This window comes from Rhodnius prolixus, unplaced genomic scaffold, assembly GCF_049639745.1.
Source record: "Rhodnius prolixus isolate KJV_2025 unplaced genomic scaffold, Rpr scaffold_30, whole genome shotgun sequence".
NCBI classification, from domain to species: domain Eukaryota; kingdom Metazoa; phylum Arthropoda; class Insecta; order Hemiptera; family Reduviidae; genus Rhodnius; species Rhodnius prolixus.
The window spans coordinates 6,027-242,169 of NW_027411638.1; the positions used below are offsets into that span (position 1 = coordinate 6,027).

The 236,143-nt window shown below is 32.3% G+C and overlaps 8 protein-coding genes across 16 annotated transcripts; 4 read left to right on the forward strand and 4 right to left on the reverse strand.

Annotated features, from left to right (window-relative positions):
* Positions 1–5,050: 5,050 nt before the first annotated feature.
* LOC141462322 (A disintegrin and metalloproteinase with thrombospondin motifs adt-2-like) lies at positions 5,051–21,998 on the forward strand. 2 transcript variants are annotated; one of them, XM_074144078.1, is made up of 17 exons: positions 5,059–5,159; positions 5,448–5,719; positions 6,247–6,540; positions 6,798–7,059; positions 8,008–8,113; positions 11,497–11,631; positions 11,973–12,079; positions 13,050–13,192; positions 13,458–13,630; positions 14,318–14,384; positions 14,641–14,755; positions 14,893–15,029; positions 15,910–16,146; positions 16,248–16,359; positions 20,650–20,804; positions 21,610–21,730; positions 21,807–21,998. In XM_074144078.1, exons 2-17 carry the CDS (start codon positions 5,615–5,617, stop codon positions 21,944–21,946), a joined length of 2,409 nt encoding a protein of 802 aa, XP_074000179.1. In that variant the 5' UTR covers positions 5,059–5,159; positions 5,448–5,614; the 3' UTR covers positions 21,947–21,998. The 2 variants fall into 2 exon arrangements, with proteins under 2 accessions (XP_074000180.1, XP_074000179.1); XM_074144079.1 differs by lacking the exons at positions 21,610–21,730; positions 21,807–21,998 and having other exon boundaries at positions 5,051–5,159; positions 16,248–16,364; positions 20,650–20,780.
* A 340-nt stretch (positions 21,999–22,338) lies between these two features.
* LOC141462321 (uncharacterized) lies at positions 22,339–45,803 on the reverse strand. 2 transcript variants are annotated; one of them, XM_074144075.1, is made up of 19 exons: positions 45,628–45,802; positions 40,120–41,949; positions 39,304–39,486; positions 38,796–38,852; positions 37,873–37,938; positions 36,922–37,002; positions 36,101–36,196; positions 35,356–35,445; positions 34,500–34,517; positions 33,951–33,995; positions 31,449–31,610; positions 30,526–30,687; positions 29,874–30,014; positions 29,381–29,542; positions 28,671–28,802; positions 27,903–28,064; positions 27,205–27,366; positions 23,500–24,771; positions 22,339–22,514 (listed from the first exon to the last, which is right to left on the reverse strand). In XM_074144075.1, the coding sequence occupies exons 1-19, from the start codon at positions 45,638–45,640 to the stop codon at positions 22,489–22,491; spliced, it is 4,860 nt and encodes a 1,619-aa protein (XP_074000176.1). In that variant the 5' UTR covers positions 45,641–45,802; the 3' UTR covers positions 22,339–22,488. The 2 variants fall into 2 exon arrangements, with proteins under 2 accessions (XP_074000176.1, XP_074000177.1); XM_074144076.1 differs by lacking the exon at positions 29,381–29,542 and having other exon boundaries at positions 45,628–45,803.
* A 1,619-nt stretch (positions 45,804–47,422) lies between these two features.
* On the forward strand, positions 47,423–95,805 carry LOC141462307 (uncharacterized). Its single transcript, XM_074144049.1, has 40 exons — positions 47,423–47,640; positions 47,781–47,958; positions 48,829–49,036; positions 49,895–51,542; positions 52,925–53,078; positions 53,484–53,561; positions 53,686–53,733; positions 55,406–55,639; positions 56,897–57,436; positions 58,052–58,363; positions 58,753–58,988; positions 59,086–59,353; positions 60,882–61,136; positions 62,821–62,973; positions 64,506–64,613; positions 66,863–67,084; positions 67,783–67,872; positions 68,517–68,720; positions 69,083–69,241; positions 70,365–70,445; positions 71,235–71,966; positions 74,483–75,202; positions 75,764–75,814; positions 76,293–76,645; positions 77,360–77,474; positions 77,956–78,182; positions 78,825–79,013; positions 79,670–79,827; positions 81,056–81,242; positions 83,536–83,637; positions 86,936–86,968; positions 87,402–87,524; positions 87,655–87,735; positions 88,416–88,445; positions 89,012–89,041; positions 89,933–89,968; positions 91,246–91,299; positions 91,938–91,967; positions 92,239–92,484; positions 93,384–95,805. The coding sequence occupies exons 1-40, from the start codon at positions 47,423–47,425 to the stop codon at positions 95,596–95,598; spliced, it is 11,106 nt and encodes a 3,701-aa protein (XP_074000150.1). The 3' UTR covers positions 95,599–95,805.
* Positions 95,806–100,474: 4,669 nt separating this feature from the next.
* On the forward strand, positions 100,475–116,567 carry chn (zinc finger transcriptional factor charlatan). Of its 3 annotated transcripts, XM_074144088.1 has the most exons (10): positions 100,476–100,664; positions 108,701–108,824; positions 109,113–109,334; positions 109,607–109,828; positions 110,489–110,673; positions 111,114–111,201; positions 111,706–111,942; positions 112,224–112,538; positions 113,747–113,759; positions 114,829–116,567. In XM_074144088.1, the coding sequence occupies exons 2-9, from the start codon at positions 108,772–108,774 to the stop codon at positions 113,751–113,753; spliced, it is 1,329 nt and encodes a 442-aa protein (XP_074000189.1). In that variant the 5' UTR covers positions 100,476–100,664; positions 108,701–108,771; the 3' UTR covers positions 113,754–113,759; positions 114,829–116,567. The 3 variants fall into 3 exon arrangements, with proteins under 3 accessions (XP_074000187.1, XP_074000189.1, XP_074000188.1); XM_074144086.1 differs by lacking the exon at positions 113,747–113,759 and having other exon boundaries at positions 100,475–100,663; positions 108,699–108,824; XM_074144087.1 differs by having other exon boundaries at positions 113,747–116,567.
* Positions 116,568–118,085: 1,518 nt separating this feature from the next.
* On the reverse strand, positions 118,086–185,578 carry LOC141462324 (uncharacterized). Of its 3 annotated transcripts, XM_074144083.1 has the most exons (45): positions 180,786–185,578; positions 179,901–180,097; positions 179,002–179,227; positions 178,292–178,465; positions 176,199–176,486; positions 175,500–175,778; positions 174,533–174,877; positions 173,341–173,445; positions 172,403–172,697; positions 171,987–172,083; positions 167,920–171,280; positions 166,941–167,081; positions 165,222–165,374; positions 163,794–163,862; positions 162,513–162,790; positions 161,726–161,999; positions 160,304–160,594; positions 159,351–159,380; positions 158,737–158,781; positions 157,412–157,462; positions 156,386–156,424; positions 155,206–155,253; positions 154,707–154,754; positions 153,855–153,905; positions 153,291–153,335; positions 152,550–152,612; positions 152,317–152,355; positions 151,849–151,896; positions 151,702–151,761; positions 150,057–150,155; positions 149,778–149,831; positions 148,812–148,868; positions 148,674–148,706; positions 148,369–148,404; positions 148,197–148,232; positions 145,492–145,524; positions 144,809–144,847; positions 143,438–143,467; positions 142,757–142,792; positions 141,607–141,642; positions 121,954–122,169; positions 121,588–121,835; positions 120,585–121,205; positions 119,054–119,162; positions 118,087–118,405 (listed from the first exon to the last, which is right to left on the reverse strand). In XM_074144083.1, the coding sequence occupies exons 1-45, from the start codon at positions 185,526–185,528 to the stop codon at positions 118,142–118,144; spliced, it is 13,830 nt and encodes a 4,609-aa protein (XP_074000184.1). In that variant the 5' UTR covers positions 185,529–185,578; the 3' UTR covers positions 118,087–118,141. The 3 variants fall into 3 exon arrangements, with proteins under 3 accessions (XP_074000185.1, XP_074000186.1, XP_074000184.1); XM_074144084.1 differs by lacking the exon at positions 153,291–153,335 and having other exon boundaries at positions 118,086–118,405; XM_074144085.1 differs by lacking the exon at positions 150,057–150,155 and having other exon boundaries at positions 118,086–118,405.
* A 255-nt stretch (positions 185,579–185,833) lies between these two features.
* On the reverse strand, positions 185,834–193,071 carry LOC141462284 (uncharacterized). Its single transcript, XM_074143989.1, has 4 exons — positions 190,812–193,071; positions 188,541–190,147; positions 187,041–187,258; positions 185,834–185,962 (listed from the first exon to the last, which is right to left on the reverse strand). The coding sequence occupies exons 1-4, from the start codon at positions 190,862–190,864 to the stop codon at positions 185,834–185,836; spliced, it is 2,007 nt and encodes a 668-aa protein (XP_074000090.1). The 5' UTR covers positions 190,865–193,071.
* A 152-nt stretch (positions 193,072–193,223) lies between these two features.
* Positions 193,224–202,315, reverse strand: LOC141462285 (NADH-cytochrome b5 reductase 3). The gene is made up of 7 exons (XM_074143990.1): positions 202,138–202,315; positions 201,827–201,864; positions 199,853–200,054; positions 197,992–198,110; positions 195,479–195,683; positions 194,694–194,888; positions 193,224–193,723 (listed from the first exon to the last, which is right to left on the reverse strand). The coding sequence occupies exons 1-7, from the start codon at positions 202,160–202,162 to the stop codon at positions 193,551–193,553; spliced, it is 957 nt and encodes a 318-aa protein (XP_074000091.1). The 5' UTR covers positions 202,163–202,315; the 3' UTR covers positions 193,224–193,550.
* A 2,946-nt stretch (positions 202,316–205,261) lies between these two features.
* LOC141462323 (S1 RNA-binding domain-containing protein 1) lies at positions 205,262–223,057 on the forward strand. 3 transcript variants are annotated; one of them, XM_074144081.1, is made up of 17 exons: positions 205,262–205,358; positions 207,097–207,220; positions 207,911–208,011; positions 208,813–208,997; positions 209,566–209,683; positions 210,128–210,363; positions 211,756–211,945; positions 212,600–212,738; positions 213,823–213,966; positions 214,116–214,239; positions 215,793–215,992; positions 216,741–216,930; positions 217,992–218,159; positions 218,892–218,957; positions 219,415–219,503; positions 221,235–221,405; positions 222,370–223,057. In XM_074144081.1, exons 2-17 carry the CDS (start codon positions 207,127–207,129, stop codon positions 222,561–222,563), a joined length of 2,409 nt encoding a protein of 802 aa, XP_074000182.1. In that variant the 5' UTR covers positions 205,262–205,358; positions 207,097–207,126; the 3' UTR covers positions 222,564–223,057. The 3 variants fall into 3 exon arrangements, with proteins under 3 accessions (XP_074000182.1, XP_074000183.1, XP_074000181.1); XM_074144082.1 differs by having other exon boundaries at positions 205,340–205,363; XM_074144080.1 differs by lacking the exon at positions 205,262–205,358 and adding an exon at positions 206,983–207,018.
* The last annotated feature ends 13,086 nt before the right edge of the window (positions 223,058–236,143 follow it).

The following is a 236,143-nucleotide window of genomic DNA, read 5'->3' on the forward strand; positions in this document are numbered from 1 at the left end:
TGGTAGAATGAAGGTGCCAAGTTTAGGAAAAGTGATAATATTGATAGAGAAGAGACACCAGCTAGGCGGAATAAAGATGCATTGGTCCGATTCTGGTTTAACCATTGGCAATGTTTGGTTTTAAAAATTTAATTTCTCAAATTTTGATTAAATTAAAAAAATTAATCGTCCAAAGTGATTAAAACTAAATTTGGAATTTATTTCAATCAATTAAAATTCTGATTATTTAATTTTAATTTTAATCTTAATTTTTAGTTATGATTAAAAATTTTAATTGATTAAATTAAAAGTGAATTTAATTTTAATTAACTAATTTTGGCCGATTAAATTTTTTAATTTTAATCATGATTAAAATTAAATTTCGGTTTAATTCAATCGTTTTTTAATTGATTAAATTTTTGCCCAACTCTGATACCAATGCACACAACACAGAAAATGCATAATCTTATTGAAATAGATTCATATAGTATTCTAAATGAATAATAATGTTGCATTTACTTTTCAAATATATTTAATGTAATGTCTGAAACAATTTATTGTAAGTATTTTATTGATCGCGTTAATAAAATTATGATAAGTAAAAATAGATGTGCGATTTCTTGTTTAAAAAATGAATTTGTAACAAGAACTGAGATCTTTGTGGCTATGCTCTACTCTTGCTGGACATAGTTACCAAAAATCAATCTCCAGCCCTTTTGTTGTCTTTTATATGATTATGAATTAATAACGAATAAAATAATAATAAAACATTGTTCGCGTGGAACAGTATAATTTGTGTAGATGGACGGAGTGAGATTGGGTCAACATTCCGCCGACAATGATAATACAGGAAGCCATTGCCCGCACTAGCTGATCACATTAGTTTTTTATGAAAACACGAGATATGTGTATTTTACTTACGCACACATGCGCACATGTCCTTACATATGGCCGCTTTTTCATAATTCAGTATAATAAACATTCACTTGCTTTTCACAGCAACATTTAATACTTTAGGTCAGCCTAAATTAAAAACGTGGCAATCACAGAAAGCACACAATTAATGATTAAATTACGACAATTCCCAGATACAACTTCTTTATATTTATAAAATACTTTGCCTTCATTGTACATCAGGAGAGGCCAACTTCTATTAAAAATTTGTCGCGATCTACTTATTAAAATCTTGATATTTAATGCATACAAACTTGTAATAAGTAATAATGGAGGAAAGGGTATTAAATCAACATCATAATATCTTATTAATAATATTTATTAGTTGAGAATTAACTACAGTTAAAAATACACATTAATATTTTATTCTACTGACCTCATCATTAACGAGATGCCTGTGTCTTCATGTTTCTAACTAAGGAAGCATAATTTAGTGTATATCCAGTCAAAGGAATCTTCATAGTGGAAGAATCAGTAAGCAGAGTAACGATTTGTAGTCTTTGTAACAGGTGAGCGTTGAGATCGTCTCCTGTCGGCTGCGATCGACTAATAATCACTTTGTGATCGACTTACTGGCCATAACTGCTCTAGAGCACTGTTATATAGCAAGATTTAAGAGGAAAGCGTGACATCTCGGAACCTCTACTTAAACAAAAACAAAAAAATTCATGAAAAAGCAAAGACTAACTTAACTCGTATTTTATACGTTAAAGACCATTGCCTCTTACCCAACAATTGATTTACACTTTTAAAAACTGCTATTGTCAGCCATTCCCTACATCAACTTTATTTATTTTGTAAAACGAGATGTACCCGCACTAGGAACAAAATAAATCTTGAAACTATTCATCTTATTGCACCCCCAAGGTGATGAAATCTTTCAACCAGGTCCTCTTGGGAAGTTATAGGGAGCTAGTAGTCAAGGAACACCATTCACTGTCCAAAACACGTCTAAACTAAAGACTAAAGACGTCTCCAAATTAAAAGAATTTTGTATGGATGCTAATAAAAATATAGTTTCCTCTCCAAGGAAGTCTTGGAAAGCCAGCAGTTTGGGACAATCCCTCCTATCTATAGTTCATGATCACACTCATACCGTACAGACGGCTGCATCAGAACAACCATTTCCACTCAAGTTGGCCGCGTTGAACCTTTTAGGTGGCATCGATTTGGCATTTATTAATCTAATCCCTTTTAATCTAAAATCTATTCACCCCCATTAACTGTTGATAGATTTAACCCACTTTGAAACAAAAGAATTTTTCTTGGTTAAAATTAGAAATTGCTATAAAGTATCGTCTTTGTATAATGTATTTATATAGTAAAAGTGCATCAAACTAAGTCTTGAGAGAATTAAAATATAGTTTTCTTAAAATATCGTTAAGCTAATTTTGAACTTTAATAACTATAGTAACTACTTCCTCTATAGTGATAAAGTAAATAAGAAATGATAAATGAAATAAAGAAAAATGGAGATACATAAGAATGCAATAATATTCCAGCGAGGTCAGGCGATCTTATCTGACGAGAAAGCTACTTTACAAAACCGTTCTCCCAGCATTCAATTTAAAAACTGAATGACCGTTGTTTCGTTGTTCCAATTAATACATATTACAGTTGAAAGAATTCTGAATTAATTAATAGAATATACAGACAAGATTCAAAGAAAATAAAAAAAATGGGATATTAAAATAAATAATTAAAATATTGAGCCGGTTTTCAATTAAAAAAAAAATAAAAATTATTTTCTGTAATAAAGAGATTTTCCTTAACCAAATATTTTTTTTTAAAAAAATTTTAGCTTCCAACTGGATCTATCCTGGATTCAACCAGGTTGCTGTTTGCTGAAGTGTGAATTCAGTTATTCAAGACTCCACTTAACATCATTGGATGCCTTTAAGCCGTGTATGCAATTGATGTACATAAAAGCCTATCGCTTTTATTTGTAACTTTTTACCAGGAAATTCGGGTTTTTGTGGGGTGTTTGAGAAAGGTGCAACCGCAAGGTGCCCCCTCTAAAATTCCACCATAGAATTATTTATAGATTAATTTGCCAAATAATTTTATTGACTCATAAAGGTATCACTGAGATTCAAAATTTCACTCAAATCGTCAAACAGATATGCATATTAATTGAATAGTTTTCTAATTTTTATTTTTTCAATTTTTTTTTTTTTAAATACTACAATAAAAATATGGATGGTGTAAGTTCCATGCTGTACTGAAGTAGACAAAGCGCTCCAGTGGCCAGTCATTGACTATCAATCTTACTTATTTAATTTCTCTTACAAGTAAAGTTAATAGTTTTAAATAATTAGACCTTTAATAATGGTTCAGTTACAAATTTGATTAAGGAGAGTCCTGTTAGTGCTTACAGCAGGTTTACCTACTTCTTCTTGAGTGGGGTCTTTTGTTAGCATCAGATTTACTTACAGAAAATTCTCACTTCATACCAACCTCCGCTTGCCTTAAAAAATATGTATTTCTGGTGAATAACAAATGAGATAAATAACTGGATACCATCTTAGTACAAGAATTAAAATAGAAGTTATAGTATGAAATGTATCAGTAAGTAGGATCTCAGATCTGTTACTTAGTGGACCGTGCAACAAACGAACTCCATGCTAATAGCTAATTTATTAAAATCAGTTATTAATTTAATGAATTATAATCACTCTCACTCACTGAGCTGGAAGCCGTAGAAGGTTAGAGCAGTAAATCAATGTCGAAATAGCCTCGGGTGTATGAGGCGTAATTATAATTTATTTCCACTAATTGCCTTTCAGCACTCCAAAAATCTCTGTTAGGAAATATTCATCTTACATGACTTCTGTTACAAACAACCAACAAATGTTGGTAATACGCTGTAGTTTATTACAGGCTATAAATGTTAAATTTTATAATAATATTTCTTAAACTGCACAGTAACTGGTGGGTAACTTGGCGTTAAGTTTAACAAAAGCTTGATTGATAAAATCTAGATTTAGATAGGTCTAATATGACTCAAAACATCTAGAGAGGGCATCAAATTGTGAGATTGTTTGTACTCGCAGTCTTTCCAATGTACTGCCAATCTCTAGACAGTGTTCTTTTGTTGCAGAGAACATAATCTACCATCGGACACTGGGCGATAAAGGTTTCGAGTAAGAGAAAATCTAAGGAAGTCCATTTAAAGAGAGAAAACTGCTCGTGTCACTATTAAGAAAAATCACAATAACTTAAAATCTGCACGAATACAATACTTTTTGTAGCTGGAGATGGTCAAATAAATTTTATGCAGTGCCTTAAGGCTCATCTCAACCGCTCTATAATGCAGTGAAATTCAAGTTAAGAATTAAATTTAGCGTATAGTAGAAAAATGACTAAAGCTAGCTGTGGTAGATAACAGTTAAAATTCTGACCATATGAAAGACACCCAATGCGTAACTATCTCATATCTGAGTTGATGCTTTCTTTGTTTTAGTCTAGCGTCACGCAGCAAGTTGCAAAGACTAAAAACTGAGAAATTAGGAACAAAATACTCATACATACTTACTTTCAGATTGTTACAGCCATGCATGTGTAATTAACCGCTTGTGTTCACAAATGCCTCATTCACTTGTGAAGAAGCCATTGTTCTGGTTACACTCCAGATATAATTTAACGTATCACTGCAATAAATAAATCTGTACAAACAAAAACACTTGTACATCGATTACACTGTCTACTAATGTGCTTTTAACCCTTTAAGTGTACTGGCGAATTAAATTCACATTATTTAAACAACGTAGGCTTACCCAGTCCTAGGAAATTATTTCTTTCTTTTAAATGTGACATTTTTTAAAGTGTTTTTTTAATATGGAAATATTTTTTTCTCATGCAATCTAAAATGCAGAAATTATTGAAAGATAAACATTGAAGTTAGTACATTAAGTTGACCCTAGATAGCAGCAGCTACAGCTATCATGGCAATTTTCTACCAAAACTGTCATTTTATAAAGCTAAATCATTGCCGTATCATAAGTAACTAAACTTAAAAAAAAAAATTAAATTGAAAGCACATTTGTATATACAAGTTGTGGAAAGAGTAAGTGACGTACTTGAAAAAAGTAAAGATTTTGAACTGAGTAGTCGAATTATAAACGCAAATTTTTAAGTTGCAAACTAATTACTTCTGTTTCAGGACAGTTTAAGAAAATTATTAAGTGAAGAGGAATGGAATTACCTTGCTGGAAACGACCATATTGGTAATAATAATTAATATTTTCGTCAGTAAATTTTATTTATTCGTTGTTTTCCTGATAAGACAAATATTGTAGCTACAAAGGCAAAATATTTACTCCAAATATATTAGTAAAAGTGTTCATTATTTTTTTTTATTGAATTTATAAAATTTCTAAATTGAATGTACGTTAAAAATAATACTTCTTCATTAAGTATTAACTTAATAGAAAATAATACATGTTTAATGTAAAAGAATACTTAATGTAATACTTCTTTGATTATGGAACCAGAACTTCGTTTTCATTTTCCAGATGATTTGGAGGTTATATGGCACTTGGGCAGGCCAACATCTGGTGACACACCAGAATTAGTTCTGAAAACCCATGGTCAAACTCTAACTGTCTCTTTGGAGCCAGCTACACGTTTGCTGGATCCACATTTTATCGTTGTATCCAGAGGTCCTAATCGATCTTCAGTGATGGCAGATGGTAGCAATTTCCCAACTGATTGGACATCTTCTGCATCCTGTATTTACACAGTTCGGCCACCGCTGAGAGGTGTTCTTAATTTATGCAACGGCATTGTCAGTATTTGTATTTTGAAAATATAAAAAAAAGGGGCGTGTTTATTTGGCAGTGTAGGATGCAAACCCCTCTAAATCGTGATATCTTGGCTTATTTTTACAATCATATAAACATTTGGGTCTCAATAACAGATTGTTGACTGCTGACCGCCTTCTTACACTAAATTATCGTATGTCATTTTAAAGCGGATTTCCTTCCTCACGTGTTTTCATTTAGTAGCTTTTAGGAAGTCTAACTCTCGGCATAATCCCGTCATGTCATACGGAAGAACTTTCATAAGTTCAAATTCGCCATTCAATTGCTAGAGATCCCACCAAGTTCGTTGAAGGGTGAAAGCTACTTACACCAATAGAAAATTTTGAGAAATAGAGTTACATTTGATTAATCTCTAACCAAATACTCCGCATTGGAAGATATAAAAAAGTAACGATGCTATTCTCAGTTCTTTTATAAATTTTGTAACAACGAATAGTTAATTCTTATTAAGTTTGTTCTGTCATGCAAATTAACCTTTCTCAATTTCCAGAGTGGATTCATCTCTACCGAAGGAACTGAATTTATTATGAATCCATTGCCAAGAAGATTGCGTAATTTATCTATTGATTCTAAAATACCTCATGTAATTATTAAACGATCTACTGGAAATACTGTTGACATTAATGGCAACAATCATTGGCTACAAAGGAAAGCTAGATATCCGCCGGTTCATATAGAAACAGCTATTTTTGTTGACAGCGATCTCTACAATCACATGGGTGTCAACTTTCCGAAAGATACAGAACGACAATTAGTTAATTTCGTGCTTACTATGGTTAATGCAGTGAGTATAGTCTGTTCTGTCAGTTAAGTTATAAGACTTGCCTCGCCGATTGTTTTTATAGTCAAACATGTTTACTACTTACTAATTTTTGAATGTGTCCTGAGTACTGTACGTTATTATTTAAAAATTAAATGTTCGATTTACAAAAGGCGAGGGTAGTTTTAGAAGTTCAACAACTTCAATAACTCAGAAAATTTATTCTTTATATTCTTCTAATGTTTTTTGTCGTATAAGAAAACAAAATAAAATAATGGCAGGTGCAATTGCTGTATCATGACCCTTCACTTGGCAGAGCTGTAACCTTTGTAGTAAAACGTTTAGAGATTTTGCATGTCGATCCGGCTGGACTGACTCGTTCAGCTGATATTGACAGATACCTTGGCAGTTTTTGTACGTGGCAAGGCACAGAGAATCCACCTGGGGATTCAGATCCATCACACTGGGATCATGCTCTCATGTTGACAGGACTTGATTTGTATGTTCTGTCCAAGAACGGAAAAGTCAGCAAGCAAGTGGTTGGTCAGTTTCAAAATACATTTATCTAGCATTATTCTTATTAGATAGTTATAAAATTGATCTTGAAAACAGATAATTGAAATTTGAAATGAGATAAATATCATTCGTGGGTTTTGTTTACACAAATAATATCCGTATGCGATAACTCGAGCACTATCTATCGTAGTTGGTTAAGTTCCTAAGTCTTAGTCTTAGAGTTCCTATCTCGAATAATAATAATCTACTTAGATATTAAACTTACACAAATAATGAAGATAGAGTCGTTTACAAAAAGACACAAGAGAGGGTAACAACTTTACAAGTAGTAAAGAAATAAAGTGCAACCAGGTTGCTCTACACGTAGCACTACAAAAGCAATATTAACTATTTTCTCATTTAAACTGCATTGAATTTGTATGCTTCTTTACTACGTGCATCTCGAAAAGGCTACGTACAATACCTTCGGCTGAATATTACTTCTATTCAATCTACTATTAGCCCTACTTTTTCCAATGTTTAACCTTGCGGTTTATTGATTGCCATTGCACTATTGATCAGTACTATGAACAGTTATCTACTTACAATAAAAGACATTTCTGTATCTCATTTCGTAACCATCGTGTTTTGAGAAATTTGAGAGAATGTCCTCTCTTTTATCTCCTGTTAACACGTTACAATATAATTTTGCTCAGATTTTTCAATTATACGCGTACAATTATTGATTACACAATTATACGCGTTGTACTAAATAAGCTATACACAATGCACAAATTTCTCAGTGACATTACTATGTATTCTGGTATTAAGTACAATTTCATATGAGGCAAACCTTTAGGTGTCAGGAATTGTAAATTTTATTGATAACCTATATTATGCTAAAATTACTGTGTTTATCTGAAATATTTAGTTATTTAAAACAAAATTCATAGATGAGGCGGTCAATTTGTTATTTTCATATTACGGTGTCACCAGGTCTAGCTCCAGTCGCTGGGATGTGCAATCCCACCAGCAGTTGTACAGTAAACGAAGGACGTCACTTCGAGAGTGTCTACGTAGTTGCACATGAAATCGGACACAAGTTAGTATTATTGCTTGCTTACTTTAAATCGATCCCTTTCATGAATTGCTTTAAAGAATCTATTGCTAGATATGTGGAAATATTGCATTCTCCCAATTTCAGTTTTCGCCAAAAACGTACATATTGGCCGGCCGTAAGCAAGGAAAACCTCAGTTTTAGAATTTAATTCTCTCAGCTTTAAATCCTGAAAAGCAATTTTGGTCAGCTTACGGGTAGTCTCATTGCCCCTGAGAACCTAGGGGTGCTCGTACTCAATTAATTCAGACTTAAACAACTTCTCAAAACCAAGACTATACGCTAAGTTTCTTATTTGTTCAATGAGAGGTGAATGTTGCCATAAGTGCCGAACCACAGTTAAATATATTGCCAATCTACGATTAAAACACCAAAGGCTTTCCAGAAAGTGAAGGTAACTTTAAGAGCGAAGATGCAGTAGCGGAAGTTAGTATACTTGAGGTCAGTGTTGACCCAATTCATTGGTCTTGGCTGGTTGGCCTGTTTCTAGGATTGGTGCCGTCAAGAACGGATGCACTACTGTAGTCCTTACTAATATGAGTTTATCATACCAAAAACCAACATGCTATTAATAACTGTAACTAGGCTATTATCCTGGGCTAATCATGGTAGGCAGAGTTACCAAACACTACAGTTTTACCTATCGTAATTTAGGACGTCTAGGAGAACTAATTTTTCTGTCTCTGAATTAAGGTCACACACAATCAGAGAGGCATACTCAGATCGATTCCTAAAATACTTTTCTTTTTTTTTTCTTACTTCAGAGGTTCCAAAACCAGCTTTAAAACAGTAGTTCTTGGCAAAGGTGTGGATAAAAAAATTGAATTTTGGGGGCCCTATACATTCGCGATCCAAGCACAGTGACTAATTAAGTCAGTAATATATTACAATTTAGTATTAGTTAATGATAATTTAAAATCAGTTACTATAATTAAGTAATATAATTAATGTTAGTATATTTCACTTTTGGTTTTAACAGTGATAACTAATAATAAGAGCAACCTTCCCATTCTGTTACTAAGTTGCTTTGTTTAATGAGTGAGTTAATGTTGTGAATATTGTTTATTGTTTTTACTAAATAGGTTTGCTTAATTATTAACTTATAGAATTTTCTTTGTGATTTAAGATTTACTACATCAAAATTAGGTATAATCATGAATGAATATAGGTTAAATTATTCCTTTAATCAGGCTCCGTGATGATTAAAAGAAAATATCCACTTCATACGTTTGCTCTTTCATAAAGTTTATTGTATGTTCCCAAAGTATATGAAAATATTTCTTATTCTATTAGTCAAAGAATTACATATGTATATAAAAGTGATCAGGTATGAGTCATGACTCTCTCATGTTCTGTCATAAAGTTTCTCAATTGCTTTTTACTAAAAACTATAAGATAAATTTGTCTGATTCGTATAGTTTAGTCCATTGTTATTAATCACTTAAACTCTCCATCGTTTGCACCAGTAATTCAATACAATTTGGCGCTACTAAGATACATTGTAGTATTCAGTGCAGTCCGCTTTCATGTCCTTTTCTATAGCTAAACCGAACCTATTACTTCCAAGAAACAATTACGTCGTGAAGCTATTCTAAACCACAATTATTCTCGATTATAATTTAATTTATTAAAATTATTGTTAACAAAATTTCATTAATTTTGTATGGATTTATTTATTCAGCATTAGTATCTTGGACATAGAGAAATGATTTATCATCTCATGATTTAATAATGTACTTCGATTGCCTTTAAAATAAATGGAATTCAGATTTAGAATAGTTAATTAATTTAACATTGTTACTTTTTAGAACTTTTTTTCTGATTAAAGAATGTATGTGTGCACGAAACGATGTGAAAAATATCCGTAAGTCCGGTTTTAGAGAAAATGGTAATACATGGTGGAATAAGTGACACTTTTGGTCGGCTGATTTTTCTAAATCTTTAATCCCTGAGAGTAACTCTGGATAAAATATTAATTTAACTCCTGCAGATTTACATTTACATTCTGGAGGTGGTATATACATGTACTTATTTAGAAGAGTTGTATGTATATATTACTCACTTGTTCATGTCTAGAAAACAATTTCACAACTTTGATGTCATTGCAATAGTTTCTTTAACAAATAGAAATAGCAAAAAGTTCTATGTTTGTTGTAAATACATTAAGTTTGGACTTATAAAATTGCAGTTAGAGAAAGTTGTGGAGTGTTCCGCACCAGATTATTTTATTCTTATTGATTTGAAGTATTTGATTTAGGTAGGTTAGTTGGTTTAAGCAGTGAAGTGAGGAGGATTTCGTTTTGAATCTAATTGATGGAGGGCGCAAATTCTAAACCTACTCTCAACGTGGACACCGGGACTTGGGAAGGGTGGGTAAACTCGATAGTACTATGGGCCGGAAGAGATCCTATGGAATTCTTGATTACAATTCTACTTATATTGTCACCTCTTTTTACAATATCATTGATGCTTGCTTGGCGATTAGCTTCTATACTAGATGCCAAAGCAAAGGACACTACAAGAAAGACCAAAAAAGGTGCGAATCTATCAAAAATCAGGAAAAACAAATAAGGTAAATTCATGTTGTACTATAAGTATTAAAAAATTGTACATCCTGTGATAAAACAAATCAAAAGAAAACGAAATACTGTATTTATTTGTGATATTGCAATTGCTGCCATCGGTTGCGAGTTATTTTTGAAATAATCTCGCAGCTGTATGAAAGCGATCTCTCAGTTCTTTAGCAGTACGGAAAAGATCTTTAACCTCATTTTGTGAACTCCATCTAAGTCTGACCCGGGCCTTTTTTTCCATGGTGATTGGCTATTCAGTGTACGACACTAGTCCCTTTTCATTCAAAACTAGAGCATTCTCTCCATTCCTGGCTGTTTAGGTAGAATTAGTCCGAAGTCTGGAACTTGCAGACAGTCAAACAACTCTCTCTGGCATAGTGCGCTGTTGTTTCTATGCTTTTCTAAAGGACAAGTCCTTTACATGGTGGTCCGGCTTTTGCCGTTACTAGCGAGTTGTTCACTAGTTGTAATCCTCCAATAAAGAAACCTAAGCCCAAAACCTAACATTAAACTTTATTGCCGGCTACAGGGCTTGGAATTCTTATTCCTTCTATCCCTCGGTGACAACTTTATCTCTCTAGTTAGCTTGCATTAAAGGCCTGCTTTAATGTCTGCATTTATTTATTTATGAGTTGTTACCTCACACTAGGTGTTCAGTTCCACTGAGGATTTCGGCAATAATCTGTCAGGCCAGACTGCGTTTTGTATTGTTTGTCCGTAATTAAGCCGTTTCTTTTGACAGTTTTTATTACAAATCTCAAACGAAACTTAACACATTCAACCTGTTGTTTTTAGCTTGGGCATGCGGCATGATGGGCCGCTGGCAGATAACAACTGTGATCCAGGAAGCTATCTAATGTCACCAACTTTAGGTAGCGGCAAAATAACATGGTCTTCATGCAGTAGACAATATTTAAATCAGTTTTTAAGGTATGTATGTGTTAAGTTTTCTATTGTGCCCTTTAAAATCAGTTCAGTTTTTTTTTTTTTTTTTGTATTAGCTTTTAGTGACGGTAAACTAATTATATTTAGGATTCAAATAGCGAAAAATCAGTCAAAAATATAACATCTCCATCTTTCCGCCATTGTTTCAACAAATATTTCAATGTGTTTGAATATTCTAATTTTTGTGTTGTTAATTTGTAATATCCAGATCCTCAAGGAGGCAATAAATTTGTCGAAACGTTGGCGGAAAGACGAAGTTGTCTTATTTTTAAACAGATTCCTTGCTATTTAAAAACTAAATATTTTAGAATTTTTACATTGCCCAGGACACCTCAGTCACACTGCCTAATGGACCACAACAGTTCAGGAGCTCAATTAGACCATGGAGGACTTGGTAAATTGCCAGGCGAGCGTTTTAATGCTGATGAACAATGTGAGGTTTTTTTTTTTTTTTTTCATTGCATTAAAATACTGTAAAGTTTTGAAGTAGTGACTGCAACTAGTTAATTAGTAAGTTCGCTTTTGATAAAACAGCCAGACTTTTAAAATACCAAACATTATATGGATAAATAAAAATACTAAAGCAAAGTAAATAAAAATAATCTATTTAGTTAATATTGGTGGCAATAATCATTTACAAAATAGAATAAACTTTTAATTGCAATTATTCTAAATCTAGCAATGTAGTTTAGCGTAAAAGAAAACTTTGATAAAAACTATTCTTTTAAAGTTTCTAAGGTTTAACCATTGGAGTAGAATGTCAATGGGTACAAGGCACTAGGATAGCCGAATTATTAGAGGTGAAGTCCTCCAGACCAAGATGTTTTTTTGTACTGGGTTCGATTCCCGATCTAGGCCATTGATTTTATTTAATGGTTAATTCGAAAAATTTATTGAAAAGTAGATTTGCTATATATAATTAGGCACTAGAAAAAATAGGCATTACATAATTATTTTAGTTTATTTAAAAGTAGGTACACGATAGCCTTTTTTTACACCAAGAGTTGATTACCATTTCTGGACAATTTAGCAGATTCCGCCAGCAGTATCGACTGTAGAACTTGAGATTTATCCTTTCTTAAGTGATGGTGACATCGCTACTATATTATAATGCTATAAGGGATTAAATTTGAGTATATTTTTTACTCCTTGGCATCAGCCGGTTCAGAATAGCCGAAGAAATACTAGCAGGGACCTAGAAAACGGCAATAACCCGGAAACCCTTGCCCTAAGAGGGTCAGTATTTGCAAATACTTCTTAAAAGTTGTCTCCAGATTTACCAAGCGGCACGATTTCGTACGATAAACACTTTCGCATGCTGAGTTGATACATCCCAATTTCGTAACCCCTTCGGTCTTCTCATACATAATGAAATTAATTAAGTAATAAATTCTGTTTTGTAGGTATGCTTAAATATGGTAGAGGTAGTAAACATGCTTCTACGCAGTCTGTTGGAGAAATCTGTCATGACTTACACTGTTCAAGGGAAGGATACACATGGACATCACATCCTGCGCTTGAGGGGACGTCCTGTGGTTCCGATAAGGTTAGTAAAGTCTATTTTATTTGGAGATTTCATAATACTTGTCACGAATAAACTTTTCGTCCAAATTGCAATATTGTTGTACGTCGAAGTTGCTATTTTGAATTCTAAACTAGCGTTTATAAATTGTAAAAGGATAAAGGCAAATTCAGTCACAGATATGGTCTTAACATGAAAACAGTAGGTTTTGTTCAAGCAGAAGAAAAATCCGTTTTGAAAATTTTAGAACCTAAATGCTTTATAATAAAAGTTTGACTTTCAATTACAGTGGTGCAGATCAGGCCGTTGTGTAGGAAGAAACAATGGACATTCTCAGAGTGGTGGCTGGTCTGATTGGAGTCCTTATTCTGAGTGTGCCTCAGCTTGCCTCTCCGATGACACTGGACACCTTTCAGCTAGTACAGGAGTAATGGTGGCTACCAGACTTTGCAATAGTCCCAGGTAAAATTCAAACAATTTTGCGTAAGTCAAACCAATTTCTGTTCTTGTAATTCTAATCTAAAATAATTCTAATTTAACACATTATCTTAGTAGGTATAATTTTACAAAGTGTAAAAGTGTTATTGTTTTAAAACTTAGGGGATCTTAGTACAGTTTAAAATTAAACTGGGTAAGCCTTTGACACTATTCTTTCTTCTTCCGCCCACGAAGAACAACTTAAATTTATTTTTCACTTCTGTGATACAAATACTTGATCAACGCAGTACAGCTTTGCCTTTGCAGACGATCGATCGATATTTGACACTAGTGGTGTTAACTTCTAGTTTGATTTTCTTAAACATTTGGACAGTTAGTTTAGAAAAACCTTGTCTCTCTTTTGACTGTATTCCTTGCAACTGAGAGTAAATGATTGATATCACAAAACTCTTAAAGTAAAACTGTTTTTTTCCTTTATAAGTTTTAGCACCAAAATTTTCCTTGTACATTCTAATATTTCTGTGTGAGATATTGCGATTCAAAATGTAAGGGAAGTGTAAGTTCTTAAAAACAGAAAACCGTATATCTCCCTTACTATATACTGTACAAAGTTATTTTTTTTTTTAAATGTGTGGTTAGTTATTGTCTAACTAATTTTTAAATGTATGCACTCAACGCAGAATAGCATTGATTTTTACTTTTTACTTTCAGACCAGAAAACGGCGGTGATCCATGTGTAGGCAGTGACAAGAAGTATAAAATGTGTGTGCCTTACCAGGTAATTTATTTGGCCTTTATTTGGAGTTGTATTTTCTTTATTAAGGCAGTTGCAAATGACGTCGTAATTCTTAGTTCATGGATTTATATCAATTGCATTTAAGCAGTTTTCCCGTATTTTTTTTTTTTGTTCTAACATTTATGCATACCATCTTTTCAAAGTTTTGAATTAACATCAAACGGATTTTCAATAGTAGAAAGTGTTTTGGATTTTTTTTTTATTCTGTGTTTTTAATATTTATTCATTTGTTTTATAGTGTAGTAATATTCCCAAAACTAGTATTCGTAATTTCGCAAGTGAAGTGTGTATGAGAGCAAAAGAAGTTGACGCAGATCTAACAGGAACTGGAATACAAAAGATTAGTTCAAGCCGTAAGTAAGCAAGGAAACCATACTATTGAGGAATTTGAAGACTAGAACTTTATTTTAATCTTCACCTGCAATTTTATAAATACATAACGTCCAAATATATTTCTGAAGTTGTAGCAATGTAGAGTTAATATTTGCAGCTGAAGAAGCTTGCACAGTATGGTGTCACCGGCGAAGTGGTGGCTATGTCACCAAAGGTTGGACCTTTCCAGATGGGACTTCATGTCAGACACACCACAAACCTAGACTTACATACTGTATATCTGGTCTGTGTCAGGTAATAATTTTTTATATAACTAAAATATGTAACATCTGTTATTAAAGTAAAGCACAAAACATAATAACTCCTGGAAGTGTTTATTTGTGTATAAATCTGTGTAATGTGTGTAGCAAGCGGTGTGCTCTTCATATCTCTTCACAGAGTCCTCTTCATTAATAAAAGAGCATTTGGATGCATTAAAGAAGAAAAGTAGATGCAAAAGTATGAATATATACTTACAGTTAAAGTGAAAGGGAAACAGCAAAATCTTAATTTATAATATCCAAAAATTTCTCTATTAGTCGAAAATATCGTTAAATGAAAGTTTATATGTATTATAAAACCCTTATACAACTGTCCTACCGGACGGTAGTAATGTAAGTTACAAGACTTGCCTATTGTATCTTTTTTGAGAACGGTAATATATTTAAACGGGCCACTCAATCTTTGTAAAAAAAAACCTCAAAACTTAGTTTTTCTTGAAGTACGTTATTTAATTTTTTTGTTGAAATACCTTAATCTAAACTCTGTTAAATTGCGCCAAACACAAAAGTAATAAAAAACCTTAATTTTCTGTATATTGCGTAAAGAACAAATTTTATTATTCTCTTTAAATCGGTAACATCCTAGAGTTCCGTTCTCATTTTATATTCCAACTTACAACCAAGTGAATCTAAATTACATTTAATTAGAACTTCATTTTTTATATTCTTATATTGAGTTTTTTGGAGAATTATTGTGCGAAGTGATTCTTATAAATGGAAAGCTCTAAAAAATTTTTAGTTTGCTTTACATTTTTATTCATTAATTTTTCTCCAATTTTTTCCTGTAACGGATTTAATGCCACGGCATTTATAGTATAGATAAAAATTTTTCAGTTATTTATTTTAATTTGTAGGAATTTAAATGTGGGAATAATGAAGAAGATGTCTTCTTAGTACCTGCTGGTCTTTGCAAGAATTCTGTATTTTTCTCAAGAGATAAACGCCGAGAAGTGCCAGTAGGAACCTGGACGCCTTTGTCAGATTGCTACTGGTCCTGTGTTAGCCCAGCATCCGGACTGAAACTTGTGGAGAGGAGGACGTGTCGTTACTGTAACGCAACTACAACTGTCCAATTGTGCAAAAACAATAACGTTTGTTATTTTAGCAAATAATAGTTTTCAGTAATATCGTAACAAGATACAGTCACATTTGAGTAATTAATATATTGTGTGATTTTTTTTTTTATGTATAGGTTTGTACAGCCATCAAGTCAATTTCAGAAAGGGCGACTGCATTATGTTCTCGGTACAGTGAAAGAGTTCGAAGACTTTCTGGTCTTGGAATGCAACTGTCTGCAACAATTGGTGAGGTGAAACACCATTCTATTTTTCTTGTATAAATTTTAAAAAAGAAGAGAATTTATTGCAAATTTCAATCATTACAATTTTTTTGGGGACTAGGTAATCTTCAGAGGTGTGAGAAATTTTTCAGTTTATATTATTTCATATGTGATTTAGTTTCACAACATTATAGATTACCTAGCCCTAGAGTAAAAGCATGAGAAAAGTAAGTGAGACTGATAATGGCAGTATTTAATTGGAAATTGGAAAAATATATAAACTGTGGCTCTTTGCCTCATCATGTAGACACCTCATTAATATTACAGATCATGCTCGAAATGGCCTCCACCATTAGAGATGAATAGACATGCTCTTTCCTGCCAATTGTCTCTTACTGCCAAACAAATAGATTCGGCTTTAACCGAGTTAAAGATATCTATTATTCTACGCTTTAGTTCATCTACAGATGCAATTCTGGCTTGATTCTAATACACATGTTTTGAACATTATATTTACGGTTTCATTCGTCTAGTGTAATGTAGAATCAAAAAAGTTAACGAAATATTTGCATGAAGTAAAAGGAAGTAAAATCTAGATCATTGAATGAAAGTGAAAGAGCACCATTTTATGTACTGGACAACTGTGCTTTTATTGGTGCGGGAGTGGCTTACGGTGCCATACGTCATCAGCTACAGTCCGCCCACTTTACACATCTCGTTCGCCATTGAGATTAGCCAAAGGTTTTTGGTAATTATTTCTAGGAAAAATGCTATTTAAATTTTTTTTACTAATTTTTCCCCCATAGGTATTTGATAAATTATCGAATAATCCAATAAAAATTGATATCGTAAAATATCCAAAATAAACATGTTTTGAACATTATATTTCCGGTTTCATACTTCTAATGTAATGCAGAATCAAAAAAGTTAACGAAATATTTTCCAGAAGTAAAAGAAAGTAAAATATAGATCATTGAATGAAAGTGAAAGAGCACCATTTTATGTACTGGATAACTGTGTTTTTATTAATGAGGGAGTGGCTTACGGTATCACTACGTCATCAGCTACAGTCCGCCCACTTTACACATCTCGTTCGCCAATGAGATTAGCCAAAGGATTTTGGTAATTATTTCTAGGAAAAATGCTATTTAAATTTTTTTTACTAATTTTTCCCCTATAGGTATTTGATAAATTATCGAATAATGCAATAAAAATTGATATCGTAAAATATCCAAAATAAACATGTTTTGAACATTATATTTCCGGTTTCATACTTCTAATGTAATGCAGAATCAAAAAAGTTAACGAAATATTTTCCAGAAGTAAAAGAAAGTAAAATATAGATCATTGAATGAAAGTGAAAGAGCACCATTTTATGTACTGGATAACTGTGTTTTTATTCGTGAGGGAGTGGCTTACGGTGCCATACGTCATTAGCTACAGTCCGCCCACTTTACACATCTCGTTCGCCAATGAGATTAGTTAAAGGTTTTTGGTAATTATTTCTAGGAAAAATGCTATTTAAATTTTTTTTACTAATTTTTCCCCCATAGGTATTTGATAAATTATCGAATAATCCAATAAAAATTGATATCGTAAAATATCCAAAATAAACATGTTTTGAACATTATATTTCCGGTTTCGTACTTCTAATGTAATGCAGAATCAAAAAAGTTAACGAAATATTTTCCAGAAGCAAAAGAAAGTAAAATATAGATCATTGAATGAAAGTGAAAGTGCACCATTTTATGTACTGGACAACTGTGCTTTTATTGGTGAGGGAGTGGCTTACGGTGCCATACGTCATCAGCTACAGTCCGCCCACTTTACACATCTCGTTCGCCAATGAGATTAGCCAAAGGTTTTTGGTAATTATTTCTAGGAAAAATGCTATTTAAATTTTTTTTACTAATTTTTCCCCCATAGGTATTTGACAAATTATCGAATAATGCAATAAAAATTGATATCGTAAAATATCCAAAATAAACGTGTTTTGAACATTATATTTCCGGTTTCATACTTCTAATGTAATGCAGAATCAAAAAAGTTAACGAAATATTTTCCAGAAGTAAAAGAAAGTAAAATATAGATCATTGAATGAAAGTGAAAGAGCACCATTTTATGTACTGGACAACTGTGCTTTTATTGGTGAGGGAGTGGCTTACGGTGCCATACGTCATCAGCTACAGTCCGCCCACTTTACACATCTCGTTCGCCAATGAGATTAGCCAAAGGTTTTTGGTAATTATTTCTAGGAAAAATGCTATTTAAATTTTTTTTACTAATTTTTCCCCCATAGGTATTTGATAAATTATCGAATAATGCAATAAAAATTGATATCGTAAAAATATCCAAAATAAACATGTTTTGAACATTATATTTCCGGTTTCATACTTCTAATGTAATGCAGAATCAAAAAAGTTAACGATATATTTGCCTGAAGTAAAAGGAAGTAAAATCTAGATCATTGAATGAAAGTGAAAGAGCACCATTTTATGTACTGGATAACTGTGTTTTTATTGGTGAGGGAGTGGCTTACGGTGTTACTACGTCATCAGCTACAGTCCGCCCACTTTACACATCTCGTTTGCCAATGAGATTAGCCAAAGGTTTTTGGTAATTATTTCTAGGAAAAATGCTATTTAAATTTTTTTTACTAATTTTTCCCCCATAGGTATTTGATAAATTATCGAATAATGCAATAAAAATTGATATCGTAAAATATCTAAAATAAACATGTTTTGAACATTATATTTCCGGTTTCATACTTCTAATGTAATGCAGAATCAAAAAAGTTAACGAAATATTTTCCAGAAGTAAAAGAAAGTAAAATATAGATCATTGAATGAAAGTGAAAGAGCACCATTTTATGTACTGGATAACTGTGTTTTTATTGGTGAGGGAGTGGCTTACGGTGCCATACGTCATTAGCTACAGTCCGCCCACTTTACACATCTCGTTCGCCAATGAGATTAGTTAAAGGTTTTTGGTAATTATTTCTAGGAAAAATGCTATTTAAATTTTTTTTACTAATTTTTCCCCCATAGGTATTTGATAAATTATCGAATAATCCAATAAAAATTGATATCGTAAAATATCCAAAATAAACATGTTTTGAACATTATATTTCCGGTTTCATACTTCTAATGTAATGCAGAATCAAAAAAGTTAACGAAATATTTTCCAGAAGCAAAAGAAAGTAAAATATAGATCATTGAATGAAAGTGAAAGAGCACCATTTTATGTACTGGACAACTGTGCTTTTATTGGTGAGGGAGTGGCTTACGGTGCCATACGTCATCAGCTACAGTCCGCCCACTTTACACATCTCGTTCGCCAATGAGATTAGCCAAAGTTTTTTGGTAATTATTTCTAGGAAAAATGCTATTTAAATTTTTTTTACTAATTTTTCCCCCATAGGTATTTGATAAATTATCGAATAATGCAATAAAAATTGATATCGTAAAAATATCCAAAATAAACATGTTTTGAACATTATATTTCCGGTTTCATACTTCTAGTGTAATGCAGAATCAAAAAAGTTAACGAAATATTTTCCAGAAGTAAAAGAAAGTAAAATATAGATCATTGAATGAAAGTGAAAGAGCTCCATTTTATGTACTGGATAACTGTGTTTTTATTGGTGAGGGAGTGGCTTACGGTATCACTAAGTTATCAGCTACAGTCCGCCTACTTCACACATCCCGTTCGCCAATGAGATTAACCAATTGTTTTTGGTAATTATTTCTAGGAAAAATACTATTTAAATTTTTTTTTACTAATTTTTCCCCATTGGCAGGAAAGAGCATGTCTATGCATCTCTAAAGGTGGTGGCCATTTCGAGCATGATCTGTAATATTAATGAGTTGTAAATTTTATAATAAAGTAGTACTTTTCTTCTTATTCAATCAAAAATCCGTTATAATATTATCATTTTGAAATTTCTTATAAGAATTATGTTTTCATTCATAATTTGTAAAAAATCGCTCACAGAAAAAAAAACGTTCAAGTAAAGTTTTCTTTATAATAATAGAGTATTCTATTTCTTAAATAAAAAACACACCTACCAATTTGAAAAAATGAAGTTGGTGCCTGTATCTCGCACCGAAAAAAAATTACAAATTAAATTTGGATTCCTAACAAAAAACTAAGGGAACACGTATTTTTTAGTTTTTTTTCTAGCTATCTTAGTTTCCGAGAAAAAGTCGTTATCCATATAGCTTGGGACACCCTGTATATGCTTATATGTTGTGGCAGTTTGTTGGATGCTGGTTTTTTGTTTTGTTCTGCAATTGATACTTTTATCAATTTTTAGAGGATCCGGATCGCGCCTGTCGAGTGGCCTGTCAAGATGGAGCTGTATTCAACAGATTCTATTTGGTAAATGGCGAGGAAGGTTGGTTGCCCTATGGAGCTGACTGCGCTAGAGGACAACCGTCTACAAAGCACTGTGTTTCTGGGAGATGTGTAGTACGTACTGATGAATTGTATTTTAATGTTTTTTTTTACAGAAAAAACATGTTTTGAGTGCTCAGATTTAGAAAACCTGGTTTTGGAGCTGTCTGTGTTCGTGAGTGTGCGGTGAGCTAGTGTTGAAATAATCTAGAAAACTTCGCTTCGGACACACTGATTGCGGCGAGACGCCGTTTTGTCAATTGATGGTTTTTCAAAAATGTTTAAAATATTCAAAAATAAATTATTAATTTCAAAGTAATCACAAAAGAACATGCGGAAAATAAAATCAATCTAATTCTAAAAATCATTTCCAATTCTAATAAAAATCTCCAATTACATATTTATTGTTAATATTCACAAGAATATTAATATTTACTTTTTGTTTGTTAGTGTACTATTTCTTTACTTCATTTTTTTCTTCTCTTTTTTTTTAAGTTCTAATGAGAGAATTATACTGTAATGTACGTTTGTTATTCGCCTCCATCTACTAAGGTTCGTAACTGGCCGCAAAGCCCGCCTGAAGACGGGCATCATTTAATGTTATTTAGTTTTCACTTTAATATTATTTCTTTTTTCGTGCTTCAACGGACAAAATTAGCGATAGTTTTCATGTAATAATACATTACAGCATTTTCTTACTAACAGGCCCACATCACAATTTAAGACACCTGAGAAAAGGTTTGGTTCGATAGGTGATTGAGATTTTGTGTGCTTGTATTAACAAAATAGTATATTTAATAAAAGTTACTTCACGAGCTTGACACAGCAGGAAGACGTTATTGTATTTTATTATTATTATTATTATTTTCTTGTTTTAAAGGAATTTGGATCTGATGATACCCCGGTTCATGACTTGGTTGCAAGCCTACCTAATTTTCACATCCGACAATCTCGGGACGTGCACAGATTTAGCTCTGCTACAGGAGTTGTCAATCATACAGGTTTTTGTTATTTGAAATTCAATTTACTATTATTTATTTAATTTTTTTAAAGTCCCAGTACTTGCGTTTGTTGAAGGTACCTCCTCCAGTGACCAGATTTCAGCGTCCGTTCCAATTGATTTCACTCAGCCAGTACATGTTAGTCTCCAAGAATTTCCGGATATAAATGAAATCAGAAGAAGAACAACTAAATACGATTTTATCTCTGTAAACTAAATCATGTTTATATATTGTAAATTGAAATTATACATTGTTCTTTCAAGAATGATTTGGCCTTTTATTAATTTGCTTTCAGTGCGCTATTACCGTAAATTGAAAGATTTTTCTTCATGGTTTACCTAATGTGAACCCAACTAACCACTGAAATAGGATTGTTTTGCTTGATTGACCCATAAAGTAAAAACTGCTTTAAAAACACACAAAGTTTCTCCTGTTACAATTAAGTATTAGTTCAGGAACCAGGTGAAGAGCGAATATAAGAGAGGTTTCTGTGTGGGGTTGTGATGTACAAATTAAATTATTAAAATTACTATATCCTTACATATAGAGGACATAACGCTGATGCCGACGATTTTACCATACACACATGTTACTAATTATCACTAAAACAGAAAACAATTTGAATTCAAGTGTACTTCATTTAATTTTGAATTTTCCAAAAAGTGTTAATAACTGAAATTTGTAAATTTTTCCGAAAATCTTCTGCAATTAACGGTTATAATTATTATCGTGTTCCAATTCTTTCTTTTCTTCCTTCTTCAGAAAAGCACGGCGCCAGCTTTTCCTAGAATGTTTATATAAATTCTGTTATATGTGGGTAATAATGCAAATTAATTAATTTTAAATGTTCTATGAACGCGGTGAGTGATCTATTAGAATTGATCTAATTCAATTAATCAATTCAATTCATTTAATCTAATTAATTGAAAACCAACCATACTCATGCTTACTCTCGCCACACCTTTTAAAGCTTCCCAAATTAAAGAAAACTAGCTCTTCAGGGAAGTGCTAAGGAGTGAGGGGAATCTTTAATCTGGGATAACCACTCTCAACGCGCTAAACTCTGCAACGTACTTCCCTGATATTCCATATAAGCCTTTACTTACATATTTTACAAAACATTTAATGAATGCATTCAACTAGAAATGATTCAGTTAAACTAGTACAAAACTTGTAATAAATTAGTAAAGTAAAACTTAGAAATAAATACGTATTCAAATAAAGAATGCATTCATTTTGCATTCTTTGGCCCGGTTAGGATACATGAATTTTTGGATGGGATTAAGCTAAAATACACAAAACTGAACTAAAGCGTTTTGTGGCATTGCGAAATGCGCCATAAGTATATCGGTTTAAGAATGGTGGTCGCAGAAGTGGTGGCTAGACACTCCAGGTCAATGGCAAGAGAAGTTTGCGGTTGAAGGAAATCAACCACACATGTTTCTTTTAATAAACTTATGTAAATTTGTCTTATCTGTTATTATGAATCAACTCTGTTAGCCGGACTACATCAATCCATCTTCATTCTAGACTGTTCTTTTTTAATTTTGCAATAAACTTAATAAACTATTTAATTAATGCTTGTTTTCTTTCATTCTGGCGGTTTCATACTTAATCCACTTTCAAAGATTGTTTCATCAGACTTTTTGACTAAAAAAGTCAAATATCTCACATTGTCACACCACACTATTTGATTACAGAATGAAAGAAAATATGTATGACACGACGGATGAAATCATTAAAAAGGAAAATTTGTTGTGTTAACTTACTTGTGTGCAGAGACTTTTCACTGGTAGTTCGTACAGTCGTGTTTGTATGGTAACCTGGTATTTTTACGAAATTCCGTCTCCATTTTGGATTCTCATTTAACACCCCAATTGCAAACATATGATTGACAAATCCTTTGTAGTTTTTGTGTGTTGCAAGTGCATTAGTCAGTAGATTTCTCTTGATCTTGTTCATATCATTTATTTTTCGTGTTCTTAGGTTATACTTGTCAGTTATTTTTCGTTTCATACACTTTGGAAATGTAGGTTTCATAATATCTTTTGCTTTTTTTATTGATAGGACTTTCTGTAAAGCTTGCATAGTTTTAAAATGATCACTTAATATGCCTAATTCCTTCAATGATAATTCATTTTGTGTACGCAATTTCTGTACCTTTTTTTTAATAACTTTCAAATTCATTTTCTTTTCATATTTATTTGAATTTAAATGTGAAACTAAAACTCTTATAAATTTAACTGGAAAATGGCGCATCATGCAGCTGATAAATTTATTTCTAAGCGTATTTTTATTAGGATATTTTTTACAAGGGTTATCACATTTAACCATTTTTAAATCACATTTTGGAATTATTAAAGGCTTTGAATTCGACTCTTTGATTAAATTTATAAGAACGGTATTTCTATGTCTTAATACCATTACTTTTGGGTTGCCGTATTCAACGGCCATTTTTTCCATTATCACTGACTCCGCGGGTGAAATTAACTGTTTTGTTGCATGTAACAAGGCCTTTCTCAGCATGAAGTAATAACTTTTTTCTAAACCTTTATTCAATTTACATTCTATTTCGTTGGAGCTTTCCGCATTCAATGGTGCACACAGATTAATTACGTCATCTTCGTCTAGAAAAAAGTCTATAACTTGTTTTAATTGGTCACAACCTTCAGATTCTGAATTCGAATCTACTTGAAGCAGCCTATCCCTGCTTTTCACGCTGACACAATTTGCTATATTTGAACAACTCGCATTAAATTGCATCCTGGTTTCTGATTTAATTCTTGCAAAAAAAAATATTTTTTTATTTTCTTCATTTGACAGCGATGTATGTTTCTTATTCTTAAGATCTTTAATTGACTTTTTAATCTTAATATCACTAATGCGACCTTGCTCATACCAACGAGCTAATTTTTTCAAATCTATTTTCTCCCTTTCAAGTTCACCATTTTCTTTGAGGTGAGACAAATATTCCACAAATTGAAATACATTTTTAGGTGGAGGTTTTTTAATCACCTGCTGTTGTTCTTTAAACGTGGGCGCTGAAACAATTAAAAAATCGAAGTTCATATAAGTGTAGAAGGTATCATACTCCATAAGCCAAAGCTTCTGTCCCGTACATATTGCCCAAATAATTTTGATTTTTTATATAGGTATTTTTTTTGTTTTTGGGAATGCGAAAAAACTAACAAGCCCTTCTCAATAGTTTTCAACACCTAGATCAGCCATTCACACTGATTGATTTCAAATTATGGTTCAAATGGCTAAAATCTTTCAGAGCTTATAACGAATTCTCGCCATGCGCCTTCACTAGCTCAGCCCTCGTGCTGTTTAAAGGTTTACTCTTCAATGTAAAATAGGGGCTGGAAGGTTAGAATGTCAGAATTATGGGAAGAGGATGAATGTGGATGAAAGTAAAAAATTTGGCGCAATACTTTTTTTTTTGTACTGAGAGAAATAATAAAATCTTTACGGGAAAGAAGGATAAGGGATGGGTTATTTCTGATAATAGGTAATTATCTGAAGCCCTTAGAGGGAAGTACTTTGGGAACAATCTGAAAACTATGAATATATTCAGGGTGATCCATTTAAAACGCACCAATCGCTAATAACTTTTTAGGAAAGCGGAATTTTGAAAAAACCCACGAAGTAAACTATATGTTTTTTTGAGTCTAGTTTTCAAATTTTCCTCCCCCGATACTGTATCTTCATTTTTCACCTCTGATGATGGATGTAAGTCCGGAACCGGTCAGAAATGCATTAAACATGCGTGCTATGACGGATAAAATCAAAGATAAGAAGAATAACCTAATCTAAAAATTCACAGTTTATACCACATTTACAATGGATAACCATTAACAGTGGTTCTTGGATTAGAAAAGCTATTAGAAAGCACATGGAAGGCCTCCACACAACACCACACCAAGCTTTCCTCAGTATCATTTTCCAGTATAGGCTCTTCCAAGGGTTTTCTTTCTACTTCGGTTTTCTCTTCCGGATTTGCTAGCAGGCTCAGCTTCTAGGAGACACCCGGCGAGCCGTGAAATTGTATCCCTTTGTTTAAAAGAAGTGACTATATCTAGCACAAGTAGTATCCGCCAGAATTGAAGCCTTCTTTACCCTTCTGTTTCCAACTCGTCTTTTGTGTAACCTTATGTCTAAACTAGCTTCTCCCTTAGGTCAGAACAAATTATAACTAGCCATATTTTCTGTAGCTATCAAAAGTCACTCCAATTCAACCACAGAAATGTATCAAATCAAATAACCCCCCCCCCCCAAATCACCCTCATTAAGCGTTCAGATATAAACCAATTCTATAGAATTTTCCAATTCTATGTATGACAGTTCTGCCTTTAATTATATTCAATACGTATCAAATGTGATTTTATAATAATGGAAAAGAAGTTTATGCCTTTTGTCATCTGATGCATTCCAGTTGAGCTTTGAAGCAATTTAAGGGGACTAAATTGTGACATCTAGAGCGGAATCCCGATGTTTTGCCTTAAATTATTAAGTAAGGTGAGCGAGACGTCGTTTAAGTCAACAAGGCTGTTGTTCTATTGCCTGTCAAACGAACTTGGTATAACAATAGCCAAAAGCTTGGTGGTGTACATTGAAATTCCAAGCTATAAAAAACGTAGTCATATTGCTGTGATAGAGAAAGTACCACTCACGATTGTTATTTTTTAAAGTGTTGTATAGAATTTTAAAGCCCAAAACGAACTACCTAATCATTTAATTTACAATAAATTTTTAAAAAATATACTGTTAAGCAAATTTTATTTTTAATCAATACGCCTAAACCCTGTTTTCCTTTCTGTCATTTCTATTTTAAAATCCGTAAATTTTATTTCTGAATCAGGTTTAATACACATATTCGATTTTATTACATTTATTGCTTCACTTAGTTGGCAGATCTCCAAAATACATTTGTTCAAAACAGAAGATCTTTCATTCCATTGTAACATTTTTAGTTTATGCTGTTTATAGTTAACTAATAAATATAATTCACTGTACATTAAGAATTAAGTCATATAAAACTATTAAGATTACAGTGAGTTGCTGTTAACTATACAATCATCTTTTTTCGTGCTATATTTGAAATTTTTTACTGTTTTTGATTAGATTACCCGCAAAATACAATTATGTACAACATACTTGGCATGCTAGTGCATAATGTAGTCATTATATGCATAGTACCTACTATTACGGTCAAGACAATCCAATTGTATTATAATACTAATTAATATAATTATTATACTTATATACAAATTATAGATTATATTTATCATAGAAAAAGAATTATAATTGCCCCATAAGGCAAAGCTAATTTAGTTACAGTGAACTCGTGAAGGGTGATAATTAAGATAAACAAAGCAAAGACTTGTCTCAGCTCAATACTTAAAAAGAAGGCTTGGAATTAAATACGTTAGATTAAGGCTAAACATAAGCTAAATTATATATCTGAGACGTACTTTTTGAATCCTGTAAAGAGGATTTTGTAGATGTACTTGTAGGACGCTGATATGTATCATCCTCAGTTTCCGTTGAAGCAGGTCGTGTAGTTGACTCCTCCTCAAAGTCCTCTTTTGAAGTCGCGGATTTTTCATCACTAGGAGTTTGATCAGTTGATTCATCTGAAATGAAAAGTATGTTTTATCAAGTATTTAAGTGTCGAAATGTCCATCTCTACATCTCCAACCACATACCTTCTTTGCAACAAATTGTTTGGAATGTTGGCTTTCAACCTTTGTTCTTTTAATGATTTTGAATATATTAGTTAACATAATATAAGTCTTTTTACATTCGAATCTAAATGTGCTATATTAATATATACATATTCAAAACTTGTGATAATTTTTAAGAATAACTAAATTTGGTGCAATATCCGGATGATTATAATCAGTCTCCATTGAGACGATAAGTCTATTGGCGATATACTATGGTATCCTTTTTTAAGGCTTTCCATCAATACCTGATAGCTCCACGTTTCCTCCTCCTCATTCCTAAGCATTATCTTGCATATAATTTAGTTACTGTGAACTCGTGAAGGGTGATAATTAAGATAAACAAAGCAAAGACTTGTCTCAGGCCAATATTTTATCAAAAGGGCTTAATTTAAATTCGTTAGATTTAAGCTAAACTTAAGCTAAATTACAGATCTGGGACGTACTTTCTGACTCCTTAAAAGAGGATTTTGAAGTTGTACTAATCGGACGTTGATATGTATCATCCTCAGATTCCGTCGAAACAGGTTGAGAAGGAAACTCGTCCTCAAAGTTCTCTTTTGAAGTCGCGGATTTTTCATCACTAACAGGTTGATCAGTTAATTCATCTGAAATATAAAGTATGTTTCATCAAGCATTATATTAGAGTTTTTTAGTGAATGTGAAAGAATCGAGGTGAAGATCTTTTAAGTCCATCTTTACAGCTCTTATCACATTTCTTGTTCATAGCAAATTGTTTGGAATGTTCGCTTTTAATCTTTGATCTTTTAATGATTTTGAGTATATTTGTTAATTTGAGATAAGTATTTTTACATTCGACTTTAATTCTGCTATATTCTGTATACAACGTATTAATACAATGATTTTTTTATGAGTAACTAAATTTTGTGCAGTATCCAGATGACCATAATCAGTCTCCTGAGGGACGATAAGTCTATTGGCGATACATACGTTTGGTATCCTTTTTTAAGGCTTTCCATCAATACCTGATAGCTCCACGTTTCCTCCTCCTCATTCCTATGAATTATCTTCCATATAATTTTGTTACTGTGAAGTCGTTAAGGGTGCTAATTAAGATATAAAATGCAAAGACTTGTCTCAGGCCAATATTTTATCAAAAGGGCTTAATTTAAATTCGTTAGATTTAAGCTAAACCTAAGCTAAATTACATATCTGGGACGTACTTTCTGACTCGTTTAAAGAGGATTGTGTACCTGTACGAATCGGACGTTGATATGTATCATCCTCAGTTTCCGCTAAAACAGGTTGAGAAGGAAACTCGTCCTCAAAGTCCTCTTTTGAAGTCCGGGATTTTTCATCACTACGAAGTGGCTCAGTCAATTCACCTACAATAAAAAATACGTTTTTATCAAGTATTATATTGGAGTTGTCAAAACTGTCCAATTTTTAGTGAATGAGAAAGAATCAGGAGGTGAAGATATTTTACGTGTTGGAATTTCTATCTCTACATCTTTAATCACATCCCTTGTTTGCAGTGAATGGTTTGGAATGTTGGATTTTAATGATTTTGAGTTTATTATTTTGTTTGAGCTAAGTATTTTTACATTCCACTCAAACTCTGAAGTTATCTGTATAATATAACTTATATATAAATTGTAATTAGAAACCAAATTCTACACAATTTTTGGATGGCTGTAATAAGTCACCTGAGGGACGATTTGCCTATTCGCGACATACCTATTGCGCCCTTTTTTTAAGGCTTTCGACCAATACCTGGAAAAGCTTCATGTTTCGTCCTTCTATTTCTACGCACTATCTTGCCCGACATTTAGTTACTGTGAATTCGTGAAGGGTGATAAAAAATGCAAAGTATTGTTTCAGCCGAATATTTAAAAAAAAAGGCCGGAATTAAATACGTCAGGTTTAAGCTAAACTTAAGCTGAATTACAGAGTTGCTATGTACTTTTTAAATCCATTGAAGAAGATTTTATAGTTTTATCACTAGGACGCTGATATATATCATCCTCAGTTTCCGTCGAAACTGGTTGAGAAGGAAACTCATCCTCAAAGTCATCTTTTGAAGTCGCAGATTTTTCATCACTAAGAGCTGGATCAGTTGATTCATCTGAAATGAAAAGTATGTTTTATCAAGTATTTAAGTGTCGAAAGATCCATCTTTACATCTCCAACCACATACCTTCTATGAGTATATTAGTTATTGAGTATATTAGAGCTAAGTATTATTACATTCGAATTTAAATGAACTATACACATATACATAACTTGTAATAAATTTTTTTGAGTAACTAAATTTGGTTATTGTGAACTCATGAAGGGTGATAATTAAGAGAAATCATGCAAAGACTTGTCTCAGCTCAATATTTAAAATAAAGGCTCGAAATTAAATACGTTAGATTAAGGCTAAACTTAAACTAAATTACAGATCTAGGACGTACTTTGTGACTCCTTTAAAGAGGATTTTGAACTTGTACTAATCGGACGTTGATCATCCTCAGTTTCCGATGATACAGGTTGAGAAGGATACTCCTCCTCAAAGTCCTCTTTTGAAGTCGTGGATTTTTCATCAGTTGATTCATCTGAAATGAAAAGTATGTTTTATCAAGTATTTAAGTGTCGAAATGTCCATCTCTACATCTCTAACCACATACCTTCTTTGCAACAAATAGTTTGGAATGTTGGCTTTTAACCTTTGTTCTTTTAATGATTTTGAGTTTATTATTTTATTTGAGCTAAGTATTTTTACATTCGAATCTAAATGTGCTATATTAATATATACATATACAAAACTTGTGATAATTTTTAAGAATAACTAAATTTGGTGCAATATCCGGATGACTATAATCAGTCTCCATTGAGACGATAAGTCTATTGGCGATATACTATGGTATCCTTTTTTAAGGCTTTCCATCAATACCTGATAGCTCCACGTTTCCTCCTCCTCATTCCTATGCATTATCTTGCATATAATTTAGTTACTGTGAACTCGTGAAGGGTGATAATTAAGATAAACAAAGCAAAGACTTGGCTCGGAATTAAATACGTTAGATTTTAGCTAAACTTAAGCTAAATTACAGATCTGGGACGTACTTTGTGACTCCTTTAAAGAGGATTTTGAACTTGTACCAATCGGACGTTGATATGTATCATCCTCAGTTTCCGTCGAAACAGGTTGAGAAGGAAACTCGTCCTCAAATTCCTCTTTTGAAGTCGCAGATTTTACATCACTAAGAGCTTGATCAGTTGATTCATCTGAAATATGAATTATGTTTCATCAAGTATTATATTAGTTTTTTAGTGAATGAGAAAGAATCAGGAGGTGATGATCTTTTAAGTGTCGGAATGTCTATCTTTACAGCTCTTTTCAAATTTCTTGTTTATAGCAAATGGTTTGGAATGTTCGCTTTTAATCATTGTTCTTTTAATTATTTTTTTTTAATAGTTTATTTGAGTTAAGTATTTTTACTTTATTCTCTAATAATATATAAAATTATAAACAGACAACATCTTTGTCGTAGACCGTCAGAGGAGAGTCATGATTAATAATTAAAATGGTTAAATTCAGTATCAAAAAAAGTAAAACGAATGTGGAACATAATAAATGCTATAAAATTTCAAACTAACTTGGAATGTGTAAACAGATCTGCAGTAATTTGATAAAACAGCCTAATTTTTCTATTTTTATATGCCAAATTAATGTCTCTCGTTAGGTATTCATTTTTTCTCATTTAACTTAGTGCCGGGCAAACTACTAAAAAGTGAAATGAATTTCCAATCTCCATGACCATACACAGATCACATGTAACATCAAATTTGAAATGTTTATAATTCTTTTTTTAACTTCGGACTATAACACTACCCCAGGACTTGATCACCATAACACAGAATGGATCTGTTGATAGATTTAAATACTCGCAATTTGGCCTGGTATCCATATTTAAAAAAAAAAAGCCTGAAATTAAATACGTTAGATTAAGGCTAAACTTAAGCTAAATTACAGATCTGGGACGTACTTTCTGACTCCTTTAAAGAGGATTTTGTACTTGTACTTGTAGGACGCTGATATATATCATCCTCAGTTTCCGCTGTAAGAGGTTGAGAAGGTAACTCATTCTCAAAGTCTTCTTTTGAAGTCAGAGATTGTTGAACACTACGACCTGGATCAGTTGAATCATCTGAAATGAAAAGTATGTTATATTAGAGATCTTAAAACTGTTCATTTTTTAGTGATATGGAGAATAATGGAAAGAGTCTGGAGGTGAAGTATCGGAAATGTCTATGGTATAGAAAGGTACTAAAATAACTGGAAATTATTAAATGGTTTTCTGTGATTATTACTTGATATCTACACTTTTTTAATGTATTCTCAATCTTTTCTTTTTAATCGACTATAAGTTTTAAATTAGCGCTTGCATGAATTTGTGTGATTCTGTTGAACGGATAGACGTTCTGTAAATTATTTTTTGTAGTGTCTAGTTGTTTGGTCGGTCGTTTACTAGCTGTTATCCAAATTTGATAGGAGTATGTCAGAATAGGTTTTAGAAGTGTGTTGTACGTTATCGTTAGTCTTTTTATGTTAAAAAGTGGCTATAACTGTCTCAGTTGCGTTATGATTGTTGCAGTTTGGTGTCGACGTCTAGAGTTATGTCGATCTAGCACACTCTCTGATCTTTCTCACTCTCAGAGATTTCTCGGTTGTTTATAGGGATGTTAGATCTTTATTTCGTAACCTTCTTAGAGGGTAGATTTATGTTTTTTTTTTTTTTTTGTAAATCGTTGATGATATTGTTAATGTCTAGTTGTTTTATTTTGTTTCTGACATTATCTCGTAATTAGCTAACTTCGTTATACTAGGTTTAGGTATCTCCATAGACATACATTGAAGAGTATAGGACTTATTTCTCCCTGAGGCTGGCTCGCGAGAATTGTCGTCGAGTACTGTAAATGTTATTGAATCTTACCCAGAAAGTTAGGTCTTGTAAAAAGGATCGTATGATTTGAACAGTGTAATTAAGAGTGTAAGTCTACCTAATTTTGAAAAGCAGTCAAATACATCAGCTGAATCAAGAAATATAGCTGCTGTGTACTTTCTGTTTTCTACTTTATTCACGATATCTTCAGTTACTCTTAACTTGATGTTATTGATAAATGCTTTGACCTGAACCCTAATTGGTTAGTTGGTATTCTGTGTGAGTCAGTCAAGTTTTGTAATAGTTGTTAGCAGATAAATTTATCTAAGCAAATTTATTTAAATTAATACATAAATATCCAATGCTTGAGATAAAGTGTTTGTCGAGAGGAGCACTTTTTGTTGGTTACATTACTCTAATGTTTTTAAGTTATTATTTTTCGCACCCTTTCTATGTGGAAGTATTTCAATCGTGCAGATTTTCGGTACGCCTGAAATAAATATTTTCCGGTCCTTGTACATGACGGAAGTAGTTGATACGTCTTTTTTTTTATACTAGTAGGTATTTAAGGGATATGCATGTTTTGTGCGTAGGTGATGTTTTAGAATTACAGAATGGAAGTTTTGAACGTAAGCAGGAAAAACTGAATCATACCTAGTTCATTTGTACTGGGAAATAATTGTTGTTAAATTAAATATTGATGAATATGTGATTCTAATCGTTTAACAAATGATGCGTAAATAAATAAAATCTTAAATAGAACACTTTTAATAGTAGAGAACATGCTACACGCTTGTTACATTCATGCTTCTTTTTGTGAGGTTGAGTTCTCACTCATAGTTGGTCAATGCAACAGGTTTAGATCTCAATCTGTCTGGTGTCTGAGAACGACTAGTTTATGTTGAATAGGATGGAACTGTTATGTATAATAGGGTCAGTGGACGTGTGCTTTCTGAATATTCCGAATTCTAAGTTGTTGTCTCTTATAGTTAAGTGTGATATCCAGGAAGTTAAGAGTTTTTATCGTTCTCGTATTCATTGTGAAATGTATGTTTGGGCGATGTCTGTTTAGTTAAGAAAATGATTTACATATGTCTACATCTAGTTAGAGTGTAAGTAAAATCGAATTTGGCAGGAAGAAGAAGTGGCAGGGGAATTATTGAAATCGTAAATAGTCTAATTATTCTAGATATCGTAGTATTTATTTATCATTAGCTATATTTAAAGATGTTCAAATCAAGGGAAAAAAAATCTATCCAAAAAGTACAAAAATCACCTCAACTAAGACTTACAGTTTAAAAAGTCAAGTATAAAGGTTGATTAATTGACAAAAGATACACAAATTAGTTATGTTATTGAACATTTGTTGCAGTAAAATTACTTAAATGATATTGTTATAAAATTTGAATAAAACATAAACCTTTTTTTAAATGGCTGAAATTACAAGTTGGAGTATGAATGAGATGTTGGGTATATTTTTTGGTTTATATGTTCTTATATTTTACTTTTTAAACTGTAAGATTTTGTTGAGGAGTATTTTTTTTTGTTGCCTTATTTTAAACGATTATTAAAAAACACATCATATTAAGTTTATTTATTACTTACCCGGCGCAACAACCAGTACAAATTTTTCATGAGGGTAACTTTTTCCTAAAACATTTACGATTACAGATTATATACACACTTTACCGTTTATTTGTTATAGTTATAAAATCTTAAGAAGTAAAAAAATCTATGCGTTTTCGAGGAAACTGGAAATAAAACTAGATAAGTCATATTTCTGGTCAACAAGTTTTAAGCAAAAATAGAGCAAAAACTGAATTTTATGTCAAATTTGCCCTGTCTCACAAAATGACTATTCTTTGTCGTAAACTCAATCATTTGTGAATCGTACTTGCGATTCAAGGCATCCAATTTCAAAATGTACACAAACTTTTTGGGTACGAAGTTTTGGCTGCAATGGTTAGCTTAGTGAGCTGGTCTTTATCAACCATTGTACATCTCAGCTTACTTTTTTTTTTTAATTCAAGAAAATTGAAATGATCATTTTTAAAAATTCACGAGAGTTAAGATCATATCCTTTTGGATATCCAAGATGTTCCAAGAAATTGTATATTTTGTTAGTTAAAAAAAGATAATCTCAATATTACTTACTTGTTAGTCGTTTCTGATCTGAAATAAGAACAGAAAAATTGTATTAGACTTGATTCATAAGTTATCAATTGTACCATGATGTTCCAAATCTACAATTAATGGGGTATATTTAAGATATAAGCCGGTACACAAAAATATAATATATTTGTTGATTCCAATCACGACTTGCTTTAGATTTTCTTCAACATCTTCAGTTTCATCAGTTGAGTATGGTAAATTTAAACGCTTTACTTGCAGGCCAAAATATGTCCAGGAATTTAGATAAACTGTAGTCAGCAGTTTCCGAGAGATTGAGTTCTTTTATGAATTTTTGTAAGGGACCACCTTAACGGATAAGAATGAGGTGAACCTATAAATAAACAGCCGAATTGCGGCCGGAAATAGATGTCTCGATGCGTTAAGACAAATTTTCAGTAATCATGTCTTTAGACACTAAAATATATCATGAAGACCATTTTAAGACCCATAGTCTTAGCTATGGTTCGGATACTTGGACGCTGAATAAATTAAGACATCGAACAGCTGTCTAAGTAAAGTTTTGAAAAGCATCATTGAATATTATTAGGAGATAGCACATGCAGGGTTTATAAAGAGGACAATATAGTGGCTAAAATAAAATTAGGAATGTCGGGATTTCCTCTCAGGATGGAAAATGAAAGAGAAAAGCCTACGGCTTCTTGATGGCAGACGTTTAAGGGGGAGACCTTGTCTGAGAGGTTAGAAGGAGAAGAGTGAATATGAAAAATGTGCAATAGAAAGGCAATAGATAAGATGGTCAGTAAATGACACCAAAGAAGACACGTTGGGAAATATTTAAATGAATCACTTATAACAATTTTCCTATTTCCATACTTACGAAATTTAGATATAGAAACGGCTATTTCTGAAGATGAAGCGGTTGAATCATCAACATAAAACTTCATATTTTGTCTTATTTCGGAAGTATCTGTAAAAGAAAAGTAAAAACATATAAATAGCATGAACGTTGGTTGTTTTATAACTGTTCTATTAATTTGCCAAAATACATAAACCAATAACCAATATGAAACATTATATATAAACTGAGTCACTCAATTATATTTTATTCCTTATTGTTATTAACTGACAACTTATTTTTGAAAAACCGAGCTTTGGCTATCTAGATTATTTTGTAATAGATTTTATTTAATGTGTTTTGCACCAACCTCTAGTCTGAGAAAATATTTTAGCATATATAGAAGGCACTAAAAACGTTTTGTAAAAAGATAGCTTTATGCGTTTTTAATATTTCAGAGAAAGTAACTACTACGTACACTGGGGCCTTATACTGGTAAGGCATTTAACAGATGACTTTAAGTAGTTTATTTTCTTGATTAACTTATTTTTAAGTTTCTGATTGTATTTTTAATGCTTCGAGTGAATTTCGGCAGTTCAATATCTGAATCTATTTTCTGAAAACGTTTTTCATTCTACATCTTGCAATATAATTCTGCCAAGCGTAGGCGATCATTAGTTCTAATTCTAGTTACTTTTCTGTCAACATCTCACGTTAAGCTAATAACTGTTTTGTATTGTATGACATAAGTATTACAGATGTGTATTATTCGGATTGGGTGTATCACCTGAGAGACATTCGATGCTCTGTTCAGCCGGCGTTGAAGATTTACATTCTCTGCATTGTTGAATTGCCAACGTTCCTTTGTAATTTAAAGTAACATCTGCAATGTTAAAATTAGGTTATCAAATACATATTTTCATTTTTCTCTACTAGTTATAGTAATATGTTTTTTGACCTTCTGAAGTGTAGTATTAATATTTATTTATATTAATGAGACGCGTTAGGGGTCAACGGCGCCTTGGCCTACAATTGATGTAGCGCCATCTGCGAACTGTGTTCTCTCGTTGCAGACAACATCCTCTGTGACTGGATACTGAACTATAAGAAGCTACAAGGAAGAAAAATATCGTAAGGACAAAAAAGCTGTACTCGAACCTGAGACTTAGCATAGAAGTCCAGTGCCATAAACACAGCTGACCTCTCCTGATTAAGCTCGTATTACAAATTTTGTTTAAACAACTCACAGACAGAAACAAGTTGCTGTCAGTTTAAATCAACTTTAAAAAGAAATAAAGAAAAGATAAAATTCTTAACAGGTATAAATTTCTACTAAATCTTTGAAAATTCGATGGCTATCTAGCAAAGTAGATTCTGTATGAGAATTTATGACTTCGCAACTTCTATCGCCTAGCAAACAAAGCAGGCTTCGATAGCTCTAGCGCAAACCTGTTGGTTTTATTTGTTCTCGTTTAAACTGCGATAACAAAAAAGAAGCATATAGCGTTCATGTACAACGCATATGCGGTATTATAGATACAAGAAACATATTTCCACATTAAATTCTTTTCTTGACTTGTCTTAAGGCCCTTGCCTTAAGATACTTACATTGTTTTTGACAACATTGTACTAAATGTCGCCGTATGTGCTCTGCCTTCTCATGAATAACATTGTAAGGAGTACTTGATTCTGTAATCGAAACAAAATTTTCAATAGATGGTCAGTATATTTTTATTAGGTGAAAATATCTGAGGTTGCTCGGATGGTTTCAGAAAGAATAGTAGCAGCATACTCTATTGATGCCTAGAACAATATCTTTTAGCGAATAGACTAACTTTCTTTCATGCTAACATTTATATTTAGTTGTAACTCAATGAGCGACATAAGGCAAGTTTGATTGAGAGATATGGAAAGAGAAGCTAGATAATTTGGTCAAATTAGACGTTTCTTACCCCATTATTATTAATGTCAAACTTACTATTGGCATGACTCTGGATGATTATTAATGAACCTCTCGGTCATTCGGCAAATGAAGTGCTGTTTAAGAATCTGGACAGGGGTGACAGTAAGATGTTGCTGCACTTTTCAGCAACATATCCTAGATTCTCCTTTAGATTTTTTGTTTACAGGGCATTGTGTTTTTAGTAGTAACTCTACATAAACACGCTTCCACCTTAAATTGCTTAAAATAGTGTTAGTAAGACTGAAGGGGAAAGCCCATTTAGCCATGACTAAAAATTTGGTTGTGACGAAGTTCTGGACTTAATAGCGGCGACAGTGGAAAAGATTAGACCGTTTTCTCCATGGTCAAAGGCATAAATGTTTGCTTATTTCAGACTGCCTTAGCTCTTAGCTGGCTCAAGTTTGGGGTTGGGTTTTTCTCAAAATATTTATTGTTAATTTCTTTAGTATTTTAAATGCATTCGAAGGGCCACAGTACTTTGGGTAGCTTAAGGCTCGGTGAATCTTTCTTCGCGAATAAATAATACCACCTTGTTAGTAAAGTAGAACATAAATTAATACAACGTTTTAAATTTAAAAACAATATATGATACATACCTACAATCGCAGGGCAACATATAAAGCATTCGAGTTTAGACTTCCCAGAATTTTGAAAAGGGTGTTCTGTAATCAAATAATTGTTTTACATATTTTTTAGTTTCAGTAAATATTTCAGATAATTGAAATAAATATAATTCTATGAAAAAAATAAGAATTTGCTTAATTTAATATCAGAAATGACAAAGATTACTTTAAGAATTTAAACTTGCTCAAATAAATATTAGGATGATGCGGTATAGTGTTCATTCTCCCTCAATGTAGATGATTTATTAAAATATTTTTTTCTTGCAGTGCAGCTGTCAATAACGCATCCATAACACTTACAATCTACTTCTTAGGATCTCCAATTCCTAAATACATCATTCTTGATAAAATGTTTCGAATAATAGAAAAAGATATATATCATATGAAATACAATCATTACAAAATAAAGCTAATAAGCCCGTTATGTGATAATACTGACATCATTCCCGTCCCCTCAGGTAAAATTAAGAGTGCAAGGCTACAGCCTAAACACTTTGCAGACTTTTAATAAACCAATAATTACAAGGAATTGAGAAAAGATAGCTAGAATTACCTAAAAACTAGCGTACGTCGACTCTCTACACCAATACTTATAGCAGAGAAAGAATATACATATTGAGACGTTTTTAATTAGAAAATGGAGCATTAAAAACGAAGTGAAAAAAGGTAAATATTGAATTGAAATTACAAGAAGATTTGTTTATTTTGGGTCTACCAAATATGATTTGAAAAATAGGTTTAGTGAATTAATATGTCGTAGAGTTTTTTAAAAAAATTTTCTTTGAATCTCTGAAAAATACTAAATAACTCCAAAAAGAATAATATTTAAATGCAATCGTCAAGAACTTTTAGCATTTGATTAAGTTTAACTTAGTCCTAATAAGTAACCAACTTACTTTGCAAATTGCAATTCTTCTGATAAGGCATTATTCCGCCATGAAGTATGTGTGTAGCTGGAACAAAACGTTTTTTATTAGCCTTTAAAATTCATTTTAACATTACATGATTAATGCAGGTAATGTATCAATGAAATCTGCTGATAAGACTTCATCTTTGATGGCCGCATATTGACTCAGATATGAGAATGCATAAAATACAAAGTCTATTCTCCCTAGATTTGGATTTTATAAAATTATTTCGTCCGATAATGAAAGCACAAGATTATATCTTCCGAATTCAAAACTTTTATAGTTGAACTTAGCATGAATTATTATAGTCCTCTGCAGACCAAGCACGTGCTTAGCGAGCGATTAGAACAATAAGGAATGAGTTCTACATTCGATCATAGTTCTATAGTCGAAAGTGTTGGACTTTCTTACAACCTATACATATGTATGGAGCTGATTGGTTTCTAATCAATCCAATCAAAAACAAAACAAAACGAAAAAATTGTAAAATGCTCACCAATTGCTTTATGCAGTTCCGGGCAGCTTTTTTGGCAATTCTCACAAATATATGGTAACGCTTCTTTCACATTATCAATCCACGTGTGCATTATGTTGGTATCCCCAAGAACGTCCTTTCTGGATCGCTCGTCTTTGTATAACTCTTCATCATCTTTCAGTTTTTCTAAATTTGGTGGAGCACCTTGGTAAACAAAATAAGTAAAATTAAAAAAATAATTTAACTCTAAAGAAAAAAAGAAATGTCATTTTGTAAGAATCACATACAATAGAGAAAAATGGACAACAAACGTTTTCCGTGTGGTATTACCCCGTATTGTGGAGAAGCAAAAATGTATTTCTCTCTCACATTAAAATAAACAGTAACAGGGAAAAAGCAGTATCTCAGAGGACCCAAGAAGTTTTGAACTAATATCAGGAAAACGTAATGAGGAGGATGAGTTCAGTTCACCTATAACTAATAAAAAAAAATCCAGAATTAAACCCACAAACAGCGTTTTGGATTTAAATTATCAAACCAATTTTCTACGGCTAACTAGTGGTTAACAGATGAAAGCTGATCGACCGAACAAAAGCTATAAATTATCATTAGTTCAGAACATTCCATCAATACCAACCCCATAATAAATTCGAACCTTCATTTAATGATAAAACTAGACGAACCGCAAATGAATAGTATATTAAATAAACTCATGACGATTCTCCCAGTTTTTAGAATGGGTACGGATAACTATCTAACCGTAATAGAAGAAACTAAATAGACTATCGGCACATCATATGAAACCAAGCTGAGCAGAAATAAGTTAAAAATAATTACTTTTGGCCCTATCTGCTTTATCTGATGTGACTTTTTCCTTGGGCAAGTTTTGATCACTTTTGGCCTTATGTTGCACATCTGATTGGATAAATTCGGCTGTAGATTTATCATGACTTTTGGCCCTATCTTCATCTGATGTGATAAATTCCTCTGGGAAGTTTCCATCACTTTTGGCCTTTCCTTCTTCATCTGTTGTGATAAATTCCTTTGTGGATTTATCATGACTTTTGGCCCTATCTTCTTCATCTGATGTGATAAATTCCTTCGTGGATTTATCATGACTTTTGGCCCTATCTTCTTCATCTGATGTGATAAATTCCTTTGTGGATTTATCATGACTTTTGGCCCTATCTTCTTCATCTGATGTGATAAATTCCTTTGTGGATTTATCATGACTTTTGGCCCTATCTGATGTGGCAGTTACCTCTGGGGTGTTTTCATGTCTATTAGCCCTATCTTCTTCATCTGATGTGATAATTTCCTCTGAGACGTTTTCATTACTTTTGGGCTTGCCTTTTTCATCTGTTGCAATTAATTCCTCTGGGGAATTTTCATTTCTTTTGGCCCTAACTTCAACTGATTCATCTATGGAGTTTTCATTACTTTTGGCCCTATCCTCTTCATCTGGTATGATAGATTCCTCTGGGGATTTTTTATTTCTACTGGGCTTATATTCTTCATCTGATGTGATAGATTCCTCTGGGGTGTTTTCATGTCTATTGGCCGTATCTTCTTCATCTGATGATATAAAGTCGTCTTGGAAGTTTTTATTTCTTTTGACCTTATATTCTTCATCTGATGTGATAGATTCCACTGGGGTGTTTTCATGTCTTTTCTTTACCAATGAGATAAATTCCCGTGGATAGTTTTTATTCCTTTTGACCCTATCTTCTTCTTCTGATGTGGAATCCTCTGAGGAGTTTTCATTTCTACTGGGTTTACCTTCTTCATCTGATGTGATAGATTCCACTGGGGTGTTTTCATGTCTTTTCTTTCCTAATGAGATAAATTCCTGTGGAAAGTTTTTATTCCTTTTGACTCTATCTTCATCTGATGTGGAATCCTCTAAGTAGTTTTCATTTCTACTTGGCTTATCTTCTTCATCTGATGTGTTAGATTCTACTGGGGTGTTTTCATGTCTATAGGCCCAACGTTCTTCATCTGATGTGATGGATTCCTCTTGTGTTTTTTCATTTCTACTGCGCTTATCTTCTTCATCTGATGTGCTAGATCCCACTGGGGTGTTTTCATGTCTACTGGCCGTAAATTCTTCATCTGCCGTGACAAATACCTCTGAGGAGTTTTCATTACTACTGGCCCTATCTTCTTCATCTGATGAGATAGATTCCTCAGGGGTGTATTCCTTAATTTCTAGGAGGACTGAACACCAGCAGCATGGTTGTGCCGGCCCTCCAGCTAATTGTAACGAGTCACATTGTCGACGGTCTCCTGTCTTCTTTTTTTTCACTTTTAGCCAATTAATCGCCTTCTGTACTTTATACAGCTTCTCCCAATAATCTCGGCGGCTTTTGTTACTATCTATTCTGGCCGCTTTATCTTCGGGCCTATGGGCATCAATTAATTTATTCTCTCTATCATTGGTCTTTTGTACTCGTTTGTCGCTTAAGCTGGAATCCCTACGGCCAATACTTAATCTGGGCTCTTTTTTATCATTGGTACCAATTTTTCTTTCAATTTCACTTTTAGTTCTTGGAATTTTATTTTTCTTAATACTTGGTCCATCTTCTTTATTTCTTTTAACTTTTCTTTCATTCGTTCTTAATGTGTCATCCCTCTTGATTAATATTCCTTTCTTCAAGTTGTCTTTTTCTGAAAGCATAAACAAACATTTTTTTTTAATATGTTACTACAGGAAAAGTAGAAATATACTTTGACGGAATTTATAAATGAAAAGAAATTTTTATTGCTTTTAGAGATTTCAGATCTCATAGCGATGGGTTGACCTTACTAATTTATACAATAAATACAAAGTGTATAGTAGTTTTAATACAACATTAATTAATGAGCAAATATTAATAAAATCAAGTAAAGGAAAAGTATTGGGCATCATTTAATTAACCAAAGAGAATAATCTTTTGAGCATAAGTAAAAACAAAATTAGAACAAGATGTAGAAGAATAAACCATAATCAAAGACAATCAACTGAATGGTTCATTGCAGAAACGAAATTAATCTGTTGAAAAAAAAAAAAATAACAAATAATAAAAATAGAAATTTTGGCTAAAATGGCTTCTTTTTATTTTTTGTATTTCTGATTTTTGTTTTATTTTTATTTATTTATTTTTTAAATTATTATTATGGTTACATTATGTGGTTTAAAACTGGTATGAGATAAGGTGAGCAAGGAGGTTTCATTGAAGCGCTATTTTTCTAAATTTGAGACTGTTAGTGACAAATAGAAAGATATTATTGACTTTCTCATGATATCTGGATCATCTGTAGTCAATAGATCGGTAATTTGATTACTATCAGTACTAGCAGGTTGGTGAGAGAAATACTTAGCGAAGTACTTGTTTCTGTATTCATTGAGTTTTGGACATGTTAGGAGTAATTGTAAAATGTTATGTAAATCATCATTACATATTTTAATTATTATATTACATTATAATTTTGATAAGTTAAGCGATTTGTGTACTTTCCAGAGCGACGTAGTTGGGAAATAATTCATAATTTATTTTTATGGAACTTCGCTTTTGAATAGCCATCACAACCACCTAGCAAACTATAAGTTCTATAGAGTGTGTAGATATTTCAGTCAATCTAAGTTAAATGGTGTGCTACTTGAACAAATCCTTCTATATCACTAAAACATTGAAATTTGTACCAGTTATAGAGCTAACGTTTCTCTACAATTCGGTAATGAATTCATAAAATCTAAACAATACGAAGAGAGATACAAAGATTTAAAATTTGAACGAATTTGAAAACCACCAAAATCCAACCTTCTATATCTCATTAAATATTATCATCAAAACATTTAATCATTAGTTATTAGCAATAATAATTTTGAACGGGGCTTTGAATACATAATTATACTTATCACAAAATGAACAAACACAAACCAGGAACCAGCAGTTTGTGATCAGGTGTCTACTCGAGAAGCGAAGCCTTTCTCGTTCTTTAAATAAAAATCGTTGTCATTCAGAAACGAGGGCGATTTGAAATAATTTTTTACAATCCAGCACCCAGTTAAACAAATATGATGATTTGCTAATATTGTATCTACTTATTCCGAAGATAAGGAGCAAGTTGAAAAGATTTCCATAATAACTAATATTCCAAAAGGCAATATTTATTTTAAGTTTTAATAGTTTAACAACTCTACGAAGGTAGAAGCTCACCGAGAGGAGATGTAGAAAGAGAAAAGAAATACTGAAGTCAATTGAAAGACTTGTCTCCAACCTCATTCATATCAACCTCTAATCTTTCTGATAAAGGCCGGGAATCATCTTTTTTTTTAGTCAAACATTGTCCTCCTCTAACCCAAACAAGTTTGATTTCGTCTTAGGGGTTTTTTAATCTTATTGCAATTAAAATTCTGATCATTTTCAATCAGTAACGAATATAATTATTTCATTTATTATTTTTTTTTGTGAACGACGACTGTTATCCGTTCAATGTAACGCATTAGCAACCATAATATTATTATTTTGCTTAAGGTGATTAATTTGCGCTTTAATAGCATTATTATTCAAATTAAGTTTGCATTGTCACTTTTGTTAGAAAACTTTCTCTTCTTTATTTAGAGCACTCTCCCAAAACCCATTAAATAATTAAATTTAATATTTTAACAAAAATTGTTGCATGGATATACGAGATACGAGGGTCGTTTGAAAAGTCCGTGCAAAGTCAGAGAGATAGCACTACTGGCGCGTATCGAGGTTATGTTTAGTTAGTAGCATCTCTTGGAAGAACACACACCAAGTTTCAGCCAGATCGGTCTATTTCTTTGTGTTTGGCATTCGTTTGAATCGAGGAAGTCGAGTGATTTTCAAAAAATGGACGAAAAAGAATTTCGTGTGTTGATTAAACACTACTTTATGAAAGGCAAAACGCCTCAGGAGACTAAAGAGAAGCTTGATAAACATTATGGTGACTCTGCACCTTCGATTAGAACAGTTTATAAGTGGTTTCAAAATTTTCGGAGTGGCCATATGGGCACAAGTGACGCTGAACGTTCTGGACGCCCTGTTGAGGTTACTACTCCAGAAATCATTGATAAAATCCATGATATGGTGATGGATGACAGAAGAGTGAAGGTGCGTGAGATTGCTAGTGCTGTGGGCATCTCGAATGAACGGGTACACAATATTTTTCATCAACATTTGGACAAAGCTATCCGCAAGATGGGTGCCGCGATTGCTCACGCTTGACCAAAAACGAAATCGTGTAAGGACGGTTTGCAGCTGTTCCAGAAGAATCCGCAGGACTTTAATAAGCGTCGTTTCGTCAGTGTGGATGAAACATGGATACATCACTACACTTCTGAGACCAAAGAACAATCTAAACAATGGGTTACCAAGGGGGAATCTGCGCCAAAAAAGGCGAAGACCGTTCCTTCGGCCGGAAAGATTATGGCGACTGTCTTTTGGGATTCGCAAGGAATAATCCTCATCGACTATCTGGAAAAGGGTAAAACTATTACAGGTGCATATTATTCATCGTTATTGGACCGTTTGAAAACCGAGGTGCAAGAAAAACGCCCACGATTGGCCCACAAAAAAGTCCTTTTCCATCACGACAACGCTCCAGCTCACACCACAGCAGTTGTGGTCGCAAAATTAATGGAAATAGGGTTCCAACTCGTTTCACATCCCCCCTATTCTCCAGACTTGGATCCTTCGGACTACTATTTGTTCCCCAATATGAAGAAATGGCTGGCGGGAAAAAGATTTTATTCAAACGAGGAGGTGATTGCAGAAACGAATGGCTATTTTTCAGACTTGGACAAATCCTATTATTCGGAAGGGATCAACAAACTAGAGCAGCGTTGGACGAAGTGTATAAGCCTAAAAGGAGACTATGTTGAAAAATAAAAAAGGTTTACCCCAAAAAATTAAGTAGTTTTTATTTTTGCACGGACTTTTCAAACGACCCTCGTATACTCGTATACCTGTAAATTTAACAGTATAGAATTTTATTGACTGAGTTTTGTTGATGTGGTAAAGTTTCACAAAGTCCAAGTTTGGAGAGAATAATTACTGCATGACCCTCCAATAGAAGTTAAAACTATTGATTAACTTAATACGTTTCAAATTTAAGTATATTATTCAAGGTAATTAATTAGCTAGCAAAAATTCACTTTATTTCGGTATCATAAAACCGGCCAAACCTTAATTTATTAAGAACCTACAGCGCACACTGCAGAACTCACCATTAAACTTTTATTTTATTAGAGAGCTAGAATCAATAATAGATTTAAAAAGAAATAGTAAGAAATTAGAAATCAATAAAAAACGGTCAAATGAATATAGTTTTTAAACTTACCGTGTTTTGACATCGATGCAGATCAGAATTTTCAAAAATCCAACAATAAATTTTGACAAAATAAATAATAATTCAATCGTTTCACTAATTATGTTGGAATATGTAACTATAGTAACTATGCAATACTAATTCATTTAAAAAAGAAAAGAAATAAAATAAATATAAAAGGATGACTAGATCGCTATGAGTGTAGTTATTTAAAAGCTGAGTGTGTATTATAAAAATATTTAATTTGCCAGTATACTAATAACTAATTACTATTTTGGAGTTAACAATTAAAACTAGCAAGGAATCTGCATAAAATGACTTAAACTTATATAAAAAAAAAAATATAATGTGAAACAATTGCTTGCTCTTACTGTAACTCTCATAGTCTTAGAAAATAATTTTCGACATTATATTGGCAAATATATATATATTGACAAAATATTGCCGACAAATACGGAATTTTCAAATATATTCAATAAGTTGTGTTCGTGCGTATCGCTAGTTCATGGCCTTGTAAAATAAAATTAGTGGAAGGAAATTGTGTTTTTCTTTTTAGACGGCATTTCTTGGACCTTCACACGATATCTAGTGGTTTCCATACTGAAATTTTAACCGAAGTCTCTAGAATCTGAAGAGAGCCGCTCTCTGTCCATACCCGCCTCCAGCTAGTATAACTCTACAAATAGATTACATTTCTAATTGCACATAACATAGAAACGAAAAAAGAAAAACATAATAAAATAGACAAATATAGTTATAATAAATATGCCAACTTCTCGAATAAATATTACCATTCTTCAAGTCAAAATAATTTTTGGCACTAAATTTGGCAAGCAAACCCTTCATGCATATTTAAAATGAAACCAAAACCTTCTGTTTTTGGGTGTATCATTTAGTAAATCTACAAAAATTTTAACTCCTGACAATCCATTTAATACCTGCGGATTAGTTGCAATGTCCTTAGTATTTACCAAATCAAAATATGATCGCTAGTATACGAACATACTCGTATTCTTTTTCAACTTTAGTATAATGTTATTTTCCACAGAATTTTAGACATTTGTTAAGCCGAAATTACTGTCAGGATCAGCTTTTGATTCTTAAAATTACTCCTGAAGTTGTCACACATGATTCCCTGATAATTGAATAAAGCTTGAAACGATTTGACTCATATTGCCAGCAAAATGTTTGCGTAAAATTAAGAGGAAATGTGGTGAATGCCTCGTTAAAAATTGCCTCGTTTCGTTTGTAGCCGTACAAGCCTATATAATATCGTTGGAATCAATTAGTTTTTATTATTATTTTTAATGAATTTTGAACGCTACAGTACTGTCTGTCCAGATTCCAAAAAAAAGGTACTCAAATGAAATAAATTTTTTATTATTTAATTAAATCAAAAGAACCCAATAGGAGCAGCGGCATTATCGACAAACAAAGCACGTTCCTACACAAAATGTACTTTTTTTAGAAGTGTTTTTAAAACGATTGCTAACTTAAAATTATAAAAAAATCTTTAATAATGAAATTGGGCGCTTTGACCATAGACGTCGATGCGCCGAAAAAAAATAAATAAAATGTCTCAATAGAATACTTTAATGTATTTAAAAATGTGTGTTTTTTTTTATGAGAAAAATGTCATACTTTTTTTAGGCACTCAATTTTATATTTTTTTAAAAATCTATTTATATTTAATTTATAACAGAATGTAACTAGTTGCTAGGTAATGAATTAAGTAGCGATAGTAAAAAGTTTAAGTGGTGTTGCTATTTACTGCTAGTAGAATATATTATTAAAAATTAAAACAATCATGGATGTAGACTATGAAACTTTTAAACAAATGCATAATACTGTAATGGCCAGGGCCAAGTTGGAAGAGAAGTACACTAAAAAAGAGAAACCTCCTCCGGTTTTGAGGATGAAAACCTGGAAAGAGGACAGTTTCCCGGCGCTGAATGTGAAGAAGCCAGTTATCCGCATTCCACAGTTTAAACTGAAGAATTATACGTTCCGGAAAAAATATTCCCGGTAATTGAATAGAGAATTTGTCTTAGGTTAAATCAAAAACTTTCTGCCATTTTTTGATTTTGTTTGTATTTATTCATTTATTTAAAGGTGGCCACATAATCATAGAATAGAATCTCAAAAAAGTAAAATTTATTTTCCAGGATTGTGGATAAAAGTTTTCCTTTATATTTGAAACTAATGAAACAGACTGAAAAATTCAACACCGGCTTGTTGCGTAGTGATGATCTAGAGAATAGAAATAAATTCGTCTATTGGCTGGCTGATTGGTTGAAGTCTATGAGTTTTCGCGTATCTTTTCTTGAATTCAAGAGGAAAAAGGTGAATTACTTTTATAATTGATTAGTTTCATTCATAATAGAGAATTTAATTTGAAGTACGAATGATTTTATGAAAAATTTTCCTCAAGTTTCATATACTACTTTTGTGGATGTAAATCATTGGGAAAAATTTATATGATAATACGAAGTTTTCGCTTTTCAATGAGCCTGTAAATGTGTACTTACATGTAACGTGATGGAATTTGAATTAAACATTCATTCACACACAGTTTAAATACTTTTGATTCCCATTTTTTATTTCTGTTTTCACGTGGTGAATCTGTAAAGATTTTTTGTTTAATTTTTTCTTAGCTGGTTTACTAAGGGCCGCCTGAAAAAATAGGCGATTACTTTACAATTAGGAATTAAAAGCGAAACGAAAATTTTAATTTTGAAATAAATTGGTAAATCACTGAATAATTATTGTAGTTTTCAGCGTTTTGCAACTTTAACGTAAACTTGTGTAATATTGGAGTTAAACTACTTTTTAGTAAAAATGGTACGTTTCAAAGAAATTTGAGAACGAAAGTTGTGATTAGAATAGTTCGCGTTAGTTTTCACTAAATTATTACTTTTATTCACTGTGTAAAGTTACTGGAGATTGGGATAGTCCCTAGGATCAATTGATAGTTGACAGCATAATTGACAGTGTATTTATTGGTACCCATATTTAGGTCTATCTGAACATCGCTACTTTTCTATAGTTCCTCTTCTCCAGGTTTCCTTTCGCCAAATTTGAGGATACTTTAACAAAGCTTTAATGTAATGTATTTACAGCTAAGTTTTACGCAATTAAGTCAGCCCAGAGTCAATAAGATATATACATATATAACTATATTGCGACTGCAATGTTTTTGTTTGGGGGGACTAGAAACCCTATAGCCCTGGAGGAAAACAATGGAGAAAGTATAAGAAAAAACAGTACTACTTGAAGCGTTTGAGGCACGCTGTGGACAATTTTTGGTTGGTTGCCAGATCAAATAAAAAGTATCCTTGGGAAAAACTATTAACTCAGCGTCCAGAAGTTTTGAAACAGTCTAGGCAGTGGTTAGATAGAGATTACTGGCATTTTCTAATAAGTATGTATTAAACATAATTTGGTAAGAAACCTATGATTTACTCTTTTTTTGCACTTACGGACTTCTAATTCCATAATTTAATTCAAAAACTTCGAAATTGTATCAAAAGTACAATGAATTCAATTTTATATAGGCTCAATAATAATAATTTTTATTCTGTATGTATTAGTAAAACAATTTATGAAAGGCAGAAATAGAACCAAAACATTTAAACAGTTTTTTGATAAACTCCGCCAGCAAACGTTACTGTTCCATAATTTAATACAAGTGCTTCACTTACAGAAAACTTTAAACAGTATCTTTCAAAATTATAATAATATCCTTTATTGAAAATATATAATTCTAGATAACAAAGTAAAAGAAAATAAAAATTAAAGCCAAATTTGTGATCGGCTGACCGTCAGCGATATTCACCATGATTTCTTTGAAATTTAAATATAAATTACGAATTAGTTTTGTATAATAAACATAAAATACAAATATCGTTGATTTTAACCATCGTAGTGCCATGTTTATTACATCTCTTCATCCATTATCAGAGGTAGTTTGGTGTAGACATTTCAACTTCATGTTTGCGCTTTACTCTTACTGGCTGGCTCACAGAAGCATTGCAGATCTTCTCTTTTCTTTTCCTAGGATCTTTTTACAGCTCACTGTCCGGAGAGAGTGTTGTCTCTGTAACGATACAACACAATCCGGAGACCGGCAGTGCAATGAAAAATGATCCGGGTGCCAATGATTTCAAATATTATTTTAAGTTAAAGGACTGTGACTGCTTTATGACTTTACGCGTGAAACTTGTTTTTTTTTTTTTAAGTTGGCAAACTATTTCTTTTTTCATCTTTTTGTTTTTTAAAGGAAGAATAAAGGAAGAATTCTCAAAATCTGATCCAACAACTCAAACAATAGCACAACTTGAGTATGAAGACGAAAAGATGCGTGCATTGAATAAATCACGTAAGGAAGTAACGGATGTATTTGAACAGATTCTGAAAGCGTACCCGGATCCTCATCGCAATAATACTGCAACCAAGTCAGATAAGGCTAGGAAAATACCTATAGTTGCTAATACAAGTCACTATGAGGAAATAGTAAAAGTGATGCCTTACTTAGCTGGCTATCTACCATTGGAACAAACAATGTATCTAGTTACGCCTAAGATCACCTGGTGTTTTCAAGACGGAGACAACGTTATGTACTACAAAGGCATGCGTGAACCGAGTTTCTATATAAACAGAGGCTATCTGAACCATCCAAAACACATTATCATAAAACCATTTTATGGTCAAGAAGTGCCAGAGCTTAATGAGCCAATACCGGAGAATTTATTCACGGTTACCAAAAAACCAGAATCTAAAGAGTCGCCGGAATTAATTCATAAGAAAAATATTAAGCATATACAATATAGGCATGCCAAAAGATTTATGAATAAGGTCGGGTTTCCTTACAAATATTATCGAACATTCAGCGCAAGAATAAACAAAAACCCCATAGCATCTTTCGGCTCAACTCACATATCGCTTCTACGTATTGATAATGTAAACAAAGTTATTGCCGACTTAGATAAAAGATTTTTCAAGAAGCACATATCATACAAAGAATGCCGACAATTCGTGGATAAAATTTTGATAGAAAATAAAATCAACAATCACATATTTCGTTCAGACAACTATCTAAATTGCGAAGACAAAATTAGCCAGAAATTCAGCATGTTTCCAATGAATGTTGTTAATGTAAAGAAGGCCACCATGCCAAATCCTTTATTAATGACCTTGACAAAAACAGAAAGGAAAAAGAAAAATGAGCAACTTCGCACTTTTGTAAATTTTCGCAAACCAAAGAAATTAAATTTCAAGATTTTTAACAGGCTATTTGGTACAATATTAAAGAAAAAATTTAAGCAAAAGATAAATGATGTAGAAATTGGTTCATTATTGCCTACATATGAATTGAATCTTGCGCTGCCAAATTTTAAAATTAGGGAAATATTCAGAAAAGAAACTTATATAGAACCGAAACTTTTTTTAGAACCTGCTACACCTTTAATTTTCAGAATTAATCCAAAAAGAATGAAAATGGATGCTTTAATTTATCAATTTAGAAGGATTTATTATTTATATAAGTATTTTGTGAGCGCTAAAAAAGTTGAGGAAGGTTTAGCCGCTCTTGCTGCTAAGGACGCCAAAGGCAAGATAAAGAAAAAAGTCGTTAAAAAGTTCAAGAAAAGAGAACTGACCGACGAAGAAACTGATAAAGAATCCTATGTGAAAAAGAAAGTGGATGTAAAAAAAAAGCCTGGGAAGAACAAGGCGACAGGCACATCTAAAGAAAGGAAAGAACCCGAAAAGCTACCCACGGCAAAAGAAATATTTAAAAATACTGATTTTGTTCAATATCCGGAAATTTTAAAGACTAAACTTAAAGTTTTCAAAGCAAAGCAACAAGTCCTTAACCCGTTGTACGTGCCCAATTATGATCCAAATTCACCGTTTCCAGTTCTGTTCAGGTAGAGTCAAACTGTTTTTTATTTTATTGCTATTTAATCATTTTAAGTTACTGCCATTTTAAAAATCATAATTTACCAAATTTTTTAGATTTTTAATCTATCTTTTAAAGTTCTGATTGAATTTAATTGGTAGAGGTTAAAGCCCTTCTTAGTAGTTTGTAGTAAATGATTGTAATGACGGAAAGCTGGTAGGAATTATTTATGCCACTGCCTTCTTATCGTTTTAGTGGTATATTTCTTAGTAACATACTATGTAATAAACAAAGTATTTGGGAATAATATCCATTCTGCTCTTAGATTTTTCTCTTCATAGATGCTACTTATAGCATCCTCTATGGCAGCGATGAGCAACCTATTCTTACAACGGGCCAGATACAAATTTAAAAGTGTGTCGCGGGCCGCATAGAAAAGCATAAAATATAATGCTTAATAAAAACATTGAATGATAAAGGCAGACATTACAGAAATAAAGTTGTAATTCAATTCAATTTCAAACAATATTTATGCTTTAGATTTTTAGCTAAAAATTATTATTATGTAGAAAAAGACTTTCGTAAAAGATTATGTTACTAGATATTTAATGGGAAGTTTACCATTAATTTTTTGCAACTAATTCGCCTATATTTGGTGGATATATACGATACAGCCACTTGCAAACAGCTTTCTAAACGAACATCGCTTAATCTAGATCGGCAATCGCTTTAAATGATTTTCATTGAGTACAATAATTGTTCGCCAACATTTGTATTCCCCAAAAAGTGCCATTATTTGCTGGGTATGTGCGATTAATCTTGGTAATTTTTCTGGATTGACATAATTTTAATAAGAAAATTATGAATGTCAACATTTTGAAATTTTTCTGTGTCATTTTGAGTATCTATTAATTCCATTTGTAAATCATCTGGAACCGAAGCCACCGTGGCGTGTGTTCAGTATCAGGGAGAACTAAGAGCAGTGCTGCTAATCTGTCGATTTGGTATTTCTCCCAAGTTGAACCAACCCAAAATCTCCTACCATAAACTTCGAGTTAATCATGTTAAAAAGTTACAAACTACTATAACTTTACTAATAGTTTTTTTTTTTTAATTCTTTATTTTACTACATTTTTTTGTGGATCTCAAAAAAATAATCTGCTATGAACACACATCAACGCGATAGAAGTGGGTGCGCAGTTCGTATGAGGTCTTCGATTTTATCTGTTATAGCACGCATGTTTATTTTATTCCTGACTGGTTTCGGAGTTTCATCCATTGTCAGAGGTTGTTTAGCCAGTCTGATGAAAAGATTTCGACTTCACGAAATCGTTTCCGTCCAGCACTACATTTGCTGACTCTTAGTCTAACAATAAAAAAGTTCATTGCAATTTTTTTTTTGTTTTCCAGCAATGATAAGAAAACCCTTTCCGATTCATTTTGTCAAAAATATTTAAAATATTTCAAAGATCTGTTTCCAAGGGATTTTAAAAATTTTACCATACCGCCAATTATCCTGGCCTCACTCGAGTCACCGCTTGAGCCCAACGCCTTAAAGAAACAGGTAACTAACTATGCTGTTAAGAAAATTTGGTAAATATGTATTCTTACATTTGGTATTGAATTCGAGGTTCCATCGTATCTGAAATGTAGTTTTATATACAGAATATACATACATGTTTTTAGTATGTAACACTAACGGACAGTCTAAATTTGATATTTTGACTGTAGTCCTTCAAAAATTGGGTGCAATTTAAAATGCTTTGTGAAACATCAAGTTGTGATTGCTTATTTTGGAATGCAAACTAGATAAGATAATTTGATAATTTGATTTATATATTTTGAATTATGATTTTTGGAAACTCTTCAAGGTAATATTCAACGGTAAAAGTAAATATATTGATTAATGTAAAATATCTACGTTGAGAGCTAGTGAATTTCAAGTATATTTTTGTTTTTCTTTGTTAAGGAGAAGTTGACTCGGGAAATGATCAAAGAGAATTTTATGAAAAAAGAACCCTGGGCAAAATTACGTAAAACGTTCAAGGTAATTTAAAGAATTCATCCGTCATAACATTATTTAGTATAGGCCCAAATAGTCGGCATACACCCGCATTGTATAAACTTGGACAGCTCCCTTATTTCTTACTTATCCATTCTATTGTTTTCAGGGGGCGCCAGAAGTATCAGAAGACTATCATCAACCACCTGGTAAAAAGGTAATATTTTGGTTGAATACTTATTCAATAATATGGAATAATAGCATATTTTAGTCATTTTATTATTTTAGTTGCAAATCTGCAGCCGTGTATTCTGTATTTCTTGTGCAAATAAACTTCTAAATAAATCACTCGATAACGGATACATCCTAAATAACAGCTTTCAATTTCGGAGTATTTCCGTTTTTTTTATTCTTAATGATGTGTAAATTCCCCACCAAGCTTCTTCAAGGAAAGATTTGATGTAGATATTTTGGTTTTAATTTTTACTTTTCCTCGTAAATTGAGTGAGTAGAGTTAATGTTAAATAATACTGTCAAAATTCCAGATTCAGTTATTGAGGCCATAAACAGTAAAATAATCCTAATTTGCCTACTAATTATAACTCTTAAACTAGTACTACAATGCGAAAATATGTACACTGCAAGAACAAAAAGCAACATTATACATTGAAGCGTTCGGGTACGACGTAAGACACCAGTAAAAATTTTATCTAAATCCCCTTTTTTTAAATGGTAAATAGCAGATCGCTGCCTTGGGAATCACCCAGAAAGACATCTTCATACAAAGTTCTGATCCCAACAGACTCATAACCTTTAACTGCCTAAGGCTGGAAACATAGTGGAGTGGCGAGCAAAGCGGCGATGAGCAAAGCGGCGAAAACAAACACAAGTTATCATATGGGACCGCACATAGTGGAGAGCAAAGCGAAGACAGAGCAACGCTTCCAAGAGAGATTAGAGCAACGCGTTGTGACATGTTTGATTTCTTCGCTCTCATCGCGCTCTATTTTCTAGGTTAAAATGGATATTACTGCATTTATTGGTGTAGTTTTTTTTTAAAGAAACCTCTGTGGGACCAAAGGGATCTTCTACATCACAACCGATTTGTGTTTGATAAGAAATGGGACAGGATTAATAGGGTTAACATTGAAATTCGTCTTTTTCTTGATTAAGATGCCTTCAACACTGGTTAGTATGTAATCAAATGTTGAAACAGACATTCGAAAATACGCATGAAATTTGCGAGGATGCTCCCGAAGTTGTTGGTACAAGTGATGGAATTCACCAAGTTCATGTGTAGTCGTGTTTATATCATGAACACTTCTAAGCTGCTGTAAATACCAAATTTTCAAATAGAAATAATTCTCCATCATGTCTCGTCGAAAGGAGAACGCGACTAAACTCGTCACTATGTGCATGCGACTCTTTGCTCGCTGCTCGCCGGTCTCTTTGATTTTAAGCAACTATCATCGCCGCTTTGCTCGCCGCTCCACTATGTTTCCAGCCTAAGTTTGGCCAATTTAATACTCGGAAAGCAAAAATCTGTTACAAAAAGAACTCCTATACTTCTAATGGGAAGTTAACCCTTCGGTAAGGAACCCCAAATATCCGTTATAGTTATATTAATAACAAATTTGTATAAGTTTTATTGAGAAAACTATTTCAGCTCAATTAAAGGAAACGTTTTCGTCGTTTAAAATGCTGCTAATATTGATGAAATAGAAAATTTTAGTTCAAATTCTTTAAAATTAAGACATTACTTATATTTTGCTTTTATCTCAGCTGCCTGCACTTAATAATTCATAATCTTCAGCCCGTTTTCTACTGGAAATCATTCCAGTGAATATTTAATATTCAATAATCTTTAATTATTATTATATGATACTTAGCAGACACCAGAAAAAGTGTCTAAAAATACGAAGAAAGAGAATAAAAAATCCGAAAAGACTGAAACAGCCACAACAGTAGATAGTGCAATCAAGAAAAGAGATTTTGTGGACGATGAAAGAGAACTGTTATTAACAAATACTCAGGAACATTTGAAACGTGCTGCAACACAAGTGGACGAGGAACTGCTGGATAAGCTGATGTTGCTAGAACGAGTTAAAGAAATGTTCTCTTCGGTAAGTTTGTAATGGATATGAATGAACGAATAGAACTCGAATATTTTTTTCTAAACGCCAACGAAAAGTACAAAACTAATTTACGTTTTGATCGCTGAGTCAATAATTACAAAGCCGGTTTAACTTAAAGAAATCTAACGTGCTATTACTGATTAAATGAACATTATCCAGTAAAAATATTACGCAGATTTTATTTATTTTTAATGCAAATATTTCTACTACAAGCGTACAAATGATAAGTTTTGTAGTCTGTGAGCTTAATTAAGTCAATATATTGTCGGCTATTCTTGTTCTATTACAAAGTAATTTTGACCCTCACATTTTATAGTAAACAAAATTACAATCAAAGCGGTATTTTCTTTCATTCTTAAATATTCTTGCTGGTGCTCATACCGTAACAGTAAGACTGGGAGGTACGATTCAGAAATGTTATTTGGATATGACTTATGAAACGGCAAGTTCGTTTCAAAAAAACACCTAACCTCACAATAAAGCAATAATTATTTGCCGTTAGGATTTAAAAAAATTAATGGTATTAATCTAACATAAGCGGAAAGTTATGAGAGAATAACAATTATTAAAATATATGTATAGGCGGAGTATTCATAGATACACTCTTGAAGCCTGGCGTTACCGAGCATTTCTAATTGAACAATTTAATTATGATCCCTAATCTTTAATAATAAATAATCTTACTAAACACTCTTAATAAAGAAAGCATAATTCATAAATATTTCTAAATTTGTAATACTAGAGTAATACCAAACTCCTGGCAGACGGCTAATAGTCATGCCTTATTCTGCTTTAATTCAAACTGTAAATAATGTATACAAAAAAGTGTAAAATGAATAAAGTGTTTATTATTATTATTATTATTATTATAAAGTCGACGATATTTAGGGAAACAGAGGTACATCAGTAAAGAGAACAAGACGTTTTATTTTCGTAGGACATTCTAAAAGAAGTGTTTCATGTTTAAAACATTATTGCGCTATATTTCATCCTAAAGACTTAATATTACTCTTCACGAGACAAATCATTTATCAAAAACCTCTAGTTTCTTATAAATTTGCTCAGAACAAAGATGAATAATAATAATAATAATAATAATAATAATAATGTGTTTATTTTGAAACTGTAGATACAATCATTTTGGTTATATACATACAAAAACACTTGTACATGGACCGTAGTCCGTCCGACTATATATGTATATATGAATAATTTTGAATAAAGTTTGTTTATAATTATTTTTAGAAACCAAAAATTATCTACGAGCAAAGTACTGATGACGTGTCCCATGAAACAAAAGTAAGAGAAATGATAGAAGAATTAAAGGAAAAATATAATATTTCTGACAAAGATGTCCGTTTGAAGAAAAATATTTATGAAACTAAAGGAACAGATTACGCTGCAAAATCAGCTTTATTTGAAATGGAAAAAGTTATTGGCGAACACGCAAAAAGATCCAGCTATCAAATGACCGAAGAGCTGTATCAAAAAGAAAATCATGATTTTAGACCTTATTTGAGAGATGAAAACATGTACTTGGAACTCAAACCTCAGGACATAATGATGGATATTGATGACGACGATGATGAGGATTTTGATGATATTGACGATGATGATGATAATAATGATGATGATGATGTTGGTGATGTTGATGATGATGAAAATTATGACAATGTGGTAGATGATAGTCCATCCTCCAGGGAGACTGATGCAATCATGGAAACTACAGAGACCGGAATTCCGAGACTGGGTACGAATGTTCTGTTCAAAGCCCCTGGTTCTAAGGTAGCTTTTTGGATTTATTTATTGATATTTAGATATTTTATGTGAAACATTCTGTTGTGTAAATTATTTTTTTAGGAGTTCTAGGGGAGGAATGATGTTAGACTCTTTAGGGGGGCTACTGGGACTGCCTCCGTCCCTCAAAGGATTGTCTTTTTTATTTCAAGGCGCGTCAACATCTCAGGTCATTGGCCGGCCTTCGGACAGCGTTCTACCGGATTGAGATCCCAGTTGAGGGACATTTTGGTGGAAATCAAGGCTAAAGTTGGGCTGTAAGGCCGTAGAATTAACTATTCTTCTTGGGAGTTCTGTTCTCCGTAAACAGGGAACCCTCGTTCCTAATTTATTTTGGCAATGCTCTCTCCTTGAATCTATTCAAAAGATATTGCTCAACCATCTCAGCATTTTTGTTTCCTAAACAATTTCCACTTCTACATATCCACTACTACTACTTGGCCGAACAAGGTGTAAAATTCGAAGTGCATATAACGTATCGTTTCCAAACAATTTATTTAAATAACTCAAAAACTTAGATTTTCCTTTGCAGAAATTTTTTAGCGTTTTACAACATTATACTAATATTTTCTTTATGCATATATATTTTATATATATGAATAGAAGGGCAAGCCACTAATGGGTTCCTCAAGTTCCTCAGCTTCAACAGTGGCTACACCATCCGAAGATATACAATCCGAAATGTTGGCACAATTAACAAGACCCAAAGTTCAGACAGTGTGCATATTCGGCAGTGTGGACATGTGGGAAAATACTGACTACATGAACTGGGTTAATGATCCAAATTCCATGGTTTTCACTAAGAAAAACCTTTATTGTAAAGGAATTGAAAGATGTAAAGGACCCACGATGGCCTGGTTGTTTGCGATTCGAACGCTGATTAAAAGGCGTATAAAAATGCCAATAAACCTCAAGGTAATCTTTGTTTTTGCATGTATTCTTAAATTAACTTTATAAATTATTTATAGATGAGAATTTGATTTAACAAAAAAAGTGTAAAAACTGTGCTTACGGCTTTTTCTTAACGCAGTTTCTTAAAAGCTTCCAGTGTTCTTCAAATATTATTCGACTTTAATACGAGTATTGTATAGGTTTTTATTAAAATACTGAAAATATATTATATAGCTTTTTCTTGACGGCTGGAAATGACGAGCTGAAGTGTGAATGTAATGTTGGCTAGTTGCTGATTTGTATACCTTTTATCGTTTAATCAACGATACCTTAGACAACTTATCATTTTAAATTGTAGTTTTGGCTGTGCTGTGGTTAGGTTACTAACTTTTGAATATTTTGGATATTTACAGCTTGTAATCAATGCTATTGAACTAACAGACAGCAAAGTGATGATACGGTACGTTAAGAAAACTCTGCCGAACTTTCTAGCAGACGTGGATTACGTACTTATGATTAATTCAACTTCCATAGCTAGAAGGACTCCAACAATTATGTATGGCGGCAGAGGAATGTGCCAATTTCAAATTAAAATTACAAATGGAAACAGTGGTTCAACTTTGCGTGCTGCTGGTTCAAAGAAAGAATTGTAAGTAATAACCTTTATGTGCACCCGTTTTTTGGATTATTTGGAAAATTTTCTATCCAGTTGATTTTATTTTGTATTTGTATTCGAAACGTTACAGACCTAATATTATGGCCGATCTAGTTTATATGATGAACAGTATCTCAAATTTAGATATGGTTTTTAAAAAATACGGCATCACCGAACACTCAATCTGCGAAGGCTCAAATATTGAAGGTCTGAAGTTTTATCGCGGAGGACCACATGAGTGTAAAATTCGCCGTCATGCGGGCAGAAGAGAAATTAAAAAAGCGATTAATAAATTGAAAATGAAAAATTTTAAACTACCACCATGTGAATTATGCTGGCATATTAAATCCATTAGAAAGGTCTTTCTATTATTTAAATAAATATTTTTTATTAATTGTTGCCTCCCAAAAAAAATTCTTGTCTTTTGACACAGTCAATTTCTTAATTCTTTAGATTACTTGAAAAGGTTATTCTATCAAGTTAATTTCTTTTTCTTCCTCGTCGTTTCTCAAAAAGCTTTCATCTTTTGAGCGCGGCCCGTATCTTCGTCCTAGTTCTTACTCCTCTCAACCATACTATTAGCCTGGAGGAAGCTATTGTTTAAGAGCCCATGATTCGTATCGTACGTCAGAATTAGCACCAAATTGGGGAGGAGTAAACTGCACATTTTCGTCTCGTTGGCCACTTCCTTTATTCTCAAAAATTATTTTATTTATAGCGGAAAAAAATCTTCTTCGCAACGGACTCGCTTAAATTAATTTCTTCATATACGTACAGTACTCGACGACAATTCTCGCGAGCCAGCCTCAGGGAGAAATAAGTCCTATACAATTCAATGTGTGTCTATGGAGATACCTAAACCTAGTATAACGAAGTTAGCTAATTACGAGACTATGTCAGAAACAAAATAAAACAACTAGACATTAACAATATCATCAACGATTTACAAAAAAAAGAAAAAAAAAACATAAATCTACCCTCTAAGAAGGTTACGAAATAAAGATCTAACATCCCTATAAACAACCGAGAAATCTCTGAGAGTGAGAAAGATCAGAGAGTGTGCTAGATCGACATAACTCTGGACGTCGACACCAAACTGCAACAATCATAACGCAACTAAGGCAGTTATAGCCACTTTTTAACATAAAAACACTAACGATAACGTACAACACACTTCTAAAACCTATTCTGACATACTCCTATCAAATGAGACTTTTCAAACGACCCGTGGTTAGTCGCTCTTATTCATTTTTCACTTTTAAGTATAAATAAAACTAGTGACCTTTTTTCTATATTTCATCTCCTAATGAACACGCTCATTTTCTTGGATAATGAGATTATGAAATTTCATCATATACTTGGTCTCGTAAGTATTTACAATATTATTTCTTTTCGAAAGTTCTCTGTTCCGTGAAAACTTACAGCTACTCGTCGCTAACTATATACACATTGCTTAACTATATCATCCATAAAAACGATAAAGTATAAAGAAATCCCGACATCTCCTTGTCTAGTAAATCCCTCTGGTAAATAGGACTAGGGCGGTTGAAGTTTGGAATTACTAATGGCCTAATTTTAACTTAATACAAAAAAATATTTGTAATTAAAGCTAGAGGCAACTATTTTCTTGTACTATTTAATTAGTTTATTCATACATTATTATGAAAATTTACTAATTAGAATTACTATTTATAATTACTATTTTTTCTTATTATTTCTGGTTTTTTCTTTGTTTATGTAGTTATTCTAACTACTTTTACCCCATCATCATCATCATCATCATTATTATTATTATTATGTTTTTTGAAATTTGTATATCGGATCATTGATCTGTTTTTTATTAAGAATTGCAGGAAACAATGTCGTGCTTGTTTTCTTTGTTTACAGCAAAGACGACAAGTCCTGCCAAGTGCTTGGTTCCAGCCTACACCCACTCTTCACGGTTTCAACATTATGAAGGAAGTCAGAACTAAAAGAGAAAACTTATCAATTCCATTGAAAGTCATCGGCAAATTTACTATTCATTACATGAGCAATGTAACCCCAGTAATAATCAAACATATTGTTAGAAAATATCTAAGGAAAATGTGGATTATTAGGAAGAGAGCGCAGAAATATGAAGATGATATGCGATCTTACATGGTAATATCTGGATATGGTATATGGATTACTGGGCAAAGCAGTTGTCTTTAATCATGGTAGATTTGCCTTCTTTGGGTTGGTATTGGAATTATCTGTAGTTAGCATTTACCCCCAACCGTCAAAAAGGCCCAAAAAGTTCCTATTTACTAAACTGTAGGGCTTTTAACAAAAATAAAACAGCTTAAACTCCAAATTTTAAAAAGATAGATGTGATCGCCAGAAACGATTTTACAGAATGATAAAATTTCATTCTTGTTTTAAAGGGCCCGACAACAAGCCATTTATGAATATCTACGAGGGTCGTTTGAAAAGTCCGTGCAAAAATAAAAACTACTTAATTTTTTGGGGTAAACCTTTTTTATTTTTCAACATAGTCTCCTTTTAGGCTTATACACTTCGTCCAACGCTGCTCTAGTTTGTTGATCCCTTCCGAATAATAGGATTTGTCCAAGTCTGAAAAATAGCCATTCGTTTCTGCAATCACCTCCTCGTTTGAATAAAATCTTTTTCCCGCCAGCCATTTCTTCATATTGGGGAACAAATAGTAGTCCGAGGGAGCCAAGTCTGGAGAATAGGGGAGATGTGAAACGAGTTGGAACCCTATTTCCATTAAATTTGCGACCACAACTGCTGAGGTGTGAGCTGGTGCGTTGTCGTGATGGAAAAGCACTTTTTTGTGGGCCAATCGTGGGCGTTTTTCTTGCAGCTCGGTTTTCAAACGGTCCAATAACGATGAATAATATGCACCTGTAATAGTTTTACCCTTTTCCAGATAGTCGATGAGGATTATTCCTTGCGAATCCCAAAAGACAGTCGCCATAATCTTTCCGGCCGAAGGAACGGTCTTCGCCTTTTTTGGCGCAGATTCCCCCTTGGTAACACATTGTTTAGATTGTTCTTTGGTCTCAGGAGTGTAGTGATGTATCCATGTTTCATCCACAGTGACGAAACGACGCTTAAAGTCCTGCGGATTCTTCTGGAACAGCTGCAAACCGTCCTTACACGATTTCGTTTTTGGTCAAGCGTGAGCAATCGCGGCACCCATCTTGCGGATAGCTTTGTCATGTCCAAATGTTGATGCAAAATATTATGTACCCGTTCATTCGAGATGCCCACAGCACTAGCAATCTCACGCACCTTCACTCTTCTGTCATCCATCACCATATCATGGATATTATCAATGATTTCTGGAGTAGTAACCTCAACAGGGCGTCCAGAACGTTCAGCGTCACTTGTGCCCATATGGCCACTCCGAAAATTTTGAAACCACTTATAAACTGTTCTAATCGAAGGTGCAGAGTCACCATAATGTTTATCAAGCTTCTCTTTAGTTTCCTGAGGCGTTTTGCCTTTCATAAAGTAGTGTTTAATCAACACACGAAATTCTTTTTCGTCCATTTTTTGAAAATCACTCGACTTCCTCGATTCAAACGAATGCCAAACACAAATAAATAGACCGATCTTGCTGAAACTTAGTGTGTGCTCTTCCAAGAGATGCTACTAACTAAACATAACCTCGATACGCGCCAGTAGTGCTATCTCTCTGACTTTGCACGGACTTTTCAAACGACCCTCGTATGAACCAAATATGAACCAGTTTTCGAAGACTTTTTATTACATTAAAAACAATAAATTAATAATTTAAAAAAATTGTGTTTTACTCCAGATTTCTTTAAATTTCTAGTTGAAGATGACATACTCTGCAAGACCTTGGGTTGCTCAAACCAAGAATCCGTTTATTTCAAGAATTAAGAAAGTTCTTTATTATCTCTACGGTAGAAAACCTTATTATTTCTCTTTCGATTGCTTTACATCGCCAATCCTGCCAGTAATACAGGTATGTAAGATTTTAACTAATCAAACTATTTCATCTGTCATTGTCGATTAGTTTTCTTTTAGATTTCCATACATATTCAGAGATTGAATTATTAAGCGTCTATCAATTTGCTTTATTCACATACTGTCCACAAAAGTATGCATCACAATAATTTCAATTAATGTTTGGTTATAATTCACTAGGCTGAAAATTGCTTGCCATGTTGTGAATATCTTTATAAAAATTGTACTTTGGTTTCAGTGATATTGTTTGCAAGGTCTATAAATCCTTTAGCTGGCATTCTTCCACCTAAAGGGATGGTATAAATTTTGTTTTTATTTATAAGTTTTTGTAAATAAAGAAGTTTCATGAGTTTAAAACAATGCAACTAAATAATATGTCAATTTTGAGTTGTATCTACAGCCAATAAGGTCACACCCTGCAGTGCCAACTTCACTGACGGCGCTAAATGCGTTGGAGGTTTCGTTGAAGACTTTCAAGTTTCTTAGAGATTAGAGACCTTGCGAAATAAAAATTTCTTATTTTTACCTGATACATTTATCTTTAGCATGTTTAGATTGATCTCATGTTATGACATTACATGTGGTGTAGTCACATCGAATTACAAGCTTTTTTTCTGACTTAACCTTGACTTTTATGACAGTCACTCAAGTATACAACAATGTTATGAAAAGTAAGTTCATACTAAAGTATGTTCTAAAGCTATGCGTGCTTTTTAGGGAACGTTTTAGTGGAAGATGTTCTAAAAATATCTTGTGTGTAATCATATTGCTGGTATTGGTTTCAAAACTTTCGTAGTGGTGATAATACTTAAGAAAGAAGGTTTAGTGCAGCATTGTTGGACATTGTACATAATTTATTGGATGCGGTGAAGACAAATCAGATCCAATCACTAGAACTCGTGCACTTGCTGCAGAATTGGTACTGTCTAAAGACACCGTTTTCCACATTACTAGGGATGGTAAAAAGAGTAATGTTGATATTGGATGAAGAAGCGTGAACTTATTACTCGTTAGCAAAATCTTGGAGTTCTACCTCTTATAATAAAATTTATTCCTTTTTTTTGAACCTATTCTCACCAAAAAGCAGTTTTGTGCGAGTAGCTTTTTAAAAATGATTTGGACAGGTGCATGTATCTCTCATTTGTAATCTATCATTCTCTGCTTTACCTTGAGTGACTCTGTGTCACCTAATACCTAATAAATCATAAACTACTGTGGTTCTGCAGAGATTCTAATCCCTAAGAAACTTTTGAAAATCTTTAACGTGACGCATTTAACGCCGTTAATGAAGTTGGCATTGCCTGTTATGCTCTTATTGCTTGTAAACAAAACTAAAAATATAAATATTACAGCTTGAAAGTCTCATGATAGCATTCATCTCACGCAACTTGTACTCAAGCACAGGTTCTTGTAACCGCACTGTTCATGTGGGTATTCTAAAGATGTGTAACATTCACCAAAAAATTAAAAGGCTTATCAAAGGAAAAGAACACTGAATTTAAGCCAATTAATTAATTTTTTGTTTTACAGGAGCTAACAAACAAACCATTTTGTTCTATCGCTTTTCCTAAAAACGTACGGAACAAATATATTCCAAACAAAATAGAAAATTATTCACTTAAATATTTTAGGCAAAACGTTAGTATGATTTAAATGGATATTGCTATGTTCTATAAGAATTTGCTATTTAGAAGTTCTAAGGCCTATATTTTAACACAGATCAATTCTCTTCTCTTAGATTCATAACTTATTGTACACTCGGAAAACATTACAGTTTTTTATTAAACACATTAATTCCCATCGCTAATTTTATTCAGCACTAGGCACCCAAACACTTCTACATTTTATCTCCAATCAGGCAACTTACCTCCGTATTGATTGAACATTGTTTAATTATTTTGTTCTATCAGATATTCCAATTATTTTAAACAGAAAATTTAAAATATTTGTTTATACTATAATTATCATTAAAGATATAATAATTTATTTAAATAAAATATTAAATACATCTCTTCAAAGATGTACAAATTAGAAGTAACTTTATTGATCTAGTCCAAAACATTTAGTATGATAACAAACAACTTAAAACTGATAACATCTTAGTGCTTTAATTCTAACGGCTAGAATAATAATGTGGTCAATGAACGGCTTTGCCCAACCTTTTTATGACTTTGGAGATTCTTCTGTATAATGCTGAAGTCTGCCATTGAGCTCTGGGTTAACACAAAATGTGAGGCGTAATACCAATGGCCAAAGGCAGGTGAAGGAGTTCATTAGAATGAAAGTGGGCACATTGTACTCACATGAATCTTCTGGGTGCGCCGGAGTTGCTTAATATCAAGCAATCGTAAAAGTCATCGCAACATGTCCTTTTACATTGCGAGTGCATAGGAGTGAGATTCCTCATATTACTGCTTTGATCTGTGCGGAGGCACCTCTGAAGCTACTTTGGGGGCCTGCTTGTGAGCGTTGGTCTGGTTAACGAAAGATCCTTATGGGTCGTGGTGGCTAGAAGCCGTTTGGCATTTCTTTAAATTGTCAATTAAACAACTACGAGGGTCGTTTGAAAAGTCCGTGCAAAGTCAGAGAGATAGCACTACTGGCGCGTATCGAAGTTATGTTTACTTAGTAGCATCTCTTGGAAGAACACACACCAAGTTTCCGCCAGATCGGTCTATTTCTTTGTGTTTGGCATTCGTTTGAATCGAGGAAGTCGAGTGATTTTCAAAAAATGGACGAAAAAGAATTTCGTGTGTTGATTAAACACTACTTTATGAAAGGCAAAACGCCTCAGGAGACTAAAGAGAAGCTTGATAAACATTATGGTGACTCTGCACCTTCGATTAGAACAGTTTATAAGTGGTTTCAAAATTTTCGGAGTGGCCATATGGGCACAAGTGACGCTGAACGTTCTGGACGCCCTGTTGAGGTTACTACTCCAGAAATCATTGATAAAATCCATGATATGGTGATGGATGACAGAAGAGTGAAGGTGCGTGAGATTGCTAGTGCTGTGGGCATCTCGAATGAACGGGTACATAATATTTTGCATCAACATTTGGACATGACAAAGCTATCCGCAAGATGGGTGCCGCGATTGCTCACGCTTGACCAAAAACGAAATCGTGTGAAGTGTTGCAAGGACGGTTTGCAGCTGTCACTGTGGATGAAACATGGATACATCACTACACTCCTGAGACCAAAGAACAATCTAAACAATAGGTTACCAAGGGGGAATCTGCGCCAAAAAAGGCGAAGACCGTTCCTTCGGCCGGAAAGATTATGGCGACTGTCTTTTGGGATTCGCAAGGAATAATCCTCATCGACTATCTGGAAAAGGGTAAAACTATTACAGGTGCATATTATTCATCGTTATTGGACCGTTTGAAAACCGAGCTGCAAGAAAAACGCCCACGATTGGCCCACAAAAAAGTCCCTTTCCATCACGACAACGCACCAGCTCACACCTCAGCAGTTGTGGTCGCAAAATTAATGGAAATAGGGTTCCAACTCGTTTCACATCCCCCCTATTCTCCAGACTTGGCTCCCTCGGACTACTATTTTTTCCCCAATATGAAGAAATGGCTGGCGGGAAAAAGATTTTATTCAAACGAGGAGGTGATTGCAGAAACGAATGGCTATTTTTCAGACTTGGACAAATCCTATTATTCGGAAGGGATCAACAAACTAGAGCAGCGTTGGACGAAGTGTATAAGCCTAAAAGGAGACTATGTTGAAAAATAAAAAAGGTTTACCCCAAAAAATTAAGTAGTTTTTATTTTTGCACGGACTTTTCAAACGACCCTCGTATTTATAAGGGAGCTGGATGAAATGAAATAAGAGGGTATATAAGAGTGTATTGAAATGACAGTATCTTGTTGGTTTAGGTTAATTTCGCCATTGCTGTCTTAAGATCGTTTAAGAATGTGGCGTCCAAAACATTGAATGATGAACTTGAAAGAGAATCAAAAGCGTTACGTCAGGAAGGTGAAGAACTTGTAGAAGCCGTTCGCCAAGTAAATTACGATGGCATAATGAATTTCGCTTATTTTGGTTTGTTCTCGAAGTACAAGAGGCACCACAGACAACGTCCTACTAGACTTACAAAGGTACTAATTTGGTAAATTAATCGAAATTTTAACAGTTTTATTTTATAAATGTATTATACCAATAAACCTTCTTTAGTCTCCAACATAGTTACTGGTTTTACTGCTAATAGTACCAGTGATTTTATTCGACAAAGCATGCTTTTTTTTTTTAAACTGGCCAGTTTTGGATTTTCTTCATCTCAAATGATTGATTTTCCATTATGTAGCACGTATATCTAAACTATGTTTGGGTGACTAATTTTAAATAGCGCAGTTTCCATTGGCTACTATGGAAAATATATTATTATAAGTTCTGATTGGACATAAACATTGTAATCCACTGTTAGGATTTACTATAAAGGTATCTTTGGAGCGAAGATTTTTGCTTCTTTAAGAATTCTAATTTGTTTAATTGATTTCGTACTCACAGTTAAAAATTTATTTACATTCTATGAAATAACAACTTATTATTATCTAGACACACAATTATATGTTCAAAATGTAATATTTTATTTTCAAGTGGTATTGGTTAAATTAATGTATGGTAGATGTATAATGTATAATGTATGCATATTATATATATATATATATATAAATTTAAATGCTGAGCACATACTTCTTTATATTAGTGAAGAGATTAAAAGAGATTCTACTTTTCTGCTCAACCCTTTAAATGTATCACTAAGCTTTGCGTTTGAATCTTTTGTTTCTATTTTCAGATAAAATTATTGAAAGCTGACGGTACTACTATGAAGCTTTTTTGTTATTTAAAAGAAAAGGTAAAAGAAGCACCTCGACCAATTGGAGTGGTGAGTGAAATATTTTTACTTTCTCTTAAACAGAAACTTACTTTCTCTTTTCAAAGAAAGTATTTTATTTATTTTTTTTAATTTGTTACTAAACTCTTGAGCACTTGCTGCATTGAAGACACTTAAATCTTATTTCTTCAGGTTTTGCATTCAGAATCCTGAGTCGATTTTTTGACCAAATAAGTCGGTTAAAGGGAGAAGATGTACGCTGTTTAATTCGGTCGAAACCTAAACTACCTTTGGTTACTTTTCGTCAGCTCTCTCAATCTTTCTTTGTTCTTTGTTTTTTTGTGGTTGGTTTCACCACATTGTCAGGACCTCAAGTATATTCTTATCGCTTGTTATTTGTGTAATCATAGTTTCTTGGAGCTTCAAAAATATGAAGACAAGGGTATAGAAGTATGACTATATATCGTATAATATTACATGGAAGTGCTTGATTTTATTTTATTTTTTTACTGATAAAAACCCACTTCAAATTTTAAGATCAGGCTTAAGCCTTTTTCACATAAGCTAACCATCTTTTTAATATTTATTCATTGAGGCTTAAATCAGGTCCCTTTTATAAAGCCGCTAGGGCAGGAACAATCCAATCAGAAGGGATTAGGGTTCAGCATAATCTTGGAAACTGATGATGGTTTCAGGGTATGAACACAGATGAAAGTTCAAGTATAATGAGTCTGGAGTGCGGATCAACTGATGTAGAAGTCCAATCAGATGGTGATATCCAGCGAATAATCAGTCGCGAAAAATTAACTCGAACTGAAACCAAATTGGATGACATGCCAGAATGGAAGAGGTGTAAGAAATATATTAGAAAAATGCTAAGACTTTCATTGAGATATAACGTAAGTAGAATGTTGGAAGTTTTTAAAATATTGAAAAAAAAAAATTAATGTGTAAGACTTACTTGTAAAGTCGTGACTTTCCCTAGAGACAATGCTCATAGTGACTGATTTGCTTTAAACAGTCACTTTCCCACAAATAAATTTTATGTAGGGTACATTGGAGTCTGGAACATGATGGCCAAAGTGGACGATATTCTTGAGAGGAGGGGAATCGATAATGTTATTAAGGAGGATTAGTGGAAAACAAAATTAAAAATTTGATGGCTATTATAATGTAGATAAACATGTATTTCAAATTTTCAAGTTTGCAACAAACAATTCAAAACAGCCCATTTGTCCATTTATTATTTTTCCTTTTTCAGTTTCGGAAACTCCCTGAAGCAACTGTTACTTCTCTGCGCGAAATATTTCAACGCCAATTTCCTATATACGTATTAAATAAAAAAAGGTCACATCACTATGGACTATTAGAAAAGGAAGCAGAATTGGGCCATGCAAAGTACCCACCACCTGTTTTTCATGTGAGTTTTTATAAAATTTAACCTTTTTATCTCTTTATAAACATATACTAAGATGCCACAACATTTCTGTAGGTAGTAGTTAAGAGTATAAGCTGTAAGAAGTTTTTTTATTTCGTGCCCAATTCCACACAATATACAGGGTGTCCCAAGCTATATGGATAACGACTTTTTCTCGGAAACTAAGATAGCTAGAAAAAAACTAAAAAATACGTGTTCCCTTAGTTTTTTGTTAGAAATCCAAATTTACTTTGTAAATTTTTTTCGGTGCTTCCAGAAGCGAGATACAGGCACCAACTTCATTTTTTTAAATGGGGAGGTGGGGTTTTTATTTCAGAAATAGATTCCTCTATTTTTTTAAAGAAACTTTTACTCGAAAGGTTTTTTTCTGTGAGCGATATTTTAGAAGTTATGAATGAAAACATGATTCTTATAAGAAATGTCAAAATGATAATATTATAACGGTTTTTTGATTGAATAAGAAGAAAAGTACTATTTTATCATAAATTTTACTCCTCATTAATATTACAGATCATGCTCGAAATGGCCTCCACCATTAGAGATGCATAGACATGCACTTTCCTGCCCCTTACTGCCAAAGAAATAGATTCAGCTTTAACCGACTTACAGGCATCTATTATTCTCTGCTTTAGTTCATCTACAGATGCAATTCCGGCTTGATTCTGATACACCTAGATTTAGAAATGCTTTTAGGTAAGCAGAAATAAGGAAAGAAAGAAAAACGTTATGAATAATCACCTTGTTTTTCAGGTATCCCCAAAGGAAATAGTCCATAGGTGTCAAGTCCTGTGAGAGAGGTGGCTACTGAATAGCCCCCGTGTCGATATAACATGCCCATCAAATTGCCTATCGAGATATCTCTTTACATGCCTCATGGTATTATATCGACATGGGAGACTTTTTTTTAAACATATTTTTCATCTCTTCTTGTATTTTTTCTATTTAACCAAATTTTCCGATAACTTCACTGTGTTTAAATTTCCTCCACTCATTTTAAGTCCTTATTCATCCCACTAACATTTTTTAAGTTTTGTTCCAATATAGCTTCAAATAATAGTTCTATTTAAATTAATTTAAAAATTAATGTAAGTTGTTTGTTTTTTAGCACTATATCTGTCCAGAGCAAATAAAAGCTAGCCTTGAGCAAAAAAAAATTAGAAGAGGTTCAATTGAAAAAGATGAGAAAGTATGTTTTCTACTCATTGTGTTTTCAATTTTAAATGTAAATGTGGTAGCTAATGGTTCACTCGGGACACTTGGAAGTTGACAGCATTTTGGGGTTTACCAAAAACTTCAGAGAAAGGCTATAGTGAATAAATCAATTTTCATGTCATGGATTTGCAGCAAATCTAAGGACTATTGGCGAAATACCACTGGCCCAAAGACACACGAAAATATCCAAGGGGCCCTTTGGATCGCTACCTCTTCAATAACCCATTTTTTATTATCTTGTAAAAAACTAACATGTTCAGCGTTATTTTCTGTAAATTCTACTTTATAACTCTTATATATGGAGACAACTTTATTATATAAGTGTATAAAATTTCGTAAAAATCTATCGAGCAAAAAACGAGATATTTAGGGTTAAAATTTGCTTTCGTTTTACAGAGTGAAAACTTTAAATTCAAATATCTTGCAGATTATTGCAGATTAATAGATATTACAGTTTATCTAAGTTAAATGGTGCGTTACTTGAACGAATATTTTGTAGATGAAAGTGGCTAGCATAAGGGTCTGTGACATCTAATAAATTCTAAAAAATGTTAATGAAAATTAATGCAGTAAGATGACTTAAATGATATCAATGCTGTACATATTAATGAAATGATGGGTACTTGCTGATTTGTGTACCTTTTGTCGTTTAATCAACCCTTATACTTAACATTTTAAACTGTGTTTTTGTTAAAGAGTAATAATATTAAATTAAATGATATGATAAATATTTATTATTGTAATCCAAGCAATTCTTTTGCAGGCCCCCTTCGGAATATTGCTTTCTCTTTGGCAACCAAGAATAGAAGAAAAAAGTGATATTCTGTTTTCTCAACTAAATAAGTATAAATTGAAATCAAGTAAAATGAAGTCTATTTGTTTTCCATATGAAGATACACGGAAGAGAAATAAAAAAGAGGACAAAATGGAGTCAAAGAAGTCTCCTGCGAAAACTAGGGGGAAAACTTGGAGAAAAAAATCGTTCAGACAATCAATGCAAACGAAATTATCACCTGTAGACAGAGAAACACGCCGTTCTGTAAGAACAGTAAAAAAGAGTTCTTTAGAAAAGGAAATAGTCGATGAACTGGCGAATATGGATACGCAGGATTTGATAAATAAAAGTAGCCCGATAAGTGAATCGCAGAATAAAACTATCCTTAGAAGAGATTCGGTAACCGATAAAGGACTTGCGAGCGGTGATGATTTAGTTACTGACAGAACTAGAAGACCACAGTCTAACACCAGCTTGCTGACTCGCGTTTCACACCGACTAACAATTAAAGTTCAAAAGGTCCTTAAGCATATGCGGAAATCAATGAAGCCGTTTTCAAAAAAAGAAAGGAAAGTAGTATTAGCCAAGTTACATAAACTTCTAGCCGAGAAACGTAAAACCAAGGAAGAAACATCGGGCACTTGCAAATCTGTACTGCACTCGATCAATAGATACTTTCAGGCGTTGAAGAAGCGTCAAATGTTTAAAGAAGGCGCCACTGTAAGCATGTTTTAATTATTTGCTTTAAATTGTAAAATAAATAATGGTTTTGATTTCAAAATTTACTTTTCTCTGCAATTAGTTTTCGGCATTACTCCAATTTCGATATTGTGTCACTTGCAAAGTGCTACTTTGCAACTAGATTGTTCAGATTTATTGATTTATTTTAACGGCTCATATGAATTTTCTTTAAATAAACTATTATTTAAACTATTAACAATAGACATTAGCTCTGCGTCGGAATGAACTCGCAAATATCTATCACAATTTCTTTGAGTGACGCTTGAAAATATTCTAGTTTGGTAGTAAAAATCTGAATTCAAAAACAAAAAACAAAAAATTGACATTTCTAGCCAAAGCATTGTAAGTCAATTAAGCTTAAGTCAGCCGAGTCACTTCAGAATTTGTTACAAGGCCGAAATGTGTGACTGCTGTCCAATTTTAATTCTCACCCTCATGACAATCACGTCCGTTGTACATCTCTTACCGAACTAATTATTTTGCTGCATGTATTATTGCAATATTAGTGCCCAAGAGAATGTAAATATTCTTCTAAAAATCAGATAAATTACAAAGTTGAAAACACTTTATATTCATTACTGAATATAAATAATATTACTATCAGCCGTGAGATATAGGAAATTGTATTTACATTTATAACTACAATGAGGATTCCGATTAAGCATACTTTCTTATTATATGTTTGGAAATTTAAAGTTATTTTAATTTTATTATTATTGTTATTATTAGTATTATTATTATTAGTCCATTGTAGAAGCCCATAATTCCTTAAAAATATTTTTTTTAAATTAAAAAATATCTTGTTCATACCTAATATACAGGGTGACCAAAGTTATATGCTCCACCCACTTTTTTTTTTAACGGCGGGAAATTTCGAAAAAATAAAAAACACTTATTTAATCATTTTTAGTCTAGTTTATTTTCAGTGACTGATCCATTTTTTTAAACCCCTGAATCTCGAGATACAGCAGCCAACTTTTGTTTTTCAAATGGAACGTTACATTTTTTGTTGCATATTTTTGTAGTATTTGAGCTCCTAAAAACAACAAAAAAAATTTTTTTGAAATCGGTTAGGTTTTTTAAAAGTTATGGTAATTTGAAATATGAAAAACAAACAGTTTACTGTCAAAATTACGTTATTTTTTTTTAAAGAATCTATTCAAACTGGGCACAACCAACGGATAGGCAAGCCAAAACTCTGGACTCCCACGCTTTGCTTGTAGCAGCACTTATGGTGGCGAAGTCAAGATCTTGGCAGGCTAAAGTTACTCGACGTTCAGGTTGTATTTTCTATAAACGTTTGGTATGGAGTTTTAGGAAATCAACTAATCGGCCCATACTTCTACAGAGAGAACTTAACTGGTGAAAGGTATCCTACTTATTTTTAAGAGACATTTTGCCAGTTCTGCTTGAAGATGTTCCTCTACAACGTCGGCTAGATATGTATTTTCAACAAGATGGTTGCCCGGCACATAATGCGAGAGTGGTTCGAGGATACCTGGACAGAAATTTCCATGAAAAGTGCTTAGGGGCTCATTGTCCCATCCAATGGCCACCTCGATCTCCGGACTTAACCCAAATGGACTATTTTTTTGTGGGGATACCTAAAAAAATAAAGTGTAAAGTATCCTTAATCCCGTGGCTTCAGTCGATGATCTGAAACGTCGATAACTCTAGCCTGCCTAGATCTTGACTTCGCCACCATAAGTGCTGCTACAAGCAAAGCGTGGGAGTCCAGAGTTTTGGCTTGCCTATCCGTTGATTGTGCCCAGTCTGAATAGAATCTTTAAAAAAAATAACGTAATTTTGACAGTAAACTGGAATTTGTTTTTCATAGTTTAAATTATCATAACTTTTGAAAAACCTAACCGATTTCAAAAAAAAATTTTTTGTTGTTTTTAGGAGCTCAAATACTACAAAAATATGCAACAAAAAAGATAACGTTCCATTTGAAAAACAAAAGTTGGATGCTGTATCTCGAGATACAAGGGTTTAAAAAAATGGACCAATCACTGAAAATAAACTAGACTAAAAATGATTAAATACGTGTTTTTTATTTTTTCGAAATTTCCTACCGTTTAAAAAAAAAGTGGGTGGAGCATATAACTTTGGTCACCCTGTATGTAACGAAGCAATACTTCATTTTCGAAAAAAAGAAAAATTGATCATAAGCACTGCAAATTACGTATTGTTATTTTTGGTAATCGACAAAAATATCTGCCACTACCATAAAAAGAATTTAAATTCTGAGATTTAAAATACGAGAAATTGTTCCAAGAAAACTTGTTTCATAACTTTCACATTAGTTAGGCGCTAGAGTGCAGCAATTTCTCCAAGGCACCCTCTTAAGGGCCAACCGCTTAAGGGCGTTTGCCCGTTTCAACAAAGAGTCAGCAAACATTAAATAAATCTCTGATGTAAATTTCAGTGATTTGATAGTAAATAAATCGTTTCATTCGCCGCTATTTATTTCTTTTCTTTCTTTTTCTTTGCAGAAGTCAGAAATATACAATCATTTAGCCCAATTAATGACAACTAAGACTAAAACAGAAGCACGGCTAAAATCGTTTAAAAAACTCTTGAGAAAGAAGTTACTATTAAAAAGAAGACAAAAGCTGTTCGTCTGGTTGCAGAAAGTTGATTACAAATTATATCTGAAACAGATGCCGAAAGATAAAGACCTCCAGACAAAATATAAAGCACTATACGATGAATTGTGGAAGAAGTATAAGTCCTTATCAAAGACACTTACAGTTAGAGCTTTCCTTAAAAAACGGTCTCGACCTAAGTGCAAAAAACCAGTACCTAAAAGGTCAATAACGAGTAAAAAAGAAGCTGACGGTGCAAAGAAGTCTCCGAGAAGTTCCAAAGGGTCAGTTGGTGAACCAGATATAACAGAAAAAAAGAAAACAATCAACAGAAAGAGCACACTGCATAAAAGAGATTCAGGTGGCAAGGAGGTATTTGCAGATGGAAAGAGAGATTCAGTTACCAGTACGGTATCATTGCCGAAAAGAAAGAGTACGGTGAAAAAAAAAATCGTTAAGAAACGTAATAAACGGGGTAAGCTTCGTAAATGGAAATTTTCGGACAGGCCTTCTTGTCCGATTAGGAAAGGTGGTAGATATGTAACTGTCTACGGGAATTCAGCCAAATACCTACCATTGGAGATTAGATTACCTGAAGCGCTTCTAAAAAGTCAACAAATTAAAAAGGTAATTGAGTCAGATTTTTAGTAATCTATTCTTTTTATTATTAGAATTTAGAATAGGACTAAACCCACTACACAATGTAGGTAAGAGCTTGACATATCGGGAAGCGTCGGTAGGCAAGATACAGTCTTTCAGACGGAGCTAATATAGTAATATACACCTTTGTACTACCGACGGAAAATGAATAGTTTTATGGTCATCATCTCGAATAGCCAACCAAGCCAGAGCTTAGAAGGTTCTGCTCAAGGCTAGTGTTTACTGCTAGAAATCCCGGCAAGAATTGGTAGTCAAAATAAGGTCTTTTTACGGGTAACGGAGCGCTTCATCGAAACCAGTTGCAATCCTACTTGCAGAGGATACAACAAACACCGCCTCTAGTGATGAACTTCTTCGGCCGTACCTGACCGACTACCTTCTACCACCGTCTGGTTGGATACTAGACAACATTAAACGAACTGGTTCAATTCTAAACGCCACAACATGAAGGCGCTGTATTTTTTTGAACTTTATTATGTGAAATTTCAATTGTGCTAACATATATTTCTTTTGTTTTATTTTCAAAAGGATAATCTACCAATGATCTGGAAGGAGCCAGAACTTTCTAAAATGGTGAAGGTAAGCATTTTTTAATACCCAATCATAAACTTATCTATATAGGTAATTTTTAATAAAGGCTTTTGTTCGAAACGTTTATTATGTTTGTTGCAACCCAAATTACCAAAAATAATAGCATAATACGGTATACGTATATGGTATTACATAAAATCTGGCATGAACAACATCTGGTTTTCTTGCAAAAACTCTAGTTGAATTGCCTATTTAAAAGAATGTACTGTGTTTTAGAAACTACCATATCTAAAAATTTATATAATTTAGTGTTTGTCAACATCAGAAGTATTTGGACGGTTTTACGATCCACAGTATCTTAAGCTGAAAAACTGCTTCAGCTCTTCTGAGGTAGTTTTACTAGTCGTTTTTCTTTCATAATCTCCTTTAGTTTCAGTGTGATCTCAGTTCGCAAGTGCTGGGATTGTACTTGACCCTTTTGGCCCGTTTTTGCTTAATAATCGTTTCATTAACACTTATTTCACAGGGTGAAGCATACTCACAAGACTCCCTTACATCTTTAGAGGAACTAGAGTCAGAAGAAAAAATAGAAAGTTCGTCTTCAGTGACAAGTATAGGTGAACCGAAGAAAAGTGACGCTCATGCACGCTGGTTTCACACAAAAATTTTCAACAGATACGTACCTCTCCGTAGCCGCGCTAGTACCGCTTACTACTTCTTGAATAAAGAACTAAGTACAGAAAATTTTAAAGGAACTAAAAAGTTTAGAATTTACTGTTTTCTAAAAGGGTTGCACACAACATCGAAACGGAAACGATTATACCAGATTCCAGAAACCTCACGCAGGGCGTTTTTGCCGCTTTATCCAGAGAAAGGAAGGTGAAATTGACCATTCTAATTAAAATTAAATTGATATAAACAATTTAATTTAAATCATACTTATAATGACTAAGTTAGATCTAACTTTTTGAATCAATCACACGACACAATCCTACTTAGTAATCAGAACTACAAAACGTTTTATTTATTTTTAATTTCAGATCATTTCATGGGTAATTTCTGTGCAGCACTACCAACATTACCACATTCGGTCTCTGAAGCAATTCGCTTACTGTCTCTTCTTTAGCTCATCTATCAATCTCAGTAAGAATTTCTTCTTTGTCTAAAGAAACATCAGATAGCTTTATTCTTCTTCCTTTAACACGTGGATTTTTGGTTTATGGAGTTTCCATTGATTTCTTGCTGACAATGTTGTTTATTAAAAATTATTATTTCAAAGTTGACACATTTCATCATATCATAGTATTTGATTAAATCTTATCTAATTTAGAAAATATTTTCTTTAAAAAAGTATTATTTTTTCCTTGAAAGAGAAGAAACATTAGTGACACAAAAATATTTATAACTTTTTTTTACGCCTAAAATGGTATGAGATGTGACCTTTTTTTTCCACCTCAAAATACCTCCTTTGTTATGTGCATGTTCGCGTTATTCGACTGCCAAGTTCTCACTAGTGAAATTGAATTTAATTATTATCAACAAGAGCTTTGGATATATATTTAGTAAATTTAAATGATCTGTTCTGTTTTGTAGTATAATTCATCCCAAAAAGAAAGCTTATTTGAAGAAATGGAAGGGCAAAAAACTATTGCCTAATTTCAAGAAGAAATTTGAAGTTTTTGATAGATGCGAGTTAGAGCCACCAGAGGTATACACTTATTTTGATTCATTTTTATTAATTTTCATAGTTATTAATTCACATTTAATGTCTTGTTACAAACCTTGCATCCAATTGGTTTTCAGAAACAAAAAGTCAGCGAAATATATCGATATTTCTATGTAGAATGACGGGAATTTAAAACTCTTCGTATCGCATCGTAACTCTTCTTACGATGAAAAAAATAAGAAATCACCTAAACCAAATATTAGCACTAATGTTGCTTGACTAATTTGACACTAAAAGTGACACCAATTACTACATCCTGCAACGACCTAGTCTTTTTAAACCGTGGAAGGCCTGGGATTTGGTTCTTCTACAGAAATTCAGAAAAATCCTGATATAAGCTGCAACTGAAATAGTTAGGCAATTTTAAAATACTTCCTAAACAGGTTATTGGACAGAATCTCTCCCGCGTTGGCAATTTGCCAAAGGGGGGCAAAAAATCTGACGTGTTTTTTATTTTTTTCAGAGAATAAAGTACAACATCACTAAACAACCCATTCAATTGTGTAAAAGGAAACATGAGAATTCATTTAAACCGCGTCTGAATGTACCAAAGAATTGGGCCTCACCGATTGTCTGGCATCCAGGACCATTTGAACATAAATACCATAACAGAGCGTTTTTGAAGAGAAGGAGCGATAGTTTGAAAATATTTCAGGGCAACTTCTTGCCAGTAAATCCATTGGCTTCGAAGTAAGATCATTTTAATTTATTTCAAATGATTGCTAAGCATTGCAGGCGTATCTGCCTGTATTTAATGAATATAGAGAAATTAGTCTGCTATAATCATCTATCTAAGCGATTTAAAACAAAAACAAAAAAATATCTTAAATAATAATAATAATCTTCTTTCAGTTTTTAAAAACACCGATAGTTTAGTTTGGTTTAGTGAAAGTACGATGCTCTAGTTTCTTTTAGAATTCTAGGTGTAGGATTGGTAAATTCTAGAATCTAAGAAATAAATACGTGACCAATAAAGTGTAAAAGGAAGTAGTCTGGGTATTTTAAACTAGATTTTTTATAAATATATTGTGGTTAATTATTTAGATATTCAGGAGTGGCTGTTATTTTCAATTTTGTAATATTTCAAAGTTGATATCTTTATCATTGATGAATCAATTTACTCTCATGTAGATAATAAACTTGAACCTGACTTATCACTTGATTATATTACAATATTAAATGTTCAGATTCACAATTTATATGCAAAATAACTCTCATTAAAATAAATGATACCTGTTCGGATTCATTAATTTTTGTTTAGATTAACTGTAAATATAAGTCCCAATCAGTTGATTAACCATTTTAATATCATCACATTTTTATTCATTACAGACTTGAAAAGAAATATTTTTATACTGAAGCAATCAACTACTTTGTTACACATCATCGAGAAAGACAGAAGTCGTTTGATCTTTTTCTAAGTAATATGCCATTTCCGCCGAGAAAAACTAGAATTCGCGATAAAAGATCAAACTGGGAGCACGTACCAAAAATCAGTACAGAAACGAAATTCTTAAAAGTGTAAGAATTTATTTAGGATAATTTTGTTGAGTAATTTGCCAGGTTGGGGGCAAATTACAAGTCTTTGATTAAGGCAGCTTTACTTCTTAGATTTCTTATCCCCACTGCTATTATTATTTATTATTTATTGGGATGAACTTAATACAAAAAAGGTTAACGATCAAACACAAGTTACATCAACAATAAAACCATACTAATTGTCTGTTTTTCTGATCGATCGCGATTGATAATTCTTGAATAACTCATTTCTTTCTTCTTTTACTGTTCAACCACTATTTTTGGTCTATATGAAGCCTATCTAATCCCAAACTTATCGTTCCAAGGCTCATGTAGCCTTAAAGAGTTTTCCTTGGACTTGGTATGGTAACTGTATTACGAAAATATATAACTTTCATTTAAAATTTTTCAAAATAAGAGCATTGATTTTAGGAGGCTCTTGGTAGCTGGGAGCCATGCTGGCCACAAAAATATTACGTAGGTTTTTTGTAAAAAAGTGAAAGTAAATAAACATTTAGTAATGCTACCATTTTAAGAAAATTGGCCTGCAATAAAAGTGTACTTACTGAAATAAAAAATACTTACTATAGTATAAGAATATTTACTATATCATGGAGCAAAAGAAAACGGTGTGTTTCATACCATATTTATTTTTTTAGTTGTGGTGTTTACAAGATCACTGCGAATATTCAAACTCAATGGGGACTCACCGTGAATGCTTTAGAGGTTCTGGCTTGTGGACCTGAAGCTAATGACACACGACGTAGATATGTCCCTTTCTTAGATTCATCAGATGAAAGCTCTATTTCCGGCAAAGGTAAAAGAACCAATAAACATAATTCACAGTCTTTTGTAGGCCCAATTGGTTTTTGCTGGCCACTTTTATGTCAACCGAAATAGAAGTTAGTAGAAAATTCCAGTAGATGTCTCTTAATTGGATTCCTGGTCTTTATGGAATTTAAGATAATGAGCCAGCTTAGTACCTATCGATGAACAGCGCAGTTTAAACTTAAATCTCTAATTACAATTTTTTGTTTTTTTTTTCCGCATCGACTGCTGATTTCCGTTCTATTTCCATTGCCACTTGAGCTGTGAAGCTTCCACACACAACTCTTTGCCTTTCAAGGCAGATTGGAGCCTTGGTTTACAAGAACTTTTGTCACAAATACTCCTCTTTTCTCATCGACCCAGTCTTTCGAGGTAGAGTGCGGAATATTTTTGTTGTAACTACGATTTATAAAACTAAGATAACTTATTTTATCATTATAAAAGTATTTTTGGGCTCTTGATACAATTATAATTTGTTATTTGCTTAGAAAAATTATTTTATGAACTTTTCAAAAGAGGCTATTTACTCTAAATACAGTTACTAAAATACTAGCAGTACATTAAATTTATGTTCCTGAACACCTTAAAATAGACTAAACCTGAAGAACATTAACCTTCTGTTGAATTATTTTCATAAAATTTCTTTTAACCATTTAAAATTTAAATACAAATTCAATACAAATATACTTTCCAATACAAATTCAAACTTAAATCTAAGTAAAAATGATATAATAAAGCTTAAAAATAGAATAAACAAATAAAGTATTATTCCAAAACATCCAAAATTTTCAAACTTTATTTGGCACTTTTTCTAAATATAATCGTTTTGTGACTTGTCCTGTCACATAATCCTTAATCAATCGATAGTTAAGTTAAATTTGATTTTGGTCAATAATTTTAGTTTGGTTTTTATCAATTTTAACTTAGAAAAACTGCGCTCTGATGTCTCAGCAACTAGAATTGTAATAAAAATTCTCAAGTTGATACTTTTATTTCATTTTTTTGTTTTCAATTTGAACATTTTCTTTATCAGAATTACAAGTTAGCAAATATTTTGAAACATACTGTAGCAAGAATTAGAATAAATTATCTTTAGCTGTGGTTTGACTACATGCAATGCAAAGTATACGAGTATTTACTTTTTCTGTCAAAATTCACATCAGATATTTTGTTAAGTATTTCATTAATTCTATTTGATAATAAAATGAAATTTTCAGAGGTCGTATGTGATCCAGATCGCTTCATTACTGCACCATACAATATATCTGGAAGTAAATATATAACATATATTTACCCACCGGCGAAAAACCTGAAGAAAGTATATGCACACAGACGGCATAGATATGTTCAAACAAAATTAGGGGAAGCATATGTAACACATCTTCGAGTAAATAGCCCTTTTATGTAAGTAAATAGTTGAATTATTTTAATCGGGTTATATTAGGAAAATTTGCTCTGCGCTATGATCTACTCGAGTTGAATCCCTTAATTGTGTATTAAAAAAAAAATCCCTCCAAAAGATTTTACCACTTAGGGTGAAGGGACCAGTAATTGACATACCAGAAATAAACTGGTATTATAAGGGATATGAGCCGTTTTTAGTGGTAATTCTTTCAATTTCGTTATTGAGAAGCCTTTGGGCAGCAGTTCCAGAAAATATTAATTATTGGAAGGTTCCTTGGTATCAGTGGAAGGTTATTTGTGTTAAAAGTTCAAAATCAAGGAAAAAACAAGCCGTTGCTAAGGAGGATTGATAAGAAAATAATTTTCCTTTTTTCTTATTTTTCGTCTATTTGTTCATATATTCGTGTGGTTATCAATGTTCTGTTATAATTAGTATTACTTGTAGATTTCATTTATGTAGTTTTTTTTTTTAATTATAAGAAGCATTGAGGATTAAAATGGTGCTGACAATCACTGGTCCTTGAAACGGCATTCTGCCCAGTAATTGACATGTATGTCAATTACTAGTCCTACAGCTTTTTTGTTTGAGACCAGCGATTGATTTCCTGGGAAAATGATAAGATAGGTTGATAAATTTTATTATAATTTAAATTCAATACATTGTAAAATAAAATCATTGATAAAAATCGGCAACATAAAATAAATAGTAAAACTTCCAACAAAATATGTTTAAATTAATGAATTAGCAAATGTACGCCTTATTTCAAGAGGGCATGCAGAATGATTATTCTGTACAGAACAACAATGTATGAACAACAAACTGGAATAATCGTGATCGCCGAATAGCTTCCGAGGCCTACGTGATTGATAAAAACGACGCCCACTTATCGGAGTTGGAAAATCTCTCATTCTCCCTCAGTTTTGGGTCCTAGCCACATGACAAAGAAGAAAGGGAGGAAATGGCTAAACCATAGAATTCCATCAAAGAAAACGGCCAGAGGAAAAATGAGTTGGTGACTTTGTGATGTTACACATTAATAACATAAAAAAGATTGTAAGATCTATTATATTTACCAATTGACAGACATGTTGTCCGAAGACGAATATATAGCATCCACAGGCTAAATAGGCTAAACTGTATTTAAAAAAAATGAAATCGTTATGAAAACCATTTTTAATTTCTAAACACGTGAAGGTTGGATCAAAGACGCGTAGATGCCATCGGTAGCTGCGTTATAGGCGGAATGAATGAAACAAGGATGTGACCACATAGTCTAATCGGAAGTAGAGAGGGTAATTTGGTACAGTGAGAACCAAAAATGTTCCCAAAAAAAAAGGTTTAAGTAACAAAATATTTAGCGGAAACTTGAAAGGATAAGAGAGCGGAAGAGTTGAGGGAAAGAGATAAAAGCGAGCCGACAGACATTGTGTACGATCTAACAAGAATGTTAGCTAATATCTCCTTGGTACTATTGAAAGTAAGGGCTGTTCTTCAAATTACCTGTCTTGGTTTGGACTTAATTAAAACTGTCCGGCAGGACAGTTGTGTAAGGGTTGATCGTCAAAAACTGCATAAAAAAGGGCAAAGTTGAAAAAATATTAGATTATTTAGGTTTGCCTATTTAAAAACTGATTGTAATTAATTATGAATAAGACTGATTTTTGTTATAAATCCAATTGAAAAAAGTGATTTGGGTGATTTAAGTGATTTATTTAGATTTAAAAGTGATTTTGAATGCATACCTTATGTCGTTTCATGAATATATTTGTATGTCAATTACTGGTCCCACCCCATGTCAAACACTGGTTCCACCGAAAATTCGGTATGTCAATTACTGGGTCATTGACATACTTCCAAAAAAAATCATTTTTGGTTGACATAAAGATCGAATTTACTGCTTTTAAAATATTAATAAAATAGAATACATCCTACTGGAGCGGTACAATTTTACAACCTACACCTGGAGCCAAAATAACGGAAGTTATTCTATCTTAAACTCGATTTTTTTCTTAAGCAGTCAATTACTGGTCCCTTCACCCTACTATCAATTGCATATTTTACTTTTCTCTATAGAAACTTTAAATGTGTCGCATTACATAGCAGATGCGGGGCAAACAGTAGAATTATATGTTTCTAATTCTTCATCCAAGGTTCAAAATTCAAGTATTTTCAATAACACATTTAGATTTTATAGTTCTTGTACCGCCCAGTCTGTAGTTCTTGACACCAACTTATGTTTTTCACTTGATAATCGCTGGAGAATCACATTGAAAATATTTTTTATTATTTCAGTACCGAGCCAAATTTTTTAATATCGCATGAAGTGTTTTACTTTACTAAAATTGCGCAAAAATATTCTTTTATCGATGGTGGAGATTTTGAATGGGTAGCCAGGTAAGATTGTCAATATTTTTATTCTTGTTATCACCTTAATGAATTAGATTTCTTTAAAGGTGTAACGTACATTATTGTTAAAAAGTCATTAGATTTTCCTTATTTACAATTACTTATTAAGATAATTATTTTTTTATCAATTTTTTTTAAAATAAAATAGATTGACCCAAAGTGCATAATCTAGCATTGTTTTATAATTAACTATCAAATACAGCAGCTTTCCAGTGAAATTATGTGACAATTTTTGCTTTTCCCAATGGTTTTTACTTCTTGTTTATCAAAGTAGATCGACCCAAGATGCACAATCTAGCATTGGCATTAATATTAACTATCAAATTCAGAAACAGCAGCTTTCCAGTGAAATTATGTGACAATTTTTGCTTTTCCCAATGGTTTTTACTTCTTGTTTATCAAAGTAGATCGACCCAAGATGCACAATCTAGCATTGGCATTAATATTAACTATCAAATTCAGATACAGCAGCTTTCCAGTGAAATTATGTGACAATTTTTGCTTTTCCCAATGGTTTTTACTTCTTGTTTATCAAAGTAGATCGACCCAAGATGCACACTCTAGCATTGGCATTAATATTAACTATCAAATTCAGAAACAGCAGCTTTCCAGTGAAATTATGTGACAATTTTTGCTTTTCCCAATGGTTTTTACTTCTTGTTTATCAAAGTAGATCGACCCAAGATGCACACTCTAGCATTGGCATTAATATTAACTATCAAATTCAGATACAGCAGCTTTCCAGTGAAATTATGTGACAATTTTTGCTTTTCCCAATGGTTTTTACTTCTTGTTTATCAAAGTAGATCGACCCAAGATGCACACTCTAGCATTGGCATTAATATTAACTATCAAATTCAGAAACAGCAGCTTTCCAGTGAAATTATGTGACAATTTTTGCTTTTCCCAATGGTTTTTACTTCTTGTTTATCAAAGTAGATCGACCCAAGATGCACACTCTAGCATTGGCATTAATATTAACTATCAAATTCAGAAACAGCAGCTTTCCAGTGAAATTATGTGACAATTTTTGCTTTTCCCAATGGTTTTTACTTCTTGTTTATCAAAGTAGATCGACCCAAGATGCACACTCTAGCATTGGCATTAATATTAACTATCAAATTCAGAAACAGCAGCTTTCCAGTGAAATTATGTGACAATTTTTGCTTTTCCCAATGGTTTTTACTTCTTGTTTATCAAAGTAGATCGACCCAAGATGCACACTCTAGCATTGGCATTAATATTAACTATCAAATTCAGAAACAGCAGCTTTCCAGTGAAATTATGTGACAATTTTTGCTTTTCCCAATGGTTTTTACTTCTTGTTTATCAAAGTAGATCGACCCAAGATGCACACTCTAGCATTGGCATTAATATTAACTATCAAATTCAGAAACAGCAGCTTTCCAGTGAAATTATGTGACAATTTTTGCTTTTCCCAATGGTTTTTACTTCTTGTTTATCAAAGTAGATCGACCCAAGATGCACACTCTAGCATTGGCATTAATATTAACTATCAAATTCAGAAACAGCAGCTTTCCAGTGAAATTATGTGACAATTTTTGCTTTTCCCAATGGTTTTTACTTCTTGTTTATCAAAGTAGATCGACCCAAGATGCACAATCTAGCATTGGCATTAATATTAACTATCAAATTCAGAAACAGCAGCTTTCCAGTGAAATTATGTGACAATTTTTGCTTTTCCCAATGGTTTTTACTTCTTGTTTATCAAAGTAGATCGACCCAAGATGCACACTCTAGCATTGGCATTAATATTAACTATCAAATTCAGAAACAGCAGCTTTCCAGTGAAATTATGTGACAATTTTTGCTTTTCCCAATGGTTTTTACTTCTTGTTTATCAAAGTAGATCGACCCAAGATGCACACTCTAGCATTGGCATTAATATTAACTATCAAATTCAGAAACAGCAGCTTTCCAGTGAAATTATGTGACAATTTTTGCTTTTCCCAATGGTTTTTACTTCTTGTTTATCAAAGTAGATCGACCCAAGATGCACACTCTAGCATTGGCATTAATATTAACTATCAAATTCAGAAACAGCAGCTTTCCAGTGAAATTATGTGACAATTTTTGCTTTTCCCAATGGTTTTTACTTCTTGTTTATCAAAGTAGATCGACCCAAGATGCACAATCTAGCATTGGCATTAATATTAACTATCAAATTCAGATACAGCAGCTTTCCAGTGAAATTATGTGACAATTTTTGCTTTTCCCAATGGTTTTTACTTCTTGTTTATCAAAGTAGATCGACCCAAGATGCACAATCTAGCATTGGCATTAATATTAACTATCAAATTCAGAAACAGCAGCTTTCCAGTGAAATTATGTGACAATTTTTGCTTTTCCCAATGGTTTTTACTTCTTGTTTATCAAAGTAGATCGACCCAAGATGCACACTCTAGCATTGGCATTAATATTAACTATCAAATTCAGAAACAGCAGCTTTCCAGTGAAATTATGTGACAATTTTTGCTTTTCCCAATGGTTTTTACTTCTTGTTTATCAAAGTAGATCGACCCAAGATGCACACTCTAGCATTGGCATTAATATTAACTATCAAATTCAGAAACAGCAGCTTTCCAGTGAAATTATGTGACAATTTTTGCTTTTCCCAATGGTTTTTACTTCTTGTTTATCAAAGTAGATCGACCCAAGATGCACACTCTAGCATTGGCATTAATATTAACTATCAAATTCAGAAACAGCAGCTTTCCAGTGAAATTATGTGACAATTTTTGCTTTTCCCAATGGTTTTTACTTCTTGTTTATCAAAGTAGATCGACCCAAGATGCACACTCTAGCATTGGCATTAATATTAACTATCAAATTCAGAAACAGCAGCTTTCCAGTGAAATTATGTGACAATTTTTGCTTTTCCCAATGGTTTTTACTTCTTGTTTATCAAAGTAGATCGACCCAAGATGCACAATCTAGCATTGGCATTAATATTAACTATCAAATTCAGATACAGCAGCTTTCCAGTAAAATTATTAATTATTAATTTCGAACGAAGCTGTTTAATCAAATAATAAATCTGTTTTCATTAATGTGACCTTAAACATTCGTAAATAAAATATGTACTTAGTCTTGTTTGTTCTCTTTGATTCCTACGATATTAAGTTATCATAAGCTCAAAATAACTTCTAATTAATTTATGTAAATAATCTGGGGCAATCATTTGATTTACCTTTACCTTTATAAAGTTGAAAATAATGTCTCAGTTTAGCATAATGAATTCAATACTGCATATTTTTATTTTCAGTAAGAGGAAAGTAAAACGGTTTCCCTCGTTCACGTAAGTATTACTTATCTAATTTTTGCCATAAAATACTGTTACAGACAAAAATTGGAGATGAAATTCGCCAATTTTGGAGCTGAACTAATTTTTATTTTGCAAATCAACAGTTAATAACAGCAATCAATGACAGTCTCAATCTGCAATCAATAACAATCTCAATAACATTTTAAAATCCTTGCCAAGCATCAATCGAATCATAAACTAATTTTTTTCATGCATTAATATTATAACTACTACGACTTAAAATAATTTTTTACCACTTAATTCCACACAATTCTGTCTCTTGCTGAGCTCCACCACCCACAACCTTCTTTGACTGCTATCTCATCGCTCCACCTGTCTCTTCTCTTTCATCCTCTTCTTCACTTTTATATACACTTATAAGTATACATTCTTTCTATCAGAAAATATTTTAATTTTTATTTTTAAGGCTGCGTAAACCTAAGAAGAAGCCCAGACGATCCCGTAAGAAACCTGACATATCTTTAATGAACTATGTTATCCGATCGACTCGTGTCCCCCAATATAAGCCTGTGTTCAAATTTAGAAAATCGTAAGTACCATTAATAATTATATTCAATAAGTAGATTAAAACTTGTGAGTCTTTATACAAAAATGGCAATGTTCAATTTAGTCAATAATAGATATAAACCCAATTCTTATATTTGATTATCTTTTGCTAGACTTAGAAGAGATGATTTTGTGGAAATGCCGATCTCTGCAATTCTCAGAGATGAAGAAATCGAAGAAACGTGTTTATCCGAGTAAGTTTTGGATAACAATCAATCCTAGTGTTAAGCATTTCTTATTTATTTATGTGAAAGCCAAGTGCTTCATATAATACAATTACAGATAAAATTTGGTGATTATACACACCACTTTTGAGGTGAAACTAAACCAATCTTTCAACCAACAGTGACATCCTCAATAACTATTAATTTAAAAAAATGCATCTCAAATCTTTTGCGTACTACGAAGTCTTCTTGGCCAATCTATCTCGAATTACGCAGATTTTCCTGTAGAACATTATTTTCTAATGGAGCTCTAAACATTCTTTTAGATGCTCAGTCATCGGTAACTAGCCATTCTCTCCAATATGTGTCTATGTACATATGTAATGATGTGCCCTCGATTTATAGTAGAGCTTTCTGTACGAACTTAGCATACACAAGTCTAGGTTTTGTGAAGAAGAACAGAAATAGCAGCGACGTTAGTCATATAGAGCCCGGTTCTTCTAAAAAGAAAAATAGGGCCGTAATTGGTACCACAATATTACCGTGCGGAGGTTTCACTGACTAGCCAGAATCTCATGGAATCTTTCTAACAAATAGGCACTGAATTAATTAATAATAATTTGTACCTTAGTTTTTCGTATTTTATTACTAAGATACTTTTAATTTTACTCTACTTTTAAAAAGCTTATTGCTTTTTTCTTATTTTTCAGGCTTTCGGATGACCTCATGAAAATAATCACGTAAGTTAATTTTATAAATATTATTTTATAGTCGCCTCGCTTAGTTGAACTGATCAATACATTGGAGCGTATTATTCAACGTTGATTTCATCCACGCTGGGTTTTCCTCATTTCTGACTGGCTTATGATTCTCATCTAACATCAGTGAATGATTTATCTGATTGTTTTTAAGGATCGTTAAATCGTATATAATAACGATTCTAAGCTATGGAAATTATCCAGGCCTAAGTTCATTGCCTTGAAATATCTATTTCTTAGTTAAGGACTGACAGTGCTGAACTTATTGCTGTTCTTTAAATTGGAATAAACATTAAATACATGCAAGTATGTGGCTTTTAATGGAAACATTTTTCTTTAAAAAAAATTAATAAATAAACATTTTAGAAGAGCTCTTTAAAAATTTGAAGTTTAATGAAAAATTCGCCATACAATTTGGGGTGTGAGAAAGTCGCATGAATATTCGTCCTTGAATTCAACTGTCAGCATCAATATTAAGCATGCTAAACATCACAATATTGACCATAAACAAAATATTATTTTTTGTTTCATTTTAATTTTTTTTTCAGGAGAGAAAGAAAACTAGCAGAAGAAGCTCGGTAAGCTTATTTTTCTTTATTCTAAGTTTAACTGAATACTATTAAAGGCAGCTTATATTCAAACGGATTAACAGTCTGACAAACTAATAAACTTTCTGGTTTCTTCTTCAATACTGCAAGAAGTGGCCCTATGAAATTTGGCATCGTCACTTGCATCATTCTTGACAACATCACAATATAAAACCTTGGAAGACCGTTTTATTAATCTCAATATTAATGAAAATTTAATGCAGTCAAATTACTTAAACGGTACTATTGTTATAAAATTTGAATAAAACATAAGCTTTTTCGTACGCTTCTAAATGGCTGCAATTACAAGCTGAAGTATTAATGAAATGTTGGGTACTTGCTAATTTGTGTACCTTTTGTCGTTTAATCAAACCTCAACTTAACTTTTTAAACTGTAAGTTTTTGTTGAAGAGATTTTCCATATTAGCTTCGTTTATAAAGACCTAGATATATGTATAGTAGCGTAAAATTCTTCTTTGTAACGACTTACCTCATCTCTATTCTTTTCCAAGTTAACTATGGTTGTAATATTTCCGAAAATTTATTTAATCTACGTTCATTATGGGCAAAGTAGTTTACTAGTTTTGCGCATATTATTAAATTCAACCATAATATGTTTCGCTTTTTCGTAAATCCAAATCCTTTTATTGGCCAGCTTTAACAGTTCCAGACAATCTAAACTGTCGACTGAGACGGCACTGGTCTCGAAAGAGTGCAATTAAATTTGTGACAGCCTTGTGACAAAATTCATAATTCCATTTTAGGCGCGCTAAATCCAAACAGACCATGAATCGGTTGTAATTAATTTTTATTGAAAATTATATATTTATTTTTAGTTCAAATATTAAAATTCAATTTATTAATGTTTATTTTTTTATTTAGTGAACGCAGACGGTTTAGAATGTTCCTGCGACAGCTGTAAGTATTATTTGTAGTGTTGCCTTGCAAAATAGTTTATTAATATGGTTATTTATTAGATAAGTTTAAACAGCGTTCATTGAATTGTCCTTTTTCCTTTTTAAGTGACAGATACTTCAGAAGAATAAGAAAGTAAATTATTATCTATTTAATGTAGGCCATAACTATTATTATGACTATCTTTCGACCAAGGGGCTAGATCAAGGATAGAATGTGGAACGCTTAAGTCAAAAGCTGGTAGAAATTCGTAACCATTTCTTTTTCTTGACCAAAAACAATCTAAACTAAATTTTTAACCAAATGGTTCTCTGTAGTGTACAAATTAAACTAAAAGGTTTTATTTGAATCTTTTTTTACTCAAATTTTCATATCAAGGATAAATCCAGATAAAACGTTTTACTGTGAGAACTAAATAAAACAAGACAATTAGAGCTTAGATTAATCAAACAAAGAAGTTGCTTAGATTTGTAAATAGCCTCAGATACAGATAGCAGTTGATAACCTCCTGGCTAACCTGGCTTGCGAGCCAGATGAGGCATCTTTGAAGGCACAGTACACGCTGCACAAGTTGCCTGAAGTGCATTATTTGATAAATTAAGGAATAATTTTGATCCTTTACATGAAAGATATTGATCACTTAAATATGTGGCAGGAGCTTTCCAATTTTTTTGGTAATTAAACGACTTATTTCCCGATATTAAGAAAAATACTCTCTTTACTGCCTTGGCAATATTCTGAGTAGAAAGGGGATGAAAAAATACATAAAAATGACCTATCGCGTGCTCTTCTTTCTCTTTTATAACAAGTTAAAAAATAGAAATATGATTAATAAATACCAGATTTTGAAATGGCCTAGCAGCTTTAATTTAGAAGATATCGAATTGCAGTTTCTGATTTCTTTCATAACATTTTATACTCTTTAAAACTGTGAATATGAAAATAGTGTCAACTGCAAACCCTTACTTTTGGACGCGCGACTGTCGCGTACGCGATCAGAAATCTGAAATCAAGTCACATATTCTGGAACTATAGGTGACGGGCAACAAATTTTTCCCCTGCCATTTTTTGCTCAGATCAACCGTTTAAGTATGAAATGCATTTGAGCCGTCTTAAAATGAACACCCTGTATATTATATAGTCTTTAAGGCTTAGAATATCTAGAATCTAGTCCGCCCGATATATATATATATTCTTTGCATAATATGTAGTTCATTATTGAAATTTATGGAATTCGTAACCCATAATTAAGCTATTAATCTCATTCATTTAAATTTCAGGCAGCAAATATTACGAAAAAGACTTAGACCAGTTGATACATTAGAAGTAACTTTGTAAGTTACCTATTCAAATATATGTATTTTTTAATAGCTTTTTAAAGTCTTCCGTATTTTTTTATGTAGTTACACCAATCTATTTTATTTTATTTTCTTAAAAAAAATATGTCCTTCCAATGTCCACCCTAAAATCATGGCGGATGGCGCGCAAAGAAAAATAAGTAGTTGCAACCTATATGATAGATATGTTTACTTTGGCGTCTAGATTTGGTTAGAAATGAGGCGGGACTTTTTTCCCACATTATTTGGTCCACTACTTGTTGATCTAAAAAGAGAAACCTTCTTTCTTCTTCAGTTCAGGACTTTTCCGCCGAAGTCCTGTTTTGTCGTATTATCTCCTCTGGTTTCAAGGTTTCCAAGGAATAGGAGTCAGATCTTCGCCTCTGGATCCGGGCGAATGGAATGTTGGATGGCCCAAAGAAGCTTCCCGCCCTAACCCATATTTAGGCGATCCTCTAGAAACTAACTCTAAAACGCGAAGTTATTTTCTTCGCGATCCGGACATCAGTTACGGAAATGAAAGAGGAAACATTGGTAATAAGAGAATAACTACTGCTTGCCTTGCTTAAGTTTAGTATGTCCAAGCATTTTCAAATTTAGAAACATCAAAAGTAATTATATTTTTCGTTTTCTAGTGACGACGAGCCGGTGAAAGAAGAGAAGAGGTAAATATGATTTAGAAACTGTACAAACATCTAAGTAATAATAGTAACAAACTTAGTTCTGCACTTCAAACAAAATATTCCATTTTGAAATTAAAAACGTAACTGATGCTTTGTCCGAAAAACATCTTACACTATTTACCCGACTATTTGCTCGTTAATTTTGCTTTTAGTTACCATTACGTTGATTATTTACATTAATTAATTATATATATATATAGCATTTTATTTTATTATTATTTTCACAAATTAACAAAAAATTCTTTCTGCACAGAGAACGAACGCAGCGTAAAATAACTACAGCTTCGTCTAGAAAAACAACTCCGACTGAAAAATCTTCAATTACAGAATGCAGCTCCACCCAAAACAATAGTTTTCAGAAACTGATATGCCAATTCCTGGCAGAAACCGTATATGTAGATGATAAATTAACTAACAGAAAAAAACTGAATGATGTATGTGATCTAAATTCGGATCGAAGTGAAACACTCATGGAAAAGAAAGAACAGCATTTAAAAAGGTAAATCTACAATTTAATGTACACGTCATAAGCAAATCCTATTAAAATATCTATTTCAGCCTTTATTAAGCAGATAATATCCGATCAAATCTGATCAATTGGATAGCTTTTTTGCAAAAGCCTTAAAAATTATTTTTATTTTAGAATCTCAATTTGGGCATATGGCATTTTTCACATAAATTGCTAAATGACCAAATATACTGAATAATGCTACAATAAAAGTCGCAAAAATAAAGAGAAAATATTATTTTGTAGATCGAAATAATTTTATATTTGTTAATATTAAATGGTTCCGCTTTAAGAGCATGTAACTGACCACGCCAAACTTCGAAATCTATTTTTTACCGGAATGAGATAATTTTGAAGTTCACTGTATACGAAAAAAATTTTTGCCATCGTAATGATTGTGTGTATGATCAGAAACTTCTGAAAAAGTTCTGCAGTTCAAACAAAATATTCCATTTTGAAATTAAAAACGTAACTGATGCTTTGTCCGAAAAACATCTTACACTATTTGCTCGATAATTTTGCTTTTAGTTACCATTACGTTGATTATTTACATTAATTAATTATATATATATTACATTTATTATTTTTACTTATTTATTTGAGAAAAAAGAAGAAACACTTGCAGTTGCTAAGTTACGTTACTTAGTGATAAATAAATAGTCCAATTTAGAAACTTGGCATCTGTCCAAGTTCATTCTCAAATCTGATTATATTTGCTTTTAATTCGCTAACTGACTGCGGGCCGTGAAAAAAATTCATTATTGTTCCGCGGGAACAAACGTCCTGGGTGCCAAAGACCTAAGATGTATCTTTAAAGTAATTAACAATATAAATAATGACCCTAAAAGCTAGTATTAAAGTTTTCATGACAGATAATTGTGTTTTTACAGATGTAAAAAAAGGAAATTATTAACAAGCACAGAACAAAAGCATGCAATGAAAATTCTTGAAGGTTTAGTAACCGACGAGAAACTAACGCAGAGAGCCACCTGTTTTGTAAACAATAAACATTCGGGCGATAAGAGGAGTGACCTAGATTTTGGCAAGAAAGTACTGGATTCGTCTGATCATGTAAAGCGTAATGTGAAAAAAAAAAACACTTGTAGAGTAGTTACCCCAGTAAGCAGTGGCTTAAGCATCTTATCAATGAAATTTCAATCGGTTAAGCAGGCGCCACGACGACCTGTAATTTACAGGCCGTTGCCTATAACAAGAATGGTTTTGAAAGAATATCTCGTACCAAAGGTGGGCCTAAAAAGACGAAAAGTCTGTCCGAAAAAATTACAGAAAAATGTACATGAAAAGGAAATACCAGTTGCATTACAAGATGACGTAAAACATGTAGGTGATTTAATACCAGAATCACTTACAATCTCTTCAAAAAGACTTCGTTCCAGAGACGAAAAATACAAATTAAAACGTTTTCCTCAAGAGCCACCACGAAAAGACCTTTCTGCAAAAGATCTAGCTGAAGAAGAAAAGTTAAAGTACAAAAAAAGTAATGAGAAAAAAAGAAGTACTCAAAAACAAGAAGTACCTCGCTATATTTCTTGCGCATGTTCGTTAACTGGCGCAAGTATTACTTCAACTAAAAAGAAAAAATCACGTCGAAAGAAATTGCTAGATCGTAGAAATCGTATTTATAAAAAAGATCATAAAGGAGCTACAAAATCATGGATAGATATTTTCTATAAATATGGTATCGGCAAAGAATGCTGTCTATTAGGTTTACACAATCGTTATGATGAGTTTATTAGAACTTTAAAAACAGCTACAAAGCGTCAAAGTTCCACAGTAGTTGGTGATACGTTCGATTATGGTAAATCTGTATCGACTACGCCTACAAACCTAACCAAACCAGATTTTAGGCTGAAAATGTTTGATGAATTGGAAGGTTCAGATATTGAAGATATAGACCCAAAGCTTGCTCCGTTAAGAGCCTTTCTGGAGAGGGCCGCTGCAGTCAGTAAGAAAGCGTACAAAAATTTGCCACCTTCAATTGTACCTGAAAAGCCAAAATTAGAGCCTAAGAATATTTTATCCACAGCTGAACTTGTTATTGCTGAAATAGATCCAACAGAATATTTACCACTTTCACTAAGGACACCTCTCACGGCTGACTACAGCGCTTCTTCGGTTGGTAAAGAATCCTGGAGACCAGGATACTCCGGTTGGGCCAAAAATAGAATAGTTCCTGCCTACAAAGGAACTTGGGCTGAAATAAAATTAGCCGACAATATAAGAAATCATATGGATGCTACAGACAAAGAACTATTTCCAAATAAGAAAGAAAAAAAAAATAAAGGTATTGAAAAGACTGTTTCAATGATTATTTCAGAAACAAAAGCTCAAGTTGAATTAGACAAAATCGCTAGAAAAGCAGGTGAAAAAAAGGTAAAAACCGCTTCTATCATTTCGAGAACAGTGTCACAAATTAAGATATTTGTTGAAAACGAACGACTAGCTGAACTTGCCAGACAAGCTAACATAAAAACACGTTCGATGGAAATATTGAACAATTTGCATAATTTGGCCGCTTTAAAACAAAAAGGAGATAAAAAGAAAAGCATGGTAATTTTTAAACCAGCGGACAAGCCAGAAGAGTTGAAGGAGACCAAACTTAAGTGCAAAATTACAGCATATCCAGCTCTATGTTCCAAAATCAGGCCACCAGATTCTACAAAACCGATACTTAAGTGTGATAAGTCTTTGAAAAATAAGAACAAAACCATATTTTCACACTTTTATAAGAATCTCTACTCATTAAGGAATATATCAGCTCCCTTTTTAAAATCAATGAACACGGATAAGAGTGGAGCTGAGGCAATTAGTAGAGATGACGTGTTAAATCTACATGAGGCCATAGCTGGCTATAGTTTTGATCATTATCACAAAAATGAATACAAACAATTTCAAGCATATTTAGAGAAAACGCCCAAAATAAAAGAGAAGAAAAAAGCGTACAAATCTTCAACTGAGAAAGCTTTTAGAGATGAATGCCAACGAAATAAATTATACATTGAAAAGCTAACTAGAAGAAAGAATAGAATCGATACATATTTTGAAAATGAGGCTGAGGAGAAGGAAGTGCGAAAGAAATTTTGAAAATAACTGGCCAAAACTGCGATGAAAATTTAAATAAATCACTCCCAAAAGCTTTGTATTTGTCATGAAATGTATGTATGGTAACAGAAGGCTTGGCTAAAACTCAATCAGCGTGCTAATAATCTCCCAAAAACACATGCAATAAATTATTCTCAAATAAAAAAAACAAAAAAAAACTGACTTTAAATTGAATAAAGAATGATTGAACAACTGTATTTTATTTATTTAATTTTATTTCTTGTTATTCATGTTATATTACCCATAATATGAGTTTTATACAACTCTTACCAGTAAATTGCGTTATCTGAACTTTTCGGATACAATAGAACATTCATTACCGATTAGAACATGGATGTTTAACATTTTATAGTAAAAAGTTTTAAGTCAATTTTCTTCCCCGAACAGTGAACTCTTCAAGAATAACTGAAATATGACTCTGTAGTCAACGTTAGAATTACTTTTCTTTTCTTTTTTTTGCTTCCCACTAAAACCCAAAATTAACTGTGGGTAAATCTTAATTCTTGTTTTTTTGAATTTTTATTGCTAAGAAAAATCTACTTACAATTTTTGTTTACTGTAAAATAATTATTAGTGCCTTTAAACAAATTAACGTTAAATAGCTGATTTATTATTAGTATATGGTTTTAAATCTCGCATTGCGAGATGCAAAGAGGCAGCCATTGGGTTAAAAGAAGCCATGATGTTCTGTCTAGCTTACTTTATAATTAACTTTATTGTTGGCAACGACTGCTTTGGTTATTTTGCGATTTGTTTATATTTTTTATATGTAAGGCGCATAAACATCTGAAGTCAGTGGCGCCTTATCCCTTTTTCAATGCACTGCTGACCTTCGGATGGTGTTTCCTCGTTACAGACAGAACAGATAGATGTAAGAAGCTCCTAGGAATAAAATTTGTAAGACGCTGCTGGAATGGTACCCGAAATCTCTACTGAACTCACCCAATTATTTATTTTTTGCTCACCGATTACTTAGGCCGTTGGCCCCTTTCCATATTATTATCAGTACTATTATATTTTTGCTCCTGATAATATTAAGACAGAATGAGCAGCTTGAGAGCGGTCACGAAGTAGGTTTCTATCCTGTAGAGAAGGAGGTACTTAGGGCGTGGAGTACATCCATTAGCGAATCTGTCACCAAGGGACTTGAACTCTAATGTGGCTCTTATCCTCCTTTACAAACAGTTTACCCAAAATATTTAAGGGTCTTTTCGCTTTAAGTATTCTAACCTTGAGCTGCAACTCTCCCAATTATTTCCTTAAGAGCTTAATGCTGCTGAATGCGTGAAAATTTTGTAATTGTTTTCAGATATTTTAAGAGCTTTATCTAGACAAACATAGTGTGTTAGGCGTGATTGTATCGTAGGACATCATTATTTCAGTTTTTGTGCAGAAAAATATATATTTAAAACAAAAAGAACTACTTACAGGTTTTCAAGTGAGTAAATTGAAAATCCTGTGCAATAAAAAGTATATAAATGAGCATACTAAGTATAAATTTATAAAATCACAAACACGAAAGTCGTTACTAAATGTTTTTATCACATCTAGATAAAGAGGAATACGTTAGACTCAAAAAATCAATAGAAAACAGTGAAGTCAGTTCATGAAAGAAAAATAAAAAACAGAAAATGTAAAACGGAAAGCCATTTTAGAAAAATCAAAAAAAAATTACCCACAAATTTTATTCGGTAAAGGCATTTTCACAGTGCAGGTAATTGAGTGAATTCTCTCCTCTCTTTTGCACATTTTCAATAAAAGAATAGTTCTATTTTCTCTCGCTTAACTTAATCGCACACTAGGCCCATCTAGCGGTTTCCGTGCGTAACTTGGTTACAACTTAGTATTGGCAAAACGGGCAAACTGACTTTCGGGTTGATAAATACATCATCGTGCACCGTTTTATGTTAACAAGGCAGAGAGATTATACAAAAACAAAATAAATTAATTACTTCTACATTTTTCACATTAAACCTGTTAGCTTAAATTTTTTCTGGTTTACTACCCTGTAATCTCAACCGCTCTGCCACTTAATTGAAATCAGTCATAGATTCACCAGAATCACAAACCCATAGATCTTTATAAATTAAATCTCGAAGAAAATTAATGAATATTATTCGTTCTGATACGATTATGTAACTAATTTAGCAAGGACATAGGTCAGATACAGTCACCCAATATTCTACGATGCGGTTACGACTAGGGTAGTAATGAATCACCTATTGTGTCATCATAGAATGAAAGCCCCCCCTACTTTAAGTACGAGCAGATGGGGCCTTACAAACGATTTATTCCTAACCAGCATTCAATTTTAGGGAGAGAAAAGATTCTTTCGTCAGTTTCTATTTGCACATACTGCAGGCGAAGCCCCGTAGGTGGACTGGCCACTTCTTCAGGGTTCTTGACATCCCTCTGGGTATCCCAAGTTAACTAAGTATAACCCAAAAAGAAGAAAGATTATTACCTATCTGTTTAGATCAGTTAAGACAAAAGACACACACCAACCTTTATCGTTAACAATTAAAACAAATTATTATTATTAATGAGTGTATAAGCGAGTAAGTACAAAATATTGTAAAAAGCCCTAAAGATGACCTAGTCCCCAGGTCAAATGCTTGGAAAAAAAAAAATCAAATTACTGACTGAAATTGGCAATAATCATTCTTCCTTTTGCAGTGATAAATCAACCGCCAAAAAGGCTACAGTATTGGCAAAACTTTTATTTTTTGCAATTCATTTAAATTTAGTTGATTTTTAAGAGTTGAGTATTATAAAAGATAAATTAATTATCACAATTAAAAATCGAGACAATAATGATAACGATAACAAACATGAATTGGATGATAACACAGTGTATCCACAGCAAATGCAGAACTTTAGGAAGTACATTCTTTAGCTAAGGCTTCTGCTATTGCCTTGCAGAAGGTTTTTACACATACTCGTAATGTATGCACATATAAACTACGAAATTAAATGAGATACATTAAAAAGATAAGATTTTATTGCATGAAAAAGCAATGAGAATAAGAGAAAATAATTCTTATGGAAGCATAACAGTGAAAAATAAAGAACTTAAATTATTCATCCCTAAATTGTTTGCAACGAATATTTATAACACTAATTTTTTTTTTTTTTTTGGCGCATCAACAGCTGAGGTCATTAGCGCCCGGAGCTTTTTCCAGTGCACTGCCGGCCTCCGGACAGTGTTCTCTCGTTACAGACAACACTGTCCATCACCGGACAGTGAGCTGTAAGAAGCTCCTAGGAAGAAAAAATCTAAGGGTCAGCTGCTGGATTCGAACCCGGGACCTCCGCGTGGGAGTCCAGTATGCTAACCTCATAGCTAATCCCTTCCCTATAACACTAATTAAGAAAGGAACTAAGTATAATTTTCTATGAGCTACGATAACTGAGAGCTGTAACAAAGCATACAAACAAAAAAAGATATTTCTTCATTAAAACTGTCCGGTAGGACAGTTGTATAAGGGTTGATCGTCAAAAAGTGCATGAAAAAGCTGTAACGTTGAAAAACACCCAACTTTGACCATTTTTTTTCTCTTTTTCTATAATAGATAAAATTCCCAAATTTTCTTTGTAATAAATATTTATTTGACAGGGAAGGGATTAGCTATGCGCTTAGCGTATTGGATACCTACGCGGAGTTCCAGCTGCTGGGTTCTTAGATTTTCTCTTCCTAGGAGCTTCTTACAGCTCACTGTCCGTCCGGTGATGGATAGTGATGGACAGAACACTGTCTGGAGCCGGCAGTGCACTGGGCTCCAATAACCTCAGATATTGACGCGCTTTAAATCATTAAAAAAGAAACCTAAGATTTTTTTAAAACTTTGGTGTTCATTAAATAAACTGTGTCTGAATAATTTCTAGGAGAATTCGATTAAGAGCAGCACTTAAGGAGTTCGTGGGTGGACTTCCTTCCAAGGTAATGCGCCACTTATCTATAGTTATTACGAAGAGCTAAATAAATGGTAAATTTCCACGATTCAAGAACATTTCTCGTTGCTGAATGAATTTTTCAATTTATAGATTTACTTAGGTGATATTTTCAAAAAAAAAAAGAATCTTTAAAAAGTTAAATTTTGTTCAGTGACGACACTTCAGGCCGAAAAATTATCTTCAAACTTGGCATTTCAGCAAAACATTTAACGGCTGAAAATGTATTTGCCTTCACAGTTCCAGCATCAAGAAAGCGGCGAGTATGGTTATAGTTACTATACTAGTAACTGCTGTCACAGCAGAAGAAAGTTGCAGAGTCCATACTGTGATGCTGTTACTTAAAGTAGGTTCGAGATTAGAGGTTCTACAGGTAGTTTTGGACCTGGACTGGGCGATCCTTTAGACTGACCCATCGTTGAAGTCCTAATAGCTGTTCCGGAAGATACCCCGAGCCATCTACGGCCGGTGGAACATATGGGTTGATGAGGTTGGCCCTTATGGCCAGCATGTTGCCATATTTGTCCATTCCACTGGCCCCGGAAATGGATCAAGGATTTTGGATGGTCAAGATAAGTGGTGCACTAGCTAACTGAGGAAATGCAACACTCTTTACAGTATACAGAATTGTGGGTACCAGAAAAAGCCTACGTGTGTCCTCTCGGCCTAGCTTGGTAAATCGTTCTCAATATTAATTATTCTTTATTTAATAATGAATTACCCGAATTTATAATTGTAGAGCACAAAAACTGATACAGTGTATATACGTATTTAGAGCCTTTTTTAGTTATATTATATAGAGTTAGCTGTGGCTGTGGATTACATTGATGGTCGAAGTGGTTGCCATGGAAACCAGGCCACCCCTAACCCCTTGAAAGGGGGCTTGCAAAAGGTCTCTCACTGTGTGAGTTGCTAACACCAGTCTAAAACTTCTGTTTAGTTTGTCTCGGTAAGCTGTGTGAGTTCTGAGTGACGTATTTATTTTCTATTCCAGTGTTACAGACAAAGCGGCAGCCATGTTTCCATATTTTTATATTTTATTTTATTAAAAATATTATTTTTATCTTTTATTTTATACTATACAGGCAAAAAAAAAGGTAATTTCTATACTATAACTAGTTTGAGTTGATTAATGCACGTATTTATTTATTTTTTTGTTTTCTATTTCAGCAGAGAACGTAATTATAGCGATTTTTTTTTTTTTTTTTTGACAGTAATATGACAAATTAAATTTCACTCACTTATTTTATATTAGCAATTTTTTTTTTTTTTAATTGTTTTCCAAAAAAATAATTATTTAAACCGTGTTTCCACTTGAAATTATTTTGCTGTTATAAATTCTTTTTTTTTTTTGTAAAAAAGAAAAAGCTACGAATTTTGCTTTTTGGGGTTACCAAAAAAAATTTAAGATACTTATCTTTTATCAAAATTAACACTTCTCCAAATCTTTTGCATTTTTCCTTTTTTAATATTTATTTTAGAATATATTCTGATATTTTTAAGAGTAAGATGTTCTTATCAAAAGAAATAATGATCATAAACCTCCTAGTAAAAATGAGTATAAGATTGGAAATAGTATAGTACTAATTTTAATATCGATTCAGGTATATGTACATTTGCATTACTGTAGTTATGGTCACCCCTCATTTCATGACACAAATTACTATTAATTGGGTGTTTTTTTTTAATTATTATTATTTTATATTATTATTGCTTACGCTTATTACTAGTCAAAAGAAAATTATCGCATTATTGTCAGATTTATTAGTTTTCACACCGAAATGCATGTTATTTATTATTATTTATTTGATTTAATTTTTTGTTTTGTTTTGAGAGAGGATATTCTGGAAATTAAAAAAATATTCTTGAATGTTTAGAGATTTAGTATCTAAGTATTAGAACAATTTTCCAACCTGACGTGTCACACTTAACTCCAATCGATTTTACAGATTATGCGTTTTTTGCTTATTAACTGTTCGTTCCAAGGCTTTTAATTAATTTTTTGTTTTTACGTTAGCTAAAAATGTAGGTATCAGTATAAAAAATTTTCAACCTCACTTATTACACTTTACTGCAATCGCTTTTCCGATTCATACATTTTTAGAACTATTATTTTCATTAAAAAATTTTGGGGTTTTTGTTTTTGTTTTTGAGTGAGAGTTCATTTTATTTTTATACGGGAGAATTTCTGGGTAGAAGGTTGAAATTAGGCTTCCTTTAGAGTGCTGTTTCGAGGTTCTATTATCTGTATAATATTATTGAGAATTAAATATACATTCATTATTCAAAATTAGGGGGAAAAACAATTTGTTTGAAATAAAGTGCGACATTACTCAACAGTTTTATGTGTATTTTTATATGAAAGGGATATTTCAAAAACGATTCTAAAGACTGCCTTTAAACTTTTGCGTGCTCACAATTTACGTGTCTATTACTTTTATTTGAAACTTTTTACAGTAAATATCGATTCCCCTACAATAGGCTTGTAGAAGTTGCCAAATAATGCTGCTTCGTTCAAAAGAAGCGGGTTTCGGTAATTGATTTGAGGCATAGTAATTGTAGCATATTATTTTTTTAAAAAAATGAAAATACAGGCACATTTAAAGATCTGTTATGAACACACCACCAACTCTGAATTTTGTGAAAAATATTTTTTTACTAACAATATTCTAATTTTTTTTACACCTTACCACAAACAGAACTACACTTTAGTTTTGAGGTAAACCTATCTCGCTACCCTTTCTTCTAGTACAATTTTTATTTTGAATAATTACAATAAAATTTTAGATTTACATTTGTAAAGTATAGACGAGGTTAAAAGTAAAGCTGGAAGTATATCTCCAATACCTATTCAGTTAAAAAATTATTTAGGGATTTACATCTATAAGTTACCGTGTCAGGTAACATGGGATAACGCGAACCAAATATGCATAACGTTTGAGATAAGATAGTAGCGATAATTGACCAGATAAGATTTTTATTTTTTTATAAATTTTGAGTTTTGGTCAGTTTATAAATAGAAAAAGAAAAAAATAAAATAAACCTTTACTTTAACGTTTCGAACTACACATTTAGTTGCATCTTTAGGGATTTCTTTCGTGTTTTGTGTTAATTTCACTAGTAGTAAGATAGTTGTCGATCTTGGCCAGACCAAGATAACATATTTTCGAGGAATCTTGTGTTTTGATCAACTGACAAAATAATAACATTTGAGCTATCTGTAATTTTCCTTCTTTTGAGTTCGAGAGCTCACATCCATGTATCTACTATGGACTTTCTGATTAAAAAAAAACACCTACTTCGTGCCCAAAAGCCTTAAAAACGGTGATTCTCGGTGCGAGAACTATATCCAAAACAAGATATGATTGCGATCTTTTTACTGCTATCAAGGAGTAAGACGAAGTAGAAAGGAACGAAGTACTATAATGATAACACCTCTTTTAACAATAGAAACCAAAAAAATGTATATCAAAAGAAAATTTAATGCCCTTCGAGTTTTTTATAATTAAATTTGATTCAAAAATTAAATCCATCTTTATAAATTTCTTGAAAACGGTTGAGAAAAAACGGTAGTACCACCTTCTGAAATATAGTAGCCAGTTCAATTTGGTATACACTGCATAATTATTCCAAACATTAAAAGCATCGCTGGAATTTCAAGCTTAAAAGAGGTTTACTGTTAAGTGCAACCTCACAGAATTGATTAATAATTTGGTTTTTCATCTCTCAGAACAAAAGTTTTAATGAATTTTATTAGAATACCGCTCTATACTGTTTTTTGCTTAAATATAAAACTTCTAATTCTATTTTGGGCAATTTTTCCAAAAATCTTATATTTTAAAGGAGTACTTAGAATTTAAAAGGTCCTGTTACTTTACCTTTATAAGTTAGCAGGTAGCGGGTACATAACAGCAGGTATAAGACCTGAAACCTGCAATACAATGTTCTATCCCAGGACTTTTATTGCTGTAAATGGCCCTGCTTAACCTTTTAGTATTTAGTGCGAAATACAGAACTTTTAAACGAGAAATTCTCTTCAGTCTATTTGTTCTCTTCAAATAAATATAAGGACAATAACTTTAGATTCTCACTGTGTTACAGAAATCGTTAAGCAGTGAAAGAAACCCTACCATAATGAAATTAACATCATAGACTTTTCAAATTTCCAAACACATTAAAAATAATCATGTTTTCTAGAAAATTGTAACAAAATTAATATTTATAGAATATCGTAGTGAAGTGTTCTCTTCAAATCTTCAGTACTCCGCAAAATCGCATTTTTGGTTAACCGTATTTCCGCAAACTGGGAATAATGCTTGCATTTACTATTTTTAATCTACATTAGCCTATGGAACAGTTAGTTTGCAGGAAGGAGCACTTTTAAGTTGGGCAATTTCCTGAGAGGTTCTCACAAAAATTTCATTAAATCCATAATACTTAAGGTATACTTAAATCCAAGAATTTTAAAGACAATAGTTTTAATTCGAATTGCAGAAAAAATAAAAATAAAGAACCTTTAAATGAAACTGTAGTGAATGTTTCGATTCAAAACTTAACATCTTAAATTCAATAAAATTGTATTCAAACTTCTATATATCCTGCAATTTATTATTTTTTTGGTTAAAGGAAGTATTGAAGTCTTTTCCAATATTCTAATTTCTATTTTCATCAATGTGTGCTACAGAAAACTGACTTTCAAAAACGCATAATCGCGAAAATCTCCGCTATTCGCTATTGAAACTGTTGTTTTTAAACTTTTCTGAAATTTGGGCCTGTACATTAAAAAGGCGTAGGAAGTTTTTGTAATCCAGTTTGAATACTACATAAAAATGTAATACTTTGATTACAAAAAGTTACTAAAGTAAAACAACCTGATGGAATGCAGACTACAATGAAATGATCTGTAGATCCTTTTACAGCTACAAGAGAAATATCTCTCTTATTTGGGAGGAAATAAATGGAAGAAAATATCCACTGAAATTGTGAAAATTCTCTTACAAAGTTTAAGAGAAGGGATTGAAAGTGGTAGCTTTGAACTTAAGTCTCAAAAAAGTGCTTTTTTAAATATTCTGTTTGAAATTCTACTTGAAAATTATCGCTTTTTTTTTTTAATTTGTAGACTAAAATGGATTTCTGTTACTTTTGACAGCCACTGATCAGTGAAACATCACGGAACTTGGAAGGCATTCTTTTTTAATTAAGGGTTTTCTAATTATCCTGAGATGCCGATTTAGCCCGCCTTAAGATGCTCTCCTCTGCAATATTGTTTTCTCACCCACTAGATGCTTATCCAATGGGTTAAGTAGTTTGTACATCCTACATTTAATGCTTTATTAATAAGATGCAAAAGCCTATAAACTAGATAACCAAATTTATAGTACAATTGGTGTAATCCTTGAATGAAGCTTTGTATTTATTGAAGGAGCCGGCATGTTCAGGGCGACCCTCTGAGCCTTGAGGGGGTAAACATGAGGTGTTTATCGTGTGGCTGCCCCTGACCGCCAAACAACCCACGTGGACACCCACTTCCTGCCTTAACTCTCCGTCGCAAACTCACGAACCTGTCCTTGACCCAGTACTGGTGACCTAGTACTATCCCCTACACACTCTTAGTCCAAAACATCTCGCATACTTCTGCGAGGCTAGTAAAGAAAACGGTTCTCTTCGAAATGCTTCGCAATGCAAATTATGGTACTGTTTTAAATTCTAAGCTATTCTGTATATTCGTTTGTTTTCTAAACATCTTCGCATTTTCATTAAAATTACATTAATCTTTGAAAATGCTTCAAATGAAAAACACGTCATTTTGAAAGGCGAAATTTAAAAAAAAAAAAATATTGAAGACATGATTAAGAGAATAGCTAAATACCAGATCTTATCTTTCTTTTGGGATGAGATTTGAGATGATCTCAAGTATTTTGAGGCCTACTGAAGTTTTTCAGCTTCTTACTAGGAGATCATAAGAGACCTTTACAGAAAACATCGAAACTTAATTTGTTTAATCCCATTTCGGATAAACTAACCTTGCTAACTACTATTTACTTAAATTTAAATTCTAAACTTTTTCTATTTCATTGACAATTTTAATATTACTTTCAACATTCCATGCCCTAAAGTATTAACACTGTTTTTGGATCATACGAAGATTATTGCATTACCATCTAAAACCATATCACATGCGATTACTATTAATAGAATTTTTCGATCAAAACGGCTCAAAAATGTTTAAATTTTTGAAAAAAGTGATTATTAGTTTGTGCTTGCCTTAAGCGCATAAAATTTATTTTTATAATTTATTAAACTTACATCTTGAAAATAATATGGAAACGGAAATAGATTTATATTTAATTATTGGCAGGCTATATTGTATTATTTTTTGCCCCTGTTTATTATAAGTTAGGTTTATATTTTTTTTTTAACGTACAAGCAATAGCAGGTATAATTAAACTGTTTCTAGAAGCTAATTTATATTAAATCAATTAAGTGAATATATTGCTTGAATTCGTCTGACAGTCAGTTACAGTAGGCTAAATCTGTTTATCGCAGCGGGCGTTCCTCAATATTCTAACCTGGATCTTATGCTGTTCATCTCATACATAAAACCATTCCCTAAATCTACTCCTAGCAATCTTGTTGTGGAGAACGATGACGTGGCTTTGTACGCGACGTCATGGAGAAACGACTCTATCATTGACAGACTTAATTTAGCGAACTGACTAAATTTTATACTAAATGGAAAATCAAAATAAGGTATGAGATAATTAACGCTATATTCTTCCCTAACAGTGACCCTTCTTCAACAAACAAATTAGACCACAACAATATTCTAATTCAATGGTCTAACCAAGCCATATATCTCGGTTTAATTTTGAAACCACAAATTGACCTTCTCTACTCACGTTCAAGACAAAGTCCAGTAAACTGACTACAAGACAGCTTTTTCCCTTTACTCTCACGAGACTCAAAGTTGACTTTGTAGAACGAACAGGAGTTCAAAGTGGTCATCAGGGCCAATGTTACTCTACGCCAGCTACACCTAACAACATCAAGAAACTCCAGACTACACAGAAAAGAAAATTTATCAGACTTGTGACCTATCATCCTTGACGTTCTATAGCATTGACTTACCGCATGAGATCAAAGCTTGCATAATCCCTGAACACTCCTTTATCCAAAAAAACATCTGCTGAAACACTCCTTTTCACTCTACATTGTCATCCTACCCCTGCAGACTTTGTCATTCCCTATCCTATCATTCCCTACAGAAACAAAAGAATTAAACATGTCTTCACTTCCTGTAGGTTTTCCCTATCCTTTTTCCCAGCAAATGATATCCATTTCCCATCCATCGTTCAGCATTGCCTAAACAGTGTAATGAAGATTTTAATGCAAATAAATTGGTAATTTTGCTTGTGTGTAAGTAATGTGTACATATTTTGTGATAAAGTTTGAAACACAATTTTCGTTTTGAGTCAAGATTGATAAGAACACAGACCAACTATTTAAAAAAAAAAAAGAATTGTCTTCGTAAATATTGTTGGGTATTTCTAGTGAAAACTAAAAAGCTATAATCTGCCTGATTGCAATACTTCCTTTTTATGAAGAGTAAGAGAAAGAAAAAAGAAAAACCTGTCTACCATTCGTAGTGTGTAGATGTTAGATATAAGGGTACATTTTTTGATGCTTCAATAAGAAAGAATCGAAAAACAATAAAAGATCTCACTCGATTTTCTCTTAATTAATTCTCGAAGTTACTTTCAAACTTCTCTTTGAACTTTGAAGTTTTAAGCTCCAAACTTTGTTCCTTTCAGTATTGTATAGGTTCACTGTAATTAAACTCCAAAACTGTAATTACAAGAAGAGTGATTCACTAGTTTCCTCAGCATTCTTTTAAGAAGACTTTTTTTTTCTGTAAAATGTTTGAAATAAAAGTTTTTATATAATTTAGAGTGTCAGAACTTGACGTTTCCAACAAAATCTTGATGAAAGTTAACCGAATTTCTTGAAATTCATAATTTTGGCGATAAATTTGATTCTTGTTAATGACAAAACTGATGATCAATGTACAAATATTATTTTCAAAGTACCTGTGCTATTTATGACATGGCAAAATTGTGCTTCCAACAAAGCGTGGACTCACCAATAGTCCAAGCAATAATGGTAGCTGAAGTTTCAGACAAAAGCCAGGGGAAAAAAAAATTCACTTTAACTTACTGAAACAAGACCAGTTGTCAAATCAGTTGGATGAACGCAGATTGAATAAACACATGTATCGCAAAGGCGTTCAATCAATGTAACGCTATGTAGCTTTGGCATAAGTAGGTATAGAATACTTGCCTCCACATGTGTTGTGTATTTCCTGCCACTGTGAAGAGCCTGTGTGAATGAGATCCGTATTTTCACTCTACAATTTTCAATAACAGACTAGTGTTGCAAAATAAAGTAAGCCATACGACACAATGTGTCGATTATAGTCAAAACCAACATCATAGAACATATAAAACGAATCAGAAAAGTGTTTGCATCAAACTATGAAGTACTTTCATGAAGTTAATAAAATCAGAGTTTAATGTTAAGTAAACTAAATCCTTCAGGTGCAGTTGCATTATGTTGTTGGTATCTTCTGAACAATTATTGTGTTTCATAAAAGGTTTTACACTAAATGCAATTTTGAAACCACTTGTATTCAACTATTTTCCTGCGTTTGCTCCTTTCGTTCGTTCGATTGAACCTTACAAATTATGCCACTGCAGCTTTTGAGTATACACTGAAATTGCTATTCAGCGATTTTATAAACATTTTTATTCTGATTAACTGTTCTGATTTATAGAATTTTAATGCAAATTGTTGAGGGATTATGTCTTTGAAAAAGAATACTCACAAATTTCAATTAAAATAATCAAAATTTTATTAGACTACGATTTAAGGTTGCTTTGCGTACGTGGAGAATATTCAAATTGTAATGTGTTTTTATGCAAGTTCTTTCGAGTGAATTAGTTGGGTGTTCTGTTTTGATGTGAAAATTTACCATCAAGTGTAAACATTGTTGCATCACTAGCGGAAAGTTATATGGATCCTTTGAAATATGATTTTGTTTGTTTTTATTTATATTTTAAAACTGGTCTTATTCCAGCCGGAAAAATTGCTACCACGAGAACTACCGTTGCAGTGCATGTCCTTACTGGTCACAGTGACTCCAGCGACATGAGTGCCGACGTCATTGACTCCTATGAGGATATGTTCAAGGAAATCACGAGGTAATATGTTACTTAATTTAGCTTTAAATAGAGCTCAACCTACTCAAAATGTATTCTCAAACGATGATAGCCATTTTTGTGATTACAACAAGATGTAACAATTTTTGACCCAGTCGATAGAAATCAAATGAAAACCTCTTTTAAAAAAAAAAATAATAATAATAGATTTAATTATAAAGTGGTTTGAAGCATCTACTCAGAACCAAAATCAAATATTTACTTTTTTATTTAATACAGCCGTAATGTTGATATTTCTTTCGAAACTCTAGGTTTTGTTATATATTTAAGGAAGCTGTATGGAGGTTCCAATGAATCGCAGCAAACAGCCACTCAAGTTCTGGTCCAGCATCAACAGCAAGGCGGAATGGCTGAATTCGAAGCCGATGGTAGTATCGTAAGAGAGGCCTCTGAAGGTACGAGCTTAGCAGACACGTGGATAGCTAGCGATGAGGCTTTATCATGGACCCAATCCAACATAGCTTCATTCAACCCTGCCCAAAATCTATTTAGGCAAGTCTACAACAAGAAAAAAACATACACTAGTGCTGCCTTAATTACTTAATTAGTTAAAAGCATGAGATAGAATTCATTCAGTTTGAAATTAAACTAAACTTTTAGAGAAGTTTAAAATAACACCGTTTTTCAGAATACATCTACATCCAAATTAAAATGCAAAATTATTTTTTGTAATTGAAAAAAAGAGTCACTTTTAATTTGTCAAGTATTTACAAATTTTTGTTTATTTCATCTCATTTTAGAATTTATAATTCTTACCATTTCAGGTGCAATGAATGCGAATGCGTCGGTTTCCTATCACGCATTGCTGAACACTGGCTGGGCACTCATGCCAATCTGAGGGTATTTCAGTGTCCACGTTGTCCTTACGCCAGCGCATGGGCTAGATGCGTCAGGATGCATCTTGCGAGACAGCATGAACTCACTACTACGGATACTGTCTCCAATGCTTGGTGTAAAGAAAGTCCAGCACTCGATGAAGTCACTAGGTAAGTGAAATCTTAAATAGTTTTAATTATTTTTAAACTTAATTTTTTTTTCACCCAGTTAAATACTGTGTATGTGGTATCGCGCCGTTTATACAAGACAGCCTAATAATAAAGTAATATAAAGGGATAAGAAAAAAGAGGGGCATCAAGCGGACCATTAGAATCAAATCGTGACAGCTCCTGATTAGCAAGGTTAACTATTGAGCCACGGCACTTTTACGCGTCTAGGAGCTCTCAAACAAGCTCCAAGATGCCCGAGAAACTGCTTTGAAAAGTTGGAAGAATCTCCATCTTGCTTCACCCTTAGGTTTACCAGAATACCTGTTGTAGTTCTCTTTTTCACTCAAGCAGAACCTGCAATACCGCTATCAGTAAGCTTGTTAGGGTCACTTGTAAAGCAAATAACTTTTGTAGGGAGTCCTTGGATGATCCTAGAAGATAATATTGCATTATTTAGGGAAGTTACAATCTTATAATCATCGCGATAGTCAGCGATTATGATTTTATTGGCAATCGACTTTTTTGTTCACTATTTATTGCTTCCTTGCTGTTGCTTTCCTCATCTAGCTAAAACTGCTTTTTCTCTCTGCAAGCTCTGTGCAAATACTTCTTAATAGTTCTATCTTTTCTATAAATTTAAAATAATGAGAATGTTGAAAGGTACCTTGAGAGATTGAAGGCTAAGGTTGAAGCAGAACCACCAGCGCAGTCAGTGCAGGTTCAGCAAGATCAACAACCCAGCATCCAAACTACAACCACCACTGTCTCCACCAACACTACTACTAAGACGCAGAAAGCAACGCAGGCGGCCCTTTCCGCTACTCAAGAAACTACCACCAACACAGGTAAATGTTTTTTGGGGAAGCGTCTAATCTTAATAAAAAGGATTATTTAGTAATACCATAATTAACTAGACAAATAATTGTTTTTTTCTTCATTCTCGTGACAATATTTTTCATTATTATTAATCACCCAAAACGAATCGTATGATCCATGGATGTTCATGAAGTTGATGTAGACCTGTTGCAACAATATGATGATGTTTATGTTTATATATACTCGTATGTATAAAAAAGATATCTTTTTGTGTTAGTTTCACGCGCTGAGCTCCTGCATTTATAAAAACTTGTATTTTTAAAAAAGCAAATAATACTTCTTCTATTGATAGTGGTTATTGTTTTAGAATTCGCTGAATAAAAATGGAACCAATTTTACTTACTGGTGGATAGTTATTTTTACAGAATTGTGAATTTAATGTTGATTTTTTTTATTTATGTTTATTTAGCGGTTGGCACAAAGCGGTACAATTGCAATTACTGTGGATACGCAACTGACAGGAGAGATCTCTTCACGAGACATGAGAATATACACAGGTATTTACTTTAGTTGGTTAATAGCATTTTGTAATGTTTTTATTTTTAGAAATACTGTAGTCCACAGAGTGCATACAAAGTCAAATCCACTGCAATTACCTAAACAATTTTACTTGGGCTCATCTAGTTCACAATAGAATGTCTGTGACAACCGACTCAGGCAGTTTACAATCAAAAAGATAGAAAACTCCTCTGTAGGCCCCTTAGTTATGAAGGGGTTGTTTGATAGTCGCCTTAATGGGGGGGCTTAGAAACCTTTTTGTCGAAATATGCTACTCATACCAATCAACAAGAACTCATAAAAAGTCTGCAAAGGATTCTTAGAGTGGAATAAAGGCAGATGTGCGAAAAAGTCAGAAATGGTTAGCTTAGTTTCTCATGTAGACTTAGATGATAATTGGATAGCAGTGGATTTGGCTATTCTATTCTACATAATATAACTCATTTCCATCCATTCAAATAGATTTAAAGAGCTTAACCTATTTTATTGTTATAATTCTAAAGGGACGACAAACCATTCCACTGCTACGTATGTCTCAAACAGTTCAACCGAGCTGATCATGTGAAAAAGCACTTTGTAAGGATGCATCGAGAAACTGAATACGATATTTCTCGCATTAAAAAGGAGAGAGATTCGCGGTATCTGACAGTGCCGGCACCTCCTGCCCAACCTCAACAAACCACAGTAAACCAGTTAACACAAACAACTGTACAAACGAACACAACTAAAACGCAGATTAGGTAAGCGCGTGTAAACTTCAATATTTTGTTTATAATAAGAAATACTTGTATTATTGTGAGTAGATTATTTTTTATTATTCTTTGATCCTCACAACTGTTTCATTCTTTTTTGAGTCTACCTTTAGTCTATAAAATTGTATTTTTATAATATGAAGATGGACTCAAAAAAGTTCCAAACGCCTCAAATTTTAGGAGCAAGTTTTGTTGGTTGGATGAAATTAATAAAGATCTTTATGAAGGACTTGAATACAAAAACTTATAATACTTCCATTGTATATTAGTGTCCCAGGATGTGAAGGGCGTACCACTACGGGTACGAAAAGTACATCAAATGGTAGCAAAGCGCGAAGAACTGGCGAAAGGCGTTATTCGTGCTGTTACTGCTCATGGACTGGTTTAGACAATTGGTGTTTAAAACGCCATCTCAATACACATCTTAAACCTTATGTATGCTCCTTGTGTGACTACAAAGCAGCCCGAGCGGAACGTCTGGCCACACATGTCTTCAAAGTGCACAATAAAAGAACTTGCGCCAAGTGCTCATTCCTGGCGGACGATCAAGCACAGCTTAATTCTCACACACTACAACAGCATCAGTAAGCATTTTGTTTATCTATGAGATTATAATATGCAGTATCCAAGATTAGGACGTTTACGTTCGCGGTTTGTGCTGAAATAGGACAAATAAACTTCTTGTTACAAAAATATTGTACATAAAAACCGTGTAATTTAAAAGTAAATATATATAAAACTGATTAAACCTTATTCTCAAAAATGTAAACCTTCATTATCTATACTTCACCAACCATTCTTTTGGCAAATTTGGTAAACCAACCACTGATTTTTTGTTATGAAATGAAAAATACCTTCGCATCTCAATCGCTTTGCTCCAGAACTTTCAGATTGCCTTACTTATTGAGCCATAAACCGGCAAAAAGGCCGTTAATTCTAATCATCTTTGATACCAGATCCCAAAACATTAAGGGCGCATAGGTCTATAAAAGGTGCAGTGCGTTGTACCCCAACGCGGACAATAGGACGGCAGCTTTCGATTTTAAAGAATTAAGAAACTCGTTTCCAACTATTCAATTAAAGTTCAATTTAAACAGATCTTTAAGACGTAGTCACGTTGATTTTTCTGCTCAGACATTTCATGAGCATATATAAAATTCATGACAACTCTAACAAATTAGCTCGAGTAGTTCCCTAAATAGCGAGATCTGGTAAGCTGTTGTGATTTAAAAACGTTAAGTAAAGGTTTAGCACAAAGTGAACCTAAAAATAAATTATATGAGTAAAACCAACAATTAGACCTTTTGAAGGATTTATTGTTTAATGCACGAATAAACTTTTTTATGGATTCAAGTAATTATGCTTAAAAAAATGGTTTGTCCAACAATACGGTCTACGACATTTAAATCTAGAACCGTTCCACATCTATCGTAATAAGAGAAGTTTTTTATTCTAGGCAACATTTAAAACAGTAAAATTTTCTGTTATTCATAGTTTTAATAAAACGAACATTTAGGTTATAAAATGTAAAGAGTAAAGCGGCTGAAAATAATAGATTATTTTAGATACTATACTATAGCCGATTCTGTAAAAAGAAAACTTCATTACAAAATTGAGATCGATATTATGTGGAAAGCCACATGGAGGTTTTAAAGAAAATACTACCAAAACAACTGTTTGCCCAAAACTATAAATTTTAAGTCTCTATATTTGAACTATTAAGTAAATAATTGTATAATTGTGGTTTCAAAAAGAATATTAACACTTTTATTTCTTACTTGCTGCTGATCAGGAGGTAAAATAAGGTAAAAAAAAAAATCATCACTTGCTAACTTCTTAAAAATTAATTATTAAAATAGTTAGATGAAACAAATATGAGCATTTGTCTCCTTAAAAATTAAATATAGTTTATTTACTGACAGGTTAAGCTCATTCATCAAAATACGTGCCTTCATTTTTTTGAGCTTTTACATAATCATAACAGTTAGTAATTTGAGTAATTTAAGGCGTTTCCGATATCAAGAGCTAGCTGTCTTTGGAGGACCTGAGTGTGGGAGACATTAGGTAGTTAGCGATGATACCTGGGAATTTCTAAAGGGTCTGGATAGTCATCTGATCGAGAAGGATGTACCTTTCTAGTGGACGATTGGAGTAAAGGGTACTAGCAATAGGAGGTGTTTATCCCTATCTTCCGAGGCTTTAATGAGCCTGAGTAAATTTATCAGGTATGGAGGAAGAAATATTCTCCCTAAGGGCTCTGGAATGTGTACCAGATTCCGGTTTTGAGCTGGAAGAGGAAGACATGAAAATTTGACATGAAAGGTGCGTCATTGCGTCTTGTTTTTAAATGAGAATGTTATGGTGTGAGTATGGTATGGTATGGTATGATCTGGTTGGCCAGATCTAATCTACTGTTTTCGTTAGCGAATAATAATTTTTTTTTAAAAAAAAAGGAAAAAAAAAAACACTCCTTTTTAGAAAATAGGTTTCACTTCGATCAGTGTTCAGATTAGTGGAGCGTAAATTGATGGCAAAAGCTTTGGTACATACTGTAAACCATGCCGACTACTCGAAGGTATGGTTTATGGTTCATTGAGACCAACTTAATACACAAGAATCTTGTTTTCTTATGATGCAAAAATCCGCTTCTGTAGCTGTGGCAGAAGCTATAACAGCTCTTCAGACTAATCTTAGTAGATAATAGCATAAATTGAAAGTAATGGGGTACCAAAAGAAGAACTTACACTGCGTTCCCGTTTAACATTAAAAAAAAAAAAAATTGAAATATACAAAAATCAAAAAGAAAACGCTTATACTTTTGTTTCTCCTAATTAATTATTTAATTTCATAAGTTTTATTTCATTTTTTTTCCAGAAAATCAAAACCACGGAAATATTGGTTCTATTCTAAGATTACCTGAAGCAAGAAATAAACAAACGTGTGAAGAAGTATATAAAAACAAAAGATATGTTTTAAAAAAAAAACCATTTGTTTAATAATAAAAACCAACAAATCAAGTCTAGCACAAACCTAGAAGAAAAGCGTTCAAGAGGGAATCTTCTGTTAAAATGATCTGAACGGAGAAGATAAATATTAAATATTTAGTATATTACTACACTGCGTTTAATGAAATAAAAATATATAATATATATAAATTTTAAAACAGATGATGCGCCATCGGTTTGGACCATTACACTGTCCCAAAAGAATTTTCAATTACCCATGAAAAAACAAAAATGGAAGATAAATAATTCAATTTTGCCTTGTGATACTGTTATGTAATAATGGTCTAAAGAATAGCTTCACGATGAAGATTTTTTTCCCAAGAAAGAGTTTAGATTTATTATCAAATTATAATAATCATATATCTTAACGAAAATGAAAAAAATAATAAACAAAATGAATAAAATAATAATGAAAAAGATATTTATCTTTTTTGGGAATATGAAAATGTTATTTTATTTTTTATCTCTGTATAGTCCATTTAAGAGCTTTCTACTACTTCCAATCGCTGTTTTTTTGTTATCCTCGTTCCAGGATGTACTTTAATATTTTTAGCAAAAAATAACTTCTTTTTTTAAAGCAGATTTTTTCTTCGCCCTGTCGCAGAAAGGAATTTTAATTGAAGTCAGATCATTCCAAAATTGCTGGATTGGAAAAAAGGAACCCTTAATCGTGCCCTAAAAATAAAGTCCCATCTTTTCTTTCTTTAAAGCTATCTATGTAGTACCACCTAGTGGAATCAAGCCTATGTCCTTCAAGCTATTTATTATACGAGAAAGATTAACTCGTAGATAAATTAACCCTTCTTTACCTATTAATTGATGCAACAAATATTATATAATCGTGGGCAACACATAATATGTTCGAGTTATTGGTGTTCATAGCTTCGGAAAGAGTTGGTATAGGGTAGCTACAACCCATTGCTGAGCCCTTTCAATCTATTACCGCCAGACCACTGTTGAAAGAAAAATTCTTGAGTCCTCGGCAAGAGCTATGTTTGCCTCTGGAACATATCCATCACCTCAGCATATATAAATATTCCTTCACATCACAGTAACTTTTAAACGATTTTTGCTGTTTCAATGTTGAAAGTTAATGTTTAGAGGCCAGCTGATCAATTCTTGAAAAAAATATCCTGTCACAGGCAAATCCTTGTCTTAACAGCCTGGAAGAGTACCAGCTCACAATTTTCTGCTATAAAAATTGTAAGTATCTGATTATTGGACAAGGAGACTAAAGAATAGTGCATTAAGTTAGAAATTAACTTTTGATTATTTGCCTTTTTAGTTCTTTATGAGCTACGGTGGGTTGTCAAATAAAAGTTTCAAAGAATTCAAACTGGTTGATATTCAAAGAAGTTAACGAAGGCATTATTTTGGACTGATCTGATAATTTTAAAAAAATGAGCATTGTCAAAACAAATTACATATTAATTTTTTACTTGTTAGAATGAATAATCAGAAAGTTACTGGTTAGCTTATTCTTATTTTTATTTTGGTTTGTAAATTTATCTCGTAAGAAACAGCCAAGCTTACTTCGATAATAAGGAAATTTATTAGAAAATTGTTATATTGAAGTAGTCCCAAATAAAAAGTAATTTTTATTAAATATTTGTTGTATACTTTAATAATTGAAGATTATTTGATTTCATTAATTTATTTTACACCTTTTGTTTTACGTGGACATCCTTATTTTGTCCCAATTTGTTCAGTTCTACATTCTCTTATTGCTTTAGGCAGTAGAGTAACATGATTGTCCTATTTAGAGAGGATTTGCGGAGAATCCTCAAGTTCATTGGCTCTATGGGGCTCCTTCCCCCCTCCGTATTTCATATTCAAATTTTATTTTGCAATTCAGACAATTGTGCATACATATGAATCAGACAAGCATACTATGAGAAAATAAACAAACAAAAAATTCGACTACATTGACTCATGATTGTGCACCCAATGATAAAATCCCAAAACAAAACAACAGTGAACAAAGTTGACAACATTGCTTTCAACGTGATCGTAGCATGTTTATATTTGATTACTATTATTGCTTTATAAGGTTGTATTTAGCTGGAAATTTATTATAAATGCATTGATTCAAATAATATGTCTTACAAAAAAAAATAAAAATACAATCCGTATTTACTGAAGAATATTACATTAAACAAACAAAAAACAAAACGAAAAATAATGTGGAAACACACAAGTAGAATGTAAATTGAAAATCAAAATAAGTTGATGATAAAAATCAAAACCATTTTGCCCCAGACAGAAAATACTGAAAGTAAGAAACCCTTTCAGATTTATGCATATTTGTGTCAATGTTTAATATAAGTAAAAAATACTTAGATTTGTTAATAGAAGTTCTGTTAACACTCTGAGTGTACAGAGGCTTGTGGTGGTTGTTGTTCTGACTAAGGACGTGCATTTGTAAGAAGGAGATCCCAAGTTAGATACCCGGGTGTAGCTACTTTTTATTTGTTAAAAAATTCCGCCTGAAAAAATTGGCGATTACTTTACTTTTTTTTACTTTTCTACAGACGATTTAAATAATTTTGATTTGCACTAAAATTTCCTCAGAAATAAATATTCACTTGACACCACCAATTATATCTTTGAATGTTATTTGTTTACGTTCCAATTCCACCAATTTGTAAAAACTAAATGATGGTTATGTTTGGTTCCAATAAGATTTTTAACTGCCATTTTAGTGATAGTAGTTCTGACTTAGTAATTTGGAGTTTTCATTGGTAAGGTGAACTCTTATAAAACCAAAATGATGCAGATACCAATGTTTGCAAGTAATTTAAAGGGATATGTCGTATACTAAGTGCTTGGAACAGTTTCCTTCGTATTTCAATGAATTTATTTATCAATTAATAACGCACCTAAACCTATCATCCGTGAGTTTGTAATTAACCAACACGCAATGAACATGCAGTTATTGCCTTTGAGGATGAGAATCTTAATAACAAAGTTGATATTTCTGTATGCATGCATCCGAAGAATCAATATGATTCCAATTTTATGTAAAATAGATGGGCAAGATTCAGATCTGGATTAACACCGCGGAATTTAACACCTCTTAAATAATTAACTATAAAATAAAAAAAGGAACAAGAAATGGTAACTTTTAAAAAACATATATATTGTAATTTTTTAGTTATTAGTTTAATTTACACAAATGTAAATTATTTCATTATCCAATCCGATTGATTGTCAGACTCCAGAATCTGCTTATCCTCCTTCTCGGGAAACTTGCAAACACATTTTATTCCAAATTCTTCGTCTTGCACATTGTCAGGCCTAAAATAATATTCCTCAAAACCTTTGCGCGGTTTTCTTTTATCAATCTTACAAAAGTTTTCAGTTGAGTCTGAATAGAATAAAGTTTCATCTTCGAATTCATTTAGATGTTCTGAGTCTGTATGAATAATATCTGCACCAATTGTTGTCTGTGGAAATAAATCAAAATTTAAAATATAATATTTTACACCATTGGAATTTTTTAACCAATCTATTGCGAACTGTCACGATCTACGTTAGACAATACTGAAAATTTGTTTTAGTTTTATCCAAGTATCTGGATGGGCTACTATAAATTAAATTTTCAGATTTATTGTAGAATAAATATGATTAGTAACATAAACTGACAACTTGCAGCGCAATATCTTATTTGTAAATATTTTTAAGTTACATCTATCACCTTTACAACATATTCACTTATGTAAAGACCATGTGCTAAGAAATCTTTTTCACGAGTTTCTATGGCCTTAGCACATTAATTTATGGACAAAAATATATTTCCAAAATTTTGGTGCCATTCAGGATTTGCCACTTACTTACATTCGTTTTTCATAGCACACTTTACAATCATATACTGTAGTTACACTTTATAGTCGGTTTATGCATTGTATGAAAAATTACGGACTCCAAGGAACCGAACAGTTCTTACAGACTGCAATGAATCTTAACTTTATAACCTTTTTCTAATTGCAAATCTAATCTACTTATTGAATTTTTATGTAAATTTAAGTCCATGGTTTAAGTCTATTTTCTCTGTATTTCCGTACCTATAATAAAAATAAGCATTTTACAAATACCTTTTTACGAAAGATTGGTGCTTTTGCTGGCAAAGAGAGCAGAGAGGAGAGCTCAGAGCTGGTCGAAGAATTAATCACTCGCACGCTGGAATAATCGCAAGCTTTCTTCCTGCAAAAAATTGTTCAAAAATTTTATTCATACAATTCAATTTGAAAAAAAAATACCTCATACTTTAATTATAATTGACAATTTTTCTTCTAAGTGAAGATGGGTTCCCTCGCAGGATAAAAGTGAAGGAACTTCCTCCGTTGAAACTTTGAAATTTAACCTGAACTCCAAAAATTTCATAAATAAAATAAATAACTCATAAAGTTTATGAATACGCAAATTTGCTGATCCCATAATATGTTTTAAGTGCTGCGGTTACATCATTGTTCATGGCTCCGTCCAATGAAAGAATGCTACTGGACGATAGAAAATGGGCTGCATTCGAGACAATAATCTAGTTTTCTAAGTACAAGACTATAATTGTTTTGAAACACAATACAGCCGTGAAAATATTTTGTCCATCAGTTAGCGGAATTAGAAGGCATTTACTTTATTTTAGGCAAGAATCTTTTATATAATTCATGTGATTTCTGTTTCGTTCTTAATATGTTGGTGAGAGAATTTGCTGCTTTATTTTGCTATATTATCGTTTTACAAAAAAAAACTATGGTCTTATTTGATCATATATTTTTGCTGAATCTTTCCTTATGAAGGAGCTTGAAATGATTACAAATGGTTCTGTTTCCATTCTCAGAAATTTAAAATTGTAGATATAAATTTAAATTGCGGATGTTCAATATTATTATTTATTTATTGCTTTTAGATACATTAATCCATAGCAAGTAGTGGTTTTTACAAATGAAAGTAGGCAAATTTAAGCAAAATAAAGTGAAAATAATATAATGAATAGTAAATGCACTAAAAAAAGAGACAAAGACAAAATAAAATACTAATTCAATTCACAAGAAATGCCTGCTTATTACATAAAATAAATTTGCTTAAAGAAGAGAAGGATGAGAAATGAAATTCAAACGATATTGGGCTGAACTTTACCTATAAATATGATTGTTATAATTATTATTATTGCAAATATAGAAATGAATGCTATTCATGGAAGTCAACAAATATCAGTTACATTCTAAAGGCCAGACATTTTTGTAACAAATAAATAGATGTGTCGTTTCATTAGAATGTTCAATATATATTTGTACACGGGAAACTTCGAGGCTGTTTATTTTAATTTTAGTTTGATAAAGTTTCAACAACGGCCTCAAACATTTACATGAAGAGATTGAAACATTTAAGTATGTGTGTATGCATTAAAACTGGTTAAGATACGTATTTAAAAACTATGGTTTTACTAAACAGGCTTTAAACTAAAAAAAAAGAAGGTTAAACATAATTTTTTGTAACAGGCCTTGGGGTAAAAATTCTGAATAACGTACTCAAGAGAATATAAATATACATACTCTAAAAACTCAAATTAGAAAAGTGGTATGAACACAAGCAGATTAGAGGAATTAAAAAACATCGAACACTTACGGACCGATTTCTTGTTGCACTTCCTCGTTACCTTCATCCTCGCCCACTGACACTGATCTCATGGAGGGAATGGATCTGAGATAACGTAGTTTACATTCTGAGTAATCCAACGAAATGTAATCGAACTCTTCCACTTGAGTCTTCACCTCCTCAAACTGATCATACAACATGGACAATGCTTGTGTCAATTCCTCAAAAGTAATCTTGCGATTAGATACCAGAGTAGCAGTCTCTTCATTATCTTCTGAAGAAACACTTCCTCCTGTGTCAGGAGACAGCAACAATAATTCTTCCAAATCACTGTCTATGTGGCTAGATATCAGACTGTCGGAACTTGCAGTTTTACTGAGTTTTTCTTGGCTCCCGTGCCAAGAACCTTGTTTTAGGTCATATATTGGAGATCCCATTAGTAAATTATGAATACTGTATGTACTCATTTCAGCCAACTTGGAGAATTCATCATCATCTTCATAGTCACGTGACTTATCATCATTAATTAGGCGAGCTTTAAATTCTGAAAATATTTTTGAAAAATACATCCAATTTTTAATATCTGTTGTAAATGCATCGTCCATGAAATGACTATGATAGATAGCTTTGTAACCCGGGTAATATCTGTATCTGAAAAACAAAAAAAAAAGACGTCAGCACATTAGAACTAATGTCTCCCTCGCCTTTTTGCCATGAAGTGTTATGAATCAAGCTGAACGTAGTTTAAAAGCGGTTCCTTCAGCCATGAGAAGACAAATGTAAGAATAAAGTATGTAAAAGTGCAAATACCGGTGGTTTGGGAACATTGCAGAATTTCCTAGAATTGAATCTAGAAAGCAAAAGTGGGAAAAGGAGCGACTCCATAATGACCTTCTAAGATTCCATCATTCAGAGCAGGTGGAAAAGCCAGTGTTGGAAAGAAAATGCTAGGTTTTCTTTGGGAAAACAGGTACATAAAGCGCTGTCTCAGTTTTCCGTGTTTAAAGTTATGGAAAGTGATAGTAAAACTTACACTATATCATCCTTTTCTAATCCAGCATTCACTGTTTTTTTTGTACGTGTTATAAAGCCATTGTGACCACTTAATGTACGTTTAATATTATGCAATGGCCACTTCATCAGAACCACGCAATCTTTAAAATCTTCCATCCAATTTTTTAAGTCTTTTAAGAAATTGTAGTCTTCAAACGAAAGATCTTCTTCATCTTCTTCTTCTTCGACTTCTTCTTCTTCTATTTCAGACAGTTCGTCACTTGATGTCTACGGAAATGGAAAAGTTGATTGTTTTAAGAGGTTAACAAAACAGAGCCCCTCCTAAGTGTGACTGTACTAAATAAAAATCTTAATTCAGATAATTAAGTAATTAAAGCTTACTTACTCTACAGTCATCTGGTTTTTGCCAATTGCTGGTCATGTTGTTATCTTCTTCTAACATGCAGAATTCCGCTGGATCAAACCAAGCACCACTTTCTTCATTATACACTTTCTTGTAAGAATCCAAAATCGTACCGTTGTCGAGAGCTTCTTCAAATTCACCACATTTCCATTCTATGTATTCGGTTGGTCTATAATACATTTTTAAGTATTCTATCGCCTATAAAAATGCAAAACAATCTCTGTGATTAAACCTCATCTGACTTTTACTTTTTCTAATTGTTACAATTATAAATGTGATACATTCTTTTAATGTTAGTTCCTACCACAAAATTGAGATAGTAATATTGTTTTTCAGGCAGTGTAAAAGAAATCATTTGAAATTTTATTTCTGGTTAATCGATTTCCCTTAATTTGGAATTCCCGCAATGTTGCTGTTTTATGTTTTATGGTAAGCGAAGCTGTATTTTTTGTGGCAGGGGGTAACAGAGGAGCTGAATCTACTCTAATGGTGAATGTAGCAGAAGTTCAATTTCTGTGAATACTTTTCTTTAGCCTGCCCAAAGGAGGCTGGACAGCGATTTCTTCCAGGAACGTAATAGTAGGGAAATGGCGGTTCTGGCGCACCAAAACTGTGCACCTTTTTTGTGCAAGATGGCCGACATCCCCACTCCGCCAACACCTACCCCACCAATCTTTATTGAATAACCATCGAATTCGACAAGGGTTTAAGCCACGCCCCCCTCCTTATTGACAAATCATCGAATTCGACGAGGGCTTTAGGCCACGCCCCCTACCACTTCTTATTGATCAATCATCGACACACCTAAATTGTGCAAGATGGCCGCTCTCCCAAGCAATCCGAATTCGACGACATCAACTTTACCCACCACCACCACTTCTTAATCGACCAATCAACAAATTCGACGTCACCACCCCCGCCCAAAACTTCTTAATCAACAATCAGGAACTAGAACGAGGGCATTAGGCCACGCATTTTTCCCCAACGTTCACAATCAATTAATCAGCGAATTCGACGACACTACCTTTACCCCCCTTCATAAACGACCAATCAGCGAATTCAACCTTCACCACCCCTTTTGCTGTAGGAGTTATAAGAACCCCATTTCACAGCAAAACCATGACCCAAAAAAAAAAGACTCTCAATATCTTCTCAACTTATGGATTTGTACTCTAGGAAACATTAGCATACTACTCAGTAAAACAGAGTGTGCAAGAGCAGAAAGTTTCACACGAATAATCTCCTGTTTACTGTGGGAATTATAAGGGCCCAATTTCACAGTGAAACCATGACCCAAAAAAATTTCAACTCTCAATATCTTCTCAACTAATGGATCTGTACTCAAGAAAACTATAGCATACTACTCAGTAAAACAGAGTGTGTAAGTGCACCAAATTTCATACGAATAATCTGTTGTTTACTGTGGGAATTGTAAGGGCCCCATTTCACAGCAAAACCATGACCCCAAAAAATTTCAACTCTCAATATCTTCTCAACTAATGGATCTGTACTCAAGAAAGCTATAGCATACTACTCAGTAAAACGGAGTGTGTAAGAGCAGAAGGTTTCATACGAATAATCTGTTGTTTACTGTGGGAATTATAAGGGCACCATTTCACAGCAAAACCATGACCCAAAAAAATTTCAACTCGCAATATCTTCTCAACTAATGGATCTGTACCCAAGAAAATTATAGCATACTACTCAGTAAAACAGAGTGTGTAAGAGCAGAAAGTTTCACACGAAGAATCTGTTGTTTACTGCAGGAGTTATAAAGGCCCAATTTCACAGCAAAACCATGACCCAAAAAAATTTCAACTCTCAATATCTTCTCAAATAATGGATCTGTACTCAAGAAAACTATAGCATACTACTCAGTAAAACAGAGTGTGTAAGAGCACCAAATTTCATACGAATAATCTGTTGTTTACTGTGGGAATTATAAGGGCCCCATTTCACAGCAAAACCATGACCCAAAAAAATTTCAACTCTCAATATCTTCTCAAGTAATGGATCTGTACTCAAGAAAACTATAGCATACTACTCAGTAAAAAGGAGTGTGTAAGAGCAGAAAGTTTCATACGAATAATCTGTTGTTTACTGTGGGAATTATAAGGGCCCAATTTCACAGCAAAACCATGACCCAAAAAAATTTCAACTGTCAATATCTTCTCAAATAATGGATCTGTACTCAAGAAAACTATAGCATACTACTCAGTAAAACAGAGTGTGTAAGAGCACCAAATTTCATACGAATAATCTGTTGTTTACTGTGGGAATTATAAGGGCCCAATTACACAGCAAAACCATGACCCAAAAAAATTTCAACTCTCAATATCTTCTCAACTAATGGATCTGTACTCAAGAAAACTATAGCATACTACTCAGTAAAACAGAGTGTGTAAGAGCAGAAAGTTTCATACGAATAATCTGTTGTTTACTGTGGGAATTATAAAGGCCCAATTTCACAGCAAAACCATGACCCAAAAAAATTTCAACTCTCAATATCTTCTCAACTAATGGATCTGTACTCAAGAAAACTATAGCATACTACTCAGTAAAACGGAGTGTGTAAGAGCAGAAATTTTCATACGAATAATCTGTTGTTTACTGTGGGAATTATAAGGGCCCCATTTCACAGCAAAACCATGACCCAAAAAAATTTCAACTCTCAAAATATTCTCAACTAATGGATCTGTACTCAAGAAAACTATAGCATACTACTCAGTAATACAGAGTGTGTAAGAGCAGAAGGTTTCATACGAATAATCTGTTGTTTACTGTGGGAATTATAAGGGCACCATTTCACAGCAAAACCATGACCCAAAAAAATTTCAACTCGCAATATCTTCTCAACTAATAGATCTGTACCCAAGAAAATTGTAGCATACTACTCAGTAAAACAGAGTGTGTAAGAGCAGAAAGTTTCACACGAAGAATCTGTTGTTTACTGTGGGAGTTATAAAGGCCCAATTTCACAGCAAAACCATGACCCAAAAAAATTTCAACTCTCAATATCTTCTCAAATAATGGATCTGTACTCAAGAAAACTATAGCATACTACTCAGTAAAACAGAGTGTGTAAGTGCACCAAATTTCATACGAATAATCTGTTGTTTACTGTGGGAATTATAAGGGCCCAATTTCACAGCAAAACCATGACCCAAAAAAATTTCAACTCTCAATATCTTCTCAACTAATGGATCTGTACTCAAGAAAACTATAGCATACTACTCAGTAAAACGGAGTGTGTAAGAGCAGAAAGTTTCATACGAATAATCTGTTGCTTACAGTGGGAATTATAAGGGCCTCATTTCACAGCAAAACCATGACCCAAAAAAATTTCAACTCTCAATATATTCTCAACTAATGGATCTGTACTCAAGAAAACTATAGCATACTACTCAGTAATACAGAGTGTGTAAGAGCAGAAGGTTTCATACGAATAATCTGTTGTTTACTGTGGGAATTATAAGGGCACCATTTCACAGCAAAACCATGACCCAAAAAAATTTCAACTCGCAATATCTTCTCAACTAATGGATCTGTACCCAAGAAAATTATAGCATACTACTCAGTAAAACAGAGTGTGTAAGAGCAGAAAGTTTCACACGAAGAATCTGTTGTTTACTGCAGGAGTTATAAATGCCCAATTTCACAGCAAAACCATGACCCAAAAAAATTTCAACTCTCAATATCTTCTCAAATAATGGATCTGTACTCAAGAAAACTATAGCATACTACTCAGTAAAACAGAGTGTGTAAGAGCACCAAATTTCATACGAATAATCTGTTGTTTACTGTGGGAATTATAAGGGCCCCATTTCACAGCAAAACCATGACCCAAAAAAATTTCAACTCTCAATATCTTCTCAACTAATGGATCTGTACTCAAGAAAGCTATAGCATACTACTCAGTAAAACGGAGTGTGTAAGAGCAGAAGGTTTCATACGAATAATCTGTTGTTTACTGTGGGAATTATAAGGGCACCATTTCACAGCAAAACCATGACCCAAAAAAATTTCAACTCGCAATATCTTCTCAACTAATGGATCTGTACCCAAGAAAATTATAGCATACTACTCAGTAAAACAGAGTGTGTAAGAGCAGAAAGTTTCACACGAAGAATCTGTTGTTTACTGCAGGAGTTATAAAGGCCCAATTTCACAGCAAAACCATGACCCAAAAAAATTTCAACTCTCAATATCTTCTCAAATAATGGATCTGTACTCAAGAAAACTATAGCATACTACTCAGTAAAACAGAGTGTGAAAGAGCACCAAATTTCATACGAATAATCTGTTGTTTACTGTGAGAATTATAAGGGCCCCATTTCACAGCAAAACCATGACCCAAAAAAATTTCAACTATCAATATCTTCTCAAGTAATGGATCTGTACTCAAGAAAACTATAGCATACTACTCAGTAAAAAGGAGTGTGTAAGAGCAGAAAGTTTCATACGAATAATCTGTTGTTTACTGTGGGAATTATAAGGGCCCAATTTCACAGCAAAACCATGACCCAAAAAAATTTCAACTGTCAATATCTTCTCAAATAATGGATCTGTACTCAAGAAAACTATAGCATACTACTCAGTAAAACAGAGTGTGTAAGAGCACCATATTTCATACGAATAATCTGTTGTTTACTGTGGGAATTATAAGGGCCCCATTTCACAGCAAAACCATGACCCAAAAAAATTTCAACTCTCAATATCTTCTCAAGTAATGGATCTGTACTCAAGAAAACTATAGCATACTACTCAGTAAAACGGAGTGTGTAAGAGCAGAAAGTTTCATACGAATAATCTGTTGTTTACTGTGGAAATTATAAGGGCCCAATTACACAGCAAAACCATGACCCAAACAAAATTTCAACTCTCAATATCTTCTCAACTAATGGATCTGTACTCAAGAAAACTATAGCATACTACTCAGTAAAACAGAGTGTGTAAGAGTAGAACGTTTCATACGAATAATCTGTTGTTTACTGTGGGAATTATAAAGGCCCAATTTCACAGCAAAACCATGACCCAAAAAAATTTCAACTCTCAATATCTTCTCAACTAATGGATCTGTACTCAAGAAAACTATAGCATACTACTCAGTAAAACGGAGTGTGTAAGAGCAGAAATTTTCATACGAATAATCTGTTGTTTACTGTGGGAACTATAAGGGCCCCATTTCACAGCAAAACCATGACCCAAAAAAATTTCAACTCTCAAAATATTCTCAACTAATGGATCTGTACTCAAGAAAACTATAGCATTCTACTCAGTAATACAGAGTGTGTAAGAGCAGAAAGTTTCACATGAAGAATCTGTTGTTTACTGTGGGAGTTATAAAGGCCCAATTTCACAGCAAAACCATGACCCAAAAAAATTTCAACTCTCAATATCTTCTCAAATAATGGATCTGTACTCAAGAAAACTATAGCATACTACTCAGTAAAACAGAGTGTGTAAGTGCACCAAATTTCATACGAATAATCTGTTGTTTACTGTGGGAATTATAAGGGCCCCATTTCACAGCAAAACCATGACCCAAAAAAATTTCAACTCTCAATATCTTCTCAACTAATGGATCTGTACTCAAGAAAACTATAGCATACTACTCAGTAAAACGGAGTGTGTAAGAGCAGAAAGTTTCATACGAATAATCTGTTGCTTACAGTGGGAATTATAAGGGCCTCATTTCACAGCAAAACCATGACCCAAAAAAATTTCAACTCTCAATATATTCTCAACTAATGGATCTGTACTCAAGAAAACTATAGCATACTACTCAGTAATACAGAGTGTGTAAGAGCAGAAGGTTTCATACGAATAATCTGTTGTTTACTGTGGGAATTATAAGGGCACCATTTCACAGCAAAACCATGACCCAAAAAAATTTCAACTCGCAATATCTTCTCAACTAATGGATCTGTACCCAAGAAAATTATAGCATACTACTCAGTAAAACAGAGTGTGTAAGAGCAGAAAGTTTCACACGAAGAATCTGTTGTTTACTGCAGGAGTTATAAATGCCCAATTTCACAGCAAAACCATGACCCAAAAAAATTTCAACTCGCAATATCTTCTCAACTAATAGTTCTGTACCCAAGAAAATTATAGCATACTACTCAGTAAAACAGAGTGTGTAAGAGCAGAAAGTTTCACATGAAGAATCTGTTGTTTACTGTGGGAGTTATAAAGGCCCAATTTCACAGCAAAACCATGACCCAAAAAAATTTCAACTCTCAATATCTTCTCAAATAATGGATCTGTACTCAAGAAAACTATAGCATACTACTCAGTAAAACAGAGTGTGTAAGTGCACCAAATTTCATACGAATAATCTGTTGTTTACTGTGGGAATTATAAGGGCCCCATTTCACAGCAAAACCATGACCCAAAAAAATTTCAACTCTCAATATCTTCTCAACTAATGGATCTGTACTCAAGAAAACTATAGCATACTACTCAGTAAAACGGAGTGTGTAAGAGCAGAAAGTTTCATACGAATAATCTGTTGCTTACAGTGGGAATTATAAGGGCCTCATTTCACAGCAAAACCATGACCCAAAAAAATTTCAACTCTCAATATATTCTCAACTAATGGATCTGTACTCAAGAAAACTATAGCATACTACTCAGTAATACAGAGTGTGTAAGAGCAGAAGGTTTCATACGAATAATCTGTTGTTTACTGTGGGAATTATAAGGGCACCATTTCACAGCAAAACCATGACCCAAAAAAATTTCAACTCGCAATATCTTCTCAACTAATGGATCTGTACCCAAGAAAATTATAGCATACTACTCAGTAAAACAGAGTGTGTAAGAGCAGAAAGTTTCACACGAAGAATCTGTTGTTTACTGCAGGAGTTATAAATGCCCAATTTCACAGCAAAACCATGACCCAAAAAAATTTCAACTCTCAATATCTTCTCAAATAATGGATCTGAACTCAAGAAAACTATAGCATACTACTCAGTAAAACGGAGTGTGTAAGAGCAGAAATTTTCATACGAATAATCTGTTGTTTACTGTGGGAATTATAAGGGCCCCATTTCACAGCAAAACCATGACCCAAAAAAATTTCAACTCTCAAAATATTCTCAACTAATGGATCTGTACTCAAGAAAACTATAGCATACTGCTCAGTAATACAGAGTGTGTAAGAGCAGAAGGTTTCATACGAATAATCTGTTGTTTACTGTGGGAATTATAAGGGCACCATTTCACAGCAAAACCATGACCCAAAAAAATTTCAACTCTCAATATCTTCTCAAATAATGGATCTGTACTCAAGAAAACTATAGCATACTACTCAGTAAAACAGAGTGTGTAAGTGCACCAAATTTCATACGAATAATCTGTTGTTTACTGTGGGAATTATATGGGCCCCATTTCACAGCAAAACCATGACCCAAAAAAATTTCAACTCTCAAAATATTCTCAACTAATAGATCTGTACCCAAGAAAATTATAGCATACTACTCAGTAAAACAGAGTGTGCAAGAGCAGAAAGTTTCACACGAATAATCTCCTGTTTACTGTGGGAATTATAAGGGCCCAATTTCACAGTGAAACCATGACCCAAAAAAATTTCAACTCTCAATATCATCTCAACTAATGGATCTGTACTCAAGAAAACTATAGCATACTACTCAGTAAAACAGAGTGTGTAAGTGCACCAAATTTCATACGAATAATCTGTTGTTTACTGTGGGAATTATAAGGGCCCCATTTCACAGCAAAACCATGACCCAAAAAAATTTCAACTCTCAATATCTTCTCAACTAATGGATCTGTACTCAAGAAAACTATAGCATACTACTCAGTAAAACGGAGTGTGTAAGAGCAGAAAGTTTCATACGAATAATCTGTTGTTTACAGTGGGAATTATAAGGGCCTCATTTCACAGCAAAACCATGACCCAAAAAAATTTCAACTCTCAATATATTCTCAACTAATGGATCTGTACTCAAGAAAACTATAGCATACTACTCAGTAATACAGAGTGTGTAAGAGCAGAAGGTTTCATACGAATAATCTGTTGTTTACTGTGGGAATTATAAGGGCACCATTTCACAGCAAAACCATGAGCCAAAAAAATTTCAACTCGCAATATCTTCTCAACTAATGGATCTGTACCCAAGAAAATTATAGCATACTACTCAGTAAAACAGAGTGTGTAAGAGCAGAAAGTTTCACACGAAAAATCTGTTGTTTACTGCAGGAGTTATAAAGGCCCAATTTCACAGCAAAACCATGACCCAAAAAAATTTCAACTCTCAATATCTTCTCAACTAATGGATCTGTACTCAAGAAAACTATAGCATACTACTCAGTAAAACGGAGTGTGTAAGAGCAGAAAGTTTCATACGAATAATCTGTTGTTTACAGTGGGAATTATAAGGGCCTCATTTCACAGCAAAACCATGACCCAAAAAAATTTCAACTCTCAATATATTCTCAACTAATGGATCTGTACTCAAGAAAACTATAGCATACTACTCAGTAATACAGAGTGTGTAAGAGCAGAAGGTTTCATACGAATAATCTGTTGTTTACTGTGGGAATTATAAGGGCACCATTTCACAGCAAAACCATGAGCCAAAAAAATTTCAACTCGCAATATCTTCTCAACTAATGGATCTGTACCCAAGAAAATTATAGCATACTACTCAGTAAAACAGAGTGTGTAAGAGCAGAAAGTTTCACACGAAAAATCTGTTGTTTACTGCAGGAGTTATAAAGGCCCAATTTCACAGCAAAACCATGACCCAAAAAAATTTCAACTCTCAATATCTTCTCAAATAATGGATCTGTACTCAAGAAAACTATAGCATACTACTCAGTAAAACAGAGTGTGTAAGTGCACCAAATTTCATACGAATAATCTGTTGTTTACTGTGGGAATTATAAGGGCCCCATTTCACAGCAAAACCGTGACCCAAAAAAATTTCAACTCTCAATATCTTCTCAACTAATGGATCTGTACTCAAGAAAGCTATAGCATACTACTCAGTAAAACGGAGTGTGTAAGAGCAGAAGGTTTCATACGAATAATCTGTTGTTTACTGTGGGAATTATAAGGGCACCATTTCACAGCAAAACCATGACCCAAAAAAATTTCAACTCGCAATATCTTCTCAACTAATGGATCTATACCCAAGAAAATTATAGCATACTACTCAGTAAAACAGAGTGTGTAAGAGCAGAAAGTTTCACACGAAGAATCTGTTGTTTACTGCAGGAGTTATAAAGGCCCAATTTCACAGCAAAACCATGACCCAAAAAAATTTCAACTCTCAATATCTTCTCAAATAATGGATCTGTACTCAAGAAAACTATAGCATACTACTCAGTAAAACAGAGTGTGTAAGAGCACCAAATTTCATACGAATAATCTGTTGTTTACTGTGGGAATTATAAGGGCCCCATTTCACAGCAAAACCATGACCCAAAAAAATTTCAACTCTCAATATCTTCTCAAGTAATGGATCTGTACTCAAGAAAACTATAGCATACTACTCAGTAAAAAGGAGTGTGTAAGAGCAGAAAGTTTCATACGAATAATCTGTTGTTTACTGTGGGAATTATAAGGGCCCAATTTCACAGCAAAACCATGACCCAAAAAAATTTCAACTGTCAATATCTTCTCAAATAATGGATCTGTACTCAAGAAAACTATAGCATACTACTCAGTAAAACAGAGTGTGTAAGTGCACCAAATTTCATACGAATAATCTGTTGTTTACTGTGGGAATTATAAGGGCCCCATTTCACAGCAAAACCATGACCCAAAAAAATTTCAACTCTCAATATCTTCTCAACTAATGGATCTGTACTCAAGAAAGCTATAGCATACTACTCAGTAAAACGGAGTGTGTAAGAGCAGAAGGTTTCATACGAATAATCTGTTGTTTACTTTGGGAATTATAAGGGCACCATTTCACAGCAAAACCATGACCCAAAAAAATATCAACTCGCAATATCTTCTCAACTAATGGATCTGTACCCAAGAAAATTATAGCATACTACTCAGTAAAACAGAGTGTGTAAGAGCAGAAAGTTTCACACGAAGAATCTGTTGTTTACTGCAGGAGTTATAAAGGCCCAATTTCACAGCAAAACCATGACCCAAAAAAATTTCAACTCTCAATATCTTCTCAACTAATGGATCTGTACTCAAGAAAACTATAGCATACTACTCAGTAAAACGGAGTGTGTAAGAGCAGAAATTTTCATACGAATAATCTGTTGGTTACTGTGGGAATTATAAGGGCCCCATTTCACAGCAAAACCATGACCCAAAAAAATTTCAACTCTCAAAATATTCTCAACTAATGGATCTGTACTCAAGAAAACTATAGCATACTACTCAGTAATACAGAGTGTGTAAGAGCAGAAGGTTTCATACGAATAATCTGTTGTTTACTGTGGGAATTATAAGGGCACCATTTCACAGCAAAACCATGAGCCAAAAAAATTTCAACTCGCAATATCTTCTCAACTAATGGATCTGTACCCAAGAAAATTATAGCATACTACTCAGTAAAACAGAGTGTGTAAGAGCAGAAGGTTTCATACGAATAATCTGTTGTTTACTGTGGGAATTATAAGGGCACCATTTCACAGCAAAACCATGACCCAAAAAAATTTCAACTCGCAATATCTTCTCAACTAATAGATCTGTACCCAAGAAAATTATAGCATACTACTCAGTAAAACAGAGTGTGTAAGAGCAGAAAGTTTCACATGAAGAATCTGTTGTTTACTGTGGGAGTTATAAAGGCCCAATTTCACAGCAAAACCATGACCCAAAAAAATTTCAACTCTCAATATCTTCTCAAATAATGGATCTGTACTCAAGAAAACTATAGCATACTACTCAGTAAAACAGAGTGTGTAAGTGCACCAAATTTCATACGAATAATCTGTTGTTTACTGTGGGAATTATAAGGGCCCCATTTCACAGCAAAACCATGACCCAAAAAAATTTCAACTCTCAATATCTTCTCAACTAATGGATCTGTACTCAAGAAAACTATAGCATACTACTCAGTAAAACGGAGTGTGTAAGAGCAGAAAGTTTCATACGAATAATCTGTTGCTTACAGTGGGAATTATAAGGGCCTCATTTCACAGCAAAACCATGACCCAAAAAAATTTCAACTCTCAATATATTCTCAACTAATGGATCTGTACTCAAGAAAACTATAGCATACTACTCAGTAATACAGAGTGTGTAAGAGCAGAAGGTTTCATACGAATAATCTGTTGTTTACTGTGGGAATTATAAGGGCACCATTTCACAGCAAAACCATGACCCAAAAAAATTTCAACTCGCAATATCTTCTCAACTAATGGATCTGTACCCAAGAAAATTATAGCATACTACTCAGTAAAACAGAGTGTGTAAGAGCAGAAAGTTTCACACGAAGAATCTGTTGTTTACTGCAGGAGTTATAAATGCCCAATTTCACAGCAAAACCATGACCCAAAAAAATTTCAACTCTCAATATCTTCTCAAATAATGGATCTGAACTCAAGAAAACTATAGCATACTACTCAGTAAAACGGAGTGTGTAAGAGCAGAAATTTTCATACGAATAATCTGTTGTTTACTGTGGGAATTATAAGGGCCCCATTTCACAGCAAAACCATGACCCAAAAAAATTTCAACTCTCAAAATATTCTCAACTAATGGATCTGTACTCAAGAAAACTATAGCATACTGCTCAGTAATACAGAGTGTGTAAGAGCAGAAGGTTTCATACGAATAATCTGTTGTTTACTGTGGGAATTATAAGGGCACCATTTCACAGCAAAACCATGACCCAAAAAAATTTCAACTCTCAATATCTTCTCAAATAATGGATCTGTACTCAAGAAAACTATAGCATACTACTCAGTAAAACAGAGTGTGTAAGTGCACCAAATTTCATACGAATAATCTGTTGTTTACTGTGGGAATTATATGGGCCCCATTTCACAGCAAAACCATGACCCAAAAAAATTTCAACTCTCAAAATATTCTCAACTAATAGATCTGTACCCAAGAAAATTATAGCATACTACTCAGTAAAACAGAGTGTGCAAGAGCAGAAAGTTTCACACGAATAATCTCCTGTTTACTGTGGGAATTATAAGGGCCCAATTTCACAGTGAAACCATGACCCAAAAAAATTTCAACTCTCAATATCTTCTCAACTAATGGATCTGTACTCAAGAAAACTATAGCATACTACTCAGTAAAACAGAGTGTGTAAGTGCACCAAATTTCATACGAATAATCTGTTGTTTACTGTGGGAATTATAAGGGCCCCATTTCACAGCAAAACCATGACCCAAAAAAATTTCAACTCTCAATATCTTCTCAACTAATGGATCTGTACTCAAGAAAACTATAGCATACTACTCAGTAAAACGGAGTGTGTAAGAGCAGAAAGTTTCATACGAATAATCTGTTGTTTACAGTGGGAATTATAAGGGCCTCATTTCACAGCAAAACCATGACCCAAAAAAATTTCAACTCTCAATATATTCTCAACTAATGGATCTGTACTCAAGAAAACTATAGCATACTACTCAGTAATACAGAGTGTGTAAGAGCAGAAGGTTTCATACGAATAATCTGTTGTTTACTGTGGGAATTATAAGGGCACCATTTCACAGCAAAACCATGAGCCAAAAAAATTTCAACTCGCAATATCTTCTCAACTAATGGATCTGTACCCAAGAAAATTATAGCATACTACTCAGTAAAACAGAGTGTGTAAGAGCAGAAAGTTTCACACGAAAAATCTGTTGTTTACTGCAGGAGTTATAAAGGCCCAATTTCACAGCAAAACCATGACCCAAAAAAATTTCAACTCTCAATATCTTCTCAAATAATGGATCTGTACTCAAGAAAACTATAGCATACTACTCAGTAAAACAGAGTGTGTAAGTGCACCAAATTTCATACGAATAATCTGTTGTTTACTGTGGGAATTATAAGGGCCCCATTTCACAGCAAAACCGTGACCCAAAAAAATTTCAACTCTCAATATCTTCTCAACTAATGGATCTGTACTCAAGAAAGCTATAGCATACTACTCAGTAAAACGGAGTGTGTAAGAGCAGAAGGTTTCATACGAATAATCTGTTGTTTACTGTGGGAATTATAAGGGCACCATTTCACAGCAAAACCATGACCCAAAAAAATTTCAACTCGCAATATCTTCTCAACTAATGGATCTATACCCAAGAAAATTATAGCATACTACTCAGTAAAACAGAGTGTGTAAGAGCAGAAAGTTTCACACGAAGAATCTGTTGTTTACTGCAGGAGTTATAAAGGCCCAATTTCACAGCAAAACCATGACCCAAAAAAATTTCAACTCTCAATATCTTCTCAAATAATGGATCTGTACTCAAGAAAACTATAGCATACTACTCAGTAAAACAGAGTGTGTAAGAGCACCAAATTTCATACGAATAATCTGTTGTTTACTGTGGGAATTATAAGGGCCCCATTTCACAGCAAAACCATGACCCAAAAAAATTTCAACTCTCAATATCTTCTCAAGTAATGGATCTGTACTCAAGAAAACTATAGCATACTACTCAGTAAAAAGGAGTGTGTAAGAGCAGAAAGTTTCATACGAATAATCTGTTGTTTACTGTGGGAATTATAAGGGCCCAATTTCACAGCAAAACCATGACCCAAAAAAATTTCAACTGTCAATATCTTCTCAAATAATGGATCTGTACTCAAGAAAACTATAGCATACTACTCAGTAAAACAGAGTGTGTAAGTGCACCAAATTTCATACGAATAATCTGTTGTTTACTGTGGGAATTATAAGGGCCCCATTTCACAGCAAAACCATGACCCAAAAAAATTTCAACTCTCAATATCTTCTCAACTAATGGATCTGTACTCAAGAAAGCTATAGCATACTACTCAGTAAAACGGAGTGTGTAAGAGCAGAAGGTTTCATACGAATAATCTGTTGTTTACTTTGGGAATTATAAGGGCACCATTTCACAGCAAAACCATGACCCAAAAAAATATCAACTCGCAATATCTTCTCAACTAATGGATCTGTACCCAAGAAAATTATAGCATACTACTCAGTAAAACAGAGTGTGTAAGAGCAGAAAGTTTCACACGAAGAATCTGTTGTTTACTGCAGGAGTTATAAAGGCCCAATTTCACAGCAAAACCATGACCCAAAAAAATTTCAACTCTCAATATCTTCTCAACTAATGGATCTGTACTCAAGAAAACTATAGCATACTACTCAGTAAAACGGAGTGTGTAAGAGCAGAAATTTTCATACGAATAATCTGTTGGTTACTGTGGGAATTTTTAAGGGCCCCATTTCACAGCAAAACCATGACCCAAAAAAATTTCAACTCTCAAAATATTCTCAACTAATGGATCTGTACTCAAGAAAACTATAGCATACTACTCAGTAATACAGAGTGTGTAAGAGCAGAAGGTTTCATACGAATAATCTGTTGTTTACTGTGGGAATTATAAGGGCACCATTTCACAGCAAAACCATGAGCCAAAAAAATTTCAACTCGCAATATCTTCTCAACTAATGGATCTGTACCCAAGAAAATTATAGCATACTACTCAGTAAAACAGAGTGTGTAAGAGCAGAAGGTTTCATACGAATAATCTGTTGTTTACTGTGGGAATTATAAGGGCACCATTTCACAGCAAAACCATGACCCAAAAAAATTTCAACTCGCAATATCTTCTCAACTAATAGATCTGTACCCAAGAAAATTATAGCATACTACTCAGTAAAACAGAGTGTGTAAGAGCAGAAAGTTTCACACGAAGAATCTGTTGTTTACTGTGGGAGTTATAAAGGCCCAATTTCACAGCAAAACCATGACCCAAAAAAATTTCAACTCTCAATATCTTCTCAAATAATGGATCTGTACTCAAGAAAACTATAGCATACTACTCAGTAAAACAGAGTGTGTAAGTGCACCAAATTTCATACGAATAATCTGTTGTTTACTGTGGGAATTATAAGGGCCCCATTTCACAGCAAAACCATGACCCAAAAAAATTTCAACTCTCAATATCTTCTCAACTAATGGATCTGTACTCAAGAAAACTATAGCATACTACTCAGTAAAACGGAGTGTGTAAGAGCAGATAGTTTCATACGAATAATCTGTTGCTTACAGTGGGAATTATAAGGGCCTCATTTCACAGCAAAACCATGACCCAAAAAAATTTCAACTCTCAATATATTCTCAACTAATGGATCTGTACTCAAGAAAACTATAGCATACTACTCAGTAATACAGAGTGTGTAAGAGCAGAAGGTTTCATACGAATAATCTGTTGTTTACTGTGGGAATTATAAGGGCACCATTTCACAGCAAAACCATGACCCAAAAAAATTTCAACTCTCAAAATATTCTCAACTAATGGATCTGTACTCAAGAAAACTATAGCATACTGCTCAGTAATACAGAGTGTGTAAGAGCAGAAGGTTTCATACGAATAATCTGTTGTTTACTGTGGGAATTATAAGGGCACCATTTCACAGCAAAACCATGACCCAAAAAAATTTCAACTCTCAATATCTTCTCAAATAATGGATCTGTACTCAAGAAAACTATAGCATACTACTCAGTAAAACAGAGTGTGTAAGTGCACCAAATTTCATACGAATAATCTGTTGTTTACTGTGGGAATTATATGGGCCCCATTTCACAGCAAAACCATGACCCAAAAAAATTTCAACTCTCAAAATATTCTCAACTAATAGATCTGTACCCAAGAAAATTATAGCATACTACTCAGTAAAACAGAGTGTGTAAGAGCAGAAAGTTTCACACGAAGAATCTGTTGTTTACTGTGGGAGTTATAAAGGCCCAATTTCACAGCAAAACCATGACCCAAAAAAATTTCAACTCTCAATATCTTCTCAAATAATGGATCTGTACTCAAGAAAACTATAGCATACTACTCAGTAAAACAGAGTGTGTAAGTGCACCAAATTTCATACGAATAATCTGTTGTTTACTGTGGGAATTATAAGGGCCCCATTTCACAGCAAAACCATGACCCAAAAAAATTTCAACTCTCAATATCTTCTCAACTAATGGATCTGTACTCAAGAAAGCTATAGCATACTACTCAGTAAAACGGAGTGTGTAAGAGCAGAAGGTTTCATACGAATAATCTGTTGTTTACTTTGGGAATTATAAGGGCACCATTTCACAGCAAAACCATGACCCAAAAAAATTTCAACTCGCAATATCTTCTCAACTAATGGATCTGTACCCAAGAAAATTATAGCATACTACTCAGTAAAACAGAGTGTGTAAGAGCAGAAAGTTTCACACGAAGAATCTGTTGTTTACTGCAGGAGTTATAAAGGCCCAATTTCACAGCAAAACCATGACCCAAAAAAATTTCAACTCTCAATATCTTCTCAAATAATGGAACTGTACTCAAGAAAACTATAGCATACTACTCAGTAAAACAGAGTGTGTAAGTGCACCAAATTTCATACGAATAATCTGTTGTTTACTGTGGGAATTATAAGGGCCCCATTTCACAGCAAAACCATGACCCAAAAAAATTTCAACTCTCAATATCTTCTCAACTAATGGATCTGTACTCAAGAAAACTATAGCATACTACTCAGTAAAACGGAGTGTGTAAGAGCAGAAAGTTTCATACGAATAATCTGTTGTTTACAGTGGGAATTATAAGGGCCTCATTTCTCAGCAAAACCATGACCCAAAAAAATTTCAACTCTCAATATATTCTCAACTAATGGATCTGTACTCAAGAAAACTATAGCATACTACTCAGTAATACAGAGTGTGTAAGAGCAGAAGGTTTCATACGAATAATCTGTTGTTTACTGTGGGAATTATAAGGGCACCATTTCACAGCAAAACCATGAGCCAAAAAAATTTCAACTCGCAATATCTTCTCAACTAATGGATCTGTACCCAAGAAAATTATAGCATACTACTCAGTAAAACAGAGTGTGTAAGAGCAGAAAGTTTCACACGAAAAATCTGTTGTTTACTGCAGGAGTTATAAAGGCCCAATTTCACAGCAAAACCATGACCCAAAAAAATTTCAACTCTCAATATCTTCTCAAATAATGGATCTGTACTCAAGAAAACTATAGCATACTACTCAGTAAAACAGAGTGTGTAAGTGCACCAAATTTCATACGAATAATCTGTTGTTTACTGTGGGAATTATAAGGGCCCCATTTCACAGCAAAACCGTGACCCAAAAAAATTTCAACTCTCAATATCTTCTCAACTAATGGATCTGTACTCAAGAAAGCTATAGCATACTACTCAGTAAAACGGAGTGTGTAAGAGCAGAAGGTTTCATACGAATAATCTGTTGTTTACTGTGGGAATTATAAGGGCACCATTTCACAGCAAAACCATGACCCAAAAAAATTTCAACTCGCAATATCTTCTCAACTAATGGATCTGTACCCAAGAAAATTATAGCATACTACTCAGTAAAACAGAGTGTGTAAGAGCAGAAAGTTTCACACGAAGAATCTGTTGTTTACTGCAGGAGTTATAAAGGCCCAATTTCACAGCAAAACCATGACCCAAAAAAATTTCAACTGTCAATATCTTCTCAAATAATGGATCTGTACTCAAGAAAACTATAGCATACTACTCAGTAAAACGGAGTGTGTAAGAGCAGAAAGTTTCATACGAATAATCTGTTGTTTACTGTGGAAATTATAAGGGCCCAATTACACAGCAAAACCATGACCCAAAAAAATTTCAACTCTTAATATCTTCTCAACTAATGAATCTGTACTCAAGAAAACTATAGCATACTACTCAGTAAAACAGAGTGTGTAAGAGCAGAAAGTTTCATACGAATAATCTGTTGTTTACTGTGGGAATTATAAAGGCCCAATTTCACAGCAAAACCATGACCCAAAAAAATTTCAACTCTCAATGTCTTCTCAACTAATGGATCTGTACTCAAGAAAACTATAGCATACTACTCAGTAAAACGGAGTGTGTAAGAGCAGAAATTTTCATACGAATAATCTGTTGGTTACTGTGGGAATTATAAGGGCCCCATTTCACAGCAAAACCATGACCCAAAAAAATTTCAACTCTCAAAATATTCTCAACTAATGGATCTGTACTCAAGAAAACTATAGCATACTACTCAGTAATACAGAGTGTGTAAGAGCAGAAGGTTTCATACGAATAATCTGTTGTTTACTGTGGGAATTATAAGGGCACCATTTCACAGCAAAACCATGAGCCAAAAAAATTTCAACTCGCAATATCTTCTCAACTAATGGATCTGTACCCAAGAAAATTATAGCATACTACTCAGTAAAACAGAGTGTGTAAGGGCAGAAAGTTTCACACGAAAAATCTGTTGTTTACTGCAGGAGTTATAAAGGCCCAATTTCACAGCAAAACCATGACCCAAAAAAATTTCAACTCTCAATATCTTCTCAAATAATGGATCTGTACTCAAGAAAACTATAGCATACTACTCAGTAAAACAGAGTGTGTAAGTGCACCAAATTTCATACGAATAAACTGTTGTTTACTGTGGGAATTATAAGGGCCCCATTTCACAGCAAAACCGTGACCCAAAAAAATTTCAACTCTCAATATCTTCTCAACTAATGGATCTGTACTCAAGAAAGCTATAGCATACTACTCAGTAAAACGGAGTGTGTAAGAGCAGAAGGTTTCATACGAATAATCTGTTGTTTACTGTGGGAATTATAAGGGCACCATTTCACAGCAAAACCATGACCCAAAAAAATTTCAACTCGCAATATCTTCTCAACTAATGGATCTGTACCCAAGAAAATTATAGCATACTACTCAGTAAAACAGAGTGTGTAAGAGCAGAAGGTTTCATACGAATAATCTTTACCCACTCTGTTTTACTTAGTAGTATGCCTTAGTTTTCTTGAGTACAGATCCATTAGTTGAGAAGATATTGAGAGTTGAAATTTTTTTGGGTCATGGTTTTGCTGTGAAATGGGGCCCTTATAATTCCCACAGTAAACAACAGATTATTCGTATGAAACGTTCTGCTCTTACACACTCCGTTTTACTGAGTAGTATGCTATAGTTTTCTTGAGTACAGATCCATTAGTTGAGAAGATATTGGGAGTTGAATTTTTTTTGGGTCATGGTTTTGCTGTGAAATGGGGCCCTTACAATTCCCACAGTAAACAACAGATTATTCGTATGAAACTTTCTGCTCTTACACACTCTGTTTTGCTGATTAGTATGCTAATGTCGAATTCGATGGTTATTCTATAATGATGGGTGGGGTAGGTGTTGGCGGAGTGGGGATGGCGGCCATCTTGCACAAAAAAGGTGCACATTTTAGGTGCGCCAGAACCGCCATTTTCCCTCTACTAACATATCCTAAATATCAAAATTCAGCAATGTTTATTCACGTACTATTTCGTACTAATTTCATTTGAAAAGGTGAAAAATACGATGAAAAATTCTATTTCGTAAATTTAAGATGATTGCAATATCGTACTTTCTGTCACGAACAGTAAGAAAACTAATACAATTGGTTATTAATATAATAAAAATTATTGTAAATATTATTTTTATACTTACCTTACTCACATTCCATCTTCTTATTAAACAATGTTTCTAGAAAATACAGAATTAAATGAAATAAAATCAGTGATATAGAAGACACGAAAGTCAGCAAGACATTCTCATATGATTCTAAAGATTTTCTTATAACTGCCGAGTGTTAACTAAATGTTAGTTGTTTTCAACTAAGGGCACACTAAAGCATTTTAAGGTGAGCGCAACGCCTCAGAATCCTTACTTAAAACAATTTACATAATAAGGATTTCGAACGAAAGCAGATATTTAATAGACGGCTAGAGAAAAGTAAGAAATTTAAACCGTTCAAGATGTTTAAACTTTCTGTCATGCGGTTTTCTTAAAGCTCATAGTTTTTGTCAATAAACTCGTTAAAATTTAGTGAAATGACATTTAAGAGTGTCTACTATCTTTATTCCCTAAAACGGCCTTAAAAATGAAAGTGCCTGGGGGAAAAAAAAAATTTCATACAAATGTCCATATGTTTTTATATGGTTTCATTAATTAATATTCGAGTCTTAATGAAGCAAGCAAGATTGGTTTTCAAAAATCAGAGAAAAATTTAAAAAACCTGTGGCTTCTTTGCATACCTAATCACGTCATGTTTTTTTAAAGTTTGAATTTTAGTGACTCAATTTAATCCTTGCTAATACTATTTTAGTTGCCTTACCAACTCCTACTTTCTGGAATAAAAAAATTCACATAGAAGTTGTAGTCAACATAAGTGGTGCATAACGTGAAGTGCAAAGAAACTCTTTCAGAGCCAATGCACAATGAATCTACAAAGCGAAAAAATTGACTCTGTAAAGAGACCTTACCAGTACAATCGATTTTCATCAAAACCTTGTTACGAAGTCCATTAGCATACTTTAACAAAATATCCAATCAGAACTATTTCTCCCTTTTTTTGGAGGATATGCTGACCATCGCCAAGCAAACCCAATACATAGTTCACAATTGTTTTTGAAAGAGAAAGAAGAAAGTAAATAATTCTGATTGCAAATTCTCAGGTCATGTTTTAACTTCAACTACATGGCTATACTAAAAATAAAATTAAAAATTCTTTTTTTAATGTTGGAACACTTAACTAAAAGAAAACCGTGAAAGATTTCAACGTTGAATTGGCTTATTATTAAGTAAAGGATATACTCACGGAAAATTTGTGTTCTGGATCATCGGAAGAGATAGTCTAAAAATTAAAACATAAAATAAGCAAATACTTAGGAAAATAGTACTAATTCTACATAGTACAGAAAGAAAAAAATGTATTAAATGCATCCACTTCTGATTCTTCTGAACATTAAAGTATAAATGCCTAAAAATAATTACCTAAATTATCTACTAATTAGTGTAAAAGAACAATATTTAATAAATCCAGATTTTGGAATTGTAGCTTTGTGAAATCTAGGCAAATCGCCAATATTTTTCACGTTTTTAAGTTGAGATGAATGTTGATGAATGCAATTAATTGAAAAGTAAAATAAATAACAACAAAAAACTAAATTATCTAATGAGCTATTACTCATAGAAATAGAAATTATTACAATGTAATAATTTGGCAAAACTAGGCTCCACCCTGTCTTGCTGATTCATACACCATTATTCCAAAATAACATTGAAAAATTTTTAATGTAATAAATACTGTGCTTTAGTTTCAATCAGTTCACTGTAACGGCTGTTGAATGAGTTCTACTCAATAAGACGTACTTGGGAGCAATCAACGACCTGCTGCATTGATGAATGTGTAATATTTCCCCTACGTTATTTAACGTTCTACTTCAGTTGGTATAAATATATAGATAATAATTTATAGAAATAATAAAAAAATACTCACACTTTCACCGGAGTCCCGAAAGAAATATTCCTGAAACAGGAAAAAAAATATACTTTAAATAAAAACATGGCAATACTTCAACACTTGTCACATCTTTCTAACTACAATAGTTAGTTTATGTCCCTTCGACTCATGCGTCTGTTGTGACATTATCAAATCCCAAATGATAAACTTAACATTAAAAAATAGATTAGTAGCTATAGGTTGGAAAACTACGTGGCTAGCTTGACGGGGAGCTCAAGCACAGGAGATTATTGAAATTATACAAAGGACAACTAAGCCTTGGCTGTTAATCTAACCAGTACACAAATGAATAAAATTAAAAAATGAAAAGGTAAGATCAAATTTGAAAACTACTTCCTTTTACGCACAGTTTTGAAAGTTCTTTTGGTAAAATGGTATGATCATAGCGTAGTTCTCCATCATTGGTTGGTAGACTTATGTAAGCATGCTGCAGTAAGGAAGCGAAAAGTTATTCAAATATATACTTCATTTAGGAATGCCGCAAAAAGCAAATTCATTCACCTCTTTAAAGAACATAAGTACATAACATTTTGGCCTAGGAATTCTTAGTAAACAAATTCTTAACAGCGAGACTATGCAACTTCTACTTCGTTCAACAATTTAATAGATAGAATTATGGGGAATATTCGCATTACTTATAACAGGTTCTCACAAAAATTTGGTTATGCCGATTACTTATACCGAATGTAGCTATGAAATAGTACATTGTCCACTTTCAAAAGCCAAACCTTTCACAGATGGAGAATTCAACGAAGAAGATGGAAGAGAGATTGTTATTGTTAAACAGTCTTAACTAATTAGTACATTCTTATTTCAATTGTGGCACTCAACGCAATGTAAAATTATGAATTCATTTGATGTTGATTTCTTTCATTCGTTTTTATATTTCACCATTGCAGAAAAAAATCGCTTTGCGAACAAATAATTGGCTACGAAAAGGTAACAAATTTTTACCTTTTAAATAAACTCAAAAATTCAAAAGTGAACCTAACTTTTCTTATTGAAAACAAAATGTCAGACTTGAATCTGTTATTATTACAGCAATGAAACTTCCAATATTCGACAATGAGATGTTATTATATTTGCCTCGAAACGAGAGAGGATAGATCAGATCAAAGTTCAGGATTACTTATACCGAATGTAGCTATGAAATAGTACATTGTCCACTTTCAAAAGCCAAACCTTTCACAGATGGAGAATTCAACGAAGAAGAAGGAAGAGAGATTGTTATTGTTAAACAGTCTTAACTCTAAATTTCAACTCTCAATATCTTCTCAATATTATTAAGATAATTCTATGAACTATACTGTCAAAAACTTTTTAAGGAAAAAAATAGTTTTATCTCACTTTTTTCCTCCAGTGGTGTCTTGGAAGCGTTCTGAGGATCTGAAAACATTATTTTCCAAGTTTCAGTGATTTTGCAGTTAATATTTATAATAAATTATTTTTACTAAAAATAAAAAAAGTAAGCACGTTTTTTATTCATTTACGCATTTTTTGTATCCTGAACCGTACTAACACTTGACCAGTTGGTTTCTTATAGATATCGCGTTTTATTTACAGTTTATGTTTGTACCAATTTATGTAAAGGTATTTTTAAAATAAGTTCGAGTTAACTGTAGAGATTTGGACGATTTCTCGTCTCCATTTTAAAAAAAGGCCACTAACGAACTTCTGAACTTAATCAAGTAGAGGAGTAAGTCTGCCAAGTTTTAGTGCAAATCATCTTTTCGTTCTACATTTCTGTTGGTAGCTTGATTCAGTTGATTCAGATCCCATGATGAGCATCAGAAAACTTTCAAGTAAATGAATACTTTTCCATTAATCATAAATCAGCCAGCATGGTTGCCAGAATTAGAACCTATTTTTAAAACCCTAGTAATTTCATCGGATAGCGCCGAAGAGTTGGCTCACAGATGGATTCAAGTCGTAGAAAATGACTGTAAAAATGTTAAGAAATGAGAATGTGGAATGCAGAGTGAAGAACGCACAGATCTTTGTTGTACTCTAGTGAATCAGAATGAACTTACTTTTCTGACGATTGCCTTCACGTGTTGTCCATTCTGAAAAAAAATAAACAAATCGTTTTGAAAATAAGCAACAACTGTTATCAAAATAATGTGGTATCATACTAGGGCGGAACTGTAGCCGAGGACCGGTTGTGGAATGAAGCAGGCAGCACAATTTTGGATTTGCTAACGAAAAGCAAAAACTGGACATAGTAAATTGATAACTATGAATATATTAACTAATTATACTAATCAACTTGAAGGACATAACTATAACAATCAAGTGAAGAAACAATACCTTGAATTAAAGAATTAAAAAATAATAAATCCAGAATTAACGGCAATTCTCTTAAAAATTAACTTCTATCACTAAATAATATCGCTTCCAATAATTTACAGATTCATCATAATCCATAACAAAAACTTAAAGTTTAAAATGTTAAGTATAAGTGTTGATTAAACGCCAAAAGCTACACAAATCAGCTGATTACTAGCATACCCAACATTTCATTCATGCTTAGTTGATATAATTTAAGTAATTTTGCTGCATTAACTTTTCCTTCACATTTTTTAGAATTTATTAGATGTCACAAACCCTTATGCTAGCCAGTTCGTTCATAATATTTTTTTGTTATAATTATGATAAAATGTATATTATATCTTCGTTATTAAATAGGTAGTTTACTTTAACACTAATCCAAATTATTCTTCTGATTTAGATAAAAGATTAAAGATTTAATATGCCCTTTATTCTGAAGTTGTCACATATACATGCATGTTAAAATAATTTGTTTTCGTTCTACAAAGTAAAAATTTTACCTTTAAATAACTCGAAAACTACTCGATAAATTTAGTTTATATTTTATCTGTTAATGAAGACTACTATTGTCTATATGTGTGTAAAATTTAGTGAAAATATATCGAGTAGAAAACGAGATATTTAGGGTTAAAGTTTGTTTCCGTTCTATAAAGTGAAACCCTTAACTTCAAATATCTCGAAAACTACTCGATAGATATTGGTTATATTTTATCTGTTTATGGAGACTACTATTGTCTATAAATATGTAAAATTTAGTAAAAATTTATCGAGCAAAAAACGAGATATTTAAGGTTAAAGTTTGTTTCCGTTCTATAAAGTGAATAACTACTTGATAGATTTTGTTTATACTTTATCTGTTTATGAAGACTACTATTGTCTATAAATGTGTAAAATTTAGTGAAAATCTATCGAGTAGAAAACGAGATATATAGGGTTAAAGTTTGTTTCCGTTCTATAAAGAGAAAATTTTAACTTCAAATATCTTGAAAACTGCTTGATAGATTTTGTTTATATTTTATCTGTTTATGGAGACTACTATTGTCTACAAATGTGTAAAATTTAAAACATCTATAGAGCAAAAAACGAGATATTTAGGGTTAAAGTTTGTTTCCGTTCTATAAAGTGAAAACTTTAACTTCAAATATCTCGAAAACTACTCGATAGATTTTGGTAATATTTGATCTGTTTATGGAGACTACTATTGTCTATAAATGTGTAAAATTTAGTAAAAATCTATAGAGCAAAAAACAAGATATTTAGGGTTAAAGTTTGTTTCCGTTCTATGAAGTGAATATTTTAACTTCAAATATCTCGAAAACTACTTGATTGATTTTGTTTATACTTTATCTGTTTATGGAAACTACTATTGTCTATAAATGTGTAAAATTTGGTGAAAATCTATCGAGCAAAAAACGAGATATTTAGGGTTCAAGTTTGTTCCCGTTCTATAAAGTGAAAACTTTAACTTCAAATATTTCGAAAACTGCTTCATAGATTTTCTTTATACTTTATCTGTTTATGAAGACTACTATTGTCTATATGTGTGTAAAATTTAGTGAAAATCTATTGAGCAGAAAACAAGATATTTAGGGTTCAAGTTTGTTTCCGTTCTATAAAGTGAAAACTTTAGCTTCAAATATCTCGAAAACTACTCGATAGATTTTGTTTATATTTTATTTATTTATGGAGACTACTATTGTCTATAAATGTGTAAAATTTAGTGAAAATCTATCGAGTAGAAAACGAGATATTTAGGGTCAAGTTTGTTCCCGTTCTATAAAGTGAAAACTTTAACTTCAAATATTTCGAAAACTGCTTCATAGATTTTCTTTATACTTTATCTGTTTATGAAGACTACTATTGTCTATATGTGTGTAAAATTTAGTGAAAATCTATCGAGCAGAAAACGAGATATTTAGGGATAAAATTTGTTTCTGTCAATGTTGGGTGTTTTTCATCGTTACGCTTATTCGTGCAGTTTTTGACGATCAACCCTTATACAGGTGTCCTACCGGACAGTTTTAATAAAACTATTCTTCCCTAAATTAATTTCACTAAATTTGGTATGAATTCCAAGCTTCTGGGCAATTTTCTCCAAACTCAGAATTTATTAAAACTAATTTGGTTTCTATTGATATCATTCCTTTGTTAGAAACGTATAAAATGCTAAAAGAAAAACTTCGCATTTCTCTGAGATTTTTTTTTAAACATACATACAATCATGCTAATATGGATAAAAAGTGTTAGGACATTGATGGCGACGATGTATCCAAACAATTTACAAGTTATACTCTAATAACTCATTAATAGGACATAATACTTCCAATAAAAACTAAAATTGAAAATTTGACTCGACCTTTTACTACACTAAGACGTATAGTTTATAGAAATAAATAAATTAACTTACATATTTTTTAAAATCTTTGTTCGCTCCATATTTACGCTGTAAAAATAATAAATCACAATTGATAACCAAAAATAAAATCAAAGTTAATATAATTTATTCAATTAGGTACTCAGGTTTATTAGGAATTTAAGATCATTTAACTCATTACTGACAGAAAAAAGTATAAACTTACCTCACTCGATCTTGTCTTAGCTTTTTTCTCAACACACTGTAAAAATATTACAAAAATATTAATTTTTATCACTTTTGAATGTTTCAATAAAAAATGATAGCGGATAAACTTAGGTATGGGTACATAGAATACCATTTTATAGATCTATTAAGTGACCTTCGCCAGCAGAGACTGCACTAATGTTAATACAAGAAGTAGCATATTGCTTCCTAAGAACAGTAAGGGAGTACGAGAGATTAAATTAGTGAACTAGCAATATCTTTTCATTACAAAATCCTTAATTTAAAAATAACAAAACTGCTTACATAAATTAGATTCAGTATTGATGATGTAGATACCTGAAACCATATGATGAACCATGATTAGGAATCAAGTAATAAATAGTTTTATTAAATTCTAAAAGAATGTTCAAGCAAGGCTAGGACTGAGTAAAGTTGACTTACAGAAGCTTTATCATCATCTTCGTACCACATGCGCCTTTTCTTCATCTGTTTTCTCTTCTGAAACAGATAAAATCTGCCGTGTACACTCACACGACCTTCTCTCACTAAAATTATTACAAATCTAACTTTCAAATATGAAACTAAACGTACTAACAGATTACAGATGATATCAAAAATTATAGTTTAAAGTATCTAAATATAGATTAGGTCCACAAAGTTGTATTTATTTATTTATTTTTAAGGATTATCCTAAAAATATAGATTTAATCTTTATTCGATTTATTAAGATTCAGTCAGTTAAAAACAGTTTTTTCTTTTAACTAAATTTTAATAGTTGTTTCAAAAGTATGTAGTCTTTTTTAAGCTTAAGACAGTATTCATCTGTTTTTAATAACCTACTTTAAAAAATACAAAAAACAATAACAAGATAATTGATTACTTTAAGTTAAAGAAGGTCTTTATGACAGAATAATTTATTTTTAAGCCAATATATTTTGTGTAAGGCCCGAAAAGTATTCATTTTTTATGTGGTAAACTGAGATCCCCACGCGACCAAGTTTTGTATCTTTTAATGATTCTAACATTTAAAACTGAATATGGCCGCAAAAATAAAATTGTAGACTTATACACTGTCAATAATTCAATCAGAACTTATTCCCATTTTTACCTGATTAACTTTGACTCATGCACATAATATAGTAAGAAATCAATCGCCTTTTCGAAGTTGAGCATAACTACATGAATGGGTTTTGCAAGTTACTTTCGGTTGGTTTGGGCTTCGTATATACGTATCGGAAATAAACTACTTTTGAAAAACTTAAAAAAAAAAGTTAATTAAACAAAAAACTAATAACGCTGCTATCTTTTTTTGAAAAATATTTTTGACAAGCTTTCTACGAAATTCCTAGTACATTACACTACAGTGGCACTGCGGTAAACACCGCTATAATTTAATTTTTAACTTACATTTCTGGAAGAAAGAGTTCTCAGTTTTGGTTGGGTACAGTATTTTCCTGAACCCTGAAAAATAATATTTGTTTTAATAATTATCAAAATTAGAAATTACCAAAAACTGATAATATTGTAAAGTAAAATCGCACTTAGATCAAATCTAATTTCCTTCAAATTAGAAATTTTGACCGCAAGGTTTTTATTTTGATATTATAAAGTGTTCGAAAAATTATTCTGTTAAAAGGCACTTATGGATGATCCATTTTATTGCCAGATCTCCTGGTATAAACTTACACTAGTCAAATTCGAACATCTTGTAGATTTCTTTTTTTGTTCCGAAGTTGCACGATTTGAGTACTTCCTTTTACTATGCAGAGAGAAAGTAAGTAATTCCTTAAACAAAAATAAATAATTTAATTTTAATAACTTCCTGATAGGTTGTTGAGGTGTAAGTTAATACGATACAATAGTTGGATACACACTCCTAACTAGGTTTCACATAGGCAACATTATTTACTTGATTTTCTCATTTAGCACATTAAATAAAATCCAAGGTTTGGACTCGAAATCAAATCAAATACCACAACTCGAGTACTTGGGCTAGGATTTAGGCTTAAAGCCTTATTAACTTCATAAGGTTGTCTCTTAAAGCTATTTATTCTTCCTGTCTAAGGTTGTACAACCATCTTAGACCATCAACGACAAGCAGTGCGATGTTCAATGACATCTCCTAGTTTCTATTTAACATATAACGTAATTTTAACATTTTTCTACACATTTTTTTCAGCAGTGACATAAAATTGGCCGCACGGGGTCGCTGTTGCATGCAGCTTCTTGGGCGTTGCAATCCCACGAGTTCCTAGCACAGTACTCTATGCACTTTCACTATACAATAACGACATTTACTCTACATACGCGTAAATAAACACACCAATGCACCTTCCCCTTGGAGAGAGTGTCGTCGGCAAAAGGAGTAAACCCTTTAAATCCAAGTTGTTTCGAACTTTGGCCGTTGGGCCGACTATCCTACCCAGCAAAACCTTAGTATGTCTCGAAACCTCTAGCGAAAAAATGAGAAGACTAGAGCCGTACATGGGCTGTAATGCCAAAATAAATAGAAAGAAGAAAAAGAAATAAAATTACAAATACATTGAAAGAGACAATAACGGTTTTCATAAGTGCTCATAACTTTTGAAGGGAACTAAATGAGCCATAATGTAAGTACAGAGTCTAAAGATTAATAGTTTGAAACCAATAAGCGTCCATGTTTTTGTGAACATTAGACGCATTGAAGGATTGCATTACGTTTTTTAGTTACAAGAAGGTATTTTTTTTATACGCTCAGTTATTAATAATTAACATTAATCTAAGAATCTCAACTCATCACAATCCTGAAAAATAAAATAATGTAAAATTAAAATAGAAGATACTTTTGATTTTATATGAGGTAAATACAATTTTGAAAATTAAGCATGGTCTCTATAGCATATATTAAATTAGACTCTAGAAGGATTAGGTACATTAACCTCCTTGAATTTAGGCAATCCTTAGACAATGAGAACTGCAGCTATAGTCTGACTGAAGCTCTTCATAACGACTACTCTTCTTCACAAAACTCTACAAGCTTGACTCCCACAGTGCTAAGTCTGCAATGAGTCAAATAACCGGGCTTGCAAAGACGTACCAATCTCTTACACGGCAATGCTGTTATTCTACTGTTTTTCCTGAAAAAAAAATCCTACACAGTCCAACCGAGGCCCATTTTAGAATGCATATGCGTCCTAAGTCAGCCACTGGCCATGTTATGTCTTTAGTAATCCTACACGAATTTGCCTACTTAATAAGCGTGAGGTTTCTTCCTACCATTTCGATTAGCAATGGAGTAAAATAACTATGTAATAACATACACGCAAATGTGTTATTACATTATGTTACTTACGCGACTTAGGTTATTTATTGAAGAATCTTCCATTCCAGAAATAATTTGAGCCTTTAATGCCTAAAAAAGATTGTATAATGATGTAATTTTCTTCATAAGTGTCAAAAGTAGAACTTATTTTACTTGGACTATTTAACTAAAACTTACGTTTTCTAATGCCGTAAAGTGTTTCATGTATCTTTGCGTATCTTCCCTCTGAAATAAATAAATAATTCAAATTTAATCATTATCTTAATCCTAAAGTATTATTTTATTCAATTGTAATTTCGTTCGAGCAAAATTGATCTCGGTTTCTTCTCTATGTTTTTGTTGAAGTAATTTGTTGAAAAAATAAAATTTTAATATTACTAGTATTGTATTTTTCAAAAAAAAAGAAGCATTATTACTATTATATAAACTCGAACAGTTCAAAACTTTTCAAGCGAATTTCAAGCACAATGTTCACATTGTGCAATTGTCATTTTTGAAACATGACAATTTTATAAATACGAACATCAAACAATCGACTCTTTTTTATAAAAAGAAGGAATGAAAAACGTTTTCTCACCGCAGTGAGAATAACTCTACACAATAACCTAAGTGGCAGCTAATAAGGTATTCAACAGATATACTCACCTCTTGGGTTGCCAAGGAATATCTTTCAGATGCCACTTCCTGTAGAATGAAATTAAAAATTCATTATTCATTAGATTTTATTTAAATATGTGTAATGAGGATTGTAAGGGGCATTCACAACACGTATGGAATATATATATGTTCACAATACGTCTTGTTACGAATGATAGTGGAAATTATAATTGCAATACGTTATTCACTACTTAATGTTAAAATTTAAATTGTTCACTTACTCTTCTTAATTTGCGAATTCTTCTTTTAATTTCCTGATCTAAATTTACTTCGGCTGCAATTTCCTGTGAAATAGAAAAAAAAATCAAATTAAACTTTGCTAGACAATTTGCTAGGTAAAGTAATTGCTTGTTTTTTTTTTCAGACGGGCATAACGACCATCTTTAGATTGGGTGTTGTGGACGGAGGCGGAAACACATGCTTTACTACAACTTTTAGCTACACGCGGGATTTGAGCTGGGATCTGCTACTTACAAAGCCAAATTCGTGACCATTACACCGAAGTTATTCTTATATAATTTTTAATTACTTATTTATTTCAGCTTCTAGGAAACATTAGTCCACAGCAAGGAATTGGGTTTGCATATTTCATACAAATGAAGGCCGCTGTAGTAAGTCAAAATTGTAAATAGAATCGTTAAAAAAAACACTTCATTAACTTACAAAAAAAAATAATGAAAGACTAAAATTAATGTTAATATCATTTCTTGAAAGTAATATATTATACATGTAATTTTCTCGAAGCCCGAATGCCGTAATATTTAGGAAAAATAGTTCAAGATGAAAACAATATTCTTACTTTATTTATTGCCAAATAACAGTTTAGTTTCAATAAAATTAATACGTTATTTTTTAAAAAAAAGTATTTAGTAGCACACTAAGCAAATTATGCATGCATGAAGGCACATTTTGTAAAATCCTTAATAAAATAAGAGTCACAAGCGTCAAAATAAAAATATTGCCTTAATCGACTTCCTCGGCGACATGGAAGATCTTCTGCCTTGTAGCTGAAAAGTAGTTTTATATGAAATATCTGTATAACATTCTCTTACTATAATTTAAATGTTCAGTTTTTCTTAAACTTTTTACTGGATGATTATCTTCCTTTAAAGTTCTACTTTTATTCATAGAACATTCTGTTAAGAAGATTTATATAGCTAGTTGGCTGGTTATAATCCCACACTTCACTTACATTACCTTATTTAAAGGGTTTAAGCTTAGAGTGTGCTGCGAGAGTAGAAACAATGCTTTCCGCCACTACTTCATTAGTTTTGGAAATAGTAAGTTTGCGGCATTAAAGGGTATTTTAACGTTATATCGCATAATCGCCCGAATTCCCAGATTTAAATTGGTATTTTTTTTACCGCTTAGTTTTTTTTTTTAATAAGTTGTTGTAATTATAAATTAATAGTAAAGGGCAAGCCCAATTTGCTGGTTAAAAACAAAGAGAGAAAAAAGAACCTGAATTAGCATGCAAATAATTAAATGGACTGGGATTTAAAATACAAGAATTTAATTTAACATACCGAATTTATTGTCAGGCTTTCTGTTCGTTTTTCGTTTAACGACCTGAACTCCTGCCAATTAAGAAAAAAATAAATACATAAAGATAATACAGTGTATAATTCATAAATACATAAATCTAACAATAATGGGGTAAAATTGAAACACCCAAAACAAGACCATTCCTTTGGTAAGGAGTGTTCAAGGAACTGAGAAGAGTAACATTCCTTCAATGGTTAAATCTATAATAGAGAGATCTAACTGAGCACTCGGTGATATAATTGCTCTAATCATTGCTTAATGTTGCTCAAAGGAGCATCTTATGCTTCCTCTGGTTTACCAAAAATATTAAAAGAACTACAAGGTAACGAAATGGACAATGTCACTTTGATTGAGGGAACCAGTATTTATACTGGTCTGTTAACCCCACAAATCGTTTTTGTGGCCCAAAAATTGAAATTTGAGAGAAATAAAATTGAGCTAGCATTTAAAAGATAAGGCACTAATTGTCTTCTTTATCTAAATATGAAGTATTTAATTATATCCAGTCAGAAATCAGTTCAATATCCAGTTTTATCAATGCACGGTTTAGTGCACCACAGAAGGCCGCTATTTTCTAGGTAATACTTACAAGGATTTGGAGCCCAGGAGTATCTTACCAGAAGTTGGTTCTTACGAAGGGATTACTAGGGTCTTTTTTTCTCGGGACTGGAGTTTAGGATTCGGAGATGAGAGCCACACATTAGGTGCGTATCCCTGGGTCAGTCGGGGTACTCAAGAAGAAATGTAATAAGACAATAATAATCTTATTTTAGATACTCGAAAAACAAATCTATTATCTTATTGTTAGTTTTACAACAACTACTGATACATACATTTGCTGAAATTTCAGAGTTTCTTGCATATCTGCACTCACTTTTTATCTAAAAAATATTAAATTAAATTTTACAAAACTTTTTCTAATACATTGTATCCTTAAGTAAAATATCAAACAAAATCAAAGTAATATTCAATTAATCCATTGAAGAAAACTTTTATGTAGAATTAAATGTATTCAGTTTATTTAAAGCTTAATTACTTGGATGTTCTCTCAAATTTTACTTTAATACTTAAAGATAATTGAAACTTCGAAGGTGAAAGCAATTTTAGGAAAGTTGTTAATCTGCTGATTATCCTGGGACCTCAGGCTGGTGATATCAGCTCGCTAGAGTTCTGATCCTAAAAAACTCACAAGCTGATAAGAGATTTAGTCACAAATTGTAAAGTAGTTACACTTTTTTTGGGGGGCCTAGAAAATACTTAATTAATCTTCAAATCTATAATTAATTATTACAAAAATAATAATGTAAATAACTTTAAATTAAATAAACTTACAAATCGTCTTGTTAATGAGCTGTCGCTGTCAAAAATGTGCTCCCAAGGCTGAAATGTACAATTAATTACTATTATTATTAATTATTAATATTTCCATTACAAAAAATTGGTTATAATAAATAAAAATAAAACATTTTTCTATTTCTGCTGCAGATAATTTTTACTGCATAGTCCTTTCAATTAAAAAAAAAGAAAAAGTAAAGTAATGCTTATTTTTCCTGGCGAGCTTTATGTCCAACCACAAAATGAGGTGTCGCGGACAGCAGTTCTTTCAGTTCGCAGATCAGTTTTAGTTTGTTTGTTTTTTTCGCTCTGTGCAGGAATCAAAAGACTACTTTACAGTCTTGATTCTCAATACCAATTTTACTAAATATTGTTAGCTGAGAAATATACAGCCACCTCTTAGGGGGACTTGGACTAGCCACTTTTCCAGAGGACTTGGCGTCACTTCCAGTCTAAAAACCTTGAACTACAGACCCAATGATCCTAGACTTTCAGACTGAACTCAAAATTGAAATGAATGATCTTGTAAAAAGCAAAAGTATTCCAGTCTTTGTTGTATCTTTATCCTGAATTTATATTGTTTGCCTAGGTAACTAAGGTACCACGGCAGGCGACTAGAAGAGGAGCTAAGATATATTGTGGTATTGTGTTTGATTCTCGGTCTAGGCCTTTGATTTTAAATATATTTGCAAATTAAGTGAAGTATGTTTGCTAGCAGGAGGTTCAGCAAGCCTTAAACCAAAAAAAAAGCATTACTCTACTTTTTTTTAAATCCTTGACTGGTATCCTAAGCATGCCATAAATTATACCATGTAGGAATTGAAATTTGACTATCTAAAAGAGAACGAGGCAATAAAATATGAGTCAACGCATTAAATTCTGTGAAGGCATATATTATATATCAAAAAACAATAAAATTGTAAGCAAAAAAGTATAAAAGAACTTGTAAGAATATAATGAGTACAAGCTTAAATTTCTGATCTTGTTTCAAAATTCAGTAAAAGTTAGTGCTTTTAGGGGCAAAGAAAGAAAATAGAAACTAATAATTTATTAGAAAATTATGTCAAAAAGAAACCTTTAGTTTTCTGAGATATGGAAACGGTCTCGAGGAATTATTTAATTTCTATATTCAGCCCACACACAAAACGTATTAAAAATATAAATAAAAATTACTTACATGCACATATTTTAGTTTTCTCGGAGGCGAAGACGGCAACTGCGTAAAAAAATAATTAATAGTATTTCTAAATTTTTAAATAAAGAAATTAAACCTAGTTAGTTCTTGTTTGTTGCGATATTTTTCAGCATTTGATACGATGTTTAGTTATACATGAGTCGATAGATGTAACAGTACGTAATTGCCTATTTTTTCAGGCAGGGCTTAACGTCTAACCAATTAGATATCGTGGACGGGGGCGGAAGCCTTACTTTTCTTTACTATACTTTACCTTACTTTAGTAAAAACAATTTTTTTTAACTAATTCAAATAATAATTAGCTATAAGTGGGATTCGAACTAGGGATCCTTCCACTTACAAAGCCACGCTCTTGACCACTAGACCAACACCTGTCCCTCTCAGAATTTGACTATACAACTAAATAAAACTAAGTATGCACCACATATGTAGTGTTGAGGATTGCAGTTGCAAGTTTTAGGCTGAGATTTACGTTTGGCTCGTTATAGTTATTTGCTAGGGCCCTTTGATTTCCTCTTTTCTTGACTTGTAAGACGAAGAACTCAGAAATCTGTTTTATTAAATCGCATTATTCTTCAATTATATTGCTTTTAATTGCAATTAAGAAATGTTTAGGGGTATTATACTTATTCAATCAGGAGCGAATAGCTTACATTTTTGAAAGAGATGTGAAAGAGGGAAATTTAAGCCAAAATTAAAAAAAAAAAAAAAGAATTTGAGTTTAATAGAGTAAATGGTTCTAATGGCCAATGGCCAACGGGCAGTGTTCAATCGTTGCAGACAACACTGACGATAACCGGAGACAATGAGCTGTAAGAAGCTCCTAGGAAGAGAAAATCTACGGGCCAGCAGCTGGATTCGAACCCCGTGATCTCCAATACGATAACCAGCGTAGCTAATCCTTTCTTTGTGCTAAATAGAGAACATTAGACTGTCAGAGAACATTGAAGAGCTGACTGGTTAGAGCTGGTAAAGCTAAGACTGGCTTTAACTGATAAATCTGCTCACCGTAGATCTCCTGAATATTGTTTGCAATTTCCCCACTTCGCCTTCGGTTTCCTGTAAAAAAATAAAAATAAATAAATAATAATAACCGTTAATTTTGTGCACAACAAATACTGTTTACTTGTAAACATGACTTAGACAACTCACAGTTTACTAGGAAACAATAAGCCCACAATTCCTATTTCCCATACGCCTAGGGTTACCAACTCCAATAAAGTTCCAAAAAAAAAGGACACCCTAAAAAAATTAGGTACATTCAGGGCCGTCGACAGGATTTTTGGGCCCGGAAATGTATATCATTCGTTTTCCTTCTTTTTTTTTTAGGTGTACATGCAGAGACTTCGGCTCCGGGCCCCGGGCAAAAGTCCCCTCTGCACCGTCTGTAATCTGGCCTGGGCATATTTATATCTTACATACTTATTCATGAAAAGTTTATCGTTACATCAATAACCAGTTGACCAATTCAGTTCAGTTAGAACAGAAAAACAACACGTCAAATGAAGAAGTCTCAGAAGTCTCAGAACTTAAATCAAAAATACAATAAAATAAATTAGATTTGAGTGAACAATATCTGATAAAAGGGCAAAAGGCGTCCTTTTCTAATTTTAGAAAGGACAAGGACAACCAGGTGTTAAAAAAGGACTCTCCTTTCCAAAAAAAATGGCAGTTGGCAACCATTGTAATAGGCCAATTCTTTATTGCTAACTATTTCTGTGAAAAAATACTATTAACAGTTTTTTTAACTTATTTTTCCCCCATAGATATTTCATGAAATATGTTTTCTACATTATACATTTTTTTTTTTATTTATACTTGAAATATAAATCAGAGAAAGAAGAATTAGGAACGTTAAGGTTATGTTTTCGAAAAAGGAGTAAAAGGAAATTTGGAAGAAATTAAAAAGAAAATCACGTTATTAAATATATATCCGCTATTTCCTAATTTTATTTGAATAGGGCTGCTAATTCAGTGTTCTTGTCTTATTGTTCCCTACCTCCATCCTCTACGTGTTAAAATTGCTCTTCGAAAACAAAAAAAAATACAAGCAAGGTGCTCGGAATATTTTTTTACGTACTTTCGAACAATCTATTTTATTTAAGCTGAAATTCTAGAAGTGATTGACTGAAAATTCCACGTCTTTCTTGTCCAGTAGTGGCCAAGAAATGGAAGGAACCTGATATAATGTATGCTGTTTCCCGTATAAGATGCCAAGCATACTTCTTTATGAAAGAATTGCCAAACCCTCTTTAATCCGCTCATCTTTTCCATTGTCTAATCCCAATCCGATCCAAGTAATGTCTAATAGCTTCAGCAATAAAAATTCTTACCTTTCCTACGATAAAATCTTTCAAATAATCTTCCAAGTTTTCTTCCTGAAACGAAACAAAAAATAATTGTGAAATAAACATATCTGTTAATTTGCAAAATAGGTTTATTAGCACTGAATTTAACAGTATGTTATCCTATCATTGCTATAGTTGTGCGATTAACTAAAAAAAAAAACTTCTGAACAATATTTTTCATCTAAGAAAAAATAAAAGAAAGAAATACGTTAGACTAGATCATGTTTTGCGTGTCTAATATAAACAGTTCAAAAAACAAGAAGATGGAATCTAACTTTTAAGATATTATTGTCTTATTTCTTCCTCTAATTCCCGTACAACAATAAAATAATAATAAATACAGAAATGGTCATATTCCTAAGTCAAATTCCTTTATTTTTATTATTATTTTATTTTTTTTTCAAGAAAACGAGGCAAACCTAAAAATCAGGTCAGGAAATATACACAACTAGATCGCGTACTAAAAACTTACTTAACTATAATACATCACACTTCATCAACTATAAATAAAAATTTTAAAGATAAAAGGGAATCTAGGATAACCGTCGACATAATCTTAAGTATTAATTTTACTGTCATAACACTGCAAATTTACTTACATCGCCAGTCTCCACAATTCTTTCTTCTTCCTGCAAAAAAATAAAATAAAATATACAAATTATTATTTATTAATAAAATATGTTCAATACTCTTTTTTTTTTTAAATGATTTAAGGCGCGTCAATATCTGAAGTTATTGACGCCCGAAGCTGGCCTCCGGACAGTGTTCTCACGTTACAGACAACACTGTTCCATCACCGGACAGTGAGCTGTAAGAAGCTCCCTAGGAAGAGAAAATCTAATGGTCAGCAGCTGGGATTCGAACTCGGGATTTCCGCGTGCGAAAAGTCAACTTTAATAGGGATTTATATTATGAAGCACTTGGCGTCAGCAATTAATCAAAGTGGGCATTGCTCTTAGTTTATTGTGTTACATTAGCCTATTTACAAAATGAATAAATAAAAACTGAGAAGGAAAGTGAAACTAATTGTATAAGAAAATAGAAACCAGAAGCAGTACATAATTAACAATAACTAACGGAGAAAGTATGCAGTATACACCAGTACTATGCGTAACTACATAATGAGATTGTCAGGCAGGGTAGAATTACACTTAGCTAATCTAAATAACAATAACAATAATAATAATATTAACAATAACACACAAGGGAAGGGATTAGCTATGAGGTTAGCATGCTGGACTCCTACGCGGAGGTCCCGGGTTCGAATCCAGCAGCTGACCCTTAGATTTTCTCTTCCTAGGAGCTTCTTACAGCTCACTGTCCGGTGATGGACAGTGTTGTCTGTAACGAGAGAACACTGTCCGGAGGCCGGCAGTGCACTGGAAAAAGCTCCGGGCGCTAATAACCTCAGCTGTTGATGCGCCAAAAAAATTAAAAAAAAAAAAAATTAACAATAACAGATAAATAGCAGCTTCTATCTCAAATTAACGCAAAACTTTAAAAGAAGAACTACTTACGAGCATTAACATATTAAAAAAAAGAAAATACTCACTTCATAAAAATGTTGATGTGCGTCTTCAAAAGTTTCAATAAAATTTTCAATTTTATTATTGATTTGGGCTTCAATTGAAGACTCATCATCGTCACTTATTTTAGAATCTTCAATTAGAGTTTGGTTTTTTCGTTTTACTTCAGAAATTAATGCTTTTTTAATTTTTTTTGTGAATGTCTTTCCCATCAGAATCGATTCCGCTTCTTTATTACTTTCACCTTGTTTCACTCTATCGTCTATTACATTTTCTTTATGGAATCGCGTGGGCATAACTGATAATGCTGAAGTAACCTAGAAGTTAACAAGAATTCAGATTTCTCTAGCCACATGACGAAACGGATGTGTTAAAAAACTATTACGCACAGTTTTCTAATGGCAACAAAAATAAATGAATAAGTTATCTATTTCGCTTAGGTGACTATCAAATATGAAATTGAAACAGTGCAATGAGTTTGTTTTTAAGTGGTAGAAAGCCAAGGGAAAAGAGCAAACGCGGTACTTTAGGCAAAGAAAAATGAGGTTTTAGAAAATTTAGGGAAGAAATTCCCATTTCTTTCTTTATATAATCTTTTTTTTTTTTACCGTTTTCAAAATTATTTACGCCAATCATCAGCACGAATTAATGGAAAGTTGATAATCTAACTTATCGCATAAAACCAGATGATTTGATGATGTCTGTAGGCAGCATAACTACGAGGCTCATCCATATTTAAATTTACGACTTTTTCTCTTTTGAAAAACTAGCCCTTCCATATACCAAGGAACTATTTGTTTCCCTCGAACAGGAGGCTAGGAAATTTAGCCACCACCTAATGGTTCAAATATTCTATGGAACCAATAATACCATTATTTAAGTAACTTCAATTTTAATATATTATTTTAATTTTTTTTTTTTTAAGTGAAGAAATTATTTTTTCCAGTTATTAATTTCGAATGTACAGCTTAAATATCCTTCATATTATTCTTATAAAAATACTCATAATTATTTATTATTATTATAATTATAATTATTATAATTATTCTTCCGTACACTCAAAAAGTAAATAAGAAAGGAAATCACTGACAAGCACAAGGAGTATTTTACAACAGTGCTAAATAATTTATACATCAGATAACAGTCTTGCTCGTTCTGTTATTTTAACAGAAATAATGCAAAGTTTAAGCAAACTTTTGTTTGTTTATTCCAGTAACCATCATACCGTTATAACAGGCTCAGTGCAAATGTTTAAAACGTAATGTCACTTAAGCAATGGAGAATTTGTGATTTTTTTTTTTTTAATGAATGCGAAATTCCAATGGATTTATTTTATGGAATCTCAGTACTTAATTAAGATCGCAGCATCTACCTAATGACAGATTTTTTTTTTAAAAAAGTGTATCATAAATGATAGGTAAAAATATAAAATAATTTAACAATTTTACCTTATACGGATTACAAGGATCGATCGGCATGATCTTTTTAATTGTGTAAGGCGTTGTATGTTTCCAATCAAAGATTTGATAAGGTTTACTTTGTGGGTCAAAGTAATTCGGATATTTTCCTGCTATATTTTGCTTGAATTTGAAAAAATTATAGCCAGGTATATTTAAGATATGGATCCTCTTAGGTGACCTGTACTTGTTCTCGTAGTAGTATTTGTTAGCCTTGACATCATCATGTTCTTTTCTTTCCACTAGATCTTCTTTTGAATAAGAACTAGGACATTAAAATCAATCAATGTTCAAAAACATAAAATCAATCCATACCATACCGAGTTGAGTTGAGTCTATAGCTTCTAAATCCATTTAAAGAGCCTTAAAAGAGCGATGGAATTTTGCATAAGATTCAAAGTGGAATTACTGTTCTAAAAGATGGATTAGTTAATAAAAGATCTTAAGAAAGGTCTTTTGAAACCTGTTCCTTGATATTTGGTAAAAATTTCCAAGGCTTGTCATTTGTACAATGCAAGGTAATTTCAAAATTCTTATTTTTTAACTTTTAAAAAACTAGAAGTGAAGAAAAAGTTTGTACAATATTTTGAAACACTCAATGAACTTAACTTATTTGATTCTAAATACCACACAATACACAATGTACTCGTAAAATGATTAGTGAAGTACACCATGAGAAAATTTATTAAGCAAATTAATAATTAAGTGATAAAAAAATTATGCTAAAAATTAAAATCTATGCTCAAAAATACCTCATAACTGCAAAGAAAATATTCACCTTACTGGCCATTGTTGACAAAGCACTTTGGGCGAACAAACAGTGCCTTCCAAAAATAAGTCACGAAATTTTCTTTCAACACGTTCTTCCTCTACAAAGGATGGTATTGATTCTGAAAGCGACAATAAGAACATCGAATCTGTATAAAGTGTTGCTAAAGATTGCTCAAGGCTAAGTGATTGTAGATCATCTTTTTCATAATTAAAACGCCCTTCACTTATATCCAATAGAGCTTTATTTCTTGTATGCCAAAAATAATAATCTGCGAGGAACAAGCGCTGAAAATGGTTTATTATTGATTAATGGTAAAATTAAGAATAATTTTTATTTAGCATACTATAGTGATTAGCCTTTGGCTGAGAGTTTGTTCTGTAGAAAACAATAAACGATACGAGTACAAAACTATTGCTGAAACACTCAAGTCTGTACAAATAGATTTTGCTAGTACATCCACTCCCCATCAATGCCCCTATTTTTTCAGAAAAAAAGAATTTTTGTACATTTTATTTGGATCCATATATGGGAAATAGAAATATTAGATTTTATAGCTTTAAGAGCAAGCAGAAACAGGTGTTTATGTAAGGAAGTCGTGAAGTAAGAGGGATAAAGACTTGAGAAATATCGAAAATAAAATTTTTTTCTTTTTTATATGTTCTTTAGTATTATTAATATGCCCTTGGAAGGAGTTCAAACATGAGAAGCGTATTAAGCAATAGGTCTAACTTATCCAACTTATCAGTGTATTTCAATTGATGTTTATGCAGCAATATCTTACATCTTCTTTTCACCTTTACACGTGGCTAACGGTAAGTTTTTGGTGTTGCCAGTTGTATATTGCTGGAATTGACTCGAATGATCCCACCAAAGCTTCAACAACTTCCCATAATTATGTTATCTCCATAAACCTGCCTTTCATTTTAAGAACAGATAACCACTTTCAAAATTTATAAAACAACCCGAAACCGTATCTTTTCCTATGACTTCATCTAAGGCAACAATTGCATCATGCCTATTTCAGTAGTGACAAAATTATTTAAATAACCTGTTTATGCTAAAAAGCAAGAATTTTTTCAAAAAACGTTACAATTAAACTCATAATTTGAAGATGAGATTAATATGTTAGTAATATTCTACAAAGTATAAGGTTAATATAATATGTTTGTAGAGAAAATCAGAAAGTGGCTGGATATTTAAGTCCATTGAATTTGTTATGTTGGGTTGGCGATTATTTTGTTTTTTAGGCTACTTTAGTAAAGTCTGGTAAAGGTGGATAATGCTTACGTTCATAAGATGCAGTGCACTGTCTTTTTGCAGTTCCCAAAGTCCTTTATTTTGAGTCGCCCGGTATGTCTGAAATCAATTGAATCTTATGAGCAAATTAAAACCATTTTCAGTATCAGCTCTTAATTGACCTACCAAATTTGATCAAAATTGGGCCAAGATTTACAGAGTAATTAGTAATAATAATTTTGGAGGGGGCCTTACATAAGGGGGGCTAACTCCTCCCCCATTCGATGTACAGCGTCGAGACCCCCAAAAAGGCACATCTACATAAAATTCCGAATCGAATGACACCTCATTCATGAAAATCGGTTTACGCATTTAGGCGCTACGCAGTTTACAAAAAAGGTAACAACAAGAAGAAGAAGAACAAGAACAACAACAATTTCTGAAAATGCCGTTTTTGCTCATTTTCAGCAACTTTTTTCTCAAAACCTATTAGATCTGAGTTGTTGCAAAAAAAATTACAGTTATAAAGGAGGATTTGCCCTATATTTTAAAGAATATTTGGGAATTTTATCTTTTATAGAAAAAGAGAAAAAAAATTGTCAAAGTTGGGTGATTTTCAACGTTACAGCTTTTTCGTGCAGTTTTTGACGATTAACCCTTATACAACTGTCCTACCGGACAGTTTTAATATAGTGTGTGAATACATTTTGAAGAAAGAGTTTTTGGGTCATTTTCCGAAAGAATTACTGGAGAATACAAAGACTAATTTGTAAAAACTACTAGAATATAGTATAATTTGCGGGTGAATAACGCAAATTTGAAATTCTGGCTGAATGATGAAGATGGATCAACGGATTTTCCGTTCAAGTACACTTGGATGGGCAATCAGAAGTTAGCTATCTGCACAGTAGTTAGGTAGCTTAGCCAGTGTTTTTTAAGCTTTAAAATGTTTTTTTTTCTTTAATTTCAAAATAAAATTGACATTATTCTATTTACTTTTTGTTTTAAAAAAAGATTCCACCGCTCTTAAAAGAAAATTGATGCAAAGACAGCCATTTAAAATGCTATTGCAGACATTAAAAATGGTGATTGTAGCCCTTTAACGACAAAAAAAAAATTATATTAAAAATGTTTAATATAATATCGGTTAAATTTTTTAACTTTGGGTGACCCAATTACAATGAAAGATTTTGCGTACTTTCCAACACTCAAAACACTTACTCGAAATTTTAATGTCAGTGGAAAATACATTACCTGAGTTTCAGAATCGAAAACTGAATTAATCACTGGGCGAAAACTACATAATTTTATTCCCTTGGCCTGTTACAATTGATATTGTAGTGTTGGGTAGTTTATACATGTTATACGTACACTTATTTTAAAGTAAAATAAACGCCTATTCTATTCAAGCCGACTTAACGTTTATCTAACCAAATTAAATGACAGTAGTAGAAAAATTTGCACATCCTTCCTATTTACCTTTTTATGTGATTTTACTTCACGCTGGATCTTTTCATGGGCAGTTGGCATTGGGCTGCATTCCAGCAACTTCCTTCTGAACGAATAATTATTTTCCATACTCAAGTAGTAATAGTTAAAATTCCTTGTTGGCGAAGGATACAGAAAGGACCACTGAAAAAAAATAAAAATAAAAGTATCTAAATCAGCATAATTACCACAACAACATTGTCAAACAGTGAAGTATCTTAAATCTTGCATAATTTTGTGCACTTTACCACAATCCCACACCTTCGAAACAAACTTTTACAATACGAGACTTTTCTTTGATATTTCTACAGTACTTAAATAAGTACGAAAAAGGACCTTAACCCAATTTAAATCAGTAGAAAATCGTAATATCATTCAAAATTACCGTTATAAAGGAGAAATTGCACTACATTATACAGAAAATTTGGGAATTAGACCTTTTATGGAAAAAGAGAAAACATTTTTGACAATTGGGAGTTTTTAAACGTTTCGCTTTTTGGTGGCTAACTATTCTCTACAATATGGTAAAGAAATCATTGGAATCGGAACAATAAAAAGAGAGATATAGAGGTTTTAAATTTGAACTTTGTGTCAAAACTAAAAAATTTAACCTCTTATATCACAATAACTAGTAGCTCTAGAACGATGCTATTTATGCAAGTTATAGAACAAATTTTTCTCTACAATTCGGTAAAGAAATCATTAGAATCGGAACAATAAAAAGAGAGATATAGAGGTTTGAAATTTGAACGATGTGCAAAACCCCCAAAATTTAACCTTCAATATCTCAATAACTAGTAGCACTAGAACGATCCTATTTAAGCTTGTTATAGAGAAAACGTTTCTCGACAATTCGGTAAAGAAATCATTAGAATCGGAACAAGGAAAAGAGAGTTATAGAGGTTTAAAGTTTGAACAATTTAAAAAAAACTCTAAAATTTAACCTTCTATATTTCATTACCTATAATCACTGAAACATTTCTATTAATAACAATTATAGCGTAGACTTTTTTCTATAATTTGTTAAAGAATTCAATAAAATCTGAACTATACGCTGAGTGATATTAGGTTTTGAAATTTGATGTAATTATACGAGTATATCACCAAAATAGGTATTGACTTTGCAGAACCATTACTTTATGAAGTGGGACGCGGGACCCACTGTTATGATACGTAGGGTTTTATTTTGTGTCTTGTTCTATTATTCCAGTGTGGTTAATGATATAATCTGGCTTATATACTTCATTTAAGGCCTTATGTAAGCTGTTTAGGCTTTCGTCGAAACCTTCAGTGGCTCCCACTTTGTTCCGGCTAGCTGCTTCTGACAAATATTTGAAAGCAAGTAAGTGCACAGCAACTTCGTACATTTAATCTGCTGCTATAAGAATTTACCAAAACGGCATCAGTATTAACATTCTCATTAAACTCTGACGAGCTGGGACTGGGCCATTTGAATTTTATAAATGGTGTTTTAATTCAATATTGTTAGCGCTTTGTGTTATTTTTAATGTGGCTAAAACAAGAAAGTGCATGTCTTTAATCTGCAAAATTATATTTTGCAAATTACTTTAACCATTAGTAATAAATGTTATTAAGTAATTACTTAAGCCTATAATACCAAACTTGTGTAAAACTAAACTTTCTAAATTGCATACAATGCTTCAAAATTCAAGATAAACTGCTGAAAACAAGATGGTTTAATAGGTATACCTTTCGGTAAAATGATTTGTTCCAGTAATTGTTGATGTGTAGTAAGTCAAAATGTTTTCTTTTCCACCAAGGTCGGTTTTGAATTGATGAGAAATGGTATCTATGTTCCATTAATGGATGATAAAAATATTTTCTTGGAAACTGAAATAAAATCAAATTTTTAATACTTCTGGCAAGTGAAAGTATACTTCTAATTGGTATGCAAATTATTGAACTTAAAATTTCATAAGAAAGTAAAGTTGAAGTGATTTTTGAAAAAAAAAGATAAGTTTTTTATAAAATTATTGCCTTTGAAGCCTATTTGGCGCCCTTGCAAAAATGAAACAGAAAATCGGATTATTATTATTTTTTATCAACTTGAGTCGCGTCAATATATTGTACAAATCATTGACGCCCAGAGCCTTCACAGCGCATTGCCGGCCTACAGACCATATCCTCTCACTAGGTACAATCCTTTACAACAGGCACTGATCTAGGAAGGAAAAAACTAAATAGCCAGTCTAGATTTGTGAAGCATTTTCCAGATACCACAGCAAAAAATACATTGCGACTATGGTAATTTGAGCGTTAACAGTCCAGATAAAAGAAAATAATATCAATGACCCCCTTACCAGCGCATACAAACACAGTGTAACTAATGTTTACTACTCATATCCGTACGCGAATATCAAAATGCGCATCTGAATTGGGAAAGAGATAGAGGAATCCCCTGGTATCACTTTCTGTGGAAGAGAATTCCAGCCTTGAGACATTACTGATATACTGGGCGGCAAAAGAACGTTCACTTGGTAATTTTAAATAATACATATGTCCTGGCGAAAAAGAAAATAAAAAATAATTTAAAGTTTTGCCTTGCCTGACCACTCACTTTGACTCAGAAAATTTGTGATTCCGGCCTAAAAATCATTTTGAAAATCTAAAAAGAGAGTTGCTCTTTTAAAAAATGAAGTTACTAAGGACTAATTTCTTTAATACTTACCCTAGACTGATGAATTATTGTTCCTATATTATACGAATTTTTCTGTTTCTCTCCTAAAAGATTTATTCTAGATTTATCCACTGGAAATTCTCTCAATTCTCTTTGTTCAAATTGAAAAAGATCATATGCTGAATCGCTATACATAGTCAGTTTATCAGTATAATCCGTCATACCACTGTTTATAGAAACTTCTGACAGACTACCAATTACTGATCTATCATCATCACTTGGTGTTTGTTCCAATGCGGCTTTCATTAGAAACATTCCATATGTTTCATTTCGTGGATAAGAATCATCGCTGTCACTTGTTTCATTGTTTTTTTCAATTGTCTCATACATTTGACTTAAAATGTATTCTTTTACATTGTCCACTTTTTTGTGCTCAATGGTGACTTGGGTCTGGTTAAAATATTTACTGAACATACATTGAGCACTTGTAGAACTTTGAAGATCCTTTTTTTTGTTTGTTGAGTCAACAGAGCTAAGCACTGCATGTGCAAATTCATTTTTAGAAACTGACTTGCACTCAAACTGTTTTTCGCAACCAGAAGGTGCAACGTTTTTCTTTACGGCTTTTCCTGAATTACCGGAACTAGAATGAAATTCCTTAATAGAATGTACTGTTTTTTTACCAGGAATTACACACTGAGAAACTTTATTTAAATTGCTAGCAGCATAAAAAGATAATTGAGTACTATACAAATTTGGTTGTCTAGCATTAGAATGTACAACAGCTTTTTTAGGTAAGGCAGTTGCCAAATTATCTGTACTGATTAGAGAATTTGGAAATTCTCTGTCAAGAAATCTATACTCAGAAACGTTTCTGAAAAAGTTTCCTACATCAAATGCTTTAATGCTGTGATTGCTTTGATCATCAAAACTGAAATATAAATGGTTATCACCAGTTATATCAATGTTATTGTCAATCATAGGATATTTAAACTCATTATAGTCAACTAAACTCTGAAAAAAACTTGTGAAAATATTGTCTACATAATGTTTGCAATTATTATGAAGAAAATTACTTTTAGATTTCACTGACAACATTAGATTGTTTGTATTATAATAGAACTGGTTACGGTATGTTGTCCAATTGGGCGTAACTGTTCGGAGTACCGTGTATGTATTATTTTTCTTTAATATTTCTTTTAGTTCTGCTTTGTCTTTTGTGCCGCAAGCATTACTTTTTGTTGCAAAATCAGCACTAGGTAAGATTTCAACATCATTAGTAATTTTGGAATTGATTGTTGAAAGGGTTGGGAATAATTTCAAATCAAATGTTATTTCCTTCATATAATTTGCAAAGAATTTAAACAGTTTGTTCTCAATGAAATCAAGATCTAATTCATCAAATAACTTATCCAAATCAAAAGCATTATTCTTCTTCTCAACAATGTCATCATCCCAATTATTAAACGGTAAGAAGGTTATGTTATCGTAGGACACTTTGCTTAGACTAGGACTGGATTCAATGTTGCGATGTTCGAATTTCTTATTCAAGATATCTAATAAATCCCTAAAAGATGAAATATTGTAATCATCATCACCACTCATATCATCTTCAAAAACATCTTCTAAGTCCTCTTCTGAAATGGAACTATAACTGTAGGAAGTGCTAGAGCTGGAACTTTCCTGTTCCTCTGCAAGCTTGCCATCATATTCAGATAATACACGTGAATGAAAAGAATGCCGAGATGTATTACTGCTCTCCAAATCTGATACTTTAGAAATAGATTCTGAACTTATTCTCTCTTTTGTCATGGCAACGGTGTGTTCTTCTTCAAACGCCGCCTCTGTTGCACTGAAGCTTAGCGTACAGATCTTACCAGTATAACTATAAACACTGGAACTACTACTGCTACGTTTACCAACGGTTTTACCAATATAAGATTGTTGTTTTGGTGGAATGAAAATTGACGAAACACTTTTTGCATTAAATAGATCTTCAAAAGATGCCGCGGTACTTGTATCTTTGACACTGGGTGTAATCATTGCATCAATATCAATAACATCAATATCATCATCATCATCAATTGTATTTTGTTCAATTAAATAATTTTCAAATTCATCTAACGTATAATATTCAGAAACACTATCCAAAATGAGTCTTATCTCCTCCCTAGAACTACTTTTTAGTAACTCTTCAACGCTGGCTATGGATATGCCATCGTCGCTTTCATTTCGTCCGGTAAACATCTTATTTGAACTTAAATTACAATTTTCAAATTCATTAAACGATTCAAAACATTCGGCTAACTTTTTGCGCGCACAGTTCACTAGTTCCACTGCTTTTGTAGCCTCACTGGAACTGTATTGTGGACGTAGTATACCCTTGTCATTGAATTCAGCATTGTATGCAGAATAAGATGGATTATAATTATAATATTGTGAAACATTTTTGATAATGTCTATAAATTCTTTTGGAAAAGTTTTTTTAGCATCGTCTGCTTCATTTTCAGTAGGCAATAGTTTCTTACCAAAAACTGAATTAAGACGTTTTGGTATTTCTATTGAAGACCTATAGTTAATGGCTACTGGTTTAGTTCTGTAATAATCCCTACGCATTTGAGGCACTTCAGGTTTTTTAATAAATATTTCATAAAATGGACTGCCAAATCTTGCCTGTGCTTTCAGCTTCAACCAATACGAATTTTTACTAACTTTTGGATCGATTTTCTTTGAATATTTGCCAAATCTTTCTGGACCATACGTAATTGCTTTATCACGATCGATGTAAAAGTCTGGATAACCGTACAATTCGTACACAAATTCGAGATCTTGGGGATTCAGGCTGATTTTGCTATCATCACGCTCTAAATCAACCGAAGTACAACTTGATGCCAGTAACTCCTGTATGTCAATTTTGTAACGATTTATTAATCTTATTTTCAAAGTCTCATCATTAATAAGAGCACAGTTATCCAAGCTGGTTTCATCCATTTCTTTAGGCACTCCGACAGTCTTAGTACATTCATCCAAGCTGATTTCTCCATCCGGTTCGAGCATTTTGGCAGCACATTCATCCAAGCTGTTTTCTTCATCCTCTTCGAGCATTTTGACAGCACTTTCAACCAAGCTGATTTCTTCCTTCTGATCGAGCGGTTTGACAGCACATTTAACCAAGCTGATTTCTCCCTTCTGTTTGAGCAGTTTGGCAGCAGTTTCAATCAAGCTGACTTCTTCCTTCTGTTCGAGCAGTTCAGCAGCGCATTCATCAATGCTGTTTTCATCCTTCTCTTTGAGGCCCTCTATAATCTCAGCCCATTCATCTAAGTTGGCTTTATCCATCTCTTCGAGCACTTTGGCAGTCTCAAGATCTTTATTAGTATCGTATATAGTTTTCAAATGAAGGCGCGATGGTCTAAAAACAAACAAAGCCAGATGTAAAGCACGCTCACAACTATTTGTTACTACAAACTGCCATTGTAACAATTACTCGCATAATTAATAAATTTGATTCTTATAGCAAATATTACAATTGCATATTTAACAAGTGTAGGAGGATCAAAGCGATTGTTGAATTCTTCATTAGCAGAACGTAAATATAGCCAAAACATATAATATCACATATAGGATGTTTAGATTACAGAGCTGACTTAAAATCAGTTTTTAAAAATGACAGCTATTAAGGAGCGTAATTGAGATAAGAAGTTTAACGAATTGAAGAGATCTTTTCCGAGAAATAGCTCAAACTTAAAATTATAGTCCATAAGGAGGTATGAAGCAGTCTTTTTTTAGCCAGTTGTAATTTACTGAGGTCACCAAGTAGTTTGGAGGGTCGTCTCTAAGTACATATGTTTCAGGGTTTGTATGAGGTTTCAAAGGAGTCTATTGTCCAGGCATAATTCAACATAACGCAAATGGTCAGCTAAAGATGTAAGTACTATTTTTTTTTACCACAATTATTAATGTTTAACTCGTAAAAGTTTTAAATTTAGTTTCTAGGGTGTGTTTGTAATTCCACAGGAACCACCTAACAGATGAATTTACTGAAGCAAATGTTTCAAATTAAAACTATGAGACCTAATCATAAAATTTTTAAGCCATTTTCATAAAAATATACTCACTGTTGATCATCACAGTACACAGTTCTCATCTTCAAATTAGTTACGTATTCTTCTTTGTGTGGACACGCTTTCAATTCTATGGTTGGTCTCAACGAACCTGAAAATGAAAATATTCATTTTTTAAGTGAATCAAGCTGTTTCAATTTTTCTTTTTACAATTACAATCTCAGACAATTTAAAAACATAGCTTCAACTTAGAAATTTTACTAAATGTTTGTTTACTTCGTTAATGGACAGGATCAAAGCGATATCCTTAAAGAATTTTTTTTAAATTAAGCAGAAAGAGAAGCTTTACTTAACATAAGTTGGTGGTTCTAATTGCATGTTTATGGCCAAGAATGGTCCAGTAAGATTCTAAGCACACCATGTCTTCATTCATTAATATGTACATATAAAGCATTACAAAATACACTTACACATTTTATTATGATAATACACTAGATCTTTGTCGTCAAGTTGATAGACCTTAGGGAAAATTGATTTGCAGCAACGTTTCGATGGTATGTTATCTTCCTTAATCTGATCGTACAGCTTCAATAGATCATCAATAAGGTGACGTATCTCATATCGGATTTGCCAGGTTTCTTTGTTCGGATTGTTTGAATACAGTACGGTGTTAATTTCATCTCTAGTTGGATAATTCGTGGTGAACGGAATTGGATGTATTATTTCATTGCAGTGATTCGATCGAAATGAGTGAATGATTTTAGCCTGAAAACAATTAATTTGATTTTCCTTCAGTTTTTCACTATTGACCTAGTTAATAAATTGATTTTCGAATAAACAACCCTAAATGGTTTTTGTTTACTTTGATTATACTTTCCTTGTTTCTGTTATGTTTCTATTATCAAAAGATGCTCTATTGAGAATGAATCGAAACGTTGACCAAGTGTAATAAAATGTAATAATAAATTACAAAAAAAAAAAAAAATACATAAAGCGATGTTAATCACAAATTCAATTAGAACAATTTATACATTGTGCATTCGTACATGTATGATCGACTTTACGAATTAATATATTGAAAATAAAGTTATCCTTTTATTTTTAATTTTTATTTAAGGCGCGTCAACATCTGAGCAGAAAATTGTCATTTTTATTTCAACATGATAATCAAAATATAAAAATATAAACATCCAAAGAGCATTTTCAAAGTAAAACGAAGCGGGATTAGCTTAGAGATCGAAGTTTAGTTCAGGCGGTGCACAGGAATCCTTTTGAGGAATATTTGATTCAATTGACTAAGTAATTGAGATCTGGCCTTCTCCCCGATTTCATAAGACTATGCCTCAGGATTTCTTCTATATGACTATAGTATTAAGGGTGATTATTCAACGCAATAATTAACGCTTACTAATAAAAAGTTGGTCTTTTTGTTTCCACAACATCTGCGATACTTTTCTTTCCAGTTTAAGTTCTGCTGTGGCTTCTTAGATGAAAACAAATTTACTTCCTTTTTCTGCAAAATAATAGCAAAACATTATTATCAATTATGCTGATAATGTCGCTTGTTGGTTTAGTTTATAAGGATTTCTTGCAATTTTTTTTACGTAAATATGAGTGTTGGGGATCATTACATTAGGGCTATGAATAGGGTTTCAATTTGTCCTGTGGGAGGCCTTTGCTATTTGTCATAGTATAGCAAAATGCTTAAATTAACTTATACTATACGCCTATAGTTCAACACAAACTTTGCACAGTTGTAACAGCTCTATTCGTTGGGGCATCTAATTCGGTGCCTCGTACTAAATAGAATAGATGCCCTATTTTTGTACGAGTAATCTTAACAACTGAATGAAGCAAAAATGAATTGTTATGACTTATGTTGTTAAAAAACGTCTTTATGATGCGAAGATTTAAGAAGTACCGAGGTTAAATCGTCTTTCGCCTGTCGATGATAATTATTTGAATTTCAAGACCATATGAATGTTTTTGTTTTTAATAAAACCCTATGCCGAACAGAGGGATGTAAATGCAGAAAAGAAAACTGCAAAGTTGCATAACCGACTTTTCACTGATACTTATCAAATTATTAATTTACTCGTATTTCGAGAAGGATCGCAAAGAAAAGTAACCATTTTACTTTTGATCATTTATTTTTTAATAAAACGGAAGTAAAAAATACAATAACTCTAAAAAACGGAAGTAACAAAATACAATAGGAAGTGCCTTACTTAAAATCGCTACAAAAATTGGGTTTTGATTTAATTGTGATAAAGGGCGATATTTGTACAAGTTTAAAGGTTAGCTTAAGATAAATTGTAATTCCTGACGATACGGACGCAACCTGTAAAATTACCCAGATTGTTCGACAACCACAATCAATTACATTTTCAGTCATAAGGCTTAGGCTTTCTTGCCATACTATTTCACTATCACCTACATTTGCATGGGGTACACTTTCAAATTTAATAATAAAACTTTAATTTAGCATTATTGCAATCAGCAAAAGCGTGAGAATGATTTGCAACTTATATTTACATCTGCTTAAAACAAACTGTTTTAACGCACAAATTTTGCAACGAAGTAACTTTAGTTTTAAGTACCTGGTACAATAACTCCGCCAGATCTTCTCCAATAAACATGTTTGTAATTTCACTAATTAAAATTTTTCTGAAATCAGTGCCACCTATAATGAACGCCTCCATTCGGAACATAAAATTACCCAATAAGTATAATTTCTTTTCTACCGAAGTTATACGCATCTCATAAATTGAATTTATAATTTCAGCTTCATGCAGCAGTTTAAATAAGACTTTCTTTTCTTCCTTTAACTTCTGTAAAACTTTGTTATTTCTTACTTCGAAAATTCGATTTGTATTAATACAATAGTCGAGTACTAAGCTTCTATGTCGAATGTAATGGTTGAGTAACAGTAAACTGTGTCCAGACTGCAACAGAAATTGTATATTCAGTAGATAAGTACATATTTATCGACATTATTTAACTTTTTTTTAACTAAATTTATGAAAGCGTGACGTGCCCACCACAACACCCTAAAAATACCTCTCTAAAATTAATTTTTACCGAAAAGTTTCAAATTAAAGTTATATTTATTAGATTAGATGTGTTCATGGGTTGTTTCTGGATGAGATGAAATATATGCTGTGTAGAATATGTATAGGAGTCGTGCAAGTACACTTCTTTGAGGAATGCCGGCGTTGGTCTAGACTAGAATGTAATAGCATAGAAAGAGCGTGAGCCGACGCAGAGAAAGCGGTTGTGTATAGAAAGAATCTATGGATTGTTTAATAAGTCAAAGAAAGGATTCTATCAAGCATCCACAGCAATCTAGAATGCTATATCCGTTCGAATGCCTAAATTATGTCTAGGAACATACCCGTACAGCACTAGGGTACGATAAGTTTTGTTTGAAATCGACCCACTGGGATTGCTTCTTTAAGAAATTGAAATTGTTAGCACAAACCCTAAATATCACTCCTACTTGAAACATTTTTTCGGAGATTTAACGGACGTTACGCTGCTTTTAAGATAATTAAATGAAATATTTACCAAGTTGTATTGTTCCTTTAGGAAGTGTTTTCGTTTCTGTACCATAATATACACCTCTTTCACATAATTCTGCAGCACAGGCACATTTATGCACATGCATAAATTGCTGGAACACACATGAATTGGTAAACATTTGTTGAATATTTCTGTCGGTTTCATGAAAAAATCTTGTCCAATAATAAATTCACTAGAATTTACTTGTTTCACTGGATACTGCGATACAACTTCTTCATCTTGTTGTTGGCGCTTCTTGGATTTCAAAAGTTTACGAAAAACTTTCTGAAACAGTAAATTTCTTTTTTAATAATAAGAAACTCTACCATGGCCGTGGAGAGGCCCTAAGCGTGTAACCGGGATCGGTTGGCTTAAATGCCTAATTGTTATGGCCTGTGAACAGATGTCTCTCTGTGCTTAATCCTAGTCTACTAATTAAATATATATTACGCTAATTTTATTAAATGAAATAGCTACATGGCGGACAAGCAAGTGATGAACTCCAATTAAGATAATAAATTAATTATATGAACTTGGTTTTCGATTAATAGCAATAATTAGCAACAATGGATTAATTTAAAACATTGAAATTTGTCACTTTCAACATGTGATAAATTAAACCTTTAAAAATAATAATAATAACAGATTAATTTAAGAAACAACCAGAATTCCATAATAATTGTCTATATTTTTAGCATCACTAACCTTTTTTAACTTGGCACACTTAATTCTATTTTTTTCAAATATTCCCATGCTGTATTTTAGGATGCTTTTCATTGGAAGAAAACCAGTCTTTGGCTGATTTGAAACGCTATATGTTGAACGTGCATAATGTAACATTTTTTTCCCAAATTTAATTGCATTGTTATAAAATTTTTTTTTTACAAAAATGGCTTCATTTCTCATCTTAAATCTGTTACGAAGATGCATATTCTCAAATCTTTTTTTCATATTTTGTATTCCTTCTTTCTTATACAAGTTTGAGATTAATTTCTGTAAATAAATTAATGTGATTTATTTTAGAGACTGCAAGAAGAAAAAGCGAATAGTTTCAACTGAACTTATTTTTAAATGAAGCAATATTGTTTGAATATATATGTGTATGTTTTTTCTCTTTTGGGGAAAATTAAATTTTAATGTTTATTGGACGAGTATTGCAATCTTTTGTTATATACATATTATGCTAGTAAGTGAACTTAGTCATCTTTGAGTAGTTGGACATCGATTATTTTTTATTCAGTGTATTTTTATATAGGCCTTGAATAAAAAATGTGAGTTAAAGAATTCTTGAGCGTATCAATCTTAAGACAATTGAAGAAGGAGCAAGACTCCTTAAATGAGTCGCAATTAACGATCGAAATGAAACGATTATTCCTGTTAAATTAGGAAATTAAAAAGATTTTGTACGCCACAGGATGCAGAGGGCCAAGTTTCATAGAAAGTGTTAAATAACTAAAAGTGGTAATGTTCTTCTTAGAAATATTAATTTTATAAATTGTGAAATTCTCGTGGTGAGTAGATTGTTGAAAAGAAACGACAATCCTCTGCATCGCTTTTGATTGAGAAATAAAAAGTTGGTTTAGGTTATGGGGGTCAATAAAAAAAAATATGCAACCCAGTGGCAATAATTATTGGTACCCCTGATACAGGCTACTTGCCTAAAAATGATAGAAAGCGGTCCACTTTTAGCAGGTGAAATAAGGTGAAAAGAGATGTCTGCTAATATAATAATAAAAGAAAAAATTAAAGTGCTGGTTTACTCGAGCACTTGAATGATTACATGAGAGAACTGATAATTATAATTTAGGATAATGTCTGTAATGAGAATTATAGAACAGCTAATAATAATAAGTTTAATTGCTGGCCACATCTTAGCAAAACTTAGTGCTTATGTGTAATGGGCGAAATAGATTGATAGGTTGTTTGCTTGATTTATTAGTTGCGGTCACATATACAATTACAACAAAAAAAACACAAGCAAAATGCCACTAGAAAGAATGATCCACTACTTGCTCAGTGCACTTAGTAACATTTATGTTATAACATAAGATTTGGGGCGGGTGTTGGACTAAGGGTCAAGAGCGTGGCTTCGTGAGTGGGAGATCCCCAGTTCGAATCCCTAGTTGGTAGTTGGACGTTAAGCCCCGCTTGCAAAAAATAGGCCATTACCTAATTAGGATTTGTTTACATTAGATTAAGCGATCTAAGTGGGAATTGAATGGTTTTAAAGTTCTGAAAACAGAATAAAATTTATCAAGGCAAGGGGTTGTTTTGATATGTTGCTGCTTTTTAGGAACACAATAATTGTGATAAGGGGGAACTAGTTCTTTAAATTCAACTTGGCGCTGCTTGCATATCTGCACTGGTAATTGTGTAAATATGAACAGCAATTTAAATTTAGCCCTTATTATTGTATGTTGTTTGTGAACTTCATTTACAAAAAGTTGTAAACTTATAAGCAATAAAGTTATTTATTTTTTTTTTTATTTTTTTTTTTTTTTTACTACTACTCACACTGTCAGCCCAAATACTCTAATTCCAGATCTATTTGAGGAGCAATATGTGGTTGTATAGATATCTATATAGACACTACACCAAGCAAGAGACCCTTATCATCTCGGTTTAGAGTTAACTGTAAAAATGTTCCTTTAAGTAAAGTTGTTCTTAAAAAGTATTTTGTGCGTTTGTAACTCTAAGACTACAGCCAAATCCTACATACACCAGATATTAAGTTATAGGAACTTAAAATAGTTTTTCTTTGAAAATTATATTAAGGTTAAATAAAAACATTAGTTTACCGGCGATGGGCGCATTAAATCGTCAGTATATAATCCGGCTAGATCACCACTGAAATCATAACATTCTGGTAGGACCTTAAATATTAATTTAACTTCATGTCTATCCGTTATTTCAAAATATTTAGTGATTCTGACGCAATAATCTTGTTTTTTAGGCTTATACATGTTAAAATACTGTAACAGTATAAATTTAAAATTTAATTAAGATATCAATAAATAATATATAATATTTAATAAACTTTTTGGGAAATTAATATGAAATTACAAAGAATTTTTTTCTTTGTGTGTTTAGGGGCAAAAGTATACAAATTTTGAAAAGTATGGCTCAAGATAATTATGTACCAGCACGCCTTACTCTTTGCAAGTCTGCTGGCATGGGCGAAAAGTCATTAAACCTCAGTTCCTGAGGACTCATGAACTTGTCAGCTATACTAATACGACAGCCAAAAAGATTTGTTAGAATTTCATCATCAAAGGGTTCAACTTTTTTGTTTAAAACTTATTCTTAATTTAGCCCTTTTTTTTTTTTTATTAAAAATTAAGAAAAAATGGGAAGTAGGTTTTCATTTTTGGAATTCTGATTAGAAGTTAGTTGGATGTTACAATTCCCCTGAAAAAATAGGTGTTTACTTTACTATTTTTACCATCTTTATAACTGCTAAGTGTAAATTACGCTGAAATAAAACATTTAATTCACTCGTGTTTCTAACCTTTTTAAAATTACTCTCTTCCGATTTATCGTAATATCTCTTCGGCCTATTTTGCAGCATAATTTGAACTAATGCTTCGTTGAAATCTGCATACGGATTTTCAGCACACAATCTCTTTGCATACTTCCTTGTCAGCTTTGCAGTTCTTCGTAAACGATCTCTTCTCATCATTCTAAGCGCTTCCATAGATTTAACTAACTCTGATTGAGTTATTGTATGAGAACGTCTAAAATAATTAAAAAATCACTATAAATAATAAATCAGTACCTATACCGGCGTGTAACCTAACCCAATTATTCCTCTAAGCAATCCAATCTGGTCTGCTCTATTAGAATTTGGATCTCCAATCGGTCAAACCCAAGGGCACACAGCCTGGCTCTCAAGAATACATTATCACTTGTTTATAATAATCTCCCAAAAATTCCTCCAACGCAAAAGCATTTAGTTATTCTAAGTATCTCAACCTAGAAAAAGTTTGGTTATACTGCCAAGGGTAACAGATTTTTTTTTTAATTTAAGGTGCGTCAACATCTGAGGTTATTGGCGCTTGGAGCTTTTATCAGTGCACTGCCGGGTGCGGACAGTGCTTTCTCGTTACAGACATCACTGGGAGTGAGCTGTAAGAAGCTCCTAGGTAGAGAAAATCTAAAGGGGCAGCAGCTGGATTCAATAAGTATAAATATGAATATTTACATAATCTAATATGAATATTTGGTAGTATTTTTTTCAAATTCACAACCAAGATAATTGACATCTCATCCTTTTTCGGGAAGCCTTTGGCCAGTATTTCTGGATTTGGTTATTATGAAAGAAATATTATTTCATACTTGACATATTTTGACATCAAGTTTTAGAATATAATGCTGACTTAAGGTACTGTTAATTCGAGATGTTCTTACTTTTTGGAAATATTCCCCATTTTCTTTATGAATCGATCGTAACTTTCAATGCTTGCAGAACTAGATGAAGCGGATTCCCCGGACGAAGAGGAACCAAAAATCGATTTCTCATTAATGCACAGGCAATTGGAAGAAACATGCTTTGAAAAGTATGTATCGTCTATACCTATTAGCCTTATAAGTTCATTTTTAGATTCCTGGAACAAAATTTACTATATCATTGTCACAACATATAACATTCCAGTAAAGATGTGTTAAGCAAAAGACAGTTTATCAATTTATTAAAATAAAACATAGTATTTTTATTAAAATTCGAAATGTGGTAGGTATTAATTGATTTTTTTTTTTTTTTTTTTGGTACAATGATCTACAAACTTATAACTGAGACAAGTTTTTTATGACTAATGGCCAGTTTAGGTCTATCGGTTGTACAAGGAGCTGCAGTCGGAGTTGAAACGAAACAATTACTTTACTGGTCTCAGTCAATTTCAAGATGAAAGACGAAAACAAGAGGGTGAACTTTAAATGTTAAATAGCAAGTTTTAACGAGAGTGAAGAAGCCGGCTCTACGCCTTCTGATATGATTCACCTGAGTGTTGTATGTCCAGTGTTATCAGAAATCAGAAAGAAATGGTTACTGTCTTGAATAAAGACCAAGTGATACAATTAGGATGAAAGTAGTGGAAAAATTATGCGAAAATGCAATGCAAGAACCGAAACAGCATGCTTAATGCTTAACTACTTCGACTGCAGTTATAAACGGTAGTCAGTGTCTGGTATACCTAGATAATAACTGAAATAAAGTTCTAGAGTGTGTAAAAAGACCGTGCCGAAAGAACTCCGTGTATAATTCAGACTTATCTAATTCCTTCTGTTATTACTTACTTTTACTGCTGGAAAAACCGTTGATAAGGCATCTGTTATTCCACGAACCAAATTTATATAATGGATACATTCGGAATGTACTATCCATTTATTTTCTAACATTCTGTAGAAATGTTTTAAAGCTGAAATCTGTAATTTTCTTATAATGTTTGGATCTAACTTTTCGTTAATTATCCTTTTACGCTTCTTTTCTCGCATTTCATTCAAAAACGTTTGGTCTTCACAGATATAATGGCTTCCACTGATGACTTTATGTTCAACATTAGTAAACGGTAAGTTTGGAGCAACTAAGTTTGGCAGAATGCAGTTTGCACGGGTTGAATAGTTTACTCCTTCATAGTTCCTTTTACAGTCTTCCTTTTCGTCATCGTTTTTATTGAATAAATTTATCGTCATCACCCTTTTCAGAGAGCATTTACTGGTTACCCTTTTCATTTTTTTTACTTTTATGGCAAATCTATAACGATTGCGCAATTGAACTTGGGCATGATGTAACTGAATGTATTTTAAATATATAGGATTTGGCTTAACGCAATTCAAATCATCGAGTTTACGGTTCAATTCTTGGATGACATTTTCTAATTGCCCAATAATGAAGTCATCTTTATTCACCTTTTTCCCTCTAAGTGAATCACGAAATTTATTCATATCGCTTTGTTTCAATTTCGCGGAGTCTTCTTTGTTTTCTTTAAAAACATTCAAGTAGGTATTCACTGTACGTGGTTTTTCGCCCACACGACTAACATTTCGAATAGTATTATTTTTTGAGGCTTTATTCACATTAGTAGACTTACTTTCTGTCTTCTTTTTGCGTTTTTCATAATATTTGATTACATTTGAAATTGTTTTTTTTACAATGTTATTACTTCGCTCACTATTAACCACACACTCCTTATCACATTGCTCCTCGGAATTTCCAACTGATTGCGACTTTTTAACCTTAGCATATTTCTTGTGTTTATTTTCACTTGACTTCATATCACATCTCGCCCCGCTATCACCACCTAATTGAAGTTTTTTAATCGTAGCATGTTCCCCGTGGCTATTTCCGCTTGACTTCTTATTACGTTGCTCCATTAAAGATTCAATCGACTCTAGCTTTTTTCTTGCACCATATTTCATATAATTGTTTACCCTTGATTTCTTATCGCATTGCTCACCTGTCAGCCTCTTTTTATCATCGTCAGATTTCTTGCGAATATTTACGTTGATCTTCTTATTCCGTAGATTGATCAAATCTTTGAATGCTCTAAGTTGATGTTTATGGCTTATTTCTATACTCCCACTTGCTATGGATTCCTTACGTGGAGTTATTGTTTTTGTCACAGTACTTTGCTTATTATTAAATGTTTTCTGTAATGAATTAATGTGAAAATTTCTTGGCGCAATTTGCTTAAATTTCGCCATCTGAGTGGTTGCGTTTGGAGGTACTTTGTGTTGCATTTCTATATTCTTAATACTCTGCTCATTATTCAATGTTCTCTTTACATGATTAACTTCTACTGTATTTGAAGTTTTCTGGTTGAATATGGCCACCTGAGTAGATGCATTCGATTGTTGTTTGTGTTGCACGTTCCTACCATCCATACAATTTTTAAGTCCTTTTTTTAGAGTTACCTTTTCAGAATTACTGTGTCCGACATCAACAGTTTTCTTTTGATTATTTATCGTAGCTTTCTTATTACTATTATATTGTTCTCTAGAATGGTCTTCTAATTTTCGCTTGGTGCCATCAGATTGTCGTCTATTTACTCTAACTTTTTTATAACGTTGGTTCCTGGAAAGTTCGCTTAAATGTCGCCCTTCACTTTCATTCCAACTCACTGGATTTTCTCTTTTTTTACAGTTCCCTGTATTTTTTTCTCTTAGTTTAAGCAGATGTTTTATTTTTATGTCTTGTAATACTGAGCATTCATTTAGTGCCGCTATTAGATGTCGTTCCGTATCTGCCGGACTTTTAAATTGTTTTTTATAATTACTATTATCTGAATTTCTCGATGTTTTTTGGCTATGTAGTGCCAAACCTGTAGATGCACATGGTTCCTGTTCATGCGCTAATTTCAGATTCTTTTTGTTATATGAAATATTATTTAATTTATTATTTCTCTGAGTTGGAGCCAGTTTATTTGATGCTTTATTTTGGTTTCGTACAATAGCAGTAAAGCAAGCTTTATTTGTTGCCTCCAATTTCTTCTTGTTTAATTCTATGACTTTTCGTTCTCTTATACTACTTTTGTGTCTTGTCAATTTCCTTCCATTTGTTACTTCTTCAATTGAATCTTGGGATAACTGCTTAAATTTAGTTTGCGCAACTTCCTTGCGTAAAATGTTTTCTCGTTTAGCAACCGGTTTTTTGCCAGAGGGAGCAGTAACATTTATATTTTGCTCCTGACTAACCATATCAGATAACCAATCCACAAATGATTTAAAATTTTTACTTGTCACTAGGTAACTATATTCTTTAAATAATGGATTCTTATATGTTGCAACGTCGTAAGATTTCCTACGAAGTGCGTCCCACTTATTATATACTTCGTTTTTTTTTACATTATGAAATAATTTATAACAAGGTATTTTTTCTAAATCTTCCGTACCTGGTGTAAGGAAACTTATGTTGCTTACTGTTTCCATGGATTTCATACTTGAACACTCATTTTCAGGCCCACTGGGTTTACGCTTTATTTCAGCTGCTAATTTTACTGTAGTAGTTGATTCCAATCTTGTTCTAGTTTTAGCTGATAATTGTGTTGGTACACTTTGTGTATAGTCACTTTCGCTTTCAATATCAAGATCAGTTGCATATGGTATTTCACCTGGTTTTAAATTACGTAATTTTTGTGAAACCTCTAAAAATATTTCTTTCAATTTTTTATCTCTTAATACAATCCCTCTTAGATATTTTGAATCTCTACGGAATTCATCTTTTGTCCATGCCGTACCACCTTCACCACAACTATCAAGAAAAACTGACCTAGCTTTTGATCTTAAAGCTTCCTGTTCATACGTCTGAATAATTTTAGGTTCAGGGATTGCATGATAATCATCAAGTATTGTTCTTGCGTTACATGTATTATCAAAATCAAAATTTAGTTTTGTTGTGCTATCCAGAATGCTTGATTCTTTTTGTGGTGCGGGTGATGTTTTAGATGGGACGAAAGTGTATTTTTCTCCCAATCTTTTTTTCATTTTAATTATTGCTGCTAATAGGGAAGGATCATATTTTAATTTCTTTAAAAATCTTGGATCGGCAACTCCTAGAGCTATTAAAAGGGCGTCATGATGAACTCTGTGTATTTCACATTGCTCTTCTTCCTCAATGTGAGAGCCATCTTTCTTAATGTGAGAGCCATATTCCTCAATGCAACAATCATCTTCCTTAATGTCAGAGTCATCTTCCTCAATGTGAGAGCCATCTTCTTCAACGTAAGAGCCAACTTCTTCGATGTAAGAGCCATCGTTCTCAACGTAAGAGCCGACTTCTTCGGTGTAAGAGCTATCTTTCTCAATGTGAGAGCCATCTTTCTCAACGCAACAGTCATCTTTTTCAGTGCAAGAGCCATTTTTCTCAGTGAATGAGCCATCTTTCTCTTCTTCTGTCTCGTAATCGTATAAAGCTTTCATTTGGCGAATTCTTTTTCTAATAATTTCTTTAAGTGGCATCCAATTTCTTTGTTTCAATAAAAGTAGTTTCTTATTAATAGATCTGTCGTGATATACCATCTGTATGCCAGTCATGAATTTAAGATAGGCTGAATAGATTTTCAAACTTTTGCGAATTAATGATTTACCACGGGCCAGTTTTCTCAATTTGCTCCCTACTTTTACCTTCTTCATAACGTTGTAAATTTTCCTCAGGGTGGCATAACGACATAATTCCTCTTTATATGCATAATATTCTCTGTAAACTTTACTTTCTATTGGGCCACCGATTTCATCATTTTGCTGCATTATGAAGTTGAAATCTTTCAATCTAAGCTGAGTATTCGTCACTAATAAATTATTGGATCGCTTTCTTTTATAATATTCACTGGGCAATTCCATATCTAGTTTACGATTTCTAAATATTGTAGCTAGTATTCGCCTGTAAGGTTTTGCGATGATATCGTGGAACTCTTCACTATCGTACATTGAGACATTCGTGTGTGGAAGTAGATGAAAGATTGAGACTGGCCGATTAACAGTTTGCCACCTTAATTCTATTGGATCGAAATCAAATAGTTCCTTCATCCTATAATTCACTTCGTCCAATACAGGAATTGATAATTCCCTGTACAATTTCAATTTCGAAACATAATGGAAAGTTTTCTTTGGTTTTCCAGCGAGCCAATTTTTTATATTATGTTCAAAGGATATTGTACTTGGCGAAGCTGGTAGATTGAAGCAAAATCTATTTGTATATGGTTGACAACGTTCACACAATTCCAAACAATTTCTTGTATTTTCAATTAATGGATAATTGTGGTCTTTCTTATAATTTAATTTATTACGATTTGATAGAAAGTTTAAGATATTGTTCTTAATTACAACATTCCGTTTCTTATTACAACATGAAGGCCCTTGGCGGGGATTTTCTTCTTCAGAGTGCTGTTCTGCATAAGGAACTTTTGTAAAGGACATTTCTGCTAATGCTTCATCCTTTAACTCCTGTTGCAAGTTTAAAATATTCATGCGATCGTGCAATGCATTCAATTCATAATAAGCATCCTTGCGATCTATCCGTTGACCACTAAAATCGACGCCCATATCGCAGATAGCTTTGTCGCCTGCTTTAACAATCCATGCTTCCTTCTCTTCTAAATTGTGTAAAATCTCCTGCCATAAACAAAAATATTGATTAAAACACTTTTAATAAGAATTTCTCTTAATACAATTTACCTAGTTATTTTCTTAAATCACACAATATTGACTAAAAGTTTATTTCCTTTCTATATTTTTAATCAAAATATTCTCAAGACGAGTTAAGAAAGTGAAATTTTGTTCTTGGATAGGTTTTTTAGTGTACTTAGGAGTTTTGAAAATCTAATTATGGAAAAAGAGCCCTAAAAACATTAGCTCCTTACCTCATCTTCTTCTACCAAAATCCTATCACCGAACTTATTTTCTGTGTCGTGATATTCTAGCTGCTGAATTATATAGGCTCTCCGTGAATCATTTTCGCCTGAAACGATTTGCTTCGCCTGGAAAATTGCACATTATAATGAAAATAATAAGTGAATGACCATATTGCTAATTTATAAATACTGTGGCGAAAATCAGCGGTTATTTCGAGAGTAATAAAATGAAATGAATGCTTGGTGGTTTCCAACCCATCAGAGAAACAAGGTAACAAATTAAGCAGGAGATATATTCCGTACTCACTATGCAATGTTTGTAAATCTGGTGTCTTCTTTCTTTCACGTCTTATTCCAATTGCAATTATTAAAATTATTGACAAACTTTTTTTTTTAAACATTAAATTGCTGAACGTACAATTGTCTTTCAGAACTAAGGATGAAGTAGAACTTCCACAAATCGTAACAGGTAGAAACTGGCGGATTAGGTCAGGAGCCGCGCTACTATTAACCAGAGAAGTTCTATTTCCGTTTTATAATTCAGTTTACGGCACTCAGGACACTCCATAGATAATTTTTTCTTGTGTATCAAATAAAGGAGACTGGTTTCATTATAAATTGGCCACATCAAATATTATGCCAAGATATCTTGAGGGCCTCTTCGATAAAATTCTCAAAAACCTTAAAATTAAATTCTGAAAAATGCACTCTAGCGATACATGCCGTAACTATATTTTGCGAATGCTCTCCAATCACGGTAACAAATGATACGCTCTTTGTCGCTAAACAGGCCAAGCTTTATATCTAGCTCCTGGTGGTCTATACTAGCTACTAAATTGTAAAGAATTTGCAGAAGCAAGGACTGAACATAATTGACATTTCGACGGTATCTGTTGACCGTCTGCATACAACTTCAATACCTCAATGTCAACTCTCCGAAATAAATAATAACTTCGACAGCCACATGAAACCTCGATCTGATCCTGTAACAAAACCATAGACCACCTGCTTAATGCGCACTTATTAAAAAAAAAACTTCCTAGGACCCACAGTCTTCTTCATTTGGGGATACCTTCTTTAGGGTATCTGGAAATGGCGTTGAGGAGAAGGGGGTTAATTTACCAAGGAATGGTTATCCCTATTAGCCGGTTCCACGACAAAAAAAAAAACTCTACTGTCATTTTTCTGTTAAAAATTAGCATACCTTAAATATTGTACATTCTGAGGGGTAGGCTAACAATTTTTTATTAATTAAATTCGCTTTTCTCAAACCACTCAGGATTTTAGGTAACCATATTTCTCTTAAATTAGTGATAGCAATTCTCAAGTGGTCCTCAGCATTCAGAAACTGCCATTCCAGTAAATATTCTTTTCCATTTATTTCTTCCTGTTTATCAGAATATTTTTTAATTGTAACCAAACCTAAAACGTAATAAAAATTATCAGTGAAATGTTAATTGCTGATTTGTTCTCATATAAACTGTTGAGTTAGGTATGGCCTTAGCTACCATTCATCTTTAAGATGCTAGATGACTACTTTTGTAATATTGCAGTTTTTTGTACTATATTTTTGTAACCCACACATATTTGTCACAATTTGTTTTACAAAGATATTTTATTAATCTAACATATATATTGTGTATATAGATGGCTGTATTATAACCCTTCAAAGAGTAGTTCAATTTTGAGCACCATATGTGAATAAATACAATAATTTCACGTCAGTAATTAAAAAAAATAAAATAAATAAAATTGAACCGCAGATGAAGCCACGCTTATTCTACCATTTTCTTGGCCAATGAGTCTGCATTAACATTTGCTAGAATCCTCAAAATACTACAGTGAAGCCATTGCAAACTAGCACTTCCTCTTCTTCTCTACAATTTTGATAAGAGCATTGTCGGTCGGCCGATTACTGCAGACTACCAAGGTAGCAGACTGTGAGCACACTAGCGAACCACTAGCTTTAGACTTAAATCCTGCAAAAGCTTCACAACCGCTAGATCGGTTGGTATTTCTAAATCAAAGTTGGAGGATGATTAAAAAGTCAGTTATCGTTTCACTACTTCCGGAATAGGATGATCATCGGTAAAAACCAGCCCTTTTCCGGGTACCTCTCATATACTGACTGGAGGACGGTCACACCCAGAGGAACAAAGAATATAGTGTTTTGAACACCACAGGACCTAGGAGATCCACTCATCCTCGATAATATTATATAAGTGAATACGCCCAAATCCAGATGCAGGGGCTCGAAATAAGAGCGGTAGGTGCCCAAGGGGGCGCTGTTTGAAATATCTTTAAACTAGGACAATGAAATAATGAAATGAATGTAGAAGAGAAAAGCGGGAGGTACTTACCCTTTGGTGCAAGGAGCGATGTGCGTGAGGTAGGTTGACCAGACGCCCGAGAAGCGTGAGAAGGAGAGGAAGCTGTGGAACGGAAGCGTGTGTATTTAAAATTTGAAAGAATTTTTTCCATTTTCCGCTTTTGAATTATGTTCACCACCGACAGAAATATACATGTTGTATAAGAGAATGAGACTAATGTGTAAGGATCACTTTTCTGTAGTACTCAGGGACCTCCAAATTTGTATTTCCCTTGAATATTCAAAATGGAATGAATGCAGGACTTCCTCTATGAAGAAAGAGAAAATTCATAAATGTGATAAAATAAAAGGAAAAAAAAAAAAGCAAAAAATTACATGGTTCCATAAGTTGAGGAAATGTTCTTAATTTCTCGTTGGTAATGTTCGGTGGTACATATGCTAATCTTTTCTCAATACAAGCGGAGCACCGTTCTGAAGAATTTTGAACCACAAAACGTGGACAGCATTTCAGTTTCATGACAATCTCATCCGCTAACATTTTGCATTCCTTTCGCCGCTCTGTTTCGCTATCTATGCGTTTCATACCTTTTAAAAAATCAAATTCTTTCGAAATACACTTCGGGTATTTCACTAATGGTTTCTCTATAAGTAAATTAAGTTCTATTTGTTTGTTTTTTACAACATCGAATCGATACTCAGATTTTTTTATTTTATCGTATACGTCTTGAGGTGCTAACATTTTAGATGTGCAAATGTTCATTGTAACTTCTAGAGGTGTTAAATTTTTTTTCAAAGTCATAAATCCTTTTCTTTGGACAATACTAAATTTGCCATCTTCATCGATTTTTATCATTTCAGGAAAATTTTCTTTCAATGGAAACATTTTCATTTTAGTCTGTCTTACTTCTTTCAAGTGGAATGCGTATAATTTTTCAAATATATCGTAGTCAACTTCCTTTTCCTCATAATCAGATGGGTAACTCCAACTTTTTTTATGCCGTATCTTACCTAGATATGATAAACTATCAATAGACACACTAGAGTAACTGCCTCCTTTTACAGAAGTGTCACCGCTCTCGGACCACTCCTCGCTGAATTCTGATAATGATTCTCCTAAATCGCCTGTGGACCTCTTTTCAGCATGATCATGTTCTTCACTACCATCACTATAATAACTCTCTCCAACATCACTCTCTTTACTCGCATCATTATCATCACTTTCTTCACTATCACTCTCGTCATACAGTTTTTTCAGAGCTTCAAAAATATTATATTCACATTTTTCTCCTTCCCTATCGTCTGATAGAGTAAGAAAAAGTGATGAATACTGATATGGACTTGATTCTGTTAGCACATCATCTTCAATATAATCTGGTTCTTCTTTTCCTATGTCTAATATGCACAGATCAAGTCTAAATTTGTCCTGGCGCCGTTCTATATCCTCATCAGCTATTAATTCTTCATCAGAAATTTTTTCAATATTCCTATTATAAAGTTTTCTCCTTACCAAATCATTGAATCCCACTTCTAAGTCCATACCACAGATCCCTTTCATGCAATTAAATTCTTTTACAATTTGTTTTCTTTTCGAAGTTAGACAACAAGTGCAGTGAACTGTTTCAGCAGGTATTTTTTTCATCACATGACGATAGCTGCATCTTTTGCATGTATGTTTACTACCAAAGGGTATAGTCGCATCTCCATCACAACAGAAACAATGGCATTCATCTAGTGCGGCACGATTTTCTTTGAAAAATATCATCTCCCCACAAAATTTACAATATTCCAATAAATATGAAGACACAAAATACACATTGTTTAAAGATCGTGTTAAAAAATAATATCCTTCGAATATTAGTCCACAAATAGGACAACGTGGTACTTCTATTGGTTTTACATTGTATTCAGTGAATGTTATAGGAAGTAGCCACTTAAAAACATTTGCTTCTTCACATTTCAGACTCATTTTCTTATCATCCCAACTGCAAGGAAACAAGGCGAAAACCATCATTATTCTTTTTTTTCTCTCTAGACAAGACGTTTCTTAATAATTATATCAGAAAATATAAATTTATAACTTAATATTTTTATGCTTCTTAATATTAAAATAAATAGTAGATTTGCCATATTGTGTAAGTAGAAGATAGTGTAACCAATGAAATGAGTTTCCCCATCAAGAAATGTTTCAAATAAAAGCATTAACTTTTTTAGAGTTTTATGATTTTCCGTGAAAGATCTTTGGATGGATGTATTTAAATTCAGTTATGACGTATGTAAAAGTTTTAGACATTGTTAGTCTACTTCTATTTCCCTTCTTTCTTTAGTTTCTGTAGCATTTTATTATTAATCCCTCGGATTAGTGTTGAGCAAGAGAAAAGCAAGTGGTTAAAAACTGTTGAGAAAAGTGAAATGTAGGAAAGGCAGTAATACGAGTGTAGTAATACGACATTCTTATTTTAAGTATATACATTCCCGTATAAGAGACTAAAGCTGAAGGCATGTAAATTGATTGAATCCCTAAGTTCGTGCTAAGCAAGTAATTAGAGGAAGTACATCTATAAAATTATCTCACACATTAAAGAAATTAACAATTCTATGACCTAATAAGGGAAGCATTTAAAGAACATTACTTGTATTAAAACTTACCTTATACAACTCACAGGAGGATGTGTTCCTTTCAACAATTTCTTGAAAGCCATTTCACTTTTTTCTGGTATTAGGATTTTCAAACAACTAATAAATCTTTCATTTGCAAATTTATTTAAACAATATTTTAAACTTTTTAACAATTTTTCTCACAGAAAATATTGTGTAACCATAGAAATAGACTGACATTCCTATTTTTTTTTTTTAATTAATTTTTAGAGAATCATTTAATTTTATTATTATAATTATAATAATTTCAGAGCTCGAAATTTTAATTAAACTTAATTAGTATCAATAATTTTTTTTATTATTTTTATATACAACTTGAACCTAAAATTTATTTTCAAAATTAGAAGCACACAATTTTTATTATTATATTTATAATCACAGAGTTTGAAATTTTAAACTTGAAATATCTGTAGTATAAGTGAATTCAATCCTGTTTTGAATTTTTGAACTGTTTAAAGCATTACATTAAAAACATGTGCATTAATATTTTGATACCGTCCTAATGTAATCAACCTAAATGGAATGGTGCGCTACCCTTCATTGAACAAAAATATCCTACTGATAAAAACGGCCAACATAACGGTCTTTGACAGCTAATAAACTCTAAAAAATATTAGTGAAAATTTTAAAGTACTTAGATGATATGAAACCTCTTATACACTATACATCACTCAGTTACAAAGTATATTTTTTTTGTGTTCTGATCCATAAGTTGAGAAGATATTGAGTTGATTTTTTTTTTGTTCATAACTTGTTCTGAAATTGTGCCCCTTGTATCTCCCTTTGTAAACAACGTATTAGTATGCAATTTTTTTTTCTCTCTTATACACTATACTTTACCCAGTTATAGGGTATAATTGTTTTGTGAATGGATCCATTATTTGAGAAATTGAGAGTTGATTTTTTTTGGGGGTTAAACTTGCTCTGAAATTGCGCTGCTATATCTCAATTGCAAACAACATATTAGTGCGAGTTATAGAATTCTGTTCACTTATATGCTATACTTTACTCAGTTGCAGAGTATAGTTTATTTGTGTACAGATCCATTAATTGGGAAGATATAGAGTTGATTTTTTTTTTGTTCATAACTTGTTCTGAAATTGTGCCCCTTGTATCTCCCTTTGTAAACAACGTATTAGTATGCAAATTTTTTTTTCTCTTATACACTATAATTTACCCAGTTATAGGGTATAATTTTTTTTGTGTACGGATCCATTATTTGAAAAGATATTGAGAGTTGAATTTTTCTTGGGTCATAACTTGTTCTGAAATTTTCCCTTTTGTATCTTCCTTTGTAAACAACATATTAGTATGCATTTTTTCTCTTATACACTATACTTTACCCAGTTATAGGGTATAATTTTTTTGTGTATGGATCCATTATTTGAGAAGATATTGAGAGTTGAATTTTTTTTAGATCATAACTTGCTCTGAAATTGCGCTGCTATATCTCAATTGCAAACAACTATCAGTGCGAGTTATAGAGTTCACTTATATGCTATACTATACTCAGTTACAGAGTATAGTTTAATTGAGTACAGATTCATAAATTGAGAAGATATTGAGAGTTGGAATTTTTTGGGGTCATAACTTGTTCTGAAATTGTGCCCTTTGTATTTCACTTTGTAAACAACATATTAGTATGATTTTTTTTTCTCTTATGCACTATACTTTACTCAGTTGCAGGGTATAGTTTTTTTGCTTACGGATCCATTAATTGAGAAGATATTGAGGGTTGAAATTTTTTTAGGTTATACGTGGACTGCAATATGTCAGACAAGCAATGATTCCTCAACATTGCTTTGTTTCCTTATGGAACACTCTGCGGGTGCTATACTCATTTAACGTTTAGCATCAACGAATTTAACATTTCGATTGAATGAGTCATTTGAGTTTTCATGCTGCCTTGTTCCATTTCCCACAATCCCCATAAGATTACGAAAAAAGTAAAGGTCACCAAGATAATGTTTATTTTATTCAGAGGTAATAAATTTAATAAGCCAAACATTAGGAGGAAGTTATTAAATCTGTATTTTAAAAATCAAGGTGTTATTTTTATGAAACGCAACTGAGAAATACTTTTCTTGGTCATGTAGAATATTCCATCCAATTACGGAATAATCAGTTTGATTAATAGCAAACTCCAATTTATGAAGTTATTGCATTGCCTTTGCAGAAACGAAGATTAGGTTTATAAGGAATCATATAAGAAATCGCCTACCCTAGCCAAACTTGAACCTGATACCAGTCTTACAATTAAGGTTTGGATACCTTAGATTTAAAGATGTTCATTTGAGGATGTATTTTAAAACTGTGTACATAAATTTGTTTGTTTTACTCAATAATCATAACGAAATATGAATGAAGGAAAAAAAGGAAGAAGAAAGGATAAGGAAAGACGAATGAGATCAAAGAAGAATTTAAATACATTCTTAACCAGAAGAAAATAACAATTACAGATAACTTAAAAAAATATCACAATGCGAAGAAAGCAAACAGAAAAAATAATAGAATATATATATGAAAAATGTACATTTGTCTGTGTATTATATATATATAAATATATATATATATATATATATATATATATATATATACATAAATATACATATATATAAGCTAAATTAAATTAAATTCAACACAACCTATTTCGCTAAATTCTCTGTTACTAAACTATTCTTGTCATATTAATTTCCCTTGTATTTAATAAATTCTCAGTTGACTAACATTTTAATAAGAAAATCTCAATTTCGGATCATAGCCAAGTTTATCTAAATTTGGAATACAAGCGAAATTAACCATGGCCGGTGGGCCGCACATGAGTACAAGGGTGTCCGATGCAGCTGGGAACAGATGCTCTTGGATCATAGATGCTGATATGAATCCAACACTGTACTTCCAATCTGAAAAAAGTTATTTGTTATTGGGATTGTTTGAATAGAGTTCATCATTTCTAATTATTAAAATTATTTGTTTAAAAAAAGGTTTCTACTGAGAAAAATTCGTACAGCTGTCTCTTACCACAGTTCTCAAAATACTGATTTACAAATTAATTTTTTTTATTTCAAATATTTTTGCAATCCAGAAATACTAGTTACTGATAATGGAAAAAAATTATTTCATTTCTTTTTTTTTAATATTTCTCAAAAATAAATTAAATTCTATTTTCGGAATAGAAAAAAAGTTGTTTGGAACGGTTCTATACTGTCTTTATTAAATGTACTAGGACATCGAGTAATGTACAAGTCTCCTACTGACATCCATGATATTGCCTACAACATTATCTTTAATTCTTATAAAACATTGTTTTTCTTTTTCTGAGATACGTTCTTACTTGGGTTTCAGTATCGTAAGATGTGTTTGAAAAGAAACTGAGACCAACATTGAAGTAAGAGTCTTAAGATTTAAGTGAGTATGTAATTTGATAGATATAAGATAAATATTGTTTAACGCTAAGAGCCTCTTCTAATAAACAAAAAATTAGAAATGCACGAAAAAACAAATAAGATTCTAAATAATAAATCGTTCCCTTGAACTCAGATGCCACTAATAATACAAATAATTTTTTACATTTTCAAATAAGTTTTAGGTTCAGTAATGTTGCATTCCGGATAATCGATTTTGACATTTAATTATTGTCGAACTCCTTGCTGGCATCAAAACCAAATATAAAGTTGAGCATTTAACTATATCCGATATTGAGCACACTTACTAATATGTAAATAAATACCACTATTTCGTAATCAGAGGACTACAAAAAGTAACCTATGAAAAATCTGGTGTGAATCATTTATGGGATGAATATTCTTTCGTAGTGAATGATTATGATTATAAAACCGTAAACAAAAAAAAAACTCAATCATACAAACCAACCTGCAGAAGCAACATCTATAGTGTACCACAACTTAAACTGATCGGGATGTTTAGCTGCTACTTCTTCCAATTCAGCACGAAGAAGTATATCTTTCTCTGTTTGATTAGCAAATATCAATGATAACTTTGTATTGTCATGCGGATCCTTTGTCACGTGACGAATTAACTGAAGCATTGGAGTAATGCCGCTTCCACCTAAAAGTTTTTAAGATTAGTTGTATTTATAATGCACTATTAAAATTATAATGTTGCGGTGCATAAACAAAGCATGGGCATTTTCCAATTAAAAAAAAAAATATTTTTCAAGAAATTTGTATTAACATTCAAAATTTAGCAATTGCTATAGAGTCATCTTTTTATCAGATGTTGGAGCCCTCCGTTTTTTAAATTTGGAATCAAAATTTTACTGCACCCCAGTTACCGCTTCGGAAGTTAAATGATTAAGCGAAGACCAGATTATAGGGTGGGTGAAAAAGAAGTATCTAGATATTCAGTTCTGCCTTTAGTTCACAGGTAAACGAATGACCAAACACTACATTGCTGGAAAAAAATGTGTTTGAAATCGATCAAAGCGCGTACACTAAGTATTCTAACATTTTTTTTAACTGTTGGTAGCTAAGGTACAGAATTCATAGAAAGCCCGGCAACGAATTCTTGATGAATCCGTGTTAATAAAAACAATCAGGTACAGAACTCATAGAAAGCCCGGCAACGAATTCTTGATGAATCCGTGTTAATAAAAACAATCATCCCATAGATAGAAATTATACAGGAAAATCACATACCAGCAATCATGGCAACCTTTTTGACATTCACAGTGTATGCGGGATCTTTACGAAGTACTTTCATGGAGAATACACCTTTCCCAAGATATTTCAAGCGTCCAGAAGGTCCTCTAATGTCAACTGTGTCTCCAATCGACAGACTGTCTAGATACTGACTCATTTTCCCACCTGCTGGGTATTTTGGATGAGTATTCTTAAGGTATACCTATTTTACAACAATATAAAAGTTATTATATATTCATTAAATTAATATTGTTTTGATTCATTATTAACGCATTATTTTTTGTTAATATCATTTTAATTGCAAAAAAAAAAATAGCTTTTTTAGAAATTATTGCAGGTTTAAACGTCCTCTGTCAATGAAGTGTAAAAAATAACTTTCTTTTTCTTTTTTTGAAACTGTTATTGTGAATTGCAAAAATCCTAACAGTATTATCCTAACAGTGTCGAATAGGATGTCAAATTTTCTAAATTTTTTGTGTCCCGAAAATATATGTTCAGTTCCTCTGAAATCGTAAGAAAATGTTTTTACACCGCATCGTAAGTGTTTGTCTGAATAGACTATCAAAAATAAAATAAAAAAACAAGTATCCCAAACTTAGTATATTCCGTTTTGAAACTAGTTTCTCTTCTGATATTAAAGTTCCAGCAAAGCATTGATCGGAAATGAGTCTTTTTGTGAATGGCTTTTTAAATGTTTCGCGATTTTCTTAAGGGATGGTTGGAACAATTTTTTTTTTTACTGTCCACCTAAATGCTCAATACTTTTATCTAAAACATTTTCCCTCGAAAATTATTTAATTTAGAGGGATTCCATAGGGATTCAATGCTCTCCCTTCTGCACAAAACGAAAATTCAATACGTAAAGTAAATGTATTGTTGGGATAATAACTTAGAGGAAAATTTGTCAACCAAAAATGTTATTTTACACCACAGATTTCTAAATTCTTTTGTTCTTTAATTTTATCCACGACGGTTCCATCACTTTTTTCTACACTTGAGATAACTTACTGACAGATAGTTTCAAAGAAATCAGTGTTTGACGTCGCACAAATTCAAGGCAGGCGAAAAGAGAGAGAGCGCTATGTGAAAAAGTTGTAGGACAAAGTAGGGCCAAATCATTCACCTTAACCAGAAATTTATAATAAAACGTTACACCACTTCTATATTTGTAAAGTGAACACATTACTGTTGTTATGTGATTGGCTGTTATTTTAAATAAGTGAGACAATTATTGTCAATTTTGTTTTTTGTTTTTGTTTTTTTGTTACGCCGAGCTTCTTTTTACCATACATAAATATTACATATATACTTATAAAAATGTTTAATAACTCTTAAGACTACAGCTAAAATAACACCTAGATCGAAACCTCGAAAAAAAAAAAATTCTTTGACCACTCAAACGGATTTTTATTGCTACAATTCTCCACATTTTAAAACAAAAATCTCACATAAAGTCACACTAGAACAGCAATGTGTACTCACAGTGCTTTTGGAGTTGAACTGAGACCCTCTCCATAAACGAAAAACCTTAAGAAGACGACTTATCTCTTTTGTTAACACTTGCTCGCACATTATTTAACGAGGCCGTCGAAAGTGGGTAGATCTTAAGTTTAGTATCTTAAGACTCAGTTCTAATTGAATCAATTGTGAAAACGAAATTAAAATTGATAGCCATCAAAAACTGGAGTGCAAATGAACAAAGTCTTTGAGTTTTAGTTTGGCATTTAGTTTTAGTAGTAGTACAACCTAACATAGGGCATAGCGAGAAAGTTAGTTTATAATTATTAGGGTTTAACGAATCCACAAATTAACATCTCACACTCTAACTGAGGACTTTGCAACACTACATTTCATGAAATAACACTGACATTTTAAAATAGCCAAACAGATTTTTTAGGATGCAATGGATTTGACTCGTAGAGCCAATCCTTATACAAAACGTGCCAATATGGAAACATTTGCATAGTTTGTTCGAGCCGTTTCCATAAAATAATCCTCTCGTGATGGTATCCTCTTCAACCGATCAAAGCGTGATCGGTCCTGGCAATTCTTGATGCGACCGCATTTTCTGAAATGATTGTAATTAAGAGCTAGTACGGACGTATAGTGAGCGGATACATTTTGGGCCTACTTAAATAAATGTATCTTTAATAAAATCATATTGTTTTAATCTAAAAATTTACCTAGTAAATAGTTTTTTACCTACTGTCTTTTTTTTATTTTCATTACAAATTTTGGCTCTTAGGTAACTTATAATGGTTAAGGTTCATTTGGAAAAAATAACTAGTCGGCGGCAAACGGTAAAGTAGGAACCAATGTAATTTGAACATTTTATAATAAAAAGTAGATTAAAAGGCTGGCTAGAAGTTGTCAAAAAAAACCTGCACTAATTTCGTGAAAACTACGAGCACTTTTGTAGCGCTCTCTTTACTCCAAAATACAAAGGTGGAGTTAAAAAGGGAAAGCTGAAAATAGTATAGTATTTTAAATAGAAATACCAAAAATCTCACTTTAACAACTAAATCCATATAGCCGACATCGTCGTCTGAACTGACAGGTGTGTACGACCTTATCAGAGTTTCACCATCAATCGTGGCAGACAGAAAGATATGTTGACCAATAGGAAGACCTGTATTGGAATTTATATTACCATTTTCAGCACAATAATTTGGTTTTTTTAATCATAAAAATAGAAAATATTTTAAAATTGTATTTATCTTATTTATGATATGAATTTTGTTGCTGTTTAGCCAAACAAATTAATGTTAAAAATAAATAAACGGCCAATAACACCATACGAGATAATGAAGAAATGTAAAACAAAAAGTAGTAAGAATGAAAAACCAAAAAAAAATAAATGGTTCTGGGTAAATAAGTACTAGGAAAATTAGAGACAATGCTCTAAGTCTTCTGCCATTGCTGCCACAAGCTTTCCAATGAAAACCCACAGCAATTAATTGTACGGAGATGTCTGGAAGATGGCTTTGGGACCTGCTTGTGAGCTCTAAGTATTGGTGAACAAGGGTTACCCGCGGAATATTAGATCATAATGGGTTACTGTGGGCCGCTAGGCCAAGCCACTTTAGATTTTCTATTCTAAAGTTTTCTATTAATAAAATTCTAATGCTATTTTCTACTAATTAAAAAGATTTTTGACATTCCGCGAGGTGCACTTCAGGATTTTTTTAACTGCGAGTAAATAAATCCATATTCTAAACAATTTTAGGGTGAGACAAAATTCTAGAGGTATTTTTCTTCTCTATTTTCCGGTAGGAACCTTAAATTTTCTCAGAGTGGTGGATTTGCTATCTTCAATATAATTGCAGTTTCCTCCAAAAATCTGCAAAAAGCATCATTTTCTAGATTCCCTCGATAGAATCTTCAGATTCCTCGAATTTCCTATGAGAAAACCGGTTTCAAATTCAGACTGTTGCTAAATCTTTTCCAGACAAGCCTCAATCTTGATTTCGCGCAGCAAAACGTTTATACTTCCTACTTCTTCTTGGAGACACTAGTCGCTGGTCCCTCCAAAGATTTCCTAGGACCTTTAAACGGGAATATGCTACGCCTTTCCGAGCCTGGGTTCATTACTTTCTTCAGGATGCATACATTCTCCAGGCTTATGTTTTATGAGTATTAAAGGCAAGAGGGTAAAAAACAAAAACTATGGTACACTAAATTTAAACCACAAATTTGGACGAAACAGATCAAAACAGACATGGATCAAAAGTTGCACCTCTTTACAAACATTAAAAACTTTGAACTTCACTAGCTCAATAATTTGGGACTATTATAATAAATTTAGCGAAGAAAGATTAAATTTCAATCATTGTTTGGTGGTCAAAATACTGCAGTGTGTGCAATTAGTAAGTTTATATTTTGGCACTAGCCATATAACCAAAATGTTTTATTATCAATAGATTCATAAATTCAGAATTAATGTTATTTTAAATTTAAAAATGTAAGTTAGCAATAATTTTTAAATATTGTTTTTAGACACCACTGTTCTTTAACCTTTCTTCGCCTTCTGCAGTGCAGATTAACCATAGAGAAACCTTATACACTGGTCTAATACCAGTAACTAATTTCACACGATAAATAATTTTCTGAAAAGGCTTCTAAAATTAGATCAATTCCAGAAAACTGACTTAAAACTTAATAATAGTTAACAGCATGCTATCTGTAAGTACTTGGGGTAATTGGATTCACAACTTGGTTACATAGAGTGGGGCTCTTAGTATATAGCACTAAAAAATACATACATTAAGAGTTCAGTTCATATTTAGGAATTTATTTTGAAACATATCAAATTTCAGTGTCTTAAAAAACACTAACTATTTTAAATGAATTCTCAAACAAGTGAAAGTTTACCTAAAATATGATTCTCGGAAGGAAGTTCAAAGCGAAAACGTCTGGTATCATGATTGATAACTTCTTTGTGCAATAATTTAAGGGGCACTTTGGCAGTGGGATCTAGAAGAGTCCTTTTGTAAAATTTTTTTTTGGAATAGACATAAGTTATGATGATTGCTGTCGATACCACAACTCCAATGCCTATCACTATGGGCACTGACTGAAACAAAAAAAATTAATAATAATACAAATTACTGTTAGAGTTAAAAATTTAAATATTACTCAGGCTAATTAATCCTTAACTATGATATATTTAGTACGATGCCATAAATTCTGTAGCATATATACCATTTATCGAATCTACTTACTAGTCTGAGTATGTGGGTGTGACCAGAATATCCGAAAAACGTAAAACCACGGAATTGCCTAAAGACGCTAGCCTAGATTGCGATGACTTCTTGGTGTTCCTTTGCGGGATTAGGTGGTTCAATCTAAATAGGAATCCATAAGGATCACAAATATGGATAGGCTTTTAATTTTCTTGTGTCTCACTAGCAAAGGTACCTTTAATGGTTTCATATATTTTCGTGATAATTCACAGTTAACATTAGTTATTTCATTTGAGCGTACAATTTCAAAGAGACTATTGCAGAAGATACCCAAACTTCTTAGTAAATCGTAGTCTATGAATTACACGGAGTCATGGTCATAGCCAGAAAGGGTCAATGTATATTCTACATCCTCTTTAGATATTTTTGAAAAATTTCATTCACTGATGTGACAACGTAATTCATGCCCTTACATTTTAACGTTAGCTAACATATCGGTAAAACAACTCTGGGTAGTTTAAGAATAACGACGTAAATTCTTTCTTTATAAGATGTAAGGAAATTTCTACTAATTACTAATTAGTAATACGGAGCTCGTCAAAAAGTTACATACCTACCTAGAAAGAAGAAAAACTTGTAGAAATGGTGGGATATTCCAAAATCAGTTCATTATGAACTTTGGTTGTTCAATCAATAAAGTAAGGCTAAAATAACGTCTGCAGACTTAAGCTTATAATAAACTTTTCTCCTGCACTAAGAACAATGGAAAAGTGACTGGTGTTTTTTTTTACTTGCCTTATATACCACATACTTTCCTTCAAGCTTTAACATGTATTCTTCTAGATCACTTGCAACAAGAAGCGCTGCAGGGCATCTGCCATTTGATTTATAGGAAAAAATACCTATTTTAAAGTCGGTTTCAGGTGAGTACAGGTTTGTTAGAAATTAATCCAGCACTGGCCTCCAGTTATTTAAGAGAAATATTGCTGATTATTTTAACTTAACACTCTTATATACCGTAAAGAAACAGGAAATAACTTTGACAATTGAATGACTTTAGAATTTAACTGTTATGTAGTTATTTATAATCAACTCCGCCGACGGTCTTTGTCCCATGGCAGCTGTCTTCAAGATAATTATATTTTCAAAGGAGATTATAATTTTATTTTATATTAAATAGACTATATGCTAAAAAAATATCACTATCATATTTTAATTAGCTTATGTTTTGAAATATGGCTTTAATTAATAGGCAAAAATTAATCTATACATTGCTCTCATAAATAGTACCTACAATGTATATTTGAAAAAGAAAATGGAAACATTTAGAGGAGAGGATGTAACTTATTGATTAGAAATATCAGCAACATTTAGAAGTAATACCTTGATGTAATGCTCCTGGTTTGTCATTAGAAATAATTTAATTGAAAATTATTTTTGAAAATTGGGATCCACAAATGAGGTTCATCTTAAAGCAGTGTTTTCTTTTGTTTTAAACTATATTTTAATCACCTTGTGATTCAGTACATGAAGAGTAGATTTATCTTTAAATTTACTCACGCTGCGTTACACTTTCATTTGACTTTTTTAACAAATTTAAACTACCGAAACATAGAAGTAAGGTTTGGAAATATTATTTAAAAAATTAAATAAAAGTACTTACTACATGGTAGTTCATCATACTTAAACTGTCTTTGTCACCTTAAAATAAAATTGTTCAACTCAATTCTTGATTAACAAAGCTAAGCTTAACAATAAATATATGCCTAACACTAAAAAAAAAAGACATTCTTTTCTTTTCAACGGATCAAATTAATCTTATGGTTACAATCTTAGAGATGAAAGAAATATCGATATAAAAGGGTTGATAGTATCGCTATACATTCATACATTGATATTCCTCACTATGGGAGTTATCATTGAATTTCTTAATTCATAATATAAAATCACATTTTAAAATACAATAAAACTGACCTGAAGTTGTGATAACAGTAGGCATTTTGTCTTAACTAAAAAGAATTGAAACCTAATCCAATATACATGTATGTAAGAAGGACATAAATATTCAATTGAACGTAACCATTTGTGAAATGTTCACTCAAGGATAAACCTATGTAAAGCGGTAGCTGGTTGCAACACCGACTGATAAATTAAACAATTACCAAATAACGTTATCTTAAAAAAAAAAGCTGGGTAATTTCGATATCGATTATTTTCCAATATTTGTATTTAGGGTCACACTGTTTAGGATTTTAAAAGATTTTAATTTAGGATTCAACTTAAGCTGTTGAAGCTTAATTAGTAAATCTAATAAGTTCTTATCCCTTCTTCTTTTTCTGGCTATTTCAATAAAACGAACAGATCTTCAGTTTTTTCAGAAGATTTCATTAAGGTTGGTTTATTACTCTTAATTTTCATTTTGAATGTTACTTGGTCTCCGTTAATTCATAATATCTGGGTGAAGGTTTATAGATCTTTAGAAAATGCAGGAACTGTGGATCATGAAGAGGAATTTATTCCATTGTAGGAAGAATGTCTGACAGCAGTATTATTCCAATCTACATGCTCCCTGTAGCAATGTAGACTCTAGAGAGCCTACCTGGTTATCGACTTTGAAATTGTGTTTAGAACTGAATGGAAGATATTGTATATGGGACCTTGTTAGGCCAAAACATCCAATAAAGAATGGACGAAAACAAAAGAGGAGTTTTGTCTACGAATGAACAATAAGAAAAAAGTATAATTACATTTTTACCCTTAATTTTATATTTAATCTTTTCGTTTTTGACTATTAACTTTATTTCTATGAGTAGCTTCAATATTACATGCACTGAGGTGATTGGTTACGAAACCAATGTCTGACAGTAAGATGTCTAATTGCTAAGAAGCAGTTAATTAAATAAAAGAAGTAAAAACTCGTCTCAAAATTGTCTGTGAGGATCCTCCTATATTTTTAGTCACTGGTCTGTACGGAAAATTCTTTTATTAGCGAATTAGAATAGTAAAAACATTATCATTTTCAAAATAGTTGAATTTTTACAACAAAATTTATGCATAATTATCAAATACTCTTTATAAGAGATATTAATAGTTTTATGTTGGCACTACTGTAAATTTGAATTTACATTACATGTGTCCTTTATAGTGATGGGCAGAACGAGTCCGCGTTTGGAGTCGTTGGATTTGAATCGGTTCCAGGGTTGGAATCGATTCCAACAACTCGTTCACTGATTCCAGTCTGTACTTACCCTATGCATTAGTACAAATGTCACGCATTGTAATTAAATAAATCATTAAAAGTTAGCTTTTCCAGTAAATAACAAAACTATATTTCTTTAACACACATTAAGTAGTTCCCTAATTTCCAATTGATCTGATAAATATAAAATTAACAACGTAACCAAATATTAACAAAAATAGGCTAGTCAAATATAAAAATTAAAGCAACTGCAGTTTTGTCGTTATCTAGCTTGACCACCGGAGTTAACTTGATTCAAGAAGAAAAACGCAAATGGGTAGGAAATTATTCCCAAAAAAAAAATTATAACCCTTCAAACAAAATGATAATTACTCATAAAGAAAGAAATATTTATTTACTATGAATTAATATCAAGCTTTTAAAATAGCTTATTATTTTACAAAAAGAAAAAGCTGTGTGCCAAATCTTTAACTTAGCGGCTGGACGCTCTTTCTCTTATCTTCATTGGCGAAAGTTAAATCGTGTACATGTCGTGACGACGATCAAAGTAATACTGAGCTAAAAAATAGTATTACCTAACTGGTTTACTTACTGCTGTATCCCTCCCACTCTATCACCTATTTCACAAACATTCGTCGATTGGAAGTAGGTTTTAGTTAAATATTTGTTTCATTTGAAAACAAAAAACATTATAACGCTTTCTCAAGATGTTTTTAAGTTTTAAAAATTTGTTTTTGTCCATTACTCTTGTAAAATACGAAGAATTTCAAATAAAATATAATGTACAAACACAAATGATCTAGAATGCAGGTGGAGTCAGTCGTCGTTGTCATGGTGATGGAACCGTTTAACGACTCCGGTTCCAGCTCCAGCATTTTCTATTGGCTAGATTCAGTGAACGAAAAAATGGAACGAGTCCGGTTTCAAAAGGATTTAAATAACTCCGGATTTGACTCCACCAATTCCAGTGGATTTAACCAATGAAATTGCTGGTATTGGGCCGGAGTCGTTAAACGGTTCCATCACCATGACAACGACGACTGACTCCACCTGCACTCTAGATCATTCTGTGTTTGTATATTATATTTTATTCGAAATTCTTCGTATATTATAAGAGTAATGGACAAAAACAAATTTTTAAAAATTAAAAACATCTTGAGAAAGCGTTATAATATTTTTTGTTTTCAAATGAAACGAATATTAAACTACAACCCATTTCCAATCGACGAATGTTTGTGAAGTAGGTGATAGAGTGGGAGGCATACAGCAGTAAGTAATCCAGTTAGGTAATACTATTTTTTAGCTCAGTATTACTTTGATCGTCGTCATGACATGTACACGATTTAACTTTCGCCAATGAAGATAAGAGAAAGAGCGTCCAGCCGCTAAGTTAAAGATTTGGCATACAGTATTTTCTATATGTAAAATAAAATATTAAATAATAAGTAAAGTAACTACAGCATTGCTTTTTAATTAATGAGATGGGTGTGCCTGGTGTTTCTTTGCAAGGTTCGCTATATTGGGTACGAAATTATTTTTCCTTCGACTCCCTGTCTTAGATCGACCCCTACTTTTGTTTAGAAATTAACAAAATAATAAAATGAATATTATTTTAGAATTGATATTCTAAAAAAACCTTCGAACTTATTTTATTCTTCAAGCATCAGTATTTAAGCTCGCCAGGTTTTGTATTTTGGTGTGGATTCCTCTTACAAGTTGGAATGTGTCAGTGAACTTCTACATAGTAGCCTTAAGTCAGTTTTATTTTAGTGTAAACGACTACAGTATTAATTATTTTCATTTTAATTTGCCTCAATTTTTTGGGGCGGGGCGGAATCACTTTTTTTTAAAATAGGGATTTGAATCAACTCGTTCCACCATCGGACTCGTTCCACGTGGAACGAGTCCGCTCTAATAGCCCATCACTAGTCCTTTATAATAGTCAGTATCTAGATGAGTGAAACGTTACGTACGCTGTGATTGCATTTTATTTAACGTAAAGTATTCAAACATTTATAATTTTATCATCATTATTATTATTGTGCATGTAAATATAAACTTAAACATAGAGAGAAAACTTTTTATGTTCTTCAACCTAAGATGAAGTTTCAATTTAACAGTTCTTTAAACTGATCCAATAAATTTATTTTTTTATCAATAATTTAATCCGAATAGTGAGTGTGGAAGAATTTTGATATGTCCGTGTACATTTATACCAAGAAGTTATTTTGATTCTTGTTTTAGACACATTTGTATTTTAATTAATCAGAAGAATAATAAAAGTATTTTATAAATTCTTTTTCTAAAGAAAAACAAAATAATTTTCATTAAATACTCGACAGCAAAACGTTATAAAATAAATATAAACAGGTGCTTAAGACAATCATCTTGATCATAGACCGTCAGAGGACAGTCTTGTTTATAACTACAAGCAATTAAGTTTCCAGTATTGAAAAAGCTAAATAACCGTTTAAATAAAAAAAACTATATTGGTTGACAACGAATATAGAATGTAGTAAATGCTAATAACAGTTCCAATTAACTTTGATGGGATAGTGTAACTTGATCTGCAGTAATTTGATATAAAGGCCTAATTTTTCCATTTATATATGCCAAACTAATGTCTCTCGTTAGGTATTTATTATTAAAAAAACTTTTTTCTCATCTCACGTAGTTCCGGGCAAACTACTAAAAAGTGAAATAAATTTTCAATTTCCATGTCCCTACACATATCAGAGGTAATATCATACATATTTAAAATGTTAATAATTCAGATTAAGCACATATATTTCTAGAGAATTTAGAAAATTACCAGCTGCATTTTTAAAGAATTTAAATGGTATTCAATCTTTACCTGAAGCTTTATTATTTTCAAGTTTAACCAGTACTCTTTGTAGTTGATCCATCATTTATGGCTCGCCTGAATTTTCTTTTTTATACAAGGGTCTGCGTAAACTATTTTACCGGCGATACTAGGGGGATTGTCTAATCTTTTGAAATATTCAATTCATTTTCCCATTGATATATTTCCTACCTCAAAATTATTAAATTTTTTAAACGTTCGTACTATCTATCACCCAGAATTCCTTGCTCTTTCTCGAATTATGTATACTTTCAGTTCACCTTAAATAATTATGTCTCTTTTTATTTTTACAAATATTTCTATAATTATTGTTTTCTGATACGTTAAGGAACTTATTTTCTAACTTGTAACTGATTAAAAAATGTTCGCTTTGCCTCATTACATTGTTAGTCAAACCTAGGCTTTCTGCTCTAATAAGTAATTTAGGGATTGTTATTATAATTATCTGCACTCATTTATAGCCTCTTTTATAAAGTTTATACAACTCTCCTCGTTATCAGAAAGGTAATTAATACAAGTCACAAATTTCTCTAATTTCTGCTTATAAATAGTAGCATTTTGTTTAATATAATTCATTTTTGTGAGAAGGGGAAGAACTAATTGATCAGGTGATTCATCCAAATACTCAAATGACGCAATAATTGGCATGTAATCGGAATAGTTATATATCCATCTTAAAGTTGGACACAAAGAATAGTTATTCTAAATTATCACAAGCAAAATATATACTACAGAATTACCATGACCACTTATATACGAAAAATCACCATTTATGTCGTCCCATTCTTTAATAGTACATTTGTTTTTTTAACGAATTGTTTAACTTTAAATCAACTATTCATCTGTTATTATGAAATGTATTATGTTACAGTATTCTTGGAGAGAACATTTTTCGTGCAAAATGGAGATAAAGTCAGTTAAACGCCCTTTTGAAGGCAAAGAAGAAAAATGTCTGAAAAGTGCGAAGTTTTCTACGGACAAGGGACAATCTAAAGGTATCATTTAATAGCTAGAACTTTACGAAACAACCCAGTTTAATTTATAATTTCTCTCTTTAACCAGCATTCGAAGGTGTAAATAAGTGTTGTCATACATCCAAAATATTTGTTACTATATTGATTAAAAATTAATTACTATTATTATATTTACTACTTTTCGAAATTTTCAAATCTCATAAAATACTCTGGACCTGCAAAGGTAGACTAATGCTTTACATTGTGCTTAGCTAATTCACATGTACATTTTATCAGGGAAAAGCATCATCTTAGAGAACAGGAAGGATGTAATTCAAAAAAAGACCTGTTCGACTGAATCATTTATAATTGCAATAGTTATAGTAAGAGAAAGTCGTGGGAGTGTTCTACATCATACTTTTTGTATTTGTACGCTTCCACTCATAAAATGCAAATTATGAAATGTAAAAGAAAGCTATCGCTTTAGTTAGCTTTTTTTCATACAAATTTATTTTAAGAAGTTGTGAATGTTGTAGTTCGTCAAACTGTCGTAAGTTGCTATTTTGTTTTAATAAAGATCCCTGACCTTATAATTTTAAGAACAATAAATGCAATAAAAACTTCAGTCAGAAAAGATTTGCTTTCTTATTATCGTGATAATTGCAGAAGAGAAAGTTGTGTTAGTGTGCATATCAGTGTATTTTTTTTTTAATCAATAATTCTATGTTACAGGAACGGTTAAGAAAAATGTGGAAAAAGCAAAAGCAGCGCATAGTTCTAAACTGAACTCACAAGTTATTATTACTGAATCTAGCAGTTCTCACTTCGTTAAGGTAGTTAGTTTGAAAACTTTAAAAAAGTTGTACAAACGATACCAGCAGAACATGAGTTATTATGCGCGTTTTTCACTCCTTCGTAGGGTAATTCAGTCCTTCGTTCTAATGTTCCTTCTTTCTAGTTTTGGAAAGAATGACCATAACAATACTCCTCTGGAATATGTGTTCACTGTAAACCACGTCTCATAGTGTTGATTGCCTTTACTGAATTCCTTAAGTTTAATAATGTCTTGATCACTGCCTCCGATCTCTAAATCATTTCAACAGTTTTTTTCCACGTAAGGATATGTTCAGTTCGTATTTGATCATGTTCGTCCTAGAAACGATTACATCACCACCATTAGTGGCGATGTTTTTCCAGCCTAACGGTGTTATTTTTATGTCGATAGTTTGACGTTAAGTAACTTTAAACTTGATAAAGTAGGCTCTAAATAAAACTTCACTTCATTTTATTATTATTTTAATTTGTGGCTATTTAATTTGTGCACTGCGGCTTCCGGACAGTTTTCTTTCGTTACAGACATTTTCTATCGCTGTAGCTCTGTACTTCTCTCTAGTAGTAGAAAAAAAAACTTTAAGAGCCGCCAACTAAACCCTTTCCCTTTATTATTATTGAGGTGACCAACGCAAGACTTGAGACTAGATAAGATTATAGATTATAGATAAGATTTATTTGCTCATTTAGAGATGTTTTGCATACCTCGTTCATATGTTTACATGTAAGCGTGAGTGACTTGACTTCAGTAATATGTTTAATTATTCTCACTAATGTCTTATTTATTTATTTTTTGTTAACAGTATCCCCCATGGATGGCTCAGGTAGCAAAACAAGCCGGTATATCCGTAGAATTGTGCTCTACAATAATAAATTTATTCGAAGATGAGCATACGATTCCTTTCCTAGTAAGATACCGGAGCAACAAAATTCAGGGAAAATCAGCCGATGAATTAAGAATTATAAAAGATGTCTATAAAACCATGAAGTAAGTAATTTATCTTTGGTAAATTCTGTCTTCGTACAAGTGCTTATATGAATTACTGCTGACTGAGATATATTGTTGGTTGTATTGTGTTAAACGGTGGTTGAAAAGCCTACCGCACTGCGACTTAACTTTTAAACTTAATCTTCACTTTTATTTTTATTGCCCACTTTTGTGCCAAATATCACATAAACTCTTTATGAAAAAAAATTAAGTAGAGGAAAGCGTCTCTTTCTAACAACCCCATCATGAAGTTTATAACGTCATCTTGAGGTCGATTTCTTAATTTACTTACGATTCTAAGACTATCTCACAGTAGGTTTATGTCTACTGATGATTCGTTTATTAACTTGTAAAATAACTGAATAAAAAGTTTCGAATTTTAAAATTCAATATTAGGAGTTTGAAAATTTGTTAATTTCAATTTTTATAATTTTTGGTGGGAAGGTTATGAAATTGTAACATTAGTTTTTTCTTTTTAAGAATTCTCAAAAACCCTGCAATTGTACATAAGGCAATTCAGATTTATTGTTATTATTTGACTGACACAGGTACTTTATCTTTATTTCAGGCAAGTTCATTCAAGAGCTTCCTTTATTAAGAAAACATTAGCATCCAAAAATGTTTTGAGTGAAGATTTAGTCTTCCATATAGACAACGCCCAGAGTTTGGCAGAATTAGAGGAACTGGTAAATATATGTATATATATATATAATAGACTATATTATTTTATTACCTACACACCTAGTGCTATCATAAGAATAAAACTGAACCGTTTGAAATAAAACAATAAACTATTTCAGTATATTGAGACTGGGCTGTCGTCTGCGTCAAGCTCTTCCTCAATGTGTAACTTCGTATTATGGTTATATAAATATTGAGGTCTAGACCTGCCGAAGGAATTTCCGCGTTTATTGTTATTATTCGTCAGTTAAGTGAGATAGATTATGCTACACAAAGTGACTTTGGCTCATGCTTTTAGATTAAAACAAAAAAAAACAAAAGAAAACTTGTAATTAGAACTCAGAATACAAAAAAAAAACTGAGTGCTGTGATTGTCACAGGGTCTCATAGAAAGTTTTAAATTATAAAATACACAAAATTATGTTTGTACACATTGGAATTTGTTTCAGTATGAACCATTCAAAAGCACTAAGAAGTCAAAGATTCAGCAAGCTGAAGAGTTAGGTATCGTACAAGTTGTGAAAAATGTATTAGAAAGGCGCTCAACGTTAATTAAGCTTGACGATATCGTTAATCCGGTACACGAAATAACGAAGGATTCAAAAACGGTGAAACAATTGTTATCAATTGTATCGGCCGATATAATGCTTAAGGATGTGGAGTTCATCTCTAAAGTAACAGTCATGTAAGGTTTTTATTATTTAATTGTTTCTTTTGATTTTCTCTTGCCGCTTGTGAGATGAAGTGTTGTATTTGTACTTAATTTATATTTTGAGTTTTCATAGGCAACAACCCGAAAATAGAAAATGGCAGATAGTTTGAATTTGATATTACGTTTAGATTTCACAAGGGGACTTACAAATAAGCTTATTTCAAAATCTGCTAATCAAAAGTACATCTTTATTAAATCAATTTTTCATTGTTTGCTATTTTCTAGAAAAAGTTACAGAAATGCATACTATTTAATAATATTTGTTTACAGTTAGTTCTACCACTTTTATTAGCAACATCACAAATTCTTTTCATTGCATTCTTTTTTCTGGAGAAATTCATTTTACGAAACTTACGCGGAGAGGTCGCTTAATATCCCAATAGAGTGTCATTTCGGTTATTTTATGGTTGCAGCATTTTATAATATTTAAAAGCAAATTAGTTGCGGAAATTAGTAATTCGTCACAGGTGACGAAACAAGAACTTACCATGCATACTCACATCGTTCACTAAATAACGATTAGGATCTTGGGTCAGTACCGCTAAAAAAAAAAAAAAAAAAAAAAAAAATAATCTTCTTAAAGACTTTAATTTACAGTAAAGAGTACTAACTACGAGAAAGTAAGTAATCGACGATTCGTAAAAAAAAATATTACAAACTTCTAATATCTTTTTATTTCACACTAGAACCATTTAACAACAAAAACATACTGATTAAAAATTTTACAAAATAACCAGAAAATAAAGAAAGTAGATTAGCAAGTCAAGTAATAGTGTCAAAACAAACCATCTTTGAGAAGACGAAAATTTTAAATACATAATGACTACAAAATTTGACAAAAAACGATTAAATGATGATTCTTGAAGATAATAAAAATGGAAACTTTTAAAATCAAAATTTACAATAAAAGCATTCGAATATATATAAAAATAATGCGGCAATACAATAAAGAAGAGGGCAGAAAAATGTAGTTGTCAGTATCCTTAAAAAGAAATAACTTCGTTTTAGTATTTGTACAACTCCTATATTTTTCAAAAAGCTATGATTTTATTCGTAGCGATCTGGGGCAGTAGATGTCACGATCGGGCAAAAAAATAAAAATAAGCAAGTATTAATAATAAAAATTTAAATAGTTTTTAAAATGGCGAAACTTTGCAATATTGAATGCAAAGCGCAATTAACAAAATTAGTAAAACTTCAATGTTTAATGGCAATTTGACTATATTTAGATTGCGGTAAGTGTTCAGTCTTATGAGTGTTCTGGCTGTATTTTTAGTTTCTCTTACTGCTCCATAGATGGGATTTTGCAGTCGTACTGTTCTACTCCTTCTGACAGAAACATTTATTTAAAGATCTGAATTGCAGGTCACTAATGCATGATGTATATATTGAATCCAAAAAACACACTACTTCTACTCGGAAAGAGAAACCACCGAGGACCAACAGTGCCAGTGATAAGTTTAAAAATTATTACAATTTTCAGAAGAGCTATACAGCCATCAAACCTCATCAAGTACTTGCAATCAATCGAGGGGAAGAACAGCACGAACTAAAAGTAATGAAATCTACATTATTTTTTAGTTTAATTTAATGTGTATATATATTTATTTATTTTTATTTTATTTTTTTTTATTTATTTTTTTCATATAAGAATCCTTTTCAGTTCATTGCTGGCTTTCGCTCGGTGATCTATCATTACAGACAATATTGTGCATAATTAGTATTAGCAAAAATGCTCTCACTTAGCGATTATGAACATTTTACCCCACAAGACATAAATGGACATGACTAACACTTGTCAGTGAGCCGCAAGAGGCTTCTAAAACATTTAAATATAAGGGCAGCCGGATTCGAATTGGTGATCTTCACACTTAAAGAATAACGCACAGTCCCTTATCTAATCCCTGTCGTTGTTATAATTTTTATTTATTAATATAATAATAATAATAATTAATGGAGTTGCCCGCTCTAAGTACGATACTCTAGGGACCCAATCAAGAATTTGAGACGTGTTTATATAAACCCAGTAGCATCTTAATCTTAATCAGCACTTTTAGACTCAAAGACAACATGACTGCCCACATCCATGGAGAGTTCAACGATAGGGATACTGGCCCTTCATGTTCTGTACTTTAAAACATTTTTTTTCAAATTTTGAATAATTATTTTAAATATTGTAAGAAATATTTATTTAGTTAGTAAATTACAGGTATCCGTGGAATTACCTGCCAGATTGCATAAACAGATGGAATCGTTTTTGTGGAATAAATGGGTAAACAAACTAAACAAAAACAATTTTCTGTTCGATATTTTGAATAATGCCATACAGACTATAGTAATAGTGAAAAGTAAGTAGTCATGTATTTATGTATGTATAAGTAGTATATATATATGTACTTATGTATAGTATTATTATCATTATTATTTTATTATTATTCCCCTTTTTCTTCAGAGACGTTCTTCATGTACGCATGAATGCTTATCAGGAATGTTAAAAAATTTACCCCACATACGGTTCCCGTTTATTCTTTCATTAACAGGTTATAGTTTATACAGCATTCTTCAAATTGTTTTTGACCATGAAACCAGTACCTAGAGAACTAGTGCTGCTTCCGCTGTTAAAAAAGTGTTTAATGCTGCAGAGTGGCTCCCTTCATCCATCTAATTTCTTGTAAGGCCAGTATGTATGTATGGCCCCGAATCTAATCAGTTCCTGTTCGACGGTATACTTGCCCCCAGTTAAAATAGACTACGTACATTCCATGTCGCTATTATCAATCTTCTTTCGAAGAGCTGACTCCTAGAAGAGTTGCCTTCACAATGAGTCTCTTCTATCTGACTCGACTAATTGATGTCGCCTTTTACTCAAAAGATCATTCTTTCGCCATCACTCTTTCGACGTGATCCGCTGCCATCAACACAGTTTGTTGACCTTGTTGTTGTGATTTTGTGGGCGCCACGAGAAAGCGATCTTTATTTATCCCCCCCCCCCCCAAGTAATATGTGTACTTATTTAATTTAGTAATGTACTTTCTTCATCTTCAATCGGAATAATATAACTTATTAAATCAGATATACTAATTAACTTTAAACTTTGAATGACATGTGAGAGAACTTATACTTATGTGTCATACTTATGTTTCCTCTTTTACCAAGCTTGTTTGTTCGTTTTTTTTAGGCTGGGGTACCATATGTACGTCTAGATCTATTAGAAATTGACAAACCAGATAGTGCTTTAGGGAAATTAATTGGTTTTCCTGTTAATTATTAATTAATTTTTCTATATCAGTTCTAACTAACGACGAAATTAAAATAATATGTTTGATCTCTTGAAATGGAAAGTGAAGACAGCAATTACTTTTAGTCAGCAAAAAATTTAAGCTACTACGTTTGCAGCTACTGACTTTTCAGCTTTTGTTAAATTCTTTACAGCAAAAAAGAAGATTATTAGAAGGATACGAGCAGAACTTACTTGCAAAGCAGAAAAAGCTAGTCTAAATGTATTTTCGTCAAATTTAAAATGGTTATTGCTTACGCAGCCGGTCACCAACCAAACTGTTTTAGCCATCGACCCAGGTTTGTACTTAATTTATGAGTTGGTTACAGAAACTAGAACAGGATAATTGCAGAAAAAGAAGGTTGTTAAGATATTCCGCATATTTTTCGCTGTATTTATGTTTGAATGAACTGATCATCAAGAGAATTCATTTGTTCTTGCTTTGTAGGATTTGTTGAAGGATGTAAAATAGCTGTTGTGTCCCCTGAACAGAAAGTGCTGGATACCGCGTTATGCTACCTATCTAATAGTTATTTTACATCTCATCTGACAGCTCTGATAAGGAAGTATCAGTAAGTAACTTTTTAACTATCAACCCTTATACAACTGTTATACCGGACAGTTTTAATATATTTATTTATTTAATTTTTACAACTGGTTTAACCCAAGTAAGTACGAGGGTCGTTTGAAAAGTCCGTGCAAAGTCAGAGAGATAGCACTACTGGCGCGTATCGAGATTATGTTTAGTTAGTAGCATCTCTTGGAAGAACACACACCAAGTTTCAGCCAGATCGGTCTATTTCTTTGTGTTTGGCATTCGTTTGAATCGAGGAAGTCGAGTGATTTTCAAAAAATGGACGAAAAAGAATTTCGTGTGTTGATTAAACACTACTTTATGAAAGGCAAAACGCCTCAGGAGACTAAAGAGAAGCTTGATAAACATTATGTTGACTCTGCACCTTCGATTAGAACAGTTTATAAGTGGTTTAAAAATTTTCGGAGTGGCCATATGGGCACAAGTGACGCTGAACGTTCTGGACGCCCTGTTGAGGTTACTACTCCAGAAATCATTGATAAAATCCATGATATGGTGATGGATGACAGAAGAGTGAAGGTGCGTGAGATTGCTAGTGCTGTGGGCATCTCGAATGAACGGGTACATAATATTTTGCATCAACATTTGGACATGACAAAGCTATCCGCAAGATGGGTGCCGCGATTGCTCACGCTTGACCAAAAACGAAATCGTGTGAAGTGTTGCAAGGACGGTTTGCAGCTGTTCCAGAAGAATCCGCAGGACTTTAAGCGTCGTTTCGTCACTGTGGATGAAACATGGATACATCACTACACTCCTGAGACCAAAGAACAATCTAAACAATGGGTTACCAAGGGGGAATCTGCGCCAAAAAAAAGGCGAAGACCGTTCCTTCGGCCGGAAAGATTATGGCGACTTTCTTTTGGGATTCGCAAGGAATAATCCTCATCGACTATCTGGAAAAGGGTAAAGCTATTACAGGTGCATATTATTCATCGTTATTGGACCGTTTGAAAACCGAGCTGCAAGAAAAACGCCCACGATTGGCCCACAAAAAAGTCCTTTTCCATCACGACAACGCACCAGCTCACACCTCAGCAGTTGTGGTCGCAAAATTAATGGAAATAGGGTTCCAACTCGTTTCACATCCCCCCTATTCTCCAGACTTGGCTCCCTCGGACTACTATTTGTTCCCCAATATGAAGAAATGGCTGGCGGGAAAAAGATTTTATTCAAACGAGGAGGTGATTGCAGAAACGAATGGCTATTTTTCAGACTTGGACAAATCCTATTATTCGGAAGGGATCAACAAACTAGAGCAGCGTTGGACGAAGTGTATAAGCCTAAAAGGAGACTATGTTGAAAAATAAAAAAGGTTTACCCCAAAAAATTAAGTAGTTTTTATTTTTGCACGGACTTTTCAAACGACCCTCGTAATATGTAATATAGAATGTCTTTAAAGCAGTTAGTTTGGATTTTAATGAAGATTATTAAAAAGAAAAAATTGGCAGGTCCACGCCAATTTTAATAATAATAAATAAGAATAATAATTGCAGCCGAAGATTTTTCACTCCAATTGTTTGTTTTAAGCGTTTCACTGGTAGCGATAGGCAACGGTAAAGGTTGCCGAGAGACTGAAAAGCGTGTTGGACTCTTACTAAAAAATTTAACGGAGCAAGGCGTAATTGTTCCTTATACGATTGTGAGCGAACAAGGTGTTTCCATTTACAGTTGCTCGGAAGAAGCTGTAAAAGAATATCCCGACTTGTCTCCAAAAATGATAGGGGCAGGTAAGTTATCAGACTGTACTGCTTAAAATCTCCATATAGGATCATTACTTTCACCTACTTTTGGTTAGAAGTATTGTAGATTTTCTGTTTTGAGTTTTCATTAAAAATCCTGTGACTTCAGTTACTTTTGAATTCTCTTTCCAGAGAAAGTCAAATTAGTTCGTTCATTGTAATATCCAGATTAAACACATCTAATGCAAATAGACATATAATTTGTAAGTTGCAGTCTCATTCTTGGCACAAACCTTATGACCCAATCTCATGAGTTACAGTTCTTAAGTCATCTAAACAGAATAAAGCAAGCACGTTGTGAAGGGTAAAATCACAAAAACAGTAGTGAATACAATGTATTTAAGGCCTTCAGTTTATAATAATTCAAGTAAAAGAAATAATGGAAGTTGATTTATTATTAATAGTTGGTTTATTTTATTCTGTTTTTTTTTATATCTATCGTTATACTAGCTAATTTTTAATACAAAAAATTTATCCTAGTAAATTCAAAGTAAAAAGATGATAATTATCTCTGCAATAAACTGCGAGTACAAATCTTAAGCTTCAGGTGAATTCGATTGCATTCTGAGTCTCCCAATAATAAGTCTGTTTTTTTGTCTGTTTAAGACAAAAATCTCGTACTTTTATTTTAAGAGATCATCTTCTCTCATTATCAAATATTTAATAATCTATTAAAATTTTAATACTATTTTACATTTTTATGATCATCTGTATAATTTATTAAATTGTTCTACAGTATCACTTGCGAAGCGAGTGATAGATCCTTTAGGAGAAATGATTAAAGTAAGTCCAAAGCATTTAGGCGTCGGGATGTACCAACACGACCTAAATCCAAAAAGACTTGAGGAGATGCTGAACGAAGTAGTCTCTGAAGTAGTTAGCATGGTAGGAGTAAATCTGAATACGGCGCCGGTAAGGCTACTCATGTAAGCGAATTTAACTATAAATTTCCGAACTTCTTGCTGCCTCAAATACTGATTAAAAGCGTGATTAAGGATTAAAATAGTTGTAAACAGACAGGTTGATTTATCTTTCCCCTCCATTAACTTTTGAACGAGTTGAGATATTATCAAGCGTCAAAGTTACTTCTTTAACAGAATAACTTAATTTTTGTTTAATACATATTTATTATTATTTTTATTTTTAAATTTGGGAAGGCTTAGACTTTATTAAGACCTTTCCAATGTGTACAATAACTTCTAGAAATATCAAACGCAAAATAGAAATAGTCGAACATGCTAAAAAGAAATGACGACGGACTATCAATTGGTTTTTAAAGTGGTCTTCATTAAACTAATAGAACATTTAACTTAATTTTTTTTTTTTTTTTTTTTGCTTCCTGGACTTTGCAGATCGCCATGTAACTCAGTGTTTTATTGAACTTGATTAACTGAAGTTATTATTGAAGTATGGATAGAAATAAATTGTGAATTGACTACTTGATTATTTTCGCTTTTAAATAAGCTTTTTTAATTTGTCAAATATTACTTTTATTTCTCTCAATATAATTAACGTCTATTTTTTGGAATAAATGAGAATCATCTAATGTTTCATATAATCACTCAATAGTTTTGCGTTTTAAACTCGTCCCTGTCATCTAAGGAACTTCATGTAAAAAGCATTGCTTTGGTATCCTGTCTTCTAGAGGGGAAAGTAGCTTACTCCGGTAATTAATAGTTCTTGAAAAGAGGGATGTTCTTAACGTAGCTAAGTCTCCAACCTTAGCGCCTGGTGGGCGTATGCCGATGCCAATGAAATAAATGAATAATAATAATAATAAATAAATGAGATCAATTATTTGGACTAGTTGTTACAACTATTAACCACTTCATAAATAAAACCTTTCAGCTATATCTTCATTTTAAAATAGTGAGTTTTGATCTGTTATTTTTAAACAAAGTATTTAAGGCATCATTAAGTTTTAATCTATAAAACAGGATGTGTCTAATATTAACACTATTATGTATTTGGATATTGTGTATTTCAGGAACGTAGCAGGACTCACAAAAACTAGAGCTCAAGCTTTAATAAACTACCGAGAAACAAATGGACCGTTTAAACGAAGAAGTCAGATTACTCAAGTTAAAGGAGTAGGAAAGAAATCATTTGAGCAATGTGCCGGATTTGTTAGAATTTTACCACAAGGAGCGGATGGGTAATATTTAATAACCATTTTTGTCATGAAAACTGTCGTGCATATGGGACTGCACTCTGAAAGTCTTTTAGATTCCCTTCTACTCGTCCCCTATTCATGCTCAGTTCCATTCTATTCTTCTATTCCTCTTTACTGCATTCTATCTTTTACTTCTTCCTACTAAGTTCTGGGGCAACCCCTACGTCTTTTTTCTTTCACCTACTACTTTTACTCATATACTAATTTTGTTATTCAATGAACTGTCTTTCTAACCATGCCTGCACAGCGAATTTGGATATTATGGATACTATTGCAGATGCTGCGCCTAGGTCTCTTCTTATCGTGTTGTTTATGATCCTATCTGAATAGTTTTTCCTAAAACTTTTCTCAGTTGAGATAGCTCTCAGTTTTATATTGTCATTGATTATACTGACATTTGTAATTGCCTTTATTATTAACGGATCATGTGTCCGTAAAGAGCTTCTCTATCGTACATTATTTAGTCATCAGCCTAGGAGCTCTTTGATTTTTCTTTTTTTTCTTCTAGTTCTTGCAAGATTTCATTAAGCCTATTCTCGACCGAAAATTCTCAATTTACCTAAACAAAATTTACTTTTGGGAGTAGAGTCTTCTGCATTAATGCGAATCAAACTCATTTTTTTCTAATTTTTTTTTTCTCAGTTTAGAAATCTTTGTCCTTATATACACAAGTGTATATTTTTTGTTTGGTTTCATGTACACTTTAAAATAAAGAGATGATATTGAAGAGCCATTAGATCAGACTATTATACATCCTGAAGAGTATGCCACAGCTTCAAGGTAATATTCTCTAAAATAATTTTGTATTTTAAAATCCATCCATTTGCATCTGCTGTTTTACAAGCAAAGTTTTACATTAAAATTTTAGATTTCAACATTTAATGCATGAAATGATTAGAGAATGTAAAAAAAAATTGCAGAATATATTATGTATATATAATATATTAAAGAAATATTATGTCTGCCTTCTTCAAATAGTTTGCTCCACTCAAGTGTGATCTTTTGTAGAAAACTGTGAATGTGTATAATATATTATACATTATTTACCGTTTCCTGAAAAAAGTCAGTTTATAACTGTTGATTCTGTGTCAGTTCCATATGAAATTATACGTGAAGATCTGTGTTCTTGATCAATTTACTTTCCGATATTGGTTTCAATAAACATAAATTTCCGAAATTACTACTGAATAAACATAAAAATTAATTAGACTTATTAATGGATACATATATATTGCAGATTTATAGAAGAGATATGTGTACTAAGTAAGAAAGATATTGGAAGAGAAGATTTCATACGAGGGGTGAAGCGATCTACAGAGCTGGGTGGTACGTGTCTTTGAAAAATTAAATTACATTTTTATTGCCCGTGAGAAGTACTGTGATCGTTCAAATTTTTATAATAAAGTTTTGTTATGGAAATACCATGGGTCTATCTATACCTATGCGACAATAACATAGGTGTCAAAATCCCTCAGTTGTAAGCAGTGATACGTGCAAGGAGGACAGGGGAAGATTGCTTGCTCTTAGGAGGTGCCGAAAAGGCAAATTTTTTTTAAATTTATTTCCTTTAACAAAATTTTAATTTTAATTTTTTTTTTCGAACAATAGAGTATCTATTTAGTTCTATTTAAAATTCACATATTCAAATATTTTCAAATAAAAAATTTATACAAAAGTTGGCAACCAGTATTTTAGTTTGGTCATTGGTCAATTGACCCTAATCAGAATATTCCTTTATGTTCAAAAGCTAGTAATTACCAATACACAGTGGCGCAACTTGGGCAAAACGTTGTGAGATCAATTTTATCCATCATCTTATGCCGCATATACAGAAATGTTTGTCTATTTTTGCGACAAACCCAGGAGTTATTTGGTGCAATGTACTAATTTGCAGGGCGAGTTCTTAGTGAACAAACATTTCTCTGCGTTTTACTTACAACCTTGCATTACATGGTCCGCGTGCAAAATCGAACTCTAGTGCAGATACAGTAATTTTTGTCTTCAAATTTACTACATTCGAATAAGGTTGGGTGTAGTTTAAAAATGTATTTATTTAAATTCATTTCTCTATCACTATTGTGAGAAAACACCAGAAACTTAAATAAATTTTCGATTTGTTGACTTATTTCAGTATTAGTACAGTAATTATTAGAACAAGAATTTCTTTTTCTCTAGCTCATGTAATATCTCACACAAAAATAAGTGTGGCACTTGAAGTTCACACCCTTCGTGTTTTAGAAACAACTTTTTTGATAAATTTATCTAGAGCAGTTCGATTGAAGGGACTCTTGGAAGATGGGGTGGCTAAGCTTGTACGTAAAGTACCATTTAAGTATAATTTACGGCTCTGCTTGTTTTATATCATAAAGGTCGGTTAAATGTCTTTATTAAATTCCGATTCGTAAGAAAAACCAGAATTATGGCAAGTATAATAATACTTATTAAAATTTTTATTTTTATAAGATTTTTTTTCGAAAGTGTTTTCTAAATTTTCTCAAAACTCCTTATTTATATCCAAAATTTGTATTTGAACAATTTTTATAAAATAATTCGTGGGCTTTTTGAGGTGTGTTAATGTTTCTATAAGTCAACATCATGAATGAAGGCGCCATGGTAGCCGAGCGGTTAGAGGCGAGACCTGCGAAGCTAATATGTATTGTGGTACTGGGTTCGATTCCCGGTCTTAGGCCTTGGATTTTATTTAATGGTTAATAAAAGAAATTTACAATAAAGTAGGTTTGCTAGTCGCCTCCGTCCACGACACCTAATTGGTAGTTGGACGTTAAGCCCCGCCTGAAAAAATAGGCGATTACTTTACTTTTTTTACATCATGAATGGTTGTAAAAAAAAAATGAAGTGTCAGTGTGCAGATCAGATTTTTTTTTTTAAATGAAACTATCCTTTAATAATAACAGAAATACTATTTGGAATGCAGATTATAGCTGATGTAGTTGCCACAAAAAAATTAAAAAATAAATTCATACTGGATTTTTTTGATTATTATTATAATTTTTTTTTTTTTTTTGCAAGGATTTTATAAGTGCTCTTTGTTCGTAGGCAAACTGAACATTTGTAGACAACTCAATATAAGCGAATGCTGTTTTGATGTGATATTTGAAGGTTTGACCCAAACTCTTCATTACGACATTCGGATGGAATTTGCAGAACAGTTATTTAGAAAAGAAGTAAGAAGCTTTGAACAACTGGAAAAAGGGCAGATTATAACTGGTAAATCGATTATTGTTATTAATCTGGGACAAGTATGCTATTTTATTTTCTCTGCTCGTTGGAGGAGAACTTATTCAAAATTGAGTTTTCTGAAAAAGTTCAGTTCTGACGTTTCTCAAATCGCAAAATAGGTAAAATTATTACAGTTTTCGATCCTTGATGTATGCTTATGCGAGTGAACAGAATATTCATTAACGAACGATTGAAGAAAGTAAATTGCCTGATGATTATTGAGATACAATCCTAGAGAATTCAACAGCGCGAATGATTTCCCACGAAAAATCAGTTTCAGAATTTTGGTGTTTTATGCTTCATTTATTTACAAAAATGGCAGAAATAGCTATCCGTTCTTTTCTTCCGTTTGTGACAACCTAATTACGGTAGTCAGAATATTCAGGTCACTCCATATAACGGATGGACAGGATGTTGATTTTTCTTTTGGCAAAGCTGCTCCAAACCTTTAAAATATTTATGTTTTAAATACTTTTAATTCAATATAAGAGAGTGGAATAACACTCTTTATTAGTGGAATAACTGGCGTGGGGTTTAGAAGGTTGCAAACCTCTTTTGTAAAGGACTATGAAATAACATGGCCGAGGGCATAATAACCCATTGGTTCATTGCTCAAAAAAAAAAAAATAACATGTCCAGTCTTATCATCTTCATACCATTGCATTGCCACAGTTTGTGCATTGATAGATTTTTACCGAGTAGCTTATTGAATTTTTGGGGGAGAATTTTCTAGAAATCGTCTACACCGCTTTTATCTGGCATAATTATAACATCATTTTTGTATAAAAACTCTTTTCTCTAATAAATTATTCATTTAGATATTTTGTGTAATTTTTTGAAATTGATTTTAATTAATTGCGGATAGAGAAAGTTATGAGAGTTTCCTCACCAGATTTTTCTTTATTGGTTGTATTTTAATAGCGATGATACTGTATTAATATTTTAATTACAGGTAGAGTAGAAAACGTTACCCATTTCGGTAGTTTTATTGATATTGGCGTAGAAAATACAATGCTCCTTCCAACCAGTAACACCGCAAATGAAAACTCACTTCACTACGGACAGAAAGTGCTAGTGAAAGTTGGAGACATTGATAACGATTCTCAAAAAGTGTCGTTGTTACTCGTTAAAATATTATCAAAGTAATGGTTTGTTTGTTAACTATGAAAAAGATTTATTGTTCTTTTATTTTTTTTAATGTAAATAAGTGTAGGATGTTAAATTAAAAACAAAAAGCTCGCATACAACTCTATGACCTGCTTGGACGAGTAGAATGAAGATATTTTTATGTTTTGTTTTTGTAGAATTATGACAATTTAAATCAAATATTGTGATAATTTAAATAAAAAGTAGGGACTGAAAGTAACATACTTTTCAACTCATGTAACAGAGAGTAAGGGCTGCTCATGTGATATTGTAATTTTATTTAATTCGTAAATAGCCAGAAATCTAGTCGGGACCAAAGATGGGCAAAAATTGCTTGAAATAACAACTTTGGAAATCGTGAGTTATTGGAAATAATGTTTGAACTAAAATGTCATTTTTGTCTTTTGTTTCTGTTAATTGTACCTTCCACATTAAATTTTTTTGTATAAAATTACTTTTTTATAAATAAATTGTGTGCTTTTTTCTTGTTTTTATTATTTATTTATTTTTTTAATTTCTTGATATCGGTATGTTTTAGTGTTAACATGGCTCGAAAGTGACTTGGAGTCCGAAAAAAGTTAAGAAATTTGAAGGCTCTAGTCTACTTAATGTTGTGGGCTACAGCTTTTTAACTTACGCAGAAAAATTCGTTGTATCTTTCTTCACTGATCATTTTATTTTATTTTTTATTTAATTATTCATTTTTTGATAGCAGAAAGAAAAAGTGTGATTGTAGGTATTACTTTATTTTTATAAAAGTCTAACATCACCCTTCACTAGCAGAACCTCATAAAATTATTTGTCGTAGACAAAGCAGGTAAAGTTAATAGATCTACAGATCATAGCATATATTAAGTTTAAAGAAAACAACTATTTACTTTATAAAATTTATAACTGAAGATGGGGCTGAAGCAGATAACACTGGAAGTGATGTTGAATTCAAAACCTTTCTGCGAACTATTACAGGTGGTAAACAGAACTTAGCTATCTCAACAATTCTTCTTTATAGTCCTAAAATGTTTTAGAAAATTGCAGTATTATCTTTGTCTTCTGCTTACAATAAAAATGTTTCGTGGTTCATACCAGAAACAGTTCTAAGTGGCCACATGCTGAGTTAATTCAGCTTAGACGTGCGATGGAGAGGGCGAAAGTGCCGGCCAAATCAGCTCATGGAACAAATTATTTTTATAAGAATATTTATTTAAGTTAAAATAAATAGTTAATGTCTGTTCTTGAATTTAACAGAAAAATTAAAAAAATAGGTCGAACAGTTAGGGTTTCTTTTAGCAATTTATGCATTAAAACAGAATTTGTAAGAGTAAAATAAAATTAAAAACCTCCAACCTCCACGTTAACCCTTTTTAAATAAGTTACAATGAAATCAAATAAGTACTTAGTAAAAACAAAGTTTTAAGAATCAGCTGGAAAATTATTTTTAAAAAATCAACCAACTGAACCTTTTGGTAACTCCATTTGTCAGTATTTGATAACTTAAGCAATTCATTTAACCCTTGTTATGCGCAAGTGACAATACCACACATTTTAAACGTAATCTTGATCATTTTTTTCCCTAAAAGTGTTCTCAATAGAATTTTCCTAGAAAAATTATTCAAATAAAAGTTGACCTTTAAGAGTGAAATATCGATGCGAGTCATTTTCAAGAAAATGACATGTAAAACTGATTCTGTGAAGTGGAAACTCCAGTTAAAGGATGAGTTGTACGACTTTAATGTCTCAGGTCCCAAGGAAGCATGCAAATAAAATATAATATTAAGTTTCCTGCAATTTTTCGTTTTTGAGCTGGAGTATTCATATTCACACAAAAAGCCTAGAAAAACTATTCTTTTTTCACTCAGGAAACCTTTCAATGTGTATTTCCATTAATAGAAGACCTCTGTTGTACTGAGCACGTCACAGGCGATTCAGAAAAGTTTTGGAATTAAACTGCGGAACCAAACAACTTGACCGCCGCTAGAGAGGGCCACAGGATACAGCGGTCATTAGCTTACAGATGAGTTCACTTTATCCTAGGTCCAGCAGAAGTGAGCGAGGAGATAGTATTAATTATTAACAATTTGAAGTTCGAAGAAAATATGAAGGATTGTAGTTAGAAAAAAATGTGTCTAGTGCGAGTGTTCATATCAGATTTTTTCCTCTTTCTTTTATTATCTTTCTTACACGAAATAGTATATGTTCGGATTGAAATAGTAAATTAATTCTAGCATTAAAATAATTGGACATTAATGGGTGGACAAGTTGATGCCTTACTACACCGTAGTTTAAATTTTTTTAATGTTTTATAAGGCATGCTTTAAGGTGTTAGCTGAGGATAAACGAAGGGAAAACTAGAGCTGATCCAGGTATCCAGCTCTTTGAGGGATAAGGGACAAATGAAAATTTAAAAAAAAAAAAAGTAGAAATAAAAACAACCAAACAATTTAAAGCTTATTAGTAAAATATTAATAGACATTGTACAATAAAAATGCATAAAATTGAAGGGGGAAAAACTACATAACAGAAATATAACATAATACAAGGGTGAAAATAGGTGCTGTGCTCTTCAAAAAATATATATATACACACTTTGCATGTTCAATTTTGCGCGCACAATATACAAATTATTTTAATTTTTCTATATATAATAATATATCATTACATAATTATTTAAAAAAGAAATCAGTCTTTAGAGTTGATGGCATTTTAAGAAGCTACAATAATAAAGAAGTACCTTGGAGTACTAACAATTCAAAAATAAAAAATAAAAATTTATATTTATATATATACCAATTAAAGCTAATTGTAAAAAATATGTCTGAAAAGGCACTGTCGCTTGTTGACTTAAACAGAAATTATACATTTATTTTTCATTTCATTTTTTTTTTTTTAATTAATTTTATTTTTTTTTAAATATTTTTTGAATTTAATACAACTACAATATTCATTTATTTTCTTTAGTGTAAGGCATAATTTTGTACAAACTCGTAATAAATCAGGCTTTTATGGTGTTTGGATTTTTGTAAGTAGTTTATGCCATTTTTTATTTAAATTTATTAAGCAATTTATTTATATTTTATTTATTTAAAGGCACATTACATTATTATTATTATTTCTATGAAATTAACATGCATTGCATTTTGTTTTTTCCAAACTATAAGTTGCAATTTTTCAACATTCATATATAATATATGAAAATAAATGTATAGCTTTATTTTCAGATTAGGCAAATCCAGAATTATTATAAAGCATTTTTTCAATTAATCAGTTAGTTAACTATGTTTCATTTAGTTTCTAAAAAAAAAAGAAAATAATAAAAAAATATGGTTGTAAAATAATAGTAAATATTTATTTTTGGATGGATTTTTACTTTCTTTTATTCCTCGGTGCATTGTTGCTAGTTTTATAATTTAATTTTTTAACCAGACTATATATTTTGAAAGCTTATTGTCGACCTAGTGGTTTATAGAAATTTGTCACCTGTGTGTTTGTCTACCGGAAATCCTATTTTAGCAGGTCGTTTTTCTAGTTTTTCGCTATTCCCTCGAAAATTATTTCAATAATTGTCTATAAACTTCGTATAATTTAAGAGAACTTCTTCGGGAGGTATGGGAATACGCTTCTTTCTAAAGTGCTTTCTTTAGTGAACATAATCTATAATATTAATCCAGGGTTAAAAAATTGGCAATCATTTCGAGTTTGAAGGAAATGACTTGAAAGGGAATACTATTTTCCTGAAGATTTTTTCCCACGAATTTCTCGAAAACCTCAGTAGCCGGATTTTTGGCAACTTGAAACGCCAACGGCTAAAAGTATTATAAGGACTATCAGTTTTGTTTGCAACTATTTACCGCAAAAGCCCATTTGCGAAAGCTTATGGTGGAGGGGATAACCTTTTTTTCCTAATGTGTTTTTTTTCTGCGTATTATACAATTTTAAGGTCTTAGTTTGAATGAAATGTTTGCTAAAATTCCGAGTATGAAGAAAATCGCTTGACCAGAGGTCTAACCTCCTAGAGTTTTAATTTTATTTTTCAAATAAGGTTTTAGTTTCAAAAACTTTAAGAGGGTTGTAGGGCCCTGGGATGTCATGCTTGGAGTGAAAACTGGCAGTCACGCTTCTCTCTTTAAAAATTCAAAAATTGCATAAAAATAAATCTGTTGAGTGCTTCACAACACTAGAATCTGTTTTATAATTGAATCATTAAATAAATAAATAAATAAGAAAAATATTAATAAAGTAAAGAAATACATTAAATATATATATTTTTTTAATTCTATCAACCTTTACTTTAATTAATTCTGGATCTGATTATAACATAAACAAATTACATTTATAAACTTTCTTTTAATTTTATTTTATTTGTGTTAAAATTATTTAACAATTATTTTTAGACAATGTTATTTTATTTTCTCTCAAAAAGAAATACAGCCTACAAAATTATCGTCCTTTCAGGACCTAAAAAATTAAAAATAAAAATGTGCTAAAGCAAAAGAAAAAAAAAATTAGAATCAGTACATTTTCATAAATCAATTTTTGTTCAATAAAATAATTCATAATATTATATTATATATAGTTCTGTGTCTAGCAGCAATTAGCTACTTCGGTCAACCTTAAGCAAGAATAATTTAAAATAAAAAGACACCTAAATGAGGTATCATAACATTCCCACTTTTTTTTTAAATGATGCGTACCCCTTATTTTTTTTATATATAAAATAATAATAAAAACAAATATATATATATATATATAAAATGGTTTACCTACAATTAACCTAAGTAATATTTTTTTATTTATTTTTTAGTGTTTTTAAATGAATCAGTCTTACAATATTTATTCCTCTTTAAAAATTTACAAAAATTAAGAACTAAAAACAAAAACAAAAAAAGAAAATATTATTCACAGGCAAAATTATTCAAAATATATTCCTTCATATAAAAGATTTAGATTATTGTTGGGTTGTCAAATTCTGCTTAATGTTGAGCAAAAAGTAAAAATGAGAAAAATAAAAATGTATCAGTCTGATTAAAAATCACAGTGGTTTTGGTTTGAGCATAATTGTTTTCAAGTGGTTAATAATTAACATATATTTTTTTATTTAGGGGTCAAAAAAAAAGGGGGATATGAATTTTTTGTTTAACAGTATCATTTTTAAATAAAGTAAACATACATTTTATATGCATAGAAAACTCTTTTTAAAATATTATTTACTGTTTTTTTTTTATGTTTTCTGAAAATCTGGGGATTTTAGAATTAATAATATAGAAAATAATTTCAGTGTTTCACATTTGAAGAAAAGCAGAGAATTAAATCCCCCTAGATTTTTTAAAAAAATGAACCGCCAGGCCTTTAATTAAAGAAAATCTGAGCAAGGAGAAAAAAGTGTGAACAAACCTGGAACCTCTTGACACCCCAAAGAAATCCATCACACTTCGAAGACTCAATATGAATTTTTATTTTAAGCTTCAATATGAATTGGATTAAAGTCAGTATGAGAAAATAATATATATTATATATTAAACTGTTATTAACAAATGTATATTATGATCTATAGACAACTGAAAGCCAAAAATACTAATAATTTGATAGATAAAAGTTGGGAACATTACAATTTGATTCGTAAACTGTTTGGGAAATATGTTTACATATGCGTAAAAAAAATGAAAAAAAACTAGTGAGACAATATAAATAAAATTATTATTTGAATTTTAAAATAAATTTGAAATTTAAAATTATTTGACGCGATATTGACATAATTATTTACATTAAATTAAGAAATTTGAGTTAATTGCAAAAAAAAAAATTATTTCCCTAAAGTATATCTTTAAAGTCCCATTAAAGATTATGATAAAAAAAAAAAAACAGATAGTGGGCGAATGTATAACACTCAAACAGCTATGGAGAGGAGTATTTTAGGTATAAAAAGGAAAGACAGAGTTCGAGCTACCGAAATTAGGAAAAAGACTCCTCTCATAGATGTGGTAGTTACAGCCAAGAAACTGAAGTGGAATTGGGCAGGACATATTTCTAGTTTGGAAGATGGCAGGTGGACTAAAACATGTTCAGAGTGGTGCCCGACGAGTCGAAAAAGAAGAAGAGGAAAACAGTTTGTTAGATGGAGAGACGAATAAACAGAAGTAAGTGGAACCAACTATGGAAGAATTGCATGAGTTCGAAAAGAGAGGGTCCAAATGAGTGAGGCCTTTGCCCAGAAATGAGCCTAATTACAAGAAATAATAAAAATATTATTAAAGAGAAAATTAGTGAATATATTTCTTTTCGTATTATATAGTTTAATTTTAATGTATTAAAAAAAGTTGCTGTAATTTTCAAACTCGTAAAAATTGTGTTAAATTTTAACTTTAAAAAATGCTTATTCTATTTATTTATCTCAAAAGTTTTTTTTTTTTAATTCAAAGAAAAAACAAAAAACTGTCTTTGATGCTTTTTCGTTACTTTTTTATTATATATATATGTTTATGGTATATATATATATATATATATATGTATTATATATATATTTATATACGATAACATATACTAAACAAAGAAAAAAATACTTAAGTATACAAAACAGTCTTCAACATTACTGCAGTCAAAAATATTTACTCTACCTATCAGAATTAAATTCCAATAATTTACAATATATATTTATTTAAATTTCAATTATTTATTTAAAGTAAAGGGATAAATAATCTTTTATATTTATTTTTTTTTTTTACAGAAATAAAAAAAAAAGTTTGTTTATAAAGAATAACACAAAATTTTACTTAGAAACCCAGAGGTGGGCATTATTTCAAAGGGTTATTTTTGAAATAACTGCTAATTAAAAAAAAAGAATAATAATCAAAAACCATTAGAAATAAATGGTTTTTCGTAGCAGATATTTCAAAATAATGTTTTTGAAATAATTATTCGTAATTCCATTAATTTTAAAATAATAAAAATAAATGTGGAAATCATTTCCTTTTTCCTTTACAACTTATTGTATCCACATGTCTATCCATGTGTATGCATATGTGTTAGTGCATGGTTCTATGAAGCATTGTAGGTTTTTAGGTAGAGTGTGAATAATCAAACATTCAATAACGATTCGTGGTATTTGTGCATTTTAAGATATTTTTACAAACGCTTTGCATTAATATCATTGCAACAGTGCTTGAGCTCATGGAGACATGGTTCTGTGTACTTCTCATTCATTATAGGATTCAACGAGAGTGGAAGAAAGCTACAATGGAGAAGTTGTGATCTTTTTTTTAGGTGTATCCCGATTTTCCAGTCACCAGTTGGCCACAAAATTATTTGGGAGAAGGAAAAGGTTTGCCCCCTTGGACCATTTCAATTAGAGCAAAGCTATCCAAAAGAGGACCTGTCAAGCCACATAGAAGAAACAGGCAAAAAACAAATAGTTCTTGTTATTTATATATTATTGCTATATATATATATATATATATATATATAACAAGAACTATTTGTTTTTTGCCTGTTTCTTCTATGTATATATATATATATAGCAATAATGAAAAGTAAAGTAGGGTTAAAAACTGAGTTCTGTAAATAGAAACTATTGAAATCTTAATTTTAGGGAATATTAATAAAAGTAATTAATTATCATTAATAAAAATGTTATGGTAGTTCGGCAGAAATATTAATGAACCGAAAATACACTGGATGGGGTAATAATTGTAACTTAAGTGACGCGATTTAAGAAATGGTGGTTAAGGAGGAAACTGTAAGAGCCTCTCTTTCCAGACATAACAGCAGGGTCAACACTCAAAACAATGCGGCGTTCCGGTTGTTTGATTTATCTGGCTAATATTGTATAATAATTCTTGTAACTCAATGTCTGTAAGTTAGATGTCTGAAGTAAGTTTGAACCTAAGAAAATACAAAAATTAAAAATGGACAGAAAAGATCTCTTGTTTTAATACTATTTATTAATTCAACTTCTGAAATTAATAGAAAAAAATTTTAGAGATGAGGTTTTATTAAAACAGAAACCTTCTGAATAGTCTCTGTACACGAATATTTAACGATAATACGACCATCCCCTTTACTTTTATTATACCATTTTTTGGTGACATTTTGATAGTACACGGACTTAAAACGGTTAAAAAACTTTTAAAAAAATTATGCATAACTAGAAGTAAAACTGTCAAATTCGAAAGTATGCTTTCAAATTGTATCTATAACTTCCCAAACAAGCATTTTATTTCGGAAAATTGTTGCAAATAAAAATGTTTGCTTTTTACATTAAAAAAAACTCAGTAACCTATTCTGTAAAATGGCTCTTGAAGCCGATTTGCTTCAAATTTGAAATTCTAGCAATTCTTTTAATATTACTTGAAATTCTATGGGTGACGAAGCTAACTTCTACTGAAGTGGCGTTTAGAGGGGTGCGTAAAGTTGTGGTTCCTGAGGACACTCAAATTAAAAAAAAAAAAAAAGAAGTGTATAAGGAGCCTGATCTATTAAATTGTAGTCTTTATGGAAAAAAGGCTGATATATATCCTTTAAGGCTTCAAATAATTGTTTGCCCACCTCTGCTAGATACAAAAGAGATTAAAAAGTAGATAGGAAAAATAAAGTATATAAGTATCTATTCCTAAAAATTAAATTTCTGAAAATGAAAAAAATTCTATTTCACCCAAAACCATTATTATTTAATTTTTTTTTTAAATTTTTTAATTTTTTTAAAAATTTCTAAACATGGACAATAAAATAAATTTTAATTTGACAACAAAATAATAAAAAGAAAAATGAAAAAAAAAAAATTAATCACATTTATAAAAAAACATTTTGTTGAAATAAAAAAAAATAACCAATAATAAAATTTGGTCTGTCTCTTATTTAAATTATTTCAATATATTTTTGAAATATATATTTTTAAGAAATAAAAAATATATCGAACATTTTTGTAAAATGTAATTACAATAATAAAATTTGTTTTAAAAACACTTTAAACAATACAAAACTGAGCTTCGCTTTTACCTTAAAGGTTAGTTTTTATCTTCCAAGTTAATTTTTTTATTTGTTTTTAAACTCTTAATTGAACTCAGCCTTGTGGAAAAAGTGTTTTTTTTTTTTCTTAAAAAAATCCACATTTTATTGTATAAGAATGAATTGAGTTCCTCAATTGATTGAAAAATAAATAAAGTATGTATGTCTTATTTACAGAATCTGCGCAATTATTGCTCAAATTCCAGTGTTTGGAGTGTTGGAAGATTAAAATCCCATTAGATCAAAAACTTTTTTGGTCGCTGTAAACAATGTAATCAAGTTGCAACAGAAAGACGTTGAGTCATTTTAAAAATATACATAATAAAGAAGCTGTACACCAAAAACTATTAAGTGAGAAAGATGTAATTGTAACGGAAGTGGAAATTACTAGATTTTAATTCTTAAAATGTTTCCGAGATTAACAGAAATATTAAAATAACAAATTAAAAGAAGTAAAACAATGTTAATAGAATTATTAAGTCAAAATCCTTTAATGGGCAATTAAAGAAAACATTGTACAGTATAGCAATAATTGAAAGTCAATAAGGCACCCAGAAGACAAGAATTCAAAAATCAAGGGAGGTGTAGCTGGTTTTGCAGCGGTACTTTCCAATAAAAAGTCGATTTTCTGGCGTAAAATGCCATTCTGACATATGGTCTCATGCCTCACTAGTTTAGGAGTTTCGAACAAAAAGAGCTGTTTCATCATGGAAATGAAAAGAAAAGTAGATATTATGTTGAAATACAAATCCCAACGAATCAAGCACTGACGGCGGAGGAGAGGGACTAATTGTTGTTGTTTAAAATAAAGTGAGTAAACTGCCCATAGAGGATTTCGGTAACGTAGAACTTGGTGGTCAAATAACCAAATAGATTTCCTTTTTGTACTAAATGTAATTTTACCAATGGAAACCAAGAATAAACGAAGTTGAGATTTAGCTGAAGATGGTGCATAGGTGTCACCAGAGTTAAGAATAGTCATTTTGAGGCCCTGGAATTAATGGGATTTCGAGGTTTGCTAACTGGTCAAAAGAAGTAAATTAAGTTTTCTAATGTTATGGTAAGAGAGTTATCTCAAGTCTACAATTGAATTAAACTAGTTGAAAGGTCACACATCCGTAGGAGAAAACCTAGATACATCTTATTCTGTGACACCGAAAACTTAAGATATTTAGAATAGAGCATGTAAAGTTGGTTTTATGCAAAGATAGAAAATAAAATTTTGGAACTCATGCTGTCAAGCTGTTTCAGATATCGTTCGAGTCCTGTAAACAGACTTTCAAAAGCAATTGACTTATGACAAATAAATTAACAACAATTTTTTAAAGTGCCTAAAAATTATAAAATATTACTTTTTAAATCACTAAATGAACTTCAATGGCTCGATTCCAAAAGAATATGTAACAAATTATAATATATGAAACACATTTGTATATTACAGTAACTATCTTTTGAACTATTTGATACAACTTGAAATAACTTCGCGTTTGATTAAAGACATAAATTGTTCATGGGTTTTCTGTATTATGAAGAAGAATGCCAAATATCTAATTGAATGGGCACGTAATAAGTTTTTGAGATTTGGATGGATAAACTCAATTCATTCCGAAATGTTATTGTTTTATTAATTCATTTTAAATTATTGTTTCATTTTGTCCAGTAAGTCAAGTAAGTTGTGAATTCTAAAATATTTTTTGAAGAAAACATCTCTAAATCATAATTTTTTTATTATTATTATTTTTTATTTATTTTTAAAACATATATAAGAGTACCCCACTTTACGCCTGTAAAAACAATTGAATAAAAAATGGCGAAACAAATAAGTACTCTTTTAATATAAATTGCAACTACCCTATTAAACAGCGATTTATTATTTTTTGTTTACGATATGATTTTATTTTATATATATCTTTTATTAGTTATATTATTTTACTTAATAAACTCGCTACGTTACGAACGAATTAAATAAAATAATTGTCTAAACACCTAGTAAAATAAAATTCAATATAAAGTTTTCCTAAGTTATTAGTAGTACGTATTGGTGATTAGCTACTTCCGATTTTGGTACGACCGAATGTTGTTTTAACAAACTTTTATCCAAGATGATTTTTATTTGTTTTTAAAAAATATGGTTATTTATTTAGAAGAGTAATTTTTTATTTAATTTTTTTTTTACTTTGTTCACAAGTTGAATATTGAAACTTTTTTTTTCTGCATTTTAAGAATTGCTTCACAAATTTTACGAATTTATGTATAAATTTTCAAATGTTGAGAAGTAAATTTTTCTTTACATACTTAGAAGACTGGAGTGAAGACTTGTGAGTTTTGAAGCATAAAGTCTTCTCCGACTTTGAAAAAAACTATCTTCATGGTTCCTAAGTAAACAACTACGTCGTGAAATTGGCTGCAGTGCTAGCAACATTAGAAAATACCTGAGAAATACCTGAGATTGATGTTTAGTAGGACGCAGAAAAAGATATGCAAATATTGGCTCAAAAGGCCAATTACAAGCCTCCATAGCATAAAACAGATTTAACAAATATGGTGGCTCTACAATGGATGCCGAGACATTTTGCGAAAATGCTGCCGGAATCTTGTCAACGAAGGAGAGAGCCGTTTAAGGGATGATTGGATCGTCAAAAGTAGCAAGCTGTCAGAGAGGTGGAAATCAATTATTAAAAGCAAGGTCATGAAAAAATGTTCCTCGAATATTTGCTTTGCAATATATCCGAAAAGCCGAACTCAACCTTACAAGCTATTCAAAGGTGCAGTACTGTACCCTCTTCTTCTCGGCAAAACCTGTCTAAGCTGACCAGACCCAAGTGCTTCCTCAAAGACCCTTCATCCGAATGGTCGCTGGCCGAATGTTTAAGAAGCATTCTAGTTTACATAATCAATCATTGCCACCGTAACTGTGTACGCATCTCTAATGGCGCTGCACTTATGAGTCAGGACATTCTACTGGGGGAGAGGAGGATGACCGGCCCCCAATAAGACGTCCAAAGCAGTATCACTAGCCCTTACCCTGGCGGCTGTCTCAATAAAAGACCACTCTAGCAATCAATTATCTCCCAGCTAAAGATCTAAGCAGCACAGATGATTATTGCATTGCAAAAGTTTATCAAACACTTGACCTTTTCTTTTTATCGAATTAAGGCTTAGAAACAATATAATGAAGGATGCAGAAAAAAATAATTATTCAGCCCGTGAGTAAAGTAATTTTTGTATTGTTTTTTAAATCACTACTCATCAAATAAATAAGCATTTAAAATAAAATCAAAATAAAAATAAATTTTGTTCTATTCAAGCTATCACCATTATCAGTCTTGTATCCCTTGATAATTTCATCTTTAATCTATTAGAAATAGAACAATAGATCAAATACCATAAAATAAAAAAAGCGTCTAACCAAATTTGACTATAAAAAAACTCAACAAAATTTGAATTTTAAATTGTATTTTTTAATTTTATTAATTCAGTCTTATTTATTATTAATTTTACTATTTGTTAGATGTCTTCCATGTTTACGAGGAACATGCACTTTTTTATTAAGTCCATAACCGTAAAAAGAAAATTATGAGGTAGATATAGCAGACTTATTCTTTTTCAAAAATTAAAAATATGGAAAATTATATATATATAGAGATGTATAATATATATAATTACAGTACAGCATTATTATTATCATACAAAAAAAAAAAATCACTTAAAAAACATTATACCTGGAATGTGTTTTGGCAACAAATGTTTTAGAAATAAACCAAGTTTAGTAATTATATCGGCAAAGTACAGATTATAGTTTCGGGTCGTATTTGATAAAAAATTACATTTTTTCTTAAAAATACGAAAGAAGGGTAAGCCATTTAAGTGAAAACTATTAAATATCGCTATATTTTTCAAGGCAAATTTGATTTTTATGTCTTTGATTTGTTTATCATAAGTAAACAGAACCAACGTTTAATTAACATTGTTCGTAGAGGATGGCAAGATTCTTATGCTGAAAGCTAGTAGATTTTATTCACCTTTCTTTCATAACAACCTCTAGGCCAGCAGAAATAGTACTCTCTAAAGAAGACTGCCTGAAATGTGCAAAATATCCGGCTTTGTGAGACGCTAATTTCAAAATGATTCCTAATTAAGAAATTTCAGGCCAATTTTCTTGAGGAATATGTTGTACCGAGTCTCATGCTCATCTTCGACACAATATTACAAAAATAAATATGATAGAAAGAATAAAAGAACCTGGGTGTTAATGCGGTAATTAATGAATAATTAATAATCCGCTTTAATATTCGCTGTAAACGAAACTAACTAAAAAGCATTCATTATTGTATCTCCTTTTCAATCGTATTGATGCAATTATTCCTGTTCTTTCCTATCTGCGCCGGTAGATAAAAAATTAACCAAGAAATGAGAAATTTTCTACTTCTTTTCATTGTTCACAATGACCGAGTGATGTTTATAAGAGAAGTCAGTTTCATGTAGTACTTCAGGTACGGCACATGCCAGTATTTGAGTATGAATAATATTTTTAGTAGGGCAGAAAAAAAGCTCATAAGGGTCGTCTCCCAACTTAACTGACATTA

Bases quoted from the DNA above. Each gene is read 5' to 3' on its own strand.
- LOC141462307 (XM_074144049.1), top strand. From the start codon at position 47,423: ATGGATGTAGACTATGAAACTTTTAAACAAATGCATAATACTGTAATG. The intron at 70,446-71,234 runs GTATGTTTTCTA...ATTCTTTTGCAG, and splicing joins CAATTGAAAAAGATGAGAAA to GCCCCCTTCGGAATATTGCT. The intron at 75,815-76,292 runs GTAAGCATTTTT...CTTATTTCACAG, and splicing joins AACTTTCTAAAATGGTGAAG to GGTGAAGCATACTCACAAGA.
- LOC141462285 (XM_074143990.1), bottom strand. From the start codon at position 202,162: ATGCCTACTGTTATCACAACTTCAG. The intron at 201,865-202,137 runs GTCAGTTTTATT...TTTTATTTTAAG, and splicing joins TACTGTTATCACAACTTCAG to GTGACAAAGACAGTTTAAGT. The intron at 193,724-194,693 runs GTTGGTTTGTAT...AACTTTTTTCAG, and splicing joins TATAGATGTTGCTTCTGCAG to ATTGGAAGTACAGTGTTGGA.
- LOC141462284 (XM_074143989.1), bottom strand. From the start codon at position 190,864: ATGGCTTTCAAGAAATTGTTGAAAGGAACACATCCTCCTGTGAGTTGT. The intron at 190,148-190,811 runs GTAAGTTTTAAT...GTTTCCTTGCAG, and splicing joins CCTCCTGTGAGTTGTATAAG to TTGGGATGATAAGAAAATGA. The intron at 187,259-188,540 runs GTAATTTTTTGC...ATTACGTTTTAG, and splicing joins TCCTCAACTTATGGAACCAT to GTTTGGTTACAATTAAAAAA.
- LOC141462323 (XM_074144080.1), top strand. From the start codon at position 206,998: ATGTCGTCCCATTCTTTAATA. The intron at 208,998-209,565 runs GTAAGTAATTTA...TCTTTATTTCAG, and splicing joins GATGTCTATAAAACCATGAA to GCAAGTTCATTCAAGAGCTT. The intron at 210,364-211,755 runs GTAAGGTTTTTA...TCTGAATTGCAG, and splicing joins ATCTCTAAAGTAACAGTCAT to GTCACTAATGCATGATGTAT.
- LOC141462322 (XM_074144078.1), top strand. From the start codon at position 5,615: ATGGCAGATGGTAGCAATTTCCCAACTGATTGGACATCTTCTGCATCC. The intron at 5,720-6,246 runs GTCAGTATTTGT...CTCAATTTCCAG, and splicing joins TTAATTTATGCAACGGCATT to AGTGGATTCATCTCTACCGA. The intron at 16,360-20,649 runs GTGAGGTGAAAC...ATCAATTTTTAG, and splicing joins GCAACTGTCTGCAACAATTG to AGGATCCGGATCGCGCCTGT.
- LOC141462321 (XM_074144075.1), bottom strand. The intron at 37,003-37,872 runs GTATGTATCATA...TTTCGATTACAG, and splicing joins ATGTTGCCCTGCGATTGTAG to AATCAAGTACTCCTTACAAT. The intron at 35,446-36,100 runs GTGATACACCCA...TTTCTTTTACAG, and splicing joins GAGCATCGAATGTCTCTCAG to ATACTTCCGAAATAAGACAA.
- LOC141462324 (XM_074144083.1), bottom strand. From the start codon at position 185,528: ATGGGCGTCGATTTTAGTGGTCAACGGATAGATCGCAAGGATGCTTAT. The intron at 155,254-156,385 runs GTAAGTAATTTT...TGTACATTTCAG, and splicing joins GAAAACTAAAATATGTGCAT to CCTTGGGAGCACATTTTTGA. The intron at 145,525-148,196 runs GTAAGTTAATTT...ATTTTTTTTCAG, and splicing joins ACAAAGATTTTAAAAAATAT to AATGGACAACACGTGAAGGC.
- chn (XM_074144086.1), top strand. From the start codon at position 108,772: ATGAGTGCCGACGTCATTGACTCCTATGAGGATATGTTCAAGGAAATC. The intron at 108,825-109,112 runs GTAATATGTTAC...TATATATTTAAG, and splicing joins ATGTTCAAGGAAATCACGAG to GAAGCTGTATGGAGGTTCCA. The intron at 111,943-112,223 runs GTAAGCGCGTGT...ATTGTATATTAG, and splicing joins ACAACTAAAACGCAGATTAG to TGTCCCAGGATGTGAAGGGC.